Below are 237194 nucleotides of genomic sequence, written 5' to 3'. Positions count from 1 at the left end.
TGTGTATTAATAAACCCACATTAATTAATATGGGTCTTCTTCGGACAGTTTTCAAGATTTCAGAGTGTCTGTCATTTTGTTTGCTTTCTGAATTTTGATTAGCACCCAAGTTACAAAATGTTTATTGTAGTAGGCCTAGATACTATAGAGAGAGAGGGGGAGAGTTTGAATATACAGTATGTTGTGTACAGAGAGCTAATACGATTATGACATGTAGAACAGGGTAATGCATTTGTGGACATCAATAATCTTCATTAGCGCAAGCAGTAATCAGATTGACAGCGTGGAAAGAGAGAGAGAGAGAGAGAGAGAGAGAGAGGGGGGGGGGGGTAGTAGTAACATGCTGAGCTCACTTCACTGCAGTATCCTGACTACAGGAGCACGGCTGCGGCGGCACTGATAGGCTCGGATACTGAGCGAGAGACAGCGACCAGACCCTCCCTCCCTCCCTCTCTCTCTCTCTCTTCTCCTCCTCTTTCACAATCTCTCATGTCTCACTCTGCTGTCGTAGAGGCTGCAGACTGCACGCACTCAGTGAGTCCATCTCTTTCTCTCTGTCCTGCTGTCTCACTCAGCATTTCAGGAACAGAAGCTGACTCTTCTGCACTCTTCTCTGCATGACTGTCACAAAGGTAAGCGTGTGCTGGAGCTTGTGAGGCTGGGAGGGGCTGCTGGGTTCGGGCTTCACTGCAGTGGGATGTTCTGCTGAATCTGTGACTGTAGTGTGCTGCAGTGCCGGACAGGTGGTGTGTGTGTGTGTTTATGCAGGTAAATCTTATACCTGCAGGATTTGCTGTGCGGTACAAACTTCTATGTGCGTTTGTCCAACTGGATCCCTGTGTGTGTTTAATATGCGAGTGCCTGTCCCGCAGTAGGGCAGTGGGTCTTGGCTGGGTGAGGCATGTTTGTGTGTGTGTGTGTGTGTGTGTGTGTGTGTGTGTGTGTGTCTTTAGCAGACTGATTACGAAGGGGAGCTCCTAATCCAGTGCTGTCCTGCATTAAGCCTGAGCTGTGCTTTTTTGCTGAGGATGGACTGAGCATGTCACAAACTACACTCACTCACAGTACGCATGAGATAAAAAGAAGAAAAGAGTGAAGGACTAAGAAGAAAAGAAGGTGAAAATGGATATAGGGTGAAACTAGGATTCCCTTTGAGGACCTTTTGGGATTGAGTCATGATGACATTTAAAAAGTAGCCCAATTTAGGTAATTTGTCTTCATTGTGCATGTTTGAATGATCAAAATGTGTGTTTAAGTTTGATTTGCCTATGGCCTCTCACAGCTAAAATCCTGTCGCTGCTGGCTAAATGAACAAAATGTATATAAATGTATATATATATATATATATATATATACAACTATTAATAATTAAATCTATAATACACCATAATTTTTTTTTTATAATATTCAACAACAACAACAAAAAATCGAATAATATATTAAATATATGTTTGATTTTCTATAATACTATATTATCAAATTACATTTGGCTATTATTTAGAGTTCAGTCTCCGCACGACGCAGGTGCTGACTGTGTAAGAACTGGTCTGTGTGTGTGTGTGCCTGTGTGTGTGTGTGTGCGTGTATGTTTTGCTCTGGTGGAGAAGGTTGAGATGTTGAGTAGGGGCTCGAGTGATGCATACTGTACAGAGCTAAATGACCTTGGAGTGTTTGTGTATGTGTGCTGACTGAGCAGAACAGTCCTCTGGGTCAGACAGTGAGAGACAGAGAGCGATTCCACTCAAGAGTGTGTCTCCATATGTGAGAGTGAGTGCACATATATACTAGTGTTTGACCACACAGCTGTGAGGCAGGATATCCTCACAGACTCTTGGAACTGAAATGGTCACACACCTCGGATTGTCATGAAGAGGACAGGATGCATCTCTCACTGCAGGGCTATAAAACAGCTGGCTGCACGTCACTAACTGTCGTGTTAAAATGTTATAGTTAATAAATCACTGTGGGTGTTAATGTTAGGAACTACAGCCAAAAAAATGCCTCATATTCAAATAAATATTTTAATCAGTGAAAGGAGAAAGAGTGTACAAAAATGACTCTACCACAATCTAAAAAAGCTGGTTAGCACTAGTGGGCTAAATAATTACAAAAAATATAGCACAAATTATTGTAGTTAAATATTTGCCATTACAAAAAAAAAAGAAAAAGAAATTCATTGATGTTTCGCTAGCTATGGCCCTGAAACAATACCTTATTTAAAAAAAAAACAGAAGTTGAAAATTCCTTTAAAAAGCAAAAATTGAATTAAAATGGCCAACCACCTGAAAGCCACTCCCTAATTCCCACACTAACTTAGAGGCATGAAATGTACAGAAACACAGTAATCCATTTCATATAAAGACGCAAACAAAATGGGAGGACTGGATGGAAAGCTGAAGGAGGGGTTAGAGATCATTCTGTCTCCTAGGGTGGAAGGTCAACACATGTGCCCTCATGCCTTTGTTTAAAGCTGAGCATATATTTCACTTTTGAGACAGAAATGCCATCAAATTCACCAGTAATTTGAGGAGAATGGACCCACTGGGTAAATTTCATCCCCAATATCAAGGCACAAAGCCAGGCAGACGTAAATGTGCTTCATGATCACTAAGTGTGCTGTGAGTGCATTTATGGGGATATTGTGAGAAGAGTCCTCATCTATGGTGTGTGTGGGTGGGTTTGCACATATGTGCATGACAGTAGGTCAAGAGGAAGGTAGGAAGCTTACAGGTGTGTTTATAAAGCTAAGAGAAGATTGCACATATAAATTGCACAGAAACACAATTGACAGGATTGTTTGAGTGACTGAAAGGGCCCTGCGTGGGTAGGAGGACTGTAAAGTTGCAGGTGTAAGACATTATCATAACTGACCTCATGCACAGAGTGGGTGATGTGTTTTGGCAGAGATGTGTGTTTGTGTGTGTGTGTGTGTGTGTGTGTGTGTGTGTGTGTGTGTGTGTGTGTGTGTGTGTGTGTGTGTGTGTGTGTGTGTGTGTGTGTGTGTGTGTGTGTGTGTGTGTGTGTGTGTATGCACACTATATGTATGTAGGCTATATGTTACATACATTTTAGAGCTGCAAGATTCTGGATAAATTGAGAATCACATTTGACTCTTTCTGATGTATTTTCTTTTTATGTATTGTATCTTAATGCTGACTCAAAGAGCTTTGCTACAAAAATTCCTATGTACCTGTATTGCGGTATAAGTACAAATGGCAAATAAAACTTTCAACTTCAACTTCAACTTCATTTTGTTTAAATTAGAGATGATTCTCCCACGATTCTGAATAGACAACTAAAATTAGACAACAAAATAACATGTAATTTGATTCTGACAAAATGAATGATTCAATAACAAATAGATTTTTTAACAGTCACTTGTTGCCACCTACTGCCGTAATGATGTAATTGATTCAATCTTTATTTGAAGAGTCAAGTTACTTTCAAAAGGTGATTTTACTGTTTATATCCAAACAATAAACTTTTACCAAGCAAATTTGTGACATTTTGATTACTGTAACAAAATAAATAATGATACTGTGTGGTTGAAAAGACTGTTCGTGAAGCTGTTTCTTAAACATAACAACTGCTCTCTCTGGGTCAACAGCAGCACCAAGGCAGATTTGGATGTTAGTTGAGATCGTACTTGTCAAAGGTTTAATAGACAGAGCCGAATCGCCATAGGAATAAGATTGCGATCTTTTAACGATTAATTGTGCTGCTTTTAAGGCAGGGACACACCAAGCCGACGGTTGGATGTCGGGCAACGTGGGGCCATATTTGAGCATCGGTCGGCTTAGTTTTTTAGGTGTGTTCTGTACTGTTGGCTCTATTCAGACACCATTGGGTTTTTTTGGGCCGATTGAGCATGTTGAAACGACTTCGGGCCGTCGGTGAGAGAACTCAGATTGGCTGTTCAGCTTAGTGATGGAGTCAGTGCATGAGAATAAAGGAGAAAGTGATGACAGCGAGCAAAGAAGACGGTACAGACAGAAGACTGTTATAATTTTACATCATCTTACCTGAGCATTCCAATGCATTCATAATAACATAAGCCGACTGGATCAGCGTGATTTATATTCAAAATGGTAAACAAGCGCTGCTTTGTTTACGGTTTATCTGCAGTGCAGTCCTAGTTTCAGTTTCCCTTTTTGAATGACTATAATAGACAATCGAAACATGCTGATATAGACAGATATTTACTTACAAACAGCCGCAGAACGCACATGCTAGTTGACAGTCGCACAGCTTTTTGGCTGAGACGCAGCCAACGAAAGGCAACAACACAGTCGTCTTCCTCTCACTCACACTTTTGTTGCCGCTAGTTCCTTGATTTCGGCTTGGCGTGCCCCGGGTTTTATACACGTATGAGTTGTAGGATTAGCCTATGTGTTGGTACCTCATAGATGTGAGGATATTAAATCCTACATACAGATTTGTGTCCAATCAAATGCTGTCTAGAGTGAAAAAGCCCCCCGCTCTAATGTTATCTTCAACAAATCGTGGTTCTCTTACGAGAGGTTCTCTCGTATTGCGTAAGTTGCTTACGCTACGGGTAAAGTCATCTTTTCTCGAGATATGAAGCCAAAAAATTATCCTTAATTTTTGTATTTATTGTCAACGCAGTGCAGAAGCTAGCAGACCTAGAGCGAGCTGTCTAGCGCGCTCATTGGCTGCCCTGCGCCAACTGCAGCAGCCTACCACTGAGCCCCGCATGACGGCGCGCCCTCACGCGTCAAAGCCCGCCAGAATGGGAGTGGCTTAGCGTATATAAGGAAGGGCTCGGGGGCTGCTTCCCTGATTTTCATCTCTTCAGCGAAGCTCTACAGGGGATCCTGAGAGAAGCCGCCGCCGTTGAATTAAGCGATTAGCAAGTAGAGGAAAGTGTCTGAAGAAGCCGGTTCAGCCATCCGTGCCTGCCGCGCTATCCGGCCACAATATCCTTTTGCTTTGCTGTGTGTCTTCGCCGCTGCGACACACACTCTCTGTCTAAAAGAGCGCGAGGCGTTTTTCTCAAAATGCCTCGCACTTCCTGTGGCTCTTGCCGAACCCCGCTCATCGCCGGAGACCGCCACGTGATCTGCGCTCTCTGCCTGGGTCGAGAACACGCAGCCCTCGCTCTCTCTTCGGGAGGCTGCGTCCATTGCGAAGAACTTTCAATGTCGACCCTGCGGGCTCGACTTGAAGTGTTCGACGCCGAAGCTGTCACTCCGCCCGTCTCTGCTGGACCGCGCAAGAAGAAGCGCCGCTCCCAGAGGCCACCGGACTCTGATGTGGCATTCAGGAGTTCGCCGGAACCCCTCCCTCGAGCCTCTCTCTCTCCTTCTCCGCCCCCCCTTCCGGACGCGCAGCTGCCGGCTTCGGCCCTCACTGCCGTCGCCTCAGGGGATGAAGCGGAAGGAGATTCCGCCGGTAACAGCTGCTCCATCCTGGCCTCGGACAGCGAGGAATGGTCTGGTTCTCACCATTCTGCCTCCTCTTCTGTCCAGGAGTCCGGCCGGACGCGGGCCGGCGTGGATGCGGAACTTATGCGCCTCCTTTCTAAGGCTGTCGACCAGCTTGGCCTTGAGTGGTCACCGCCTAAAGAGCCCGCGCCTAACAGACTCGACGGTTGCTTTCTGCATCGCCGCTGCCAAGCTCCTGCATCCAGGTCTGCACCCTTCCTGCCGGAGCTCCACGCGGAGCTTTCTAAGTCGTGGAATGCACCATTCTCCACGAGACTCCACTCACATGACTCCTCGGCGCTCTCCCAGGTTGACGGTGCCGCCGAGAGGGGATACAACACTATTCCCCCAGTGGAGGATGGCGCTCAAAGGCCGCCCTCCCGTCCAAAGCCTGCAGGACCACATCAGCTCTCGTCGGCTGCACTTTCTCAGCCGCCGGACAGGCTGCGTCCGCCCTGCACTCCATGGCAGTCCTACAGATCCTCCAGGCCGATCACCTCTGTGAAATGGACGAAAAAGGCCCGGACCCGACTGCCATCACGGATTTACGAAGCGCGACGGATCTCTCCCTCGGCGCTACTAAATCCGCAGCTCTCGAGATCAGCCTCCTGCGCAAAGCTCTAACCAGCGTCCAGCTCAGCTTCCGTCTTCACAGCGACGACAGGGCGGCCGCACTAGATCGCGCTCATCCAGCCGTCACAGGCCGCCTCCCCGCGGGGACCCCGGCCTAAGATCGCGTTGAAGCCTGAACACGCGAAGTCCTCCTAGCGGCCGCAAGGAGGAAGAGATGGTTGAGTCCCGCCGTGGCCGGACCACCGCCGAAATGTCCCGCTTTGTCAGTCCCCTTAAAAAAGGCTACTGCAGAAGTGTATTTTGCAGCCAAAGCTGCAAAGCTAATACTACCCGCTCGCCTGCACGAAACCGCCGTTTTCACAGCGACCCAGAGAAATCTCAAAAAGAGTGTAATGCCTGGTTATCCAGCTCACGCCGTTGGCGTTTTAAGTGTAGAAAATGTGCCCACGTCTCAGTGTTCACCCCTACACACAAGCATGATAACCCCCATGTCTCTCACCCTCACAGAGCCCACTCACATAAAGCTAGTAAATGCCGCTCGAGTGTTAAATGTAGGAAATGTGCCCACGAACCTGTGCCCACACCTACTCACTGCCCACTCTGTTACACGGCCAAAGTTACCTCTTACCGGTCATGTTATGAATGTAAGTCCTGTGCCCGCTCACGAGCGCTCACACTTACTAACAAACACTTTACCCCCGGCGCTGCTCGCGCGTCCTGGTTTTCCCACAAAATGCTCCCCGTCCAAAGCAACCGGGACATCGTGTGTAAAACGACCAGCCATCGCTGTCAGCGAGCCGCCGTATTCAAGCACCGAGAGCGCACGCTCTGCGCCCATACCTCTGGTTCAGGTTCTCGACCCCACGAAGTGCGGCGATCGAAACCCGGAGGCCATTTTGCCCTTAGCTGTACATGCAGAAGCATGGGAAGCTATTCCAGGTGTGTCAGAATGGGTGCTGAGCACAGTAAAACAGGGCTATTCGCTGCAGTTCGCTCGCCGCCCCCCGCGCTTTTGAGCACGGACCGAGACGAGAGTGCATATGGAAGTAGCACACCTACTCTGCACAGAAATAGCGAAACTGCTGTGCAAAGGGGCCATAGAACCGGTACCTCCTTCTCTGAGCGAGTCAGGCTTTTACAGCCATTACTTCCTCGTGCCCAAGAAGGACGGAGCTCTAAGACCTATCTTAGATCTGAGATATTTGAACAAAGCTCTCATGAGAAGACCGTTCAAAATGCTCACAACCAGACAGATACTCGCGCAAATTCGCCCAAGGGACTGGTTAATTTCTCTCGATCTGAAAGACGCGTACTTTCAGATTCAGATAATACCCCATCACAGGCCATTCTTGAGATTCGCCTTCGACGGTCAGGTATATCAATACACCGTCCTTCCGTTCGGCCTGTCTTTAGCACCCCGTACATTTAGGAAGTGCATGGACGCGGCTCTTGCTCCCCTGAGAAATCGGGGTATGCGGATTCTGAACTATTTGGACGATTGGCTGATTCTGGCACAGTCAGAGATAGAACTTATATCTCACAGAACAGTGCTTCTCAGCCGTCTGCAAAGCCTGGGTCTCACGGTCAACTGGACCAAGAGCTCATTACTGCCCAGTTATTCAGTCTCTTTTCTGGGAATAGAGCTGGACTCTGTGGCAATGACGGCCCGCTTGTCGACACAGCATGCGCCGTGTTTGACACCTGGGCAAGGCTTTTCCAGAAGGGCAGCATCGCTCCTCTGAAAGCATTTCAGAGAATACTGGGCTGTATGGCGTCAGCCGCGGCAGTGCTTCAGCTGGGCTTACTGCGTATGCGCCCGCTGCAATGCTGGCTGAACGCTCGAGTGCCTCACCGAGCTTGGACTTCCGGCGGCATACGAATCAGAGTGACCCAGAGCTGCGTTTCAGCCCTGGAGCCCTGGTTAGCGGCCGACTGGTACCAGCGAGGAGTGACGATGGGAGCTGTCTCGTACCGAAAGGTCATCTCGACGGACGCCTCCAACTTAGGTTGGGGCGCCCTCTTCGAGGGCAGACCGGTCTTTGGCCTGTGGTCAGACCGAGAGAAACGCCTTCATATAAACTGTCTGAAGGTGATAACGGTCGAGAACGCGCTGAGGCGTTTCCTCCCATACATACGGGGCCACCACGTTCTAGTCCGTACGGACAACATGTCTGTGGTGTCCTACGTGAACCACCAGGGCGGTGTCAGATCCAGGAATCTCTGCGATCTAGCAGAACGCCTCCTCGTTTGGGCTCACCACCTGAACGACGGCCCAGACAGACTGTCCAGGCACAACATTCCCACGGGAGAATGGTCCCTGCATCCTCAGACAGTCCAGTCACTATGGCGCCTTTTCGGCAAAGCGGAAGTCGACCTTTTCGCGTCAAAAGACAACGCTCTTTGCCCAAGGTTCTTTTCAAAGAACGAGGACGTGCTGGCCCAAACCTGGCCCAGCCGCCCACTGTATGCTTTCCCTCCGATCTCGCTGTTACCGCAGGTAATCAAGAGAATCAGGGAAGCGTGCCACTCGGTGCTCCTCATAGCCCCGCGATGGGAGAACCAAACCTGGTTCCCAGAGCTGATGCGGCTGTCACACGTGGCCCCATGGCCGATTTCGGTAAGGAGAGATCTTCTCTCTCAAGCCGCCGGCTCAATTTGGCATCCCCACCCAGAGCGCTGGTCTCTGCATGCATGGATAATCAACGGATACCCGTTGCCTTGCCAGCAGGGGTTGTGAACACGATCATGCAGTCTAGAGCTCCTTCTACGAGAAGGCTTTATGCATCTAAATGGTCTGTGTTCTCCTCATGGTGCGCCGACAAAAATCTAGACCCACGAACTTGTGGGGTCTCGTGGGTGCTTTGCTTCCTTCAAGAGCTGTTGGACGAGGGCAGGTCCCCCTCCACGCTCAAAGTGTATGTTGCGGCTTTTGCAGCGTTCGCAGAGTCGACGCGCAGCCAGTCAATAGGAAGGAACCGCTTCCTTAGAGGAGCCAGGAGGATGAATCCCCCGCGGCCACCGTCGGTTCCTATTTGGGATCTTTCTTTGGTCCTAGAGGCCCTGAAAACACATCCCTTTGAACCATTAGATTCCGTGGATCTAAAATACCTTTCGCTCAAAACCGTTTTTCTGATAGCCCTGTCATCAGTCAAACGTGTGGGGGATCTACACGCGCTGTCTGTTAGCGCCGCGTGTCTCGAGTTTGGACCAAATGACTCTAAAGTCATCCTCAAACCGAGACATGGTTATGTCCCCAAGGTGATTGGCACTCCCTTCAGAGCGCAGGTCATCTCTCTATCGGCTCTGCCAGCATCCGGTAGCAAGGGCGATAATAACCTCCTCTGCCCTGTCAGGGCGCTGAGAGTTTACATTTCGCGCTCAGCCGCCTTCAGGCACTCGGAGCAGCTCTTTGTTTTGTTTGGTGGGCGCACCAAGGGTCTCGCCACCTCGAAACATAGCCTGTCCAGATGGATAGTGGACGCTATCGCAGCAGCTTATGCGTATAAACACCTGCAGTGCCCTCTGGGCATCAGGGCTCATTCCACTAGAGGCATGGCCTCGTCGTGGGCTTGGTCCAGCGGGATTTCTATTCATGACATTTGTATGGCGGCGGGCTGGGCCTCCCCCTCTACATTTGTTAGGTTTTATAACCTGGAAGTTCCCGCCTTGCAGGCTAAACTTTTGTCAGTCTAAGCGGTGTGTATGTTCTGCCCAGTTTGTTCGTGTGCAGGCTACTCTCACGTGACTTTAGCTCTCCTGGTTGAGCTGCACTATAAGGGTTGATATTCCTTAATATAGACCGGCAGCGCCGCTCTGTATCCCCCTACGGTGTGCTTATGTACATGTGCCGGCCCGCATTGCTGGCTGCCTGATTCCCACTTATCTGTGTTCCCCGGGCTTCCCCTGGGACTCATGTAGTGGATGCTTGGTGCGCACGGCGTTGACAAGGGGTTCCCGTAGCGTAAGCAACTTACGCAATACGAGAGAACCTCTCGTAAGAGAACATACTTTGCGTTACGTTATTGCGTATCCTGCCGTGCTCGCACCACGAGCTGATTTCGCTTCAGTCGATGAAAACCAGGGAAGCAGCCCCCGAGCCCTTCCTTATATACGCTAAGCCACTCCCATTCTGGCGGGCTTTGACGCGTGAGGGCGCGACGTCACGTGGGGCTCAGTGGTAGGATGCTGCAGTTGCCGCAGGGCAGCCAATGAGCGCGCTAGACAGCGCGCTCTAGGTCTGCTAGCTGCTGCACTGCGTTGACAATAAATACAAAAATTAAGGAACATTTTTTGGCTTCATATCTCGAGAAAAGATTACTTTACCCGTAGCGCAAGCAACTTACGCAATACTCGTTCCCTCTTCTAGAGAGAACCGAGGTTACATTAGGTAACCGAGTACGTTCATGGCTGTGACATAACTGAAGCCTATTAACCTTTCTTTTTTTTCTTTTTTTTTAAAGGAATGAGTCCTTCAACATATCCTGCCCAAACTTTCATATCAATAAGAAATAGTCTCTGTTAATCACATTATCCCTAAAGAATATCTCTAAAGAATTCCTAACAAAATTTCAGCAAAGCATGTTAGTATAAATCACAAATAAGTAACTATCAGAGTAATGGCAGGCACAAAGTGTATTAGTACATGCTTGATTTGGACCCTGTTTTTTGTTCTATCCTCAAAGGGAATCTTATAATTTGGACTGAAGTTGCTGGCTATTATGCCCTATGCAGGCAGTGTGCACACATGCTGAGAAGAGTCACATTTGATCCAAATCCTTACAGCTAGCTTAGCAACCCAAACCTCCCGCTGGCCAATGTGCTTATACAGAAAACATCCAGTAATGAACAAATGACTAAAAGGTCCTGCATTTTTCTTCAACTTTTATATGAAGCCTGAGAAAGTGCTTGTCCATATTATGTGGTGAGAACTAACTATTCAAACTCCACAGAGACTGAGAGTTTCAGTGGGACTGTCGGTAGAAAAGGAAAGGGGATCATGTCATTTATAAATATCCTGCTCAGCTCCTGCAGAGCTGTAGTGAACGTGAGGTAGAGACACTGGGAAGAGGATGTGCTTCCTGTGGTCCTGGACTGGTGAGTGAGTGAGTGAGTGCAGTGGGAGACACTGTAGATAAACAACAGCTGTGGGACATCGGTGTGTGATGTTCACACGATCTTGTTATTCCCATTGTCTGTCTTAGCTGTGTTTTTAAGAGAAAATATTATATTAAGCAACTTGCCTTGAGATATCTGTATCTTTTTGCAACTGCAATCCTAGATGCATAGACACACTTACACACTTCACTAACGGTCAAGAAGAATAAGTCCACTCACAATGTTAAAATATCTATGAAAATAGCACTTCAACTTTTGGCTCAATCAATGGCTTCAGTTTTGAAAACAGTCTTTATTTTTGCAATCCCATTTTTGTGTCCCTATGTGTATACTGTGTGTAAGAGGTCCACAACATGGGGCCAGAGAAGGAAATGCTACAGCCTACACAAATCAAACAGTGTGGGAGAGGGAACTAAAGCGTGACAGCACGATGAAGATAGGTCATATGCTTACGTTCTCAGGATTTCAACACACTCCTCATACAAGCACCGTCTCATGAAAATGGAGCTCATTATCTGTAATGCAGTACAGCAGCAACACATCCCATGCAGTGATCCCACTGACCAATGACTCCTATAAATGTGCTTGTCAAGATAATGAAGTGAACAGCAGAACGCTGCGGAAAAAAGAAAGAAGCTAAATCACACACTTTCTTTCATCCACGTTATATGACAGGCTATATGTTGCATTAAACAAATAGTCAATAGCTCTGTTCTGTAAACAGAGTTTGATTTTTGTTATCACTATGAAGAATAGGTAGGTACAATCCCAGTAATCATATTTACTCATTATAGTTCATCCTGTTCATGTACATGTCAGGTTTCCAATCACTTATGCAGGGTTGCCAACTTTGGGACTTTGGTTGGAGTGAGACTCTAATTTCAGTGTGCGCGCGCAGAGAATATTTTTGGCAACCCTAACCCTAATTTTAAAAATATCAGTCCTTGTTTACTTAGTAGATAAACCCTGATTTATGGGGAACAAATAAAAAAAACGAATAGAATGGAAACGTGTTTTCAAAATGTACAATAAATTTATTGATTTATCGATTGATATAAAAAAATTAAGATAGAGGTGATTAAATAACAAACATGTAAAACAACAACATCAAAACAATAAGAAATCTCAAAACAAAAGGGACACATAATAGTTACTCCACCTCCCCAGAAAACCACAACACACAAGTTTCACACATTAGGTTTTGTGCCACAGTGGCAGTTTGGCCTGCTTCACCACCTCTGCAGGAGGCTCGTATCTGAAGCAGGGTTCGATCCGTTCATGAACCGTAATGCGTCTGTCACGTGACAAATGAACGAAAGACTCAGAAGGTAAAGCAAAGAGTAAAGTAAGTATTTATGTTCCCTGTAAATTATTTTTGACTGCATTATCATGATTTCTTAATTCAGAATATGATAACGACTGCATAGGTGGATGTGTTCGTGGAATTTGGCTGTTAAAAGTATAACATTTAAAGCCCCTTAAATGAACGAAATGACTCGAAAAAAGAATCGTTCATTTTAATGAACGAGGTTGAACAAACGAGTCAGTAAAATTATCCGAACTTCAAGTCACCATCGAGTGACAGTCTGTTCCTGGTGTCAGTCTTGTTTAGGCCAATAACTGAAAAAGTTCGCTCAGCATCCGCATTTGACTGTGGCAGACTCAACACATCTTTCATAATTTAGGGAATTTTAAAATGCCACTTGACCGATTTGACAAAACGTAATTTGTACCATGAGCCTATTTTTATTGAGCAATTAGCTAGCCCACATAACGCACGTCAGACAACGTTCGCAACTATAGTTGAAGTCTGTACTCTCGGCACACAGACTGAATTTAGCAAGGCTACGTCTGTAGTGCAAGGCACACCATTTTATTATCTGCTTACCTTGATTGTTATCCAAACTTTCAAACGCGCATCAGTGGCTCCGACTCCGAACCTATGCTCTGAACTCTCTCTGAACTTTTCACACGCAATTGACGTTTCAGCAAATCAACGATCAGAGAATACTGTGGTGAGAACGTTGTAGGCAGATGTTACTACCCTGGTAAACCAGAGTTCTCGCGAGAGCACAAGTTGAATTTGCTCAGCGAGTTACTCTGGTGTCGAGCAATGGAGCTCATTAAATATGCCCCTCGATCTGAGCTGCACCAATCACATCGGGTTATCTGATATTATAGGAGGGCCAGAGGCGAGCTAAACAGATGACGACAGCGCTATGACGTCGAACTCATCAGTAAACATTGCAAGATGCCTATGGATGAACACCAGTTGTTTGAAACAGCTTTGGCCGCTACAATGAACGAGTTAGACTTGGCTTTTTCCCAAAAGAGGAACAGAAGACGGCGCTCGAATCGTTCCTTTGCAAGAAGGGTGTTTTTGCTGTTTTGCCGACTAGAAGAGTCTAATCTACCAGTTAGCTCCGCTGGTAGCTAAGCGTATGGGGTTTATTGTTGTGATTGGTCGTAGTGTTATCCAATTGCGTGCTGTGCGATTTTCAAATGCATGCTTGGTGCCGCCCCTCGAGCTGGCCGATTTTCATTGACCGACACCAGACCATTAATCTTTTAGATTTAGGTCTGGATTTCCAGGCTAAGATGTTACAGCTGTGGGCCTTAAACTCCTCTCCTGTCATTAATACGCTGTGGTCTAGTATAGTCATCAACAGAAAATTAACGGATTGAGAGGGGAGAAACGTGGATTTTGGCGTGACATTTCTTGAGTGTGCGAGAGAGCGTGAGATTGATGTTATGTGTTATAATTTCACACCTTGACCTCTATGAGTTCATCAAAACAAAGATGCATATCAACATTGGATTTCACAATTTCGGATGGAGCTGCCATAATTAGTTTTGATATGCCAGTTGCCTTATAGCACTAGCTGTTAAACATTAAATTAAATTAAATTTATGCAGAAAAAAATCATAAAAAAATATCATATTAATAAAAAAATATTATGCTATTAATATATACTAAATATTATGGCTAATGTTATGCTTTCAGCTATTAATACGTGTGTAGTACTCTTAACTCTGTTTAACAAATTTTCTCTTGTTTAAATTAATTTCACAGATTCTCTTTTCTCATCCGAAATTAGCACAGAAATTGTGCAAAAAGAATTTAGCACAAAAAATTGCAGATTGCCTGGGCCTGGTCATAAGAGAGAAAGCACAATGAGAAAATTATGAAAATGTTTTTGATACTTCAGGCTGAAGTAAACAATACCTACAAGTTGTCTGAGGTTATTGCCGCAAAAGGAAAAAGAGAGCAGCTTTCTTTGTGAGCAGAGAGAAAGAGAGAGGTCAGCTGAGTGCTGTGAAGGTTCACATTCCTTCCCAGCATTCTCTGGCCCTAAGCAGTGTTTTTTGAAGTGATATGCCAAAAACTCCAGCCTTTTATTTTCGTAGAAAACGCATCAGTGAGAAAGTGCAAAGGTGTGTATGTGTGTGTGTGTGTGTGTGTATGTGTGTGTGTGTGTGTGTGTGTGTGTGTGTGTGTGTGTGTGTGTGTGTGTGTGTGTGTGTGTGTGTGTGTGTGTGTGTGTGTGTGTGTAAGATGTTAGAAATGTTAGAAACTGCACTTTTATAACAGCATGGACTAGCTATTCCAGCGAGAGTGATCAATATTAATATAAACACCATTCAGAACATGATACCATACGATCAAATATATTAAGTTCAGTTCTACACAACTCTATACACTGTATGGCAATAGGCCAAAAAAAAAACAGCTTGGATGGAGAAATCCAAAGTGGAAAATATGGTCTGGATAGAGAGCAAGCTTGGAATGAGAAATGCATTATGTCTTACAGGCCTTAGGTAGAAACTCAGTGTTGTGAAAAGCGAGTTAAAGAAGCAGGGATCAAAACCCATGTGAGCCTGGACTTATGGCAGCCCAGACTTCCTTCAGGCAGTTTTCAAATCACTCAGCTCTGCCTCCAGCCTCCAATTAATCAAACTTCACAGACGAAACAAATCCCACACAACAAAACAGAGCAGGACGATTCAGAGAAAGAGACTGGTAAAAAGACATAAGAGAAGATGCAAGAGTGAGAAACAAAAAGAAGCATGATGGAGACATTAGAGAGAAATAATATTTTAAGAGCGAGGCAATGTTGTGCACTTTTTCAGAGAAAAAAAAAAAAAGTGTGGCACCGCTTGACAGGACCCGAGACCTGAACAGACAGATTGCCAGGTGGAGGCCCACTGACACAGATTTTTTGCTCAACCACTCCAACTGTTTATTGCATCTGTTTGCAGAGCTTGACAATGGCTGCAAATGTTACATGCCACTATTTATCATCCAATCAACATCCATCAGATCCATAAAGGACACACGCACTCATGCATGCCTTTGTGCAGAAACAGAAATCTGTCAATAAAGAAAATTGATTTCTTCAAAACATTCACACTACAGGTCAGGGAATGTAATTGCATTTGGTCTTTAAAAATCACATGGAGCGGTGAAATTGTAATAATATTTTACAATATTCCTTTTTTTTCTGTATTTTTGATCAAACAAATGCAGCCTTTGTTTGCATAAGTAAATTATTTCAAAGATATTTAAAAATCTTACCGACTCCTAAGTTACAGCTGCAGGTAATTGCCTCAAAACAACCTTGCACCAAATTTCTCACTAGTGTGTGTATTAGATTTCACAGAAATTATTGTTATTGTCCTTGAATGCAACCTTAATGATGCCACCTTCGCTGATATTTTGCTAAACATCATCTTGCTCAGCCTCTCATACAGCTGTTTTACATTTGACACTACTCCCCTGAGCACATTTCAGAGTACACCTTGCAAAAGCCAATTTTAGCTCAGAGTGCTGTGCTGGCAATCACACTGGAACAGAATCCTGCCTGCAATGAGAAACAGTCAGAAGAGATTAGCCAAGCAGGAAGACGACAGGCTAATACGACATTGTCATGTCACTGTGGAAGGTCACAGTGCTCATCAGCAGCTGGGTAACACTATTACGGGATGCCAGCTTCTGAGGTCTGGCTGCTGTTGTGTTGTCATACGCTTTGTTGTTTCAGCTTTGTAGGTCGTAAGGAAATATAAAAAATAGTGACGGTAGAATACAGTCAAGTAGAAATATGAGTATTATAACAACACTAAGAATGTTTTGAACTTACAACATGCAATCAAACAATTTGACATTGACAGTCTACTAAGAAATAACCTGTCATTAAAAAAACCATATTGATCTACCACTATTCTATACCTTTAACACAATACCTAGGTTATGGTATTGCTGTCATTTTGGGTTTGGGTGTGGTGTGTGTCTGGCTAATTTATCCAGGCCAGATGGCATGTCTGAGCCATGATGCTCCTCTCCTGTGTAGACTTACACAGGGAGCCAGAGACTGCAGGGGAGAAAGTCTGTCCACTCAGCGAAGCATCGCCAAATCTGAAGCCATAATCCAATTTATAAAAGGACTTTCTCCAAGATGGAGAATGCTGGAGAGGCACTAACCTATGTGCAGCTTTCAAAGGATAAGAAAGCACCACATAGACTGAGCAGTACAAGGGGTGAGACATAGTGAATGTGAGAATGGCACCAAAGCATGATCATTTAGGCAAAATTCTTTACTTCAAATTGTCAAAAGGCACATAACTGCTCTAAAGATCAAAAGCTGCTATCCATAGTTTCATACCAATGAGCAAAAATTTCCATTTTCAAGTGTTAATTAATTTACATAAAAGCCATCATTCTGGTTGACATTTTCATGCATGTAAAATTACACTATCGGCAAAAGCTATGTTCCAAAATAAATTAAAAATAGCCTTTTTAATCTATTTTTATCTATACTTTAACTCTGAAATATAAATTGCTAACCAGTCTGGGATTGCCTTCTCTGTGGAAGATACAGGTGCTGTGTACTTTAGAATTTGACCAAAACAAGGTACCGTTAAAGACCGAAGAGTGTTTTAGAATTAGTCTTTGTGTCATGTGAGTTTATATTTAGAAATTCTGACTTTACTCAGAACTGTGAGATATAAACTCGCAATTGCACGTTATAAGGTCAAATTCTTAGGGAAAAAAATCTCAGAATTCTCAGAATTGCGAGTTTATATCTTTCAATTCTGACTTTATTATTCATAATTGTGTGTTATAAAGTTAGAATTGTGTGATATAAACTCACATTTTTGGGGAAAAAAAGTCCGAATTGTGAGATGAAAAGTCGCAATTACCTTATTTATTCTGTGTCGGTAACAAGCTTCCATAGATATTACCCACGAACGTGTAAGCAGGAAAAAAACACATGGATTCCGGTATTCTCAGATTAGTTTCAGGCCTCATTCATATGTGGAATTAAATCTGATATGTGCATCTGTGTTTGCCATATAAAGAGACAGATCGGATACAATCGCCCAGGCTCCAACAAGGACTCTCCTCTTTTTTCTTCCTGACCTTTAAAGATGGTGCAGAAAGCTAAAGCTTGTATTTTCATTTCGTCTGCATCCATTGCAAATCACATTTAAAAGATGATGTAAGCGGGTCGTTAAAAAATCTGATATAGTCAACAAATCAGAATTGGGCATCAAGACCTGCAGTGTAAATGTGGCCTAAGATGCCTTAAAATAATGCCTAGGTAGGGGAATTACTATATTTTGAAACTATTAAATAACCCACTCTCAATCGTTTCTATTTCTGCAAATTCCTGTAGAAATTTTACTCAGCAATGTTACTCACTTTAAATGATGGACTGTGAGGTTTAGTATTAAAGTAATAATATTGTTGTGTTTAGTATTACTATTGTGTTATTGACAGATGTTTTGTCAGGTATTATTACAGTGTGTACTGTCATACTTGCAATTAATCTAAGAAAAACATTTAACTCTTTTATCTCTCGGGGCTCCATTTGTTTTAGCAGCTATCAATCATAAAACAGCATAAATTAATTCATTTTGACAGGTGAAGTGGATATCTACTGAATCAGAGATGACAGGCTGTTAGTCTTTATGCAAGTTCGCGGGACTCTTGGCATTCCGAAGCTAGGAAATATGTAGGTTGGGATGGAAGTAATTTTGCAAAGTGCATCTACATCTGTGTTTGAGCTCTCTAAATAATGAAAAGTATTCTGCCAGCAGAGAGCAGCTCCTGCGGTAAAGAAATGTTGCATGTCAAAGTCAAAGAGAATGGGCTTTAACCCCATTTGACCGTCTCTCTTAAAATAACAGATTCAAAATAACAGATCTGGTGCACCTATCTGAAAATAACGATATTTTGGTCTATTTTGTTTGTCTCTTAAGCACTTGCCAGATGGCCGTCATTGCAAATGGGGCTCATATTTTTGTTCCATGCGGTTCAGAGCTGGCATCAGGACATCTCAAGCTGCTTCAGAAAGCTCACACACATAGCAGTCACTCTGTATTCTAGTATGTCTACTTTCATTCAGAAGCTTCTTATTTCATGCTGAATTGGTCTCACATCTTAGCGCAACAAAATGTCATTAGTGAATCCTATGTCATTTGATTGACAGATAAGCATAGGGCTGAGTCACTGTCTAGTCTAATGGTGACCATAATGATCACCCCACCTGCATCTACTTCCTGCCGCCCTTCCCCCTCCATCTCTTAACGTGTGCCATCCTTTGTTCTTCTTCTCTTCACCTCCCCACCGTAATCCTCATCTATCCATCTGTTGGTTCTGCTTATCACACCCTGACCATTAACAACAGGGAGGTTAGAGAAAGGAAAACAAACAGCTCCTCTCCTGAGAATGACACTCTCTAGGGGTCAACAGTGGGTCTAGGGGTCAATCAGCCAATAATGATGCTTAAGGACACAAGATGACATAAATTATAGGGGGAACAAGTCTTTTTAACACTGATTTTGAATGTTAAGCAAATAACCAAAGCATTGTACAGTATTATGTTATTTTTACAAAGCATTGTACAGTATTATGTTCTTTTTACAAAGTCAAAAGTTAGTTACATAGAGATGTTACATCTAGAAGAATATCTGTAATCACATTAACAAGTGATCATAGATGCAAGAAAGTCATGTTTTGCACGTGTCTTTACGAAGTCCGATAATGAACAAACTTTGTTTTGTTTGAGTGCTTTGTTTGCGAGAAAAAAAACTAAAAAACATATCTGCTCTTGCGTCAACATGCATACGTCGTGGTGCCTTTTTGTGAAAGTAGTAAATTATGTTTTTATTTTTGTGCAAACAAAGTACTCGAATTGCTTCATAAAATTGAGGTTATACAACTGGGGCCACATGGATTACTTTCATGATGTCTTTACTATGCTTGAAAGTGGTAGTTGCATAGGCTGTCAATGGAGGGACAGTAAGCTCTCTTATTTCATTAAAAAGATCTTCATTTGTGTTCCGAAGATGAACGAATGGCCTATGGGTTTGGAATGGCATGAGCGTGAGTAATTAATGACATAATTTTCATTTTTGGGTGAACTACCCCTTAATTGAAAAGTGTTGACAAAGCATGTTGATTGGTGGTGAGTGTAGTCCACTACAAGCCAAAAAGGACAGTGAATAGGCTAAGACAAATAGGACAGTGAGTTGTTTCTAAATAATTTAATACTTTAAATAATGCTTTATATATATATATATATATAGGCCTATATAAAAGTCAATATATATATAATGATGCTTGATGGAGATTTGTGGGATGCACATCCAGGGCACGAAGCTCCCGTTCCACCATATCCCAAAGATGCTCTATTGGGTTGAGATCTGGTGACTGTGGGGGCCATTTTAGTACAGTGAACTCATTGTCATGTTCAAGAAACCAATTTGAAATGATTCGAGCTTTGTGACATGGTGCATTATCCTGCTGTTGTAGCCCATCCGCCTCAAGGTTGTGTGTGTTGTGGCTTCACAAATGCTTTACTGCATACCTCGGTTGTAACGAGTGGTTATTTCAGTCAAAGTTGCTCTTCTATCAGCTTGAATCAGTCGGCCCATTCTCCTCTGACCTCTAGCATCAACAAGGCATTTTCGCCCACAGGACTGCCGCATACTGGATGTTTTTCCCTTTTCACACCATTCTTTGTAAACCCTAGAAATGGTTGTGCGTGAAAATCCCAGTAACTGAGCAGATTGTGAAATACTCAGACCGGCCCGTCTGGCACCAACAACCATGCCACGCTCAAAATTGTTTAAATCACCTTTCTTTCCCATTCTGACATTCAGTTTGGAGTTCAGGAGATTGTCTTGACCAGGACCACACCCCTAAATGCATTGAAGCAACTGCCATGTGATTGGTTGATTAGATAATTGCATTAATGAGAAATTGAACAGGTGTTCCTAATAATCCTTTAGGTGAGTATATATATATATATATATAGTGGGGAGAACAAGTATTTGATACACTGCAGATTTTGCAGGTTTTCCTACTTACAAAGAATGTAGAGGTCTGTAATATTTATCATAGGCACACTTCAACTGTGAGAGACGGAATCTAAAATCAAAAATCCAGAAAATCAATTAATTAGCGTTTTATTGCATGACATAAGTATTTGATCACCTACCAATCAGTAATAATTCCTGCTCTCACAGACCTGTTAGTTTTTATTTAAGAAGCCATCCTGTTCTCCACTCATTACCTGTATTAACTGCACCTGTTTGAACTCTTTAACTGTATAAAAGACACCTGTCCACACACTCAATCAAACAGACTCCAACCTCTCCACAATGACCAACACCAGAGAGCTGTGTAAGGACACCAGGGATAAAATTGTAGACCTGCACAAGGCTGGGATGGGCTACAGGACAATAGGCAAGCAGCTTGGTGAGAAGGCAACAACTGTTGGCGCAATTATTAGAAAATGGAAGAAGTTCAAGATGATGGTCAATCTCCCTCGGTCTGGGGCACCATGCAAGATCTCACCTCGTGGGGCATCAATGAACATGAGGAAGGTGAGGGATCAGCCCAGAACTACACAGCAGGACCTGGTCAATGACCTGAAGAGAGCTGGGACCACAGTCTCAAAGAAAATCATTAGTAACACACTACGCCGTCATGGATTAAAATCCTGCAGTGCACGCAAGGTCCCCCTGCTCAATCCAGCGCATGTCCAGGCCCATCTGAAGTTTGCCAATGACCATCTGGATGATCCAGAGGAGGAATGGGAGAAGGTCATGTGGTCTGATGAGACAAAAATAGAGCTTTTTGGTCTAAACTACACTCGCCATGTTTGGAGGAAGAAGAAGGATGAGTACAACCCCAAGAACACCATCCCAACCGTGAAGCATGGAGGTGGAAACATCATTCTTTGGGGAACTAGCCAAAGAGGGACATACTTGGAAAATAAAGCTTCGCCTTTCGCGTTTTTACACTCAGTGGCACAGTGACGAATGCGAGGGGGAGATTACTCGTGACTGTCGGCAGATTTGAAAATAATACGACCACCGTAGGAGTTAAAACGCCCTCGGAATGGGAGGGGTTAGAAAGTAATATTCAGTTGGTAGTCATAAACAATTTCACCGCTAGATGGGAGAAAATCCTACACAGTGTAGCTTTAAAAATTTAATTAAATTCATACATAAGGAATAGAGGCTACAGAGTGTAGGATAAAGAAAGGAGGAGGGTGTGCTTACTGCTTCCTTGATAGAAAGGATCTTTTATAAGCATAACTGGACCTTAAGAGCAGAGCAAAGTTGTCCTTGACTTTGTGTCTCTCAGCACGGCATCAGATAACCTCCTCTTTCATTATTTCCTGCTTTTTCTGTCTGATAACCCTCAAGGACATCCTGTCCCTAAGTGCATGGACAACAACACTCCGCTTATATGATTTGAAAAGTATTGAAACTTTTCATATCATAAATAAATATTGAAAAGTATATGAAAAAGTATTGAAATTTAAAAAAGATTATGAATAATCCAAATAAAACCTTTAAAATGTAATCAATTTGAATGTAAGAAATGTGCCTTGGCAGAAAATTAATGCTTACATTTCACAGAAAAAGATTTTTCTGAGTAGTAAAAGTTACGATTTACAAAAGGAGGATATTTCTTAATGTTTCTTCTTATTATTTGGTCTCCCCTTTCTATAAAACCACTTCCCTTCAGTCTTTCAGCTTGTAGTGCTGTGGCCTGACTGCACCTATCCTCTCTGTCTGATCCCCTACTACAGAGAAAAAAAGGGAGGAAACTGGTGGTCTTGTTTCTTGTGTGTTTTTGAGGAAGTATGTCATGATACACTAAATACATTTCCCAATGATCCTAAATCAACAACCTGCTGTTTAGAATCATGGCAAAATAAATCATATTTTACGTGAGCTGTGAATGCGAGTTGTTGCTGTCTGTATTAAATGCAATAAAAAGACTTTGTGCTGTAAAAGAGAAGTCAATAAATGCCTTTATCTTGAGTTGTACTCATGGGCTGCAAAAACTTGACCACTGTAGTCCGATTCACAAACAAATAACTGAGCTGATCCTTATTAGTCACTCAAAAACATACAGAGTGTAGTCTGATTCCAAAACGAATGACTCTTATGAGACGGTTCTTTAAATGAATAGTTCAAATAGACGAGTTACCAATTTAAATCAGTCTGATACTGAATCAACATCTTATTGCATTGTTATTTTTAGTTAGGACATATCAAAAGTTGTGAAATCAGTCAAGACAATCACTGGAAGACCCCCTACTGCCACGGACCCCTGTTGGAGACCCCTAGTGTAAAACAATGCAGATTTGTCATAATTTTTCTCCCTTTTAACAGTTAGGCCAATGTGAAAACCTGTTAAAACCTGAGTGTCAGTTGATACTCGCAGCTGCATCTGCATAGTCTGGTGGAAAAAAACAGCCAAGCAGAAAGACAATAACAAACAAAGGGCACCCCAATACACAAAACACCCTCCAGTACAGTAGTAATGAGGGTCTCTATCCCATCTCTGAGCCGTTTTCCTCCCTCCCCAGAGTTCTGTCTTCACTGAGAATTGAAGAGATTTAAATGCCCTTCAGCTCTGACAAAATCATTCTGTTCTGGAACTTAACTTATACATGTTATTATGTTTTCCTCAAGGTATTGTCAATGCTGAATAACATAAGCTCATGGCTTAGGATGATCTCATTACACTGTACATGCACAAATATAGCAAATCTAGTGAAAACACATTATAAACATAACATAAGTAAATGCTGAATTTTCTATAGCAAACTCTGTGCTAAAACCCATCTCTAAAGTCACCAGCATTCATTCTGACTTTTCTGTGTGTGAAAGGACAGCATGCAGCTTGACCTGGCTTTCTCTCAGCTGTATTTCATTCACAGCTGGAGCCAAAGCTGCCAAAACAGGCAGTGGGTCTCCAGGCTCAAGAGTTATTTAACTCCCACAGAGACAGAATGGCATCGGAACTCAGAAGCAGGAACTAGAGCCTAGCTAATGCCCAACAAAGACGGGCATGGTGAGGGGCTGAAAGCAGTCTAACTAACAACCAACTGTGGCCCTCTGGAGGCCTTTCATCCATTTGTGTGCCACATTTTAAAGACAGAAGAGGCTTGCTTCCTGTCTTGGAAGCTGTTGGAATATTAGTATCTTTGAGTGATTCCTTGCATGAATAATATTCATAGGCAGAGTTGGTTGGGGAGATCTAACATTTGGATGCTGTAATGGAGTGATACAGTACATTAATAGCGTTTTCCTTTCAAAATGTCCACAGTACCGTTTTCAAGCCTCCACACTAAAATGTCGGAAAATCTTAAATTCACCTTCCTGTGCACGCGTAAAACCTCCTAAAAGCTCACTGAGATGATACAGATGGAACAGACATAATAAAGGTCTCATGCTATTCTTCTAGTAGGATCATTTTATTTAGCAAATTATCTCACCATTCACTGATGCGTCCAGGTAGCACTCCATTATATGTTTGGTCTAAAACGCAACTGCTTTCATGTATTGCAGATACCTCGGTTTTCACAGTCCACACTAAAGCGAAAATGCCATTTTTAAATCTATCCACTTGGGAAAGCATTTTTCAAAAAGCTCAGTTTTTGCAGGACAAAAACGCTTTCTCCGTGTGGACGTAAGGCCAAAACGGAGAGAAATGAAAACGTATTAGTGACCTAACTTTTAAGTACATATCTGCAATAAATGGTAGAAAGATGCATTAATGGATGGAATAAAGAAAATCCAAAAACATAGCATGCAGAAGAAACTGAAAAAGTCAATAAAGAGTGTAGTCTCTGGAGTCTCTCTATCCTGCAGCAAAAAGAGCACATGTGTGTACAAGCTCACATACAGTGGAACGGTACACGCACATCACACAAATAATTTTCTCTCAAACAGTCTGCTTTATTTGCAGTGACACCATCCTAGACAAAATGATACATGCTTCAGTACTTTTGTGTTGCTAGAGTTTTGACTAACAGCATAAAATCTGGTCCAGATTGAAGCTTGTTCTACCCAGGAAAAAAACATCTGACTGACAAATACATCTACCAACCACAGCTTGTTTATTTTTTACATGACGTTTAGGGGCTAGGCTGATCTGAAATAGACTTAATTACAGAAATAGACCAGTTTCAGAAAAACAAAATGTAAGTACCGATTATTTCACAGGTCATAGAAATTGAAGCTGAACTTCATAGAGTGCATCAAATAAGTACTTTACATTTCAATGATTTAAAGCAATTCATAATAAAATAATAATAATAAAAAAAACTGTCATTAGCTCTTCCTGAAAAGCACTAATAATATCAGCTCGATACACTCTCAAAAAAAGTGTAAAAATGTTACTTTCAGGGGTACAACAGCTTGAGAAGGTACTCCTAGAGGGACTTTTAGTGAAAGTGACATGTGAAGGCCACAAGTGTGGTAACCCATATTCGAATTTGTCCTCTGCATTTAACCCATCCAAGTTAGTGCACACACATTAGGAGCAGTGAGTAGTGAACACACACACTGCAAACCTGTGGACACACAAACCCAGAGCAATGGGCAGCCATATTTGCAGTGGAGCCTGGGGAGCGATTGGGGGTTGGGTGCCTCGCTGAAGGGCAACTCAATAATTTCTTGCCGGTATTGAGAATCGAAACCGAAACCTTCGGGTTACCAGTCTGACTCTCTCACCATTAGGCTAAGCCACGACTTCCCCCTACCCCATTTAATGGGTAGATAAGGTGTCCCGTTAAAGGTACTTTCCGGGTGACAAGCTGTTGTACCCCTAAAAGTGCAATTTTTGCACATGTTTTCTGACCATGTAACTTTTTTCAGAAGTGCTTCAGATGTGCTCTTACTGGCAGAAGTTACATAGCACCAGCCAGTCACATTAACACGGGCAATTTCGGCCAAATCTCGCCATTTTGCGGGCAATAAGCATCAGACTGTCATTAAACAAATGCAACAGTCAGACAGCCCAGACTACAAAATATCTGTAGGGTGTTTTACTGACACATGGTGAACAGAGAGCAGAGCTGAAGGGGAGGCCAAGGAGAGAGTGCTTTCTCACTAAAGTTAAATAAATCTTGTCTGTCTGCATAGAGGTTGTCAAGAGCTAGCCAAATATACCATTTAATCATTCAACATAATTAGAGAGAGAAAGACTTTTGTTTTTATCATAGACCTGAGAACGCTCCGGACAATTCCCAAGGTCTTATTAACATTCTCCTGTTTATTTCTAATAATATCACATAGCATAATTATAATTCTTTGAGAAGCTGTAAATCAACCAACCACAGAACAACTTACCAGCCTCTCACATCTTCGGCATGTACAGGATCAATTTAGGACGTCCTGCCAGAAAAAAGAAATAAAATGAATTTACACTGTTTAACATAGTAAACATAACTGGTTGGTTAAATACAATGAACGTGATTACATGGTCAACCTTCAGCCAATCTATCTGTAGATTTCACAGACCATAACTGCTTAAGTAAATTATGCCTAAAGAAATTGAACATCATACTTATTAATCTGTACTGATCTATAGACTGCGGAACAATATATCCTACAAGCAAGAGGCAATTAAATTATGAAGAAAATATACACTATGGTTCAGTAGTTTGGGGTCAGTAAAATTTTCTTTTAATAAATGTATATTTTTATTCAGCAAGGAAGGATGCATTAAATTGATCAAACGTGACAGCAAATAAATGCTGTCTTTTGAACTTTTTATTCATCAGGGAAAATAAATGCATCACGGTTTCCACCAAAATATTAAGTAGCACACTGTTTTCAACATTGATAAGAATAAGACATCAACATTGATAATAATTAGGTTCCTGGGCAGCAAAGCAGAATATAAGAATGATTTCTAAAGGATCATGTGACACTGAAGACTGGGGTAATGATGCTAAAATTCCCCTTTGCCATCACAAGAATTTTAAATTGTAATAATTTTTCACAATATTACTGTTTTTCCTGTATTTTTGATAGAATAAATGCAGCCTTGGTGAGTATAAAGATCAAAAACATTGACAATTTTTACCAATCCCAACCCCAAACTTGTGAATGGTACTGTAAATATACAAATGCAAAATGGCTTGCAGTGCATTTGTATTCGTAAATGACACACATCTGAAACTTACTGCTGAAACTTTTAATCGTGTCATGTATTTCCAACTGTAAATCTATTCATCTTAAATATAGAACATCATATTAACTGGACATCTGGAGGACTGGACATTTAGAGGAGAGAGGAAAAAAAGAAGAAAAATAGGAACATAGATGGGGAGAGAGCTCAGAAACAAGAAGGTTGTTATGTTTTTCAAGACCATAGCTACCATAGTGGATGCGCATAAAACAATAATCACCCTCCAGTGGAAATGAGGACACTTCCCCCAGACATAAGTAGACAGAGTGCAGTTGCATCATACTTATTATATAACTTTCTATATAACACTGTCTTTGAGATCGATATGTTTTATAAACTGAATGAGATGGTAAGGAATCAGTAAACTGAAAGAAATGAATAAGCAAACACTGACATAAAGAGAGGATGGAGCAACAACTTGTGTCTGGGAGGCATGTGGGGCTGGGCCTGGTAAGAGGGAGGGAATGAAGTAGTGAGGGAGGGATGAAAGGAGGCTGTGGGAGGAAAAAGGGAAAGAGAGAAACAGATGCAAGTAACTCAGGCCGGCAAACTACATGCACGCAGGAAGCCGGAGAAGATACAGGCTCGTTCTGTAGATGATTGCAGAATACAGAGGGTGGTCAACTCAAAACCAAAGGAAAGGTAGGAAATTAGCCTCAATAACTTGGAGTCAGACATTGAGGTGACAATAATAATAAATATGATCTAGGCCTATTTTATTTTCATACTGAATAAGCAAGTATATTTTGATGATTTATGTATAGAAATAGGCTTATTACTTGTGTAAAGTACACAGATAGATAGCGGTCTGTTTGTGTCTTTTGGAGAAACATGGAAGTGAGCGAGTGTGTATGTACGAGCAGCATTAAATGAATGAATGTCCTTGTATGCAAATCTCAAAGGCACAGCTCTCTACACCTCAAGGCCTCTCTCTGGTTGATTCGGTTATGGTTAAACAGGCAAGACAACACGCACACAAACCGCTGAATGCTTTAGTACAGCTGTAAACATTCAACATGGTGGGAGAGCTGAAAATTAGACATGTGGATGTAAGAAAAACTAATATGATGGAGAAAGATCTCAGATAGATGCAATTTCATCCCTCACTGCTAACAGGATGCGACTAGCCAAACTTTTTTGCCGTGCTAGTAATTCCCAGTCAGTCAACATCTAAATGTTACAAATAAACTAAAGACTATATGCATGTGCTCATACACAACACACAACTATTCACAATGCAGTCTTTAGTCATGAGTGATTTCAGTCATCTGAAAGATTCAGATCAGACACTGGTGATTTAACACTTCTTCTCCTTCTGGCCATTATCTGTTCGAATCGCAGCTCATTTTAGTTTGAATGGCACAGTCTCATTCATTAGAGGCTAAATTGTTGCTTACACATTCCTTTAGGCTAAACTACAAACGGTGGTTTGAGCGCTTAGTGAAATTTTACAAGCATCCACCAACCGCTTCCTGTTTGAGTGGCGGAGTCTTCTAAAGAGTTTCAGACTGGAAAATGGAGCCAAGTCAACACTAGCCGGTCCAATATTCATATTGCTCTTATCTGTAATTTCACTTTTCATATCATGGTGTCATTGGACATATGATGTTATATATTTATTGACATGATCTGTGTATGAGTTTCCAAAAAGGCCTAAGTGATGTTTGGCTGCATGGTTAATGGTTGGGTTTTGGATGTTGGTTTGTGTTTAGTCTTGTTTACTTTGTGTCACTTGGTTCATTCAATCCTGCTGGTCTATTGCGAAAACACAGATTTAGGTTCTCCACTGGTATCATGACAAAAATAAACATGGTTTTAACTTAATCATATATTTCCCTTTAAAAACAAAAAGATTATTCTTGCAAAAGCTACAGCAATCTTTTGATTAGAACTAATCATGTTTAATGTTGTTTTAAACATAAAGGTTCTTCATTGGTTCTTTGCAACAACTTATAAAGGGCCTTGTTAATATGTAAAGAGAGTATCCCCAGTCTTTGTTTAAAGCATCAGTTCACGTTCATATAATCCTTTTACGTATAATGAAGGTACGTTAAACAGATTTGGTTGGGTGGCGCTCTTATTAGAACCTTTATTTTTTAAAAGTTTAGACTTTAAAAGTCACTTCTAAGCTTGTTGTCTTTGCATGTGCTTTGCAGATGTCATGGCGGCCGACCTACCGGAGCTCCAAGTTTCGAAACGTCTATGGAAAAGTGGCGAACCGAGAGCACTGCTTCGAGGGCATCCCGATCACAAAGAACGTCCATGACAACCATTTCTGCGCGGTCAACGCCAAGTTCCTCGCCATAGTAACGGAGAGCGCGGGAGGAGGATCTTTCGTTGTGATCCCGGTCACTCAGGTAACCACCACAGTCACGCGCGCACAGCACTGGTGTTTTCTCTAGACAGTTTGTCTTAACGGCTCTGGGTTGCACTAAATTAATGACCGACACAATGTAGGGCGTCAGAGACTAACAATCAGCAGCATGAATGATGCTAACCTTTTTAAGAGGCTTATTTTGGTCACATAGGTGTCGGCAGGTTTAAAATGGAGCAATGGGTTCGTGACTTAATGTTTATATAAGGAGACCGTAGAAGTGTTCAAAATGATCTCTTTCAACAGGGTTATATTCCCAAAGAGTACATTAATGAGCACACTGTTTTGTTATTTGCCATTGATCTAGTTTAATCATTTGGAAGACATCAAATGTTTGTTTTTTGCATCTGAAACTGGTCTTTTAATTGTTCCTTTAACTCGCTTACATAGGGCTTTTTCTTCAATAGCTCCAAAACTATGGAATTCTTTACCAATCGAGATAAGGCAAGCAAAATCTCTTAGCATTTTTAAATCTTACTTTAAAACTATATATTTTTTTAGGGTAGCTTTTAATTGAATATTTGTATTTTTTTTATTTATTATTATTGTGCATTATTTTTTATGGTGTATTTTAGTTTTATTTGTTTCTGTAAAGCGCTTTGAAATGTACAGTTAAAGTCGCTATAGAAAATAAAGGTTATTATTATTATGTTTTAGAACCATGAAGTCCTTCACCCATGGCTTGACATGCTCTAAATTAAAGCTTTCTGTTAACCTGTTTACAGGCCGACCAAAAGCCTGACTATAGTGATCAGAAAGCAGATGCTTTTCCTTTAGATTAATGAGATAGTTCACCAAAAAAAACCTTAATATTCTGTCTTCATTTACTCACCCTCATGTCATTCCGAACCTGTACGACTTTCTTTCTTCTGCAAAACAAGATTTTGAAGAATGTTAGTAACCAAACAGTTTTGGTCACCACTGACTTCCATTATATAGTTAAAAATATGTTCCACAGAAGAAAGTCATACAAGTTTGGAACAACATGAGGGCGAGTGAATAATGAAAGAATTTTTGAAAAACCAAGTAACTGAATCCTAAGGAGACAAAATGCAAGTGAATTTAAATGTGACTCCAAATTCCACCTTCACAGCAAGTGGCCAGACTGCAAGAATAGCACAGACAGAAAAAAATTACACACACACTATTTATCATTGACATGACAATGACAATTTTTGGCACAGAACCTCTGATGTCCCATTCTTCTCTCCAGTCATCTCCTCTCTTTATTCTGTCTATTCTTCTGTTCCTCCTCTTGAGCGCATCCGGTCATGCTACATTGCCCAGTGGGCCTGCAGACCCTCGGTCATGCTCTCAGCCAACTTGGATAAACTATCAATAGCACTTTTGTGATGAACACTCAGAGTCGCCCAGTTAAAGTGTCACGTAGAAGGCCAGCTTTGTGCTCTTCATGGGCTCATTCCACAGTGTTTGTGACTCCAACTGGGCTCCCATACAGGCCTTGAAAAAGAGTTCAGTCCCTCTGACTTCAGCATGTGTGTTTCTCTGGACACCACGTGGGGCTCTGTTTTTCCCAGCTTCTTCATCCTCCATCTCCCTTGCATCTCTTTCTCTCTCTGCCTAGCATTGACAGCTCCCAGCAAAGTTTGCATGCATACTGTAATACTGAGAAGTTCACTGTCACAATCACTGAAATCTGGCATAGATATAATAGAAATCACTGTGAAGCTATTTAATAAGTGATAATAGTTCAACCTCAGTTGGATGATAGGTCTAAATAATATACAGACTTTAAGATTTTTGCATTTAGCCAACTTTTATTCTTAAAGTAACAATTTTTGTATTTGTTGTAATATGTATAGCTCATTCAATTTCTCTAATGCTTTTATTAAGGCATTAGTCTGAATTAGTCTATTTTACAGGGACAACTGTCTGATTAAGGAGGATCATCCATTCTCATAATACATCTGAGATATAGACACATGGGAAAAATATAATGGCAGAACATTGGCTTTTCAAATGGAATTCCTCATTTGACAAAGGAGCTTCAGTTGTGGAATGGAAACTGCATTCAGAAACCAAGATGAGATGGCCGAGGGAAAGAGAAAAAAGAGCATGAATAGAAGACTGTGGTATTCGCGATGATGTCATCATTAACTGTTTAACCGTTTGGAAATGAAACCGTTCCTTTCCTTGACCTAAGCTGCTGTTGACAGAAACTTCTCTGAATGATAATGTGTGCTGTAATGGTTTGGGATGATATCAGAATTCTTAAAATAATTCAGAACTCCCATCTAAAAGGCTCAAGGCGCACACACACACACACACACAAACAAGAGGGAGTTGGGCCATCTGGCAACACAGATAGGAAACTGCCAACCATTTCAGACTACCTTAACATGCCCAAAAGTGGACCCACACCCATTTTAATAATGCCTCAGTTAACATACAGTAAGCTCAGAAAACTGAAATGCCCTTTGTTTAGAATTTTGTTCAGGAACCATGGAAAATGTTGGGCTTGGAAGAAGCAAAATAATTTTTAACAGTCTAGACTTTAGAAAAGAGTAGCACTGGCCAGTCATTTCAATTTTCTGAGGATGTGGCAGTGTAAATCTACAGAAAAACTCCATACTCATCTTTCTCTCTCTGAATATCTACAACAGAATATTAAATATGTATTAGACTGCCAATCATCAGTTTGTATCAAGTAATTCATTAATTAGTAAAACATATCCAAATATTATGCATATAGTATGTGCAGGCAGGCTATCTTACATTTATGTTAGTTAAAAATGCGGATATTGTAAGTATTTTTTGTTTATACGATATAAACCTGCATTTAGAAAAATGTTGTCTCTGCCGCTTATATTCTAGTAAAGGTCTAGCTCAGCCAGATTAGTCAGATAGTGAGTCATCACTCATGCGCTATTGTATTTAGCATATTATTTAGAAAGAAAAACGACAAACTTTAGCCCTGAAATGTGCATTCAGGAAGGTGTTTAATGTAGGATCAGGCATTTTTTACAATAATAAACGTATAATAAAAGTAGACACTGATAGGAGCAGAAATTATTTTACAGCATACTCTATGGACTTCCATAATAATGTTATATTGACTCCATAATTAGATGTAGATACTAAATAGACACTAATGGAAGTGTGACTCAGCAAAGCCTTGTAACTTTTCTGCTAAGGATGTTAAATTTGTGCCCTATAAGACCATATTTTTGTTTGTGCTATTAGAGTTATGGCAGTCTAGAGGCACATCCACTGACATCATAATTAGTGTAATCACATGGCTGTTCCTCACGCATCATTGTGCTGCTCACAATAGAGGGTGTGGCTAAATATATCATCTCCTTTTGTCTCTGACTCTAAGATCTCAGACAGCGACTATTCAGTCTGATCTGCAGCCAAAACATCCATCTCAACAACCACTCACTGCCAACACACTCCTACACACACTCACACACACAAAAGAATAACAATAAACAGGAAGTGAAAAACAATGAATAATTAGAGAGTGGAAACCCAAAGAAAAATGGGTGTAAAATGCAAAAGCATCTCTTTCAAAACTTCTGTGCATATATGAAAATGTCCCTCAGAGAAAATCATGCATAATCATGTTTGTGTATTAGATGTCATGATGTTTAAATGCAATTAAATGATCATTATGCATGCATTTAATGCAAATAAGAGATCATTAAAGATGTCATATATGTACATTCATTCATTACACTGATAATGCAGTTTTAGTTAAATCATACTTTATTCCATTTTTGTGCTGCTGTGCTGTTAATAATGCCCTGTTTGAGTCATTTTTCATCTTAGTTCTAAAAATGTACGTTTTGGAAAACAGGGTGTCCAACAATATGATTTTATAGTACATCTTTTATCACAAATTTCTCACATTGTTATCATGATGTGAGAGGCAATGATGAGCTGTTTGAATAAGCGCAAGATCAGTCTTGAGAGCTATATATAGTCTTGGAAAACACCTTGACAAATCAGAAATCCTCACATGCAGGCAAACATCTGAACAACAAACTATAGCCGATTACTTTCTTTGGCCACAACAGTTAAAGGCTTTAGCATTTTATAATCTGCCATTTTCAGTGTGCTTTTGAGTTTTGATCTCCTGTGGGAAATCAAGACATTTCCTCGCCCAAGAAAATTATATTTAAAAAACACCCCTCGAGCAATCGCTGTGCTAATTTAATGCCATAATCTAACACAGATTTCCATCATGCTAATCTAGTAGAAATAGCACAGAGAGTACAGACATGAACGTGTGATTGCTCTCTGGGTCAGACATGAACGTGTTCTGTTCTTGACCAACAATTCACATTCAAGCTTACAAAATTTCTTCAACAATGAAATAACTTCTCCGATATCACAGCACTAACAGTACTATATCACTGCATTGCACTGAAGCCCTGACAGATGAAGACTCTTTCATAAGAAGCCCACTCAGGGTGCACTCATGCATGACCTGAACTACAAATCCCAAAGGACCTCAGAAAGAGGTCAATGGACTAAAGTGGCATCAAACATTCATGACATCATGACTACCATTCTGTCTACTACTGACTGTCTGACTGTAGTTATGTAGCTCCACACAGTGGACGTTTGTGTGTATTACAATGGAGCTGTTTGAATGTTTTCAACTATCCATGTCTTGCTATGTGTGTCCATACATTCTTTTATTTGTGTAAATAAAACCATCAGATCAGTAACCTATACTTTCCTCCCGCAGTTTGGCCGTATCGACCCTCACTATCCAAAGGTCTGTGGTCACCAAGGCAAAGTGCTGGACATCAAATGGAATCCTTTCCATGACAATATAATTGCGTCTTGTTCAGAGGACTCTTCTGTAAGTAAAATCCTCATGATGGTCAAATTAGTCAGCATCATTTAAAAAAAACTGTGGAAACAGTGAAAACTTGTTTTAGATGTTTCAGTTTATTTTTGTTGTCATTAATGGAAAACCATTTACTTTTCATGATGTGGATGGTGAAAGAGTTTTACATTAACCTGAAATATTACTTAAATATTGGTAACACTTTACAATAAGGTTAGTTAGTGTAACTAACTACATTAGTTAACATTAACTAATAATGAACTACACTTATACCGCATTTGTTCATCTTTGTTAATGTTAATTTCAACATTTACTAATACTTTATTAAAATCTTGTTAACTAACATGAACAAACAATGAACATCTGGATTTTTATTAACTAACATTAACAAAGATGAACAAAAACAGTAGCAAATGTATTGCTCATGGTTAGTTATGTTAGTTAATACATTAACTAATGTTTAATAAATGACCCTTATTGTAAAGTGTCACCGAAATATTAATATAACCGGACCAAATATATCACTTAAATAGAAGTTGTATTTATTAGAAATATATTTTGTAATATAAAATTTACTAAATATATCACTTAAATAGAAGTTGTATTTATTGAACCATAATGTATTTAGCCAATTATGAATGAATGCAAATTATTGATGTGACAATTTTAAATTGTCACATCAAGTATAGGGATATATTAGGAAAGGGATAAATATTTAAATGTCATTTCAATGTGATTTTGATTTACATAAATCATTTTAAGTGACCCTGCAAAATGAAAAATAATTAATTTAAAAAAGAGAAATAATAATAGAAATTAAAATGGTTTGACATTAATAAAAAAATTAAAAAAAACACAGAAATATGCCAATAATGCCTTGTCGAAAATCATAACAGGGACAGAATATGTAAACACATTATTGTTGTTGTTGTTATTATTATTATTAGATAGCTCTGATTGGATTATGATAGGTAAATCCAGTTATTTGAATGCTTCCGTGTTTGTTATACATTGTATTTGTCATATGAGACTGATTTAACCATTTATGAAGATATATAATTATAACTAACCTGACATTAGAGTCTTAAACCTTCTTGATATAGTTGATTTAAAAGTTATATTTTTTTTAGTTCTGCATCTTTGTGTCTGTGAATGTGTCAGGTACGAATATGGGAGATTCCTGATGAAGGACTGAGAAGGAATTTGACAGAGCCTGTATTAGAACTGTATGGTCACAGCAGACGCGTGGGCCTCATAGAGTGGCACCCAACCACTAGTGGGATTCTCTTCAGTGCTGGCTATGACTACAAGGTAATCAAAAAAATTACAACCGAATTTGACAGTCTCAAAATCAATAATATGAGCTATAAAGTTAAAACATGGACAGTGTGGACAGTTGGTACTTAAGATTGTGAAAACTTATTTTGATTGTCCACAGTATGAACATGAGAGTGCCATACTGCCACTCACAGAAATAAAACGGTCAACAAGACTGTATCTGAGGTATGACTAATGTGTTGTTGGTATTTTTGTGTCTCGGTAGATCCTGATTTGGAATCTGGAGATTGGGGAGCCGGTGAAAATGATTGACTGCCACACAGACGTGGTCCTCTGTATGTCATTTAACACAGAGGGGAGTCTGCTGGCCACCAGCTGCAAGGACAAGAAGCTCCGCGTGATTGAGCCCCGCTCTGGCAAAGTGCTACAGGTGTGGATTGCGTGTGTTTAGTCTTTCAGTATATCCAGCACTCAAACACTCACAGTCCCAAGTAAACAGACAGACTCATGGCAAATTTCAATCACATTCCTTCTAATATCTGATATTGACTTCATTCTGCACTCTTCATATTCGTCAAGTATGCATTAAGTTGATTAAAAAGTATAGTAAAGACACTTATAATGTTACAAAAGATTTCTGTTTCAAATAAATGCTGTTTCAAATCGGCATATTAGAATCATTTCTGATGGATCATGTGACTGAAGACAGGAGCAATGGCTACTGAAAATTCAGCTTTGCCATTGCAGGAGTAAATTACATTTTAAAATATATTAAAATAGAAAAAAGTTATTTTAAATTGTAATATTATTTCACAGTATTACTTTTTTACTGTATAAATGTAGCCTTGTTGAGCATAAGAGACTTCTGTTAGAAACATTAAAACATCTTACCAACCCCAAAATATTTGAACCATATTTTTTTATTTATATAACCCTACACACAAACTCATTTTATTTTCTAAAATATTTTGTACACATCGAGAGGGAAAATATCCATCATCACCATGAATTTTTGGAATAACCATCATATTTCATGCAACCTTATTTTGTAAATGCACTATTGAGAAAATTGTTTGCAGAACTGAAATTTTCACGTGTTTTTGTTTTATATTGTCAAGCAGGAGGCAAACTTTAAAAACCACAAAGTGAACCGTGTTGTGTTCCTAGGCAACATGAAACGACTCCTAACGACAGGTGTGTCTCGCTGGAACACACGCCAGATTGCTCTCTGGGACCAGGTGAGGACAACCTATGTGTGTGGGTCAGGTTTTGACCTGATCATTCCCGACGAAGGGCTGTTAAACCTGAAATCACGTGGGATCAGTCAAGGAGGAAAATAAACAAAAAATGTAATAAGCAGAAAATATTATCTTATTTAAAATGTAAATGCTAAAATGTGTCAGGGAGGGTCAGGGGTGGGGGTAGGTATAGTTTTCGGTGTTAGAAAATACTATTAGTTAAGTATAAAGACAAATTAAGTCAAGTCTCCACAATGTCAGAAAAACAAATGCGCGTGTGTGTGTGTGTGTGTGTGTGTGTGTGTGTGTGTGTGTGTGTGTGTGTGTGTGTGTGTGTGTGTGTGTGTGTGTGTGTGTGTGTGTGTGTGTGTGTGTGTGTGTGTGTGTGTGTGTGTGTGTGTGTGTGTGTGTGTGTGTGTGTGTGTGTGTGTGTGTGTGTGTGTGTGTGTGTGTGTGTGTGTGTGTGTGTGTGTGTGTGTGTGTGTGTGTGTGTGTGTGTGTGTGTGTGTGTGTGTGTGTGTGTGTGTGTGTGTGTGTGTGTGTGTGTGTGTGTGTGTGTGTGTGTGTGTGCTCATTTACAAAACTCATCCAGAAATACACATTGTCCCTGATGTCTGCATTACCCTAAAGATTAAGATCGCTGAAAGTCATTGTTTTCTTCTCAGCATCTTCCCTGTAATTATTGTGTGAGAATCACATTAATTGTTCTGTGTAAGTGTAGCTAAACAGCTACACTCAACTGCAGTGGAGAGAGAATATGGGTAAAGAAGCTGGTTGCTTTGCTCTTCGTACATTGTTAGGTTCTGAGAAAGTACTGTATCTCAACATTCATTTGTTAAAAGAAAAAGAATCTGCAAATCTGGGTTCAAAGTTATTTGCTCTCTTACTGCACTGTCTCTCATGACAGGAGGATCTGTCCATGCCGATCATTGAAGAGGAGATTGACGGCCTGTCAGGACTGCTTTTTCCATTCTATGATGCAGACACACATATGCTCTACTTAGCAGGCAAGGTACACATTACTCCATACTGATAAGGATTCTTACATACTTGTAATGCTTGTAAATATCCACTTCGTTCAAAAGTTTGGCATGTGGATCATGTGACACTGAAGACTGGATTAATGACTGCTGAAAATTCAGCTTTGCCATCCCATGAAAAAATCACATTTTAAAATTGAAAAGTTTTTGTAAATTGTACTAATAATGTTAATAATAATTTTGTTTATTTTATATAGTGCCTTTCAGAAAACTCAAACTTTCAGTTACTGTTTTTACTGTATTGATCATATGTTGAGCATAAGAGACAAAACATAAAAAAATCTTACCGACCCCAAACTGTTGAACGGTTATGTATGTTAGATATAAAAATCGATATAAAAATGTTCAGCCAAATACTGAAAAGCCACATTGATACTGCCATCACAAATGATCACCTTAGAAAAAAACAGTAATTGTCTTTGAACTGACTAAGATGGTGTAATTGTAGGGTGATGGGAACATCCGGTACTATGAGATCACCCTGGAGAAGCCCTACCTGCAATATCTCATGGAGTTCAGGTCTCCTGCACCACAGAAAGGCCTCGGTAAAACTCAAATTCTCACCATTCAGTGATCACACTATACCAGCAACCTCTGTAAAATGGAGTAAAAAAACTTTCAAAATGAACCCTTGAATGCAATAAATAAACGAACAAACAATAATGAAACCCCAAAACACTTTTAATTTATAAAGGAGGTCAAAATGACCCATATTGGATTCAGTTTTTTTCCATAGAAAGGTTTTATCTCAGTTTTCAATGTAATCATTTAAGATTTTGTTTATAAATAAATGTTTAAATATTTTAATTATGATCATTTATTCACTTCAAAATATATAAAAAATATATATATGTATATAATAAAGCTTTTATGAGCAATGTAAGGAATATCAAGGAATGAAATTATTTTTATTGACAAAAATAATCAGAATCACACCCTATCTTTATGCAGTCTAGGGTTAAAACTGGAACTTTGTAAGTATACCTTTAAGTGGATAGCACTTTTATTTAATTAGTAGTTTCTCCTCTAATAAACCAGATATGTATTGTGTTATGATCTCGTCCATATCAAGACAAAACCAACAATAAGCATGCCAATGACTAGTGTCTAATGTTCAACTTCTCATGTGTGTTCTGATAGGAGTGATGCCGAAGCATGGACTAGACGTAGGAGCGTGTGAAGTCTTCAGGTTTTATAAGTTGGTGACTCTGAAGGGCCTGATTGAGCCAATCTCTATGATCGTACCTAGAAGGGTGAGCATAAGCACCATGAAGATATTAGTTCCCAGTCCACGGTTCCCAATTAAATGAATCATTGAGGGTTCCACTGAAGGACGAGAGAAATTTGTGCTAGACAGTAGACACATCCCTTGTATGAGGTCTCAGGTAATAGTTTTTTTTTAAGGAAGCCATTTGACAGGATGGAGGAATCCATCACCTCTCTGTTGCTGGTGTAACTGCCACCTCAGTGAGATGAGAGTAGTGAGCCGTGTAATAACCTCAATGTGAGACACAGCATGTGTGTTTTTGTGCTCTGGACAGAATGGGCAGTGGCGGGTTGGCCCATTATTGTTTAGGCTTCACAAACAGTGGGAAGGACAGCATCCACTCAACCCCACAATTTTTAAATCTACACACACCCAAATAAATCCAGTGCCAGCTTCTTTCAGTGCAAATGGTCCTGAAATCTATCAACCCACATCTATCATTCATGATATTGGAGAAATCGGTTGTTGCACCGCCAGCAGTTTAACATTTCATTTTTTTTTTTTTTTTTTACTTTAGTAAAATGAATATATAGCTAATATTAATTGGGAAAAAAAAATTGGAATCAACACATTTGCTATTTTATCACATAATATTTAGTCTGTATACCTTAGCTAAGGGGATCATCATATTTCAGAGTCCCAGGCATTAAAAGTTTTGAAAACCCCTGTTTTTACTCGCACACAAAGCATTTGCTAATTGTTTTATTTGTAGCAGAAACCTTAAAAAACAGCAAACCCACATAAACCTGTAAGAATACGGTCATGCCTTATTATTTTACCTGGGAATAATTTTACTCAGATACTGAGTTTCCTTTTCATCCAAAGGTTTCATTCACACGTCCTGAAGCAACCTTAAAGGTGCCATAGGTGATTCTCTGCAGAATTATAATTTTTTTTTGCTGGTTGAAAGTCTCCTCATATCCTGTTAGCAATCACTCTGTTAAAGGGTCTAAATGTATTTTTATAAATATATGTCGACTGTGGAAGCGACATAAAATGTTCGTTCAATCGTTGCGTTCGGTCCAAACGGTCCTATAGCATGTGTTCCCTGTCGGCCAATGTGTGTTTGCATACCACTGCGCAGGCTGTTCGTCATCAGCGCGTTCACGAACGCTGTGCAGACAGAGCGAGAATGGCAGGCAAGCAGCAACAACCTAACTTTCCTTCTGAATCGACAACAAGTGGCCATGGCAAAGGATCTACGATCTTTATATCTTCATCTGAGCCAAGCAGACTCACATCGTGGAAACCATCATGCAAGAAATATGATTACACACTGAAAAGTTTTTCTAGCTAAACAATTTGAAAACTTGCTGCTTCTAATTCTGTTTTTAAGAATTTGTTTACGTTTGGTATTGTAGTACTGTTACTCACTGTCTGTACTGTAAAGTTTTCTCACCGGTGAATGACACATAATGTATTGCAGTAACATTGTCTCCGGTCTTCTTGGCTGTGCGTGTTCATAGAGACAGAGCGCATCGCGTCATAATCTGAAGACCACGCCCACCAAGGGGGAAAACAATCAAACCGCCTCCATTGACTTTGCATTGCGAGAGGCTGCCTCCTTGTCATTTCTTGCTTCTAACAAAAGACAGAATAATGCCTAAATGCTGCTATGTGACAAGGTGTACAGCAAACAAGCTAAAAAAAACAGAAATAAGTTTTTATTAGCTCTCGACCCCAAAAAACGAGCGTTTGAGGACATAAAAGTGGATACAGGCTGGAACGAATGGGTAATTTGTGGGATCCTGACACTCAGTATGCACTAAAAATACACTACGTGTGCAGTAAGTTAAACATTTAGTCACTGGTGAGTCAAATATCCAAATGTCAGTTTTATATATTATATTTCTGTAAGATAAACTATCCTGTGTAGCCGATTACGGTCTCCTCCAGCGGGTGTACGTTAGTTCTCAGAGTAATGAGACACGTGATGCTCTGTTTCAACTGTCTGTATCCACTTTTATGTCCTAAACACTCGTTTTTTGGGGTCGGGAGCTAATAAAACTTATTTCTGGGTTTTTTAGCTTGTTTGCTGTACACCTTGTCACACAGCAGCTTTTAGGCATTTTTCTGTCTTTTGTTAGAAGCAAGAAATGACAAGGAGGCAGCCTCTCGCAATGCAAAGTCAATGGAGGCGGTTTGATTGTTTTCCCCCCCGGTGTGGGTGTGGCCTAAATACGCTCTGTCTCTATGCTTTCAGGAGGCGTGTCTTTAGACGGTGATTTGCAGGGAGGGTGGGACGTACGCTTTTAGAGCATTTCCTCAGATGTCCTACAGCACCTTTAAGTGCTCTGCACAATGAACACAGTGGCAATAGTGTGCTTTCTGTGACACTCTGGAGTCCAAGTAGTTGTTTAGACTGAACATTTACCTATCCAGAGCACTGTTATTATCACCTAATGCTAATAGTGTAAAAACAGTACATGAACACCCCGTTTCTTTTCAGTCTGAAACCTATCAAGAGGACATATATCCCATGACTCCCGGGACAGAACCTGCTCTGTCTGCTGATGAGTGGCTCAGTGGAATCAACCGAGGTAAAGACCTGCAGTTATCTTCAGAATACAAATATTTGAAGACAAAGGTTGAAATTAAGCTAATCCTTGTATGCATGTACACATCTAGGTCCGGTGCTCATGTCCTTAAAAGAGGGCTACAACAGACCCAACAAGCTGGTGTTCAAGGCACCAGTGAAGGAGAAGAAGGGTGGAGTGGTCAATGGGATTGACCTGCTAGAAAACGTGCCTCCCCGTACAGAGAATGAGGTGTTACCATGATTCTGTTAAGATTTAATATGGTTGTTGAAAGGACAATTTAGCACATATCTGTATAACCCTTTGCGTTGTGCTCTGCAGCTCTTGCGGATGTTCTTCAGGCAGCAGGAAGAGTTGCGCCGACTGAAGGACGAACTTGCGCAGAAGGACATTAAGATCAGACAGCTGGAGCTGGAGCTCAATAACTTAAGGAACAGCCCAAACATCAACAACAATAACAACAGCAGCAGCAATGGTAGCAGCATTTGACGTGGGATCTGTGCTGTTTCTGTTGATCTCCTAAAGTGACACACTAGCTATAAGCCCCCAGCGCTGCTGAAACACATGGGCTTCCTTTTTCCTAACACTCAAATATCCTTCCTTCAAGACCACTGGAGACCAAGCGCTTGTCTTCATAAAGCAGTGTTTCACTCTGACCCTCAGTGTTGACCCCACAGCTGCAGTGTGCTAAGTTGACTTTATTGGACTGATGATTCACTTAGGCTACCCTGTGAAAAGTCTCCCATCTTCAGTCACACTGCCAGTCTACCTGCAGTGGATTGATTCTCCCTATATGGATTGATTTTGGTACAAGATATTCATTGCATTATCATCTCATAATTGTAGACTTTAAATATTAGAATTATTTATTTCATTTATTTTTTCCTTTGTGCTATTAGCCCTTGTTTTAAACCGCTTAATAAACTCCATATAGAGATAAACAAGTGTTTTAATAAGGTCAAACAGACATGCTTCACCCATCAAGCTGTTATCTCATGTAAACACTAGTTCTATTGCATCATTAGGATATGACCCACAGTGCTGTTTTAATGTAGAAACTCAAGCACCACAGTCCAGCAATCTTTCGACAGATGACTTTTACCCAACTGACATGCTCCTGAGTCCTGAAGTTTCGAGTTTGTACTAATATAAGTTGGGGACTCTGTTTCTTCACATAATTTAGATCCTCCTCACATTGTGCAGTGTGAAGTATGTTCAAGTCAGTCTATATAAGTAATAGCTTATATAATTCAAATAGGTTTTTTCATTTAAATAAACTTTTGCAATATACGGATGGAAAAAATCCACTAATTGTAAAATCCAATCATGAAATGAATTAGCCTAGATGTAGTATTAGAGACCTACACTGTAGTTTCATAGGAAGGTTCAAAGAAAGACAACAAATTGTTAAATTTTTTGATTCAGTAAGATGATTGAAAGGTAATTGTTTATTTTAAAGACTGTCTGTGGTTTACAAAGCATAATGGAGCATTGTTTTTATTTTTTATTAACATTTAAATTAAACCTATTGACTTTCAGTTTTCAGTTCTTACTTTTAAATTAAATGTCTTGGGTTTCAGGTTTGTAGCTTGTAACAATGAATTTATCCTTTCAGTCCTGATATAATATTCAAACATTTGACCTCTTAATTATACAGATTGCTTTTTAGACTGGATGTCAATTTTTGTAAAATGCATTGTATTCCGCTTAGAATTTTTAATGTAAGCGCTTTTAAATGTTTTATTGTAAGTGGACAAATTCCCTGTGGGCAAATATAATGCGCCACAAAACACTATAGGCTTCAATGCGCACTGCTCTGTAAAGGTTAACCTATTAATTATATTATATGAACACATTTATTTTGCCCAGAACAAACTGGAAAATATCGTTTTTAAAAATTGAATGGCATACTTACTGGGCCACCCATGATCTGATGTGTTAAATTCTTATCATTGGTAAAACGGATCACTTGATTCCTGAAAGCTCTCAAACCTCGCTCGACCAGCACGGAAAGCAAAGCTCCTCCTCTGTGAGTGTTTGTCGCTATTTAATTAAAATACTAATATATTTTTTCTAATATTTTGCCTTATACAACAAGACAACCCCAGCAGCTGCTCCTGCTTTATTGCATAGTAATAGAGCGTTTTGAGCGCATTTCAAGAATTCTACCATTAGGGGGCAGTGAAGCCACAATCTTGCGCATGTGTATGGATAGCACATAGGCCTACACTACACTTGCCATGAAGCAAACACTACACACAGCATCCTGCTAACGCATTAAAGGGATAGTTCACTTTGAAATTAATTTTTGGTATGTTTTAGCTTACCTCAAGGGCATCCAAGATGTAGGTGTCTTTTTTTTTCAATTTTGATATTTTTAGGTCAAACCGTTCTTGTCTGTCAGTCATATAATGCAGGTCTATGGTCATTATCTCAAAGAGCATGCACAGAGTCCAAATTAAAACAATTCCCCGTCGTCCAAATTAAACAATTCCCCATCGTAAGTACACATTGATGGCCTAAGACACGAAACGAGCGGTTTGTGTGAGAAAACGAACAGTATTTATATAGTTTTTACCACTTATACACAGCCATGTCCGAGTGATCTGATCTGACGTGTGCGCAGACTGGTGCATAGATATATACACTAGATGTCGCCTTGTCTACGGCAGTTCATTGGAACGAATGTCTTTAAGGCGACATCTAGTGTATATATCTATGCACCAGTCTGCGTACACGTCAGATCAGATCACTTCGACATGGCTGCGTATAAGAGGTAAAAACGATATAAATACTGTTCGTTTTCTCACACAAACCGCTCGTTTCATGTCTTAGGCCATCAATGTGTACTTACTATGGGGAATTGTTTAATTTGGACGACGGGGAATTGTTTTAATTTGGACTCTGTGCTTGTGTTTTGAGACAGTGACCATCGACCTGCATTATATGACTGACAGACAAGAACGGTTTGACCTAAAAATATAAAAATTTAAACTACTGCGGAAAAAAAGACACCTACATCTTGGATGCCCTTGAGGTAAGCTAAAACATACCAAAAATTTATTTCAAAGTGAACTATCCCTTTAATGAGCAGTTCAAACACTGACAGTAGTCCTTAGATAATATCCTAGCATGTGGTATAAGTAAAAATATTAGCCTACCTAAATGGGGCCTCAAAAAATGTGAGGAATAGTGTGTTTATGTGGCCTGTACATTCCCAATATCATACCTTACAATACACTGTGTATCCCTTTGGATGTTAAGGTGAAGTGGGTAATAAGATGTTCACATTGCGAGGTGCCAGAATATTTATGTTGTACTAACTTGAGCCCCTTCATTTTGGTGTCAGACAAGATGCTCACTGCCTACACAAACACAATTAATGTTGAAATATTTCGTGCTGACAGTGCCTGAAGAATTATGAGATAAGACATTAGGCTAACCTTTGTCTTTGATTAAAATGAGTAACATTAATAGGTAATCACTACTCTGTATTTCACCATTCATTATGATTAGCTTATACTAAACTACAGCATGTTGCACTAAGGGTAATTGCATTCAAAGTAAAAACCCCTTCCTGAGTTAGAGCGTTAACGTGCATAAAATACAACTGTCTAGACTATAGCTTAATTTACCTGACATTCTTGAACAAAAATATGACAATCTGTCCCCACAGACTGAGACACCTTAGTTACACTGTATGCAATGCTTTCATTTTCATGTTAACAAAGCACATGCATATACAGTTAATATTCATTTGAACAAAAATGCTGACTTTTATTCATGTAAAAACTTCAATCAGTATGATCTGACAACTGGATACAGCTGTTAAAATTGCGTATGCTTTCTATTTAAATAATTGGCATGACGCTTCTGAATATTTACACAATATCCAGTTACGCATCATCAAAAATATACAAGCTATTTTCCCTGAGCTTCACAATGCAATTTCACTTCATATATTCAATTAATCCGAAATATTCAGTGGCGAGATGATATACACTAGCCATTTCTGCACCAGACTCAAAAACAATCTATTGATCATATAATCACAACTAATTACAATATATGGATTTTCTGTGCCAGTCAGAACAGATATTTCAAATTACCATAGAACCACTTGCATTTTCATTCATTTTATTACAGTTAATGGTTACAACTGAGATTATTTGTGAAAATGTCTGCCATTATCAAAGGGAATCAGAAAAAAAATATATTTGGTCATTATTTACAAAGAACAGAAACCTCTGAACTATCCACACAAAGGGAGAAGGGGTTTAGGACTCATTTGACAAGGGCAGACATTCAGCTCTGAACATTAAAAATAAAATAAAAATCACATTGAGAGGTTGAACTGTGCATGTCCAAGCAGACATCATGATGTGTTCTTCATGCCTAAACAGCACGTCATGTGGTGGTGGGGATGATGATGAAAACACCCAAAAAAAAAAAAAAAAAAAATACACAAATAAAAAAGATGCAATAAAAAAGTGGGTTAGAAAATGTTCTTCCTTGAAATCCAGTAGTCAACTTTAAAATAGAGTCAGCCATGCACTTCTAAAAGGTTTTTGGTTGTTTTTTTTCTTTTTTAATACACAAGTCATCACCAGCATTTAGGCATCAACAGTAAAGACAGGGAAAAAATTACAAGAGCATACTGGTCTGTTTTCCAACAATAATAAATTTCCACACTGTGTTGTCAGCCATTTGAAGAGCTTTTGGAGAAAATGAAGGGAATCAAACTGAAAGTACAAACCAAACCAAAAAACAACAACAACAACATCAACAACAAAAAAGCTAAAAACAAATATTTAAACTGTGTCCTCGTTTATACTAGCCCCACCCCCTACCATTTGAATACCTCCCCAAACCATCGAAGAGTGACAATAGGACAGATATACAGGGGTTAAACGGTCAGATCACAATGGGGGAGGGGGGGATAGGGGGAGAGTCCATGTTCAGTCCTCATCTTCCTCCCCTTCCTCATCCAGTTCTCTTTTCCTCTTCTGACCCCGTTCCTCCTCTGTAAACACAACACAAATTGTTTACTCTTATTCTCACCCTGCTTATCAGCATTCAGTTCGCAGGTGGTAACACTTTATTGTATTAACTGTGGTTTTAATCTATTCACTTACCAAAGTCTTCCTCATCATCTACCTCGCCGTCATTTAATTCCTCTTCCTCCTCTTCCTAAAAGTGAGAAAAAGGCACAAATTTATACCATGTTTGTATATTTTGATTAAAAAAAAAGGAATCAACATTTTCTTCCAGCATTAACCTCTCCACTGATGTCCTCTTCTTCCTCCTCTTCTCCCTCTTCCTCATCATCCTCCTCCCCCTCTTCTTCATCTTCATCCCCTGGAGCTGCATCTTCATCATACTCCTCCTCTTCTCCCTCTGCAGACAAAATTAGGTCAATGACAAATGAATTCCTTAAACGAATTTTTTTTAAAATGATGCAGCTTGAAGCACATTATCAGCCCAACTCTTTAGAAACATACCATCTTCATCATCCTCATCATCATCTAGGCCTTCAACGTAAGCTTCAGCATCAGAGTCTGGTGCTTCTTTATCCTCTTTGTCATAGCCGTCGAGGTATGTCAGCTGAGGGAGCAGCTTGAAAACATTTTCTCTGTAGTCATTCAGGTTTGTCACCTCACAGTTGAACAAGTCTAAACTTTTGAGGCTTTCCAATTTTTTCTGTTGGGAAAAGGACAGGAGGTCAAAACAATGACAATAATAATACATAGTTTTTACTTTATATATATATATAAAAGAAAAATAGGATACGACTCCTATGACAAGAATATAGCTTACCAGGGGTTCGATGGTGCTGAGGTCTTTAATTTTGTTGCCACTGAGGTTGAGATGGGTGAGGTTGGGACACTTCTCTGCCAGTACCTCCAGACCACCTGAGATTCTGTTATCGCTAAGCTCGAGCTGTGGAGAACATGATTCAGTGCCATATTAATAAGACTGGGGGGGAACTAACAGCCTGAATATATATATATTTTTTTTTTATATATACTTCTGAAAAAAATAGACACAAAACTGCTTATTACCTTTTTGAGTTTGTTAAGCTTAGGCAAATTGGCAACTGATGTCAAGCCTACGTTGATTGTGCTTAAAAATTCCAGTTCCTCAAACTCATCAGTGAGGCCCTCAATTTTGCCCTCATTTGACCGACAGTTGTCAAGCACAAGCTCTTTCACCTGTTAAAGGGCATATGAGATGAACAAGAGATTAAATGTTATGATTCATGAAAACAGCATTTGTAATAGCCTCTACATGAGCAACTTCAAATCAATGAGAAGGTGGACATGGTGGTTAAAGCAACTTAAATTCATTCACACAAGAGCTGTTTTTAACTTTTGCAGCATGCCAAAAGAGCACTGTATGTTTACACTTTTATTGTGCTGACCCACCAAAACAAAACAAAAAAACGTAAAAATATGGAAATTCCTTATTTATATAGTTTACATTGTTATCAACAAATAAAACAAGTGCTCATTTTTATCAGAAGATGAATACCTTAAATTAGAGCAAGGAAAATAAAGAGAAAATAAACACGTCGCAAATCGGGCGCCATTCAATTGTAAAGTTTACTTCAGCATGCGGTCTACGGTAACAGATAGGGGGGCATGTTTCGGTGCTTTGACAAAATCTCACATTTGACTCCCCATCCAACAAAATGGCTGACTCCGCAACAAGCGGCGTACATTGTTATCCTCTGGGTCGAGCATTTTTACTACAGTGCGTGCGTGTGTGCTCGAACAGCAAAGTAAAGACGCGTAAACGATAGCCTGGGTGTTACACAAATTCATTGCATTGTCTTGGAAGAGCAAAGACACGAGGACGGACCCAAGAATTCACGAGTAGGAGGGGCAGAGACTGAGGCGCATGATAATGCAACGAGTCGCTCTTTAAGCGAAAGGTATTGACTTTCAGGGAATAAAGATAAAATGTCCGGCTTCACAGACGCTCGACTCCCTATATTAAACAGTTCTGGTCGGTTCAAATGAAAGAGACGGAGGCAACTATTCTCTCTGTTCGATTAAATATCGTGCGTCTTTGTTGCTGGTTAAAATGGCGGCTTGTCCTAGATCTTGCAACTAGAGCAGCGCAGCTTCAAGTTGCGTAGCGCTCACATAAGCGCCCAGTCCATGTAAATAACAAGCAGAGCCACACGGGCTGGAAATCTCTTTATCCCGCCAGCTGAGACGCACAGAAGTGCTCGGAATACGGTTATGACATTTTAATTACGAGCTCTATTACAGCGTACTTGGGTATGCGTAAAGGGGCAATAACAGGGACCTTGATAACGTTGCAATAAATTCATCAGAGAACGTAGTTACACTTGTGAGAATTGATATATACTAAGAAAAACACAGGGGATATTTAAGAAGAAGAGAGTGTCGATTTGGTCTTTGCATTCTGGCAATGTCGTCGACATATAATGCAGTTTTAAATAGGTTTGGGCACCTTAACGCAACTAGATATGATGTGACGCGATCCTTTCTATACTCCTATCAAACAACAAATGCGCTCGTTTTCCCATCTAGATCAAATAGGAGACTATTATCACTAACGTGCCAAAAGCCCACGAAAAGATCCCGCCTAAGTATTTACACAACTTTCCTCGATTGGGAAATGTAAATGCTTTCAATTTAAAAGCATTTAGCTGGAGAGATGCCACGAAATTTAGTTGACCGATCGCGTTTATCGCAAGCTATCTGTCAAACCGTCTGCACAGCTATTTACAAAATGCGTCCCACAACAAGTTACCGAACTGGTCAACGACCACTGTGACGGGAAAGTATGAATGTTGAATTGAAAATGGATGTGCGAAAGTGTGAGAGAGGCATGAACTGACGGCAGGCGACTTTTGCAGCACTGAGGATGCAAAGGAAAAGGGCGCGTTCAGGGGCTACAAAGTTACAAATATGGCTTCTCACGCCGCTTCCCTTGTTTATACACTGAATGCATGGAGCTCTTGCAGTTTCCGACCACAGCATCATCAAAAGATCTCCCGAAAGTTGGGAATAAAATAACCAGTAAAACTGATAAACTTATGGGCCGTGTGTAGGTATACTGAGATAACAACATCCGAGGCTCTAGGCTTGTAACAAAGTCGCCGCAAACTTTTCATTCAAGACATCAACTTGACGCGTGCACATCTAGCGTTGTCCATCCACGCAGAACTACTCTAACCAACAGTTTTAATAAAATCATATCACTCAGCAATTAATAAAGATGCTTACGTCTGACGGCGTCCGGTTCCGCAACTCCAGGTGAATTCTCTTTTTCATATCCATGTTATTGAACTCTAAATGAGTGATTTAAACCAAAGAGCGCAGTTTAGACTTGGAGTCTTTGCTGCACATTCAGCTATAGCCTCTTAACAAACTAGCTATTGCGAGTCTCACAAACATGATGCCCCAGTGGGTGGGAGTTGGGTGTGGGATTGTCGTCACCGGCGACCAATTAGAAACGCGGAATGAAATGTGAAAACGCTCACAACTACACTGGCGACCAATCAGCGTTCGATCACAAGCTAGGTGGGGTTACAGGGACAGTTAGGTTGATCCAGCGAATCTGTTTTAGGGTGACATCTATGCGATAAAATCAACCGAACTGTCGAAGGCGCCAGAGACTAAGCAGGGTTATGGTCGTTTTGTTTTGATTGGATTTATCTACACTTAGACGAGAACATATGAGTTATAGGAATACAAGGACATTTCGAAATACACTGACGTGTTGGTTAAATAAAATGCTACGGACGGGTAAATGAGGGCTGTGCATTATATTTAATATTTAGTCAAACTGCTTCTGTCTTGAAGCGTTTTCCTGCCAGGTAAGTACAGTCACTTTGGACTGATGGATGGTGGTGGACCGTCAGGAAAACACGACCCCTCCCCCTTTTGGAGGGAATGCACGGCGGCGACCACCGAGACGATCTGCGCTAAAAATCTTTATTACTTCTCGTCTAGATTAGGCAGTGAACATATCTCACTACATGTCACAATAAAGTGGATTCCCCGCATTGAAAGATTTACATTATTTGGTCCCGTTTATATAAACGCTGATATGTAAATTGTATTAATGGTTTAAACAGATGAAGCATAATAATTCAACAAGAACGAAGGGACGGTTGCATAACAAAATGGACAAGCCAAACCTGTAAGACATATAATAGCGTGATATATAGAGATATATATATAAAGCGAATAGAGGTGATATGACATAAATCGACGTAATTATTTTTCAGTTATTACAACTGAGCACCGCTACGGCAGAGCCCATAAGTTACCAGTAGCCACTGGTCTTATTAAAAACAAGTTTGTGTCACATGCACTTGACTGCCACATCGCACACTCCAACCACGGGCCCACGCTTTTTCCTACAGTTCAAACAAGCCAATCGTATTTCAGGGGGAGCATTCACTTCCGTTTCTCGCTTTGACTATTGTTGGTATTGAGGGGAAAAAAACAAGGTCACCTGACTGTGCCCGGCGCCATCTTGATTTGCAAAATACAACACATTCAAATAATTATAATACCATTTATTGACTCTTAAAACGAACAAAAAGCAATAGACTTTACCTATATTTGATGTCATGTCTGTGTGTCGCTCCGCTACCCCTTAGAAAAAACTGCAGAGCAACTGCTTGGCGCATGATTGTTTTCACAAAAGTGCACCGGCTGGGTTGTTTGTTGAGAGAGCGCATTTCACTGGCGACTCTGTCGTTTTACAACGTTATTTCGAAATCACTTCATACCAGGACATTTTGCCCTTGAAGAAAACAGAAAAAAAATCTTCTTCTCTCGATCTGGCCACTGACTCCAAGTCTCCAACCCGCGCAAGCGGGCTATTCTCAAGCCCTTTTGATTGTGCTTGCGCATTAGTTGAGACCATTTTTCCTCTGGGTGTGTCTCACTCGTTGTCTGAACGTACTTGCTAGCAGTACTGCATCAAATGTGTGTGTGTGTGGATTGCATTGCAGAGTGCGTCCACGATGTGCGCAGAGCCAAATCGTATTCGCACGCTTTGTGGCACACACACACGTACACGGTCGCTCCTTTTCACACCACCGACGGCTAACTTTTGTGCGTGAACGACGAGGAACGTCATCTGGTCAAAACGTAGAAAATTAGCGAACGTGGACAAACATGCTAGTTAGAAATCACATGAAGGTCAAAGGAAACTTTTTTATTTATTTTTTGCGCGGAAGACTTTATCGTTTTGAGAATGACAATGAACACCACGTATCATGTGACAATCACCTAGATTAGTCAGAAATTTGAATAAAAAGGCATTTGGTAAACCGTTAGGCTATTTTAATAGGACAGATGGATTGATGAACATTTGCACCGTCTGCTATAAATGCTAAAGCTGCAATTCAAAGGATCAACTTGTGAAGTGTTCAATCAACAACCAATTAGTTAGTGTAATCTCAAAACAATGCTTTTCTTTTTAGTAATATATTCCTTACCCAAGATCACTCATTTTGTAAGGCACCATATCAGAGGCATTCACTGTGTTTTCACAAAACTGGAGTGGCCTGTGTTTAGTTTTATTTGTCACAACAGCACTGTATGCAAAAATGAGATTACACACATTTTCAGAGGGTGCGGACAACATGAATAGGTTCTTGCCACTTACTCCATCAGTTACAGGCCGAATGCACACTACATGTCACAAAAAGTCCCATTTCAATTTATTTACTCCTTGTCAAGCATTTAGTCATAGCTAGACTTCTCTACCACACATAACACCCCATCTCTTTGCACAAAAAAGAATAGCCAGACCACAACGTACCATGCTATTGGATCTGAATGTTTCAGGGTGTTTCTGAAGTGACCTGGGACTGTAATAAAGAAACTTCCTATCTTACGTCTCTGTTAAGATTTGACGAATTCAGTTTTCTAAATGATATCCTAACTGAAAAAGTTTCTGTAATAAGATCCCTGATCTATTATTTTGACTGTTTTAGGGCTGTATTCACAATTGGTGAATGACTTACAGAATTTTATTACAGATATCGTGAAGGCCAATTAGCTACCTGCTAAATCCTGCTTATGCTGTATGTGCATATTTTAAGTTTTGCACTTTGTTAAGAAAGCATCAGATAACAACATGAATGTATGGAGAGATTTGGGGAGTATTCAGTACAGATGATATTATCACTCCAGAGGCTGTTTAGTGTCACAATGAAATCAAAATGGACAATTATATAATTTTGCTATATTTATTATAAATTATTTATTTGTGGACATTTTTTTATTATTAATGTAGCCTACCTTAATAATCTTTAATCAACATAACTTCCCCTTGCTCTTGCAGCAACTTTACTAGCGTGAGGGCGGGAGAACCTGCCACTCACACGAGATTACAGAAATAGCAAACCACAATGATCCAATCAATTCCTGATGGACGAAAAAGAGAAGAGATGGGGGGGGGGGGGGGGGGGGGGGATTGCCCGAGAATCCATTTCACCAGATATACATCACAATAGGGAAGAAAAGATTATCGCAACATGTTTCATGCCAACTTTAAGCAGACGTAAGAGAAGCTGCTTTTTGCTGACTGAAGTTTGTTTGTGATCTGAAGCATCTTTCATAAGGAAGATTTCCTGGGTGGAAGGTTTTGGCAGTAATATTGTCTTCATACTTCATCCCTTTTTGTGTCATGTAGGGCATTGATGGAGGACAGCTGACAGCCAGTGTTGTGAGAATGCAAGCCAAATCGAAGGAAGTCTGGTCTGGATAAAACTTGATTGGCTCAACAATATTTCTCTATATCAGTAACAAGATAATGAAATATGATGAGCTATAGCCTACATATAGGTAAATTTACCTATATGTATAGCTCATCATATTTCATTATCTTGTTCATTATTCATTATCACTTCATTTTTGAAGTGTCTGTTTAGGGCTCACTTTGTATATTTAATGATTGTCCACAGAGTTATTCAGAATATGGGTGAAAGACGGTGACCTAAATGGGTCAGCCATGATTTAGGTTGTAACTAGTCAACATGGCTAAACGGTGCATTCTGCTGAAACACCACTAGATGGCAGTCTTTCATAGGCTGAAAACTTTAGCTCATACCCAATGTAACTTCGATATTTTTTCAAACGTTTCAAACTCTATTAGAGAAATTTAGTGTATCAGCCGCTTATAAAAATGTAATGGGGCGATTTGATCTCTGTCAGATGGAGATAAACTGTAAAGTTGTTTATAATAATATTGAATTACTGTTTCTATTATTTATGACTAAATGACTTAAAAATGAGCCATCAAAATAAATTGATGTTATTCTATTATTCATGTTCCTATAACCTATTTTCATTACATTGCACAAAATATATACTGTAGATGCCGCTTAGTAGGACGTCAGTACTGTTATCAGGCCTTTTATGAGGATTAATCTAAAAACGTTATGTATTTAGGACTGAGCAAATCCTTTCAGTGACCATTAAACTGATTATAGCCTTTCACGATCAATAAACTTCAAAATTGAAATTTTTCATAAAATTAAAAAATCTTCTCTCGTCTTTCTTTGTTTCTCAACAAGCACACGAAAGACCATTGGCATATTACTGCCATCTAGTGGTTAGTTAGTTAGTTAGTTACACATAGCACACAAACATCAGATTAATCACCATCTTTTTGCCTCCTGCCGCTTTCTGTTCGAGTTCATGAAAGCTAAATATCCACAAAAGATTACCTTTGTATTATAGAGTAATGTATACAGTTTTTCCTTTCCCTTTTTTGAAGATAGGCCCTAGGCATTGTTCACTTCTAACCCTTTTAACACAAACAAACAAGTATATTTGCTGTTCAATCATACAGCAAATATAATACAATAAAAATATACAGCAGAGTACGACTTACAACCTTATAAATATCCTTTTTTATACGCTACGAGTACTTTCTTGATTTATCATTGCAGTAAAATATATTGACCACAAGAGGGCAATCTAAGAAAACAATTGTGAACACTAAAGGACGAGTAGGCTATAAATACAAATGGCGAGGACTATATTCAGGAGTCATATCTTCAGAGATTCTGCTGCTTTGGTGTGTCTCAATAAATATTCCCAGAGGAATCTGATAGAAAATGATAATCATTATGAACACTTCATCCATTAGGTTGAGAAACACGTGTACAAACTCTATATCTCTTATTTACTTAAAGTCCCCCTGTAGTCAATAATTGTATCCCTTAATACTCAAAATTGATCACCAAAATGACATATTTAAAGTTTTTTTCCTTGAAAAATGTCCCCATACCTTAAAATAGCTTGACTGTTACTCTACACACCCTTGCCTAATTTAGTATAGCCTACGCGGTTCTACGAATATGCAAATTGTCCCCGCCTCCACTCACTCACACCAGCTCAGAGATCCACTCGTTGACGTGATTGGTTACAAGGTAGTTTGTGACGTCAGAAACACCAGCGATTTCAAACTGCTTTTCTGAGACTGTCTTTGATTCACTGCAGTTTTAAAGAGAAAATAGCAATGGTGTTGACTTATGAATTTGCACATGGTTTGCACATGGTTTGTCTTAAAGCATATTAAAAATACCACATAGATACATTAGATAGATATCTAAATACAGATAAATCTACGCTAATTTGAAACTATCCTAACTGATGCAATACTATGCTACTAACTAACTATGCTTCTATACTACACTAACAACTATGCTAATTAACTACCTAGGCCACACAAAATAATCTAAAAAACTATATAAATGCTATGCTAAATAGATGTTAAAATACTCTATCCTGATCGTTTTCAATGCTCGCAATTCGTACTCCTGACACGCTACAATGGTTTTGACGAAACAAGATGGTTTTTATACTGCCAAGGGCGTGGTAGCTCGTGCAACACACTAAGGGCGTGGTGAGCTGGAACCTGCTTACGTCACGTACCACCACAAACATCCAATAGGAAAATTCAACTGCAGTAGCCACCGTTCAACCTGAAGAGGGCAGCACTCAGACGTTTTTACACCATATATTGTTCTGTAGAATTAAAACACTTTATACCCAAATGTCAAAAAAGTTACTCGAATCAATGAACAGCACTAATAAAGCCCCATTCTTACAGATCATTAACTAAAAAAAGTTGGTTTAGGGTTTAGTTACCCTTTAAAAGCTTGATTTTCACCACAGGGGGACTTTAAATCAGAGGCTAACGGTATTTTTTCTTTGAAAAAAAAAAGTACTCTATGTCAATTCTGAATGTCCACAAATAGAAATAGTTTGGCTGGATATACCCATGCATTTATTAATGTCATCTAGATATACCCATGCATTTATTAATGTCATCAAGCTCAATAACAAAGACTTTCTGACAACATCAAGAAGGAGTGATGGCCAAAAAGGGGTGACTTGGGGATGTGTTTGTCAGATGAAACAAACTGAAATAAACCCATGCATTCATTATTAATGTTAATTGACTTTTGGATCAGATCTAAGACATAGCTTGTAATTTGATATCCACTTAGAGAGAGGGTATGAAATGAATATCCTGCTCTACGAAAGCATTCTAGACCATGTGGCTGAATCAAATTATGCTGTCTAATAGTTACATTACATGTGGCTAAGATAGTTACATGAAGGGCAATGATTCAGATTTTAGGAATTATAATGAATACACAACTACTATGATGCAACCAAGAGTTGAATTCTACATTACTCAAAACTTTAACAGTGCTTTATATTCTACCTCCATGTAAACAAACATTCTTCTTTTGTGCTCCATGGACTAAATATCACCATATGAGTATAGAATGACATGAGGATGAGTAAATCATGACAGAATGTAACACCACATGCTTGGAGAACAAACATAATTCAATAATTCAGAAACTTTCCATGATTCACTCACATGGGCGACATGAACATGCCCACGTCTTTTTCTGTGATTAGTCTTGAGCACAGATCACAAAAGATGATATGTTGTATGTAGTTTTTATCATGTTAATTTCCTAAAATGTATTATTTTGTGGTTATGTTGGTGAATGAATAATAATAAAAAGAAACAGATGGCCGTAATAAAGTGCTGAAAATGAAAAAAAAAAAAAAGCAAGAGAAGTAAAAAGAGAGTGTGGCTCTATAAAGTTATGTTCTTTATCATTAACAATGCAGCTCTCAGCCCATCTTCTCAAACATTCATGAAGATTTCTCAGTCCAACAGGATCATGAAATGTCGTTTGTCTTCAGCTGTCCTGTCTTCAAGTTCCTCCCCCACAATTTTTGAAATGTTACCTCTCGCTCTGACTCAGTGCTTTATTGTGCTTTATTGTCATGACATAATTGCACATTTATATTGCCAAAACTGTAAGCAACCAAAAATAAGGCAGGAATCTGAAGTTAGGAAAATGATACAAATTTAAAGTTATTAAAAATAAATATGAAATAATTTATATTAGACATTAGAGAATAAAAAGTAGAGGTAAAGGCAAAGAAAAGAAAAGACATAAATAAGGAATTGAAAGAAACTAATAAGGAAGAGCATGGTGCCAATACATATATGAAATACACACTGCATACACTGGAGAAATGAGTTTACTTTACATATCCCTTGTTTAAGGCACTATATATGATAAAAGTTGTCTGCTGCTTGTTTAGCACTCAAGACTTTAACTGTATCCACATTTCCCAGTCATTTAACCAAGCCACTATGATCTATTGACACGCGTTTTCATTCATCTGGTGCTATACAGACTGGAGGAGAGAGCTGTGATGGCTCTCTGTGTCTGATAATCATATAAGACTGATCTGCACAACAAGCTCTTTCACTCAGATTGCTTGTGCATCATTTTGTATTCCCCAGCATCTGTGTCTGCTAACATTGGTGTGGTGCATTATATTAGACCTGCTTCCTGTCTGTGTGTACTTAACAAAAAGATCATAAATAAATTAAGATACACATGCTCACACATACACAAAGAGACAGTTTTTTTTTTTATTATAAAAAAATCTCGCTTTTTTCTCTTTTCTAATATCTCTCTCTTGATCCATATTATGTGTATGACTCCATCCTCCAGCTTGTAGATAATCACATTGTAGCACAGCAGTGGATTTGTAATTGTATATTTACTGTCTGCAATAGGCCACACTGGTGCCAGAAGGACTAAACCAGACAGACAGTAACTTTTGGCTCTGTAAATGGAAATCTGCCAGACGGTATGAGATATTATAAGTGTGGCTCTTGCTATTTGGTTATCAAATAATAAAGATGATGGACTGCTTTTTATTGAAGGAGCACCTTTTTAAATCTAACAGTTCACATTTAAACAGAGGCCAGTGGAAGCTTGTTGAGAGGATATCCCAAGGCTGAACACAATTATGGAAAATAAAGGAAAAGGTGATTTTAGAGTACAAGATTAAAAACCATCCCGCCCTGTAATAAATGAGCACTGTCCTCTGAAAGTGTACTAAAGTTTCTCCCTGCAGAAACTTGGCTTCTCTCCAATTGCTCCCTTGTCCTCTACTCCTGCTTCACTAGCATGGAAGTAAGATTCACGATTCATGATAAGGAAAACTGATTTACTTACAATGACAGTCATGGTGTCCTTGAGCACTGTCTTGCCAAGAACACCAGCATAAATGGCCACCGGGATTATGAGTTTTAGATAATGGTCCAAAACAATAGGTATAGTGTGATAAGTTTATGATAAAACTGTGCTTGGCAGATCTTTACCATAGGGGATGGTGTTTTGGTGACAAAGACACCATCAGCAAACTAACAAAATACTATCAGACTAACACACAACACCAAAATAATGCAATAAATGTGAATTAACTTCTAAATATAATAAGAAAATCTGTGGTTATAAATTTACATGTAAAGACCCAAGGACCAAATATGATTACATAAGACCCGGAGTGTTCAGTGCAGTCAATTTAAGACAAGAGTCAGAATTATAATGAATTAAATACATTTTTTACTGAAGATAGTTTTCAGTTTCATCAGCAGAAGTCAGCTTCAAGACTCACAAGGAGTTCGTAGTCCGCCCCGCTTACAGTTACAAAGATCACTGTACACCAAGGTCTAAGCTACGTCCTTGCTTGAATGATTCTCATTGGAAGAAATAGATAAACACACATTTTCCACACATGGACGGATAGACTAAAGCACATCTCCATCGATTATGCTGCTGACACTCGGACCCTGGCTTTAGGCACGTCGTGACCTTCCAGGTCGTAGATCTGGGTTGCAACATGTTGAAGAAAATAAGTCAGTTAATCTCCAATAATGCCAGTTGTTCCTTAACCTGTAACCAATACACACACACACACCGACACTCATCTTCTTCAAGGTTGGATTTGGCCGGGCTCTAACTATAAACAGGAGAGTCTTCTCAAAACATCAAGATAATACGTTCTTTCTCTCAAGGAGAGGACACTTTTAATCTACATGTAACAGTAAAGTAAAGACTTTAACGAAGAACTGGTCACTTAAACTGTTGGTTCCAATGACCCTTGTGACCTATAGTCGTCATGGTGAGCTAGAAGAACACACACATATAAATATTAATGCGTTGAAGACCTTTCTCAAACAAAACGAGTCCATATTTCATTTCTGGAAGCCGGGCTAAATGAGCAAGCACTGTTTCTGCATTCCAAGCATTTGAGCCAGACCCTCAGTCACCTCTCAGATATCTAATACAGACATTAGAGAATACATGAAAAGAACATTTTCGATAGGCTAATCACACTGGTAACTTCTATAACTAAGTAAAATCTCATAAGCCTAGGGAAGTCATTTAACTCATTTGATATTTAGAAGGAAAAATATTGATTAATACCCCTTCAGTACTATTTGCTCTAGCTATAATTATCCATTTGATAAAAAACAGGAAAAGGAAAAAAACAAAACAATTGAACTAAGACATTGTAATTTACTATATAACCTTTATAGTATTTAGTAAAAAGATGCCATTAATAAAAAAATATTTAAAATAAACAACTTTTAAGTTGATTCTACATAATTTGGGCATTCAGTATGTACATTTATTTATGAATTTTACTGTTAAGTGTGAATAATTAATCACAGAAACCCAATTATTTATATAATATGAATTAATTGATTGTGTTTTTATCTATAGCTTAGCTATTTTAAATATTCATGTGAAATAACTAAGTATTGTATTGTTGTGGATTGTTTCATTAAGCTCTCCTATGTTTTCACCACCATGTTTTCTTTTAGAAACTGAAAACAGACACTATAAGGCAGAATATTGGGCTATTAACATTCTATTAATAATTCACAGCTAATATTATATATAAACGTATTTTGTTATTCTATCCGCAAAATAGTAAATGAATTTTCTGAGGTTCAGAGACTCACACAGCTGTTTGTTCTGCCCACCTTAGAGGTTCTGTGACACTTTAGAGACAAACTAGAGTGCATTTGCATGTTGTGTATATATATGAGCAGAGAATTTGTCGCTCATCGTACCCTGCACTAGGAGACGCAGAAAGAAGAAAGAAGCAGAGATCTGGCAGACTCAGAAATATAATAGATGGATTTGTGCAAAGGCTTGGGAGAGGAGCTCATGATGAGAGTAAGAAAGTAGAATAGAAAGACAGCCTGTCTGTCATACATACAGACACTGAGAAGAGGATTTAATGAGTATGTGCATGTAGGGGGAGGGATGAGAGAAAGATGGGGATTTGATGAGCAGTAGTAGCGTTCCTGTTGCCACAGTCTTCTCCCTCACCCCCAAACCTCTCTTTTTCTCTTTCTCTCGCAATCCTTCTGTGTGTCACCCATGAGAGGAATGCACATCTGCTTAACATGCAGCAGATATACACAACCACATACACAGTGACTTGTGAGGATGCAGTTTGCTCCAGTGTGGCATATTGCAGACAGCCTGTTTTATAGAAAGGGGTCTGATTTGATAAAATGTTTACATTCACTGTTAAAATTATCCTGTTAAATGTAGGCTATAGACAAAAATCTGAGTTAATGAGAAACTGGATTTTAATGATGAAATAGAATAGACTATTTTGCCAAGAAAATTGCCAAGGGCATAAGCTTTCTATCATTAGGCTCTTCTAGCAACATTTTAGTTAAGGACAGTCTGCTTCAGAAGGTCACATTTTGATTGGCACATTTGACACACGAACTCCCCGCGCCACGAAGAATGCAGCTCTACTGAGTAGGCTAAAGGTGTAATTCAATCTTTTTTTCATTTTTAGAGAGCTAGATAATTTGTCAACGTTGATTATTTCACTGTATTGTTATTGTATATCATCAGTTGCAGTTCAGGCTGTTCTCACTTACCATCAAATGATGCATCTGTTAAACGGGTCGCAATGAGTGTACGTTAGTGAAGAGGTGTTTTATAAAGTAAAGCAGACAGTTAATTGCTTTTGGTGGTGGTGGTACCATGGTAATCATGGTAAAACCACTCAAATTATGAAGTATTTATATCTGGTGATCTAAAATGTGTTTATTTCATGGATAATGATGGGTCAAGTTTTTGAATATGTTGGCCTATAGGCAATTTTCCTTTTTGTTTTATGTAGCCTAATATTATTTAATGCCCTGTCATATGTATTTTATATATATATTTACTAGCTTTTTTCATAGTTGTAGTAGCGACAGGTTTGTTTACGGTTTACAGTTGTTGACAAATATCTGAATGGGCCACATCTTTTTTTCTAGCTGGGGATACTTTGTGTTACGTCATCACCCCCAGAGCCATAGAGAGAGAGAGTTGCGACACTCTTTGATGTCGCCGCTATGGCTGTCACGTGGTTCATGTAAGCCCCAATAGTTCCAAAACGTACGCTGGCTGTCATGTTCTTCTATGGGACAGACAGCAGCGATTGCATTATTGAACGGTAAATATAAAATAAAACACACACCCAAGTACTTTTTCAGCTGTTATTGCATTATTGCATTTTGTTAATGTCAGTTTTGCATTTGGAGATAAGTTTTAGGCTATATTTTTGGAGGGAAAAGCTTAGTGTTCATGTTCGCATGGGTAGTAGCACTGGCTTTAGCGGCTCTAACTTAACTTTTCCATATCATTCATCTGATGATGGACGTCTCATGATATTTATTTTAGCACAACTGGGCTGTATTAGGCGATTGATTCCCGTGATTTTGCTTATAAATTTGTATTCAGCCATTAGCCTACCTTCATGATCACGCAAAGAGGTCTGCCGTGGCGGTCCGTTCAGAATTCGCTTAGAAGCTAGCTCACTTCTTCTGATGAAAGTGGCCACCCCCAGGACCACAACGTGAAACATGATCATGTTAAGACTAAGAATATTATTTTAAGATTAAGGCCATACACATTATCAAAACTATAACAGATTAAAAACGAATTTAAGCATGGCTGATACAAATGAAGGTTTTCAAATAAAATATTTTTTATTAAACAATGACAGACAACAAAAATGTGTGCTTGTGTGTGTGTGAACAAGAAAAACAAAAACCAGGGGCAGGTGATCCATGAAACAGACAGGACTGGTGATGGCCATAACAATGCTAAAGGTCCAGCATTGTTCTCACAAGCCGCTTCACTCAAGACAATAATAACATAATGAAAAGTTAGTATATCCCAAAAAAATAAATTAAATAAAAGTTGCTATAAAGGTGGTAGCGATTCATTACCGAACTCTTAGCTGACGAAGTCGCGCTAGCTAACTAACGTTAGCTAGCAGGCAGTGCTTGAAAATTGGTTGAAACAACCAACATAAAATATAAATAATTACGCTGTGCATGTACAAATGAAGACCAGTATAAGCATCGCAAAGGGCCTCTGATACAATATAGACAGTTGACAATTCAAAAGAGGTCGATATTTCGGCAACTTAACTCTGGAACAACTCGACGCGCAGCAATGTAAGTGAATGGTGTCCAACGCCCAAATGACAGTGTTTGGAACTATTCCGATCTTCATATCCCGGAAGTAGGCGGTTAAAAGCGCCGCCATTATTTACAACGGAGGTCTATGGGAGTGTCGCAACTCTCTCTCTCTATGGCTCTGATCACCCCCTTTCATTACTTTAGACACCCCCTCTTCGGTGCTCAGCTGGCCAGTGGGATGCCATTTAAAAGGGATGCCTGTGTATTTTACAACTTATAAACTTATATTTCATTACATTAAGTGATATAATGTTTTTATACCAATCTACTTGGACTTCCAAAACCTGCATGCACCTTAAAACGTGCAGATAACACAGATAGTAAATCACAATAAGCCATCCAGGGTCATACAAAGACAAAACATAATCAGGGTAACACAAACCAAAATAATAAAGAAGAAAAAGAAAGACAGAATGAGTGATGACAAATAATAACATACAAAACTGATTATATACAATAAAGCCAGATAACGCATACAAGAACTTGTTTTCGTTGTTTAACAAATTCAGAATCTTTTTATTATTATTTGAATACAAACCCAAATCAAGAAAAGTTGGGACATTTTGTAAAATGCAATTAAATCAAGAATCTGTGATTTGTTCATTCTCTTTCAACTTTATTTAACTGACAAAAATACAAAGAAAATATTTCCAATGTTTTCACTGAACAACTTAATTGTATTTTTGTAAATATAAACAGATTTTGATTTTGATGGCTGCAACACACTCCAAAAAAGTTGGGACAGAGGCACGTTACCACTGTGTTACATCACCTTTCCTTTTAATTACACTTTTTAATAGTTTGGGAACACCCAAAAACAAGCTGAAACGTGGACTCATCTGACCACAGCACATATTTCCACTGTATTTTAGACCATGAGATGAGTTTGGGCCCAGACAACTCGTGGCATCTCTGTATAGAACTCATGCATAGCTTTCGCCTTGCATTACAGAGATTGATGTTGTATTTCTTGATACAGTGCAACTGTGTAAAATGACAATGGTTTTCCAAAGTACTCCCACAGACTAAGATTTCTCTGGATTCCCTGAATCTTTTCACAATATTATGTATGGTAGATGGCGAAAGACCATTTTCTGCAATCTTGCATTGAGAAATGTGATTTTTGAAATGATTGACAATTCCTCGCCTATTACCGATCACCTACTTATTGTGGACTGTTTCAAAAGAGATTAACTTGTATATTACTGTATATAATCTTTTCACTTTTTTTTTTAGCTTTAGTCCCAACTTTTTTGAAGTGTGTTGCAGCCATCAAAATTTGTTTATATTTACTACATAAAATGACGTTTTTCAGTAAAAACATTGGAAATATATATATATATTGTACTCTTGTCAGTTAAATAAAGCTGAAAGAGAATTAACAAATCACACATTCTTGATTTTATTGCATTTTACAAAATGTCCCAACTTTTCTTGGTTTGGGGTTGTACAATGTCACTTTGCATTAAAGGGTTAGTTCACCCAAAAATAAATTCTGTTACTCACCCTCATGTTGTTCCAACCCCGTAAGACTTCTGTTCATCTTCGGAACACAAATTAAGATATTTTTGATTAAATCTGAGAGCTGGCTCACTCCTTCATAGGCTTCTCTGTTACTGAAACAGTGACTACAGTGGCTCAACCATAAGTTTTTCAAGCGACGACCCCACCAAAATAACGACTTTATTCAATTATTAATTTTCTTCTGTTTTGGCCTCTGAGTGAGTTCACGTAGTGTAACAGCGCAGCGCAACGTCAGAACGTAGGCTCACTATTGGCCAGCATCACACACATGACCAGCGTCGGCCAATAGTGAGCCTACGTTCTGACGTTGCGCTGCGCTGTTACACTACGTGAACTCACGTCAGAGGCCTACACAGAAGAAAATGAATAGTTGAATAAAGTAGTTATTTTTGGGGGGTTTTGTGTACAAAAAGTATTCTCGTCGCTTGATAGACTTATGGCGTGTTCACACCAAAAGCGAAGTGTATATTCGCATCGCGTTACTCGCTCTAGATTACTCGCGGGATGTTTTTCTTGTTTTTCTCGTCACTCGCGAATAAAAACATCCTGCGAAAAGGAGTGTGTCGTCATCATCAACATCAACACAATTTATTTCTGCCATAATTTTTCCGTCATGTCTGAAATAAATGATATTGCTGCTCTGTACTTGTTGTGGAAGTCCCAAAAGCCAAACGCAGACGTGTCTGGGTTCACAATAATTAGCTCCTCCATTTTCAACAACAGTGATAGTAACCGGACGTATCAATGAGCTCTTCGTTCATTGGCTTGCGCAACTAAAGGCCAATTTATACTTCTGCGTCGGGTGCGCGTAGAAGGTACGGCGTAGCATACGCATTGACGTGTACCATACGTCGTACCCTTCGCCGTACCCTGACGCGCACCTCCTCAAAAATGTAACTACGCGTCGCGGCGACGCGGACCGCAAGATCTGTGATTGGTCGGCTGGATAGCATCGCGTTTCCTCCTACGCATTTCCGGAATGATCTTCTGCACTCTGCACCGCCCGCCCGCCATTTTTAAATTCCGAAGATCAGTGAAGAGCCATGGAAATAGACCAAGTGACCGAGAGATTGCTTGAAGAAGTGCGGAAATACAGCCATCTGTATGACTCCTTCAGTCGCCATTGCTCGTAGAAACCTAAACTCAAAACAGCCGCGAGGAATGTAAACACAGTGGAACATTAAAACCCACCCGCGCCAACTAGCGTTTCGGCGGTGTAACTGCAGAGCAACACAGACATTCGCAGAAGTATAAATGCTCACGACGGCGTTGCCTACGTGCGTAGCCTACGACGTACACTACGGCGTACACTCGACGCAGAAGTATAAATTGGCCTTAAGTGTCATGCGAATTTTCCGCTCGAGTTGAAATTTTTCAACTTGCGTGGAAGACGTGATTAAGGCGATTATCGAGCGTTCGCGGCAAACGCGTCGCCCAATTCGCGTCTTTGCATTGACTTTGTATGTAATCTACTCGCGCATATAATTAAATTCGCATTTGGTGTGAACACGCCATTATGGTTGAGCCACTGCAGTCACTTTGACTATTTTAAACATTGTCTTTACTAACTTTCTGACAGCTCTCAGATTTCATCAAAAATATCTTATTTTGTGTTTCGAAGATGAACAAAAGTCTTACAGGGTTGGAACAACATGAGGGTGAGTATTTACTAACAGAATTTTTGGGTGAACTAACCCTTTAATTTAAATGAATACATTTAATTGTTTATTAGTGGAAAATATATAAACTGTACAGCGCATTATGCTAAGTTTGAATATCTGTCAACATCCACTGAATGACATGCTTCAGTAACACCAGTAGTGGATTTGATGATGAAAAGAGCATTGCCATGAGTGCTTGGTCTGTTATTGCTGGTGTCATGGTGATGTCAGTCTTGTTCAAGCAGATGTGACAGGTCGGTTGCCTATAGGGTTCAACAAGCATGTCTCATGCAGTGACCCGCAGCTGTCTTAACTACTCACTTTCCTTTAGGAGTTTTGTAAACAGTGTGTGTGTGCGTTTGGTGGGTGCACGTGTCTATGCTAATTTATTTCTCATTGACAAAAAAGCATGCTGGGTGTGGATGTTTAGCAACTGATCAAATCTCTATCCTACTTATTATGAGAAATACCCAACAATTCCTAAAAAATAAGCTGGCATTCTTTCCATTCTGTCATCATTACATCCTTTCAGATTGCCAAGTTTTCAGCCAGTGTCACTTTGGCCTCTTCATGATCTCAGAAAGAGTGTGACAGCAATAAGCAAAGAAATACAGAGAAGAGGAAAGCAGAAGGAAGAAGAGGCCAGGCGTAGTAAATATTTATGAAGGGGCGGCTGATGTTTTCTGGCTTGGTGGTGAAGCGCATTGAAGTACATTAACAAACACAGTAAGCATTCTGCATGAATCTTTTATATGCTTTGGAGGTCAACGACAATAAAAGACAACAAAGGATTGCAGCAAGCACACACAGCAACCCTGAAATCAATCAGCTGTCAGCCCCCTTCACTCCCCCCAACAGGATGTACCATCTGAAAAGATCTTATGTGAAAGAAAACAAAATAATGTTTAAGCGCTGGATTTGGCTAATTGTGTGGATTATTCTAGTAGTAAAATATATGTGCTGAAAATAAATTGAACGTGTTTAATTGTTGATAAAAAAATTTAGCGTTTTAATTTTGTTATTAAATCAAAACAGAATTTGTCATTTATTCTATTTGAGGCATATTATAAGATAAAACTGACTAATCTTAATTTAGTTTTAGAACATATTTACAATTTTAATAACTTTCATTTAATTTAAATCAACAGTCTTTCTCTTAGAAACAAATACATAAAATATTTTTAAATCATTTTTGAATTTTTAAATTTAGTAAATTTTGCCCAAATCTCCTAATTCAATAGGTAATGGTCAACAGAAAATACATCAGTACTTTTTAAAATGATTTCATGGGGCTTCTAAGTTTTTATTTTATTTGACAGCGCTAGTATTAAACAGCATTATTTAAATAGTGTGGGATTTTGATACAGAATTGGCAAAAAGTGGTGTTTGTTTTTAAAGACCATACAAATTTGATTAGACCATAAAAATGTGGAAAATATTTTATGCATTTTAAATATGAGGAAAGAACACAACACTAAACTTAGTTAAAGGTATTCACAAAATTATTTGACCAAAAAAAAAAAAGAAGTTAATTTTAGCATTTAAAAAAACTGCATGGAAAAACAAGGCTCACAGAACAAAGCACACATTAATCAGTTATTAATATTTTGTTGGTTCTCTTTTGTTTGCATGCGTTCATATTTCAGTGACAGCCTGGCCAAAGATTAGCCATATCTGCAAATTTGGCATGTTTCATTGTGTTAATTACAAATACTCTAACAAATAAAAAAAAAAAAAAAATATATATATATATATATATATATATATATATATATAAATAATGGTGAAGATGTGAATTTTAGGTGTTACATGAATCCAGATCCAAATGCAGCTTTGAGTGTAATCCATAAAACAGGCATAAGGTCAAAAAATAAATAAATAAATTAACCATCCATAACAAAAGTCCAAGGCAAATGTAAACAGGAAATCCAGGGAGACAGGCAAAAGATCAAGACCATGCCACGGAAACCAGCTGTCATGGCCACAACGCCAGAGCCTCTATACACCATGACCGCCATGCCAGAGACTTCAGCTGTCATTGCCACCACATCAGAGTCGATGCTCAGTCCAAACGCTCCTGAGACAGTCAGATAAACTCAGCAGAACCAGAAGGTCTGGAATCCATCGCCAAGGATCGCCCAAGAGGACATTTGACTGACATGTAACGCAACCAATCACAGTTCGTTTTGTTCAGCGTCGTGTAAAATGTAAAGTCAATATCTTTACGATAACAGACTGGCATGCATAAAAAAATAAAAAAAATAAAAAAAAAGATTCATTCAAGAACATTTTGCAAGTTTACGGTAACAATGGAGCCTGGTATAAGCACTCATTGCCACAGTTGTAAACAGAACAGCTTTCTTCTTCCACAAGGGGGTTTGGCGTTACAATGGCTTTGTTTCCAGGCGGACCATTAAAGAACGCAACAAACACTTCTCCCGGACATCCTGTAGAATTTGACCAATCAGATGACCACTTTGAAAATCCTGAAGGGTTTCCAGTTAAAGGGTTCCATATCCGCCTTTCAGCCAATGGTCCGTGGTCGTATCTCGGCAGACAGAAAAATCTAGGCAGACAATCCATAATCGTTATCCTCTAAAACAGGCATAAGGTCAAAACCACAGAGCAAACCAGCCATATAATAATAAAAGTCCAAGGCAAAGGCAAACAGGGAAATCCAGGGAGACAGGCAAGAGATCATGACCATGACACAAAAACCAGAAGTCAGACTGATGCAGCGCAACACCAACAAGACTTCACTGTGAGCCAAAGAACACACAGGGTTTAAATTGGCAAACATAAGCGAGATAATGACAAACAGGTGGCAGTAATCCGTACATAATGTGTCCAGGCAATGGGTTATGGGAAATATAGTTTATGAAGTGGTAAAATAGATGGAAGGAGTGCCCTCTGGTGGTCATCATGGGCACTATAGCTTGCAGGTGTAACACTAGGCCGAACATCACTTTTGGCCACTACTGTAATTATTATATTTAAAGGGATAGTTCACCCACAAAACCTGTATGACTTTATTTCTTCTGAAGAACATAAAAGAAGATTATTTGAGAAATGTCTTCATGTTTTTTGTCCATACAATGAAAGTCAATGGTATTTTTTTCTTGAGGGTGAGTAAATTATGAAAACATTTCATATTGGGTGGACTATATATTACAGATTCAAAATATACAATATTTTGGAAATGTCTCATTTTCTTTGATGTGTTTGAATGTTATTGGATTTATTGCCTTCAGTCATTGCTATCCACAATCTTCTTTTTCTAAGTTGAATGTTTTTCTTTTCCATTAAGGTGATAATCACAAAACGACATCAGAGCATCAAAAGAGAGCCTCATCATTCTCTGAGAGGAAATGAGAAGCTGACGTGGACTATAAATATCCAGGGTCTATAGATCTGTCATTCAGTCTTATTTGCTGAATTACTGAAACTACAAATACCTCAAGAACAATGCACTATTTTCCTCACACACACACACGTGCGCGCACATGCACATGCCCATGTGCGCGCGCGCAGCGCGCGCGCACACACACACACACACACACACACACACACACACACACACACACACACACACACACTGTAAGATAACATCAGCCATCTTTGTGTTGAGCATTTCCAAACTGCTTTTTTCCTTGCACTTGTAATTCTTCTGCAGCTGTGGAGGAGCAAAGAAACTGCAGTCCCCGAGGATTACACTGACTGTGATGGCTCAAGAAAACTCTGAATGGACCATTTTCCAGACCCAAGACTGCCCTGTCTTCAAGACTGTTTTTGGCATTCAACAAATGGATAGAGGGAAACAGATTTCATAGAAATTATATTCTAATTTGCAGCTGCATGACTAACAGGTAAAGGAGCCATGGACTATACCACAGTTCATCATCAAAAAAAAAAAAAAAAAAATTATTATTATAAAAATTATAATATTATATTTCATAATAATAACATGTAAAAAACTAAAAACAACTAGTACAAGCTCAGGCCATTTATTTGTAGTAGCTAGGATGACATGTCATGTCTACCTAATACAGCTGAACACAGATATAAAAATACTAAAAAGACTCCCACTCTTCCCCGAGAGAGCTGTCAAGATAGAAGATTAGGCTTTTAAAGTTGTTCTAAAGGCTTTTGTTTCTTAACTTCAGCATATTTTAAAAGGAAGTAGTTAATTCAACATCACAGCCCTCTGTGGTGGAACAGTGTGTGGGTGCATAATCGCAACATTTTGAGACTGATGGCGCAGCTTGACATGCTTTTGCTGGGGAACTCATAAGGGTCATGGGGCTGGTCATTAGGATTGCTTCCAGAAGGATCGTGGGTAGTGATGCAGTACAGTGACAGAAAACTAACACAATGAGTCAGTTTTCAGAGTCGCATATGGATATTTATTTATTTTTAAGATGCTTCTCAAACAGGACAAAATAAAGTTCTTCACATTCTTACCATTCATTGTGACTACACAACGCATTCTCATCCTTGGGCGTCATAATACTGACGCTTTTGACATTTCGTCTACATCGAACGCACATGGCACCCTTTAGCGTCAATATGAGACGCACAGAGCTTTGTTCGGTGATGGGTAGGTTTAGGTGTAGTGTAGGGATAGGGTTAGACCGCTAGGAGGCGCCTTCTGGCCCATTTCTATCTGCGTCTCATATTGACGCTAAAGGGTGCCATGTGCGTTCGATGTAGACGAAATGTCAAAAGCGTCAATATATGACGCCTTGGGATGAGCTACAGCAACAGTCTTTCCTGGACTGACCCTCAATGACTCCGGTGAACAACCACAGATTTTGTCAGGCATCTCCACAGGTAGAAGCTGCACTGAAAAAGATCATGCAGTACATGTGAATTATGATCATTTGTATTGACTGAGTGATATAAGATTGAAATGGATAAATGGTAATGATGCACATTGCTGAAAAAGTACACAAGATATGCTCAAAAAGTTGACTGACAGAGTATTCACATAAATTTTAAATCAAACAATAAGAGAAAAAAAGAGCTTAACTATTCTGAGAATGATATATACTGTATGTTGTACACACACAAACCAGAACTTACCACAATGGGAAAGAGCCTTATCCACCACGAAAGTTGTTGGAGGCAATGGCTGGAAGAATCCAGTAGCCATGGCATCTCTGTTGTGGATGTTGATGTCACATTCAGCACAGAAGAAGAGACGTGGTCGACAGTCACAACACCGGACAGCAGCTGGATTTCTCCCACACTGTTGGCAGATGTGTGTTGCCACATTTTCTTGTGCCGCACCAGACGGGGTCTCTCTGCCCTCCACCTCTCTTAAAAGAGACTTTGTCGTGTGCTCCAGTTAGTGTCAGGAGCATTGAAGAGAGGATCAATGTTCTGAATGTGATCAGCTGTAGAGGATAAAAACAACATAAATCAACATTTATAACTTTTAAATTTCCAACTTGTCCCAAGGCTAGTGGCACATTTTTAGCCTGGTTACCAGCCTGAAATGGTGCAAGCTCACGGCTTGACATATAGCTAAAAAAAAAAAAAAAGACTAGTACACTTTTTATTTCCCAAACCCTAACGTGGACAGTCCAATTACTGTCGGTTATCTGCCTATAATGTGTCATATAGATGATGACAGCAAATAGGAATGCTTATATAGAAGCCTATTAAAAAGAAACAAGTTGACTGGCCATTGACAACACACTCTGAAGAACAAACTGTTTCAACCAGGTAACCAGGCTAGCACATTTTATTGCATAACCATAATATTGACAAGATTTCCTGACAATGTCATTACAGCCCACAATTTAAAAAAAATTGTATGCGCTAATTTTGTAGTTTATACTGCTTTACACACAAATGTGTCATATTAACCTTAATGTGTCTCTTCACTTAATCCAAGACTAGTGACATCTTTAATAAATCTACTTTTTATGTCAAAAATCAAATGATTGGTTCTGATTTGATTGTTTCCCTGACATATCAAGCTAAACGTGTATTCCTTGATTTGATACCCTCATAAGTGCCCAAACAATGTAGATCTTCAAAATAGCAAAATATCTGTATGTGATATTGATTTTATACAGTTCAATAAACAAAAAGTTAATATTGTTAATTACATTTCAGACAAATATTATAAAAACTAGACAAAAATAGTTGAAAATGAATGTTTTGCTCTAGTTCCAAACAAAGCCACAGCAGAACTGCTAAAAATGAATCAGTCAATAAGTTTGAATTGTTTTATTTCATTTAAAAAAATTGTGATGAGCCACAATAATTTTGTTGTTATGATTTTATTTGTATTGTTATTATAGATAATATTTGGGTGTTTATAATATAATTTTGTGTGGATTTGAAACAATTACTGGGCTGGAAAACAAACCAATCTGGCAACACTGTTCTTCTTCTGAACATTTATAATGTTGGCTAAAGTGGCTTAATAGTTCTGAGCTAATGTAATATTTAAAATCTTACATTCCCCGCCCTATGATTGTACCTTGCATGATTATATGCAAAAAAAACACTGCACATTTGGTGCAGCAAGCTATTTTATAATGTCTTCTATCATTTACTGTCATAAGAAATTGCCACCTTACATAGAACACTAAAGGTGATGATACACAGGGCAACTTTTTGAGAAATGTTGCTGGGCAATCTTGCCGAGCGATTGTTGCTTGGGCACTTTTCCATTGAAAATGGGCAACACATTTCTATCTGGATCAGCCGTACCGTACCGTACCATGCAGTGGAAAAGCGCCATAAGTGAGCCGTACTGAACCGAGCCGTACCATACCATGCAGTGGAAAAGCGCCAAAGCGTGCCGTACCGAACCGAGCCGTGGAAAAGCGCCATTAGATCGGTCGTGGGCCCTGTGTCTCACCTGGTTTCCCGTTGACGGCAACATTGCCCAGCAACATTGCTGAAAAAGTTGCCCTGTGTATCATCACCTTAAAGGTTCTAAACACAACTTCTTGTCATGATTCAACATTTTTTGTTGTGTAAATTTAAGAATTGTCTCCATATCTTTTATTTAACCCTTCTACTTACCGAGTGGAGAATCTCAATGGACCTTGGGATCGCCCCATACGATGACGTCTAGCGGATTTTATGAATATAAATAAATAAACAAAACTTTGATTAATCGAACACAATCGTAACATAATAGCCTATATATATTTTTCAACATCAACCAACCTCCGATAAAAATACGTTATCCAGCATGCATCACCTCTGGTTAAAGCCTTACCAAACTGCTTAGGCCTAACTTACTTGCACACGCCGTGGAACGTTGTTAAACTCACATCTGAATGCTGTTGCCTATGAACGCTAAACCTTTGCGCAGAGGGCACTTTGATATCATATTGCGAGGGTTTTTTAACATCAAAAACCAGTTGGAGGGCCAGATAAGGATGATCTGGGGGCCGCCATTTGACTAGCCCTTTAGATCATTTATTGTAGCCAGTTCCTTTTTATTTTATTTATAGTCTCGAGCCATAGACAGCAATGGGCTGCGGTGTGCTGACGTCAAATTTAAATGCAGCAGGCTCCGGGTTTAGAGTTCTAGGGACTACCCTGCACGTTGAAACATGACGCCAAAGGTGTACCCAGTGCATTAAACACTGACGCCAAGGGGTCCTGGCCAAGTGTCCATATATGTGACGAGTTGGGAGTGAGAATGTGTTGGCACATGCACATGTTCTAGCAAGAGAGACGGAAGTGTCTCTAATAATGGGTCTCTCTCTTAGGTCAAACTTTCCACAGAGGAAGCAGTAAAAAAACAAACAAAAAAAAAAACAGTTTTGAAGCATATAAATAATAATAATAAAAAAAGTTGTTATATTTTCTGGATTAATCAACTTGCCACTAATGCTACTTATTTGTTGAATGTTGTCTTGAACTTGGAATATTCCTAAAAAGTAATAAATATTGCCATAGTATTATGGGATATTCACAATAGCTTTCTTCATTACCTTAATTAAGTTGGGCTTTTATTGAAAAAGGTTCAATAAAACAAACTCTAATCCACATGAAGAAAGGCACCATGACAGCGTGCAGAACAAAAAATACCGGACTGAAAAACTGAATGGAGCACAAAGTGGAACTTATGCTGCCTTCATGTGTTATCGTAATTATTGAAAAAACTAGTTTTAGTTAAAAAATTGGACATGAACGCCCTTTCAGTCAAATTTTTAATGCGATGTGCTCGTAATCACGACTTCAGAAATAGGAGGACATTTCCAATAGCATGTGAAGGCAGCATTGAATATACAAGTGATGATGACAAAATAATGAGTGTCCATGGCAACTACCGACTGGCGGGAAACAGGAACACATGAAACACATGAAACAGGTAGGCCTAATTGAGGAATACAAACTAAAAGTCCATGAAAATGAAACTAAACACACAGATTGTGACAGGGGAAAAATTCAGATGCATTAAAAAAAATCAAATAAGCAACCGATTTGAAAGTATTTTTATATGAAACATTAGTTTAGCAAATTAAGTTGCGACATATTTGAAGCTATGTGTATTTGTGTGTGTTTGTTCTGATAAAGCTCTTGGTACTTTAGCAGATATCGCTCTAGACATTTGACACCTTAAATCAGCCTCCTCATGAATTTAAAGTATACGTTCCTTAAGCTATTTAGAAGATTCCACCAAATAAAGCCTAATGTAATGTTCAGTACGTTAATTCCTAAGGCCTCTAAATTATCAACAAGATCAAAACATTTTGCACAAAATCTATGCCTTCAGTCCTCTGATTGAGTTCATACTTTTTTTTTGAAGAGAAAAAAGTATCTTTCTCTTATGAATTGTTTAAATTATTTTTTATAAAGTAAACATATAATACCTTTATATTGTTAGTAAATTTCAAGATGAACACTTACTAGACTGACAAATCTTTATGTGATTCATAATCCATTTATTATGTTTTTGCTTGCAACATGCTTTTGAGGAATGTTTATTGTACATCTTACAATTGTGTTGTAGCCATCTATCATTTTTGTATTGCATTGCATCATATGTTTTGCTCTCAATTCAAATTACAGAGCTCTGCTAAGACGTATTATTGGGAGATGTTGTGACAACTGATATTTATATGCATTGTATGTAAGTAGACTGCTATAGTGTTATAAAAATCTCATTGATTTACAATCTATCAGAATTCCATAATTTTGGCCACATAAATAAAAACAACTGAACCAAATATTACATTTTTGCTCAGTTTGGGCCTCTGAATAAAATAAATAAATAAATAAAACACACACACACACATATATATATATATATATATATATATATATATATATATATATATATATATATATATATTTTTTTTTTTTTTTCTAAAGGTTCTATAAACTGTTCCTTAAAAAAAGAAAATACGATTTTTCGGACTATTATTTCATTTAGTTAATAGTTAATAGTAATAGTTAATATAGTTAATAGCCTGAGTTATGAGTTGGGCTTGCACAACATCGCACTCTGGCCTGTCATACATGGTTGTAAAGTCTGAAAATGTCTCATTTCTGCTTTTCGGCATTCCTGTGTTTGGTTTGGCAAAACTCTTTGACATATTACACACTGCAGTTCCCTCAGATTCTCCTCAATCTTGCAAACAAATTAGAACAGAGGATTGAGCTCTAGATGTCGAGGATGTCAATCATATCGAACTGACCAATAATGCCGAACATGTCTTACCCCCGCTTTCTTATTGGACGACGTTTCTTGAGTATGATTGGTCAGTTCAGTGCCGTCAGTAGTGTTGTGATATCGCGATATTTCAGGCATATGTTCTCTCGCTGCAGCGCTGTAAGCAGGCTGAGTGTGGGTGCTTGACTGCCAGTGGAGCCACCGTCTCTCTCTCAAGCGAACTGCAACCTGAGACATTGAGGCTCTGTTTACACTGCCTTTTAACTTTTGAAGGGCCCGAGGAACAGTGTGCTTGAATGTTTCAAAGGTAAGTGATTACGGCTTCTCTGCTTCTTGGAGAATAGGAGTGTTTTTGCTCATTTAGTTGCAGTGCTAACATGTCGACAGTGCGGTGCCTTTCAGTTGAGCACCAGGACTGCTAGCAGCTAGTCTCAGTCATTCTAGTTCGTTAAACTCTTAATTACTGAAAATCAATAAATGACCAACTCTAGTTCCCATAGCAACATCACTGTACTCGTCCCTTTGACAGCATGTCCTTGCGACTCTCGGGGAATGTAAAGTTCCTGTACCCCTGCTATCAGTGCTAGTGTGGAATAAATAGAGTTAAAGCTCACATTTGTATGATAACAGTTCCGTAACATTGACAGAACAACAGAAATGAGCTCTTCTGACTATCTCTACAGGGTCTGTCAGTGTTTGTCTTGCGTGTACGTGGCTTGTGCTCTACTATCAGTGATCGGACAGTGCTCTCTCACTGATAATGAATCTTTGCAGAATTGCCTCGTTTTGCCATATGGTTTTGTTTACAAGATAGTAGAGATACATTGATAAGCACGTTTTGTTTGACTACCTGCTTTTCACCGAAATGACAACAGTTATTTGTGCTTTTATCAGCTGAAGTGGTCCTTGGCGTAGTGCAGAGATTAACGTTACATGTTGAATGAGCACATACCTGAAAATGAAATTACTATTATTATTTGATTACTGTTGTATTATAAAGGTTTACACTGTACTGTTTTTATAAATTAAACAAAAGTTTAGTCAAGAAATCTAATTAAACTTATATGTACATATGAGCATGAGATAAAGACTTTAGACCTAGACTCTAGATCAGTCTTTTCCAAAAAACAAAATCAAAAACTGTTTTATTCTACGTCAACATGCATTCGCCATGAGGGGACATCACATGACCAGCTCCAGTTGATAAGATCATAGTAACTACATTAATAAAACGTCTTCTTTATTTAATTATATGATGGCTCTGTGAAATACTTGATTCTGATTGGTCAATTGCGGTGAGATATTATCCAATATTCGCTGTCGTTCACGATCCCGGTAACTGAACCTGCTCAAGTGTTAACTTATTTTAGTATTATATATATTGATATACTATATTGCGATTTTAAACTAGCCTTTATTTATATTATTAACCATTTAACTATAAAAATAGATATTTTAGTATTTCAACTTGCACTTATTTCAGTTAGTTTCCTACATTTTCTACATCCTACAGGCAACATTTCTAATTTTCTTAATTTTTCCCATCTATATAATATTTATATTTTATTTTAATGCATTTCCACAAAAATTAGCATCGTAAATAGAACAACTTTTTAAAATATATTTTCACAAATTTTTTTTTTATATAAACGTAACACTATACTTTGTGCTATATTACTCTGCCATTAAATGACAAAAACAGTCAAAACTGCTGCTGTGAGGTTTGTAAAACAGCTACTGAAGGAATGACTGTAAATTTGGCATCCCCCTCTCCTCTCACAGGTATAACCCATCTCTCTCTTTATTATTTCCTTCCGAGGAAATGCAATGGTAACTTTTTTTTTTTTTTTTTTTTTGCTTTTGGAGGCAATGGGAATAATAATAGGCTATTTGCTATCTCCATTGTAAATCTATAGAAGTTTAGACTTCTGTAGTTATATACTTAAGCCTTTCAACCTGAAAATGTGAAAATGGTCCATAAAGTGCAAAACCATTCTGTCGAAAGGAGTCAGGTGTTGTAGTGAAGGACTTTTATAGCAAGAATGTTATGAATAGTTCTGTGAATTGTTTCAGATTGCCACTATAATAGCAGCTAGCACCCAATTTGTGAGTATGCATGCTGGGCTAACACTCTCATTTGTGCATGGCAGTCACCTGGAGCTGTAACAACTTGGCTGCGGTATGGACTTTACATTAGCTAAGTGCTATCTGAAATGGTTACATGAATCGGTTATAGTTTCAGGGATCAGGTGTTCAAACTGGACAGAACGGAGTCATCATTTTTGGGCTGTGTGGAATTGGCAAATTGTCCATCTGATAGCCTCACTTGCAGAAAAGAGTCCACCAAGATAAGATTTGTGGAACTATTTTTTTTAGTTCTAGGTTGTGCCAGCTCTGCTGTCTCCAGAAAGAAACAAATAGATAGCCTATTCTGTGCTGCTCTTCTTCAAGTAGAGAGTCTGGAGTCACCATTCGGGTGTCAATGGGGCAGTAAAAAGTAGGTGAAGTCTTCATTTCACAATAGGTGATAGGTAAACGTTGGGGTGGTTAATTTGTGATGTTGTGTTTTTCAACAAACTTTGAAATGTTTCTCTAGAATAATGTCTGCATTTGTGTAGGCTAGTAGCAGTAGTGTGTTAAAAACGAAATCAATTATTTAGTGATAATTGTGAGGGAAGAAAAGCTCCAGGTTTGCTGTGCTTGTTTGTAGGGCTGCACAATTTGGCCAAAGATGGTTGGCGCAAGTTGCGTTCCCAACGTTCCCAGTTGCATCAATGCACGTTATAAGCAACCCAAACTCAGAGCTGATTCAAAGATGGAGTTACTCTGAGATGTTAAGAACACAGTACATTTATTTATTTATTTATGAATTAATTCACAGCCTTTGTTATTTGATAATCACACTAAGCCATATCATGATTTTATTTCAATTAATTGTGCAACACTAATAGGGAGGGAGAGTGTCCTTTGATAATGTGTACTGTAACCTGTAACTTGTAACTGAGGCAAACAATTCTCAATGGCTGTCACGTTCCTCTGTCTCTGATCAGCTTTATCACATGCAGCACATTTGCACAAAGAAATGAATTAAAACAATCTAAATTCATTTTATCACATAAGCATAACAAGTCAGTCTCCTCTGATAACAAAACACCACCTTCAATTTTCCTGATCTCTTGCCTTACTAGTCTTTTTTTTTATTTTTTTTATCAACCTTTTATCACAACTTAACGAGATTACTTCAAACCCCCTATAGTTCAGTTTGATTAAGAGGCATATGATATTTTGTCACACTAATTATAGTGTAAGGTACATGGGAGAATTCTAGCTGATTTTGGCCAAGGGGGAAATTTGGAGCACAAAAGAGTGTAGTAAGAAAAGAGGACAAGTAAATTGGCAAGAGCTCGAACTCATTATGAGTCCTGGTTTTCGAAAGGCCGCTGAGACTATGTTGGTGTTCAGCTTCTGTGGGTGCATTGTTATGTGGGTGGAGGAAGAAGACCTTCAGCTGTTCATAACAATAAAGCACTGTCATAGTCATCATGGGGAAGTGTCTACATAAAGTCACTGCAGAGAATGCTTTCAGGCTACTATTCACTACTATTAGTAGTATTCAGGCTTCAACATGAAAAGGCACTATTCACCTGTTATAAAAAAAGTAGTATGTTGATTTGGAAGGCATTGTGCCATACTCAAGCTGACCGAGTCTGTTAATGTATGGTTCTCTGTGATACTGTTGTAAGCAAGCACATGGCCAGGGCCTCCTGTGGGGACTAATAACAGTCAAATATGGGAAGTCGGTCCCACTTGGCCCTTGGCTGGACACTTCCTGAGCCCTTGGACACAGGGGGCACTCGTAATTTGGATCACTTGGATGCTCTTGATGACTGGAAAGCTGGCCAAGGAATAGTTCTGGTGCAGGCCCTCTGCCAGCATCGCTAATCCACCGCTGCCGCTCTCCCCCCACACAGGAAGGTTTAAAGGAAACTCGAGCGAAAGCTTGCTCTACCGAACTGGGACAGAAAACACTGAGTATGTAAAGGGCGCTAATGGATTTCAGGCATCCGAGATCAATAACACCAGGAGACAGAAAAGGTTTATGGCTTTCTTGTAACCAATATGCTAACTGTGTTGCTTGCTTTGAAATTGACATTTTTCTCAATTGAGGAATGGAAGGTTGTACTTCCGCAGTGTGTATGTTCTTCTGTTTGTTTCCTATGAAAGATAATATCCATTATTTTTACAGAGGGTGTGTATTTTGAAGTAGGGGCTGCTTTTAAAAGATGAATTCACTTTCATTTGCTGTGTGTACAGATTGTGTGTTTTGTATAGAGAGATGCTCAATTCTTATCATTGTTTTGTATCTTTTGAACCAATAAGCGCACTGTGTTTAGACTTTTAAAGTGAAGTAATTTGTCTGTTTGAGATTCAAATGATATAATGCTGGAATACATTACACAGCTTTTGCCCAGATTTTTTCTTCAGTCTAGACAAGCTGACTCTAGTTATTGCTGAAAGTCAGAGCCAGTGTGCAGATTTAGAGCAGTCTAAGATTAAACGATTTTACAGAAAATCGCATAGTGTATGATGGGCAGTTGGGCACAGACTCTGTTTCCATCCAGTCGCACGATATCAAACACGTTTAATATTTCAATATGGTTTTAGAACACATTGTTTTCATTTGCACATGTCTCCTAGAAATAAGGCATATGTTTCTTGAACGTTTCTACATCTTGAAAGTCTGGTACTAGTGTGTGATACTCAGTTGTTTAGTGTATATAATAACCAAGTGTCATATATAATGACCAATGCAATCTACCAAAAGCAGCGCAAATTAGTGTCTGGTTTAAAACATGCTTTTTGGGGGAGTTAAATAATGGAGCAAATACCAGTAAATTGACAAACGCAAAACCTTAGTAAATCACCTTGCATTATTCATTTAAATACTCTTCTCCCATAAATTTTGCGTCTGAAAGGGAAACTCCTACACATGCATATGCAATAAGGTCAGCCGCAAAAAATAACCCTGTCCACACCTTTTCAGCAAAGTTTTTTCACTGAGTGTCTTTAGTAAATCTTGACAGAAGTTTTTTTTTATGCCAAAAGAGGGATTTCGCTAGCGCAAGGTGTTAGTAAATCTAGCCCATAGTGTGTTTAAAATTGGTTTTAAAAGTCATGGAGTCTATTCCAGCCTATGGTTGGACTGAAATCATATCTGTTAATTTTTTGCGAATTTGGAATATCAGACCAAAATAATGGGACTGTAGTTTGGCTTCATCAGGCATGTATTCACATTAATGGGCTACAGTTGGCCATTGTGAGCTTTCTCTGATAGACGCATTGTGTAATGTATTCTTAAACAGACAGAACAATGCTGTTGCTTAATTAAAAGTACTGTCACTGGGGGAACTGGGTTTCATTTCTTCTCTTACTCTGGTCAGCAAGAACAATAAACTTCATCTTGACTAGCCCTCACTCTCATATCCCCTTTTCAGATATGCATTGACAAGCCTTGATCTTAGTATTTCTCTTGGGCCGTCTTTTGTCCTTTTAGCTCTACAGCCAATGTTAGCAGTCAATGCTGGATAATTTCTGTCTGTTTGGTAAATTACATTCATCTCATACCTTAAGGTCTGTTCTTAAAAGTCTTTTAAGCTCTGTATGTCTGAGGCCTTTAATGAAGCCGTTTTAGTGCAATGCTGCCTTGTTTTTGTCTTTCAGATCTAGTTTGCTTCTCTTTGAAATACTGTCTTCTGTAGACCACAAATTGGTTGTTAGATTCCTGACTAAATTGCTGCTCAAGTGTAAAACAAGGCATTTTTCTTTTTTTAAAAGAAACATGCTCTGCAATTTTTTCTTTTGGTTTTCTGCTTTGTAGCCTAAATAAATAATAACAAAAAGTTTGTGTTGTGAGCTGAACTTGCAGAGGGACTGTAGACATCTCATCTTTTGTGCTACATTACATACGTAAGTGTCATTCATGGTCCATGTGGATCATTAGAGGGGGTTTGTTTATCCTGGCAGTTGAGCCCCTTGCTGTGTCGCCCAGTTCGCTTCACAAATGCACCCATTCATATTTGAGTAATGCCAGACTGTCCTAACCTCAATAGTTCAAATCCCACCAGCCATGCAACAGAATTTGGGCCCTGTCTACTCATCAAGAAAAACAGTATTTTAATAACAGTACAGCTGGTGTTGTTCTTTCTCTTATCTATTGTTTTAGCTGCTGAATGAACAAAGCAAACGGAGGGGGTGTCGGGGGGTCCAGTCTAGCAATTTTTATTTGGCAAAGCAGCCACAAGCCAGACTTTATAAGTGCGTGCCAGCTTTGTGACGTTGTCAGAGTTATGGAAGTGATCAGACTGCACACACTGGGTTTTGATTGAGGAGTTCTCATTGGCCTGCTATGTTTCCTGCTGTCCAATAAGCTGTCAAGCTATTGACATGACTGTTGGACATGTCACACCCCACCTGCTCTGCTCTGCCACCCAGCTGAGATCAGATGCAAGGGTCTGGACCCTTCCCAAGCTTCTAATTCTTTACTCTCTTTAGTGATCCATATGGCTGGGCGATGTGTAAAAAACATTAGGGCTGTCACAATTCCTAGAGTAAATTTGAATACTGGATTCTAAAAAATCCTCGATTGTAATTAGTCGACTAATCGCACGTTTATAGTAATTTAATTACTTAAATATTGGAATATAGGCCTATGCCTTGCGCTCAAGCGCACTCAGAAAGATTGCCGCAAAGCACTGGCAAAAGTAATGATTATGAATGTGTCTGAAAAAATAGCAAGGAGACATTTTAATTGTTTATTAATCTAGTGTTTTCTGAGTCAGCGTTGGCTGCAAAGATGACGTTGACGACTCGTCATCTCCGCAGTAGCCTGTGGACGTGCCTTTAGAGAGAAATGCACCTTTTATATGGTAAAACCTTACATAATCATAACGGATGATTTTTAGCATGCCCAGGAGCCACCATCATTGCGGAACATAAACAGTGTGACGAATCGACGCATTCCACGTAAATCTACGCCATCGATTACGTTGAAGCATCGTTCTAGCCCTAGATTAATCTATATAATTCATACAGTGAAGACTAGGCAGTGCTGTTTTACATTTGATTATTCATTTTCTCTACCTGAAAATTACTGTTAGACCTGAAAAACTGAAAATCAGTGTTTATTTATTTGTATGTTTGTTCGTTCTATTGTATTTGTGCTATTGCTCGTAATTTTTATGATTTGTTCTTATTTTATTACTTACAGTTTACTTTTCTTTAACAATATTTTATATTTTTATGAGTTGGGCTAGTAGTTTTTGGTGTCACAACCTCATTTATTAAGGTTATGGGTCAAAAACAAACGAAGACAATAACTAGGCCTATTTGACTTATTACTTTATTACTTAATTTTATTTTGTGAGGAACTGTTGAAGAAAATTGAACCGAACCCAATGTTAAGTTCATGGTGAAGGTGGACATTCTGGTGGGGATTGTAAGAATGATTAATGCATGCTGATGCCACATAGCAATGTCTTGCACAAAAATAAAATGGATTTCATGATAATACGTTTAATTTCCTTAATTATAACATTTGTAGCACTGGTTTTAAAATTGTAGTCAATCTATAATGTACCAGCGATTAAAAACAAATTGGTTTGTTCTGAACAAAAACGGATAAGGTTATTTTTTTAATTATGAAAATAAAAATAAAAATAAATACTTTATTTAGAAATAGAAGAAGTAATTAAAAAATTTTATTTGTGTAATTAAATAAAAAAAATATTTAGGCTGCAGCTAAAGTATAACGCTTCCGAGCATGCATGAGATATTTAAAGCATGCATGAGATATTTAAAGCATGCATGAGATTAAAGCTTTTTGAGATTAGAGATTTAAGATTTAAAGCACCATAATTTCTTCATCTGCCTGCAACAAAGATATATATATATATATATATGTATATGTATATGTGTATATATATATGTGATGCGATCTGGGAAAACCCGTCATATGTCGCGCTTGGCCGTTTTCAGTAAATTCCAAAATAGTTTGAATGTCAGTTTTTTGTCAATTTTTTTTCATTAAATTATTATTCTATAACATCTTTTCTCTTATCTCTGAAAATATCTTGGCAAAATTCCCTTGTTTAGTGCAGAAAAACAGCGATAGTGTCAAGCTGAAAATACTCTTTCTCTAATGCAATCTATGCGACCATTTTCTCTAACGCCCGGCAGAGGTAAAAAAAACAAAAAACAATCGCCGTATATCCCATACACCTGTCCGTCTCTTAACACCACAAAGATAGTTTACCTATAAAATAAACCACATAACATGTACAGTGAATGCGTATTAGTGCGCATTTCACGCCAATCCTGTTTAAAAAAAAGTTTGGCAAGCGTCCCGACGGTGACAGTTATAAAACCTGTTTTTCTCAAAATTCCGTTCCAGAAAATCATAGCGATCGGCCGACTTCAGATAAACATAACTTTTGCTACCAACAAGCTATGATAAAAATAAAAACAGATTTGGAAAGGGCTTGCTACCAGCTTCCATATGATATCAAAATCATTTCACCATGTGGTGGGTTTTCCCAGATCGCATCACATATGTTCACCTTAGACAAAGTCGACTGTGTTTACGGTGATATTTTGATATAATTTTGTGTGTATTTGTCCGTTCAAGCACAAGAAGACTTGCGCACTTTATGAGAGGCGGCTCTCTCTGCGCACTAAAGTGTATAGCACAGAAAATAGAGCGCGAGTACAGTGAGTTTTCTCTCACATCTTGTGCTTAAAGAAAATAACATTAAAATACATACAGGAATCGATAAGCAGAACCAACATTTTTACCATTTTATAACAAGTATTCGATTCTTGACCTTACGTGTCCAGTACCAAAATTAGAATCGATTTTTGATTCCCAACTAGGGCTCGGTATCAAGTTCGATACTTTTTAGGCCCCGACCGAATTGCCTCAATACCATTGAGTATCAAAAAATCTCTTGTGGTTCTGTACCAAATTCCGATACCTAAGGGGTTAATCTCGTCAGTGAGCCAATAAGCATGCAGCATGATTGGCTGTGGCGTGGCATTAAGGAAAACGCTAGTTTACGCCGGTTACGCCCAGAGACGTTGCTCACATGTGAGGCTGTAGTGTGTAAGCGTCCCAAGCCCCATAGATGTAAAAGATGTGAAAAAGATCAGAAGTGTGGCTACATATCACCAGGCTCGATGCCAACAGCGTGCGATGCAATATTTGTGACAAGATAATTGCTGCCAAGACCGGCAACACGACAAATCTAATGAAGTACTCGACAGTGCACGGAATAAACTTAAGAGCAGAAAGTCTTCGACTGCAGGAAGAACTGGAGCACGTCACAAATGAACCAAAACTCTGCGTATAGGCTTCTTGCCTCACAGACATGAGAAATAGGCATATAAAAAGCTTGAAATGTCTTTTAAACGAACCAATATGAATCGAAAACAAATTCTCTCTGATTATGTATCCAAATGAAAAGTGCATATAACTCTATAGGCGCGTGCGTTCATACTGCGGAGATGACGAGTCAGCAACGTCAACTTCATCCTTGCAGCCAATAGTGTATGCCTGATCGAGCTAGTCGCTGCACAGCTGTTGTTGTTTTTTTGTTTTTTTTGACAAAATTTGCTGTTTTGAAACCAAAGTATATCACTTAAAAGAGTCCTGAAGATTTGAAGAGGTTTTTTTCTTTTCTTTAGAAAACATTGTACTTTTCCTGTTGTTTTTCAATTTTCAGCCAAGATATGTTGTCCTCGGACCTCCTACAAGGATCTACTTTCACGCCATGTCGCCTCTCAATAGTTTGCAGGTATGAAGAGAATAAGAATGCGAATGTCTATGAAAGACAAGGTGCAACTGTAGAGCTTTGCCTTGATCTTCAGCAAATATTGTGATGGTGATTATCTTGAAGCTTCTTAAAATCCATCAAAGGCTTGTCACATGAGAGCTTCGGTGTCTATGACAAGCATGAACCCTTTGATTTCAGATAATACAAAGAAAGTTTCACAAATCTGTAATGCAATTTTGATGTGCCTGTTTTGACTGAAAAGGCTGCATTTTTGAAAAGGACAGTTCTGTCCAGACACTGCTAGGCATTGTAAATTCAATTTTGTTATTGCACCTTTTTAACAATTCATGTTTTCTTAAAGCAGATTTAGAAAGATCAATGCTTTAAACCCCCCAGTGACAGTTGCAAGACATCTCCCTTCCTTCCTATATTATCTATCCTCTGGATGATACTTATTTGTCCTTTATAGTTCTAGCCATATAATTAACAGACTACGGCAATAAAGAGTACTGGAGGAAAGCTTTGAAGTCTTATAGTGTTATTTAAGGGATGCAGAACGTAGATGAAGGATCTCCACACACTGTTTAGGTCTCACAAACACCTCTTGAACCAATTCATTTAGAGAGTCAGTTAAATATAGTTAAGTTAAGTATAGTTTCTATAAAAAATCCTGTACATTTTACATTTTTAACAGGCAAACTATTCAACCACAACTATATCAAGCAATTCTGTTCTTGGCAACTTAAAGGGGTCATATAATGCCATTTTTGTACAAGCTAATATGATTCTTTAGGGTCTAAATTAAAAGTTTGTAATATACTTTAATTAAAAATTCTCATTAGTATTGTAAGAAAACACTCATTTTACCTGGTCAATAACAGCTCTGTTTTCAGCACTCAGTTCAAGTGCATGTGTCTTTAAATGATAATGAGCTTAGCTAACCCCGCCCCTCTGTTCTGTGCGTACACCGTTTCTAACACAACACAATAACCATAACGCGTTGTTCATTATAAACGTGGGATTATGAATTATATTGAGAATATCGTACATAGAAAACATGCTGTAATGTACCCTGAGTGTAAAAATAGCTGCATTCATCGTGAAGCGTGCAAGCGATTTGCAAAGATTAATATAAAGCTTAATAAAACGTTACTCACTTCAGTTCTTCTGGAGGTGCAGCAGGAACACGAATAGTTGGTACCGATCCTTTTTTTCAGGAGCAGCTTCTTAGCAAACCAGCCTTATACTGACCTCGTTTGTAAAGCAGTCTGGTGAAATGATTCGCGCAAACATGAAAGCATTGACGTTGATCGTGGGGAATATTCCCTTCGAAAACAAACTCAGCCACTGCGTCTTCAGCTGTAAGGATTTAGGAACATTAAAATGACTGCTGTGTTCGTTATTACACCCAAGAACAGAACACCACAATCGCTTAGACGCCATTCTGCTCACAGACAGTGCTCCAGCTATCAACAATGACGTGCCGGTCCGCGCGGGCTATGATTGACAGCTCGCTCACAAGCGAGGGCGGGGCTGTGTTGAAACCCTACTGTCAATCAACAATAGTGGGAGGGGCGTCGATTTTGTGACGTCACAAAATCGAACAGCTTGATTTGAGTTGGGGGGAAACATAAAAGAAGATTTTAAAAAAAAACAACACTGGATGGATTTTTATAATTTTATGATGGTTGTGTACAGGCACTGCCAGCACACATTTCAGTACAATCAACTTGTAAAAGTGCATGTACCATTATATGACCCCTTTAAAAAAAACGGCACCTAAATGTTTTAAAGTCTACAAGAACTGATGACATTATCCAAGATTAGTGCATTGAATAGACATAAGATCACATATAGCAGAATAAAGATATTGATCTAAAAAATCTGTTTATCATTTCCTGAGTCCCTCAGTGTCTGCAATAAGACTGTCTTATGATAATTGATAGTGATTTCATATGAATTCAGGTGTCCTTGTTTCTAAACTTCTATTTATAAAGTTTGGCAGTTAAACAGACTTTTTCCACAGGGAGAATTAATGTTTTTTTACAGTGCCTCACAGGGGCTTTCGGAAAAATCCCTTCAAAGTGCACAGCTCAATCGTCTGCACTTATTTGCCCATCTCTCTGCATGCATAATAGCTCTTTTTTAAGCGTCCTTTGTGCTGCTTTGTCGTCTTTGGCTGATGGAGTGCTTTGAGGTCAAGAGAACCACTATTTATCAGGCCTTCTTTAGTGAAACCTATAGGAGTGTTCTTGAAAAGCACATTTAGCCAGCACTTTGAAGCTATGCTTAAATGGATCCCTGAGCCTGCTGCCTGCCTAAAAGAAAGTCCTGTTTCATGAGGTCCATGTATTGGCCTGTTTGCAAGCCTTCGGTCTTTTGCAGAGAAGAGGAACAGTTAGCCCTAGGGGTCTAAAGGGCGTTGGGCAATGTCCAGGCCATTTTTGAGTGTCGGTCGGCTTTGTGTTCTGCAGCGTTGGCTATAGTCGGATGAATCGGCGGTGGAGCTTGTCAGTGAGAGAGATCACTCTGATTGGCTGTTCACCTTAGCCAATCAGCGCACGAAAAAAAAAACGGAACTGACGAAAGCAAAAAAAAGACGGAGTAAAGAGAGAACACAGTACACTTGTCATTCTTGTCATTTCATCTAATTTGAAAGGTGATTTTTTTTTTTACTTTTTTTTTTTATAATAACATGGCTTTTTGGAATCAAGATGGCAAAGCTACACAAATCCATCTGTAATGAACAAGACTGGTGTAAACAATGATAAAAACAAGCGCTGCTTGCTTTGTATATCAACAGTTCTAGCTCTTCTGGTTTCTCTTTTTGAATGCTGAATACAGACTACTGCCACCTGCTGCTATGGGAGAGTTGTATCCGCTCGCATATGCGCAGAATGTACATGTTAGTTGGCCATCGGCTGTAGTCTGTGTGCGGTGTGTGCAAGCTCAGCTTTTTTGCCCTGACGCGAGACAACGCCACGGCTTTCATCAGTGCTAGGCCTAGTTCTTTGGCGTCGGTTTGTTGTATCCCTTAGAGCAGTTCATATGAACTTTTACTCACTTGAATGCTTCAAACTAAATTAAAAATGATCTGAACTGACAATTTCAAGCAGTGGTCTGAGTATGGTTTGCCAGCGAAGTGAAGCGAAAGTGTGGTGTGGTTCGCTTCTAACATGCTTTCTGAATGCAAAAAGCCACTTATTTTAATCTAACAAGATTGAATTTGCCTCTATATTCAAATATAGTGTGTTCTATTTTAATGCTTTCATTTTATCTTTTAGGTTTTAGAAAATAAAATGATAAAGATTATTTTATTGATGCCAAACAACAATAAAAGATGGGCACTTATGCTGGTCATTATTTAGGGTGCTGATGAACTATTTTCATTAATCCAGATAAAAAAAATGTGTATGTGACTGTTCTTATTGAACTCAAATATATAATAAAAAATTAAAGTAATCATCATCATAATCCACAAAAAAGATGAAAGGAAAATTTACTGAGTCCCTGTCACAGGAAGTGAACAAATAATGAGATGTGAGGCAAGGTGTGGAACAGTGTGAGTGTAATAAAAAACCTTTTTCATTTCGTTCACTTTTTGGTTCATTTAAAGGAACTGAACTGAGTTTGATTCTTTTAAAGGGGTCATAGACTGGATTATTTCATTATTTTATAATGTTTCCTGGGGTGCCCTTATAATGTTAGTATGATTTTAACATAAAAAATTGTCATAATTTATAAATAAAAGGCATTTTTCCAAGCCTGATTTTAGCCTGATTTGAACGCTCTGTTTTAAGGGGCGTGTCTGTGTGAGACTTCAGTGTAAACGCCCACTGCTGTGATTGGCTGACATGTTTGCATAGTATAAATAGCTAGTATTACATGTGGAACTCTCTCGAAAACTTTTACTATGTTTTTACTATTACAGCTATCGAGATTAAGGAATCGTGAAAAGTAGGCTATTGATCATAATGATCTATTCCCATCACATTAAAAAGGTTGCAGTGATGAGCCATGTGCAGATACAGACAGTCTGTTGATCGTGTACGAAATTACACCTCTGGCTTTCACCAAATAACAATGCAAACACGATGTAAAAATACAGTGAGAGCTTCGTTGTACTGTACATTGTAACAGCGTCATGATTTTGTGATGATTGATTTCAACAAGTTTTGGCAAGTGTCCAGATAGGCTAAACTCGCGCTGTTTGATTGACAGCTTGGGCAATTGGAAAGGGAACGTTCTTTGATCGCTTTCTTTGTATAATTTAATAAATAAGATTATTTTAGAGAAATGACGTGAAGTTGATTGTTTAGTCACTGGCTTGATTTACTGATGCATAAACGGTATTGAGCGATATTTTGCTATTGCAAACAATGCACTGCTGAGACATTCACATTGTTGGCTGAGACACCCCTAGCATTAGGATCGTTCGGAAGGTAATGGTATTGATCCTGTATCGTTCTCATATCACTGTTCACTAATGCTCCAGTGGGTGGGGCCAAAGCTGAAGTGGGACGTCACAAGTCTCCACTTTTTAGATCCTGTCGTTTGCTGGCCTTGGTTTCAATAAAAGCAGTTTTTGGAAGTTTTGAGTTTTGAAACTTACAGGGTATTTTTATAGTATAACGAACTCTTAACTGTCAAAGGATCAAGGAACATTTGAATTCTCATTCTATGATCCCTTTAAGACTTTGTGGAAAAACATCCTATATCACCTCTTTCTAAAAAAACAACTCTCAAACAAGTTTGCAAAGTTACCAGCTGCGATAATGATCGGAAACGGAATTGTCTCTATTTGATGATTGCTTTCAAAATAAGCCTGTTGTCTTTTTCTTTGGCAAGAAACAAAGTTGTTGAGAAAACTGAGGGTTTTCACCAGGAAGTATTTTCCAAGCAGACAGACAGCCTTGAATAACCCCTGCTGTGCATCCTGTCTTCAGATATTTTGCAGAGAAACACTCATACACGGGCATGGTAATCGTAAACCTTGCAAATACGTTTCTGTGCTCGCTTTGAAGAGGAGCAACAGCTTAGAAATCTGTTAATGTGTCGAGTGCCCTGAAAGCCCTCTGACTGAAACATGTCATTTCCATAGGAAGTTTAGATTCAGTTCCAGCAGTGTACATCAAAGAACGCTCTGAAATCTGAAAAAGCTCTCTGGACGCAGGGTGATATGACTCATATTGGTGGATGATTACTTTGCTTTGCTGTGCTTGTGCTCTCCCGTTAAGTGCCCTTAAAATACAGCCGAGATTTTTCAGGATTAGATTTCATCATGTCAGAATTGTTTTAATAATCAATATTGGCACTGTCTTTCTAATTTGCAGTTAGGTGCAGACAAGAGTGAGTTTTGCATTTTGTACCGTGCCAGTTTATTCCAGGTTCAGAGGGGCTAAAGCACATTTTCACCTTAAAATGACCCACGGTATTTCAGTCATGCAGTAAAATTCTTCACTTGGCTCCTCATAGTGCTGTACTGCAGGCACACACACGCTCTCAGAAACCCATTGCACCTAGTTAGTTGTCTCTCTCCCTGCAGGCCTGTGGAATATTTCAGCCTGTTTGGAGAGTGGGGGCTGGGGAGCCCAGTGTGGGCTCTCTCACTAGGGAACAGAGTTGTTCACATGCTCAGTAAGAGGATTTTTCTCCCTGTTTACTCCCTGATGCCAGGTAGGGAGCTCAGCAATGGGGGGTGGGGTGAGGGACCTTTATCAGAAGGTTTAGAAGACGAGTATGGTCTAGAAGTCAAGCGGCTTCCTTAGGATCACCTTTTGCTCATTGCTGCTCCAGAGACAAACAGAAAGAAGAAATCTGCATTCTGTTTTATGAATATTCATGAATGTTTTGTAGCATCTCCTTGTTAATATCAAAACTAATATCAACTTTCATACCAGGGGCCGGTTGCAAAAACTTCCAAGACTAGTCTTACAAGTTAGTCATCAAATTTATTTTCTGTTAGACTGTTCATAAACTTTTTAACTATTCAGTTATATAAAAATGTAGATTGGTCTAATTTGATACTGTAAGAATGCTTGCCCCTTGGCTAATTTCTAGTTGGTCAGACTAGTTCTTAGGACACAGTCTGTTTATGCAACTGGCCCCAGTTGACGGAGCTGTAGCTCAACTCACTTTACTTGCGTTCTTGTGTAACTGTGATTTTGTTAATCATTTACTGTGGTTTTATTAACCAAGACATCTGGAACACATGAAACAATTTTTTTTATAGTTTTGTTGTAAAAAGTTTACATTATCTTCTAGACTGTCTTTTTGAGTGTGAGTTGTAGTCATGCAAGTATCATAAATATTTGATTATTTATAAATAAATAAATAAATAAATAGCCCCACATAATGAAGTTTTCCATTAAATAGTTATAGTTCATAAATTTATAGCTGGCATTGAGTTTCATTTATGAGTGTGAAATAGCTTGTTGTTATTGCTAATTACAAATAAATTATTGTGTAATTTATATAAAATACAGGATAAAATGTAGAAATAACTGCTTACTGTACCTCTCTCCACTGATCTCCAAAGTAACCTGCTCAAAGGGCTCCAGGACTCTGCACACCTCCTCCACCACCTCCCATTCCTCTTGGGTCAGAGGATCAACAGGTGCATTGACAATGGCCAGGGTAGAGATGATGGCATCCTTTGACTCAAGAAACCGTTTCAACATATAAAATGTTGAATTCCACCTTGTAGTGCAGTCTTGTTTAGACCTTAGCTCAGGCATTCCCATCTGGCGTTGTGTAGAGTTCAGTTTTTCAGCACCTACTGTGCTCCTGTGGAAGTATTCCACAGCTGCTTTCACTTTCTCCACAGTGGGCTTCATCACCTTCAGAGCATCTCTTACAATCAGGTTGATTGTGTGGGCAAGACATGGATGATGGGTCCACTTTAAAATTTTCACGACTTTGGTTTTGTTAGCTGCATTGTCACTAACACAACAAACCACTTTTCCATCTACATGCCATTATTTTGCCAATCTCAACAGTTCCTCTGCCAAGTTCTCTGAGGTGTGTCTGTCGCTGAACTCAAAGTAGTCTAGAAGACAGCTAGACATTGAAAAATCTTCAATGAAGTGACATGTAACTGACATGTAATTAGTGGTTATCCTTGATGTCCAGCAGTCAGTGGTAAGGCAAACTGCAGTAGCTTTTTTGACTCTTTCCTGTACTGAAACCCTTGTGCTCTCATACAGTTGTGGAATAAGTGATTTTGAAATTACTTTCCTGCTTGGAATTGTGTACACTGGATTTAGACTACTGCTATATTTTCTAAAACCTCTTTCTTCCATGATTGAAAATGGCTGGAAATCGGTGGCAAACATTTTAGCCAATGCAATATCAATTTGGCCTTGTTTTGCTACAGACATTGACTTTTGCATAAACTGGTCCATTATAGAAGACTGCGTTGCTGTGGGTCGTGGAGTAGGCCTACTTGACTGAGTGGATACATCTCCACGTGTGGAGGTGCTGGCTCCAGTCGCTCCACCACCATCACTAGTGGGACCGCTAGATTCTCGAAGCTCCGCTAGCTTCACAGTTTGGTGCACAGTTCGCATATGCCATTGTAGGTTGTGCGTAGAACTGGCTGTATATGAGATATTGTTTTGGCAAATTCTACACTGTGCTTTAACATTGTCTACATTAAAATTATTCCAAATGCTGCTGTGCTTCAGACTCATTTTCCTGCTTTTGTTTTCACAGCTGTTTTTCCTCTCCGACGAGTTTCGACTACTCGTCTGACTGTGTGTGTGTGAGAGTTGGCTTGGCCCTCCTCTATGCAGTATAATTGGTTGACACCGTGTATATGATTGACAGGAACAGAATTTGAGGCTGGTCAGACAGTCGAAACGAATGTGTGTGCGCCTTTAGGCCTATATCATTATTTTTTTGCTGTTCTTTGAATTAGTCAATTATTTTAAATAAAATTGAATTATTCATTATTTCATTATTACATAATGATTTAATTTCTATAGGCTATATTTTTTTAAAATAGAGTGGGCTCTTATGCGATATGCGACCCTGCTCCCGACGTTCACCTACAAGAGCCAGCTCATTGGCGAACGACCCATCACTAATATCTTCCGCTTGTTCTTAAAAGCTGAATAATTCAAAATGAACTCCGTTATTTTGTCAGGAGAATACAACAAAGAATATCGTTTACATGTAGCGCGTCGATTCTGCGTGGTATGTAAGGCTCTCGCTCTCGTTCTCTTTGCGTGTGTGTGAGAAACCCAGCGCTCTCTGCAAATCGACCGTGAGTTGTGCGCCTTCAAACTAAATTGTACTGTCTGTCAAATACAGGTACGCTGCACACATCCATTGAGCTGAATAGAAATAGTAGGCTACAGATCGCTTGACTGAGAGCAAAACTCTCAAGCGCCAGTCGAGTGAAAATATAAACTTCTATTTATCCTCTAACACACGTACACTGGCGAGTAAAATCTAAGAATTTATTAGCCAATGTCTAGACATTACTCAGTCGCCCAGAGTGAAGATTTAGTCGCATTGTAGAGGGTTGGGCCATTTGAAAATGTTGGCATTGGCAAGTATAAAAATCTGAACACGAATCAAGCTTGCAGAAAGAAAACCTGAATAAAGTGAATATTTATATACATTTCATGTAGGGAGTGTTTTTGGGAGAGTTTGATGAGATGGAACTAAGTATAATGCAGATTTAGCCTCCTTGCGTGGATGTTTTTGCATTTGTGCTCATGGTTTCTGTCACAGTCACTCATGTTCGGCCTCTGAGAACTTGCCATATGCTGCTGTCTGAACGCATACCAAAGACTTTATATAGACTCCGATGTGTCAGCACTGTTTAATTCTGTTTTGTTTGCTAGTTTGTCGTCTCTAATTAATGTCTCTGAGTGGTTCTGACTACTCATAATGGTTGTTTGAGTAAGCTCTGAAAACACTGGGAAAAGCTCTGAAACGTCTAGGCTGTAGTGTTGCAAGTCCCTGCTATGGGATTAAAGTTAATTCCTAAATGTCACCCTCTGTCACGCGCTTCATCTTATCCATCAGAAAGGACTTTCTTTGTTCAGTAGTTTTTCTTTTTGTCGCTGTTAGATAAGCTTGGGTAATCAAGCCGTGGCAGTCCTTTGAACGTCTGTGTCTGAACTCTTTCCTGATTCTACATCGGTTAAAAAAACTGAGTCTGAGCTGCCATTTCATTTTCCCCTGGTTTCTATTGGCTTTATGATGAGAATTGGGGATGATTTTAGTGACCCATTCATCTCACCTCTAATTTAAATTTAAAACGCAGTGAACCTATTATAAAATATTATACTTGACATTGTGCATTTGTGTCTCTGAATGTGTGAATTCTTGCATATACCTAAGCTTGTTTACTAATCTAGTTTATATTTTAAACTTGGCATTGTGTAATTTTAGGTTCTGGCATCGATCAAAGTACTGGTACTATTGATGTTGGTAGATTGTAAATAGTGGATTGGTGTAGTGGTATATTTGTCCCGCATTTGCACCGCGGTTCACCTCAGATCTGATAATATGGTTTGTTGAAAATAACAAAGCGTAAAACAGTCAGTTCCGCTAATGTATGTTTCTTTCGAATGATGCACGTGATGGCTCACCTATAATACATTACAACAGCGATAATCAAAAAAAGTGAATTAAGCGGTCACTCTTTGTAAACATTGTTCAATGAGAGTGCCGTATGCTCGAAGATGACCAGTCATTTACGTCATCATCACCCGGGTGTTCATAGCGCGCGAACGCAGGTGAGACCTGAACAGCACACGTTTCTATCTGTGTTTAAACTAAAGTCATTCAAGCCCTGCCAATTTAAACATTCGAGCGGAATACTTTAAAGAGAACTCGCAAGCCTGTGTGTGTGTGTGTGTGTGTGTGTGTGTGTGTGTGTGTGTGTGTGTGTGTGTGTGTGTGTGTGTGTGTGTGTGTGTGTGTGTGTGTGTGTGTGTGTGTGTGTGTGTGTGTGTGTGTGTGTGTGTGTGTGTGTGTGTGTGTGTGTGTGTGTGTGTGTGTGTGTGTGTGTGTGTGTGTGTGTGTGTGTGTGTGTGTGTGTGTGCTCTTCCGAAGCGCGCACACACCTCAAGATAGCATGTAGTTCGCTTTCAAGTCTTGTGCTAGAACTGACAAATTCAGTCTTGATTATCCCAGCAGACATAGTCCGTTATGCCATAAGTGAATTTATACAGTTGAGAAAGACAACGCATATGTAACAGTATCAGTATTTTGGATATGTATGTGGGTTACCCCTAGTATGGATGTCACAATTCGGTGCACACAGTCAGACAATGAACATGTAGTCAGTCACAGGTGAAGGGGGTCCACACGGTAATGCAGCGCTGTTTGGTAATCGCCACACAACAGGAAAAAGAGCAGAAGAAGAAGAGACAGTCTATGCACCAACCCAAAACAAGAGTTCAGATGGCATGCAAGAGCTTGCTAGTAGCCTATACACTGAGTTACGATTACTTTTTGCGATGCGCTCCACTAACTTTAAAGAAAGGAATCCGGGCATCAGAAAACGGCATCCTGTTTGGTTTCTTTATTGCACAAAGACTCAAAGACCCTTTACCTTATCTGTATGACCATAAGGACAGAGTATTTTAAATTGTTTCAGCTATTATAATAAGACAAAATCATTTGGCATTGTGCCATCAGGAATCAGAAATGTACCGAACTCGTATCAAACCGTGACCAAAACCGAGGTACGTACCAAACCATGACTCCTGTGTGTGCTGCCTTTTGCATAGAAATAGCATTAAGAAACTGACAAACAGTACATACATGCTAGAAGACTTCCAGCTGTCGTTTGTAGCCTCTGTGCTGAGAAGCTTTGTCATAATGACAAGAATAGGAATTTTCGACAGTTCTTCTGTACTTTTGGGGTTTTGTTTCAAGCATTTGATTTGTGTGGTGTCAGCCCTAGGCTTGGTAACATCCATTTGCTGCACTGAAAAGACCTCTGGAGAGACTGATGGGAAGACTTGATTCCAGATGCTCGCTGAAGATCATCATCATCTATATCTATGAAACTGCTTCTTCATCCTCATCTTCTCTCTCTCTCTCTCTCTCTCTCTCTCTCTCTCTCTCTCTCTTCTCTCTCTCTCTCTCTCTCTCTCTCTGTCTCTGTCTGTCTCTGTCTCTCTGTCTCTGTCTCTGTCTCTGTCTCTGTCTCTGTCTCTCTCTCTCTCCTCTCTCTCTCTCTCTCTCTCTCTCTCTCTCTCTCTCTCTCTCTCTCTCTCTCTCTCTCTCTCTCTCTCTCTGTCTCTCCTCTCTCTCTCTCTCTCTCTCTCTCTCTCTCTCTCTCTCTCTCTCTCTCTCTCTCTCTCTCTCTCTCTCTCTCTCTCTGTCTCTGTCTCTGTCTTTGATTCTCCCCCCCCCCCACTGTGACAGTCTCTTCTCATGGAGTATGAATTATAAATCCTGATATGAATACCAAGCCTTTGATTAGTAAATAATGCCTGGCGCTTATGCAAAGTTCAGATATGGATGAATAATCCTCTCCCTCTTCCTGCCTGCTCCTCAGAAGCTCTTTCCTGCTGCAGTGCATTTTGTCCTTGCCCTCATATCACCCTTACAGAGATGCTGTGATATGGCCCTGGCTTTTTGAAGCACTCTTCGCTCAAAGGCTTTTGATTTCAAGCATCAGCTGATAAATATTCCATGCAAGTTCCTTTCATAAGCAAACAAGGTGCAGAGAATGCGACGCTTATCTCTTTGTTAACAGCTGGGAGACGTAGCCTACTTCCGCTCTCAGGACTGACACAAGGGTCAGAGGTCACAAGATGCTCCTGTGCCTTTTTGTGTTTTTGGGTTTCGTATCTCTGTAATCGGCAGAAGGCTGCCATGAGTAACACTCTGCTCGGGCTGGTGGGTTGCGAGTGGGCCTGTTCGGGGCTGTCACTGAAGCATTAGCCCATCTGAACTCGTCATCAGTGAATAATCGCACGCATATCCCGGCAGCCAGGCATGAGCCCACAGCCGTCTGACCGAACGTCTGTTTGTTTTGTTTGTGCGATCCCACGTCCTTGGTTTATGAGGAGGATGAAACACCCTCCCTTTAAACCAGAACTTTGAAATCTCAGCCTCAGTGCAACTGTTTAATATGTTTAATATGTAAGGGATCGAGTCTGGACTTAAAAAAGTACTTCTTTCTTTTTTAATTTGCCGGGCTTGGGGGCTTTGGTGACTCTGATGTAGAGCTGCACGATTTGGGATAAATTGAGAATTACACAATAGAGATTCTATAACATGTAATTTATTAGAGGTTCTAACAAAATGATAATTGCCGCACTCTATTTAAATTGTTTAATGAAAAATAAAATAAAAATTGGTTTGAATGAATCATTCAATGACTTACTCATAAATACTTCATTGTTCCCATTGAGTTGGTTCACTCAGTACAACACATGACTATGGGATATCGCAGTCACTTGTGGGCCGATCTTTGATCACGCGACACTGTTACTATAGCACTGGGAGATCCAGTGAGAAATCATTTGAATTCACCGCAGAATTAATAATATTCCTCCGAGATCTATTGATAAGCATTCAAATTCAGTGCAGAATTCTCTTTTATTAACCATATCAGATCAAACAGCAGTGACGTGGAAACTAGGAGAAATGTTTTGCCATTAATGAACAAGTTATAGAAGACTTTCCTGTCCACAAATCATCAACATTCATCATGGATTTAATGTAGTAACGCTAACTGTAACCATTGGTAATTACATTCAATTCAGGGTTCGTACAACCTTTTGAGAGTGAAATTCAAGCACTTTTCAAGAACTTTCAAGCTCTACACAACTTTTTCCAGCACTTCAAAGCTCTAAATGTGAATAATTTTGTTGCAGCTTGATTTAAGGTGTGCCCTTATACATTTTCAGTAAGAAAAAAGTTAGTCTGGAGCCCTTGCACTCTGTGTATATAGTGTTACTAATGAGTTGTCACTTGTCAGCAATCCACGTTTGCTTTTGGTGTGAGTAGCCTTTAAGCTTCCTTTTGAGCCATGTCTGCACTTGAGCACTCCAAGGGTGTTATTTTTCATGGCATGAGCTTTCAGGAGAATGCCTTGGGTCTTCAGTTCACAGTGGTGCTGCGGAAAAGGTCTCTTGTAATATGGAATGACTCTGCTTTGAATTGATTTGTATTTCAGCTGAACTTGATTGTGACAGTGCGAGATGTCAAGAAACGAAAGGAAAAATGCATTTCTATTGCGTTCTATGCCACTCTTTTTCTCACTTGAAGGCAGCATCCTAATTTACCATGCCTAACTCTTGCAGGGATCTGAGATTTGATGAGTGGAAAGAGAGATCACAGTTATGAGAAACGAAGTTAAAACATCTACCACAAAATCTGCAGAAGGCGAGAATGATGGATGAATGAGACGGGGAGGTAGTGAGAGAGAGTTCCTGAAAATCATGAGATATCTTTGAGACACTCGGCAGGGAAGCACTTATGAAGCAGCTGCTAAAGTGTCGCAGGCCTTCAATCGAGAGTGAGGATCTCCCTTCTTCATTTATGGAGAGATGGCAAGAGAAAGACCAGAGTCTAAAATTAACATGGAAGCTCCAAATGCTAGTTTCAAATTTAATTTATTTATAAAGCACATTTAAAACAACCTTGGTTGACCAAAGTGCTGTACAAAATTGGCTAGATCTAACACCAAAATTTAAATAAACATTCACAAGACGTTAAAAGCACAAGAGTACAAATGGGTTATCAAAATACTTTTAAACTCAGACACTGTGTTCGCTGTTCTGATAGAAAGTGGCAGTTTTTTCCATAAGTTGGGGCCAGCTAGTAGTAGTCTGGATCTGGGTACCCTAGTAGATGACTTGTCTGTGATCTGTGCAATCTGACTGGATAGTGTTCAGTAAACAACTCTGAAAGGTACTGAGGAGCGAGATTGTTTCACGCTATGTATACTAACAACTACATTTTGAATTCAACACGATAATGAATAGGTAGCCAGTGCAATGAACGTAAAATAGACGTAATATGGTCCCGTTTGCGACTGCCCGTGAGGAAACGGGCAGCAGCGTTTTGGACCAGTTGAAGTCAATGAATAGATGAGACGGGCTGCCCATGGTACAGGGAATTGCAGTAATCAAGCCGTGATGAAATAAAAGCATGAATTACAATCTCAAAACTCTTAGGAAGGGTTTAACTTTTGCTTAATTTTCTTCTAAGGTGGTAAAAGCTGGAACTGGCAACAGCATTGATTTGTTTGTTCAGCTTTAGGCCACTATCCAGAATAAAACACAGATCCTTTGCTACAAAAGAACAATATGGAGAACCCAAGTCAACAATGTATGAATTGACTTGAACTGTATTTCGTCATATTGTCCAGCCCTAAAACTTGTATAGTTTTTGTCAGTGTTTATTTCAAAACATCCAATTATGCAAAATAAAAATATTTAATTGGTGAGTTATCAATACAATGTATAACAATGCAATCTATAGGGTTTGATTTTACCCCAAAATTCAACATATTGACACACAATGATAACTGCAAATCCATGTTTCGCTGCCTGGAGTCCAGTTGTTTCTGTGAATTTCAGCGATCCATTTGCTTTCTGTAGCTTTCGGCAGTCTGTACAAATATACCTCAGATTTCTTGTCAAATCCATTTGTACAGTCAATCTCAAAGCTCTTTCCCATTTTAGATGTGTTTTGTGTTTTTCGCGCCATTCACGCTGAAAACCAATGGTACCACTCAGTGGGCGTAACCGCTGTCACTCCGTCACGTGCATACCCTCTATAAGTGACTATACAAATCAAACCGTCTAATTACAGGGCACAACAATAACAATGGCCTATACTAGCAATAAGAGCATTTCAGGCATGTTAACAAAACATTCACTTGCTCAAGTCACTTGGTCTGTGCTGCACTGCCACTGAAATTTTGACATTCATTGATCTTGTACATCCCCTTTTATAAATTTCAAACTTCAATATGTGTTTTTTAATTTATTTATGTTTTCTACATTATTATATGAATTACTTATTGACTTTGCAGTTTTTTTTGTATACACTGCCAAAATTATAGGGTCAATAACAAATTATGTTTTTGAAAGTCTCTTATGCTCACAAAAGCTGCATTTATTTGATCAAACATGCAGTAAAATGGCATTATTGTGAAATATTTTTTTTTAGATATGTGACCCTGGACCAAAAAATCTCAAATTTTAAATTGAGATGTATACATCATCTGGAAGCTGAATAAATAAGCTTTTCATTGGTGTATTGTTTGTTAGGATAGGACAATATTTGGTCGAGGGAATCTATTTGAAAATCTGGAATCTGAGGGTGCAAAAAATCGAAACATTGAGAAAATCGCCTTTAAAGTTGTCCATTTATGTTCGCGATTTTGCTGCATTCACTCACAAAAATAAATGTTTTATATATTTACAGTAGGAAACTTTACAAAATATCTTCATTGAACATGATCTTTACTCAATATCCTGATGATTTTTGGCATAAAAGAAAAATCAATAATATTGACTCATACAATGTATTGTTGGCTATTGCCACAAATATACACGTGTGACTTGTGACTGGTTTTGTGATCCAGGGTCACATATAATAAATGTATTTCTATTTAAATATATTTTAAAATCGAATTTATTCCTGTGATGGTAAAGCTGAATTTTCAGCATGACATGCATGAGAGTGTCACATGAAATTATCCTTCAGAAATCATTCTAATATGCTGATTTGGAGCTCAAGAAACATTTCCTATTATTACCACATGCAGTTGAAAATGATTGTGATGCTTATTATTTTTGTGGAAACCGTGATACATTTCAGGATTCTTTAAATAGAAAGTTCAAAAGAACAGTATTAGTTTGAAATAGAAATATTTTAACATTTTACTTTTCTTTACTGTCACTTTTGATCAATGTAATGCCTCCTTGCTGAATAAAAGTATTAATGTCTTTAAAAAAATCGTATTGACGCTATGTTTTTAAGACATTAATTCTTGACCCCACACCTTTGAACAGTAGTGTGTATTGTTAATTAAATGTAATGTAAACTACATTTTCATAGCTGGTAAAAGAGCCAGTTACCTGCTGTTAGCATGTGTGGCAAAAAGTTAATTTTGGACCCTGAGAAAGACGATGAGATGAGACTAAGAATCCCAGGAGGCAGTGCAGAGATAACGGGAGAATGTATGCAAAGCCTCTTCAAGAGCCATTGGAATTTTACAGATGAGCACCATATCCCTGAGAGACTATGACAGGCCCCACACATCTCCCCTACTGCGACACTCAAACTCCCAGCTTCTCTTTGTTCCCATAATCCACTGTGACGGTGAGGGTCGCATTTCCACTGCGAGAGGGCCTGACTGGAGGAGGGGCTGTCGGATCACACGGGCCATTTATAGGGCCACAAAAAAGTGCTGGGGCTCTGGTATGTGTCCACAGGGTCAAACAAAGAGGTCTTTCTCCTTTTTGAGACACTTGATGTTGCTTTTGTAGCTGTTGTTTTGGCTCTCTTATTGTTTTTAATGTTGTCCGTGGTATACATAGGGCAAGACGAAGTAAAGGGATGCTGGGCAATATTCAAGGAGGGGTCGGTTTCTGACTGTTTTTGAAAGTGTTTATTCTCTTTTTCTATTTGAACAAAAGGCTGACCACTTCCAGGCTCCTCCGAATCAGATATTAAGATGTTCTTGTCCAATCTATTCTCACAGGCTCTGAATCTGCCAGCCTGCAGTAAGTTAAGAATGAGGTGCTTTCAAGTGCACATCTGATAACTGGCCATATTTTATCCTCCGCTCCTCTTTCAGCTTCTTTCTACCACACTCCCACCTTCCCCGCTTTTATTCTTTCTATCATCTGAAGCTGAAACCTCCATTACTCTCGAACACAGTCTACGCAGACAGAGCTGGGGAGATGAAGTGTGAGATGATTTCCTCCGAATGTGGCCATGTGCTGACTCTCGTTACTCTCGCTCTTAATGGATTCCACACTTCTGCACATTGTGAACGTACTTGACAAGGACTCCTGGATATGTCCTTGTTCTAAAGAACATCATAGTTGCTTTTATAGAGTAGACGTGTGTAGGTGTTTTTTGTTTTCATATTCAATGCATGTCTATTGAGTCTCTATTGCTATGTTTGGGAAATTGAACATATATTGCAGCTGGAAGTAGGGGTTATGGCTTGGCGATATACCAGTAGACACGATTAACCAGTAGAAATTTGTCAACTGGTAGAGAATTTGGACTATGGTCTCTATCGTGGTTACGCTAACATGACGTTGCTGTGCTAAGCTGTCATGAAAGCTCATCTTTGCATGCATTTTACATTACATGACCTTGGCCTTTATTGTCGATGAGTACAGCAATACAGCACATTTTACACTGTTTTTAACATGTATACAATATTGCCTACATTTAAACTCATTTAACAAACATTTTAGAAGTAAAAATGAAACATTTAAACATTCAGGTAGCCTAATTCAAGTGTAATCAATCGGTCTGTTATCCAATATCCACCGGATCAGCACTGGTTCTCGTGCCGGAGACGGACTCGTGCTCTGCGGGTGAACTTCGAACTTCATACCGCCGTCCTGCATTTCACTCATAGCCGAAAGATACTGCGAGCGACTGAATTATACTAATTATATTCATTATCATTAGGAATAAAGTCGTGTGTTTATGCAAGGCGTTTCAATCACGTGAAAAGACAGGCGGGACTCTCGTTTAGGTGTCGAATTACGCCTCTGTCTGTTGTTTTGCATTAAATAAAATGATTGAAAGCAAAGTAATGATTTTATAGATAAAATAAAATATACACAAACCTGAATTTCACAGAGGAAATGCACCAAATCTGCCACGCTGAGACGAGAAGAACTGTTCTTCTGGAGGCTGGAGAGTTCAGACAGCCCGCGCTCACTCAACCAACCGTCGAGTTGTCGTCACGTCAGAGGGTGGGGGAGGGGTGCATTCTTTTAATTGAGTAAACTTACTCAATTTCTTGAGTGTTAAATATATTAATAATATTGATTTGAATTAGTAAGTTATATTTTTGTTTCTTGAAACAGATCAGTTCAATTCAACATTCTCAAATATTTTGATAGAAATTTCACATATATTAAGTGTATTATAAAGAAATAATTGGTTAGTCAAATACTAAATAATTTTATAAAAAAAAAGAACTTAAATATATCTGTAAATTTTAGATAAAATTAACTGTTGGATTTTTACTAAATTATTTTGGTATGTTTAACTCAAACAATCAAGTAAACGATATTCAGAGATTTTATTAAAGGTATAGCGGAGGATGTTTTACTTCCTGGTGGGTAGTCTAAACTATTGGTCCTCCTAATTGTCAATCATTCTGGTGAATCAATCAAACTTTTCAAAAAGTGGAGAAGGCGGGTCTTATCTAAAATTTGGAAAGATCCTCCGCTATACCTTTAAGTTAATAAAGTTAAGTATTTCTGTAATATTCACTAAGCCACAGAATAATTTTTTACAGTGTTGAAGTTTTTCAGGTAGGTCTATTTCATGTGTATTCTAATGTAGTTTGTTTTCCTATATGCTTGTAATTAGTTTCTTTGCTCTTTGTTTATCACTGTTTACTCGTCTTCATAAGATTGAGTGGTTTTTTTTTTTTTTACTTAGACTAGTATTAGTTTTTTGTGATATTGAAAATGGTGACAAGAATTGTGAAATTTCAATGGTATCAAAACCTTATTTAAAGCAAAAGTAACTGATATATATATTGTGAAATATATTTTCTCATATCGTGATGTAAGATTTTGGTCATATCGCCCAGCCCTAATGTTAATGATAATTTTTCCTGTCTCTACAAAAGGAGAATTGAAGAAGCTTGTTGTGTATTCTTCAGAATAAACTCTTCAACCTCAAACTCTTGTTTTCCCCCGCCCCCAACATCTCAACTCTTCAAAATCTCCTCCTCTCTTAGTCTTTTAAACTCCACACTCTTCTTTTGAGATTTGTCTCAGACTAATTTCAGTTAGCTTTTTAAATGCCTTTTGTGTGTATCTGTGCGTGCAGACGTGTGATGGTGGCTGGATTTAGAAGAACCTCAGTTCATTCTAGGGATAGACGTAACCTCAGGGAGCTGCCACGTAAATGAGTGTGTCTCTCTCTCTCTCTCTCTCTCTCTCTCTCTCTCGCTCTCCCTCTCTCTCTCTCCCTTTTTTTTCAAGCATATGGCATGTGCTCTGAACAGTAACTAACCCTCTAGGGCTTTTAGCTAAAGTACGTCCTTATTTGGTGTATGGAAAACATGAAACGGTACACATGGACAGGGTTGACAACCTGTATTTAAATGCATCATTCATTCACTTTGGATATGTTTTTTTCCCCTTCATATCTTGACAAACATGAATGAATAACAAGTTTGTGTGTGTAGAAGAAACAATGGAGAAAGTTGAACCTGTTAAAATGAATAGTTAAAGGAACCGTATGTAAGGAATGTATTTCAATTAATCATAAAATGACCCTGATATGTCACTAGACATTAAGAAATCATGTTCATTTCAAATACTTATATCACAGACAACAGTAGTCCGGCCAGGATATTGTTATTTAAAAGTGAAGTTGCAGCCCTCAACTGATGTTGGTGTTGTCATGTTGTGTTTTGGCCTGATGCTCCACCCTCCACCTATGTCAGGGGGGAGGGGATACACCGCTCTACAGTAATTTGAAAGTGATTGCAGTACCAGTTTTGGCCACAATCTTACATACGGTTCCTTTAACCCCCAAAAATTGTCTATACTGTGTGTACTGCGAACTTAAGTTTTGGTTGCTTGGACTTTCAGAGGAGGGACAAAAATAACATAAATTATAATAATAAATTGATAATTATTATTGATTAATAATAATAAATTATGAGATTTTAAAAATAACTTAATTTGTGTTGGAAAGATGAACGAAAGTCTTGCAGTTTTGAACGACTTGTGTGAATAATAACAGAATTTTCATCTTTGGGTGAACTAACCCTTTAATGTCACCATGAAATCAAAATTGACAATCTTCTTTTTTATGGAAAATTGCAATTTATGACTTGTAGATTGACGGGAGGGCTGGTCATAACAGTTGTCCAATAGCTCGACAAATTTCAATCCCTGCCCTCCAACAACCTGGGTCTCACATGAAATGACCATAAACATGAAAATATGACAATTCAATTGATTCCTGATGGACAAAATCCCACCCTACATTTTTTTCTCGTTTGAGTGGTTTCACTCAGATGTGCCACAACAGGGAAGGAAACGGCATTCACAATTTCTTGTTTGTGCTGACTTGAAAGGGTAGTTGAATTCTAGTATTGAGCTAATTAAATATGAGCTAAATAACTTTGTAATTTACTCACCCTCGTTTCATTCCAAACCCTCTTATGATTTCGGTTTTCCAAATCTTCTGAAGTCATCTGGTAGTTTTGAATGAGAAACAGGATGAAATTGAAGTTGTTATTCACTGAAGACTTATGATATTTGCACTAGCCTTTCCTTGGCATGTCTATAAGTGATGTTTGATTCGTGAACTGATTTTTCAGACTGAATTTGTGAATGGGATAAACTGATTAATTGAAAAGATCATGCTCAAAAGAATGATCATTTCACATATTAGACAATGCATCATATTTAAGGGATTACTATCAGTAGCTAGAAGAAGTAACCTGGCACATTGAGCTTAGCTCAAGGTTCTCATTGATAAGTGATGTCACGCTTCTTTTGTTTGTAGCCCTCCTCCTTCTAGTCTATCAGAGTATGACATGGAGGAATTTCTAAATTGCTGGGATTTCATCTTTCAGCTTCTGTGATTTAGGTGAGAAACAGGCATGAAAGTCGAGGCTTTTAATAGTAACCGTCGACAATGCCCAGCAGACAGCCGCACATAAATGAGGTGTTAACTAGCACTGTCTCCAAGACAGACAACCTAAAGATCAGCATTTGTGAAGTGCAATGAGAAGAATTAAATACATTTTACCATGAAAATGTGTGTTGCTTGCTTTGTAGCCTTTTAAAACCCTACTTGGCTGAATCGTCATGAATTATCTACTACATCATGTCTAATCATTACTGGTATATCTATTTTTATATTTGTTATATTCTAAAACATTTTTACTTTGTGACCGATGGGAGCCCTGCCAATGAGCCTTGTATCCAACAGAATGTTATAAACTGGAAAATATCAGATTTAAGTGCTTTGTCAATATTCCCATTTTATGAAAAATGATCAATACCTTCTTTACGGTGTGATTTACTGCAGTTTTTAATTTAACAAGCCTCTCCTCGGGTGCCGGAAAACTGTTATGGCGGAGATTAATTGTGGGGTGAAGAGTTACAGTCACTCTCCACTCACTGTGGTTGATGGATCGTCACTACATTAACGACCAGGCTGTCGACAAGCCTGTAAATTCATCATGAATGCAATTACTAATATGTATTTGTTTCTTCTCCATCATTTATGGTCTATTTAAAGACTGTAACTCAGTGTTCCTTGACGTGAAAGTGTACTTAACGCCTAGGCCGAATGTGCTGTGCCAGTTTCATTTTCCCTCACAACAGATTTAATTTATGGATAACTGGCCAATTAGCTTGGAGTTGATCTCCTCTTAACATCTTACAACAGCATTAGCTTTGCCATTTTTTCATTTAATCAACTAAAACAACCGCCAACACCATCAGATGATATTTGATAGTACAGTACATTTAATCTGTGGGTTGATTTTGTCCTCCTGTGGAAGCAGTTAAAGCTGTTTACAATCAGATGTTTATCCCAGGAAGTGGATATGCCATCGACGTATACGAACAACCAATATACAGGCTTAGCTGGTGTTAATAGATGATATCTGAAATTGGCCACCACCTCAGAAGAGATAAGCACACAGTGATAACTTAGCCTTCAGGTTGAAGAAAATATTTTAGTGAGCTCCTTCGTTAAGTTAGGTTTGGGTACTTTATTTGTTCCCGCAGGTAAATTTGTTTTGCAGTAAAATGATATGATAATAGCATCCATTCTTGACACAATTTTCAAAAACACATAAAAATCCTAATATATGACAACAAAATAACAATAACATGATACATGTGCTCAAGACTCCACCACTCAAGATGTATCATAAAAAATAGTTATATACATATATGCCCATATACATGTATACCTATATCAGGCTTGTGCACAATTCAGAATTGAATTGAGAATGACTCCTTAATTCCAATTCAATTCTTGAATTTGAATTGAATTTAAATTGATGCCAAAAACAGGATCTAGAATTACAATTCGAATTTGAATTAAAGGAAGCAGAATTGCAATTCAATAAAAATTCAAAGAAATTCATATACATATTTTAAGTGAAGTGTTTAACAATGAAGATTTACAGTATATGTCAGATATGATTGCATTATAAATTATATTAGTTTAAACTACTTGTACAGATTACATTAAAAGGATATGTTTTCCACCAGCAATGAATGTTAAAAGCTCTAGTCACAGAACAAATAATTAAGTTTGATTTATTGTAATTGTAATTTTGTGGAACATGATGGAACATGACTCCATTTCCCAGAATGCTTTACTTTAACCAAGTATTTAAAATGGTTGCTAAACAATTTGAGGTGGACATTTGTTTGAAAGCACAATTTGATGGGCAACACTGGACTTTTTAAGTTTCAGAAGTCCCTTACAACTTCACTCTGCACCTGTTGAGAGAATCTTTAGTGTTGCAGGAAAGATATTCAGACCAGAACGGTGCAGACTCAATGAAAAAACATTTGAGGAGCTATTGAGAATTAGATGCAACAGTGTTGCTCAGTAATTTTTTGCATTGTAATAAATGATAAATGCATTTACAACAACTTTGTGTTTGTGTGATTACTTTGAAATGAAAATTACATTGGAACAAAACTAATTAAACAACATTGAGGGGGTAATTTATTTCAAGAATTTGATTAATATCTATTTTAGAACAAAATGTATGCAGGGTTGAGGAGTAAATAGTTACGTGAAATGAAATTTCTGTTATTAAATTACAAAATTAATGTAATTGTATTTAGTTGTATTACTAAGGTAAAATGTTTAATTCAATTAGTTACTAATCAACTTAAAACGAAATTGCTTTGCATTGATAAAGTTATCCAAATAAAGTAATCCAAACCACATTTATAATGGGTAACTAATAACAGTAAGCAATAACATTTCCAAAGTAACCTTCCTAACACTGAATGCATGTGAGACTCATCACATTCTTTCTGTTGTGTGACTGTGTGGAATTTCTTTGAATTGCCATGAATTTAATTCCACTTCCTGTCATTCCAATTAAAATTCAATTCAACGTCCTGTGGGGCGGAGTAAATTCAATTCAAATTCCAATTCATGAATTGAATGGAGGCCAATTCTGAAATTCTGAATTTTGCACAAGCCTGTCCTATATACATATACAAATATACACTCACCTAAAGGATTATTAGGAACACCATACTAATACTGTGTTTGACCCCCTTTCGCCTTCAGAACTGCCTTAATTCTACGTGGCATTGATTCAACAAGGTGCTGAAAGCATTCTTTAGAAATGTTGGCCCATATTGATAGGATAGCATCTTGCAGTTGATGGAGATTTGTGGGATGCACATCCAGGGCACGAAGCTCCTGTTCCACCACATCCCAAAGATGCTCTATTGGGTTGAGATCTGGTGACTGTGGGGGCCATTTTAATACAGTGAACTCATTGTCATGTTCAAGAAACCAATTTGAAATGATTCGAGCTTTGTGACATGGTGCATTATCCTGCTGGAAGTAGCCATCAGAGGATGGGTACATGGTGGTCATAAAGGGATGGACATGGTCAGAAACAATGCTCAGGTAGGCTGTGGAATTTAAACGATGCCCAATTGGCACTAAGGGGCCTAAAGTGTGCCAAGAAAACATCCCCCACACCATTACACCACCACCACCAGCCTGCACAGTGGTAACAAGGCATGATGGATCCATGTTCTCATTCTGTTTACGCCAAATTCTGGCGACCAGGCAACATTTTTCCAGTCTTCAACTGTCCAATTTTGGTGAGCTCGTGCAAATTGTAGCCTCTTTTTCCTATTTGTAGTGGAGATGAGTGGTACCCGGTGGGGTCTTCTGCTGTTGTAGCCCATCCACCTCAAGGTTGTGCATGTTGTGGCTTCACAAATGCTTTGCTGCATACCTCGGTTGTAACGAGTGGTTATTTCAGTCAAAGTTGCTCTTCTATCAGCTTGAATCAGTCGGCCCATTCTCCTCTGACCTCTAGCATCAACAAGGCATTTTCGCCCACAGGACTGCCGCATACTGGATGTTTTTCCCTTTTCACACCATTCTTTGTAAACCCTAGAAATGGTTGTGCGTGAAAATCCCAGTAACTGAGCAGATTGTGAAATACTCAGACCGGCCCGTCTGGCACCAACAACCATGCCACGCTCAAAATTGCTTAAATCACCTTTCTTTCCCATTCTGACATTCAGTTTGGAGTTCAGGAGATTGTCTTGACCAGGACCACACCCCTAAATGCATTGAAGCAACTGCCATGTGATTGGTTGATTAGATAATTGCATTAATGAGAAATTGAACAGGTGTTCCTAATAATCCTTTAGGTGAGTGTATACACACACTTAATACCCCTACCGCTTATTCAACAAGGTTAAAACGGCAGGAACAAAGCTGGTTTTACACCTCTTTGTTCTGCACATTGGGACTAAAACCTCCATCCAGAGGGAAGAAGCTGAAACTCACTGTGCAAAGGATGGGAGACATCATTTAAAATAGAAGTAGCCATCGTCAGGAACTGTCTAGTATACAGGGATGCTGGATACAACTGTGACTCACCAACCAATTGACTAGACCATTTAACTATGTGGATTAAGGAATTTCTTCGAATGACCAAACCATACCACCAAGGAAAAGGACAAAACTGTAAAAAAAAGAAGAAGAAAAAAGCATGATAAAACATATTCATTATCATTTGGTCAATATGAAAGTGTGATAGTTTCCTAAACAATTTAAGCGCTGGTGACCCTTTTTGCACATGGCTGCACTATTTGCTTCAAAGTTACATTTTGCATCAATAATAGTCCCAAGGTTTGCATATACTCAATGGTCTGACCTTTCATTAAAGTAGCTTCATTCATGCTATTGTTCCTACTAAAATCAATGACCATAGTTTTTGATATATTAAGCTGGAGGTAAGATTCCTCACACCAGTGTACAAAATCATCAATAACTGGGCAGTGGCTGATCTCATTCTCCGGAAGCAGACTAACAATAACCGAATCATCTGCATATTTTATGATGGTTCCATAGTCATAACTGCTCTGACACATATTTGTGTAGAGAATAAATATCAAAGGTGACAACACACACCCTTGAGGAGACCCTATAGAAGAGCTTTTTCGGTCAGACAAAATACCATTGACCCTCACTCTCTGTGTCCTATTGGTTAAAAAGTCAAGAATCCAACCCACCAGATTATTACTTAACTCAAACTGTTGTAAGAGCCTTCTGGTTAAAATGTGTGGTTGGAATATATTAAAAGCCGATGAAGTCTATAAATAGAAGTCTGGCATGTGTCCCATTTCCATCCAAATGTCTAAAAAGCAAATTAAGCAATGTTACTCCATCTTCCACTTCTCTGTGGCCTTTATGCAAACTGCAAGGGGTCCAGTGCATGTTCAGTCTGCCTCAAGATCTCGACCCTGACCAGTTTCTCAAAAATCTTCATTAAAACTGAAGTCAAAGTGACCGGACTGAAATACAACCACAGAATCTTTCCAGAGGGGACTTTTGAATGTGATTTAAGTAACCGGCCACAGATATTATCAGGACCAGGGCTTTTGTTCACATTTACTGAATTAAAAGCATTGATTCTGAAGATCAATGTTGAAATGCTGATTATCCATAAGTTTAAGACTCAATTCCTGAATTTCTTTGCTAAAATCCAAAATTATCAAAAAAGACAATTGAGAGCATTTGCAAATGCAATATCTGAGTTAAAACCATCTACTGTAACATAACAGTGAACAGTGCTGCTGTTTAAATTGTGAAGGCCTGCTATAATTTTCATACTTGCCCAAGCTGAACCAGAATTTTCTTTTTCTCCAATTCTACTTTGTAGTTTTGTTTAGTTTTCAATCTTCAACTCTTTTGTAATTCGTTAATGTGGCCAGGATGCCGGGGTTAAACCCCTACTCTTTTTTCCGAAGGACATCCTGGGATTTTTAATGACCGCAGAGAGTCAGTACCTCAGTTTAAAGTCTCATCCGAAGGACGGTGCTCTTTGACAGTTTTAGGGGCTTTCGCACAGGATAGTTCTAGGAACTTAGTTCCAGGAACTAACCACCATGATGGTTCCCCGAGAACTAATGGTTCCCCTAGGAACGTTTTCTGGTTGCATTCGCACCGCCAGTAGGAACTCTGAAGTGTTGTTGTGACTTTTATTTTGACAGCATGACGAACCTTTATTTTGATGGCGCTGAGAATGCCAGAGCCTGAGCAAACAAACAATGCTTGCATTCTCCGTGTTCATTAGTTTACGATCTGTCGAACAGTCCTGTCTAATATGTTATTCGATAGAACTATTATACATAGAAATTAGACAGTAATGAAAAGTTAGTAGCATATGCCGTGTGGTTCATGTCCAGTGATGCTAGCTGAGCAGAAATACATAATCATGTTGGCCATATGCAATCTTTTTCTTTTATCTTTTTTTCAAAAAAGAAAATTTTCAGGACTTAACAGACCCATGGTTTGTTATTAGAATGTAATTTAACACATTTACAGGGAATTTCCATGTCCCTGCAAAAAGCAACATATGAGCATGTTACATCCACCAGTGAATCCAAATCATGACCACAGGACTGTGTAAAAATGTCCCAATCAGTATACAGCTGTAACATTCCTGCAAGCAGGACATCGTTTCTTCTAACCATACTCTTATGTCCTTGATCTTTGATCCTTGATCAAGAGTATGATCAGAAGAAACTGTGTCCTGCTTGCTGGAATGTTCATGGATTAGGCTACAAGTTTCTTGAGTAAAAGGTCAAATTATACTGTAAAGATTCTCTTATTTTTCTCACCTTATTTCTGTTTCTATTTCATCTGTTTCAGGTATGGCAAACTGTTCTGTGAAGCAGATCCCTAAATGAACCGGAGCAGAGTATCCTAGCTGTGGCATAGAGCACAATGACGGCACAGTCAGACGTTCACTGATGATTGGAGCTGGGTAAGAAACAAGAAACAGTATTGCCATTTACAAACCTGAAGTTAGCAACTGGCTAAATCACTATTGTGTTATCCACTCACTTTTGTTAGACACTGCTTATGATCAGTTATTCACTCTTGTGTTGTGCCATATGAAATGGTTGAAATCAATAAATTGTTTCAGTACACTATTGTTCAATAGCTTGGGGTCAGTAAATTGAAATTTTTTTTCTTGTTTCAAGTTTCTTATGCTCAGCAAGGCTCCATTTATTTGATCAAAAGTATTTGAATGTATTTGATTCCTTTGATAAACTGTGATAATTTTTTTTCATTCTAACATTATATATTTATTTAATGCATCCTTGCTGAATAAAACTATTCATTTCTTACAAAAATGTTACTGACTCTAGAGTTTAGAACAGTGGTGTACTTGTATTTTACACTACTTTGTTGTAAATATAGACAAAGCCCACATTTAATTTACATATTACAGATCTAAGCTATATAACAAGGTACTTTGCACAAATGAAGCAGAAGTAGATTTAGCAAGGAGTTAGTGGAGAAAATGACTTTTATACCTCCTCAGTCAGTCAATACAGCACACAATTAAGTATATGTAAATGTGGTGTGATCTGATGTAAATTTGAGCCTCTCTACCCATAAAGTCTCGTTCACACCAACAGTGATTAAATCACTGGAAGTCGCAGTCTCTGTTCTAATAGATGTAAGCAGGCTATATCTAGCCTGTGTCCAGTCTGCAATTTTGGTAGTTGTTTATTGTGAGATGCTGCAAAAGACACAAGATGTGAGTACAATGGTTTAAAGACGCCCGTCTAGCATGTTTACATTGAAAAACAATGGAAAAGTAGTGCAGTGGAATGGAAACAGCCCCTAAAAGTGACTGCAGTCTGTTTGCTAGTGCTGTTTGTGTATGGGGTCATAATGACTCTGTCAGATGGTTTGCTTCTCCTGTCTTCATTTTATGAGAAGTGTTTAATCCCTCCGTTGGCCGTAAGATCGTAAGCTTTTTGGTAATATAACGGCTCTAATCCCCTGACTGCTGATGAATTTGTTGAGGGGCATTACTTTCAAAGCAATTTCTCTGCTCACCCACTGCAAGAAGAGATATGCCTTGAAACACTGGTTTATCACACAGACTAGTTTAAAGACCATTGACTAGTGCATTTTATTTGGTGAGGGTATTTGTTTTATTTTAGTATTGTGTAATTTTTTTTTTTAAAGATACCAAATAATGTGCAGTCATAATAGACCAAAATGCTGTCATCCTGGAAATGTCCTTAATAACCCTATTTTTTTTTTTAGTTCCCCCAAACAAGAATAGATGGATTTTGGTATGTGCAGAACTGTCTTCCAATAAAGTGATGTATAGACCAGTGGTTCTGAACTTTGAGTAGAAGGCCCCCGATTGTCCAACACTTAGGCCCTGTTTACACCTAGCATTACGATGCGTTTTAGACAATCGGATCACAAGTGGATGACCTACTCTCCGCCAGAAGCACACTAGCCAGAAGCACACTAGCCAGACGGGATTTAAACTTTGTCGGCTGAAGAGGCAAGTTTGATTTGAAGATGAGAAATGTAACAAACACTTTATCTCACCTTTCCTAATTTGTAACATGCACTGAAGGCCATGATATACTTCAAGCAAAACCGAAGAACGAACTGCTGTGACATCATTTCGAACAAAACCAGAAGTTCGTTTTGAGAGTTCGAAACCACTTGCCTAAGCGAACTTCCCAGAAAAGTTTAAGGCTGGTAAATACTTTTGTACTACCATTGGTCCATAGCGGTTAGATTCATAGCTAGCATTTGTTTAAAGAAGCATGTGCAGTTATAGTATATATTGCTGGTCCTGTATTTCGAACTTAATTTTATCCCTAAGCGAAGAAAACAAAAAAAGAAAATTGCCGTGACTACATTGGGGTTTTCGGCAGGGTTTTTAATCAGAGCAGAAATGAAAGCTGCTTGTAACGAGGTTAGTTGTCCGGGGGAAGAAGGATGCGGGAAACAGCGAACATAATAATCATAATCATAATAATCAGCGAATCATTATAAAATAAACAAACACAAAACGAAAGTAGAAGCGGCAGCCCCTCACGGATGACTGCCGCACACACATAAACAAAACATAGCCTAACATAAAATAGTTTAACTCTCTCGTCCTTTACTGTCGTCACTCCTCCTTTTATGCTTTCGAAGCTCCTCCGTGAGAGATACGAGACCGGTGTAGCGTGCAGGTGGCACTTATCATCAATCAGGCCACCAGCCTCGCGGCACTCTCTCACGGTCCTGCCCCGCACTGCTTGCCACACTGCTGCTCTGGGTGTTTTTCTTTCGGATCAGGTCATGTTCATTTGTAAATCGGTTGAGCTCATTTCTACCATTAGAAAGATCTGAAAAAAACTCATACATTTACCCGCCCATAGACCCCTATCCTCAAAGAAATCAGGACAGAAGTGGTTGAAAGTGGACAAAAGAGACTGATTAAAACACCAGGTGTAAACAAGGATGTGTCTCCCTCGTCTACTTATGATCCGATGAACACATGTTAATACCAGGTGTAAACGGGGCCTTACTTTAACCTCCATATAAGGTAAGGCATATCCTCCAGTATTTCTGCTATAATTATGACAAAGCTCCTTGTTTTTAAATCGTTTTTTAAAATGACAACTGGGAATTAAATGGAAATAATAGGGGAAAAGCCGGTCATACAATTGATATATACTCCTCAGGATCTCATTGGCTTCATTAGCACGCACTAGCAAAAAATACCAGTGGTTTTAGGGTGCTCAGAGACCCTGCAACAAAGTTTTCCTCCAGGGATGAACAGGAGTATAGTCCTTGCAGTGTTCTTTTTCACAACAATCGCCTACATTTCACAGTATGTGGAGCACAAGAGAAGCTGCATATTTTAAGTTTGAATATTAAGCTCAAGGTCTTTTTTTATATTTTTTATACGGCATACATAAGATGCGATTCATAAAAATTGTCCATGACCCCATCTGCATTTCTGGTGTCTCAAAGGTAAAAAAAAAAGAAAAAAAAAGAGGAGTAAACAAGGGGAATAATAGTTTTTGAGCCATCTCTCTCTTGTCAGTCAGGTATCTTCATGAATTGCTCACCTCAGCTCTTTCAAGCTGTCTTTAGTGTTGCTCTTAATTGCATTCAGGTAGAAACCAGTGTTAATTGACTTCATGTACTAGCCAAAGTTGTTTTTCTCTGCATGGTGCTGATGAACAGGTGTGTTGATTAGATCATGAATCACAGCCAGAAGGAGATCTTTGCAACATCTGCTCTTTGATCATCTTGCATTTCCAGCTATATACGATTTGCACCGTAGCAAGAGAGTAAATGGCACTGTACCTTTGTCTAATATCAAATCAAACCTGCAATGAGGTTCAGTCCTAGTGCATCTGATTGGCTGCGCTTGAGCCTTACTCTCCTGATATTACACCAATATGAAGGTGTAATTTTAAGACTTGACCCCAGATGCCGTGTGTGTGTGCACGTTTATGTGTGCGTGTCCTCTATAACTGCCGGGAGTTCTTCCGTGCTCCCTTTCTAATGAGAATTAGACTAAATTACATCCAGTGCATTATTATTAGCCTGTCAACTGTGCTTATTATGGGCTGCATCTGTTACACAGGGGGGAATCCCTGTGGTGTCCCTCTGGCTGTATTTTTTTCTCTAATGAGCCTAATAATGTAGCTGTTTCACACTGGAACAAAGGGGATCGGTGTGTTTTCGTTTCATTGGTTTACTTCTTTCATTTATTTTCACCCATCCTTTAGCTGCCAGGTCTGGTATCAGTAATAAGCTCCTTTTGAAGCTGCTGATTGCCCTTGATTCGTCCCCAGGCTGATCAGCAGCTCAGAGGAGTTGAAATGTCCAGAGTTTAGTTAGATCTGACACACCTGAGCTCATACACATGATTCGCTTCTCAGTGCTGGCCAGAGGGCAACACATTTCCTTGGCACTGGACTTGTACTATTTCTGCTGTTGTTGGAAGATCAGACTATGTCCTCGACTAGGAGCACGCCAACACTTGACCCTGACCATTGTGCCATGAAGTAAGTTTTGCAGGAAATTATTCAAGAACATTGAATACAGAATATTCTTATTTTACAGTAAAGTGGAAGCAAATTTTGCTATGCTTTTTAAATTTCCTTAAAGACAAGATGAACATTGATCTTATTGACTTTAAACATTATTGTGTACAATTCATCAGTGCGCATTATTCTGAAATGGTTTTATATTTTTTTTCATCAAAATGTGTTAACGTCGTTAACCACCTCTAAATCGACACGTGGATGGGAAAAAAGTAATCAACAAAAATATTAAATAAAATCCTGATGGATAAAATCTGCCTGTTTTGTCAAAATGAATTACTCAAATGCATAAAATCGTAATTTTTTTTTGTGCTAAATGCATTAAATAAGCGCCATCGGTCATTAAGCGCTCACCTCTAGTTGGGTTGCCATGATCCAGAGCTGGATTCTGACTGCCAATTTAGCCAGGGATTTCTGTTATGCTAACAATTTTGTGCAGCTGTTTGCAGGCAGTTGGCAAATTGTAGTCTACAGCTCCAACCAGCCAATGAGTGACAAAAGACTTCAACATGGGCGTAACAGCCCTTCTGAGTCTTGCTCTTCTTTTCCAGAAGCCATATTGTGTATGATCGAAATCTTACCTCAGGAGACTTGAGGTAATGTCTTTCCTGTGTTTGGTTTGAGATGTACGAGCCAGCGCAATGGCTCATATTTAGGTATTCTGTGATTAATATGTTGTGTAATAGAGCAGGAAATCCTATTCCCTGTGGCATTTCAAAATGCGGTTGGATACCATTTAACCCTTATTAAGTTTCCTTAAATAGGTCTTCGATTCGCTATCTGTTTCTTTCACTGCCAAACCCTTGTCACAAAACCTTTCAGGTTTGAAAGAAGTTTCATAGTGGATTAAACATGCACATTAGTAAATATACCCTGTGGTTAGATTTGTCACTTTGTTTCCCATTCTAAGATTGTCTAATTCTAAAGCCAACATTTAAAGCTTTCCTTCTCTTTAGCAGAATTGATTGTGATTACCGTAACTTACTCATTATAACATGTAGCATAAATGTAAAAAAAACAACAACAAAAAAACATCAGTGGAGCTCCAGCTCCTCTCTGCATTGTCTGGTGTTGCATGAAGAGCCTGTGGCAGGCCGGAGTAGGGAGGACAGGCGTGCAGTCTCAGGAGCAGGTCTGTGTGGGTTGTGGTGACAAATGAGCTGAAAGCTTGGTATTCATTGTACCCAGCTCTCCTGTGCCAGCCCTGTCCCCCCTTCACTGACGGCCTTTCATGTGTCAACAATACCTCCCACTGTTCCCTGAGCTCAAGGTGCCAGCAGAGGACAGCAGCCTGGGATGGTGCGGCCTAAGGCTGGGCGGTAAGACTGTATATACCATGCGATCGTAGACATGTCAACCAGTAGAGATTTCACTGTCTTTCACACTGTGGTAGATATATTATCAGTGGGCTAGACTGCTACATATGATCAAGAAACAAAGTAATGTAGAAACAGATCAAGACAAGGAAGACTTTGTTATTAAAGGTACTTGCACACTGGGTCCGAAATTTTCGTATGCGTTTTTTCTTATTCGTGATCCTAAAAATTTGTCTCACACAGAAACCTTACGCTCTTAGCCAGATACATATTAATTAATCCATTGCGGAAAAAATCGCAGAATCGAAGAGTCTTCAAGCCTATGCTTTGCTAGCTATACTGGAGCCACATATTAAAAAGAAGACCACAAATTTCCGTGAACCAGTTGATCCTGAACAGTTCTGGATTTTGGCTTCGCTAATATAACTATTTGGGGTTTTTTTGGAACTCAAATGTTACATCATCTAAAGATACTTTTGCACTAATTAATACCATTATATTGATTAATTATGAGATTACAGTTATACTGCTGTTTTTGGATTGACCAGGGCAGCTGTGTGTGTCAAGGTACTGATCCAGGTAGCAGGAAACAACTGAAGATGTGGAGAATCGATAGCAGCCTGCATTAGATGAAAAAGCAGCACATGAATCAACATAATGAGGATTCAGAGGGGGCGTGACCAGCGTCAGGTTGTCTCTGCGACTGAGACAGCGCTAAGCGCATTCTAATGGGGACTGCTCTGCTGAGATGGATGTGCTTGTTTTGAATTCTGTTTTTGAGAGCACTGCGTTTAATAAGTCAGCTCAGCTCTGTTTTCCTCAAAGGAGTCGATCGGCCACAGCTGTGGCTATGGAGACGGCACAATGTTAAACCGCATTCATCCCTGACTCCTATTACCAGCTGTAAGCCCCTCTACAAAAAGCCATTTTCTTAAATCTAGCGTGGTATGATGCTCTCTAGGACATGGTGTACTCTTCCTTTAAGTCCGCAATGCCACTTGTTCAGAGAAGGGATTACAACCATGTTCCTCCTGTTTTTAGTTTGATCTCTGGATTATACAGAGCTCAGCCATATCTCCTGCATATTAGTGAATTTGAATGCAAATTATCCTTGTACACAGATGCACCCTGCACTGCGTTGGGCCGCCTGATCCAGATGCTCCATCAGGCAGGCTTGATCAGGTGCTTTGCGGTAGGGTTCAGACAGCACTTTCTGAATATGTCCCTGAATCTCAGAGTAACGGCATGTGAACTCTGCCTGTGAAAGCCAAAAAGATCAAATTATTTATAGCCTCAGCAAACAAGATGAGCTGCTTATCTTTCACGATGCAGTCAGACGCTGCTCTGCTCTGCATGCTCTGAACAGAGGGTGCAGAGTCAACGTGGGGAAGACGAAGTAAAGGGGAAAGAGATTAGAAAGAGATGAGAAAGAGATTGAGCGCAGGTCTGTGAAACAAGTGCAGACTCTGCAAAGAGGATTAAACGGGAAGATTGGAAGAAAGAATGATTCAGTTGCTCTGATCTTCCTCAGCAGTGAATATTTCAGAACTATATGAAATCAGGTTTCCACATAATAACCATGTAGGCCAGGATGAAGGCGTATGTATGTACGGCTACCATTCATCACGTCTTGGTCCTTTTTGCTCGGTTCGTTAAATATGGAGTGTGTAGCAATATTTGGCACTTCGTTTGGGTTGATGGATTGATGCGTTTTCGTTCTCTGTTGACCTTAGTCTTAGCTGTAGTTTGACAGTGGTGTGGACTACTAATGATGGCATTGGCATGTTGTCCATGCTAAACCCAGCACAGTAATTAGCTGTAGTGAGAGACAGTGCTGTTCTGTGTATTGATTTTTATTCTTTGCGAAGAAGATAACATGCCAAAGAGGGAAGAGATGATATGAGTTAGAGGCTGCTGATTTGCCTTATGAGCTACGTTTACGAAGTAATGTGATTCTCTCCCTAGTACAGAAACCGCAGAAGCACAATATGGTTTGTGAAAGAGGAAAGATTTGTAGAGATTATTGAATTCTTTCTTTCCTGTTACACTTGTCACTATTGCAAGAACAGTAGTCACAATAAACTACCTTTTGGCTTTGCATCCTTATATTTTTATGCAGAATTTGGGATATTACATAAATTATGCATGTAAAAACCAAAATGTGAAAAGTATCTAAAAAGAAAAAAAAACTTCTATGCTTTCTTGAAATGTATACTTTTTTTTATTTTGTAAGAAGACCACATAAACTAAAGTGGAAACTAGGGCTGGGGGAATTAACGCGTTAATCTTTGCGTTTAATTTGAGATGTTTAAAAAAAAAAAAAAGAGAAGCAATTAATGCAGCACTTTTTTTTTTTTTTGCCTCGTTTGAATTACTTTCTGTTGCGGCTGCTAAAGAAAAGGCCGAAAATATGCCATCCCGCCCCTCCGTGTTCGGCGATCAGGTATCATTCTCGTGCAGCTTTCATGAGCGGGTCTTTTCCGCTCTGTGTGTGCGCCGCGCTCTCCGTTCCGTGTGTGTGTGTGTGTGTGTGTGTGTGTGTGTGTGTGTGTGTGTGTGTGTGTGTGTGTGTGTGTGTCAGCGTGCTGCTGCGCCCTCTGCTCAATGTTCCGCTCCGTGTTTGCGCTGTGCGTTCTGCTCTGTCGTTAACTTCCCAAACGCTCCAATCATGTACCGATCACGCACTGGAAAAGCAAAGTCCGCTCAAATAACGTGAAATTTCTCTGTAGTAGACTTCTGTTTGCAATAGCCTTACTGAGCTGGTATAGTCATGCTTGGCAACAATGGTAAAATGACCTGCTCTGATCAAATGCTCTGGTAATAATAGCTTTGTAGGACTATATTTTATTTTGATAATTAGTAAAAAAAAATAAAAAAAATCAGTTGAATTGATTATGTTGATTGATTATTGAAAAAGAATAATATATTGATATATTGATGTTTAATATTATTTTAATATAAGGCTATTTTCTGTTCCTTTTTTTTTTTTACTGTGTTGTTTAATTTAATTAGGTGATTCTAAGTTTAAATATTGATTATTACAAGCTTGGGGGAAATGCAATTAATTGCAATTAATTACAGCAAATTGTGCAATTAATTAGTTAAAAACATTTTTTATAGATTCCCAGCCCTAGTGGAAACACATTTTACAAAAAAACACAAAATTGCATTTTTTAAAAGGCATGTGACTTTTCCTCAATAGGTTATATGAATGATTAATTTATTCTTAAATGAAAATATTATCAGACCAGTATCATTATATATCATCTCATAAGCTTTATTCAGATTATTTGTGTGATAATTACGATTTTCTTGAATGGAACCATTGTTGACTGACTGGGATGCAGAGTTGTTTTTGTTAACCAAACTTAAAATCATTTTTGTTCATTTAAATGAAGGCTAAAATAAAATACAAATATTACGTTAACTTTATAAATAACGTTAAATATAACGTTAACTTACAATACTACCATTTGCCTAGGTAACTAACTGAAATTATTATATATTTTTTAATTTACAACAAAAAAACTAAAACTGAAATAAAAAATAAAGCTAAATTGAAAACAAAACAAAACTAATCAAAAACAGAATTAATAATACCTAAACTAAAATTAAAATAAAACAGAATAAAAAAAAAGCTAATGCAAAATATTGATAAATATTATAATAGTATATAAATAGTTCTTAAAATAACACTGCTGCCAACATTTTCAACAGAAGAGAATTTGCCTCTGACGCACAATAAATCCAGAAACAGTCTCCCTTGTGAATGTTTTTTTTGACGAAGGCTACACATTTATACCCATAACGATAAGCAAATATAGAACAAAAAATAAATGCTTTTCCCCTGCTGCTATGAATTCTAAAAGCAATATGCAAAACCGTGTACACAGTCATCCAGACAGATATTGAATTTCTCTAATGCTGCATTTGATTATTCATGCAGAGGGAAAAATATTGATTGGACCTTTTAAACTCTGATTAATTCCATGTAGGTATGCATAAAATTTCCTCTGACTGGATTACTGATTACTCTATAGCTTAAATTTAAAATGTCACTGGTGTAGTGGGGGGAGTGTAAGTATATTATTGAATGTTTGCCTGTCATGGCAGTTCATGCAATGGGTGTTTCATAGAATGTGTGTTAATGTACGTTTGTGTTTACATTGTAGGTAAGCAGTGATGATGCGTTGTCTGGCAGCCCGTGTTCACTACAAGACCCTGATAGTGATCTGCGCTCTCCTCTCTCTGCTCACGGTCGTTCTGTGGAACAAGTGTACGAGTGAGAAAGCGCTGCGCTTCCTGCCCCGGCACCCCCAGCCCCCTCCCAGCCCGAAAGTAGACAGCCATCCGCAGCAAGCCCAGCCCCCCGAACCTCCACCTGTGGTCGGCGGAGTACGCTACGAAGAGATTGACTGCCTGATCAACGACGATGTCACCATTAAGGGCCGTCGAGAGGGAAGTGAGGTATACCTGCCCTTCAGCTGGATGGAGAAATACTTTGAGGTATACGGGAAGGTGGTGCAGTACGACGGCTACGATCGATTCGAGTTTTCACACAGTTACTCCAAAGTATACACCCAGAGAGAGCAGTACCACCCCAATGGAGTCTTCATGTCCTTTGAGGGGTATAACGTGGAGGTGCGTGACAGAGTCAAGTGCATTAGTGGAGTTGAAGGTGAGTTTTGTTTTAATAGTGATACCTTTTCACATTTGATCGGTCTTATCTGATAATGGTTTCATAGAATTGCTATGCTGTGGTGTCTGTTAACATTTGTCAAATGTGTCCCTATGCATGAACTAGGCACTGTTTACAACTGTATTTAATAGTGATTAAATATTTGACTAAAACAGCAGAAACATAAATATTCGGTTTCGGATGAAAGTTTTGGAGCACCAAAATCATATAATTAATTGATTGTTAAATTAGCACTTCTGTGATGATGAATGTTGACTGTTTTATTGTCTATTTCATGCACACAACTTGTCAACAGTGTGAACACTTCACCAAAAATGATGGTAGAGTAGCAATTTAAAAGTACAATTTGTGAAATTTGTTTGGATGAAATATCAGGAGGCAGGTCGTTTCTGAAGAACTTCACTATGACTGGTTTTATTTATCACGTTAGAAAACAATACCCCGAACAGCATATTGGGTTCAATTACCCAAATGTAATTACCGAAACTTTATTTTTTGATATTGGTAAAAAAAATCTTTTTATAATTTTGGTGCATTATTAGTATTTAAGAATTCTCCCATGTGATGTCACCACCTGAGATGGATGTTAAAGGAGTAGTTCAATTTCAAATAAAAATTTCCTGGTAATTTACTCACCCCCATGTCATCCAAGATGTCCATGTCTTTCTTTCTTCAGTCAAAAAGAAATTAAGGTTTTTGAGGAAAACATTCCAGGATTTTTCTCCATATAATGGACTTCAATGGCAACCAACGGTTTGAAGGTTCAAATGTCAGTCTCAATGCAGCTTCAAAGGCTCGACACGATCCCAGCCGAGAAATAAGGGTCTTATCGTTTTTGCTAGATGAGACCCTTATTTCTCGACTGGGATCGTGTCGAGCCTTTGAAGAAAGAAAGACATGGACATCTTGGATGACATGGGGGTGAGTAAATTATCAGGAATTTTTTTATTTGAAAGTGAACTAATCCTTTAATGCCAGATATTGGCCAGAACTTTTTGGCCAATGTTGCCGTCAACGGGCAACCAGGTGAGACCCAGGGCCAACGACCGATCTAAAGTATCCAGATAGAAATTTGTTGCCCATTCTCAATGGGAAAGTGCCCGAGCAACATTGCTCAAAAAAGTTGCCCTGTGTATCGTCACCAGTATGTATTCAGCTACCAATACAATTATAGTATTCTCAGTATACCCGTTTTACCATGTTTAAATCTGTTCTGCTGGTTTTACCCTTCACAATTAGAGCAGAAAATGTGAGAAAAGTCAGCATATTCTGCCTGGGCCTACTCATAACTGGCTCTCCTAATGTGTCTCAGTAAAATCACAGTTACTTTCTCCCTCATCATCAAGATTCACCTAAATGCATGTCACATTAAAGCAGCACTTAATTGTGGCACACTGGGAGAAGTGAGAGGCAAAGCGACCTGCCTCAGTTCTAACACAACTTGTTAGTGGCCATTAATAGTCATTTAGTGCAGTCCAAGAGGAGTTTCCTGGAAGCCAGGCTTGAATGATCTACGTCTGGTTCTTAGTGAGTAATGCACCCTCAATGGACTTTACATTAAGCAAATGAAAGTGGGATTGATTCAGCCAAGAACTGAATCACAAGAGCTGATTTGATGACCTTAGACGTAATGGAGAATAATTTTGCACTCAGACTCACATGTGTCTTCTAGTGAATCTCAATGAGAAAAAGCAAAAGCAAATTAAAGCAGAATAATTTTTCTTTTTTGTTAAAGAACCTAAATGAAATGAACTGAGAGATGACACTCCTTGACGAGAAAAAGCTGATTATGGTGGTCTGGGTTTTGTCCTTCAGAGGCATTTTACGCCTCTTCAGAGACTGTGTCAGTGATCCATCTCTGTTTCTCTGCCCTGACAGATTACTTTCAACCATTTCCTGCTGGCTCACTCTTCTCTCCATCTCTCTATCTCTTCGTAAGGACCGTCCTTCAGTAGACAGGGTTAAGTGCCCTGTTCAAGGCATCACAGTGATAGAGCTAATCTCAGTCACACTACATTTCTTGGATCACCTGGAATTGAACCTGCAGGCTTTGTGTTAAGAGCTCAGATCTCTGACCATCAGGCTACCACCACCATCATATCAAAGCTATTAACACAAAGTTTGTAATGCTTTCCGAAGAGAATAGAGATTCATTCGGTGCCTTTCACTCTTCTGTGTTCCTTTATAATGAGACTGGGTAATGAAGTAATCACTTCTTAAGGAAGTATTGAAAATGAGGTCGGTCTGATCAATACTGGAGTATAAAGAATGCCTTCCAAACCACAACATTACTATTCACTAAAGATGGTGAAGTCTCTCGCAGTGCTTCAGAGGATGGCAAACAAAGTGTTTTTGAATTTTCTAAGAAATGAAAATGAATCAAAAACAAAACAGTCTGAGTCTGTGTGTTTGCATATGCGAGTGTACATCGGTGTAACCAATGACAACCTTGTGAACAAACCATTGCACACTTGCTTTAAAATAAAAAACCCTGAAAGCATTCTACAGTACTTTGTTAAAATTCTGAAATGCAGCACATTCAGGCATGCTGCTCTGTAAAGCTTTCACTTTTTGCAAAGTTATTGATCAGCATTCAAGATTAAACCACTTTCAACTCTTCGGGTGAAAGCTTTTAAAACATGTGGACCTTGTTCACAAGGTTCTTGTTCTAAGAACCCCCTTTTTTTGTAGCACCGCAAAGAAGCACATTCATACCATATTCCTGTGTGTCAGGTGGAAAAATTGGGTTGTCTATAAGTAGAGATGAAATCTTCAATGTCTGTGGCAGTTCAAAAAAATGATGGAGTTTGTACCAGTCCCCTTATGGTTTCTTTCTAGGTTCCTCTCCTCCATAACCAAGAGCCTGTCCATTACTCAGAGGCTGTTTACATGGAACCGCTCTCTGTTCTGCACACTACAAAGAAGCTCTGTAGCAGTAATGACTGTGTTGGAATGAAGGTGCCTGTAGGGAATCATCTGAGGTTTAAAGCATTGCCTCTGAATCTCCTCTGGTATCCATGGAAAATTAAAGCTAGAGCAGCCTCAAAGTGCAAAATAACATTTAAGCTTAGGCTTGAGTCCAGTGTATAAGGAATGTTATGGTGCCGGTGTGAAGGTCATGAGACCTGCTCTGTCTGTCATTTTTTTTAATCTCACTAAGGTAGTGTTCCGTTAGCATGTATTTTTAAGTGTCCGGCAACAAATTATTACGGCAACAGAAAGAGGTATTAATCTCCTCATCAGATTTAATACACTGTATTATGAAATATGTAATTTTTTTAAATGTGTTGCAAATGCACAAAACAAAGATTAATTAGAGGTTCTGTTCCCCTCGTTCTCATCCCGGCCATCAGAGACACAAAAACAGTGTGTTGAGCTCCGAGGTAATAACCCACATGAGCCTGCGGCAGTGTGTTAGAGCAGAGCCTATTATCAGAGACAGCAGACAGACTCATCAGTCTCTACTGAAGGAGAGAGAGGGAGAGAGAGAATAAAAAGGAATGAAAAGGAGATGAGTACGGATGGTGACAGTGAAAGAGAGATCCTTTTTCCTCCTCCTTCAGTTTGAGGGATGGCATCTCCTCTAGCAGAGGATCAGAGTGCTCTGAATAGTATCTAGGCCAGAGAGCGCCTCCACAGTGCCCATATGCCTCCTGATACAGGTCCCACTTAGGAGTGTGTGTGTGTGCGTCCTGGAAAGCGGGAGGCAATCTCATTGGTGTGTTTGTCATCTATATTGCCTTGTTTTGTCTGTGTTTAACCCTGCATGTGGTTTTTTTATGCGTATGTTTGTGAATAGACGCTTTAAGGCCAGCAATAAACCAGCAGCGCAGTCGCAGTGTTTTGCCTATGGCTTGATTATTGTCTTGCCAGGCTGTAGAATAGATGAGCTGTGGTTAAATGGAAAAAAAGGATAGAGAGAGAGTTAATGAAAGCCCGCTGACCTATAACTCTGACAGCACAACTTCATGCTTGAGATCAAGGTAACTGGTACTAACTGAAGACTGTTTGCTTCAGTGGCTTTGTCCTCCCAGTGTTCACCGCTCGTTTGTACATCTCTGGCTAATTGAAGGTTTATGTTTTCACTTGTCAGTACTTGCCAGTAAAATTGTTTAGAAGTCATGAAACCAGAAAAAAGATTATTTATAATGAATGAAGATGGCATCAGTGCAGAAACTACTGCTTCACATTATCAGACTCGAGTTAAAAACAAAAGACTCAACAGTAAAGCTATTATTATAAAACGGTTAACATCAAGACACATATTAAGCCTAAAATGGTCAAGCTAAACAGTTGGTATGTACACTTGTGAATGTTTGAATTTTGTGTTGCTAATGTTGCTTGGCAACCGAAAAGGAAGTCGAAAGGCTAATAACCTATATTACTCAGAGAAATTATTATTATTGTTGGTTTTTGTTGGATTCCAATGCTGTATTTGGGTCTATATTGCGGTTGTCGCTTTCCAAAAGGTTTTTTAAGGGGGCTTTTAGGCACTTTGCTTTATTATGTGCATCTCATTAGACTTCTGAGATAAGTTTGTTGCCAATATCAATGTGAGTACCACTACTAGCAGCAGATGTTTACAACTGTAACCCCTGTTAAAAGGTTTTGAATGGTGGTGTATATAAATGTGCTTCTTTTCTCTGTTTAACACCCAGTCTCTCATATCTCTACTTCTGTTTCTTCCCTATAGGAGTACCTTTATCCACCCAATGGGGCCCTCAAGGGTATTTCTATGCTATCCAGATAGCTCAGTATGGCCTGAGTCATTACAGTAAAAACCTGACTGAGCGGCCGCCCCACATGGAGGTGTATGATACAGTGGAGGAGAGAGACAGCAGGTCTAGCACATGGACAGTCCCTAAGGGCTGCTCTCTCATCAGAGTCTACGACAAGACCAGAGCCACATCAGTACGACAGTTCAGCGCTCCCGGTAAAGAAACAGATATTGAACTACATGTTTGCAATTTATTTCATTGATCTAGAATTCTTATGTTCTTCATACACTGCATTCTGTTTTTTTATTTCTGTAGGATTCTCTGTCCTCCAGCTTCACACTTAGTATGTTTACAATTCAATTTCAGTATCTTTTTAAAATGCCATGTAAATACTCTAGTCTAGTCTGATGAAATCAAACCAGTACAGTTTTTGCATCCCTACCTGTTTCCTTATCTCTTCTGTATTCTTCTATCAGCATCTTTGCATGGCCTCTTACAGTCCTGCTCCACTGGGTATTCACATAAACACCCTCAAAATGTCAAAACACACTCAACTAATGGTGCCTCATGCACTGCTATTCAAACTTTTGGGATTGGTTATATATTTATATATTAGGGCTGGGTATTGACACAAATTTCACAATTCGATTCAATTTCGATTCACAAGCTTGCAATTCGATTCTATTTCGATTCAGATTCGATTCAATATTGATTATTTTGGATATCAGGTACAATACATGGCAAATTTTGGCAAATCCAGGAAAACAAATCTCTTAACTAATGCTGTAAACTGTGAGTCCGTTGTTGGCAGCCTAGTAGGCTTCTTTAGCCTACTATAATATTGAAGGTAAAAATGAACTGATTTGTATACGAACACTTACATTACACTTTTATTTATTTTTATAATAATAAAGTTATATTGAATATAAACATTTAAATGGTGGCTGTCATAAAAACTTGCCAGATTTATTCAAACATGCATTAAATATTGAAGAACATTAAACATTATAATGAATATGTAATAAGGTGCATATATTTAGCAAAATGCTCCTCTCTAGATTTAATTTTTCTAGCTGACTAATGGGTTTATGGTCACTAGATGCGGTTTTTCTGAGGTAAATGTAAACTTGCATGACATTTGTTTACAAGCTGTTTTACTGACGTCTTTCCACGGTTGAAACACTGATTGAGCGATTCCATGTCACATGATACAGATTTCGATAAGTTGTACTCTATCTTTTAACACACTTTCAGATGCTCATTCATGTTTATTTCGCACTGTAACTGGTATTATTAAGGCAGAAGAGAAGATCATGTGCTCTGCTGCTTCTCTTGAGCTGAGCCAGAGCGATCTCACGCCGGAGCGCCAAAACGGAATTTATGTTTTTGAATTTTGTAAGAAAATGGACGTAATTTGAAATCTGAGACTTTGTTTCATATCAATAGTAACAAAGCACAAAGATTATTGCGATTTATTGGATGGGATGTGCGCTACAATGTTCCATTCATTCATCAACTGAAAACAGGATGACTAGCCTAATCGATTCTTGGGATTTAAAGGTATAGCGGAGGATGTTTTACTTCCTGGTGGGTAGTCTAAACTATTGGTCCTCCTAATTGTCAATCATTCTGGTGAATCAATCAAACTTTTCAAAAAGTGGAGAGGGCGGGTCTTATCTAAAATTTGGAAAGATCCTCCGCTATACCTTTAAGAATCGTTATCGGTTCGGAAAATGAGAATCGATTAAAATCGAGGAATAGATATTTTTTACCCAGCCCTAAAATATATATATATATATGAAGGGTCAGATGCAAAAGCCTATATATATATATATATATATATATATATATATATATATTAAAAAACTATATTTTTTTTATTATTTTTGAAAAACTTTTATTCAGAAAGGAGGCATTCAGTTGATCAAAAGTGACAGTCAATGCATTTATGTTACGCAACAATTTATTTTTCAAATAAATGCTGTTTTGAATTTTCTATTCATCAAAGAATCCTGAATTTTTTTACATAAAATAAAAAACTATTTCCACAAAACAGTTTTTAACATTGACAATAAGAAATGTTTCTTGAGAACCAAATTGAATGTTAGAATGGATCATTAGAATTTCTCAAGGATCATGCTGAAAATTCAGCTTTGCCATCATATGATTTATATGAATAGATACATTCAACCGCCACGGTCATCTTTTACAACTAACAAAGAGGCTATTTAATGATGAAAATGCTTGTTTGTCTGAAAAAATAGAATCATATGCTGAAAAAAAACCTATCATCAGAAAACATATTTCTTTCAACATTTGTTTGCCAAATTGCACACACAGGATTATAGGGTATCGTAGGTAGTGAAGGAGACATCTATGCTGCCTTCAGAAATCGACCAGATGGAGGCATCACAGTAGACAGTACATTCTGTTCCTCCCTCAGGATACTGCATGATAAGGCAGCATTTCTGAGGTCTTGGACACACCGTGCTGCTTTTTAGCACTGAGCTAATCAATAGCCATTAGAATTAGCAGGGCTGTCGTGCTGGCAGGCAGTAATTGGTGTCATCACCCAGAGCATTGATTAGAGCGGAGCCAACTAGGACACACTGGGTCCAGGGCTCCAGCAGGGCGCTGCCGCCCTCCCGCTCTCTCCGTCCTCCACATCACTGCTATTGATGCGAGGGTAATCAAAGCAGGACAGTACAAATCCACTTAGTCTCTGCATTGCCTTAAGTAATGGATTTATGAGTGCATTAAATAGTGATAGGGGGTGTTTGAGCCAAAATGCCCTCTACTGCCTTTTTTCTTTTCCTTTGATTGGCTTTTGTCCTTTATCCCTCTCCTGTCCCATTATCTGTCTTGCTTTTATGTTGTTGATATTACTCTGTCTTGGGTGTTTACTCTTGCTTAAGTCTTCAACCTTATTCTTTTTCTCTTGCTCTTTCATGCCTCCTTTTCTCCTCTCAGTAGAGGGTATGAATAGGTTTCCTTTTTTGTTCTGCATAACCTTGTCAGAAGGCAACACAGACAGAGGCAGCGAGAGGGATTTGACACTAACAATGAGAGATGACTTTAGGATGAAGTGTTGAATGTGCATTTCTGTAAAAAGAGAGATAAAGTACTTTGATTGAGAGTTGGGTAACTGATCTGCTCGCTTTGCAGTGAGTTGCACTGCAGTGTGTACCAAACAGTCTCCTGGAGGAGAAATGAGTTTTAGCACTGTCCAATGTCAGATAGATTGTTTTAAAGTTATTTCACGGTTATTTCACTTTCTGCCTCTCTGACACCAATGTGTCTGTTTAATTAACCCCAAGAGAAAGTGACAAATGAAACCTTGTGGTTTCAAGACAACCTGTACCATCACTATTCCCAAGTAATATCTCTTAGTGTGTGTGAATCTGTACAAACAAGTGTGTCTATGCATATGATACTGTAAAGAAACGGGAGAACGTTTTTGTAGGCGTTATACCGATAATAATACTGTGATGCAAACATTTTCAAAAATGATGTGATATCAACATTGCACAAATTTTGTTACCAGACAACAGTTTGGTAGTTTACATGGTGTGAAGTGCAGCACATGGTGATAATGTGAAATATGGAATTTTTGTGCACAGACAAAACTAAAATGGCGAACCAAATCGCAGCAGTCTGCAAACAATACCATGTCACGCCAATATGCTGCTATACACAGGTTGACATTCATCAAAAAATGAACACTTCCCTAATAATTTCAGAAAACTTTTTTAGTTTGAGCTACATGTTTTATATTAATAATTAATCTAAAAATGAAAATTCTGTCAACAATTAATCACCCCTGTGGCATTTTATAATCAATAAAAAAAATATAAAAAAAACATTTTTTGGGGCAAATAAAAACAACAACGGAAAACCAAGTTTAAGGGTTATTGAAATTAAAATGCTTGGAAAAACATGCAACAAACCCTTGTACTCGCAATGGTTTTATACTGTGCGTATAATTTTCAGTTTAATCTTAATAGTCATTAAGGTTGATTATTTGTTGTTTATGGCATCGATTTAGTATCAGTACCATGAGTTTTTTGTTGTTGTACCAAAGCCAAAATTTTGCTATGGATCCAAGATTAGTAGACATCCTGTTAAATGTGTTGTAACATTTCCTTTTTCCTGTTCCTTGTGTTTTAGAAAACTCAGAGGGCGTCTCACTTCCTCTTGGCAACACTAAAGATTTCATCATCTCTTTTGACCTGAAGTTCACATCTAATGGTAGCGTCTCTGTCATTTTGGAGACCACAGAGAAAGGGCCTCCGTTTGTTATCCACTATGTCACCACTACCCAGCTCATTTCTTTCAAGGACCGTGACATCACCTATGGGATCGGCCCTCGGACAGCATGGACCACGGTCACCCGTGACCTTCTCACTGATCTCCGCAAAGGCATTGGCCTCTCCAACACAAAAGCGGTCAAAGCCACCAAGACCATGCCCCGACGTGTCGTAAAGTTATTATTGCACGGCCACGGGACAATAGACAATATCACAATCTCCACCACTTCACATATGGCGGCTTTTTTCGCCGCCAGCAACTGGTTGGTGCGCAACCAGGACGAGCGTGGTGGTTGGCCAATCATGGTGACTCGTAAACTTGGGGAAGGTTTCCGTGCGCTGGAGCCGGGTTGGTATTCGGCCATGGCGCAGGGGCAGGCCATGTCCACTCTAGTGCGTGCCTATCTGATGACAAAAGATGACACGTACTTAAAGGCTGCCCTGCGTGCCACCGGACCTTTCAAACTGCCATCAGAGCAGCACGGCGTCAAAGCCGTGTTTATGAATAAGTATGATTGGTATGAGGAGTATCCCACAATCCCTAGCTCCTTCGTTCTGAATGGGTTCATCTATTCCCTCATAGGCCTGTATGACCTGGCGCAAACCGCAGGTGAGAAACTCGGTCGGGATGCAGGTCAGCTGTACAGCAAGGGAATGGAGTCTCTGAAAGTTATGCTGCCCCTGTATGACACGGGGTCGGGCACCATCTATGACCTGCGCCACTTTATACTGGGCATGGCGCCCAACCTGGCCCGTTGGGACTATCATACAACGCACATCAACCAGCTCCAGCTGCTGGGTACTATTGACAACTCGCCCATCTTCAGGGACTTCGTCAAGCGCTGGAAAAGCTACCTGAAAGGAGGGAGGGCAAAGCACAACTAGAGCGGAGCACACCTCTAAGATCTCTTTAAACCCTCACGTCCTCTTCCTGACTGCCTCTGTGAGGGCCACTGTGTCTTGCATGGAGGAAAAAATGGCTGAACACTTCGGTAGTCCTCTGATTTTTCTGTTTGAGACAGTAATTGAAGTGCTTCTGGTGTCTGTGCTGAGGTTTTAATTAGGTACAAACGCAGCTGCTTGCAGCATGTGTCTGGATGAGGAAGAGGGAGGGCTTAGGTATTTAATATTCAAAGCTCCAGATCTGCAGGTTTTTTGAGTGAGAAACACGTCTGCTGAGATTTGCCACATTTGGGCCTACTTCAGTCAAGATGTGGGATCGAAAAACAGCTTTCAGAACCTTCCTCCTAAGTAAAGCTCAGAAAATAGTCAGTCACCAGACAGGCAAAAATATTGAAAATAAATTGTAGAGAACAAACTAAAGTTTGCTGCAATAGTCATTTAAGTTCGTAGCCTGTGAGCTTAACACTAATGCATACAAGCTACGGAGAAAAATGATGAAAAAGTGTAGCATTATTATGTTTCAGTGAAGGTTTACTTAATCGGTTTGACATTAGAAGGAAACACTACGCCTTTTGTTCAACCTACTGTCCAGCCTTCAATCTGCATTTCATGATCCTTTGCTCTGTCAAAACCTCACCACAATCAGATTGAGCTGTCACTAATGCGGCCCAGTCCTGCCCATAATGCACTTAAAGCTTTAGAGAGTAGGTCGTAGGTCACTTGCTTCATGTTTACAACAGATTTCAGGAAACATTGCTATAGGTATTAAAACACCACTATCCTAGATTATCAAACACAAAGCCTAGATTATAACAGTTTGGTTGCTTTTTGAGAAACCAGAGGGAGTCTGAATGGTCGTGTAGCCTGTGTTCATCCCAGTAAGAAGTCAAACCTCAGTTGAATTGTGCTACATGTAGACTGGTCATGCACTTTACTTGTGTGGCATGCGTGTGTGGTGAGGATGCCTTTATACAACCATGTGATGAATTGTGACTTAATTTCTGACATCAATCAAGTTTTTTTTTTCTTCTCATGCCTTGATGGCAGTGAATCATTTTATAAGGGAATTTCCACCTTTTGTTTGCCGATTGCAAGGTTATTGTAGCTGTATCCATTTCCTCAATTTTCCCTAATTTTTTTTATTTTTTTAATATACAAATTGTTTTTGGACAACTGTATTAGGTCTTGTAAAATACCCTTTGTTTTGAGTGTCAAAAACACAGTTGCCATTATGTAGAGCAAAAGCATGTTTCTTTCACATCCAGTTCAATAATTAGCATCTTAGCCAAGCAAAAGATGCAGTTTCATGTATTAAAATAAACACATTATTAGTACTTCCTCATTAAAATGGTGAAATGATTTGCATGTAAGACTATAGCATCTGTTTTTTTGTTTTTGTTTTTTATCCAAAAGCGTCTCCTCACATCAATATAATACTATACAGCCCTCTGACTAGTGCAGCCAAGCGTTTGAGACTACAGATGGGAATATTTTCTCGAGTTCAAGAGTTTTGGCCGTGTCACTTCCTAATGTTTCTCAGAGCGTTCAGCCTCTTGACCTCAGCAGTCAAACCTCCACCTGGCTGAATCCTGTCGATCTTAATCTCACATAACTACAGCCGTTAAGATGGCGAGATATTATCTCATTATCTGACAACCTGCTGTTCAGAACCATCTCAAACAGATGTTCATATTCCAGTGTGGGCTTTTGGCTTCAGATTTTCAGAAAGTAAATGTCAGAGAAGAAAAATGTGACATTTCTAAATGTTTTATTTTGTTTGGCAGAGATAGCTTTTAGAGACTATGGGTGCTTTAGCCTGGTGGCATACCTTTGTGTTGACCTTTTTGGTTTAAAAATCATGTTTTCCCATTAAAATCTGGTTACTCGTAGTTTCACTGACACGGATCTCACATATAATACTATGCACATTTCATACTTGTTGCTTAATGGGCTGGTATGTTGAAAGGCAGAGAGCTATTTCATTTATACTGTACCAAAGTCTCTAAAGTTTGCGTTATTATCTTAAACTTTAGTTTTTGTATTGTGGTATATGGAAGGCCATGGAGCAATTGTCTTTTTTTCTTTCTTTTTTTTTAGTTTGGAAAGATTGTGATTAATGGAACGTTTTGAGGTGGTATATACATGACTTTCTCCTCTGAAGAAATGCCTTTTGATACAGTTTTTTTATTTTTATTATTATTATTATTATTTTTTATCTCCAGTATAGATTTTTATAATATAGAATGAATATAGAAGGGAACTGGGAATTTAATTAATCACTGCTATCTATGGGCATGTGTGCAAATCTTGATGTAGAGCTAATGCTCAGCGCTACATATTTCAAAAGGGAAAAGAGAGACTTGGAACAGCATGTCTGATCTTGAAAGCCTGGTTTCAAAGCAGCCTCCTTTTTGAGTTGTTTACCAAACGTTGTTTGCATTTTAGTGAACTCCTTTGAGTAAGCAATGTTAAAGCACAACTATAGTTTCTTGAATTAATTTATTCTCCTCTCTCTCTCTCAAAATATATATATTTCCAGTCTGGACAATGTGCAAAGCCTTCCTCTGCAAGCTGCTGCATTGTAGAATTGTGAAACGGTAGAAATGTCTTTTTCCCTCTTCTTTTTTGTCACTTCTTTTTTCATTCTTGAGTTATAAATTGACATGTGTACTTCATGTGTATGCAATAAATGGTTGAACTGGATCGCAACAGCTGCACACCCATAGGTTGTACAGACTTTGCAAAGGAAGCACAATATGCGATCATTTTTATGCAGGACAAATGTTTATTAAAGTCTTTGTGCTTTAAATTGCTTTTTTAAAGTTGTATAAATAAAGGCATTTCGTTTTATACATAAATTTGTCTACTGTGTTTATTTTAATAAAGCAGCATTTTTGACTTTAGCTCATTTATTTAGAAAGGATGTGGTTTATAATCAACTATAAATGTATTTAGTCCCATATCTAATTTTTAAGTCCAATCCGGTCACTCATACATACTCCCTCACTAGCTGAGCAGAAATGACCGGTGTTGAACACTGCCTTAGGGGTCTACTGCATCACCCCCCAAAAACATTTATCTCGGATGTCCCTGTTCACTATAATCCCTGTGACATTCTCTATCTCAGTCACACATATGGTCACTGTGGTTTAATTACTAGCTGCAGCCTGGGGTCTGATCCAGCACATTAAACTCCATTCTCATTCTTCTGTCCTCTCTCTGCCTCTGCCTCTCTCAGTAGTCTGTATGTTGTTTTAGCCAGCATTAGCTGAGCTCATACCATTGCTAGACTGTGGGTGAAGGCGCCCCATGGAGCTCATCTTTTAATGACTGTCTGATCAGATTATCACTGTTTTTACCCAGACTCAGCCAGCTGACGCTTGTGGTCTGTGGTTTATGAGTTTTTCTCTTCTCCTCCTCTTTAATGCTGGGTAATGATACAGGTTTCAGTTTGATTCATTTCGGCATCCGGATTTTTAGAATCAAGATCATTCAGATGAAGATCTCGATTAATAGGCAAATAGATATCTTTCCCCCCAACCCTACAGTTTAGTCTTTTAAGGCAATACACTACAGGCAAAACCATAGGTTTAATCTAAAATAGGCATGTTTTTTTGTTTTTTGTTTTTTACACACTTTTTTCTTTTTACATTTCCCTATTGGAAAAAACGTATACCAAAATGTATTTAAAATACATTTATTTCATAATAAGTATACTACAAATCCATTAACGTGTTTACTGACATATTGCTTGACACTGATATAAATATTATAATTAAACTTTATTTGGAGTACGAGTACTTCTTTATTGCACATTTCTTAATATTAAGCCTAAAATGTGTTTTAATATCACTAATAAGGATAGTATGATCTCTGTATAATATCAGTCTTTAAATGCAAGATATTTAAAGTGTACCAAAGTATACTTGCAATAGTTCCACTTTAGCACGATCAAATATACTTAAGTATATCTTTAGTTGGACCTCAGCACTATTTCTGGATAACTAAAGTGCATTATACACTAAAAAAAAAGGTTCTTCAGGGGTTCTTTGCGGTGGTTAAGGTGCTATATAGCACCACTACCATTTAAAGAACCTGTTAAGCCCAGTTTGGTTCTTCAGCGGTTCTTTAGCGGTTCTTTGGGGTGGTTAAGGTGCTATATGGCACCATTACCATTCAAAAAACCTGTTAAGCACCTACAGTTATTTAAAGGCTCTCTTAGTTTAGTTGGTGATAGGATTAGAAAAACGACATTAAAATATAGTGATTTTCCTGAATACAAGTCCCGCCTATATATATTCCAGGGCCCCCACACAAGACTTTTTGACCACAGAAATTTTTTTTACAGGATTTTTAATCTTTTAAGCCACGATTTGGTAAGAAATTAATTATCCATCTTGTAAGTAATTGTCATTTAGGAGCATATTGACTCATCAATTGTAGTATCTGGCATGATAATGGGCCCTTCTACCTCAAATGTAAAAAAAACAAAAACATAAATGGTTCTATATAGCACCATTTGACAAATATGCTATAAAGCTTCTTAAGTGCCATATAGTACCAAAAGAGGTTCCCCTATTATTACGAGCCAAAGAACCACTTTTGGGTACTGTTGAGCACCATTTTTGTTGAAGCAATTATAAACAACCAAGGTGCTATATGGCACCTCTTATGGTTCTACATAGCACCATTTGACAAAGGTGCTGTATAGCACCTTTAAAGATAGGTGCTATATGGCACTTAAAGTGGTTCCCCTATGATTACAAGCCAATGAACCACTTTTAGTGCTATTTAGCACCATTTTTGTTTAGAGTGTAAGTACAAAACTAGTTGTTCCAATTTAGCAGACTTTAAGTATATCAATTTAGTATACAAACAGTACAATTGGAGGGTATTTACAGTGGGGAGAACAAGTATTTGATACACTGCCAATCTTGCAGGTTTTCCAACTAACAAAGCATGTAGAGGTCTGTAATTTTTATCATAGGTACTCTTCAACTGTGAGAGACGGAATCTAAAACAAATCCAGAAAATCACATTGTATGATTTTTAAATAATTAATTTGCATTTTATTGCATGACATAAGTATTTGATCACCTACCAACCAGTAAGAATTCCGGCTCTCACCGACCTGTTAGTTTTTCTTTAAGAAGCCCTCCTGTTCTCCACTCATTACCTGTATTAACTGCACCTGTTTGAACTTGTTACCTGTATAAAAGACACCTGTCCTCACACTCAATCAAACAGACTCCAACCTCTCCACAATGGCCAAGACCAGAGAGCTGTGTAAGGACATCAGGGATAAAATTGTTGACCTGCACAAGGCTGGGATGGGCTACAGGACAATAGGCAAGCAGCTTGGTGAGAAGGCAACAACTGTTGGCGCAATTATTAGAAAATGGAAGAAGTTCAAGATGACGGTCAATCTCCCTCGGTCTGGGGCACCATGCAAGATCTCACCTCGTGGGGCATCAATGAACATGAGGAAGGTGAGGGATCAGCCCAGAACTACACAGCAGGACCTGGTCAATGACCTGAAGAGAGCTGGGACCACAATCTCAAAGAAAACCATTAGTAACACACTACGCCGTCATGGATTAAAATCCTGCAGCGCACGCAAGGTCCCCCTGCTCAAGCCAGTGCATGTCCAGGCCCGTCTGAAGTTTGCCAATGACCATCTGGATATTCCAGAGGAGGAATGGGAGAAGGTCATATGGTCTGATGAGACAAAAATAGAGCTTTTTGGTCCAAACTCCACTCGCCATGTTTGGAGGAAGAAGGATGAGTACAACCCCAAGAACACCATCCCAACCGTGAAGCATGGAGGTGGAAACATCATTCTTTGGGGATGCTTTTCTGCAAAGGGGACAGGACGACTGCACCGTATTGAGGGGAGGATGGATGGGGCAATGTATCGCGAGATCTTGGCCAACAACCTCCTTCCCTCAGTAAGAGCATTTAAGATGGGTCGTGGCTGGGTCTTCCAGCATGACAACGACCCGAAACACACAGCCAGGGCAACTAAGGAGTGGCTCCGTAAGAAGCATCTCAAGGTCCTGGAGTGGCCTAAAATATGTTAACAAAATGAAAAAAAGAATTTGAAGAAAATGGCTTTATCCAATGTTCATAATTTTATACATCTGGAAAGTTATGCACATTAGTGCAAAAGACTCATTTGCTTATTTAACCATAGTATTTCAATAACATTCAAATGTCTAATACAAAACAATTATCTTAATGTTCTGTGGTGGTTAATCGACTGTCTATTCGTTTTTTTTGTTTGTTTTGTTTTTACCTGTGTTGTCTTGCCTTGAAGTGTCTTTTTAAAACTCCACTTGTTCAGAGAAACTCTCGCTCACCCAAACCTGCAATGCACAGGAAAAACAATTCCCAGACTAACACCGAGCTGTCAAATATCAGTTTATTCTTGAGTGTTTCATTACATTCAACTCATGTCTGCCTCCCCGATGTCTGCTTGGTTTGCCATTGTAACAGGACACAGTGAGTGATGTGTGCTTTTGTGTGTGTGAGAGATTCCCACACACGCTTGTGTCATTTCCCATTTATGACCTAATACCTCAGCTTATGCAGAGTTCAGACTCTTCTCATCTGAGATGTTCAAATATATTTTACCCTTGGTACACTTACTGTGTCCGAGGCGACAAAAATATCCCTGCTGCAGAGTGAGACAGACAGATGTGGAGGCAGGAGTTGACGCTTGCATATTGTGCCAGTCTGGGGGGTCGTATAGGCCATGCCCTCTGCAGCACTGTTTGATTCGGTCTGTCTGCATCTGGCCTTCACACCGCTGCTGCTGAGGTTTAATTATGCAGCAAGCAAGGCCGCACACACACACATAACCCTGCTTACTCCCACAAACATCATCTCATGTTTGCCCTCCAGACGATACACACACAGACACACTTAATGAAGCAGAAGAAAAGTGTTTGAGCTGAATAGAGAGAGAGGGGTAATGAGAGAGCTGCTGCAGTGATAAAGCAAATGTCCTTCTCTGCTAATCTAGGAACACTGGACAAGTGCCAGAGTTATGGCAGATATGTTTCTTAAATAGCCTTTTGCATCTCGATTCATTTGCAACCCTCTTCTTAAAAGATAAACTCCTGATAGGTTCAATCTAGACTGGTTGCACTTTATTTTACAGTACATGCACTTTCAATGTACTTACAGTGTATTACCCACAAAAGTACTGAGTAGTGTAATGTAACTACATGGATTAAGTCAAGGTTTAGGTGTAGGTTCAGGGTTAGTACCCAGTTATTACTCAGTGTCATTACTACAATAAGTACATAGTATGTTCATGTGATACCGGACTGTAAGTAAAGTGTGGAAACACTGTCCATGATTAAGTCAAGTTTAATCCGTTTTTTTTTTTTTTTTGAGTGAGGGCTAATGGAGCTTTAAAAATAGCTCACATCAGTGGTGGGACAGGGAGCAATATTTTTTACCCTTATATATCTGTCCCTTTTAAGGGGTTTAGACCTTGTATTTATTTTATTTTATATTACTTTATTTAATTTGTATTTACAGCATATCTCAACGTTTCTGACTTTTAGTTGTATTGTGTTACATTTCTTTCATGCAGAGCAAGGTTGAGGAAAGTTCAGGGAGACATTCAGAGAGGATTTAAGAAACATAAATCAAACAAAGCCGAAAACAAAACTTGACAACTAGAGGAATACGAATTGTCACAATTTTGACGCTGTATACAAAGAGATGTGATGAATATCAAAATAAAATAAATCAGAAAATGCTACCATCATGGGGTAACATTTGGCATTGCAGTTTAACTGTTGCATAACCACTAAAACTGCTTCACCCACACCTTCACTGTAATATTTAAACACCGTCTGTTGTAATATTTAAACATATTGTGCAATGTCTGCTTTACAGTCAACCATCATTTCATTTCAAAATCTGCACATCAAAATCACAACATGTTCACGATGATATGTTTTTAAATGGAAACACATTTCCATACTCGTTTGACAGGATATAGTATAGTATATTTGATAGTATATTATGTAGATAGTATATATTATCCAAATATCACACTTGATTTGCTTTATTTATTATTCTTGGGAGGTAGCAAGAATACCACACACACACACACACACACACACACACACACACACACACACACACACACACACACACACACACACACACACACACACACACACACACATATCTCTCTCTCTCTCTCTCTCTCTCTCTCTCTCTCTCTCTCTTCATCCACCTTTGCCTGCTGTAATTGTGTTATTATTATAGGGACTGAGCAAATAAAAAAGCAGACAACAAAAGATAGAAATACATATATATAGGATGTTAATGATACTGACACCCCCCCCTCCCCCTCCCCTCTCTCTCTCTCTTCTTTATCCACCTTTGCCTTCTAAGCCAAGTTCATTTTAGTTTACCACACTAACATAGGCCTACTATTCACTTCTGCCAAGGTAAGAGGTAAAAAATGATTTACCAATAATTACAGTTTGCTTAAGATACATGTTCTTGAATGGAAATAACGTTTCTGCATTGTCATTGGATTAGAACAGACAGAAGAATGACATTGACTCTGTTTTAGCATGTTACAATTAGCATTGTAAATATAAGTTATTGCACACCCTCCATTCATTACACACCTTCACCTGCACTGACTGAAACTGCCTAAAACACCCCACCCTGAATGAGCAAGTGGGGTATGTCCCAGAACAGCACAACAAGCTCAGTTTTCAAGGGATATGTAGACTGGGGCAATCCAGTGACCTTGTTTGAAATATAATAATGCAAATCTTTGTTATTTTGTGCCAATCATGCATGATTAGCTTGAGTTCAAAAGTGAGAAAGGGGAACTAAAGAAGGAGAAAGCGGGAAATAGGATTTTTGTTGACATAATTCTTAAATATTTGTATTTGTCCTTAAATTGATCTATGCTGCATTTATTGAGAAATATTATTACAATTTAAAATAACTGTTTACTATTTTAATATGTTAATTTATTCCTGTAATCAGTGTATTTTCACATGATCCTTCAGAAATCCTTCTAATATGCTGATTTGCTGCTCAAGACACGTCTTATTATCTATGATGAAAACTGTTGTGTTGCTTTATATTTTTGTGGAAATCATAAGACATATTTTTCAGGATTCTTTGATGAACAGTTGATTTAAAATAGATTCTTTTGTTAGAACTTTTGATTTACTGAATCAAGTACTACATTTCTTTCAAAACATCTTACTGATCCCAGACTTTTGAACGTACTTCTATGCGAGACGGTTGTGTGCATGTTTGGAGTTAAACTCTCGGATTCTAAAACAATGTGCCTCTGAATAGTTCTTGTGAACGTTCTCACCTAGCCGGTGTGTCAGGTATGTGTGTGTGTTTGTGCCAGGTGTGTGTTTGTGCCAGGTATGTGTGTGTGTGTGTTTATGTTAGAGGGTGATGTCTGTAGGTGTGATGACAAGGGCAGGGCTAACCGGGCCAGTCTCTGGTCAGGTGGAGTGGTAGAGTGTCTGTATGTGCATTTTTCTCTGTATCTGCTGGTGTGTCTATGTATCTGCCTCTCTCTCTCTGAGGGCCATTCATCTGGGGAACATGTTCAGCTTGATCAGACTACGGCGTGTCTTCACCGTCCACCAGGTGCCCAAAGTAAGTTCATTCATTTAACAAAACACAAAACTGATATTGTGAGGTTTTAACTAGTTTAAGGTATTCTTTAAGTAGATACACAGAAGGAAAGAATCACTGGATTTGTATTTTCTTTTATTACTGTGCAACCTGATGTGCAACAGTTTGAAGGTCTGTAGCCAAACATATCATCATATTCATATTAATGCTTTGCGTTATTTTGTTGGCTTTATATTTTACCTGTAGAAAGAGCTGGTTTGTCTTTATCTTACTAAATGAGGATTTTCTGTGACTCTTTTCCCATGGTAGGCATTTCATGAGGACAGTATCATCTCTGGATATCGACACCCTCGTAGTTCGGCCACAGACTGTGTGTTGAGTCTTTTTCAGCTGACCAATGAGACCCTCAATGTCTGGACACACTTTCTACCAACATGGTATGTTATCTCTCGTGCTTGCTTTCTCTCTATGTATGCATATCGTCCTCTCTTTGCTACTTTCTCAGTATGGCTTTTACAATAAAACTTGTTATCTCATAACTCACAGACATAGTATAAACTTACACAACTACAGTGATACAACCCTGGGTTCCATGGCAACAGTATGCGGTGTGTATCCATGTGCAGTGCGCTGAGTCTTACAGTAGTTTGAATTGAGAACCTCCACAGTGGATTCTCACGTCCCCCACCGAGGGTTAACCCAGCCGAATCGTTCTCAGGAGAGTTCACCTTGCTGGATGAATACAGAAGGTCTAATTCTCACCAGAGCTTTCTCCAGACGTAAACATGTCGAGAGCTGCTTATGTCACCTTTGATTCTTTAACCTGTGTCAGTCTATGTGTCTTTGTTGTAAACATTTTGGTATGGTAATTTACAATATTAGCTGTAATGGTCTGTTATAAGCTGTTATAAGTGTTTTATTTTAGATAAATGCCTGCTTGTTGTCATTGCATTGCTTATTTTTCCAGACAACTTCCATCAAGGTCTGTGAACGGAACTGAGATCATTCAAAACCTTATTCACTCATTCAGTTATTACATCAAATGTCTCAATCCAGCCTCATGTTAACCAAAGCTCTACAAAAAGTCACAGACTTGCAAATGCTAACTTTTTCTTGGGCATGTAATAAATGGAAAAAAGTTATAAATTATTTTTATATTATGAAAATGATATATCTTATGAACATGTATACAATAAGATATTAGATCGTTTAATTATTATTTTTAAATAACTACTCCGTACTGGCAAATTCCTGCATGACAAAATGCTTCAAATCTTCTTCTTGCTTTGAATAAAAGCATCTGCTAAATTATTAAATGTAAATGTAGTTCACAGCAAAAGCACATTGCCATTACTCGTCTATTTAAAGTATGCCATATCTCAAAGCTAACACATCCTCTGATCCCACACAATGGTTAAATACACAGTCAACCGACAGTAAATCAATAGGACAAAACTTGGAATCTGTAACTTGACTCCGTGTTAATGTTTGGTTATATTAAACTCTCTGATCCCTCTAAAGCAAACAAGAGTAAATCAGACCTGTAAAATTCATCACTTAAGAATCCTGAGATTTAAAACCTAGATTTAGTATGACACCTTGTAATATCATTTTTTTTAGGGCAGGGCTGACATTGCTAAAGCTCTGATGCTCCTTGTATGAAGAAAATGTTATGTTCACGTGGATATAGCAAACCAATACAATTTGAAAAAAAAAGATTTCTTTCATAGAAAAATCCTCTTTGTGACTGCAGTCAATATTTGTTCATTTTTAATCTCTAATGACTGCAAGACAAAAGTTGACTGGGGTGCATGGGCACACTGAATGTAAGGAGTCTGTGCCATCTGTATTAATTCTTATCTTTACTGTACATACTGTATATCTTAAAAACAAGCTTTAGAGATTAAACACAGACCTATAGAAACTGATAAGACTGTTTGTTTCTGCATCCACCTGTCAGACACATCCCTAGTAACAAACTCTGCGAGCAAGTCAGGGCAGGTTAAATATGTCAATACAATCTTCTTACTGGCCTATGTCATCCTAATCTTTTGTTCACTTGCCAAGATATAGATTCTGTAGTTTCAATATCAGCTATCTGGTGTGGAAACCATGCAAGAAATTGTCCGTCCAGTCTTTCTGTGGAAAAGAGAGGAAAAAGTCAAAGGACTGAAAATGTTGATTTCCACTTTTTTGTTGTGAGTTGCAGCATTGCAGAGCTGTCAACATCATTGTTTGCCATCTCCCATCTCTCCGTCAGGTATTTTCTTTGGAAGTTGATGACAGTGTTGTTGATGGAGGATGCGTGGTATAATGAGTACACATGGCCTCTGCTGGTCTTCTTGTTCTCCTGCTGTGTGTATCCACTGGCCTCCAGCTGTGCCCACACCTTCAGTACCATGTCTGCCCGCTCTCGACATATCTGTTACTTCTTTGACTATGGAGCACTCAGCCTGTACAGTCTCGGTAAGAGAGGAACACACAGACACATTCACTGTTACTGTTACACTATTAGTTCCTCGGCTTGTTACGGGAAATATTGCCATAAAGACGAAGTTCAAACTTCAAGGTTGTGCAGAATGTGCACCGCATATATTTAAAAGGCACAATGGATTTCTGACGCAATTAACGCAAATACAATTTACATTACACAACCATATACAAAGTACATCAATTCTGTACATTATTTCCAGGAATTACCTGATAATAAAAATCCATCCAACACAGATAAACTAATAATTATTTAAAAAATTGGCCGATAACTAATAAATGTCCGAAATATAATATGTTTTGTGTAAATAAATAAAAAATAAAATGCTAGAAACTTAAATCAACCATTTTAAATCACAATGTTATAATGTACAGTATGGAAAAATAGATAGTTATTATCTAAAGCTCACTTAAATAATTAGTTTTTAAAGTTAAAATGTAAGTGGACTTTAGATGATGGCAAAAATGATAAATGATCTAAATGATAAAATGAGAATACACAATTAAATAAAAAGATCAATTTAGAAATCTCTAATATCAGCCAATGACTGGGGTACTGATATACTGTATTTTTTGCATATCTAATCATTTTGAACAGACTAATCTTCATTTAATATGTCTATGAATAAACTCAATAGGTAAGTAAAGTACATATAGTAAGTACAATACAGACAAATTGTGACTGCACTATTTGGAAGTTATTAACTAATAAGTAGTATTTATGTGTATTAATAAACAAAACAAAAAATCGTACAGAATCACACTACAAATGAAGACATTTTCACACGTCATTACCAAATCCTCCCCACCACACTGAGATGTATTTATGTGACTGATTGTATGTTGATGCAGGTTCAGCCATCAGTTACTCTGCATATGTTTTTCCTGACTCATGGGTGAACAGCACATTTCATTCCTACTACATTCCTGTAGCTGTACTAAACACCATCCTCTCAACCAGCATGGCCTGCTACTCCAGGTAAGGCTCCTCCTCGCTGACAAACACGCCACAAGTTACACTGAATACAGAAATGTATAGGTGTGGAACAACCTCTAATAATCATTACATCAATTAGGGTGACTTTTAGGGTAAATTTATACTAAATACTACTAATTTGTATAACACAATTTACATATATAATTCAAAAACTTAGTATAGTGCAGGGACTAGGAAATATAATTGGTGAATCATTTTTGTCAATCTGTTTCATTTAATTTTTAAGTTGTTTGTACTGACTGATTCACTAGAAAGATTCACTTCCAAGCGCAATGACTGCGTCCGGAATAGTGTTCACTCTCTGAGCAGGTACTTTTCGTAAGTACAGTACGCTGTCATTATCATGTGACCAACCAGCATCAGTTGCATCGTTTCACTGCTTTTCACAACTCCTCTCCCGTGGCCTCATGGGATAGTAAAAAAGTCCACTGGATGCGCTCTTCAAAATCTCGACCCGAAGTATTAGGTCATTCGGGTACTGTTTGTTTACTGTTTAATGAATATGAATTTGGACATACTACACTTTCCATATATTTTTCACCTACTGCAGTATGCAGTACTGTATGCATATTCACATGCAGCCTATATATTAGAGTGGACCGTTTCCCTAAAATGAATCGACTTGAGACAGAGGACCGTTTAGATGAGTGTTTTCCTCAGATCGATATTAGAAATGTAACATTTGATCATACATTGGTACTCCTTGGATAAAGTTGTTAATGGAAAAAGTTAAACTACTATGAAAATAGCTTAATCATGCTACTGTAGTTAAGTTGGTGTACCCTACTTTTTAGTGTAACTCCCCAACACTGACGCAAATAGCACCATGAAAGAAAATCTTCTACATTTTAAATAACAACATATTATGTCTGTGCTACAGTTACTTGTTATAAACATGTTATTCATAGATTAATACTATTTTAATTTCCGCTTTTTTGCTAAGGCTTGGCCTACCATTCCTACACTATAACCATGACATCGATGAAAGGTAACATTATAATGTGTCAGAATTCTCTGATGCTCGCTAATGCATTTTCTAAATCTGGCTCTTTCTTTAAATGCCTTCTAACCCAATAAACAAATGTTCTATAATATTATCAATGGAAAACACTTCCACCACATGTGGTTATGTGTTATTCTGAACAATCACCCACTTCTGTCTGCTACTAACAATTACACAACACCTCTTCTCTGACACTGAAACTGATTTTAGCATTAGTGAACATAAAAATATGTCTTTCACTTCCAACCTTTCAGATTCTCGGAGAAACCGAGCCCAAGACTGAGTAAGGTGTTTCGAATTCTTGCCTTTGCCTACCCTTACCTGTTTGACAACATTCCTCTCTTCTACAGGGTAAGTTTCAGCATACTGCACAGTACATCATTCTGCCTACCTGTTTTTAAACATACTACAGTGCAAGTGATGTTTATGCATGTTACAGATTTATAGTGAATATGTATACACTTCATGATGTGACCTGTAATTATTTTTGTGTTGCCTCTTTCCAGTTGTTTCTGTGTGTAGGTGAGGGTTGCACTGATAATGAAGCAAACTCCATTCATGTTCCCCATATATTGTTTGCATTTCTAACCGCCTTCCTGTTTGCAACCCACTTACCTGAGAGACTGGCACCTGGATGCTTTGACTACATAGGTAAGTGATGAAAACATAAATATTTTGTACATCTGTGCTGTGTATTTGTGTATATTTCATACATTATCTCTTTTAAGAAGACCCGAGTGTGAACTAGTTGATTACCGAGGGTTTTTAGAATACAGACAGTCTGAATTATAGTGAATGTTAAATTATCAAGTTTAAGTTTAAGAAAATTCAGAAACCATACTTAAAGCTGCAGTATGGACTTTTTGCTTCTCTATCGCCATCTCTGTTTGAAACATCAAATTGCAAGTTGTCGGAATGATCAGCCCTGGTTGTCGAAATCCAGTCAAAAACCATGCCAATATTTACCCTCATTTTAGCACGGGCTCTGTCGCTTTCCCTTGGTTTTGTTTTGCAGTTTCTTGGTTTTGACAACAGAGGATTAACCAGATGTCAACAATGATTATCGTTTACACCTTTCTATTAAAAGCAGCCATCTAGATGACAAGTTTATATCTGAAACAACTGCATCCTCAGCACACGCCATTTAGTACTCAGGTCTTTTTTTCTTCTGTAAACGGATGTGACGTTTTACATTTTTTATTTGTTAAATTTTTGATGTCTGATTGTTTTGTTTTTTTGATTCACCGTTGTGAATCAGGGTAGGCTAGAGAGACGGTTTTGAACACTTATGTCGTATGTACTTGCTCAATAATAGACTTTTGTTATTTGTTAACCAAAAAAAGTTACACACTGCAGCTTTATTTCAAGAAAATTACTCTTTAACACAGGTCCACAGGTATTTCTTCAGCATATCTTCATTCAGTGTTTCTCATGTGAATGGCTCTCTTCTGACCCCTACAGGCCACAGCCATCAGCTGTTCCACATATGTGGAATAATTGGAACACACTTCCAGATGAAGGCCCTTGAAACTGACATGGTGCTTAGACAGTCACAGCTGCTGGTCACTGCTCCACCTATTACCTTTAACAACACATTTGGAGCAGCTCTGGTCTGTGTGTGCATCAGTCTGGGGATCATATGTCTTCATATTCTACCTCTACTGTACAGCCACCCAGATACACACCCAACAAAGAATGAAGGAAAGAAATGCAAGCACTAAAAATCTCCTTAAAACAAGGAGTCTCTGAAAGATTCATTGCAGTCTTGCACAAGTTACCAAAGTTATTATAAAAGATATCTGGGACACTCTTACTAGATATTACATTATTAAAATCCTCAAGAGGGGTTTGTTTGTTTACTGAAGCTATGCAACCTGAGATCGGAAGAGTAATGAATGTGTTAACTGCATGAACACTACTTCTCAGGGGTGCGCAAAAAAGGCACTGAATCTCGGGACAATATAGTGTATAGAAATACACTCACTGAATAAGTGAACAATCATGATTTGGATTACAGTATCGAACTTGAAAATGTAAATGTAGAGTAAATTCAACAGAAATATTCTAATGTATATAAATGATTCAATAACCTACTGTAATCCATGGACTAAAATTGGTGAATTTTAGTGAATCGGTTAATTTAAATGAATTGTCCGTCCGACTAAGCTGCATATGAAAGAGAGGATCAGTTGGGATGACCTGATTCACTAGAATGAAACAAACTCTCCTATGACACATATGAGAGAGGAACATTTGGAATGAACCGATTTCACTAGAATGAATCAGACTTGAGAGAGAAGGAACATTTAGGTGGGTGCGTTTTCTTTGTATTTTTTTAGACATTAAAAAACAGTGATGTAGTTTTAGGATGTAATCTCTGGACACACAGTTTATTAGGTCAATGGGAGGCTGTGTTCAACCTGGTCCCATTTCTTTTATGATGTACAGACAAACACACTCGTATACCCATCACAGACCTCAACAAATGAACTAACACTGTTGTAAGAAAAAAAAAAAAAAAGTAGCAATGTGCTGAATCTGCCAAAGTCCACCACAGGGACAACAATGATTTATCATACTTATTTCTTTTTTTGTAAAACTGCATAATACTTTACGTGGGATCAACAAAAAATAGTGTGGGGTGTATTACATATTTTCATAGCATCAGGTCACACCTTGTGTAGCCAAATCGAAACTATTTATTGTTTCCAGGATTCTTTATAATAAAATATTTATTTCTTATCAGCCTAGTCCTGTTTGTATTCCTAATTGAGACCTAGCTATTTTTATAAAGGCGATGCAAAGAGAAGTATATTTTATATACACTGCCCTCTATAGCCTGCAAGCAGCAATAAACACGTTCTGAGTTGATAAGGGAGATATATGACAGAAAGTGTGACAGGCTTGTCAGGTTAAGTTTCTGTATACATCTACTCAAAGCTCGAAATGCCCACATGTTCGACGGAGGAGTGGTGGCAGTAAAGTATTTGTATTGGAACTAACAAAGGCCTATTTGTTTATGATGTCATACGTTATTTGCTTATCAATGGGGACACCTTTGATAATGAACAGCTCTTCTCAGTATATATCCGAAATTTATTAGGCTAAAGTACACAATGTAGTCCATCATTTGCCTCTTTCTTTTTTCTTTTTTTTACGTTACACAATAGAACAGACAGATAAAAATACAAAGCATACATAACAAACTGGAATATAAAAAGGTTAAAACAATAAAGTAAAAGGTAACCTAAAAATATGTTTTTAGATAAGATTTAAAAATGCATAAATTCTGTGCATCTCTAATATTAGAAGGAAGTGTGTTCCAGAGTCTAGAAAGCTCACTGCAGAGTCAAATGACATCCAGCTCCTCCTCTCTGGACGTCTAATGGGGTGGAGGGATAGAGTTGTGGGTAGGATTAGGGTGTGGTTGGATATTCTAGCTTCACCCATCAGGCCCAAATTACATACGCTCCTCCTTACTGGACGTCTATCAAGGGGGAGCTAGACAAAAGCTACACCCATTTGCTCTGCAGGCCTGACTCTACAGATCGCAAGCGTATCTGTGGGACAAAAGACCAGCCGCAAATGACGCGGCTTGGGAGTATATGAAATGAAAAGGGCAGACAGAGACAGAGGGGCTAGATAATGCAGTGCCTTATATGCAAGCATAATCATTTTAAAATCAACATGGAACCTGACCAGGGGCCAGTGCAAGGACTTCAAAATTGGAGTGATATGCTCATTTGTCCTGACTCCAGCCAGGATCATAGCAGCTGAATTTTGCACACATAGCAATTTGTTAAGTGTTGTTTTAGGGACCCCTGCAAGAAGTAAGTTGTAGTAGTCAATGCTAGAAAAAACAAAAGTATTGATAAGCCTTTCAGCCACAGTAAATGATAGCATAGGGCGTAGTCTAGCAATGTTTCTGAGATTAGAAAAGGAAGTCTTAATTTTGCACATGTGGATCAAAAGTAAAATATAGTCAAGTATAATTCCTAAAAAAAAATTATTTAGTTTGATACTCCAAAACAGAGCCATCCATGTTTAATATTAGTGAACCAGCATTACAAAGCTGATGAGGAGAAGAGCCAATGAGCATAATCTCAGTCTTATGAGTCTTAAGATACAGAAAATGTTGGGTCTTAAATATTTTTTATCTCAGAAATGCAGTGTGAGAGAAAAGAAACATCCACATTTTGACCAGGCTTTGAGTGGACATAAATCTGAGTATAGTCTGTGTAAAAGTGATAATTAAACCTGGGTGATCTTACGAGCAACCAAAGAGGAAATATATAAATGTTAAAAAGTAAGGGGCCTAAAATTGAACCCTGGGCGACACCAGTATGGACAGCGCTAATTCAGACTCATTAAAACAAACTGGCGGCAAACAGAGATGTTGTGATTGACAGTATTGAAAGCGACACTAAGATCAGGAAGGTTAAAGATGGATAAAGAACCAAAATCTTAAGCTTTTTTTGTTATTCTTTCACATTATGCTTTTTTGGAACTGGGTTTACAGCAGTAGTTTTCAGCGCTACTGGCACAACACAAGCATTTACAATGCTGAGAACAGCTAAAGAGGTAAAACAAGATTTAAATAAGCTGTTAGGGAGGGGATCAAGTGTTTAAGTGATGGCTTTCATATGTAATACCTCCCTACTAAGCATAGCAGAGTCAATTTGAGATTAGAGAAGGATGTGCCAGAGTAACAAGGCAAGCAGAGTTTTGTTTGTTTCAATGCTTAAAAAGGTCTTGCTGAACTGGCACATTAATCAAACCCAAACAGCAAAAATCTGAGTAGGCCTAAACATCCTTGCATCTATCTAAAGAGGACACACAATATGTGATTCAATTGTTGTAATAATTGCCAGTAGTGGCATAAAAAGTATTCTTCATATCTTTGTTACATATTATACAGTTGAGCTGATTATTTAGTTTCATCTCAGTTACTCAAATTTTTTTATTCACTGATGATTTGTTCAGTAGCCGTTCTTTATTTGACCTTACCAGTAGGTGGCGACCAGTGCATATCTTTTTGCAGAATTTAGTAACTGAATATTTAATTCACGTCCTTCATAGTTTAAACAATTCTGTTTGTCTTTTTGTAGGCTATGTCCAACTTTATGTACAACTAAGATGCTTACAAAGTTTGCTAGGTGTTAGTACATTTATTATTTGGTTTAAGAGCTCAGTTTGGATTCAAGCTTTGAGTACTTGATTTGAGATGTGTGTATAATTTGACAGATTGCTTTTGAATATGTAGCATACGATTAAGGGGAATCTACCTGCCCTTTGTGTGTATGTGCCTCACGTCACCACCCCACCCCACCCCACACATACTCTTTTTGTCACATGGTTTACTGTGCACACACTCTGACTGATGCTGTTTGCTCAGCATTGAGCTTTGTTGGCAGAAGATAAAAAATTACTAAATAAATTGTGAATTGCAAACACACATGCTGACAAAAGCACACATAAACACATTTGACAGTATATTTTAGTGCCCCACTAAGAACGGCTTGTTGGTGGAGATTTAACTGCTGTTCTCACTCTCACGCATTCAAAGAGGCTTGATGAAATGACAGCTTGAGATATTTTCATTGCAGTATTTGTATGTGTTTGTTTTGTTCAAGTGCAAAATGGTGTGAATGGTTTGCTGGTGAGGAAATCCCTAAAAAAAATTATGATCAAAATTTAAATTTAAAAACTTTCCTTGACAGAGAATATTGATAGTTTATAAACGAACCTAGGCAATTTCCTCAAGGACTCAGGATTAATCGGACTTCAAAGGCTTTGTAATTAGAAATCCCATCAGCAGGGGGCAGCATAGGACAGTGTTTGTTCTCTTGTAGACACCAAAAATCTGTTTGGTAAATTAATAAGGTTGCATAATTAGTAATTATTTTAGCATTAATAATCTCGTACACTTTTGCAAATTCTCTAGAATTAAAAGTAAATAAAGTTAGACATGTTCAATGATATAAGATATCCTTTACTCCAGTTTTAATAGGTGCTAATTTATCTTCAAAGTCCTTATTCATGACATGTAGGAACTGACATCCTGTCATGTTTGATCAGGGAACAGGGAAACAGCTGTCAGTTCTTCCTCTGCTCCACAGTCCCACTGTTCCAAGACCTCCTTGTAATAATATTGACCTTCCCTGTACTGTTTGCTCAGGCTGCCTTTAAACACAGCACCAGCAAATATCACACAGGGCTGCCGCTGTCTGCAGCACCATTTCACTCTCACACTCGCTAATTACTGCCTAAATAGCCTCTTATCTCCCTGTGCTGCCTGTTTGTGTTAGCACACAGCACACACATTTGGCCACTTAAATATCTACTGAAGCATTGTGATAAATATGACTGATTGACTCTTCAGTGTCTGCCAGCTGGGTGTTTTAATTTCTCATGTATTTGAGGGGTTTTTAGGAACTGAATTCAGAGACAACAGATAAATAATGTGGTGGATGACATTTCAAAACAACAACGGTTATAATTAAGCTGATTATAATAGGCCTTCATCATGCCCTGCCTCACCAATTGTAAAATGCTAAAGAGATGAGTTAGCATATTTTATTGCTTACTCTATGGATTCATTTGAGCTGAATTATTTCGAGTGACCCATTTGATCAGTATCACTCAGGTAATTTGCATTCCAGTAGACTATATGCTGGATTTGCTCCAGAAAGCCACACTGCTGGTCCTGCCGCTCTGTGTTTGTACACGTTGATAGATTCAGTTTGGCTGTGTTTGTTTAGCCCTTAGCTCACTACTCATATAAAAGCCTAGGACTCAGCGGTGATAGAAAATATATCCCCATCGCTTTCCTGCCCTCTTTCTGTTTTTCCTAATTACACAGTGTGTGTTTGTACAGCCAGCGTGATGTTTTGAAAGTACACAAGCAGGTTTTGAAGCTTTTGTTGGACTTGTTTCCTGTCTTCTCATTCAGAGGCTGCTTTCACCTGTTAAATGGAACAAATCCCATGAGTGATTGGTGCAATGTTTCATTCTCAGGCTCCGTCATGATAACTGTCACAGCTGTGGGCCAGCGCGACAAAGAGAACAGGTGTGCGTAAGTGTGAAACAACAGTTATGAAAATTACTGCAGAGTAGCTTCAGTGTAGATCAGTGTTTTTTTTATTTTACTCCCATTGTCCACAACAATATTAAAAAGCCCCATGACTTTTCCAGTCATTTGTGATTTACTGAATAATAAGGACTTTTTTTTTTAAATAGAATATTTTTTTTTTTTAGTACTATTATTTTTTTACTCATTCATACATTAGTTCTTTCAGCCTATTTAATGCTTGCTTTGTCATCTTGAGGCCCCGGTAGTGTAGTTCCTTGAGCTTAAACAGTAGGTGTTTGCACCAGAAAGGGTTTGATTCCCATGGAATTGAAGGTGCATTTAAAGATGCTTGGATAAAAAGTGTCTGGCAAATGCATACACATAATGTAAATGTAAATGCAAAATAAACAGGGTTTGAGAAATGCACTCTAAATGCAATACACAAGTTGAAATGCACAATATATTTGTACCATGCTGATTACAGACTGGTATTAGAGATTTTTTATTAATCAGTTTTATATATATAATTGTGCATGCTCATTTTCCCAGTTTTTACATTTATCTCTGCCATCATCTAGTGCTCACTTAAAGTTAATCTTTAAAAAAAAATGCAAAAATAGCAAATAAGTGTGTATGAATTATGTGTTTGTTAGTGCCAGACAGAGGCTCTGCATGTGTGTCTATGTATTGAGCATATTACCTTGGCAGTATTATCACACATCATAATGAATTTTTGAGCAAACCCCATAACTCGTTCTAATCTCTGGGCTACAGATATCTGACTGGCTGCCTGTTCTGAACTCCACAGTGTATCTTTACCCAAATCACAGGCAGCTGTGACTATTTAGTGGGCAGGAAACCACCAAAAGCAGATAATTCTCCATTTATAACTTCTGGTTCGCTCTGTTTATTTTCTTGTTGAGTGAGTCAATGCTGGCTGTTCCGTTAGCTGGCATGTGTTGACCAAGAGCCGTTGTGTGCTGTCCTCTGTGTTGATTGCTGGATATTGAATATCATTGAGCTAATATATCAGGCAGGCCTTGCTTTCCATAGTCATTTGTCTAGTGAGGCAAACCACAAGTCTTATTTTAACCACCTCTGAAAGGGTTTGCTTTAAGTGGCTTGTTAAAAAAGGGAAAAGGAAAAGCATGAAAACTTTGGGGTTTTCGAGGCAAACCATAATAGGGCAAACCACCAAGTATACCAATTAGCCAGCAACGCTAACTGTCAGAGTGACATGGGGACAGAGCTGTGAGAGAGAACGACACAGAAACCAGACACAGACCACACAGAGCAGCAAAGCACTGTGGGACATTCACAGGAAAGCCCAAATTAGATGAAAAACATCAATCTAAATTATGTTTGAAACATAAAGCACATATCCAAGCTGCCTAGCATGACAATTCAAAAGAAAAATGAACATGAGAGGTAAATATAGCAGGAAACAATACTGCGAGACTGCGCACAGTCAATCAAGACGACACTTTAGAAATGTTTAAGCGTCACCTCAGTGACAGAAGAATAATTGTTTGCCAAAATTGGATCCACCGAACAGAACACACATGAGGTGATTGGCACTTTTAATGTGCAGTCCCTGTAGCAGAACCTGATTTCACCAAGTACAACATGTTCCTGGATCAACATCTTTGTTGATCCTGGAACAACATTACAATCAACCAATCAGATTTAAGGGACAAGTTTACAATGTATGTCAAGTTTAGGCTTACAATCAGGGTTTGATGCTTCTACATCAGTGTTATTCACCTATCATTTGCCCCTGATTTTAGGGATAAATTATGGGTAGGGTTATGTTTAGGAGTAGGGATGGGGTTAGGCTAATGTTGTTTCTGGATAAAAAAGAATAATATGTTGACCCAGGAACGCGTCTAACTCTGCAAAATCAGGTCACTGTAGTATTCTCTTATGAAGTGAAAGGACCCTATGCAGTGGACTCAGAGGTTCCCTTCTCTGTGGAGAATATTAAAGAGTTATTAAATTAATCTTTGATTAGTGGCGCATGTTATTGTGGAGGACAGATTTGCGGTGAATGAAGCTGTTAGGCTGTCGCTAAGCCGATTTATTAAGGTCACCAAATAAACCTTACAAGCTGTTTTTATTTTACATAATTAAAGTGAAATGTACTTTCCATGAAATCTGTTTCTATATGACTCCTTTTTTGTTTTCATATTTTGAACAAAGTCCATGTCAGTGTAAACTATTAATGAAGTATTTATCCAACTGACAGTGAAAGCTAAACTAACCTTGAGTAAAGTAATTAACATACTTATTTTTAATCTCAAAGTAATTCAATATTTTGTCAGAATAGAAAAATGTGCACATTGCAAATTACATTGTTGCGTGGATGAACGAGTGATTCGAAAAAGTAGATTAATACCACAGAGTATGAAGTTCATTTCAATTAACTGTAAAAGTGAAGACTGCATATTTTTGCAGTTTTCAAAAACTGCAATAACTTTACAATAACGTTCAATTTCTTAACATTTGTCTAAACATATAAACTGTAAACTACTAATGAACAATATTTTACAGCATTTATTAATCTATAGGTTAATGTTAATTTTTAGGCTACATGTACTACCATTGTTCATATTTCAAATCACAGTATATCTTAACTAATTAATGACAAGCTGTGGTTTAATATAAAATAAACATTTAAATAATGCTGACACAAGTAAGATGGTTAGATGACCCTCAGAACTCCACTTTCTAATTTTAGTTTATGTGGCTGTTTAAGATCATTATCGCAATTAGGTGATTTCAACTTGTAAAAAGCTTTCATGTCCTTGTAGCGCTCGAAATTAAAATTTCTTAATGAAAAAAGAACCTTAGTTTTTGGTTTGTACAATGTTATTGCAACGTTCCCCTAATGCTATCCTCTAATGTTCCCCTAATGTTATATTCTAACGTTTCCCTAAAGTTATCTTGTAATGTTCCCCTAATGTTATAATCTAACATTCTCCTAACATTCTCCTCTAACGTTCCCCTAATGTTATCTTCTAACGTTTCCCTAACATTATAATCTAATGTTCCCCTAACATTATCTTCTAACGTTCTCCTAACCGTTAAGTAATGTAGTTTGTTTGACCAATATTATCACTTAAACATGTTTTCTATATAAATATTTTGAAACAAATTTCCATGACTTTTCCAAAACTTTCTGGGTTTATTTATTTCTCCAAAACTTCTCCAGGCCTGGAAATTTCTATTTTAAAATTATATGACTTTTCAAGGTTTTTCATGACCGTACGAACTCTCTGTTTCATAAGCTATTAACATATGAACATATAGATTGTGCATGCAGATACATTTGCACATACATACAACCGAACCACATGCTCTCACACAGTAAGATGCGTACACTTACGTTTTCAGAGTGTAAGGAAAATGTGTTTTTATGAATTATAGATTATATCCTAAATTTGATGGAACCTGGCAAATTGATGACTGTAATATATATACTAGGCATGCAGAGTGAGAAAGGGGGTCTCCAAACTGAGCGGGTGGACTCAAATGATCCTGCACTGGGCCCGCAGCCCGAGTCAGGACGGATGGTGCTGCTGGAAAGAGGGCATCTGTCTTGTGGGAGTCCACAGTGACACAATCACTGGGGACAGAACTCACTGATCCAGGGCTGGAATTCAGCCTCATTTAGCCAACAGTATAAACACTTAATCCAGCGTGAGATTTCCAGGCCCTGATGGGTCAACAGTTTAGCTCTTTATTTCTCCCTCACCATCTTGTTATAAACAAAGTTGGCTTTCAGTTACTGCTGTGAAATTGTTTTATAGGGTACATGCATGAATGAATATTCATTATGTTAAACTAGGCACTTTCTTTGTATATAAATCCATATTAGATTTCGCTGGCAGGCTGCCTAAACCACATGAGATGGATTCTTTTCGTAAAAAGGCCCAAACTCCTTAGCAGCTCTTTTCTTCACGGTTTATTTGTTTTTGTACTGATGTAAATGACGACTTGTTGATATTTTCCTGCCCAACCTCTCGGCCTCCCCCTGTTTTCTTCCTCCTCTCTCTCTATTTCTTGGCCTAGGAACACATGGATCCTTTCAGAGAGGGGAAATGTCAGAATTTGTGGTAGGCATGGGAAAAATAAACAATCTTGTCGGTCTGTTCGGCAGCAGAGGACCGGTGCTTCATGTCTGGCGGCGGTGGTGTGGGGGAAAGGAGAGCCAACAATTATTTTTCAACCAGGGGCCAGCTTCCTTGAAAATATTTATACATTATTTTTCCTTGTCGGAAAGCAAAATTTACCTCGGGATTGAGGAGCTCACCTCTAATACCGCAGTTAAAATAAACCCCCTCCTCATGAGGTGCACTTTATTTGACGAGAAACAGCCGCGTATTCAGGCCTGTTTTACCTCAATAGACGATTTTAAAAAGCGTGTTAAAAAATCGTACAGATGTGTTTCCTAAAGCAGGTGGATATCACATCTTACAGTCAAAACCACAACAACCTTGTTGTACTGCCAGGTTTGAATATTCTACATCTGTTTTTCATTTTAAAAAGGCTGCAAACAGGTTCGTCAGTCTGGCGTTCCAGCACAGCATCCTAACATCTGTGACTTGGCAGAACTGCAAGGCCAGACTGATTTCAAACCTGCACACCGGATTCCTCTCTGGACAAAACGTATCACAGAAGTAACACTCTGCAGAACTCATTTTAAAGAAGCACTGCTGTTGTATGGTCTCTTTGTTTTATGCCCCCAATCTTTTACAGATACTGAAAAATTAATTCTTCATAAAGATGAGAGATAATATTTTACAAGCTCTGAGTAAAGTTGAAGTTCTCAAGCAGGTCCTTGTCCTTCTCAGAATCTTCTCAGAATTTTGAGCTGCATGGCATTTAAGGAGACCACACACTACGTCTGAGAGAGAGAGAGAGAGATCACATGACCCAGGGACCAACCACAGTTACAGACAACCACAAACATGTGGAAGAAGGAAAGGCAGGGAGAGAAAGAAAAAAAGAAAGAAAGAAAAAAAAACGGTTTCTCATTTCATATGTAAAATATTTAATTCATCACCGTTCATGAATGTTATGCAGAATCAATACTTTGAGCCATTTGGTCACATAAAGTAAAACAAAGTAATGGTGTCACCTATGTTTTCTTGTTTCAGTATTTTAAAACGCTCGTTCCTGGTGAATGTGGAGAAAAGAAAATCAAAATAGCAGTTGCTTTACCTTTATTTGTCCTTGACCACAGTCCACAGAAAACAGGACAGAATAAGACCAATTTGACAGAAAAAAAAATCATATATAAAATGAAATTTCAACCAATGAATGTGTTAAGTCGGCATGATCGGCATGTTTTCGAACAACTAATAACTTATAACTTTTAGTTTTACCCTTTGAAACCTTTTCATTGACCCAAATAATAACACCCATCATTCTATAATTGGATGTTTAAAAAAATGTTCTCAGGTTACCAAATGAAACACTATCAAGTCCTCTCTCTCTCAGTCTCTGTTTGCCTTTATGCTTTTATAGTTGCATTTAGTCCTCAATGATCTCCATTTAGATGTGTTAGTGTGTGGGTGCTTACGTGTGCATGTGACTGTAGGTAAAATTCATTTGGCTCATTAAGTTTCCTTTCTCAGTTCACTGAGCACAAATCTGTAGAACAAGGTCACAAGACTGTAGGTAGTTTATGACACTCATGTTCTTCACTGTAAAAAAAAAAAAAGTCTGTAAAAAAGGAAAGGGCACAATGTAGGCTACTGTATAAATATGAAGGAATTTTCCTGGATGTTTTTTGTTTTTGTTTTTACAGGTGTTTTACCTGTATTTGGAATTATGCACTGCATTGTGTTTTAGAGTTAACAGAAATATCCGTAAAAGTATTGGATACTTTTTTTTTTATACAATATAGTACAATGAAATCATCTGGTAATTAATCTCAATCAATGCTTTAAATTTGTTAGATGGCGTTTCGTTTCCATATGTGGTAGACATTGGGTACAGCAGACTATTGTGGTGTGATGTGAATAAGGACGTCTAGTAGAAAAGTATTATATGTTGCGATTTATCTTTGGCAAACATTTGGTTTTGTCAGAATAAACAGTGACTTGTGAAAAGTCCTCAATGGAAAAATACACGTTTTGCCTGGAAAATAGAATTATGGCACCCACCAGAAGGGGTTTAGTGCTCAAACTATATCCTGCGGTCTGACACAGTTTAGGTCCCTTGAATCGGACAAATGCAGACATTTTGACAATTTGAACAGTAAGCAATCATCACATGAGATAATCAGCATAATTAGCCTTGGGAGCAAAAGCTATTCAAGCTTATTAAGTGATTAAATGAACTCTAGTAAAGCTCAACTTGTTTTCTCAGAACTAAATACAAAAGCACATGTCTTTGAGAATAGCAGACAAATTCTGGCAATTATTAGAGTTAAACCACGTTTCATTTGAAGCCATTAAATTATAGTGAGCGCAACACAATTAAACTCGCTGGCGAAACATCACCTTTCTGCTTGATTTCACAATGTTAATTAGCTAGTGCTTGGATTTTTAAAAATGAATTATTGCTCTGCTTTATCTAAGATGTGGGTGAGTGAGGATTATGGGATGCTTCGCACAATAAGAGGGGACTGGATTTGGCTCAAGAAAAACTGACACTAGAATTTCTAATAAAATTGTGCACAATATCTGTTCTACATAAAAATGGATTGCAAGTGATATCAACATGTCAGCTATTGTGAACATTTAAAATCCTGTCTGTGTGCTAATGTTTAAACTGGCAACTTCTGGAAAAAATAGGGAAAAATATTATTTACTGATTTTTCTCAGATTGATTGAGCAAAGGATTGATTGACTGTTAGTGTTCACTGACTTGATATCTTATTTTAAACATTATTAAAATGATTTTCAAATCATTATTTTATAACAGACTATTCACAGGACAAGAGTATAGCATTTGGACAGACCTCTGTGCAGATGTGTGGGTGTACTTCTGAGGTTGCGTGAGAGCGTGTGGGTTCATGTGCATCAGGGAGGTTCACAGCAGGTCACCCGCTGTCAGGTCTGACCTTATGAGCGGCCAGCTATCATCTATCGGGATCTTAACTTTCACTGTGGACTCAAACACTCACAGGAGAGCAGTCGCTGACATTAAAACTCAATTAGGGTCCCACGCACTAAATAATGCAACAGGAAAGTGCATTACCCACACGCTCAATGCCCACAGCTCTACATCTCAATATGTCAAAAGCTCTCCCAAAGCCAGTGTATTTGCATATGTGTGAGTGAGTATATGAGCATGTGTGAAGAAAAAACAACGACGATTTAGGGACCAGTGAGCTCTCTCAATTACATGAATGTCATTTAGCAAAACTCATCTATTCACGGTAAATGTAACGAATCACCACACCCTCTTACTGTAGTCTGTAGGCTTTGTTTTTGGCCTTGTAATCTTAAACAGTATGACATGCATCACTACAGTAACATTAACAAGTTTTAATTGACATTGCCTATGTTAGCCTAAGCATGTATGGGGGTTGTATCAACTATTTGCACATTTTACACATGAATATATTTCTGAAGTTACACTGGTGTATACTGGTGCTCAAGAAACACTTATCAATGTTGAAAACAGTTGTGTCGCTTACAATTTCCACAAAAAATAGTGATACATTTTTTGTTCAGTATTGTTTGATGAATAGAAATCTCAAAAGAGCAGCATACACACACACACACACACACACACACACACACACACACACACACACACACACACACACACACACACACACACACACACACACACACACACACACACACACACACACACACACACACACACACACACACACACACACACACACACACACACACACACACATAATGACTTTCCCAGGTTTCAATGAGGCCTCATATAATTTTCAAGCTATTCTACAAATTTGAAACCCAGTAAACATCTCCCTGTTGTATTTAACAACAGTGAATAAAATGCTCTGCTGATTTTAATATAACGGATGCATTTTGCCTGTTGGCTTGTCAGAGCTCTGTCTCCACAATTACTTCTATAAATGTAACTTTCATTACAGATTAATGTAATATCACACAACCCAAGCATTTAACATCATTATGCGGAATGTTCTGTTAAAATAAACAGCATCCAATGAAACATCTAATAAAATAGTTAACTGCACTGGGTAACATTTTATGGTGACTACCAATTGCAAATTAAAAGTCTACTGAATTTTGACTCTAAAATACATTATTATTAGGGCTTTCAAAACGCATTAATTTTGCGATTATATTTAGAATATATTGTCTTTATGTTGTTTCTACATTATTTTTTAAATTCAGTGTGAAGGTATTACAATATAAAAATAATTTATAAAAATGTCAATGTCATAGGTGCAATTAATCGTGATTAAATTACAGAATTTTTTTTTGCGATTAGTTAATTTTTTCAATCAATTGACAGCACTAATATATATATATATATATATATATATATATATATATATATATATATATAACATACCAATACCAAGCTTTATTGTCTGTTAAGATGGACAGCATCAGCACTGTTCACACTGAACAGAACATTGTGAACAGCTCTAACATTTCCTTACTTAACATCCTCTCAAATTGCTCTATGGGAATTAACGTCATGTCTAATTAACTGATGTAATAAACAAACTACTGTTTAAATGTTAAACGCCCTGGCACCTTTTCCGTTTGGAAAAAGCACTAAGTGAATATAACAGCCAACCACATATCCTGATGAATATCACTGTGCTTTATGAAGTAAAACATTAATTTGAATACAATCTCACATGGTAATTTTATATCACCTTCTGCTGAATTTAAACACCCAATGAACTCTCTCTGCATGTGTTTGGAGAAATGGAAAACTTCCACTGAAATATCTCCTGGCATCTAACACAGATCACTACAGAACTTGATAGGAGGCCTGGATACTGGCTAATGTCTTGTGAAACAACACATAGCTTAAAGTTGTCTCTGCACATAATTAGGAGGACAAAGTCTTTTTTTAATCACAAAAATGACACATGAAGTGTTAAAATCTGAGTTTCTTTTTCATTTCCATGCAAAAGAGTCATTTCAGAAGAAAAGAAAACAAAGCATCTATAGGCAGTGTTTCGAAAAATGGTGCAAAGGCATAACCCAGCATGCATGATTAGCAGTCTGTGGTTCGTTTAGCCGACGTCCACGTCAGTGGTGGTACCTGTCTTTTGCCAGCATTAGATGTTTGGTGTGGTAGTCCTGGGAATCGCATTAACCTGTTTTCAGCAGCAGACAGAGCACAACAATTCACAGCAAATAGATTAGAGCTGCTATCCGTCTTTCGCACAAAGCTCTGGCCATGTACAGCTTCAAAATGTGTTAATCTGTCTTTGTTTGCTAAGCTGTCCCGTCGTGCACCCCGCTCCATGCCAAAGAGTGTTCGGCTTACTTTAATACCCGCACAGCCATGAAACAAACGATTGTGTTTTTTTCTGGCATCAGGACTTAGCTGATTTCAGTGGATAAACAATCCTACAGTCGAGGGCTTGTAGTAATGCCCTGCACTTCAGATGAATGACGTCAGACTTCCTGACACAAAGAGTGATGCAACTCCATTGTGGTAATGAATTGTGAAAGATAAATACATTTATGCCGTGTAAATTTGTGCGAGATCCCTTTTGTTGAGGATGGCAGAGCTGCCAAAAACAATACAAATGAAGGGTAGTTTTCACTACACATTGTTGGGAGGATAATCATTACAGCCCTCTCTCTCTGTCTCTTATTTTCTCTTTCACATTTGTCATATACTGTAACAGTGATTTCTCCCTCTTTTTCTTTCCCTGGTTCTCTTCATATCTCTCCACTGAATCACCAACACTGGAATCAAAGAAAGCCCAGAAAACACACAAACAAGTTTGACACTTTTTCCCCCCCAAATGTCTCATTTAATTTGTTGTGGATTCTAGTTTAGCATCTAATTCACTATATGCACGGAACGTTCTTATGAACTTCTGCAATAATATAAGTCAGCTGGAAAACTTCCGGGGAAAAGTCACTTGTTGGTGACCCTTTAATTTTCCAAGGTAGCTTTAACAGCAGCAATTGTGTAATACTTAGTTTATAATCAATCAGAATGTAGTCAGTTAAATAGTCAGGCCTAGCATTAATGTATACTGAAACTGTAGTTGTTCAAATGTAAAACGTGCGGAGCACTGTTGCGACCCTTTAGTGTTCCTCCTCAGCAAAAATCAATTCGACCATCAGTTTTAACCCCCTTTTCCCACTGATGACCAACAAAGAAAAAGATGGATCATAAATTAAATGGATCATCTGCTTCTAAACAAGATAAGTTGGTATTTCTGTTTAAAAGTTGTCCACTCATAAGTCTGTATTGTTATATGACGTTGGTTTATTATAAAATGTGATTGCCTATCTTCCCAGAATCTCTTGTTTCTTTATTGCTAGTTGGCCAACTTGACAGGCAGCTTACAGCTTTAATGAACATCAGATGCAGAAGTAAAGTTCAGCCTTTTTAACACTGATTGAGCGACTGCATGAGACACGATACTCAGTAAGTCGTTCTATATCTTCCAACATACCTTCTGATGTTCATTCATGCTTATTTCCTGCTGTAACTAATAGTAAAGGGGAAGAGATGATCAGTTCATGTACGCTCTGCGCTGCAGCTTCGCTTGAACGACAGCGATTTGTCACGCCTCAATCATCAAAATTCGAATCGATTAAAATGTTGACCTGAGGCAGATCTTGAAGGCGGCGAGTATAGAATGACATCTTGACAACTGACAGTTCACAGGAAATGCCCGAGCTGGCTTATCAAAAACCAGGAAATAACCGTGCATATAGCGAATTGACCTTTAAGATAGTTAAACCAAAAATGACAATTCTGCAAATCATTTGTTTTGAACACCACTGACTTTCACTGTACAGACAAAAACGTTCTTCAAAACTTCTTTTATGTTCCTACAAAGAAGGAAAAACAGGGTTGGAATGAGAGGGTGAATAAATGATGGCAGAATGATCATTTATGGTGAACTATCCCTTTGCAACTGTGCACTGCTAAACTTAATTTGTCAAATCCTGTTACTGGCTCTTCTAGCATTTCACAAGTAACTATTATAGCCTACCACAAAATTTGGGCAGTGAAACTCAAGTGGTCCTGAAGTATTTGGGGAATGTGTTTGGCTCAAGCACCTGCACTGGGAGCTCACAGTGGAGCCTGTGCAGTGGATTAGTGTTCCTAGAAATCCCCTGCTGATTGTGTTTGGAATTTAATAACTGAATAGGTGACTCATTTATCTGTGAAAAAGAGCAAATCATCATATTTCCTTAGTTGTTGTGGTATAAGAGGAAGATAAAAAAAGCTTTTGCACACAAAGAAACTTAAGGTAGCTTAAAAATGACTTCTTTTTTTTTTTTACAGCTATTTTACAGCTGCTGTACAACTGGACTGATTGAGTACGTAAGCGAGATAAGAATGTGTGCATGACTAGGAGGAAAAGAGATAATGAACATGCACACGACAACTAACAGTTCAATCCAAGTGAGCTTTAGTGTCTACATGGTAAACTTTCCTCTCAAATGATAAGTTTAATAGTTGATACAGAGCATGTACAAGAAATGTTTATTGCTTGTAAATGTTTATTGGCCTATTGTGCGATTAAAAAAAGCTGTTTAGTTAAAATGCATAGCTTGTATTCTCCTTACATTAGTTTGTCTTGTACATTTTGAACAAAGATGTTTGCAAATAACTTCAATATCAAGTATAGACTGAATCCAAACCAGATGAAACTATCTCAGCAGGTTTATATTACGAACATTAATGTTTAACTAACTGTATTTAAACCTCACCATCACAGACCTCATTTCATTCTTAATGGCAGGAAATGACAAGTTAACATATATGTGTGTGTGTGTGTGTGTGTGTGTGTGTGATGATATAGTTCGAATGAAAACATTGCTTAAAGGATTAGTTCACTTTAAAATGAAAATTAGCTCATGTTTACTCACCCTCAAGCCATCCTAGGTGTATATGACTTCTTTTTTTCAGACGAATACAATTGGAGTCATATTAAAAAATATCTTGGCTCTTCCAAGTTTTATAATGGCAGTGGATTGCAATCAACAGATTGAAGCCCCAAAACGTGCATCCATCCATCACGTGGCTCAGAGGGGTTAATAAAGGCATTCTGAAGCAAAACGATGAGTTTGTGTATGAAAAATATTCATATTTAAAACTTTATAAAGTAAAATAACTAGCTTCCGGCCAAACAAACATACGGATTCCACTTAAGTGTAAAGCGCAACTTATGCGAGTAATGCGACGTACTGCTGATATTTACGCTACGCCATGACGCACTACACTACTTCCGATGTCCGTAAGTTGTGCATTAGGCGCAAGTCGACTGCCATTATAAAGCTTGGAAGAGCCAGGATATTTTTTAATATAACTCCGATTGTATTCATCTGAAAGAAGAAAGTCATATACACCTAGGATGGCTTGAGGGTGAGTAAATAATGGGCTAATTTTCATTTGAAAGTGAACCACTCCTTTAATATTTTAACATGATTCAGTAGAGATTTGTTAAGATTACATCCTCAGGGTCCAGAAATGTGATACTACACACGTGCATACTTTCAGTATATAGTCGTTCTGAAATTTGCAGCAAACCTTTTGCAAAGGAAGAATATGTGGATGGAAAATGCATTGTTGGAATTACCGTAACTTCAAGACAACGACTCTAAGATTCTACAATGAGCCTTTCACACCCTCATTAAAATGAGTTGTTTCTATGGCAGCACCATAACAGAAAATAGATTATTTTTACAATATTAAAATTACCTCTATTTTTTTCATATACATTTCAAACTACAATATGTGGCTACAGAACTACTTTTAACAGTTGAAGCTTTAATAAAATTTAGTTTCCAACATGTAACTACGAATCCCAAAAAACATGTAATTATGGTAATTATGTAGCATTACTGTAATAAAATCCTGCCCCATACATAGTGCTAAACAGATGAGGTGTGTGTGTGTATGTTTGAGGAGGGGGTGCGTTTGGCAGAGGGAGCTCCGGGTCTGTTTGATCACCAGCAGTAGAGCCATCTGCTGTTTCCAGTAGAGAAGTGAAGACCCTCGCGCTGGCTCGCCGGTGCCCCTCAGAGTCTCTCTCTCTCTCGTTCTCCCATATTCTACTACCTGCCTCACCTCAATCGATACCTACATCAAAGGGCCAGGAGGAGGTGGCCACATTCTTTGAAGTTGTTTGCACAGAGCTGGGTTTGCAGAGCTAACACCGGGCTGAGAAGACTCCTCCAATAACCCTGTTTGCACAGAGCTCCTCATGTTTGCCAAAACACCTAGTGGATTCTAATGGAGAGCAGACTTCACTTTTAGCTCTCTGTTTTTCTCTCCGTCATTTTTTCCCCAAGAATCCATAAACCAATCAATGAGGCCTCTTATTGTGCCAACCTGATGTGTTCTGTGTATGCTGCATGCTGCCAACTCTAATATTTATTCAGCATTTTATTGGCAGAAGCTTGTTGGAAACACTGAAAATTCATGCTGACTTTTTCAATAAGGACACAATGAAGACTGTCCATTTGTTCCCTCCAACTGCAGCTGAATTTGATAATTACTGTAGTGGACTACATATTATTCTTTAATTTTTCATATAAGGATAGCAATGAGAAGACTTTGAACTTTGATGACTGCATGGTTGCAACTCACAAATGGTTCATTCAGATAAGAAAAAAATGGTGTGCAAATGATTCTGATTTGTGTAACACATTTGAAATATGTAAGGTGATATGAAGTGAATGAACTGTGATAGCAGATTTTTATTATACAATCAGTTAAGATAAAGGGCATTAAATTCACTCTCTCCAGGAGATGGCAGTACTGTCTATCAGAGTTACTGTCTCTGTCTCTCTCTGTCTCTCTCTGTCTCTCTCTGTCTCTCTCTCTCTCTCACACACACGTGCACACGCGCGCGCACATGCACACACGCACACACACACACACACACACACACACACACACACACACACACACACACACACACACACACACACACACACACACACACACACACACACACACACACACACACACACACACACACACACACACACACACACACACACACACACACACACACACACACACCATCTACTGGTCTCAATCCTAGTATTTATCCTGACCAGATAAAGCGGTTATAGCTTTATTAACATTAAGAAACATCTCAGCCAGAACACACTATCCTGGTCATTGCTCTGCAGTAGCTGATAAGAGACTGATTATAGTGTTTGTGCAAATTTATGGCAGTTTCAATAAAGAACGATACTGAACTGTACAGTTCCTCTCGTTAAGCATTAAAGGCCATAAACTGTTATCAAGTCTGTGGAAAATCATATCCAAACACTCACAAGGTTATTATTACCCATCCTTCTTCGAGAAATTCATCTCATTCATATCAGTTCCGTTAGCAGTCATAAAGACGGGTAACTGAACATTTCACAAAAAAGACAGTTTCAGAAACAGTTAACGTTCAAATGCTAGCATCATACAGCAACACCTGCCCACTGTGACATCACTTCCTGTTCTGATCAGCCCCAGGCAGGGCTGTTATTCCACTGTATCTCTAATGCTCTTCAAATAGTATTTTAAATGGCCAAACTCAATAGTGGCAGTGTTTGGCAGCAGAGTAAATATTGGCTGAGCACACAGACAGAGAGGAGTTGCTATGTGTGTTACTGTGTGTTAAGTGTACGCTCCTCGCAAACCTGGCAACAACAACAAAGACGGGTAAAAAAGGGAAGGAACTCAAACATTCTGCTTGCTTCTTCATGATGTGATTCTTTGTTTGACAAAGAACAAAGAAAGACATTCCCTCTTTTCTACAACTATCAGTTGTGTGCATTGGATATTGTTAGCTTACATTCCTGCCATCTTTGTTGTGTCAACACATCCCAGCTCATGTACAGACAAACTTCAATAGAGATTCCAGGATTTTTGGGTCTTTGGCTTTGTCCTGTGAATGTGTTCTATTTATACACAAACACATTTGGAAAAGTCAATGAACAACTGAGGGCATGTCATTGTGCGTCCTTTTCATACCTAAAATTCTGTATAGGCAAGGAGCGTCTTTTCATTGTAACTATTTGATAAGAAAGGCTCTTGAAAACACAAGAGCCATAAAGACACTGGAAAAAAATATCTGGACTAAACTGGACTTTGGTGTAAATAAAAGAACAAGCGTAAGAAAAGATAGCAGTTGTGAAATGTTTGTGGAGATCTTAATCACTTCTTGTCTAAGGCGCAAAAAAACAAACAAAGAGAAGACAGACAGTGTGTTTAACCCTTTGCTTAACTGACTCTACAGTGACAATGTTGATCTAAGCCTCAGCTGCAGCTGTTGTGAATTTGTTCAGCTTTTTAGGAAAAGGCGGAGACGGTGAGACAGAGAGATAAAGAGAGACAGAAAGAGGGAATCGATGTATTTCAATAATAATGTGAAGAATGTGTGTTTGGCAAGCAGAGAAACAGAGTTATGACTGAGAGTTTCTAACTTGCTGTGAACTGACAGCACATAAACAAACACACCACAATAGATGCATTGTGTTATAAATACTGTTTGGCATTTTGTAAACTCTGAAAGGATTCATCCAATCTTAATTCAATGATACGATGATATCCATCACTAAATACTAATTGAACAATTAGGGTAGGCGATTTCAGAGAGGCTAGCAATAGCAAGCTAGCTTTGAAAGCATAAGATCAAAGCCACCTGAAGGCAAGTCTGCGACCCGGAAAAAGCATAACGCATGCTAACGCGTCTTCATATCCATATCCTTCATATCCATATGTAAGCAGTAAAGGAGGCCATTTTTTTATGAATGTCAATGGAGCTTCACTACGCTGAATAAACCACTTTTGTGAGGAAATAGCTTATTTAATAAATTGACAGCCTGTCAGCTAATCTTCAACATGTTTGCTCTGATTTATCACTCATGGGATGGAGTAAAGTTTTCTTAGGTTTCATGAAAATGGTAGCCTGGGAAAACTTCCGGCAAATTTAGATTTGCTCTGCAAGTAGTCTGGCAAAGAGCCCATTCAAGCCCATTTCTAATCCGTCCAAATCGAGGCACCAATCAGAAACGTTGAGGCGGGCTTTACACGATGACGATCGCTCTGATTGGTTTTAGGTCTATCCAATTGCGGCCAGAGGCATTTGAGCGACGTCCGTTGGTGAAGCGCACCAACTTTTAAATGCATTATTATATTCAAATTGCAAACACATGAGGACAGTCTCCATGAAAGACCCACTGGCAGATGAACGTGCTACTACATTTCTCTCCGAAACGGTAGGAAATTAAATTAGATTTAATAGAGGATTTTAACTGTGACAAGTTGATTGACAGGGCAGTTTACGTGACAGGATGCACGCAACATATCCGTCCGATAAAGATGATGAAGTAGTATGTCCCAAAGCTTGCCTACTTTTTTGCTACACATTCAAAAGTAAATACCTTTTCTTCACAAAAAGAGTACATACTTTTATGGCGTAGTGTAACTTAGGGACGCAGCATATGGCTTTACACGATGACGATCGCTCTGATTGGTTTTAGGTCTATCCGATTGCGCCCAGAGGCATTTAAGCGACGTCCGTTGGTGACGCCCCTTTGGAAATGAGTTATTAATGAAGCTTTGCCAGACCATAACTCAGTTACTACTGAGAATGGTCTGCTTTTAACCAGGCTATGAAAATGGTTCCCTGTGAATAAGCAAATGCTGAAATCTAAAGTTACAATAAAATGACTGCACAACAACGTGAAATGCCAAGTGTAATTATTATTATTTAAAAGATCTTGAAGTCAACAACAACATAGCCTACAATAATAACAGAAAAAGAGAGCCGCTCAATAGTAAACCATTAATTTTTGTCTCATATTTACCACTGAGCTACTTTCAAATTTCACAAGCTTTTGGCTGGCTGGTAGCTGGTGCTAATTCCCATCTGTGCCTAGCTGTGACATTAGGTGCTTTAGCTTATTTCACCTGTAGTATCTTTGCTTGTTGATGCCCGGAACATGTCCGTTATTTTGGAGCATTTTGCTGCCTCCTCCTCCATATTTTTTTCCATTTGAGTCTGACCTTCTCAGCGCCACCTTTCCCTTTTCTTTTTTGTCTTTCCATCATTTGGGGCTGTTTACACCTGGCCACTTCATGCGTTTTCTCAGATTGGATAGCTATCTGATTTTTCAAAACAATTCCATTTACACCTGGTCACATAAATGTGTTTTTGCAAAACGGATATAAATCCGATCTCCAATTCCCGCGCTATATGCAGATTTAATGGAGTGCACGTCACCAAAAGCAACAGATGAACTGCATTTTATTGATCATTAGCTAAAATTTCAAAATCAAAGACCGCAATAAGAGAGGGCGGCTACAGTCGTGGTAAGATCATTTCAGTTCTTTACTTTTAATGAAGATGATTGTGTTAAGCGTCTGCGACTTACTTTCACTTTGATTCACTTAGTTTGCACGTTGGCTTGATGATTAGATGCTCAGCTGCGATCGGATTCGGATTCAAATCCATCTCGAATGCGTTTCGGAGGGCATTTACACCTGGTCTTTTCACAATCGGATAGCTATCCGATCACAGAAAACGCATTAAGTGGCCAGGTGTAAACAGACCACTCACTCACACACTGTCTGTTAACGTTAGACTTCCAAAACGTGGCGAGGAAAAAAAGAGCTGTTCGATGGGTTTACGTCATAGGCCGACAGGCTATGCCATTTGATCCTAGACATGGTTGGACCTGCACTTCGTTAGTGCTTTCTGATTAACCTGTGTTTCTATTGATATAAGAGGCTGATGAGGCCCGCCGTACGGGTTTAGCAGAGAGGCTGCACAGTTTGACCGGATGGTGTTGCTAAGAACTTGCAATGTATAACTATTATCAGACCCTCACGGCCTCAAAACACTACCGGCCCACCGGGAAAAGTCCCGACTCTACCGATTGCCACTCCGCCCCTGAGGGTGAGTAAATCATGGGCTAATTTTAATTTTTGGGTGAACAATCCCTTTAAAGAGCACCTGACTTGTACCACCTGACTGCTGCAGATTAAGAACATGAAGAACATCATGGGTTGCCATCTCTGACTGTAATTATGACATGGTGTGAACTCGGCATAAGCTTGTTGTTTTGGTTCAAGAGGAACTGTAAAAGGTGACTGCTGTTTCTTTCTGGCGCTCAGAGACTGTCTGTCTACAACTCTACATAGCCTTACAGAACACACTGATGATGTGTGATGTCTACGCAAGCAGGGAGTGCGGAGGAAATACATATGTTGACAGGCAGGTTGGACATCCTATTATTCCATTCGGACCGAATGCAATGATTGAACGAATATTTTTTGGTCCTGAGATTCCACAGAAGATATATGTACTTTTTAAAAAATATTTAAATAATTCTCAAGATTCTTCTTGTGAAGCCATGTGGTAGCTTTTTGTGAGATACAGGTGCTAAACAAAATTTAAGTCCTTATTCACTGAAATTCAACAGAATCATTCTTTTAAATCAGATCTGTTCAGTGAATCAATTAACAAAATTTGATTTGAGTTCAAGTCACTGACTCGATTTGTTCACAGTGTTCACAAAGTGGTCACAAAAATACATTTCTGTCTTTTCGTCACAGAAAGCTATTATATAACTTCAAAAGATCTGGAATAAGTACAGGAGCCGTATGGACCACTTATATGATAATTCATTTAACATTGTGTTTGCATCATTTTAAATGTTTGAAAGCTCCAGTCATCAGTTATCAGTGGAAACATAGGCTTCCCATGCACAGCGGAAAGATGTTTGTGTGTGTGAGTGGCACCTTTCAGAACAGCGAGCACAGTTAAAAGCCTCTGTTTTTGTTGGCCTCATTCAGGATCGCTCTGTTTAAACACCAGCTATCCACATTTCCTCTTCCAGTGAGCAGAAGTAGTCATGAAAATGTCAGTGGTTTTGCATGATTAATGAAGACCCAACCAGATTTTTGACATGGCGTTGCCGTTGACAGCATCAGCGGCCTAGCAAAGATCTCTTAATCAGACCATATGTGACCCTGGACCACAAAACCAGTCCCATGGGTACATTTTTTAAAATTGAGATTTATACATATCTGAAAGCTGCATAAATAAGCTTTCCATTGATGCTATGGTTTGTTAGGATAGGGCAATATTTGGCAGAGATACAACTATTTGAAAATCTGGAATCTGAGGAATCTGAAAAATCGCCTTTAAAGTTGTCCATTTATGTTCGCGATTGTGCTGCATCCACTCACAAAAATGTTTTATATCTTTACGGTAGGAAATTTACAAAATATATTCATGGAACATGATCTTTAATTAAATAATTAATTAATTAATTTAATTAATTCTTTGGCATAAAAGAAAAATCGATAATTTTGACCCATACAATGTATTTTTGGCTATTGCCACAAATATACTCGTGCTACTTATGACTGGTTTTATGATCCAGGGTCACATATAATAACACTCTAAACCTCTAGCTGCCATTGGTTTGCTTGTTTAATTCCCATTTTGAACGTTTCAACCCATTCTTGCATTTTTCATGCCACCAAGATCAACCTAATAGTAATGCTCAAAGTCAGGTGAGAGAGAAACATGCCTGTCAGCTTGGTAAGAGTTGGCTAGCACTGATCAGTTCTGATGATGAAGCATAGGGGAACTGATATAATTTGAGGGGGAAATTGAAGCTCTGAGCGTGAAATTACCCCTCATTAATCATGGATGGCTTTTTAAGGAAGAAAATTGTAAATTAACTCTCATTCACTCTAATAACTCTCAGTCCACAGACACAAACTGCCAAAAGAAACAGCTCTGTACATTTTCCATGTTCTCTTTGGTCATTTTAAAGGGATTGTTCTCCCAAAAATGTAAATTTAGTCATCTTTTACTGACCCTCATTTTTTTCCAAACCTGTATGACGTTCTTTCTTCAATGGAACACAAAATAAGATATTTTAAAGAATGCTGGTAACCAAACAGTTTTGACCATTTTCATTTTTGGCCGAACTGTTTTTAATACAGGTGTTGTCCAACCAGTCTGACTTTTAGGAAAAACTCCAGCATTTGCCTTAAGAGCTCATTTGGGCACAGGCCGAAATGTTTGTTAATGCACAATATATGCATGAATAGTCACACCTAGTTTATTATTGTTGAAAATAATTATGTAATAATAAAAACGTTACTCTGTTCATTTAATTATCTGGGAAAGAATAATAGGAACTTATATTTGTTGTAAGGGGAATTTGTTACTTCCTGATACATGCACTGTGGGCGATAAAAAGTTCTGTTTCAGGTTTCTGTTTTTTTGTGTGCATTTGACGACACATTGTTAAATACACACACGCCGTTCAAAGGTTTGGGGTCAGTATTTTTTTATTTAATTTTTTTGAAAATAAGTAATACTTTTATTCAGCAAGGATGCAATAAATTGATCAAAGTAAAGACTCAGTCAAGACTTCTACATTTTACAAAAGGAATCTATTTCAAATAAACGCTATTCTTTTCAAACTTACATCATCAATCTTGAAAAAAAGGCTCTACAAAAATGTGATAATACTAAAAAAAACAATATTAAATAAATATGTGACCCTGTACCACAAAATCAGTCACATGGGTACATTTTTTGAAATTATATATTATATATTTATTTCTGAATAAATAAGCTTTCCATTGATGTATGGTTTGTTAGGACAATATTTGGCCGAGATACAACTATTTGAAAATCTGGAATCTAAGGGTGCAAAAAAATCGAAAAATTGAGAAAATTGCCTTTAAAGGGACAATGTGTAGTTTTTTAGGTATTTTATTATCTAAAATCAATATTTTTATTCATAAATATGTCCTCAATGGTGTACAAATACCGCTGCCAATGATCTGACTTATCCTCATAAACGAAGAATTTATTATTTTTATATACATGGGACAGGTAGGTCCACGGAGGCTTCCATGTGGTTCCGCCATCTTGAAAAACTAAAATAGCAGAGAGGGACAAAAAGTACTAGGCCAAGGCGTTTCCACAACGCGTTTTCATTCAGAGCCAGCGTCACGTGACTGAAACCAGCAGAAGCGGAGGAGCAGAGCAGTGAGAGGCGCTTGTCACTGCCCCGGCAAGTTTAAAAGGCTGCACTGCACGGTTATTTATAATGGAGGACCATACATATGCTGAGTACAGGATAAGGAGTCCTCGTCGTCGAAAAAGTCCAAAATAGACAGTAAAAGGAAGACGTGACCGGAGATTACATAAAACAAGGGTTAATGTCGGGATAGCTAACGCAGGAGAAAACTTTCAAAAGAGACGATGAAGTGGCATAGACAGTATGTTAAGGTCTTAATTACAAGCTTTTTTTCATTGCTTGGTTGTGTACTTTATTATATAGACAGTAGAACATTTATAGTTAAAAGTTAAACAGGCTCTTTGATGAATAGCAGCTATTGAGTAAAGTAGAGAAGGCCCTAAAAACAAGGTTGTAAGTTTTGTTTGTTCAAAACTGTAACATTCGTTTGTTCGTTGTGTCAAGTTGCAGTTTGTTTGAAATAACAAACCAGTTCACCCGAAGGAAAACTCGATGAAGTGCTATTATAAGACATCCTGTCATAGCTTTTTGGTACATAACGGCTACCGTAGATGCAACACGCATTTGAAAAAGCGAGGCGCTGGAGAGCACTATTTGTTTGAATGCAAAATACAATTTCACCGCTAGATGGGAGAAAATCCTACACAATGTCCCTTTAAAATTGTCCATTTATGTTCTCGATTTTGCTGCATTCACTCACAAAAATAAATGTTTTATATATTTACGGTAGGAAATTTACAAAATATCTTCATGGAAAGTGATCTTTACTTAACATCCTAATGATTTTTGGCATAAAAGAAAAACCGATAATTTTGACACAATGTTTTGTTGGCTATTGCCACAAATATACCCGTGCGATTTGTGACTGGTTTTGTGATCCAGGGTCACATATGAGAAAATCAAATCAGCATATTAGAATGAATTCTGAAGTATCACGAGACACTGAAAACTGGAGTAATGATGCTGAAAAAACAGCTTTGTCATCACATGAATAAATTACATTTTAAAATAGTTATTTTAAATTGTAATGCAATTTCACAATCTTATCAATTTGACATATACATACATACATACATACATACATACATATATATCAATGTATGTATCAATGAAAGTAGTGTGCAAAGTAGTGCACTGGCAGCCTGACACCACACATAGGTTGAGAGTGTGTGTGTTTAGTTAAAGCATGCTGCTGGCCCAGACCATGCATTAGTGATGAGACTGTAGGCCTCACAGACCTCACATCCCCTCGGCCAAACTGTCAATCAAAGCCTCCTTACAGCCTGCAGGAATTACAAGAGCTACATATTCCAGCACTATCTACTGCATCTGCAAAGCTATTATGAATATATATTGACCCTATTTTGATAGCATACTAGCTTGTATGTGTGAGAGTAAGAGAGAGCCTCGGGCAGTGAAGCATACTTTCTACAAATTAAAGAGCAGCTCTTGTGGAATTTGTGGACTGTTGCACAAGCAAAAAGGACAAAAAGGTGTGAGGCTGAAGAGAGAGATAGGGAGAAAAGTAGTGTGATGAAACATTAATAACATTTGTGTGTTTTTCCAATGCAATGTGGGAGTGTGAATGATTGGCACATTGTATTCTATTCAAAAGTTTTAATTGAGTCTGTCACACTCATTTCATTCATATTTTTATCCACTCAATCATAGACAATTACCCCAACCTAAAGTAAAAACTTTTTTGCATTTTTAAAATGAAGAAAAACATTAGCTTTATTTATGAATTTAAACACAATTAAAAATATATGTATATAAATTCAATAAATTAATAAGTATAATGTGTCCCTTTGGGGACACCCGAGGACATCTTGACAAACTTTAAATTTTAAAGGTTTTTGGAGATTTAGCAAATTTCTGTAGAATATTTTGTGCAAGTAAACCCACATCTTGCTCTTCGCCCAGAGACCACGTCTTTCTCTACAAATCGACACCTCAGTGCTTGTATTCTATGTTAAGTTTCAAGGTGAACCTGAGACAGTGATGTGGTGATCGTGTTCCTGAGCAGACGATAGAATAAGTACACACAAACACACACACACCTCCACTTAAGTGTGTGTGTATGTCTGGGTATGTCTGTCAAGACAACTGAGCTGACACAACCTCAGGAGGTGGATGGTTTCACAGGGTAAGGGTGACAGTTTCTTGTTACAGGCAAGTTAGATTGGTGTCACACTAAATTAAGTCTGGCAAAGCCTCACATGCCACTAAATCAGTATGTAGAAATCCTGAGTTGCCAAATATCTTTCCAACAGCTCTTGAATGACATAATGTGATAGGTGGCCTACATATCTACTCTTATGAATTTAGCTGCTGGGAGAATAAAAAGCAAAACATACACACAATTTGATACTGTGTTAGTCGCCGTTTACAAGATTGACAAACAATAAAAAGCGTTATGCTTAAACCAACACTGTCACACTGCTGTTAAACTATAGCGTTATTAAATCAAGATGACTGTTCTCACTTTTCCAGCTTGTTCCTCTTCCTTTAGGACTTACAGCTTTGTTTGTTTTGTGTGCTGGTATGAGGTATTTTGACATACGATTACTGCCTCATCCCACACCTGTTCTTCTCTCTCGACCCGTAAATGACCTTTGCGCTTTCAACTGACTTCCCCACGGCCAGCAAGAGCCTCAAACGCTCTTTCTAGCTCTTTAGCAGGTCTGCAGCTGCTCCAAAAACAAACAGCAGGGGAGCAGGAGCAGGTGCTGAAGGTTATGAGGGCTAAAACTCCAAGATGAGTGAGAGGAAGCCCAGCGTCGACTGAAAACGCACCCACACGATGGGAATAAACGGCAGGTTAACAGTCATACAGTGATGTTCACGGGTCAATGAGTACACGGTTCACAGCCTGTGTGTGCGCGTTTTCTCAGAAGTCCTTGTGTAAACCACGCAGAAAAGCTGTTAGAATGCAGTTCTGTGGTGACTGACAGGAGTTTTGATTTGAAGTGAACCTTTTCAAGACTGTGTACATGGGGGTGTGAGACTTTCCAAAGCAAACTGACCTTTATCATGAAAGACGAGATAACTATCTCTAACCCTTTCCTTCCCTTCACGGTGTTTTGATTACGGTGGTTGAATTAGAGTGTCTTTCGTGTGGGTCGGACACGGCTGCTAAAACACCACAGCATTATCTGAGCACCAATCAGAAAGCAGTCCGGGCTGGCGAGGAGGATATGGGGGTACATGTCCCGTACAACAAACATACTGCGTTACAAAACACGCTCACCAGGAAGCGAATCATTTTCAGGAAATTGTGTTTTAAAATTCATTCCTGAGCAGATTTGGAGAATGTTAAGATTACACAGATGCAAAAATGCACTGGAGGAGTGCAAGCGTGATGTGGATGAAAGAGAAATGTGAACGTAGATTGCTCAGTTTGTTGGCAACGTTTGTGCTGCTTGCTTAGATCTAATCTTCTCTGATCAGAGAAATGCTCCATAAGCACAAAAAATGTCTTGACTGTCAGTCTCATTTACCTCCTATTGAGAAAGACTGTACGGGCAGCCCGTACTAACCATCACATTCCACAGACTGTGAGCGTGATAGTTTCTTTTCATCCGTGAGCTCTCTTTAACCTTGCTAAGATAGTGCACCTGCATTGATGTTGCAAAAACTTGAGTGGTTAGCTTCAGAGAAAACAAAGCTTCTCTTTGAATTCCAGACAAAAAGAGACAGAACAAGAAGCAGACTGATAAAATACACTGTCAAATTATCATTCTCTAAAAAAAAAAACTGCTGAAGTTCCAACCTTTGATATGATTTTTTAGAGTCATATCAGAGTAATTAAAAAAATCTGGAGGGAAACTCATTTTTGTTTTATAATGACAGAGTTCACAATTAAAAAGAGATTCACATTGTGAGTGAAAACTATGGGGACTATCTAAAATCAAATTTCAGAATAAATAACATTCTCATGAATAATATATGGAGAGTAATACTAATAACACTAAATTAATATAAACAATAATCAATAGTAACAAAATAAAAACAATATAAATACATTGATATAATTAAATATGAATTAAATTGAATATTATAAATGTAAAAAATATATATTTTAATATAATCCGAATTTTTTATATAAAAAATAAAAGAGTAAATAAGGAGTTTTAACATTACAACAATATATGTAGAGTCCTCTGCAGTAATAATAATAAAAAAATAATTTAAATATATTATAAATTCATTTATAAGAAAATAATTAGAAAGTATAAAGTGAAACAAGCAGTCCTGTTTTCTGACTTTAAAGAATGAATGTTTCAAGCTATAATAAGCATATTTTAGTCATTTATCATAACAGTTATTAAAATTTTAAAGTGCCCCAATATATTACGCTATTTTAAAGGTTCCTAGTTTTGTTTTGGAAGTCTCTTATAACAGGTAGGAGATTTCTCATAATATACATTACACATTAATTAATATACATTCTCATTAATTTTCTCATAATGTACATTACACATCACCACATTTTTCAATGATTCTCAAATGACTCGATGGATGAATCTATCTCTCTAAATCCCACCTTTCTGAGAGCCTGCTCTGCTCTGATTGGCCAGATAGCCCTGTCTGTTGTGATTGGTCTACCGCTTACAGTGCATGTCGGAAACAAAAATCCCATTACCATAACTGAACATCAGCTCCGGAGGCTTCCTAAACCTCAACGACTGTACACACTGTAAAGACAGTAATGATGGCGACGATTTTACCATATCAATCCGAGCGCGAGTCCGATGATGAAAAATTGAAAGCAACCCGAACCTCCATCGCAAGGACGACATGAACAGGACGATTCTCAGTGATCCGCTACTCAGTTTGCCGTACATTATGAGGTGTTGAAACCGTAATTCCTCACCATCAGCATTAGCAAGAGTATGTCCATCAACAAACTGATGTGTATATTTCTAATTTATTGCGGTGCACATGTAGGAACTGTATCATTAACTGTATCAATAACAGTTTGGCCGAGCACTAACGTGAATGACTGATGTAATAAAGTTTGTAAATCAAATCTGGCTCCCTCCTTTTATCTTTACTCAAAGTAGTAGGAACTACAGACAGTCTGCATTAATGGACAATTTTAAGTATAGTGGCCCACAGCTGATTAGCAGAAGTATTTCAGTAAGCCAGTAGTAACTTGAGTTAACCGGTTAGCTGGAGACTTACACAATATAAAACACAAAACGACGTATTTTGAACACTCCGTAGAAAATGCATAATTAATTATATTTACTGTTCGCGGTCAGCCAATGAAGACCATAGGTGGGCATTATTTAAAACGTGTTACTGCGTTACGTATGCAGGTCATGGAAGTGAGACTGGATTTCCTGACTAATCGTGTAGGCGGTTCAGAGTTGATTATTTCTTTTGGGATACAATAAATGTATTTATTGTGCATTTTTGACTTTACAACTTTGCAGACTGTTTACATTCACAGACATCTATATTACACACTGCATAAAAAGGTAATATTCTAAAAAGCATAATAGGGGCACTTTAAAGCATTTGCAAAATGTTTAATTTCCTGTTGTTCAACTAAAACTCAAAAGTTCATAAACACATTTCCTCCAGCCTTGGAGCAGTATGTGTGCACGAGTAAAATCTGCCGCATGTCTCTGCAGTGCAAGTGTGAATGTTTTTGAGCGTGTGAGTCTGAAGCTGCCTATGTGTTTCTCATTAATAACTGTGTGGCTAGTGCTGACACTTGCTGATTGGAAAGGAGAGTCTGTTATTTACAGTACAGTAAGCTGCCAAACTACCGTAATAAGAGTAGTAGATGTACAGACACCCAGAGACTCTTACACATGTTCAGTATTTCATTAACTATATTACAATTTATAATCCTATTCAGATCCTAAAATCATGTTGCTGTAAAATGATACATAAAAACTACTTTCTGCCCCTTAGCTTTAACCACTACGTCATAGTACAAACACACACACACGCACGCACGCACACACACACACACACACACACACACACACACACACACAATCATAGTTTAAGTTTCCTCTGCTCTTTGCAGCTTTGTACACTTTGATGAAACTGTCATTGTTGTTTATCACAAACATTTGCTCTGTGATCACATATCTAATGTTCTCCATCTTTTGAATCTTGAATAGTGAAAAGGGCAGACTGTGTTATTTAGTTGCTAATGCATGAAAGAAAGAACTGAAAGGACGATGAAATGTCTGTCAGTGCGAATGACTTAACAACACACAGCTGTATAAAGCAGTGACCATTGGCTGTCAAATCCCCAGCAAAAACAATGTAAGCACTTTCATCCTGCAGTCTTTTAGCTCTCCAGACACCTCTTCTGTGTTTGAATTGCTAATGTGCTCTCACTCTTTTGAGCCAAGTCTCCCTCAGTATTACCTATTCTGTTGGAAGGGCTGCCAAGCCACATGCAAGCTAGCTTCCATCAAGACACACAGGCGAGTTCTTTAATACAGCCTGGAAAACATGCATGATGCACAAGATAGTGCAAAATTCCCAGAGAAAAGATGAGGACTGTGAAAAGAATGGGATTCAACAAAAAGATTGAAAAAAAAATAGTCTAGTAAAAGCTCTTTAAAACTGCCCTATCAGAATGCGTCACTGCTTTCTGTGAGCTTTCACAGAGAAATGATTAGTGCACAACCTATCAAATGAACTGGAAAATAAATAACTCTATCTGTCACAAACAGTATACATTTTCACCAGAATTGTATGTTTTTTGAGGTATGAGAAGAATAAATCGAAGCTAAGACAAACAAACATGCAGCAGAGAACTCCAACCCACGTTTCTCTATCATTGCTGCTTGCTTGTCCTGACTTCAAATCACTTCCACGGTCTGCTTGTCATCCATCGCAACAATGCTCACTAATGACACACCAGGCCGCTGACATGTCTTATCAGTTTTACCGGCATATGTAACAGACATCTGTGCGTAATAAGGGATAAGGGACATTTCTCTCTCTCCTTCATCAGAGAGAGCGAGAGGCATCGCTGTCAACAAGACTGGGGAGCAAGAAAAGATACGGACCCTCATCACTTCTAAAATAGCATGAAACTGCCTTCCGTCACGGATTAGCCAGCCAACACTTTTCATTACCTGCCATTCAAAGAATGGTATTTATGGCGGCAGGGGGTGCAATTGTGTAGGCAGTGTATAAGATGAATACATGTCTTGCAAGACTTTTAGCTTGCTTCTTTCAGAAACCAAGCACAAGTGTTTAATTCTGCAGCCAGAATTACGACAAAGACAATGACTATATACATTTAAGCATTATTAAGGATATTTAACAGGGAGATCGTATAAGAAATATTTTATGTATTTTAAATATTTTATATTTTAACATATAACATGTTCCTAATACTTATTTGATTATACACTATATTACATATTTTATTATCCATTATTCTATTGACAACACTACAAATATATTGATGTTGTGTTTTGCCTGGTAATTTGTATTTATAGGTCATGTCACAAGAATTTATTAAGAATAAAAAAAATTAAAATAATTATAATTATATATACAATGACTTGAACACATCTCTTCTATGAGAAACAAATTTATTTTGATGTTTTTTTAAGTAAAAATTCTCAGGGTGATACAACAGTCCTGATATCATAAACTTTACATTTAAAAAAAAATTGTCACGCACGCACACGCACACACACACTTACACGCACACATGCACACACACACGCACACACACACAACATGAAAAATTAGCAATGAAAGTTATTTTTACGTTTGTGTCCTCAACAGACAAAGTGATGTGCACGATGTAGAAACCAGACCTGGAGAAGAGGGCAGGAAATGTTTGGGCATGAGGGGGAAATAGAGTGATGTCCACAGCAGTTGTCCTTCACCTCCCACAGCAGCAGCTGCCTGGATTTCTTAATGGTCTTTTCATGCTCTTGGACACTGAGTGTCTCTTTGTAGGCCGCTAGCTGTGGCCAGGGTATAATATTACTCCACTGTCTACTGCATACTCGGCACCAGGCGCACTAGCTGAGTCGGTGGCACTCAGTAAAGCATTACAGAAGCCCAATGGTGCATGGTTGAATTTAGAGCTACTTCATTTACTGGTGACCACAGAGAGTGCAGCATTTACTCTTCTGGGGTAAACAAACATTATTTTAGTATTTATTGATATTTTAAATTAGCTTTTATTTTTATATTTTAAGTGTTCATTTTAATTTTAGTTTACGTTTTTATGTTCTATGTAATTTTATGTAAATGTTTATTTTTAACTTCAAATAATTTGTTTTAATTTCAGTTTTAGTAATTTTTGTACTCAAAAATAATTTGAAATGCAACATTTCACTTTTTTTAAGTTTAAGTTTATTTATATTCTATTTAATATTAAATTTGATTAATGATTTTTGATATTCTTAGGTCTAGTTAACAATAACAGTTAGTTTTCACTTTCTTTGACTCTAGTAATTGGCTTTTTATTAAACTGTATAAATATTTTCTGTCAAGGAGAAATACGACGCTGTGTTTTTTAATGCTCTGAAGAGCAGAGAGCAACTATAACACACACACACACACACACACACACACAGTTGGCCCATCTGCCAGGTGACGCTTGGTCTCCTCAGCAATCATACCTCACCATGGCTTGCCCAATCTGTCCCACCACAAGCAAAGTGGCAGTAAGCCACATACCACAAGCTTATTAACAAACTCAGCTAGAAGTAACTCTCCACAGCTCTCAACCAAATGCTAACATCTAATACTTCCAGCTAGTTTATATAAAAACTGTGCACAAAGATCACTATTAACATACAAACAAAAGATTCATACTCTTCGCATGATACTAAAATAATGTGTGGGAATTAGTCACTGCTGTTAATTTGCTTTATTATCTATTTTCTCATTCTCCTTGACTGTTTATCTGTACCTGTATGAGCAGGTGTGGCCCTCTCAATGGATGTTGGGCTAAATATGGTGACGCGGCAGGCATTAAAGAGTGCCAAGATATGCAAAAGGGAGACGTTGGCAGTAGCAATGACACCTATTGTTAAATAGTCAGGGGAGTGGTCTGAACTTTTTTTTAGCCAATCAGATAACGGGCCAATCTGAAACATCATTTTGCACAATGATTGCTTTTTATATAGTTCAAGTTAGGAAAATGCAGACACCAGTGCTTTTGCATTATAGCATGTTGAGGTACATATAGCAACAGTCAAAAATGCACACTGGAATTGAGGAGTTTGGACATTAGAAGAATGATAAAATGCAATATAATCTATCATCCAAAAGTCTGGGGGCAGTAAGATTGTATTGTATTTTTTTTATTTTAAAGGGGTGGTATAATGCCCCTTTTTACAAGATGTAAAATAAGTCTCTGATGTCCCCAGAGTGTGTACGTGAAGTTTTAGCTCAAAATACCCCATAGATAGGTCGTTTTGTGTGTGTCCCTTTAAATGCAAATGAGCTGCTGCTCCCGGCACAGTGGGTGGAGCTTACAACAGTTCGTTCTTAGCAGCTTGCAGACACGCTCTAAAATGTCAAAAACTGTTCCGCCTTTTATGTTCATACCGGAGTCATGGATTTTGAATCTATAGTTCACACTTACTACTTACTAATGCCCGCCTACGTTCTGCGTGGACAGGACATCTTGCTGTAGCTTGTTTGTGTGGATATCATGTCGTCAAGACACTGTGCTCTCCGCTGTGAAAGTAAATTCCGTTTATTTTCACTTCCAAAAGGCTGTGAAGAATCAGTGGTTAAAATTCATCTTTACCACGATACCACAGCAGTATAATCCCAAGCTTTAGCTGTGTTCCCTTCATTTTACTGACGACTGCCTCTCAAATCTCAGTTCAGTGCGGGATTCGCAAAAGCTTGCTCTAGAAAGATGGGTCAGTACGGTTTATTTGGACCAGTTTGCTCTTCAGAATCACAACCTGTAAGTATGACTAATTATTGATTTATATATTTTCGACCAGGTGTTCAAAATACATAGTTTTGTTTTTTATATTGTGTAAGTCTCCTGTCTTACTGAAATACTTCTGCTAATCAGCTGTGAGCCACGATTACCTAAAACTTTGTATTAATGCAGATTTTCTGTTGTTCTTTCTACTTTGAGTAAAGATAAAGGATGGAGCAAGATTTGTTTTACCAACATTTATGTTACATCAGTCATTCACGTTAGAGCTCGGCTAACGTAGGCTATGCCTATGCACCGTTATTGACACAGTTCCCGCATGTTCAGTTTGTTGATGGACATACACTGTTAATACTAATGGTGAGGAATTACAGTTGCAGTATCTCATAATGTAAGACAAACTGAGTAGCGTATCACTGAGAAACGTCCTGCTCAAGTCGTCCTTGCGATGGAGGTTCGGGTTGCATAAGTTCTTCCAATGTTTCATCTTTGGACTAGCGCTCAGATTGATATGGTAAAATCGACGTCATCGTTCGTTACTGTCTTTAGTTTACGGCGTATAATTGCTGAGCTTTAGGAAGCCTCCGGATAGAGCTGATGTTCAGTTATGGCAATGGGCGTTTTGGTTTCCAACCTGCGGTGTACATGGTAGACCAATCACAACAGACTGAGCTGTCTGGCCAATCAGAGCAGAGAAGCTCTCGGAAAAGAGGGATTTAGAGACTTTGGCTGTGTCCGAAATTGCCCCCTATACCCTTAAATAGGGCACTATTTGAGGGGACAGCCATTTGTAGTGGTGTCCGAAACCATAGTGGACGTTATCGAGTGAGCTCATTCAATCCCATAATGCACTGCAATAACGATTGTACAACTGATGTACGCTCAACTGCTAGAGAATACCCATAATGCACTGTGAGAGTCGCGCACTGAATGAATTCCCACGTCTCGCCAGGAGATGGCGCCTCAGCTGAATCAATCATCCATCCATTTTCCAAACCGCGCTGGTCCAGCGTATAATTATACAGGTATAAATTCCTTTTTAATTGATTATTAAAATGAATAACGGTTTATACATGCTAGTTTCCATAGCAGAGTTCAGGATAAATCTTTTAATTACTACTGGAGCTGCCAGTTTGCTACGTTTCAATTAATTATTAAACAACAAAGCACAAATTATGCAAGCGGGAGCCCTTCCGGCGCACTTAGTGTCCGAATTCACAGTGTTTTCATTCACTCCTTCAAGTGGACTATAGTCTATATTAGTGGAGTAATGTAGGGAATAGGGATGGAGGGTATAGGGGGCGATTTTGAACACAGCATTTGATTCATCCAACGAGTGGTTTGAGAATCATTGAAAAATGTGGTGATGTGCAATGTATATTATGAAAATGAAACCTTTGATGCATGTAAACCTGTTGTAGGAGACCTCCAAAACAAAATTAGGAGACTTTAAAATACCACAATAGGGGCAATTTAACTTGTTTACAAAGAAACTGTTTTATCATAAGTTTTCAAGAATGACTTGCTCATTCGTGAAAAAAAAGAAGAAAAAAAAGAAGAGGAAATAAAACACTTCATATGTGGGGATATTTCTATTTCCAAGAATCTCTCCACACTACATGCCTGTGGACACTATTTGCATTTTCATGACAACACCATAAAAAAGCAAAACAGTCATCAGCTCAGAGATGAGCAGTGTACTGAAACCACAATGTTTAGAGTATTTCTGTGAATGCTGCTAGGGGGCTTCCCGAGGCTTCAGAAATGCCCTCACTAAGCAAAGTTTGGATACATTATCTGAAACCAAACAACAACACACCTTAGGATATAGCCAGGAGAACATTAAATATAGAGCTTTCTTTTTTCCTGATGTTAAGACATGCATTTTTTTTCCCTATTCTGCTGGATGTTTTTTTTTCCCCCTCTGACAGCTCCTGGCAGGAATCCCCAAACCTCAGCGTCTATCCACATTTTAACATTCTCAGTCACTCTCACATCTCTTTCTCTTTTACTCCCTCACTTTCACTGAATTGTTATGCATACTCTGAGCCAACTCATGGTCTGAGCCAAAAGAGCTTTATTCTGCAGAGTAAAACTGACTCATAATAGTGTGTATATTATAATTATTGCTATTACCACTCAAACTATTACAACGACCATCTATGGAAGATGCATATGGTTCTGAATATTTGCTCAGAACTTTCTCTTTTACCTCTGAAAATAACAAAAGACAGGGACAAAAAGATACACTAAAGCACCTGTTACTTGCTTGCAATGAGAACCAGAAAACAACCACACTTAGATGACATCTCATGACTCCCTAAGTGGGGAAAAACTGGTTTGTAATTACCATAATTGTGCTTTGAGAATGGTGTAAACATTTCACCACATCTGATTATGGCTGAAAACATAAGACTGTGGTAGAAAGCTGCTTGTCCGGAATCAGGTAGAAGGTGAGTGCGCTTTGAATCCCTCCTCCAGCCTGCTTCAGTTGATCACTTCACATGGAATAATGAGCAAAGATAGCAACTTAGACAAACGCTCATGAAACCACACACCAAAACACTTTCACAAAGAGGGAATCATAAGAGGCTAGTGTCCATTGTCAAGAGAGCATACTGTACCAGAAAACTGAGTTAATTACAGGATCAGCCCACCTGGAGCATTTTGAGGTTAAGAACACTTAACATTCCTGAATTAGCATCCTTTTTTTGTTCCTGGAATAACATTCCTCTCATCCAATCGTTTTAAGGTTAGGGTTAGGACTATGTTTGGAAGCTTCCAGGAACAACAAAGGTTGTTTACCCATAAACATATTCTATTAAACACCTTCTTAAAGGGATAGTTCACCCAAAAGTGAAATAATCCTTTCATAATTCTTTGATACTTTATAATAATTAATTCATATTATTAATAAATAATAATACATACGTAGAATAAGAATTATTACAATAATAATTCATATGAAAAATAATTATATATTTTTTCATTATTTACAATATTTAAGCATTACCCAAGCGGATATTCATTAAATCTTCTTTTGTGTTCCGCAAAAGAAAGAAAGAAAGAAAGAAAGAAAGAAAGAAAGAAAGAAAGAAAGAGTAAAGACAATATTTGCACGATAACTAAAACGATTAAAGCTTTATTAATTGTTCCACTGTAATTCTATAAGAAGAGTCCACCACACAACTACAGTGATAACAACATTAGAGGAATGATATCATTGGAATCACTTTTAGAATTTTTGTTCAGCTAACTCTAAAGAGCCAGGGATCACATTTAACCATTACACTAACCAGCATCTGTTTATAAATGCCACATACAACTTATGGGAAATTAATGTTATGGAATTACATCAGCTGAGATGACTCACAGCAGAGTTCATCTCCTCAATGAGAGAAGCGCATTAATGCGTAAGTACCTAAGAGAGCAGCCAAAAGCACCTCATTCAGCTCTTCCCCTCCCTTCATTATACAGACAGGTGCTCGGGGCGACCGTAACACTAGCCCTGCAACCCAATCAGCTGCTAAGCTATTACCATGCCAGTGACTGTGACAAAGACACATCTGTTAATACCCTCTGAGTGTCATCAGAATGTCAGCTGACGTCACAGCTCAGCAGGCCCATCGTGTCAGAATGCCCTTCTCTCCCAGAAAGCATTAAAGAAGGGTTGGGTCAAATGTGCTGCTCACACCTTGCAGTGAGATCAGGCACTGCGGGTTTCCAATAACCATTTACTACATGCTAACGGGCCTCACTCTAGTTTAAGAGTCACAAGCTTAAAAGTGCATGGGATGCCAGAGAATGGACGCCAGTCACAGAATAACATTGCATTTTAAGTATTCGTGACTATTTTGTGATTAAAATAGAGATGGTATTGAAATATCTATTGGCCCCAAAGGATTTGTACGTATACTATTTTCCTCTATAAAAACTGTGTTTTAAGATAGGGATGAGAATGAGAAATTCATCAATTCCAGTTCCTTATCGGTTCCATAAAAATAAATGCAGGTCTTGGACTTGTTTCTATCCATGGGTTTTTGATTGGATAGAGGCAGATCGGCTGAACGAGAGCTTGAAGTCAATTGTAAAAAAGGGACGGGGTTTAAGCGGACTGATGATTGGAGAAGTCCAGCATACATCACAAGTCAGAAGTTGTATCTTTTGAGTAAGTATTACATGGTCCAAGAAAAGTAAACATAAATGGATGAATCAATCCCAAAAAGAAGATTAATAACATATATAGAAAATAGGCTGAATTTCTATTTCACAAAAATATGATAACCTATTTAATTCATTAATATTTTCAGAACACAACTGCATAAAGCTCAAAATGTGTATCTAACTATTATGTACTAATAATAATAATAATATTATATATATATATATATATATATATATATATATAAAATTTCAAAAATGTTTTGCAGGAAGTACTGGTAACACTTAACAATAATTATTAAATTTGTTACTTTAGTTGCAAAAAGAATATAAAATATTAAAGTTAATTTTATGAATCTATCATTGTTTATTAATTATAGTTCATTATACATGAAATGTAAGTTGAAATGTTCACTATTTCACGAACCATGACACCTTATGCATTAACTAATGTAAAAAAATTATAATCTTATTGCAAAAAGTTACCAAAGTATTTTACGTTGCACATTCACTGTAAGATTGCATGTGTGCGGCCCTGCAGTAGCACTGTATCATAGCGGGAGGCTGCCGATTCTGGCAGTCTGTGTTCCTTTCCTCACAGCTGTAGCGGTGTAATTAAGACCTCTCTGGAAGTGACAGCATGAACTGGAGACATAAAACTCTCTCTTGCTCGCTCCCTCTCTCCCACACCCTCCCTCCGAGCTCAGCTGTTTCCTCCCTTTGCTGTCACAAGCTGTGCGAGCATGAGAGAGAGTAAAGGAGGGTGGAGTGCAGGGAGGGCTGACAGGTGTATTTATAGCATGCCAACACATTAAATTGATAGATGTCACCTTGCTGCTGTAGTCCTGAGGGCACTGCACCAACCCTCCTGCGCACTAACAAGCTGCAAAGTGCTTTCAGGGAACACCAAGCGAGAGAAAGAGAAAAACTGAGAGATGGTAAGATAGATAAAGAGACAGAGGGGGTGAAAAACAAGCGCTGCCGGCAGTTAAATGAACAAACAGAGAGAAGAGGAGAAAACAAGCGCAGTTCTCAGTTTCACCTGCCTGACTGCATGGGCTGCTCACTAATTAAAACAAAACCGCAACTCCCAGAGCTCCTCTGTTTCCAGGAATAGCGTCACTCTAACGACCAGGCAATTAGCAGCGAGCCACTGAATGATGTGTCCTGTCTGGACCACTACTGTGTATGTCTGACAGTATGTTCAGCATCAAAAGCATTTTGAACTTAAAGGTACACTACGTAACTTTCGCCGCTCTATGGCGGATAATAGACAAAACTGCCTGCATCTTGCGGAAGAACATTGTAGCCACTTCTCTCTGTTTATGGATATGACGAGTCGTCCCGCCAGTCTAGAATTGTCTGAATATAAACACTTATTATAAGTGTACTGTAGTGATTCAGGATAAGACAAAAAAACGGTTTGGAAGATGGATTCATGATGTAATCGCTTATTATATAGGCTACATTTTTTATATTAAAAAAATTAATAATAATACATAGTGTAACAAACTCTGCAGGGCTGAGTTTAGCTCCACCCTAATTAAACACATCTGATCCTGCTAAGGTCTTTAAGATTACTAGAAACTTCCAGGCAGATGAGTTGGAGCTTAACTCTGCAGGACAGTGGCCCTCCATGCAGGAGTGGAGTTTGATACTACTGCTTTGAAAACAAAAAAAAACAAAAAAATTTATACGGTTTCCACAAAAATATTAAGTATCACAACTGTTTTCAACATTGATAATAATAAGACATGTTTCTTGAGCACCAAATCAGCATAATTTCTGAAGAATCATGTGACACTGAAATCGGATCAAATCGAGAGCTTGTGTTCCTAGTATTCACCATGAAGGTTTATATAACATTTTAATTTGTATTATTTAAAGTGCATGTGAGCATACTGAGTGTTATGTAGCGAGCGAGATGTTTTAATAGTGAAGGTCATGAGTGTTCTCTTGTGTTACATCTCTCCACAGCATTACAGAACACATTATCCCGTAAACACATTAGACAGTTTCAGATAAAGAGTGTCTGCGTTGAGCCGGTGGTGTTGAAGCTGCTGAAATAAAAGGCTGTCAGAATGATTGTGTTGACATTGCTTAAAGTCAGCATGTCACCTGACCCCAGTCTCCTGAGGCCGGCTCTGTCCAGTCGAGGTATTGGGTGTCAGCGCCAACGAGCTCTCTCAAAATACACTTAGGCTAAATTAAAGGGTTGGGGAGGCCCGGCTGTATATGTCAAGACCCTGAACTGTCATTTCCACACTTCTAAAGCCCACTTGGCTCACACTTATAACTATATCTATAGCAGCCAGGAATACACGGCCTAAATGAAACCCAGTAAGATCAGCACATATTTAGTCGCTGGTAAGCTATTAGCTTCAATAACACTCATAATGTCCCATTACAGTTGCTTCAACTGTTGCTGTGTCTAAACCTACGCTGTTAAAGGCAATCTGAATGTGTCAGTGCGTGTGTGTTTGTGAGTATTGACCTAGTTTGTCCCTAGATGGCATAGCAACATGGTACTTATTATCCACTGGGAAGGAAGTGGAGGTAGAAGAGAGAAAGAGAGAGGGGGGTGGCAGACAGAGAGGATACACTATCTCTGTGCTGACATGTGTCACCGGCCTCAGCTGCTTCTGGTACTCTACTGTCAGAGACTGAGGGAAAGAGCGATAGAAAGAGAAAGAAACAGTGAGTGCAGTGAGATATGAGGATATACCACAGCAATACAAATACCACCACCAAACACTGATCCATCTGTTAGTCCATCTGTCTGTTTGTCCATACACTTTACCAACCCCACTTTTTTTTTTTGGTCCGTCCTCCATTGCCATTTTCTCTACTCCATGCTAAGCAAAATGCCATGCTATTCCTGCTGGCTCCACCAGCTCACACAGACATGAGCCGTCCAATATGTGGCACATTAACTACTGCTACACTCACATCCAAGTAACATTTATAGAAGGGCAAGTGCCACAGACTGAATATGCACTGAATGACTTTTCTCTTTAAGAGCACTGTATAAATAATATACTGCTTATCTGAGAATTGCTGAAGTTTGACTTTGAAGAATTGCTCAAAAGTTTAAATTATATTAATTGATCAAATTAGGCTGGAAATGACCATTGTATAAAATGCATCTATATTGATAAAATGCACTATTCAGGTTGGCATATGTAAAAGAAAACCTGCACTGTGATAAACGTTTATATACAAAAGACAACTAGCTAAAAGGGAAGATTGAGTTGTGTCATCCCAGTATCCTGAAAATGTGCTTAACATAGTAAACAACAGGAGTATGATGAGCATATAACCCTAGAAGCATTATTGTAAAACTAAAACTGCCAAAAATTGTTTTAGTAATGGAAATAAAGCTGAAATAAAATAAAATATAAAAGCTAAAAAGCAAACTGTTTTCTAGAAGAAAATAAAAGGTAATTAAAAATATGAATAAATAAACTACAATAGTATAAAATAATACTAAAACAACACTGAACACAGGAGTACAATATACATGTATATAATTATTAAGTAAAATAATATTTATATGCATAAATATATAAATCACACATTTAGATTTACATATTTGTTGCCATCATTTCAAGAGTTTGCATAAAATGATTTTTAAAGCAACTTTTGGATTTACTTTACGTTCAGAGTCAAGGATTCAGACGGGAATTAAATTACAGAACAACCTTGGTGTTTGCCCAAAAAAATCAGCCAGGAATATTCTCACTGGTGGTAAATAAAACCCCCTGACTTTTCAGATTCTGCCAGCAATTCTCAACATAAAACAATTACTGTCCAAATAGCGCTCCATTGTGTGTATCGAGACATGATTAAAGATGAAAATACTCAAATGAAGTGGTGAATGCAATGACTTTCCATTAGATATAAAAGTAAAATCAACTCATGAGGTTGGGGCATCTCTGTAATAAAGTGTCACGTCGTTCATGTGAGCTCGGGATAGTGTTACTCTTTCGGGACACTGACCACATTACCATGAGAGCGGAAGAATGCTAATGTACTGTTAATTATGACCCTTGTAAATACCCTGCTCAAATGTTCTCTGTGTACCCCTACCTCACACAAACACAACCATAAGCAAACATAGTGCAAATCACAGTCCTGGCCAGTATCCTGGGCGCAGTGTGTAGCTGGTGTTGGAGAGCGTGTCCTTCCCTTCTCCATCAGAGCGGCCAGTAGCATGCTGGGACTCCGCCAGCGGCAATCATAGTTCCCAGAAATATGCTTACGTTGTAGTCCCTCACGAAAAAGCATCTGGCACGCACGCACACACACACACACACTCTCTCACACTGAGGGTCATGTTTGTCTCGGGTGTGAAAATAAGATCCCTTGCCTTGGTAAATACCTTTTAGCAGCAGGGCAGTTTAAAGCTTTCCAGCTATGCCAGGACCTCTCAGCCTAAACCCCCTCATTAGCAACAGGGGACCTCATATTTGCAGCCCAGTTTAACACCAGCTAGATTTACACTTAGTAGGCTGCCACCTCGCCAATTCCTAGCTGGGTCACCTCTTCAGACCACTTTGTATGCTCCTTGTGTGTATTAAATGTAGACTAAACTGTCTGCACATTACTTTTTCTACAGTGTGTGTATTTCTAGAGTAAGTGGACATTCTAGAGTTGAGCTACACACTGTCAGAAACCATAAATCAGATCAAAATCAGTTACTGTAATCACATTCTTTGTTATTGTTATTTGTAATTGATAATTAATGTCAATTTTATTTTATTGCATTTTATTATTAATATCATTATTACAATCATTGTTTTATAATTTCTTCATTTCTTTTCTTTTTGTTCATGCTTTTATTCTGTATCTATAACAATATTGTATCACAATATATCATGGCAATAAAGCATTTTGAAACTGAAATTCAGAAATACAATCTGTAAGAGTTTGTGAGATAAATGTAGGGTTGTGTCGCATGTATGCGTTTAAGTGTGTGTGGATTAATGTGTGTGTGTGTGTGTGTGTGTTTAAGAGGAATAGAGATCTCAGTCTGAAGTCACACTACTGATGAGAGTGTCAGACATGCTGTAGTCTGATCCGCTTAAAGCCACTCATTCGGTTTCATTCACTCAACCACTCATCAGCTCAGAAAACTAAACCTACACACATGCATTTCAGTCATATAACACCTTTCTATCTAATGCATGTCCTCACTAACATCTCATACATCACTGTATGAGGATCATATTTTTACTTTAATATATATGACATGTTAATTATATACATTTCCATAATTAGGGTTAATATAACTTTATTAGTTATTTTATGCTATTTATTAAAAACAAATTCAAATTTTTGTTTGTAAGACATCAGACCAATTTAGAAGTTTTGAGTAAGGACAAGAAGACTTGTGAAGCAATTCTGCGAAAAAAACAAACAAACAGGAAACATATAAACACTTATAAGCTGAATCAAGAGGGTGTTTCTTCCACACAGGATCTTTTTAGAGATGCAAAAAAGGTGTAAAGAAAGAGAAGAGGAAGCTATTCACGCACAAATACACTAGAGTTTGGCAAGAGAGTCCGCCTTTTGAGACTGTCCTTCCTCCTGCATCCCTATCCGTATGACAGGATACTTTCAGACACAACAGGGGTGTGTTAGGGTTAAGGAGGAGGTCTGTTGACAGCACAGTTACACACTGATGTACAAATGCATGCACACACATACACACAATAATCTTCTGGCAGAACAAAACAATGCCCTAGTGAGTGGCTTGGCCCGGGCACCCTGGCATCCACTCTCCCGCATCCTCAGTTCCTGGCCTGATTGGTGCCAGCTCTCCTGACTCTTTCTGCCAAACGCATAAAGAAAGACTGTGAAGAGGGGCCCTGTGGAAGAGATTGAGGACGTCTTCAGATATTCCGGTAAATAGAGAAAAAAAATTCTTCCAGAGCAGAAAACCAGGGGAGGCCACTCTGCCAGTCAGACCTGCTGCATAATAATTCAACAGCCGACGATAAAAACCCGAAGACATAAAAGTATCATCATTACATGCAGAGGGCTCTGAAATATTTAAAAAGGGTCTGATTGGCTGACAAATTATAAAACACTCAAACGAGTCTTAGCAAAGTTCAAATGCTAACACCAGCTCGTGAATTGAGATAAAAATCAGAATACTATAAAGCCTAGGAGGTTTAATACTTCTACCCTTTATCTCTCTCTCACTCCCTCTTCTCTTCTTGCTTCGCTACTCCAGGCCCAAAGTGCTCATTTGTGATTAAATAAGTCATCGTCTAGCAATCATTTATTCTTAATGAATTCCAGTCTCTCTCCAGATCACTCCGTCCTCCAAAACTGTTCTTTCTCCTCATCAATGTAATATAAGAGAGAGAGATATAAAACAATGAAAGGGAGATGAACAGTCTACATGCAGTGGATCCACAGTAGAAACACAACAATAACATTTCTTTTCTTTTCTTTTGACCTTTCAAATGAGCAAAGGTGGTACTGGGAAAATGTATGAATCAGAAAAAGAAAAAAAAGCATAAATATAGTGAGAGCGAGCCATCAGATTACAGCTGTTGTTTGTTGCAAAATGCCTGTATCATGTGCATTGTCTGTTTTCAATGACTGCCTGATGACCTACCATCACCACAAAGCCAGTACAAATCCCTTTGATTCTTCATTGCTTTTCCTTCTTAAACTTCCTTGGCTGCATTTCTGTTTCACTTCTGCCAGCAAATCATTGAAAAGACACTGATTGCAAAGGAATCAAGTCTGCATCTATTTTATTTTTCTAAACATTTGCTCAAGGCTACAATAAATAATATTTTTCAAGGAATCATTGCAGGATAGTATAATCAGGAATCTGTAAATTGGTAATCATCGTCATAACATCCATCTATGGCCGGTAGGGATACTCTCACCCAGTGCTGTGGATTGATTTAATGCGGCACAAATTTCTGTGATCAAATTTTAAATCAAAAAGTTTGAAAACCCTTGAGTTAAGATAGGAATTCATAACAAGGGCATTACTTTGGTTATTAGCATTATGGGCAATTCCACGCAAAACTGTCACATCCATAACGCCAACACAATGCCATGGTATTTAGTTGGCGTTATGGATGTGACAGTTTTGCGTGGAATTGCCCTTATACTTGTTGCATTAAGTGCAAGAGGTCGCACTATGAGACCGCTGGCCCTGGGCTTTGTTGGGGTTTGTTTTGCTTCTCAATGACGGTATGGATTTTCATTATACTTCATTGCAACTGTATAACCTAAATCGTCCCTCCCGACTGGAAACCTCTACATTTGATTGGTGTACTACCCTCGGAATTGCACGTCATGCACGTTTTATCCATCGGTCTGCTAAACGTCAATGGTATTATGATTGCAACTCCTCTCTATCAATACCTGTGATCTGGTTGCAGGGATCGAAACTCTTCATCGCACCAAGACTCTCTTGCCACTAACCAGAGATGCGGTCTATTCGTCAACGCATGTTCCCCATCGACACAATTGCGCTCTAGAACACTCGTTCCTTGACTGGCAAGGGTACATTGCTGAATGAAATTACAACTAAGAGAAACCTGGAATTACTATTTCTGACTGAAACCTGGCAAACGCCTGATGATTTCATTGAACTGAACCTTTTAACCCCTCCTGGATATAGTTATCTGACAAAACCTCGACTTAGTGGCAGAGATGGTGGTCTGGCTGTGCTCTTTAAGAACAACTATAAAGTGACTAAATACGACGTTCTTGATGTTCCTAGTTTTGAATGTCTATCACTTAAATTTGCTGGCCCGCTCCGCTTCTGATTTTGTTGATTTATAAACCCCCTAGATATAATACAAACTTTTTCTCTGAACAGACTGAACTTCTCACTCTCGCCTGTGCCCGGCATGATATAATCATGATCCTAGGTGACTTTAACATGCATGTTGATTCTGATTGTACTGCTGCAAAAGACTTTATGTCTGTTTTAAGTCTGAAGTATCTCAGCATATTGATTTTCCCACACATTCTCACTTCACTCTCTTACTCTCGATTTGCTTTGTACTGTTGGTATTGACAATGTGCATGCTCAGGGTCATGATTTTGGCATCTCTGATCATAAACTAATTGTCTTCGACTTCTCACTTCCTCTTGTAAAACCAAAAACTAAAACTAATATATCTTACCATAACTTGAGATCTATAACTGTTGACAATTTTTCTGCTACTATAATTGCTGTTTCTGCTCTTCCTTCCTCACTCAATCTCCTGAGTCCTGATGAGATAGTTTCAACTTATGATGAATCTATTTGTAATGTTTTGGATGATCTTGCTCCATTAATAACTAGAACTGTCCCGTCTACCCATTCCTCTCCTTGGTTCACCCCTGAGCTTAGAGTTATGAAAACAAAATGTAGGCGTCTTGAAAGACTTTACAAAAAATATTCCCTTCTTGTCCATGCCATGGCTTTTTCAGATTCAGTAGTGAAATATAAAGAAGCACTTAACATTGCACGTTCTGACTATCTTTCTACTGTTATCAACAAAGCCAAGTGCAAACATAAAGCTCTTTTCTCTGAGATAAACAAACTGGTCAAACCATCCTCTGTAGCTATTACTGGCTCTGTTGATCTCTGTGAAAGTTTTCAGTCATTTTTACTACAAAAAATGTATAACATTTATCAAGCTTTTTCTCCAACTGCCACTTACTATTCAACTCCATATCTGATAGGTCGTCCGCTAGACACTTTTTTACTCACAAATACATCTGTGGTATAAAAACTGATTATCAAATCTAATTCTACCTCCTGGACACTTGATCCTATTCCAACATACCTTCTAAAAACCCTTTTGCCTTCACTTATTCAACCTATTACTCATATTATAAACCGATCTCTTGCCACTGCCTACGTTCCGCATGATCTGAAAGTAGCAACCATCACTCCAATTCTAAAGAAGTCTGGCCTCGACAACACCATTCAGAACAATTATAGACCAATATCGAACCTCCCTTTCATTGGCAAGTTACTTGAGAAGGTAGTTGTGGCACAACTGCAGTCACATTTAGAGAAACATAATCTTTTTGAAACGCTTCAATCTGATTTTCTTCCCGATCACAGCACAGAAACAGCACTTTTAAAAGTGCTAAATGATCTCCTTCTGGTTTCTGATTCTGGTGCCCATAGTATCCTGGTTCTTCTTGATCTCCGTGCAGCATTTGACACTGTGTGCCACTCTACACTTCTTTCTCGACTGTCTGCAATAGTTATCACTGGTGCTGCTCTTCAGTGGTTAGCTTCATATCTATTGGATAGACAGCAATTTGTTAGGATAGGTGAGAATCGATCCTGTACCGTCACTATTTCTAATGGTGTACCTCAAGGTTCTGTACTTAGTCCTCTTTTATTCTCATTTATGTGCTGCCACTAGGACAGATCAATCAGACGGCATGGTCTCAACTTTTATAGTTACGCTGATGATGTTCAAATTTATTTCACGGTTAAACCCAACTCAGTTTGTCCACCCGCTTCTGTTATCTCTTGCCTTCAGGAACTTAAAACATGGATGTCTGATAACTTCTTACAGCTTAATGCTAGGAAAACTGAAATCCTGTTGATTGGCCCTAAATCACAGAGTTTACCCCGGCATGACATTTTTATGGATATTGATGGTGTTCAGATTAGGCCTTCAAAAACTGTGCAGAATCTAGGAGTTTTGTTCGACGACTCGTTATGTTTTTACTCACACATCTGTCAGATTGTTAAATCATGCTTCTTCCACTTGCGGAATATTGTTCTTATAGGCCCCTCTCTTAAAGGAACACTATGTAGCTTTTCAACCTTCATAATATATTTCCAAGACTCTTGTGATGGTACATCGACTTACAATAGGTTGAATGACACGTCTGCCATAGCCTGACGGGGTCTGTATCGCTTTTACTGGCACTACGTAACTTCGGGGTTCGGGTAGTAACCCTAACACAAAAAGAACTACAAAATTCGACTGCTTTACGGCATACGTCACTTCCCCCACCACTTCCTCAAATTTGGACGTGAGCGTTTATATACTGTCAATGGACGTGAGAGGCCAACCAGCGTTTGTTTTCGGCTTTCGTGCATATGTTTTTGTCATGGGGGCTGTTTACACCTGGCCACTTCATGCGTTTTCTCAGATCGGATAGCTATCTGATCGTGAAAAGAACAGGTGTAAATGTCCTCCGAAACGCATTCAAGACGGATTTGAATCCGATCGCTCAAACCACTTCAGGAGGAGGTCTGAGACGCATTCCAGACGAAACTGGACAAGTGTGCATCTGGTTGTTGAAACCACATATGTAAAAATAAATAAATAAATAAACGTGTGAGAGCGTGTTATAGTCTATATGTTATTGCCAGATATGACGACCATACTGGAACACGCACTACCGCAGCTGAGCATCGATTCATCAAGACAACGTGCAAACTATCGCAAATCAAAGTGAAAGTAAGTCGCAGACGCTTATCACACAACCATCATCATTAAAAGTAAAGAAACGAAATGATCTTACCAGGGCTGTTACTGCTCTCTCTTATTGCTGTCTTTGATTTTGAAATTTTAGCTGTGATCAATAAAATGCAGCTCATATCTGTTGCTTTCGGTGACGTGCACTCCATTAAATCTGCATATAGCGCGAGAATTGAAGATCGGATTTAAATCCGTTTCGCAAAAACACATTTATGTGACCAGGTGTAAATGGAATCGTTTTGATAAATCAGAAATCCGATCTGAGAAAACGCATTTAGTGGCCAGTAAATAAATCTCTTATTTGTAAACTTGTTTGCATTCTATGTTGTATGTTGTTGCGCTTGCTTGTAGTAGGCTATGTCATTTTTTTACGATGCTGTTCATTCATCCATTGCTGATAATTAGACCAGTCCAATAATTTCCACATATGTCTAGCTAGCTTTCGATTATCAGAGCTGTTAACAGACTTGCTAACAAACACTCGTTTCTCTTACGTGTTTTTTTGCGTTATGTTTTATTGCCTAGCTTGCCTCACGAACTAGTTTGCCAGCTGAACTCAGGTGTTGTGAGGTGTATTTATCACGTAGTCCTGAGGGATATCAGACGACGCTGTTGACGTTGATTCTTGCGATTATCATGAGAACAGTTTTCAATATCTCACATAAATATCAAGACATAAATAAGTCTAAAGTAGAGGTTGGGGGGGGGGGGGGGGGGGGGTAATTTACGTCAGTGCAAGTATTCCACAGCGACTCTAGGGGTCGCTGTTTGACAAAAACACAATTTCTCCACAGTGTGCCTTTAACTTTGGAGATGCTAAAACTGTTATTCACGCTTTTATAACCTCCAGATTGGACTACTGTAACTCCTTATATAGCGGCTTACCCACCAAAGCTATACATCACCTTCAAATGGTGCATATAATAAATCTGCACACATCACTCCTATCCTTTACCAACTTCACTGGCTTTTCTGTTTGATTGTTATAAAAAGCAGATTGCTTGTCTCTTTGTCTATCAACTGTTTGTATTATTTTGTGAAGCGACCTTGGGTTCTTGAAAGGCGCTATAAAAAATGTACATATTATTATTATTATTATTATTATTACTAATCGAGTCTTCTCAAATTCTTAAAATGAACATAAATTCCATCTGTTTGTCCGCAGGTGTATATTAGTAACGATGTGGTTGTATTTTACTTTGTGATGTGGAATGAAATGAAGAGTGTTCCAATAAGAGATAGAGAAATGACGCTCATATCTAAGAGTAATATTTAATGTATAGACTGGTAATGACTGATAAGGGGATGATTTAGAAGGAAATAACCTCTGTAGATGCTTCAGCAAATGTAAAGAGAGATCACAATCACAGACTTCTAAGGGTGCAGATTACAGATTATTTGGGTGGTTAAGATGAAAGACCAGGCCAAAGCCCCTCTAAATATGGTCCAGCAACATCTACAGTATGGTGTGACAGCTGCTGCTGTAGTGAAGCATGTAGCATACTGACTGTTCAATAGAAACACTTGTCATTTCTTCAAACTGTAAGCACACTCCACTTAAAACAACAACAACAAATGTCTGGCTAGATATGTGATACATTCTTTGCATGTCACAGACACATCATTGCTCAAACATGTTCTCACACACACAAACACACGTGCCAAGCAGAACCTGATTTCACCAAGTACAACATGTTCCTGGATCAACATCTTTGTTGATCCTGGAACAACATTCCATTCAGCCAATCAGATTTGAGATGACAAGTTTACAGTTTATGTCAGGTTTAGGCTTACAATCAGGGTTTGATGCTTCTACATCAGTATTATTCACCTATCATTTCCCACTAAATGTAGGGATCACTTATAGGTAAGGTTAGGTTTAAATTTTTAGGACTAGCTACATTTTCAGACAGGAATGTTATTCCGAGATTGACAAAATATTTTGACCCAGGAACGCTTCTAACTCTGCAAAATCAGTACGTGCGTACATGTATATGCATGCTCACATGGACACCTGAGCAAGTCAAGCAAAAAATAATCACACTTCTGACCTGCTGCCCACTCTTCACCCCAGAACATGCCCTTAGCAAGCAGATCTTCTTCAGGAAGCATGAATGACCCTGCCGCCCTGCATTAGTCCCCATTAGTTATGCTAACTGCATCATTAGGACTCAACAACCATTCAATACGCAGGTGTGACACATCAATTATTGCTGATGACAGGGAGAGAGAGAGAGAGAGAGAGAGAGAGAGAGAGAGAGAGAGAGAGAGAGAGAGAGAGAGATTTTCCTAGGAAAGAGAAAGAGGAGATCCCACATAACTCCACTCGAGGCTGCAGTAAATGTCAGCCAGTGTCAGGGTGTGTTTGTCTCCCCCACTGCTGGTCAAGATGCCCTAGAGTAGCTATCTGTCACGACTGCCCTTTCTTTGCGTGTGTGTCTAGGCATTTATTTGCTCACTCACACTTTCTGACTCCACACACATATTGGGAACATTAAGAGTAGTGGAGACCGTCAGACGGGGGTTGTGTCTCTTCAGGAAAGGTGACAGAAAGTTGTATATTGTATGACTAAGTCTGACACTGTGGCCAAATGTCCCTGAGACACATGCTCATATATACACACTGAAAAATGAATGAGGGAACATAGCTGTCAGATGGTTATAGAGACTATGGGCCAGGATTTATGTAAACTCAAAGGGAGTAAAGAAAGTCACTAACATTCATATTATATCATAATACTCAACCTTTTTCACCCCAAGGCCCGCTATTGTCCTCAACAATAATCAAAGGCCCATAGCCTTAGTTTTGTCTTTAATACTTATTTTAATTTTACAGAAACTAGGAGTGCATATAGATTAAAATAAGTCATTAAATTATAAGTATATAATTACAATTACAATTAAAACAATTACATTTCAGGATTCCAGAAGTTTTAAGAGCTGTATGTTCTTCAGGGTTCTATAATCCAATTCCACTGAAGTCACACAATAATTGTGTGATTTTGTGTGCACAACAGACCAAAATGTAAGCTTTTATTTACTAATCTTTTTTATGGGGGGAGGGGGGGTAACTATTCTTGCAATCCTTAATCTACCCACTTTATTGGAAAAGCAGACTGTGGTATCCAGCAGAGGGCACTCACTCTTATACGCACAAGCAGTGTTTCTTTATTTCCAGAACAGTCTCTTGGGGACAGCAGACTGATTTGACCTCTTCTGCCCTTACGTCTGTTATTTCGGCAGTGACCTCACAGATGTCACTCAGTCTTCTGCTCGTGGGCCAGCCTGCTGACAGGAGGTCACAACCAGTGCTGACCCCGTCACTATCACTTTGCGAACAAAGAGGACATGCACACAGACTCTCACACGCAGGTCTCAAGTCTTTTGTCACAGTGTGGTGTGTATAGTTGCGGTGTGTGTGATAGTGTGTACCCAATGATTTCTGTTGTTGGTGTGTGAGAGTGTGTTTATGTGTGCAAGCATCAGTGAACAGCCTATTTTTTACATTTCCACATGCAGAGCTGCTTTGATTGCCATCTCGCTGCCAATGTGTGAAAACTGCTAATGAGAGAGAGAGGAAGGAGGGAGAAAGAAAAGGTGGCAAAACATAAACTGTTTACTTGCAAACCACCCACACATCTCCCGTCTCCTCTCTCTTTACCTTCCTCACTATCTTTGTTTGTCTCTGACTTTGTCTTACACAGGCATTTAGCAATTATTTGTTAGTGAGGAGAGACGCAAGATAGTTTTGCAATTTCCAAAAGCAATGAATTTAAAAATCTCCAAACAAAAAGTTTGTCTCAGCTTGTCTCTATAATTACATACTGTTGAACTCATTCATTAATTAGGGGATAGATGAAATTGCTCTGGGTACATTCAATAACGTATTATGCAGATAAATAGAGCAATTATAATAAGTCATTCTAATTATAGACAAACATTAGGAAACAGCAGTAACACACCATGCGTCTGTGTCCAATTATGTTTGGCTGCTACTGTCCTCCATTTTCAATGCTTGGGTAGCCATGCTAGCCAGACCATAATCACAGCTAAACATACATTAAAAAGAGGAAATACGTGTGAGCACGCACACACACAGACACACACACACACAGACACACACACACACACACACACACACACACACACACACACACACACACACACACACACACACACACACACACACACACACACACACACACACACACACACACACAAATTAAATGACTGGATGATTTATGAATTCGCAAATAAGTTAACACAGTGAGCGAATGAATAACCGAATAAACAAATGATTGAAGGAATAAGTAAATAAGTTAATACCCCAACAATGAACGAATGACTGAATTAACAAATGAATAAACAAACAAATTACCAGTGATAGTGTATTTTTGTATTTTTTGTATTTGTCTGTGTTATTGTTTGTATTTTGTAATAATGTGCTTAATAATAAAACTTTGATTGATTGATTGATTGATTACACTTACATGAATGAGAAAAGATAAAAAATTGTCAATAAATGAAGTGAACAATTGAATGACTGTGTAAAATAAGTAAATAACTGATGGATGAATGAATGAATGAATGAATGAAAGACTGACCATTTGAATTTATAAGTAAATAAGTTAATAACATATCACAATGAATGTACAAAATGAATGATACATTAGTTAATAAGTTCATTAAAAATAAATTAATGAATGAACAAACAAATTCATGTTTAAATGAACGAGTAAATAAGTTAAATACTAATTATTGAATTAATACATGAACAAAACTGTTTGAATGATTGAGTTAATAATCAATGAATGAAAGAACGGAACAAATGAATTAATGAACAATTATGATTGAATAAGTAAATAAGTTGAATGAACAAATGAGTGTGCAAGCAAACAATATATTTGCACGCGATATATTTTGCAGGTCCATGTTGCTCAGTGAAGCTTGTTCTAAGTGCCTTTGTCATCACAGCTGAACCTGAATGATCCTGAAACAACTATATTCTCCACTGTTCTCTGTACTCTCTCTCTCTCTGCTTTAACCCTATGGGTCACATCTTTACAGAGCAGCCTGTAATGGTGTTTAATATTAGGCTATTTGCTCCCTCCCATCAGCCCTCTATGATTTCTCTGATCCATTAGCCTTGGTTTTCAGGGCTCCTGCAGCTAAACACATTTTCTCCTCTCTCGCCCTGGATCCCACATGAGGATTCATCCCTTTGCCCTGGAGCTAATGTATTTAATTCAATCACGGCAATCCATACCAGGACCTTGTTCCTTTCAGCCTCTCTGGAGGGGGAAGAAAGAGATGAAGGGAAAAACGGAAAGAGAGAGAGAGAGAGATAGGTGAACGGGCAAATAAACAACCTGACCCCCCTACACACACACACTCCACTGATCTTCAGGGACAGGCCTGTCGAATCTCGATAAGAATAACCATGCAACCACCCACTCGCCAGAGCAACACACACACACACGCTCGATCACAGACTCTCAGACAGCCAGTAGTGACAAGTGTACGAAGACTAATCTCTGAACCAATGAAATGTCAGACAGACAGCGAGAGAAAGCAAAAGGAAAAAGGAGCGAGTATAACTAGAGAGAGAGAAAACAAGAGCAGCAGCAGTCGTGTTGGCTGTCCTTCCTCTGTCAGCCGGAGGGTAACTGCAGTAGCAGCTATAAAAGTTTCACAACACATCTGTGTCTGTGCCCTCTTTTTTTTTTCATGCCTCCTTTTTTCAAGGCCAGTTTGCCAGCGATGTCGAGAGGGGGAGGTGGGAACGATACGCCGTACGCCGCGCTCCCCCCATAACCCTCCACTCCTGTTTTTGCTGCTCTAGTGCTCATCAGACTCAGTCACTTGTGCAATGTGTTTTTATGAATTAATAAACGGCACTTTAGAGGCCCGGGGCGGGGGGAGCACGAGGAGGCGGCGTGGAGGGGAGCAGGCAGTCGTTGGCAGCTTAATGAGCACCATGGGGACGTCTCTCTCTCCCCCTCCCTCTCGCTCGCCCGCTCACTAACACACGCACACACAATGCTCTACATCACTGTCACCGGCATGCAGAGCTTGGCCGCAGAGCGCCAGATGACTATCATTACCCAGATAAATACATCTGCCCTCAGCTATACCCCCTCTCACTAACACAGCCCTCTCCATCCATCTCTCTTTCCTGTTCTCCCCCTACATTCCTATCTATCCCCCTCTCAATCACTCCCGTCCCACCATAGCTCTCTCTTGGTGTCGACCACACCTCTCAGCTCCATCCGTCTCTCTGTGGCTTTGGCTCGGGCGTCCCCGAGGGCCGTCTTTCTCAAACAGGTTCATTGATTAACAACCTGCCATGATCATTGATTGAGGCGGTTCAGGTCTCAGCTGCACGCAGAGTCATTTCGGCTCTCTGTGTAGCTAATGATGCTTGTGATGTATGAAACATTGTCATCCGCCGCGACGACACCTCCGTGACAGAAAAAGTCGTCGAAATAATTTTCATACATATTCGCTTGCGTTACGTGCTACTGTTGCAGGTATCGGACTGCCGCTGCTAATAAGGTTCACTCCGGCTCATCATTGCAGTAGCAGTTTACACCGCATTGTGACAGGCCGGCTGAAAAAAAAATACATTTCATTTGCCAAATTAGGCCTGAAACAGCCCTCCGTCTCAACTGAGAGGGGATGGTAAATGGTCTCATTAGAGTAGTATGGGCTTTCTCCAGACCATAATCACTGCCATGACAACCGTTTCCTTAGAAACTGGACCGGTCGCCAGGCAGCAGCACAAATTCCTTCTGTGGTGTCGACCTGGGTAAAAAAAGGCCTGGAGCCAGAGGGAGTGAGAGAGAAATGACACTGTGACACCGTGCAACAGGCATGAAATCATTAGAAACATTTGTGCAGCAAATAGTAAAGCACAAATCACTGTTTATTATTCATTTGTTTTAGTTAGATATTTTTAAATTACGTGTGTGTATGCACCAACATTAAAGATCTGGTCAATAATATTCATGCTATGTATGATCACCAATAAATGGTTGATATTAAAATTGTAAATGCATCTGAAGTGAGTTTAGGCATTATAACATCAATGTACAATACAAAAAATGGATATTCATCTTAATATTTATTAAAGAATACATTTAACAGTGTTATAAAATTATTAGTGTTTCTAAAAAATCTACTTTAAGTGAACGTTAGATGACAGCAAATGTAACCTAAAGGTAAAAAAAAAAAATAGAAATGCACAAATAACCAAATTCAGCCAAAATATATCCAATATTGATAAATAATTTCCAAAATCAATCAATAATATTAATAAAATAAATCCTCTATTTTATCTGAATCTGAATCAAATAGGGGTGACATCATGATATCAGGTTTCTAAGCTGAGGGTCTTACAATGGCATCATGGACAAATGAGAGAGAAACTAATTTAAACAAACACTTGGAAATAAAGTGACCTGTTCATTCGGTCTCATATTCATTGTATGCTCTTTTTCCCTTCCACTCTGCTCCTGCACCTCAGTCCTCTCAGACAATATGCAATTTCCAATTCTATATCTCTCTCACTTGCAGTGCTTTTGAAAGACTACATTTCACTAGTCCTCTCAAACTGAAGGATTACAATTTAGTGGTGTAATAAAGGATTGCCTTGATAGATGCTGGTACTCTAGACCCAATAAAGAAAGAGCGAGAGATAGACAGAGCGAGAAAAAAAAAAGCATGAAATCAAAAATACAATCCTTCTGAATGATACATGTCTGAAAACCAAACAATGTTCTACTAGATAATGCAATTCACTTTCATTACACACCACCTAATATAGCAACCACAATAGAAAAACACATTACCCACCATTTCATAAAGTAGCGCAGGGAGAGATGGAGGGAGTGTGTGAATGAGGAATTTATTTCGACTAGTGCGTGTTGAGAGTTGACCTAGCTGGCTCTGTAATGAGGGATGTGGGATTAAAATGTGCTAGCGTCTGCCTGAAGAGCTCCTGTGCTTATTCTAATGGAAGCTGTTGGCTGACAGCAGCACCACTTGACTGCTGCAATAGTCATTCTGTCATAATAAAACACTTAACATCAGACCCTGCATACTCGCTCCCTCGAGTGCCACCACTCCGTATCTCTCCGTCTCTCTCAGTGTCACTCTCATTCACTACTCCATTCTGATTCTCTCTCTCCTGCTCATTAGTGTCCTCTTCCACAAAAATATTAAGCAGCACAGCTGTAACATCGATAATACTAATAAATGTTCTTGAGCATCAAATCAGCAAATTAGAATGATTTCTGAAGGACACTGGAGTAATGATGCTGGAAATTCAGCTTTGCCATCACAGGAATAAATTACATTTTAAAATACATTACAATAGAAAACTACTGTACAATAATGTTTCACAAAATTGCTTTTTTGCGGTATTTTTGATCAAATAAATGCAGCCTTGGTGAGCATAAGAGATTTATTCATAAACATTAAAAAAGGATTACTGACCCATAACATTTCAATGGCTGCAAAACTCAAGTCAAACATTTACGTAAGTCTAGATGTCAATTGTGAGACAGAAATGTATGTTATGCACCCTTTCTCCATTCAAAAAATTCAGCATCACCTTTTTTTAATACAAATCCAAAAGAATGAATGCAAACCGCTTGTTCCTCACTTCCTCACCGAATTTCTTAGCGATTCACCCACTCAGAGTAAACAAACTTAGACAGTGGTCTGTTATCCTGTCTTGTCAAAAAAGACCTGTGGTCCCAAAATTAGCCTGTTTTGCAATCTTACATCATAATGCCATTCGTCATTCTGTATCCAATAGAAAGGCACAGAAGACAGATCCTCTGCGGGCTGATGGTTGTGGCATCTGGCCCAGCGGGGTCAGGCCAGTGGCACTTGGCCCATGTCATAAGCTGTTTATAGGATTGGTCTGCTGTTAATATTATACCATTCATCTACAGATTAACAACAGATAATGGTGATTACAGGTTAAAATAAGGTTAAACTACTCTGGCAGTGACAAAAACATACATAAAATGTAGGCTAATGACCTCTATAGCAATAATGGGTATGTCTGAAAGAAGAAAAAAAAATCGATTTCTGAACAACATAATCTCCTCCTTATTTAAAATAGATTATACTGCTGCTAAATACATCTAATCCATATGATAAAGCTCTAATGTCAGAGGGAGAAGAATTAATATTGATTCTAGATATGTTTGTTTAACATTCTGAGGTGTTCTGTCTTGATTCAAAGGCATTTCTTTAAGTGCACTACTATTCACAAGTTCAGTTCTGGGTTCATAATGATTTTTATTTGAAAGGGATATATATTTTTATACAGCAAGGAGACATTAAATTGATCAAAAGTGATAGTATAAAAGTACACTGTTACAAAAAAAGTATTAATTATACACTTATACAGACAAGTACACTTGTCACTATTGGCTGTACACTGTAAAAAAATATATATTGTTGGCTTAACTTAAAAGTAAGTTACCTGGTTGCCTTAATTTTGAGTTCATTAATATAAAATAAAAATCGAGTTAATACAATAAAGGAGATTGGTTTAATAAAAAGAAACCCCAAATATTATGTTATCTGAACCACATTAATATTCTAAGTTGATTTGACAAAAGTTGTGATAACAAATCATGAAAATAATTTTTACAGTGTAGTTTTTTTTTTTTTTTTACAGTCAAAATTAATAAAGAAATGTTACGCACCAAGTCAGTACATTAAAATGATTTCTGAAGACTGAAATAATGGTTACTGAAAATTCAGTTTTGACATCCCAGGATATATTACATTTCAAAATTTATTATAATAAAAATAGTAGTTTTAAATTGTAATAATATTTCATAATATTACCGTTTTGTGTTTTTAATCAAATAAATGCAGCCTTTATGAGGGTAAGAGATTTCTTTCAAAAACATTTTTAAAAAGTTAGCGACCCAAAACTTCTAAACAGTAGTGTACATGTATAACTTTATGTTTTATCCTAATCTCCTTGCTGATATATATCTGATGAACTCACTCAGTGATTGTGGACCTTTATTCTTTTTTTCTGTCTGAGATCATATTAAATGTGATAACTGCTCACCATTCAGTACTCTCTGCCCGTTTCTGCTCTATGCTTACTCCTCACTGGAGTAAATGTTTGGCCATCCCAGCAGTGCATTTAAAAATCCCCATGTCTGGTGTATGTGTGTGTTTAGAGCAGTGGCTTTAAATATGTCTGTCTGACAGCAGCTGCTCCTGATTTAATAGTCTTGGCTGAGGTGGCAGGCCTGGGATTCAGAGACCCATAGTAATCAGTGTCTCTGAAACTCGAACGGTTATTTAAAAATCAATGGCTCGTCATTAGACCTCAGCCCCCTCATTCCCCGCCTGCACATATTTCGATCTGCTCGTACGCTTACTGGTTATCGATCAGACCGGTAATTTGCAGATAAGTGTACATGATGCATGGAGGGAGGGCCAGCCGGGTAATAGCGCAGCACTATTAATACTGGAGCGCTTAGCCACTATGGTCAAAAGGGGGACAAAGAGGACTGAAGGAAGGATGGTTTCAGGATGCGTACTATAATGATTTTGTGATTTAGAAAACAAACATGAATTGGGAGTCACTAAAGCAACAGATTTCAGATAATTAGTCACCAACTGCTAGTAGATGAAATCAGAAATATTAGGACTAGGAATATGACTAGGCTTTGTAGTGTCATCTAATTTCTAAAATAGCAAATGACAATAATATAATTTAACAGAATACAATTTCAGGAAATTTGAATGCTTTTATGCGAGAATAAGTAATATAGATATGTGAGTTTACAAAAATCACACAAAAAAGAAAATGTACATAATGGCTAAATATGGATTACTCAAAAAACAAAAATAAATAAAGGTAGTCTTATTATTATTGTTGTTGTTATGAAAAAGAAGATGATCATGATGATGAAGACAAAGAAGGGAGGAGGATTACAACAGTAATGATAATGGCTTATTTTGAATAACTGATTGCATTAATTGGTCAATCAAGGTCAGGCGTGATCCATCACTCTCCTGATGATCAATAGAAAATTCTGTGTGGAAAAAAAAGGGAGCAGGTGGTAAACAGAATGAACATCGGCCTATAATGTATCCATTTCACACAGGAGTGTGACTGGAATCTGAGTGTCAGACGCAACACACTCACAACTCTCAACCACACACTCTACATTCACAGAAATTTCCATTGTTAGCATTAGAACAATTAAAGCTTAAACTGCCTCTCCCTCCCCTGTTCCGCTGGAGGGTTTGTGTTTGAAGAGTGTCTCCTTTGTCCTCCGCTGAAGCGGAGAAGGTTAAGTGCAGTATGCCACATCACTAAAAAAACAAGGGAAGAGGGCTTTCACTACCACAGCCATTCACTCTGAACTACTGCCCCAGTTATGGAGAATAAATTCAGTGGAGGGATGGATGGTAAGAAGTGAGCAGAGAGACCATTGGAGAGCTCTACACAAAGAGCTTTTAGATATAATTGTTCCGTTTTAGGTGTCTGTAAAAGCTTAGCAACATAAGAACACTTGTTATGCTAATAAACTATTTTAAATATAAGGCTGGGGGTAAAAAGGGAGACAAAAACAGACAAAAGAGGAAAGCCACACGCTGTTATAGCCAAAACCACTCACAGAATAAACCTGTCCCAAGATCATCTCTCTCTTTCTCTCTCTCTATCCGACACAACCAACACGGGTTCACATCAAAGTCTCAGTCAGAAACACTACAGGCAACATTTGCATAATTTAAGTTTGTGTACAGTTGCTCTATGGCATTGATGTATCAGCCGCATCTAATGTCCGAGTTTGGACGCACCCCTTGAAACAACCACACCAAAATAGTGCTTCCTGGTGTTTTAAATATGCTGTGTGCACAGGGACAGCAAGCTCAATTTATAATGTAAATAAAGTATCTCACATCTGACTATTACTTGGAGGAAAATCCACAGAAATAATCAATATGCAGCTCTGGTGAAGTTAAAATACTCCTGGTGAATACAAAGATCCTACCCAGGTTTTTCCAGTAACACTTCAGGCCACCCCTCCTCCCCCCGCCTCCTCTTCTGCTTTGCACTGATTCAGTACCCATCCCATCACACCCCCATTAATGACAGGGACCCTGCTGGGCTTTTGTGGCTCCATCCACAGACTTTGCTCCAAACTGCCACCCCAGCTACTCAGACCCCCACAGTCAGCCCACCTAAACCCTCCGCCCTGACGCCAAGCCTCCCAGGACCCATTCAGCTGAGGGAGGAGTCCCACAGTGACCCTTTCTTAGGGGCCATTATCAGGACTCGTAATGGCTGCTGGGCACGGCTACACACTGCCTCAGAAATGCTATAGCTCTTTCACACCACTGCTGGCTGGATGTGGCATTTTGAATGTGGTGGGTAATGACGGGGAGAGAATGAGAGAGGAGGGAGGGATGCGTGTGCGGTGAGAGTCTGTTTACATGCCTAGTTATAGACATGAGTGCACGTCTACATGCAAGACCGAGAGGAAGAGAGACTAATGCTCTTCTGAGAGGACACGTGCTTTTATTAACAAATGAGGGTGGGTTCGCAGGCCTAACTGCCTAACCGATGGTCAGATTAGCCATCGTGAAAACTAGCTCTTCTATTGGTCCGCTTTCAACCGACGGAATGGAGTTCCGCTTTTCCACAATGACCATGAATCATCACTCATTGCTATTACGGCAAACCCACATGCATTACTACTCAAACACAGGTAAATGTGGGCAGGCAAATCAGTGCGCCAGCCTGGGATTTGCATTAGTGTGTAGTGCGGCGAAAGAGAGTTACACTCGAACACGCTGCACATGGCCATAATGTGCAAATGAGGCGGTCCTGGCACCTGCTGCAAATTTGCATGGATTCAGGGAAAGCACAGGCTGTAAATAGGGAACCAGATAAGAGAATGGTGTTGACTTTATTATTTCAATATGTTCCGACAATAAGGTTTTATTAGACGTAAGGGTGGGGCTGTTATGAGGAACTATGGGAATTTCTATTCCCACGGAAATGTACGCATTACAATTTAACACCTTGCACTACATGCTTTATCTGTTTTATCCAGCTAGTGCTCTGATGTAATCTAGCCTCATGCAAAATACTGCTAAGCACAATCAAACTAAAGTATTTTGCATATGTAAAATCAAATGCAAATACAGAAGCATTGCAGAAGCAGGAACAAAAATCAGCGATGTTAGATGAGAACGCCTTTGAAAATAATATCAAACGCATCAGCCACATTTAAGATAAGAAGCTGTCACTGGAAAAATAATGCTGCCGATATGTAAAGGTCGTCTGGATGGCTCATTTTTATGCACTGCGTGAAACGCTCAAAGGATTTAAAAAAAAGAGAAGTTATGAAGGTATTTCTCTGAGATCAATGAGCTAACACCTCTTCATAATTCAGCTGCTTTGATCATCTTGTCAGTTGTTCTCATCAGAAAGTTTCAGAAATGCATATCTGTTACAAGGCCATGTCTACAGCATTTCCCTTAGTGGAAACTCTTCTGTTTTTTGTATAGTATTTTATTTTTCAGTGTTTAGATGTCTTCAGAGAGAGTTTATAGAAAAATGTAAGCCTGTTTCCACGTCAGAATGAAAAAAAAAAAATGATTGTGAGAAAGTTTAAAATAAGAAATAAAATCACATTGTGAGATTTAAAGACATTTTGTGAGACATTTACAGCTGACATATATAAGGTTGCAATTAATATTTTATCCTTTTTACTCAAAAACAGGCTTCCATACTAAAGTGAATTGTGTATTGTGAAACACTGGAATTTGTTGTGCTGAATGCAAGACTAGTTCATATGATGCTTACATCGCATACACAAAACGCACAGAGCGAGAAAGAGAGAAAAAGAAAAGCACACACACGCACACACGTTCTCACACATATTACACACACCACTGAAATTTGCAAAAACACAACCCGGCAAAGCTAATACACAGAATGGGCTTGGGGGATAAGCAATTTCTGTTTTGCCCCGCAATGAGTTTGCATAATAAGTCATTAGTTAGAATAATACAGTGCTTTCACAGAATAACACATTCTTTGTGTTGGGAGCTCTAAGAGAGTGCTAAAATATTTAAATAAGGGGAAAATGAATCTGTGAATATCCAGCCTCCAAAGCTGTGGGTGTTGAATGTTAATCTCTCGCTCGCTCTCCTGCAAGCAACGAGTTTAACCCATACCGATGTTTATTCCTCATAAAACTAGGCCACATTTTCCATGCATGGGAATTTACATATTATTTACATTTGCTGTAACCTGTCTCTTCTCTCATGTTGTCTAACAGACTGTGAGAGGTCGTTTTCATGCATTGTGCAGTATAATATAACTTGGCACTGCATGTTGATAGTGCAATGGATTTATTCTGTATAATGTGTAGGAGTATACGAGAGTAGACATGGTTAAAAAAGACAGTTATGTATTATTCTCCATTATTTATGATTTCACTTGTTGGTGTAAATATAACACTGTTCTCTGATACAGTGGGGCTAGTCAGCATGCTGCAGATGTACGGTTTGGACTGAGCTGTGAGTCATACATACAAATACCCAACATACACAAATCTCTCTCTCTATCAGTGTACGTGTGTTCCTCTTGTTCTGTACACCATCAGTCTTGGTTGGCTCATTTATGGATTAGGGCAACATATCATGGAGAAGGAATTTGATTGTTTGTTTGTGCTGGAGGCTGGAAGACGGTTTGAGATAAATAACTCAACAGGACTGCCATGTGCTGTTATGAGCCCAACAGAGCAGAGGCACTGCTGTAAAACCGAACACTGCGCTAACCAATGAACATTACCATTCAGAAAACTCTAGAAACTTCAAAAGATCCACATCTCCATGCAGTAAATAACAACACAGAACTAGAAGAGCAAATAGGAAATTGGATTAGAGTATCCAAATAATGGCATTACCAGTCCTACTAGTCCAGTGGTTTCTCAATCTATAAACCCTTCCAGAAAAACTGAAAACCGATAAAATCCGAATAATAAAAGTCTTAGTAGTAATAGTATACTATATTGTCAAAACACACACACACACACACACACACACACACACACACACACACACACACACACACACACACACACACACACACACACACACACAATAGAAATAAATTAGTTGTTGTAAATGCTAGTGAATTTAGGCATCCAATCATGTACAGTAAGAAAAAATGGCTATTTAGAAATATTTAGCTATTATTTAGAATTTTAATGATTAAAAGTGTTATTAAATTAAAGATTAACTTTAAAATCAAAGGCTATCTAAATGTGCACACTCATTAAATCTTTTTTTTTTTACAATTAAATATATTGTACTGGCCAAAATGAGAAAAAAATTATGATAACACTTTAGAATAATGGTCCGTCATTAATTAGGAATTAATGCGGAACAAATTAATAGTTCTACATTAACACTTCAGTTACTATTATTAAATTATTACTGTTATTATATTACAAGATTAACTAATAAGTAAGTAATATCAAATTTCGGACTGAGATAGTTCCTTATTAGGTTATCAGTAATTACTGAATAAGATTGGCCTCATTAAGAACTAATAACTATGAAAAATTATAAAGAATTAGCATTTATTTACCAATCACAACATTAACGTGTCTGAGATGTAAGCAATTGTCTTTTTTACTCTAAACATGGTCATAAAATAAATTACATATTACTCAAGTGTTACCTAGTCACTCTTCAAGAACTACTAGTGATCTGGAACATTATATTAAAGTGAAAAACTTCACTTTATAATATTGATCCAGATCATTAGAAGTAGTAATAGTAGTTGAAGATTGGCTTTTTTAGAACATGGTTATAAAATGCATCATAATTACTCAAGAATTATCTGGTCACTTTGCAGGAACTACTGATCTGGACTATTATTTCATACTTTTTTCTTTGCACTTTAAAATAATAGTCAAGACCACTAGTAGTTTTTGAAGAGTGACCAGGTAACACTTGAGTAAATTGTAATGCATGTTATGACCATGTTTTGAGTAAATAAAGACAATTGCTCACACTCATTTAGTAATAATTATTGACCTAATAAGGAACTATCTCAGTCCTAAATATTACTTACTGATTAGTTAAACTTGCGTTTCCATTTTAGTTAATAGTAGTAGCAGAAGTGTTATTCTTCCTGCATTACTTCCTGCATATAACATATTAATGACGGACCATTATTCTATTACAAAAATATATTGGTCGGTAACCATTAGAGGGCTGATCCCTTGCGTATCTCTATAAATATTTATAATGATGCTATATATGATGATTCCACTTATCTGATGGATCTAAAGACAAACTATTACAGCACCCAAGAACTAAGCCAACCGGATACTGCCAAAAGGAGTTGCCCACCCCAGAACTCAAATTCAGCATCACTCTTCTGCCATTTCCCACATAATCACATTCCAGAGTAAATGACAAGCAAAACAATTAAGCTAAAGCCTCACTCCTATTCTGATAGGCTTGATGCAGTAAAACCTAGATGCACCTGCCATTTAGCCATGCCATAAACAGGGCAACAGACACAGAGAATACTGCCAGTGCAGGAAGTGCCAGTCCTGGGCCCTGCACTGAGCCAGCGCTGGCTCCAGCATTTGGCTGAAGCTCTGATGCATGTGTCCTGCAGTCAGAGCTGTTCTGGCCCACAGATTCATGCTCACATGCACAAATGTGATATTATCAACATGGATATAATTAATCCCAAAGACATACACATGTCTCGTGGTAGTGGCTGGATCAGGGGTTATTAACTACAACTAAATCCAAAAATTCAAAAACATTTCCGTTTCCTGAAATAAAATAAATGTTAACTGAAAAAAGTCTGTAAAATGTTTACATTTTTTTCAGCATTTCTCTTTTTTTATTTAATTTAACTTGATGTACTAAAATATCTAAAACTCTGAAATAAAAATGCATAAAAACTATATAAACATTTTTATTTATTTTTTACAAAAAATAACAAAATTACCGGTACTAAAATTGTATATAAATAAATAAATGAAAGAATAACTTTTATATTAATAAATAATAAATGAAAGCTTCTTTTTTTTTTTTTTTTTTTACAAGAAATCTACCGATTCAGAGGACAGATAAAGTTGTAAAAATTTGCATATATATATACACACACACGCCCAAAATGCTAATTGCGAGGAGTCTTGCATTAAAACTTGGTATTCTTTTTTCTTCCTTTCACTCTTTCTTTCTCACTCTCTGGCAAGTGATTTATTTCTGCCCATCCATAAGCATTTAAACCCAGCATTTAACAGAGAATGATTTAATACTAGGTATCAAACATGTCATCGTAAACACTGCTCTAATTAAGCTTAATTAAAGCAATCTAATGGATGCATAATCAAACAGTGCATACGAGCCCGAAGAAAGATGAAGCTTTCAACTCGCACCCACACGCACAAACAGTCACTTGCTCTACGAGTACACCCACTTCCATCAATCACAGTGCTTTCCAAACCCATGCCAATCCTTCATTAAGCTGAGGAAGAGCCTCATAATTACGATAATGCAATAATCTAATAGAGTCGTTGCCTCTGTCTGTCTCAGTTTAGCGCACCTGGGAGGCACCGCTCAATCTCCATAAAATGTAGACGATGGACAAATCAGTTTCTCCTAGCTGGTGTTATGCTTTTTGAATATTCATAGTGTTTTCAGAATTTTAATCAAAGTCAGTGATGGGCTCGAATATGAGCTGGGCTGAGCAGACACACACACACGCATGCAAGCGAATGCATAATTCATATTGCTTAGCACACGGTAGTTTGGCCACAGCTGGCTAAAGGAAATGTGTGAGTGTGAAATGTGAAATGTGTGTGTCCTGGCTTGAGGGTTTTGGCTCTGCCTGCTGGACACATGGCAGGTCCAGATGTTCTGGTTTCGTTTGTGCATAGCTCATCAAAAACTCCACGCCTGTGCCACCCTTGGGCCCCTGCCAACCTAGACACCAAGCGGGACTCGCTCTGCCATGCACGTGTCCCATTGCATTATGGGCTTGCTGTGTGTGTTTTGTGATGTCATAATAAGCTGATACACAGGACGACGGAGCTGGTTACCATCCAACTTAGTACAGACCTTTTGGCCAACACCAAGCAACAATCCAAGATTTTTCATACAGGTGTGTTTTGTTGTTGGTATTGCTCTTATTTTTATTCAAAATATTTAGCAGGTGTGTGCTGCTGCTCCCCTGATTTTGTTTTAGTCCAATCCAGTTTTCGATGCAGGCCAGATCTAGGCAGCTTACACACTAGTTCTGAATCATTAAACTGAGTGCCTGTCAATACCATATTTACCAAAATGCACATATGCACACACACAAGCACACACCCATGAGAGGCGCTAGGTGTCCAAACTGAAGCAGGTCTGGCACAGAGTGATGATGTGTCCCTAGTGACTGTCCGCCATTTTGTTTTGCTTCACTAAGCATGTCCCAAGTCAGTCAGTCTCACTAGCCAGCACTGGTCTATGGCAGCCTGTCAGAGATGCTAATACTCTCAGACTCTCTCTCTCTCTCTCTCTCTCTCTCTCACTCACTCACTCACTCTTTTTAAGTTTTTAATTCAGTTCCGTCCCTTTGAAGTTGATATAAAACTAAATATGATAAATCAAAGGCACGTTCCATGATTATAGTACACTTTGTTGACATTTTGAGCAGCATTAGAGGCTAAATGTCTCTAACAATTAAAATCATACAATGTCATCATTTTGACAATCTATTGAATTGATATATAAATAATTATAGTAATTCTAAATATTAATCAATATTATGATAATATATAAATACAAAAAACATAAAACACTTTGCTCATTACGCGGAAACATGCATCTCTCAGTGTCTCTCTCAGTCTTTGTAATGCTCCTGTCAGCCTTTAGCTGCCTGCTGGATGCTGACAGTTAGACTGAGCGTCATCAGACAGAGAGGGAGAGAGAGAGAGAGAGAGAGGGGGGGGGGGGGGGGAGAGGGGGGGGGAGAGAGAGAGAGAGAGAGAGAGAGAGAGAGAGAGAGAGAGAGAGAGAGAGAGAGAGAGAGAGAGAGAGAGAGAGAGAGAGAGAGAGAGAGAGAGAGAGAGAGAGAGAGAGAGAGAGAGAGAGGGAGGTGAGAAAGGACAGAAAATACAGGGAGACAAAGGGAAGAAACACTATTCCTACTGCCAAGTTTTTTAGTCTTTTTTTTTTGTGTGTGTGCCTGAAGCATTGAGGTGTGTGTGAGTGGAATACAGGTATACCTGACTGACTGGCCAAAGACTGTCTGCTGTCTGCCTCCTCCTGAAGAGATCTGAACATCTGGACTGCAGAGGAGTTGTTCTCAAGCTCGACATTTCTATCACCAGAAACAAATACCTAATGAAATTAGCCATTAGTGAAAGTGAAATGCAGAACTCATCAGGTCTCATCAGGTGCTATTTCCACATGTGCGCACACACACACACACACACTTGTATCACAGCCACCCACAGCAAATAGATTATTTACCTCTGTTGTACGCAAGCAAAGTTCCAGTTCCACATATGAATGATTAATATGCCTATAAAATATAATCCCTCTGTAATCAGAACTCTCTTACTCTCTCTCACACACTTAATACATCTGGGTGATAGACACACACACACACACACACACACACACACACGCACGCACGCACGCACACACGCACACACACACACACACAACATCTGAGTAACAGAGAGACAGACAAACACTATTAATTATTTATGTACTCCTGAGTAGCATTAAAATTCTACCAGTCTAATATAAAAGAAACCATTTTTTTTTTCAACCTCAGTCAGCTGCACTATGAACCCAGGCAAGCTGAATCTCACCTGCACAAGTGATGGCCTCATAGTGGGGTGTTATTTTTGTGCCGCAATACTTTTTTTTTTGAGGGGGGGTGGGGGGGGGGGGTGTCACCAGATTTTCAGCCAATCAGAGATGAGGAGGAACATTCTGATTGGCTGGCTTGATCACCAGTGCTGTTGCTCAGAACGAGATGAAAAGACAGTCATGCATAAATAGCTAGCAGGAAGTTATAGCTACCTAAAGCCCAAAGTATACTTTGGTTTTTACTCATTATGCTAGAGTGTGTGTACAGTGCTTGTGACATAGATTTCATCATTAGCATAGTACAGCCAACTGTATGCATGCTGGCAGATTTTTTTAAACGTGTGTACTTTGTACGCTCAGCTCATGCACCTTTTTTGCACTACTTATTTTAACACTGGCCCGGGCCATTGTTTCACAGTCGAAAAAGAAACGGAGGAGACAGAACAACAACAAACTACTGAAGATGGCAACAGCAATAGATGCTTGCATTGAGGAGCACTTAGGGGGTTAAGAGATGCATGCTAATGAACTAGATGAACTCTAGTTTAAACAAGTACACAAACAATTTATCATTATAACTTATGGAGAGAAATGGTACAGGCACTGAATAAAGACTTTTCATAGTAATATAAGATTGCACAGTCTTAAAAGATCTATGGGAGACAAATCCCACAATATGGCAGAATAAGTCCCGCCTCCTAAATTAAAAAGGCAGTTTTATAACCAAAGCAGTTTTTGAAATTTCTGAATTTCGCCATTCATATAGATATGACTTGGTATTGGACACCCGAAAAAGCTGCCCATTGCAAATATGGTCACCAAGTTAACTGACTTTCCTTGAAAGGGACATTGACAAAGATTAAACTTTCTAATGCACATGTGTTGAGTGCCTGTGTTTGTGTACACTATCAAAAGTCGCATACTTATTTGATTGCTATATATGCATTTGGCTGTACTCATAAGCTAGCATTCACATCAAAACTGAATTTAAATGTGGGCTTAACTATCAACAAACTAACTAGTGTGCAGAATAAGTATGTAAGATAACTAACTAGTGGGCAGAATACCTATACCTAAAAACCAATTGGTGCACAAAAATAATGCCATATATTATACACACTGACAGCACTCCATGTACACAGGAACACAATGCAAACAGACTCCTGGACCAAAACACAACAGTAGACAGGACATTATCTGGATTATATGAAACATAATCTGCACAATTGTGGTGTTAAATTAGACATAACACATTCCCCTTAACAACCTGCCCCAAACAAACCATAACACAGTGAATGCCAAAACCAGTGCTTTTCCATCTCATTTAACAATGCCTTGTCAAACACACAGATAGTACAATGCTAAAACGCAAGGAAAAGCATCCCGGATAGAAAAAGAGCAGCATTCTAGTGCAGTGGAGAGTGAAGAACATGTTGTTTTTAATGTGCTGTAAAATATTGATGAGGAAAGTATGTTTTTTTTTTTATGTTTTTTTATTTTATAAAATTTTTTGGCATGCAGGGAAACACCAGCCAAACCAACATGAGATGTGCTACTATTTTATGCTGAGTAGAAACCAGCGACTCCATCTAAATTTGAGTGTTAATTGCAACGTAGGAGACCACAGAGATGATCTCAGCACAGGGTGAAAGGGATTGTGGGTAAACAGAAGGGCCAAAGGGCAGCTAATTTCTTCATGAAAAAACCTGATAGTGGATGTGTCTTGTTACAGTGATGTAGGCTAACAGTATCAGTTAGATATTTTATTCATGCGCCTTATGAATATACACTTTAACATGGCTGCTGCTCCCAACTGAAACGGAGTTAGTGTGTTTGATTGGACGGAGTGGACACCTGATAGGGGCTCTGAACCATTATCAGCAGCACTATCACAAGCTCTTACCACTTTATCTTACTCATCCAAGAGCGGTTCTCAAACTGCAACTGATAAGAGGTCAAAGTTGATGCGGATCACAGAGGAGACATTAGAATGAAACTGGAGACGGCCTGAGCTTTTTGTGATCACAATCGTGCAACAAGAGATGCTTTGCTGCACTTAAAAGCATTGAATATGATTTATGCTTCATGGGCAGGGAAATACAATTTATCTTCATTATCAAAGTGCATAGACTACAAGCTATCATTGTGCACAAAGGTTTTCAGAGGGCACACAATTTTATCTTTCTCTGCAGCCTGAGGCAGGGGCACATGATCCACACTCACATACACACACATAGATAAGCCCTGCCATTGACTACTATTAATCCTGGCTGATTTGCATTGTCAGAGTGCCTGTGTTTGAACAATGCTGTTGTTTCCTTGTTTGCTAATTTAGGAACAAACATTTGCCTGTGCAGCAAACAAGCTCTCCCAGGATGTGTTATTAATAGGCTAATTAAGCCAGCGGTAATGAGCAGGATTACAGCTAATTATGACAAGATTTGTTTTGGCGTTCCGTCTGGGAAGAAGCAGTGGAGTGTGTGCATCTACCTGGGAGTTCATTACTGCCATCACCATGCACCTGAGTGCACAGAGTACACCGCTGGGGGAGCGCTGTGTGTATTTATGTAAAGGAGGACGAGGGGAAAGGAAGCATGAAGGTGTGTGAACGTCAGTTAAGGTGGCGGTATCCTGGGCTATGATATTGATAGCACATACACAGTGCACTACACACCTTCAGTTACTCACCTATTAAGCATTTCAGCCATCTTTTTGTTGAGAGAAGCGACTCTTCTGTTACTGTCGCTAACGAGCTTTGCCGAACATTCTATAGGAATAAAGTAGGCTTATATTACAGCAAACAGCGCAATTTTTCAAGTAGACAAGTTGAGGGCGACATTCAAAGGGGGCGGAGCATTCAGTAGGCGATTACAGGGGATTTGTTAGGTCACGCCCTTTGGTTTCTTTGACCTTCGATTTTCAGTAAAATGTGTAAATAAAGGGGTGACATTTGATTGGATTGTACTGAGATTATTTGTGACAATCTGGGTAAGATTGTCACAATCTGGGTAAGTCTGACATCACATATCACAGTTTCCAGTATCAAGGTTAAACAGGGTTAAACAGCAGTTGCTAAGGTAGGATTGGTCAGTTGAATAATATGTATTAGGGCGGAGCTTAGCAAATGGTCGATCAATACATTCAAACTTTTGCAATTGCACACACCAATACAATTTCTGATCAGTTGCTTTTTGGCAACCGTGCAATAATCTGAGACATCAGATACATATTTTATGTTGCAAATGTTTTTAAAAGCTTTAAATCTTAATTTTTGTAATACCCCATGAAAATATGCCAGCTGATGTTACGGGACTTTAAACGAACATGTGAAAAGACAGAGAGATGACTCAGGGTTTGAATTAAATGCTCACAAAAAAGGAAAACAACTACATCCTAACATAGCCTACACATTTCTGTAGCTCAGGATAAGAAAGCTGAGATTGGGATTTACAGCTAAGCTTCATATTTTCACCCTCGTCTCTCTAAGAACAGCCAACACCAACACAAATCCCTGCACCTCATATGCACAGAGAGGGAGAGAGAGAGAAGGGGAAAAGAGAAATGAATATACTTGTGAAATCTCCATTTGAACAGGTGGATTTATTTGCCTGGATCAAAGATTAGGTCACATATATAACCTCAGAAATGATTGCTCAATTTTCCCAGCATTGAGAAAACATAAATCAGACACACATTTAACAAGCCTTCTGGACTTTCCATTAACCTCTATTGTTCTTAAATCAAGTGAATTATAATTACTATAATCCAAACCAAAACTCTAACAATAAAAACGTTCTAAAATTGAAGAAGAAAAAAAAGGATTCCCTTTATGAGGTCTTTTTATGAACCTAATATCTTCTTTAAAGGATGTCCAGAGGGTTTGTTTTTTTTTTCTTGTGGGGAAATTTTACAGAAATTATGTTTTTAAAAATAGAGCTATAGGCCAGAAATATATCCACAAATGTACATTTTCCATTTTATTTGAAAGAGAGAGAGAGAGAGAGAGAGAGAGAGAGCCCTGTGTGTGTGTGTGTGTGTGTGTGTGTGTGTGTGTGTGTGTGTGTGTGTGTGTGTGTGTGTGTGTGTGTGTGTGTGTGTGTGTGTGTGTGTGTGTGTGTGTGTGTGTGTGTGTGTGTGTTTTAAGAGAGAGAGAGAGAGGGGTGGTATTTACATGCTAAACTTGGACAACAGTTTCCCCAAATAAAACTACTTTTATTCTTCTCAACATGTGTTCATGAAGATTAGGCCATTCTAATCTTAAAGGGTTTAATAATAGAGAGAGAGAGAGAGAGAGAGAGAGAGAGAGAGAGAGAGAGCAGAAGTTGAAACAGAAAAATGAAACAAGGCTACACTGCTTCAACAGATGACTTTAATCCTGTTTATTAAATTATAAAGAATCCGTGAGGATCAGGAATAGAGAGTCAAGGATTTAAGCGATTTGTGGAATTTTTTTTTTTTTTTTTTTTTGCGGAGTTATTTGATGAAATGGGATTGTAGTGAAGTAGGGGAGCTTTGTGAGTGTGTGACAGCAGACGTGAACTGGGATAAATCGCTTGAGAAACGGAGCACAACCGACAGGATCAGACTCAGGCGTTTATTTGTTCCAAATTCATGAAGTATTAAAGGGAATAATTCACTCACTCTTACACAGAGAGAGGCAGATCCTAGAACAGCATGATTGATGGAGTACTGACGGCCTATAAAACAAACAGAACGAAAAATAGTAATAATCAAATCAGAATTCTGCAGGCTATTTATAATCGAACGTAACACAGGAATCTAAGATTTATTAATGAAAGTCTATGTTTATGAAATAAACTCAGATTTCAAAGTGAAAGCACAGGGATGTGCTGAATTACAGAGACTCATTTAAATGGCTAATTTTCTTGCCACTGATTAGGCTATAGGATCACTCAGTTATTCTTTGAGACTTTATATCTCATTGACACGCATTTAGGAACAATAGCGGAGGCAATTTGTGACCCCAGAATAATCTTCAGAGCACTCTTTGTGATGTCTTTTAAGAGATACTCAGAGGTTGCGATTTGGGAAGATAGAGCGAATGAGAATTAGCTTGGTGGATTCGCCCGTGGCTCTTGGGGACCTCTATGTCACTGATAACTTCCACTGAGCTGTTTGCTAAGAGGATAGAACGTGCTAATCCAAGTCAGAAGACACCATGTGAATTACATCTCCAAACAGATTACTCCACACAGATTAGGATGAAAGCAATAAATCTTGTCATATCATTCTTCATTCTGGTATGTATACGCAGGAATTAAAACATGCAGATGAAGTTGAAATAAGTTAACATATTCAATTCAACACTAAGCAAAGAGCCATGAGAAAATCATCACATGCAGGTGTGAAAATTTGATTATTAATCTGAAGTGCAGTAATGCTGGAGCAGCCGTCTCTATGCATTCTTTGGTTTCTCTCGAACACTCTTAAAGGGGTCATCGGATGCAAAATTCACTTTTACATGGTGTTTGCATATAAGTGTGTCTTTGCAGTGTGTGGACACAACCACCATACAAAGAAAAAAATCCATTCACTCTTTTTTTTTTTTTATCCTCTAAAAGCCTAAATACTCTCAATAATCAATCCATTTGGATTTTCTGAGCAATATGATGTCATATTGCTTATGCTCCGGCCACGACCACTGACGGACTGTCCCGTATTAGCATATTTCCGCCCTCAGCCATTTGTATACTGTCCACCAAGGCAGGATGCCAAGGCAGCACTTTATGTCTTGTGTGACACCCCCCATGGAAGAGAGGGGTGGGGTGAGCAGTTGCTCATTATCATTTAAAGCTGCAGTCCGTAGCTTTTTTGGGTTAAAAATGATCCAAAATAAACTTTTGAGCAAGTACATAACCAGCCAGTGTTCAAAACTATCTGCTTGCCTTAGCTTGATTCAAAATGGTAAGCGTGTAATAATGTTTTTAATTCCAGTGGTACTGGTGGATTTCCACGGGAAATTCGAGCATGTCTTTGTGTCATTACGTCACATCTGTACACATAAAGAAGGAGTCTCGGCTAGTAGGCTATATTGTGTGTGAGGATGTTGGAGGTGGAGATTTATAGCCTTTTCTATAAATTAAACTTTTATATATATAATATAATTAAACTTATCAACTTTAAGGTCGGATCCAGAAAGGTTCAAACGACAATCACTAGTGACAATCGGTCATTGTCAGGTGACGTCACACTCGTGAAACACGAAATGCATTATGGGCGTAGTCGCCATTTGTAAGGTATCAATGCTAGTGTGTTCTATTGGGAGAATTGTGTTGTTCGTAAATGCGATAAAATGGTACATTCTTGTTGTGTGATAGGCTGCAATAGTAAGTCTCACGACAGAAAGGGTCACAAACTAAACAACGGGGAAAGGTTTTTTAGTTTTCCCACTTTGAAGACAGGACATGGACAGCATGTAGTAACAAAGAGGCGTCGGATGGCCTGGGTTGGAGCTGTGCGACGCAAAAACATAACTTTTGCAAACATATCTCCGTTTATGTATGTCTTCTCTCGACATTTTGTGTAATTAATACAATAAAGAAAAAAATGCATGAAAAGAGGGTAGCATAACAATTAATTTGACACATTCAATCAAACAAACCATCCTTAATCAGGCACTGATGATATACAGTTAACATGACATTATCACCATCATCATCATTACAGCAAACATACCTTTGCTGTTACTACTGTGTTGTCGCAGTCCTTCGGTCGGAATGTAAATAAATCCTGTACCCAGCCATTGGTGAAATGTCCGTGGGGCTTCCAGAGATTTACAGTTTTTAAATTGTTCACTGGTATATGCGCTTATACCATAAACAAGATAATTTACAATGTCTAAATATGAGGATGGAGGTAGCAATGCGGGGTCAGCACTCCAACTTACTGCAGTCAGCTCATATGGATCTAACGTTAGGCCTATGTTCTGAATGGATGACAATTTCTCCAAATAACGGTCCCTGGCATCTTTATCAAGTTTATCTCGGTACGGCCTTTTCTCAATTTTATTTTGCTTCTCCAGGTTTGCGAGTTATATTTACTTCTTATCTAGATAGTTATCTTATTAGTTATCTTAGTTATTTTATTTACTTCTACTCCTGTAATCTCGTTAATTCTTAGTCAGTAGCGATCTCTATGGTAGCGATACCTCAAAAATGGCGCCGCGGTGACGTCACACACAACAAACCCACGTGTCTGACAAAGACTGATTGGAGATTCACCCGTTGTAAAACGCGAAAGACTTCGGACTTCGGAGAAAAAAAGAGAGACTGCAACCGGCCCATGCAAAAACAAGGATAAATATCGGGAGGGCATATAGTCATGCTGATGTTGTTAACATTAACAATTTGAGAACAAAGTATAATTTGCACGGCTTGACATGATATGATAAGCGAGCGTTAGATTTAATCGCCGCAATTTACTGCAATGCTTTTTTCCCCTTAACATTAGTTGGTCAGAACAAAAGTGGATGTTAATTGTTCAGACGACATTTTCCGGTGAAAATTCTTATGTTGGTCATACTTCCAAAAAGTAGAATCTGTGATTGCGAATGACAGTATCCACAGCACCAGTGCGGTGATTGACAGACGCACATTCTCCTCAAAACATTGGATTCATCCGCGCTGTGCCAAAGTTGATCATTCCGCGAATAACTGCAATTGCAGATTTCGAACAGAGATGGCGACAAAGAGGAAAAGCTTTAAAGAGACATGCACCAAAATGGGTTGCTGTGAAAAGAGCTGTTTTTGAGGAGGTAAAAAGGGTGTTGTTTTACAGAACCATTGAGGAATTTAACCAAAGTATGTTACAAACTTTACATGAAGAATCAATACCAACTTGTGAAAAATGTGCATCCGATGACCCCTTTAAATATTTTTAAGCAAGTATCAGCATTTATTTGGCTAGATTTGCTAGAAATTGGGACAAGTTTTGTCTAGTCCACAATGTTTTGTATTTATATTGTATTTAGAGTGTGTTTGTGCTCCAGAAGCCTAAAGGAAGGCTTTATTTTGTAATTTTTTGTTAAGATGTCGAAGCAAGTTATTGTCTTCAGGTGAAAGAGGAAGAACATTAGGCCTACCCTTGAGGCCCGAATATACTTCAAGCCAAATTGAACACACTGGTGTGATGTAATTTCAAACAAAATCAAGCCAAAACAAAGTTAGTTTTGTGTTCGTTTCGGGAGGTTGAAACAGCTTGACAAAGCCAACTTTCCGGAAAAGTTTGCTCTGGCTGGTAGACACAATCAAACTACCATTGGTCTATGGCGATGATGTAATAGGTAGGTGTGGCTCTGAGACTCCACCTTCTTTGACTTGGAAATCTTGGGTTAATTTCTTGTGTTCAGTTCAGTAGAAACTGAAGTTGTAATTTTAATTGAAAGAGACACTGACACTGTTTGTTCATGTTTAATACTGTAAAGCTTCTTGCTTTGAAGTGATCTATAACGTGCTATTTTTTTAATGCAAAGCAGTAGCATCCTCAACAGAAATTTAGAGTCGCCTATAAATGGGGGACGAAATGTAATTATCTTTAGTCTCTTGTCGTCTCACACCTCCGCTCCCCTTGCACTTTGAATCAAGTGAGAAAGAAGAAAAAGGTGTAAGGTGTGTAGTATTGTCTGTCTTGAGCATTTGAAACAGTGGCACCCAGGGAGTGGTGCACACATTGGCATAGATGAACACAACACATACCCACAATGCATGTGGTCACCTAACACCCCACCCAAAAAATAGCTTCACTATTAGATAAACACTCTTTCTTTTCCACCTGTGAATGCGAGGAAGACAAAAGGGGAAGGACACAGAGAGGAGTAAGAGGAGGTGTCAGATAGGCATGCTATAGGTCATCAAGATTCTCAAAGGCATTTCATCTCAGTCACACCTGGGTCACACGCGCTGGCATTCTGGGACTGCGGGGAGCAGGTGTGTGCGTATGACTGCTTTTATGCGTGTTTGTGCAACCACATTGAGCAGATGGCGAGAGCAATAACTGACAAACCCGGAGAGGGAACTGAAAGCACCTAATAATTATCCTCATGTTTTCTGCCACAAACACGGCAATTAGAATCCCAGCAACACCTTGCCAACACATATGTTTGTATGTCTGACACTGAAACCATGTGTACAAGGATATACTAGACACGCTATTTTGAACAAAGGGCTCTTGTTTACACTCAAAGTGACTGTTCTTTCTTTCCTTTCTTCTCGCTGTGTTTTGGTCTCTCACTCTCTCTGGTCTCTAGGGGGTAAAAGCAGAGATGTAGCTGTAGATCCCAACAGATGGAACACTTGTTAGAACAAGAAGTGCACTTACAGGACCCACTGGGCTCCCTAGAGGTCCTGCTTCTCAAACTCAACATTCAGATTCAGCTAACAGCAAAGTTCACACTGCTTTGTTGAATTTAAAGCTGTCAGTATTTTAACATGCATAATTGAAATCAGGTTTTTGTGTGGTCAAGCTACAGTCATGACACAATGCATAATAAAATATTTGATGTATTACTACACTACTACTGTTTTAGTCAAGCTAAGATCAAACTTTTGAGGATCCAGTTCAGCTTTTGAAAAGCATTTTAGACCAATGGGCCACTGAAGATAGTACAGTATGTTTAGTTTTTTTGTTGTTGTAATAAATCACATATTTAGGCAAATTTAAAAACGGTGAGATTATGTAGTACTTGAGGTCATTTTAGAACAGACATTTTTAATTATGTAGCAAGCAACTGATCAATACTTAGTCAATTGAGGCATATGGCAGGAAAACGGCTTGGATAACAAGACTGGAAACATTATGGAAAGGAAAACTAAATTATTTACAGACCAATATTGTGGGCAGAGTGCTTAAAGATCTGGACTGGTAACATGGACAGTGAAAGGCCAGAATGTGTGATATGAGTTAATCCTTAAAAAGGCAAAAAGCAATTCCACTTGTTGTTGGCTTAGCAAATAAAATAAAATAATAAAATAAAATGATTGATAATAGATTGCTAAGAAAGTCTAAAGGCACCACTTTATTTCTGGACACACACACACACACACACACACACACACACACACACACACACACCACTGATTTTTAACCACAACCGCCTAAATCCCTCTAAATAATTACAACTGCTCTCAGATATTCAGACACCCACTTAAACAGACACAATCAGATTAAATGACCTTTCAATATTTATTTGGTTTACTCCTCATCAAACTGAGGCAGTTCAATTGTATAAAGACAAACGACACACCTGGCATCTACAGAATACAGAAATTGTGGGGGAAAAGATGACCACTTAAAAAATATTTTAAAAACTTTTCTTTGCCCTAAAAACCTCCATTCTCAGTAGATTTTACATGTACATGTCTTCTGAGAGGGATTGTTCGAGATTTAAGCTCGTATTAGACAAAATACTACTTGAGTCTGATCTGTAAGAATAGCTTCCCACCACCTAATCAACCCGAGGCCTGTGCTGTCTGTCCGCCTGGGTGCCTTGCCTTTGTTGCTCCCTGAATAGACGCTAAATATCCTCCCAATCTCCTTCCTGGCTCTGGCTGAGCTCTCAGGACCCGGGCTATTCACATGCTAATGCAGACAGGCTTGATTCCTTAATCACAATCCTGCTGAAATCCAGGAACAAGGAGATGTAATAGGGAACCATTTCCTCATTGTTATTTCATTTTTTTCCTCTCCGTAATTCTCTTACCTTCTCAGTTTTGCCATGAATTGCAAAGCAGGGCGATGAGAATGGAAAAAGTTGGAGTCTAAGATGAGCCGTTCTTTATTGTAGCATTGGATGCTTAGTGGCAGCGACTCTCCGCATCAATTCAGTGGAGGATTTGATTTGTTTCTGTTGACGAGCTCTGTTAATTTCCTCTCCCGCCTCATTAAGCTCTAACTGCCAATTAATGTCTTTTGTTCTCGGTAATGGCTGCCTCCCAAACAGAGCTACACACACACACACACGGACACAGGCTTACACAACAATAGGGGAAAAGTATCAGTAGTACACCCCTACAGACGGGAAAAGAGAGCGAGAGAGGGAGTTGTTGATTAATTGGGAGCTCAGTGGAACAGCAGGCAGACAGGATCTCTCATTAGCTCCTCTCCAAACTCCACCAACACTCAGACACCACTCGTAGCCCCTCAGGACATGAGGTCACGATCTCCCATGGCAACAGTTGGACAGACTAACAACGCCCTAATTGCGAAGACCTAAACAATAACCCCATAACTTTTTACCTTTGCACACATAGACACATAGATACACACAACATTATACGTAGACATGGTTTAAGAGAAAAAACAGATGGTTTGTGTAGTTTGTTTGTCTATGAGAATTGTTGTGCACCGCAGCACTCATCTCTGCGTTGAGAAACTCTCAACTACGGTCCCATTATTAGCAAAGAGTGGCTTTTTTGAAACACAAGGCTCTTAGATTGAGTGTGGGGGAGAACCACGCTTCACCCTTTGGTCCATTAAGAAAGAATGGCTGTTTTTGTTCCGGCCAGGGAATAGAGAGAGATACTTTCTGCGAGCGCTCCTATCGGGGCTTTTACGGGAAAATATGATTATGTTGTGATTCAGTTTTCAAAGAGATCCATCTGAAAGGTTTTTGAACCTTGCATTTTCAAGATGACCTTAATGAACTTTGGTCAGCCCAACTTCTGAAGTACTGAGAACAGTCATCAACTTTTCATTTGAGTCTGAGGAGAGAGAGAGAGAGAGAGAGAGAGAGAGAGAGAGAGAGAGAGAGAGAGAGAGAGAGAGGTAAAGAAAGAGACAGAGAGAGATCAAAAGAGAGAGAGAGAGAGTTCATACATTTTTAGAGCATTTCTTGGACCAGAATGAAGGCAGTGGTGAATGCGCGCGCGTGTGTGTGTGTGTGTGTGTGTGTGTGTGTGTGTGTGTGTGTGTGTGTGTGTGTGTGTGTGTGTGTGTGCACGCACGCAAGTACACTGCAGAATTTTAACTCATTCGTATGAAATCTCATTCGTAATCTGCTCTCATCTAACACAACATTCCTAAACCATGTTCTTGACATCAACGCTGTAAAATATTCCATAGCCTTGCATGGCATTTTATAGCTATATACATAATACTGCATATAGAAAGCACCAGCCAAAATGTCTGTATCAATCTTTCCAGTATATTGACCACTTTGACACACACAGTCACACACAGTACAGGAGAAGAAGACGGGCTACTTATAAAAGAAAACATTATGGGAGAAACCATAACGTTCAAAATGGCGGCTGTTTTTACACATTAACTGGACCAGCTCACAAAAATACAGCTTTATATCGCACCTATTAACACCCCATTAAGGGGGTAGTTGAGGAGAGACCCCTGATATGATTGTAGAGCGCTTTGGGTGTACATAGTAAATCCATTCATTCATTGAATTTATTCTTACCAATATATGCCAACAAAAAATGTCACCTAAAAACATATGGAGTAAATCTGCTTTGATACCACGTGTCAAGTATGGTGTCAATGCATCTCCTCACTGGCCTCATTTGATACTATTGGAGACATTAATGAGGCAGAAGTGAGTGAGGCTTCGTGTCACTAAGCAGCTGTTGCTGTTTACATATCAAACTGCTGTATCATTAAACCCCTCCAAAGCACTCCACAGAGAGAGACTTACTGTGAGAGAGGAAGCTTTAAAACAGAAACAGAACAAGCTTATGCCAGTACAGAAGCTTGCATTGAAAATAAAGGAAAAAATAAATAGAAAAAAACATGCAGCTGTAAGCGAGATGATGTGTGTAAGTGTGTGAGAGATCAATGCAATGTTAATGAATGCTTTGGCAATTCGAAAATTTCGTTATAATTTACTCACCCTTATGTCATTCCAAACCTGTATGACTGATTTTCTTCTGTGGAACCAAAAGGAGATCGTTTAAAAAAACGTCTCAGTGTTTTTTGTTTGTACAATATTGGGATCCAATTGTTTTTCACAAATATTTCATGGTATGGACGAAAAATATATTTAAAAAAAAGTCAGATTTGGAACACATGAGGGTGAGCAAATGACAGAATTTTCTGCTTATGAGAGAAATAAAAATGTAAGAAAATAATACAAGGAAAATAGAGACAAATTATTAATGTATAAGCTAACACATACTTTACCACATTTAAACTACACTGATCAAAATTATAAACGCAACACTTTTGTTTTTGCCCCCATTTTTCAAGAGCTTAACTCAAAGATCTAAGACTTTTTCTATGTACACAAAAGGCCTATTTCTCTCTGTGTGTGTATGTATATATATATATAATTTTTTTTTTTTTTTTTGTAGCAATTTCTTGGAGTTTTATGGAAGACTATCTGAAAATAAATGGAAGCTAGCTGCTGAAAGCAAAACAAAGCCCACAACTAAATAATCTCCAGCACACGCATTCTCACATCCAGACACCCTTCTCTCCCATTCTCTATCTCCACCACTGATCAGTGGATTACACTGATCAAATGAGACGGACAATATGCCCAACATGGTGGCAAAGCAGACATCCTGCTGTGCCATGGACTGACAGAACCCAGTCACTCGCCTCTGCCAACCCATAGAGGACATGCAGTCTGGGGCTGGCACAGGTTCTGTGCCCTGACCACTGCAGCTTCACGCTCATTATCTCTTCCTGGGATATCCTGTTAACACACATGCATGAAGCAAAAAGCACACACTTACACACTGCTAGCATTAGCAAGAAACTACTTCGGCCTGCTAACAGAGTGTCAACAGAGCAGAAACAGAAATATCCCTCACTTTCTGGAACACACATTCTCACTTGTTCTACCTGGCTTTATTTACATACACTCTGTATCTGCACACTCCTTACGATCCAATAAAGCCAGCGAATATTTTGAAACTTTAACAATAAAAGTAAAAAATTGGTAATTATTAATGTTATACCATAAAATCAATAATGAATTACAGTATAATAACATTAAACATTTAAAACTACCCATATTTAAATTGACATTTGGCTTGCATTTAACTCTGCCAAAGTTATGGCAACAGTTATTTTATTCTCCACATAATTACGTTTGGTGGGCTTAACTGCTGTCATCAGAACTAAAGAACGGTCTCCCATCTGTTTTCCATTATTGAAATTAAGCAATTAAACTATGCAGTTAAACATTTATAGTGGTTCATTTTGTGGTCCATTACAAATCGCTGCCCTGTTTCAACACTTAAATTAGATAGGTAAAACTTTGGCTAAAACGCATCTGAGAGCATAGAATTTTTTTTCTGAATATTTGGACATTATTTATTTGTTTGTGTGCAGATATTTGCTGAATATTCATTTTTATTTTAATAAGCATTTTTTAAAATAATAACGAAAAGGATTTTTCTTCTTTTTTAAAAAAAAAAAGGAAAACATTTTATTTGTATTGACATTTGGCTTGGCCTGTACAGTATACTATCATCATACATACTATTCATGTTTGCATAAAGCTAAAGTGCTGGATACACAAAAACAAGTCTCTGCCCTTGCAGCCAAATTTCAGATGTAAAGCAGTAGTACTGAAAATAAGCAATTATCCAAGTATCAAATCTTCATTTGCATCCTCACCTGACAGAGCAAAAGTTCAACCAGAACACAATCAACAATCTCCTTTTCTCTACTCACTCAGAAAAGAGGAGCACTTATCCCAGCGGGTTGCCAATGATCAGTTTATTCTCTTTCTGCCTCGTTCACTCTTTCAATCTCTCTATTACATTCCTCTCTCTGCCGTCTCCTCCCTCTCCTGTTGTCATACTGTGCAATAGGCACATCAAGTCAAGCAATGGGATATTAAAGCTAAACATATTGCATGATTTCTTACTATGTTTTAGGTGCCGAAGGTGGGAATCTCCAAGGTGATAGATTTCACTGAACACACAGGCTTGGTTAAACAGGGAAAAAAGGCAAGCTGACTGTACAGTGGCATGTTGTATTCGACACGTATGGTTTCATAAAGGGGAGGGTCTATGTGTTAGCAATAGGTATAATTTATGTATGTACCAGGCCATCAATATGCTATTCAAATCAGCAGAAGAGGGATGCACTCTTCTTTCATGGATAAGGTGAATAAATCAAGGTTTTTGACAGAAGGCAAATTATATATTTGAGAATTATCTTGTAAAGACTGTACCCCCAGATATGATATTCCCATTGGGAGGGGCTATCTTACAAAAATATAATGGCATATGTATGTATAAAGACCTGTTCATACTATGTGAGAAAAATATTAAATTATTGGCTTTTATATTGTTGCTGTAACAGAGAAGGCAAATTATTAAAATAATGTTATATCTAAGCCTGAACATTTTCATTTCAATTCAAAATGACTTAAATAGCACTTCTCTCAATAAATATGACAGATTTTACAGTAGGTTTTACTGTAGTGCAACGGTAGGTTTAGTGCAAAAACATTTTATTTTTTTCTCTTTAATTTGAATTATCCCCTTTGGGGACATTAGACCCCAGTTTGAAAACCCCTGCTCTGACCTTTCAAATGTATGCCACATATAAATATAAACATTTTACTCAACTTACTGTACGGAGCATGTCATTTAGGCTTTGCTCTACAGTGTTGTTAGTGAAGCAGAATAATCCAATACTAAATTGCGCACATCAAAACCAACTGTACATTATGTTAGACAAAACAAAATGCATTCATCTGCATGTAAACCTGGGAAATTAAAAGTAATACACAGGCGAGCTTATGAATGGCGTGAAGGTGGAGAGTATTTACAGACAGAAGCAGTTGTGCACCAACCACCAACTGTGTCTCACACACACAAACATCACCATCTGCTCCTGTGTGCGCTGTTAGCCCGACGTGAGAACATATTAGCATTGTGAAATGTGTGTGTAGGTGGGTCAGCTCAGTCACGGCAGAGATCAGGGACAGAGGCGGAAAAAAACATCTCATCAGATTAGGAAGAAAAAGACTTATGGTGTCAAGAGGTATGAACAACAACCAGCCCCATCTGTTATCACTCTCTCAATGTCATTATCATCAACTCTCTAATTATTCTCATTACGACTATTTATTTAGTCACAGTAGTCTGTCTCACATAGCAGCGTCATTCACAACATACTTCAGGAGCAGGACCACTGATGCCCTGACGGCTCTGACATTCATCAATCAGAGCTAGCGTGAGACAAACAGGTCATTCTTTATTTGGACTACTGAGGCTGAGGCCTTCAAGAACAACACTGCAACTGAAAATAATGAAAAGAAGATGCTCATGAATATAAAAACATCACTCTTTAAAGGACAAGTTCGGTATTTTACACTTAAAGCCCTGTTTACAGATCGTATCTGATGAAATAGAACGGTTAAGATTAAAATTTGGACACATGCTCCTGTCCCGAGAATTTTAGGTTTATTTAGCTTTTGTGGACCTATTTTGCCAAACGCGTCACACCCGTGATTCTTCCGTTGAGAGCTTGAATAATAGACACTCCAGCCCAGTTGGTGGCGATAATGCACCTTTGCCAATTGCAAGCAAACCACGGGCATTTCATTGAATACACAGAAGAAGCAGAAGAAGAAGCGGCGGAGTAATACCGTAAAGGTACTGCGGTCTCACAGCACGTCCTATTAAGTCAATGGAGTTGGACAAAAACTACGACAAAACCTGTTGGAATGCATCTTTTTCAGCGATTTTTGATGGAACATATCAGTGAACACCCCCTGACCACTCGGTGAGTTTCACGTCTTTGTAAACGAAAGTTTAATGTGTTTTTAGGACGGAATCTTCCAGTGCATATAGACAACCATTGTGGGGGTGGGGGGGGAAAGCGAAATAAACCTAAAATTCTCGGGACAGCAGCATGTGTCCAAATTTTAATCTTAACCGTTCTATTTCATCAGATACGATCTGTAAACAGGGCTTTAAGTGTAAAATACCGAACTTGTCCTTTAAGGATTTAATGGCATTTTTGAGTCAGCATTGGCAACCGCCCTCAGTGCACCAGTAACCACAGGAAATCATTAGCAGTAAGAGCTCATTTCAGTCCTGCTCCGTCTGATTGAGGAGCTAGAGAAGAACTTCATAATCATGTTAAATTAAAGGTCCTTTAGATTTAATCTCACCCTTTCCAATCTCTTAATTACTTATTTGTCCCAATTATTTGCTTTACTGAGCCCATTAACGGCCCTTCTCACCTCAGAATTAACCAGTAGCAGCTGCAATCATGCCAGTGTGAAGTCCTCTTCATTAGAGCACGCGCACACACACACACACACACACACACACACACACACACACACACACATTAGAGAAAGCTCTCACACTCTTCTGATGAAAACCAGCATTAACGTCACTTCAGGTGGCGTTTCAGAGGAAGAACCCAACTGTGCTGAGATGATCTGTAGCTGTCACACTCTCCTACACAACACACACACTCATCACAGAATATAAATCATCATCCAATGCTCATGTTCCACTCTTTGTGTGATGTATCACTGCATATGTAATGTAATTTATGTGCAAATAAAATATTTTCTCAAACAGTCAGCTTCTCAGCATGGTGCAAATCTTTCATATCTGCTGTGAATCATTCTGAAGATGCCTGCCCCGCTCGCTCTGCCAAAACAGGATATTAACAATTAAAGCAGCACCAATACATCATCATTTCTCAACACCCTTAAATGTTGGTACATGATAGACATTTATCATTGTAAGAATGACGATATGAACTGCATGTGCAGCAATGATAAATCATTGGCAAAATGTGTGATGATAGCGTAAGCTCTGCAGTGTTAAAAACTAAAGAAAAGAAGATTAATGTCATAGCGTAGCACAAAACCACTTCAATAAAAATAGTCTGAATGAGGATTAAGGGGAAACCTTCCCAACTTTATCGGTCCATCTGTGCAGAACAGCGTGCACTGGCCTCCTGTGGTTATTACATCTGATTTTGTCAGAGAGATGAGCCACAAAATTGTTCAGGGCAGGCCGTTCAAGAATGAACGGTTTGTTGGCACTGCTGCTAAATGACCTTAGCAGAAAGACTGAGCTCTCACACTTCTAATGACCACTGCAGGAAGTGTTCCCTTAATCCTGTCTGATTGCTAACGTTATACATTTCCACTTCCAACAGGTTCAAAGTTAATGACCATTATGAACATACCTGATGATTAACCTCATAATAATCACTTCCTGCTTCTGTTACCTCTTCTGTCCAATCTGTTAGAGCTCCATGATGGATGTAACTGTAAGGTACAATAGGTTTTGTGCACATGATCCATCCA

General features: G+C 38.6%; 4 protein-coding genes and 1 long non-coding RNA gene across 8 annotated transcripts; 3 read left to right on the top strand and 2 right to left on the bottom strand.

The window, feature by feature from the left end:
- Positions 1-442: 442 nt before the first annotated feature.
- coro2ba (coronin, actin binding protein, 2Ba) lies at positions 443-45674 on the top strand. Of its 2 annotated transcripts, none has more exons than XM_082162275.1 (13): positions 443-632; positions 28797-28997; positions 33732-33848; positions 34998-35147; positions 35380-35544; positions 36236-36352; positions 37260-37364; positions 37841-37937; positions 38533-38645; positions 41109-41199; positions 41288-41427; positions 41518-43484; positions 44291-45674. In XM_082162275.1, exons 1-12 carry the CDS (start codon positions 618-620, stop codon positions 41683-41685), a joined length of 1479 nt encoding a protein of 492 aa, XP_082018401.1. In that variant the 5' UTR covers positions 443-617; the 3' UTR covers positions 41686-43484; positions 44291-45674. The 2 variants fall into 2 exon arrangements, with proteins under 2 accessions (XP_082018401.1, XP_082018402.1); XM_082162276.1 differs by lacking the exon at positions 443-632 and adding an exon at positions 27146-27282.
- Positions 45317-49636, bottom strand: anp32a (acidic (leucine-rich) nuclear phosphoprotein 32 family, member A). Its single transcript, XM_082162284.1, has 7 exons — positions 49458-49636; positions 47259-47408; positions 47014-47136; positions 46698-46896; positions 46475-46593; positions 46332-46386; positions 45317-46219 (listed from the first exon to the last, which is right to left on the bottom strand). The coding sequence occupies exons 1-7, from the start codon at positions 49509-49511 to the stop codon at positions 46155-46157; spliced, it is 765 nt and encodes a 254-aa protein (XP_082018410.1). The 5' UTR covers positions 49512-49636; the 3' UTR covers positions 45317-46154.
- Positions 49637-75111: 25475 nt separating this feature from the next.
- Positions 75112-134911, top strand: glceb (glucuronic acid epimerase b). Of its 2 annotated transcripts, XM_082162273.1 has the most exons (6): positions 75112-75250; positions 77326-77440; positions 111888-112002; positions 121599-122104; positions 126819-127058; positions 131011-134911. In XM_082162273.1, the coding sequence occupies exons 4-6, from the start codon at positions 121609-121611 to the stop codon at positions 132033-132035; spliced, it is 1761 nt and encodes a 586-aa protein (XP_082018399.1). In that variant the 5' UTR covers positions 75112-75250; positions 77326-77440; positions 111888-112002; positions 121599-121608; the 3' UTR covers positions 132036-134911. The 2 variants fall into 2 exon arrangements, with proteins under 2 accessions (XP_082018399.1, XP_082018400.1); XM_082162274.1 differs by lacking the exon at positions 77326-77440.
- Positions 134912-141275: 6364 nt separating this feature from the next.
- Positions 141276-148930, top strand: paqr5b (progestin and adipoQ receptor family member Vb). 2 transcript variants are annotated; one of them, XM_082160417.1, is made up of 8 exons: positions 141276-141719; positions 142008-142135; positions 143959-144164; positions 145041-145167; positions 146129-146173; positions 146443-146539; positions 146695-146839; positions 147650-148930. In XM_082160417.1, exons 1-8 carry the CDS (start codon positions 141588-141590, stop codon positions 147907-147909), a joined length of 1140 nt encoding a protein of 379 aa, XP_082016543.1. In that variant the 5' UTR covers positions 141276-141587; the 3' UTR covers positions 147910-148930. The 2 variants fall into 2 exon arrangements, with proteins under 2 accessions (XP_082016543.1, XP_082016544.1); XM_082160418.1 differs by lacking the exon at positions 146129-146173 and having other exon boundaries at positions 141278-141719.
- LOC309491036 lies at positions 148206-150068 on the bottom strand. The gene is made up of 2 exons (XR_014202911.1): positions 148453-150068; positions 148206-148387 (listed from the first exon to the last, which is right to left on the bottom strand). It is a non-coding gene; the product is annotated as an uncharacterized lncRNA (long non-coding RNA).
- Positions 150069-237194: the final 87126 nt, after the last annotated feature.

Source organism: Leuciscus leuciscus (genome assembly GCF_965113295.1).
Source record: "Leuciscus leuciscus genome assembly, chromosome: 2".
Lineage (NCBI taxonomy): Eukaryota > Metazoa > Chordata > Actinopteri > Cypriniformes > Leuciscidae > Leuciscus > Leuciscus leuciscus.
Note: the sequence above shows the minus strand (reverse complement) of the source record. Positions and strands in the feature narration are given on the sequence as shown.

Bases quoted from the DNA above. Each gene is read 5' to 3' on its own strand.
- coro2ba (XM_082162275.1), top strand. The intron at 41,200-41,287 runs GTAAAGACCTGC...GTACACATCTAG, and splicing joins GCTCAGTGGAATCAACCGAG to GTCCGGTGCTCATGTCCTTA. The intron at 41,428-41,517 runs GTGTTACCATGA...TGTGCTCTGCAG, and splicing joins CTCCCCGTACAGAGAATGAG to CTCTTGCGGATGTTCTTCAG.
- anp32a (XM_082162284.1), bottom strand. From the start codon at position 49,511: ATGGATATGAAAAAGAGAATTCACCTGGAGTTGCGGAACCGGACGCCG. The intron at 47,137-47,258 runs GTAATAAGCAGT...TGTTCTCCACAG, and splicing joins AGCTTAACAAACTCAAAAAG to CTCGAGCTTAGCGATAACAG. The intron at 46,897-47,013 runs GTAAGCTATATT...TTTTCCCAACAG, and splicing joins TCAGCACCATCGAACCCCTG to AAAAAATTGGAAAGCCTCAA.
- glceb (XM_082162274.1), top strand. From the start codon at position 121,609: ATGATGCGTTGTCTGGCAGCCCGTGTTCACTACAAGACCCTGATAGTG. The intron at 122,105-126,818 runs GTGAGTTTTGTT...TCTTCCCTATAG, and splicing joins GTGCATTAGTGGAGTTGAAG to GAGTACCTTTATCCACCCAA. The intron at 127,059-131,010 runs GTAAAGAAACAG...CTTGTGTTTTAG, and splicing joins ACGACAGTTCAGCGCTCCCG to AAAACTCAGAGGGCGTCTCA.
- paqr5b (XM_082160417.1), top strand. From the start codon at position 141,588: ATGTGCATTTTTCTCTGTATCTGCTGGTGTGTCTATGTATCTGCCTCT. The intron at 145,168-146,128 runs GTAAGGCTCCTC...TTTTTTGCTAAG, and splicing joins AGCATGGCCTGCTACTCCAG to GCTTGGCCTACCATTCCTAC. The intron at 146,540-146,694 runs GTAAGTTTCAGC...GCCTCTTTCCAG, and splicing joins ACATTCCTCTCTTCTACAGG to TTGTTTCTGTGTGTAGGTGA.